Here is a 215,796-nt window from a genome sequence, read left to right on the forward strand (position 1 = left end):
GTCTAGAGAAAAAGGGCCTCGAGGTCCAAGGTAAATGGTTTTCAAAAAACAGCACAGAAAGTGAGCCAACTGCTGATGTGTGCAGACCGTGATTGAAACAGGAGGGCAAAGCTACTTGCTGAAGGGAAACTGGGTCTGGGGACATTTAAGCTTCAGGATGGACAATGCTCTGTTGTGAAATCTGTGTATTGAGGACTTCTTATTTTGCCTGTGTGGCTAGATTTCTGGGAAGAGCACTTTCCATAAAACCATATTCAAGAAACCAATGCTGAAGTAATTATTTTTCCCCTTTAGTTTGCAAGTGGTTACAAAACAATGAAACTCTCCATTCTTTACGCTTCACAGGGGAGAACATACAAAGAGCTGCTTAATCTCTTTCAGTTCAGCTCTTTAATTCTCATGGGTATCCAGTTGCAAGGTATCTGTATCAGTCTGAGTTCTCAGCTGTGCATCAAACTGTTGGCTCTTGTTTTAACATGCTGTTTCAGAGCTGACCAGGTTTCAGCAAGAACATGTGAGGGCTGCTGTGCCTAAACGAGTTTGACGTTGGCAGAGGAGCAGCATCACAAATCCAGCAGTGCTGGCTCTGGTGATGAAATGCCAAGTAAGCACTTTCACAGTGCCAGGCTCATCTCAGCGCTGACGTTTGCCATCCAGAAGGAAGCAAGCTGTACAATTAAAGGAGGCACGGCACCAAGGAAGATTTGAATGCTTCCTGATTGGTTTCCCAAATAATTATGTCATTTGCTTCTAACTGAGACTAGCTTGCAATTCAAGTATTATACGTTTTTCTCAAGTGCAAACTGCAATTAAGGAATCAGAAGGCAAGATGCAAACCATACCACAGGATCAGCTAAAAAAAAAAAAATGGTGAAATCAGACAAATTAATTTTCAATTTATTTCCTCTCACTATTGCCAGTCTCAAATGAAAAGTGAAAAAAAAGAACATAAACATATTTATAGCTAATGTTATAAATTAACACCTGTATGCTATATTAATGTGTGAACATTGCTAAATTAAAATACTAAATTAAAATGCTATATTTGGCTCAGTCACTTAGCAACAGCTGCATCAGTTTAAGACATTTCCATTCTGCAGCTGTTAGCTGGTACCTGAGGCTGGAGCTCCCATAGCATCATAGACAGGTTTGACTTGGAAGTGACCTTAAAGCTCACCTTGTTCCAGCCCCCCTGCCATGGGCAGGGACACCTTCAAAGCCCCATCCAACCTGGCTTTGAACACTTCCAGGGATGGGGCAGCCACAGCTTCCCAGGCAATGTGTGATGGTGCCTTACCACCCTCACAGGGAATCATTTCTTCCTGGTATCTAATATAAATGTACCCTCTTTCTCTTGTCCTCTGACTTAATGCCCTTGTCAAAAATCCCTCTCCAGCTCTCTTGTAGCCCCTTTAGGCACTGGAAAGTGCCCCTCCAGGAGACTGGAAAGTCTTCCCAGAGCCTCCTCTCCTCCTGGCTGAACAACCCCAACTCTCTCAGCTTGTCTCCACAGCAGAGGTGCTCCAACCTCCTGATAATTTTTGCACCACTAGTCAGATCCATGTCCTCTCCATGCTGAGGACCCCAGACCTGGTTTCAACACTCCAGGTGGGGTTTCACAAGAGCAGAGGGGCAGAATCCCTTCCCTCACCCTGCTGCCTGCACTGCTGTGGATACAGCCCAGGACACGGTTGGGCTGTGAGCATTATCGGGTTATGTCCAGCACTCTCAAGTCTTTTTTCTCAGGGCTGCTATCAATCCATTCATTATCTAGTCTGTATTGATACCAGGGTGTTGCCCCAATTCACATAAAGAATCTTGCACTTGGCTTTTTTAACCTTATGAAGCTCTCACAGACCCACTTCTCGAGCTTGTCCAGGTCCTTCTGGATGCCATCCCATCCTCCAGGTGCATCAGCTGCACCACACATCTTTGTCTCATCTGCAGACTTGATGAGGGTGCACTCACCCTCCACCAAAGTCAGCAGAAGGAAATGCATGCCTGCATTTTGGCTTCTCTTCTCCAAAACCAAGTGTCTTAATTCAGATACATCTTTATCAACTATCTACTTGTTTGGTTTTGTCATCAGGCAGAAACCTCAGCACCTATTGACTCTCACAGATGTGAGGTGAAGCAGTACCCCACACCAAAGGGGCAGAACGAGCAGCCACATCTTAAACTGCCACAGCAATAATCACCAGAGTGTACCCAGCAGTGCCTGAAGTGAAGATTAAAGTAGAATTGCGAAAAAACATGAAAGTGCCCAAGGAAATAATCACAAGAAAAATTGCTACAGGAATTTTGTCACAGTGCAACAAGCTATTTAGAAATTACTATGCCAAAAAAAAAAGGAGCATAAGGGTTAGAAGACACCCAGGGAAAAGGGACATCTAGTCTTGGTCCAAGCTATGTTGACTACTTAACTACAATGCTGTGGTTTATTTACTTGTTTCCTGATGTGACTGTGAGTGCTGTGATGTGTGTTCAGGACAGTTCTGTGCCCTGTGAGGCAGTTGTGCCTGGGGTACAGCTTCCAGATCACAACCCTCAGTGGATGCAATAAAGGAATATAAAGGTAAAGGAATTCCTACTCTGAGGATCATGGGTATGAAGAACTAAGATCAACACAGGAGCTGAACTGCTCACCAAGAAAAATTCAGAAAGCAAGAAACTTTGCCAGCCCGAAAGAAATCACTTGGTCTGGCGATCTTCAAGAACAATGCTTTTGAACCTATACACCTAAGTTCCAATAAAATAATGCTTCAAAATTAATATTTTCATCCTTTGATATTCCTGCCAGAGTACACCACCAGAATAAACAAATCCAATAAGTTACATTCATAGAAAGATCAGATCTGTGGGATGGTGCTTACATTTACTTGTTCAAGTAGATCAAATAAGTTTCTCTCTAGGAGCTGCAGCATCTCCAGCTTCACTGAGAGCCCTTGGGCAGGGCATAGTGGTGTATCTGGAGCAAGGGGGTACCAGGTATCACCAGGTTTCATCTGCTATCCATCAGGCTGGAACTCCCTCAAGCACAGGGATGCTTTCTCCCATGCTTTCCTTTGGCAAGGAGAACTACACAAAATCCACAAGAATAGCACTGCAGTCTCCATAATAAAATTTAGGATAAGGATGGTGCCATCATGCTCAGTCACAAAGAAGCAATTGGTATGCTGGAAATACTGCTTGTTTTATTAATCATCCTGATTTTTAATTGTGTTGTCTTTCTTCATGAACAGGAAAAGACAGGCAACAGCTATCTGCTCTTAGCCTGTGTATAATCTGCACAGTCACCAGGGATGCCACAATCGTTGGCTGATGCATTTCAGTTTTAAAAACTAAGCAGACAAAATATGTACCCAGCCTAGGCCATACAGTCATTAAAATCCCACTAAATGTCCATACATGAAAATCATACCTGGACCACATCTTATACAGACCAAGATCAAGGCCTTAATCTGATTTTTTTATCAGCACCCACGACAGCAAGGCCATGGCTTGTAGGCACCACCATAACACTAATTATGAGTAATCATTTCCAACCTAAATGATCCAGTAATAATTTTTCAGGCCTGAACTCACAGCTCCAGCATGACACACACACACATCCAAACCACCCACTGGTACTGCAAAAAGCAGGAGTTACTGTGCTTATTTATTTATTTCCACTGGGAGCAGCACATCCTCTTGCAGAAATGGAGGAAAACCATTCAACATTGCAGATACATGACTAATCTCTGTAACAAACAGGCAGTGAAAATATACCCAGGAAAACAACCTAATAAGCTGAGTGGGCCAAATCCTCCTCTGCTCAGTATCCTTGATAGTCATTTATGTTATGCCAGGGAGTAGGATAACAAGATTTCATCACCTCTGTCTTGTTCTGCACCATGTACATATACAAATTAGAGCTATTAAAAAAAAATTATCTTCAGCTTATATGCTACTATATTCAAACCACTAGTAAGTCCACTTAAGCTTTTGTTAGCCTAGGTAGGAATTGCATGTGGTTCCTTCCTACTAAAGGAGCTAAATTTCCTTCGGCAGATGGTCCTCAGGCTTAATAAGTAAATCTAGAACTGAAGATTTGTGTTGAAAGATGAAAAAGAAGTAAGCATGTTGCTAATATTAAACAAATTCCAATCAGAGATTGCCAGCGCTTGTATCTTTTCCTGATTTTCTTTCCCAAACCCTGGAAGGTAATGTAATGACCAAGAAGATCACAAAAACAGTAGGTTACAAGACTTACTTAGTAAGGGAAAATAAACTGAAATGCATTATCTGAAGTGCTTTTAAAAAATAAAACAACTCAGCAAGCAACCCAAGTTCTTAAAACCTATATAGAAAGTTCTCTACTTCCAAAGTGTTTCCCTTCTTCATCCCTCTAGGTCTCTTTTGGTTTGGTTTCATTTTAACATCACAATTGTTTGAAGGTATTCAGGATGAGCAGAAATGCAGCTGAAATTATTGCTTTGCATGATGTGAGGAATGAGAGATTGCTCTTTTAATGACACTCTGCAAACTGCTTCCAAAACCAGTCAATTAAGTCTTGGTCTACTTTATAAAACAGTAGAAAAAAGATGTTTTGTAGGTTTACAGACAGTATACTGAGCAGAATTTTCACTTGCCAAGGACTTACCAGCAGACCATGTCAAGCACACAGACACAGACAATTTTATACATCCTAATAAGCAAAAAAAAGCCTGTGCACAGCCTACACAAATGCAATGACAACACCCTGACAGCTGCTAGTTGTCAACCCAGAGAGAGCTTGGCAAAACCAGAGTGGGGTTCGCCCCTTTTGCTGTTTACCTGCATATTTTCCATGATCTTTCCTTCATGAGCTGTTAGTTTAACATAGACAATATGGCACAAACCAACCAGTTTAACAGGCTCTCAGGATGCAATCATGCAAAATCCCAAATAAGTAGGAAACTTTGACCTCACCTGTTTATGTTACCCTTCTTGCCCTAAACCTCACTTTCACCTCTTTAGCTCAGTTATGTTTGTGGCAATACACCAACTACTTCACTGCAGTCCCAAGAGATCCCATTTTCCTTGTCAAAAATCAGTTATTTCACAAAATAAACATACTCTTGTTGTGATACTATCTATTTTGGTTAAGTCCTTTTATTTCTTACCTGATCTCCATTTTTTCCTAAATTCTCCAGATTCATTATAAAGCCTCTACTTCCATCAAGGCCAGCTTAGTTCTCCTGAGAGGTTTACGGGCTAAGCTGCAGTTTGCTGGTTGCTCTGCAGGATGGCCAACAAAGAAACAGCATGCTTGAGACCTCTGTTCCACAGAAATTTGGGTTTTCTTTAAAGTAATTTGCCTTTTTGCTTGCAATGTAGTTCCAAAGAAAGCATTATATAGCAATGAAATCACAATGTCAAAGTGTTATTTACACTTTGATTGCAAGGGAACTGTTTTGGTAGCTATGCCCACTATTTTTGTTTGCTGTGGTGTCACCTTCTGTGGCAGAGGGACATCATTAGAAATATCTACACCAGCACTTCTCCCTTGTCTCACAAAGTAATCATACAAAGTGTGATTGCTGGTACTTACTGAAGATCAAAAGAAGGCAGCTGATGAAACCAAAGTTTGTCTGAGCACATGAGATGACTTTTCTTATTATTCCAGTTAAAGTGGAAAGTTTTGATCCTGCAGTTCATCCACATGCCTTCAATCTGAGCCAAATTCTCCTGTCAGTCACACATTTGCCACACATACAAGACCAGAGTCCTTCCAGGTATAAGCTTACAGACTTCCATGCAATCAAATCACAACATATTTAGCCTACTGTTATCTATTTTTTCTTTTCACAAAATCTTTTATCCAGACTTCTAGGGTGCTGCAGAAAGCAAAGTGTATCACAAAACCTCCCTGTTTTAAACATACCAAGTAAGTTTAAAGATGAAGGGTGAGACAGAGCTGCCAAAGAATGCACTGACCTCCAAGATCTGCACCAGGAGACCCAAAGATAGCTGGAGCAGAACAACAGCTGGCATCCAGAGGGACTGAGCTCCTCAGACAAGGTCCCTGACCTGAGAAAGCCCAATTCCCACAGCCCAGTCAAAGGGGACTGCTGGATGAAGAACAGGACAGACAGACTGTCCCTGATGGCCTGCCTGCCTGAGGCAATGAGTGACACTCACTGAAGCATTTTCAGGGAAGAAAATTCTACCTGGTTCACGTGCTACAAAACCAAGCAGCTTATCTAATACTGTAGGAAATGCATAGAAGCCAGAATCTTTCACAGTCACTACTGCATGCCCAAGTCACTTTGAGCTCTGTGGGAAGGAAAAGAATTGGTGTCTTCAAAACCACAAGCACTTACAACAAAACAAAATTACAATCTCTATTGTTTGTTAACAGCACTCAGCCTGAAAATCTAGCTGGGGAGCTCTAAGCATTGAGGTTTAAAGATTTTAAAAGGTTTTATATTAAAAATTATTACTAAACATCTTTATCAGCACAGAATTTAGAGTTCTAAGGTGGTAACAAAGGACAGCAAAGATTGTGCAAAGGGAACATGTCTCCAGTTCGAAAAAGCACACGGTCTAAGTAGAAAAATTAGGTGTACTAGTAGACTACACACTGCTATTTGTGCTCCCAGCCAAAGCTCAAACATCTCAGTTTTTCAAATGTAACCCAAGACAGCAGTAACTGAAAAATCTGGGCTTCTGACAGCTCTTCTGTGTTGTGACTGCAAAGCCTTGGAATCCTTGCCTAGGGCTTCCAGGCTCTACCTCTATACAAAAAATACACAATGTTAATTAAATGCACAAAAAGGAGGCTGAAAAAACATTAATGAAATTTGCAAATCTAAGCATTTGAAGGCTGCAAAATGCCAAAGTGAATGCGAGCTGCACCACCTTTATTATTGCACTTAGCATATATTCCTTATGGTGGATTTTAATTACCTGTGTTGGTGCTGTTTTTCCACAGGTCCCAGCTTCCTCATTTAGTTCAAAAAAGAACACTTACTCAAGAGGAGATTGATGTAATTTGTCTTTAGGCACCAAGTTTATGCAATCTGAGTCTTAAGTAAGCTGAGTCTCCTTTGGAAATACAGAGCTTACCACAATGAACTTACAAAACCATAATTTAGATATCTCATAGATATGTCAGTAATCCACCTTTTAAAGCAACAGCAGCTCAATTCCTTTTTTCCCCCCTCAATTTCTTGCATGTTCCAAAGTCATATTCACTGTAAGCTGGCCAAAACTGAAGAGGGAAAATATTACTTTATTCTATAATTTTCTATGATTTTCATAATGATAGAACCTCAGCAGTTCTTCCGTATTTTTATAATATCCTAGAAGATAGAGGAGTTAATCTCTCCGGTCCTATAGGGAATATCTCTTGCTCAGTCTCAGTTTCTCACTTCCCATACATCCTGTCATTTCTGTTTTGTTTGTCCAATATATTTGTCCCCACACACATCAAACTGTTTGGGTAAATCTTTCTCCACTCCCCCACAGCCAATCCAACACCTTCATAAGGCCAGTCCTAGTTTCCTGTTTATGTCCCCTCTCTCCCATCTTCTCATCCAGCCTCTGTCATTCTCCCACCCACTGTTTTATTTTACTGTTGAAGTTTAGCACAACTCCTCAGAACATGAGAAGTGAGATTCTTTTTTAAAGGCTCCTGACTTGGCCATATTTAGGTCAATTTTCACAGGCACAAGAAGTGCAGACCTGACACATAGCCCACCCTCTTGTCAAAACAAATAACAAAAAAACTACCCCACAAAAGCATCTGGACTTCTAAGAAAATTTAACACTGAAAAACAACTTATTCTTCCCTTTTCATACTAGGAAGCTGTAAACATCTCTGGCTGAAATTTCAGGGGGAGGTAGGGATGAGTCAGCCCAAAACAAACTCCTGGCTGAAAAGCATCAGAGTTAATTAAAACTAAATAGGTAGTCTCAAACAGAAGCCCGATTACAAGTAATTAAAGGAAATTGATTATATTTTTGCAAGTTATCTTTTTTGTGGTGTCCATATGAACTGTGATTACCCTGGTAATATATCAGTCACATTTCTGAAGAAATTTGCAAAGTTACGGTCTACTGACTCTTAACATCAGTTCATTAGATTTATCTCAGATTGTAAACACTGAGGGAATTAGGTTTCCACACATTCTAATTAAATGCTTCACCCAATGGGATCCATGCAGTAAATTATTATGTTTTGAATATATTTTGGTTTAAATGCATTGCAACCTTTAGTGTACAAAAGGCTACCTTTTTTTTTTTTTTCTCCATACTTCCTTTTCATTAGAACCAGTAGGATTAAATTTCCATGTAGTATTACCAAGTCTAGTTCCCTGGTTCATTATAAGTCTGTGTCCTGAAATCTTCAGCATTTATTATCCTTGTTATTGGTGGTTTACCAGCTGGAGATGATGGAATTGGTCTGGAGTGAGCACATTTGCAAATGCTGATGCAGAATCCTACATAACCAAGATTTCTTTTAATCCCTGGCTCATTAAAAAAGGGTCAGGCTCTGTCTTTTTAAGATACATTTACTTGTGAAAGTAAACATATGTCTTTCTCACTTTCCTGACCTTCGGTTTCAGTTTTGCTCTTGCATGCAAGTCACTTTTCCCCTGTCCGATTTGGGTCCAATTTCACTTTTCAGAGATGGGGCTGAAGATCCTGCTGAGAGCAGACTGGGAGAGACATTGCATTACTGAAATCCTCTGTTTGATCCTCAGCTTAATTAAAACCCCTCTTCCTGTTTATGTTTGTTGTTTAGACAAACTATGCAGGGTCAGTGGTGCTCTGGCACAGCCTAACAAACCCTGATGTAATTGGTAACTTGACTTTGGCTTTTCTTTAAGATTACTTCCCAGGTCTCTTGGAGGTTGTTGTATTTCAGCAAGAAGTACTACTGACAGTAAATGAGCCTGCACATTCTTCTCAGCTGTTTTTCTCAGAACATAATTGATAACATGACTGGAACAGAATATTTGAATCTTGAATTTGTGCTCTCTGCGACTAGAAGCATGGGAATCAAAGATGAAAATAAATGTGTTTGGTTTCTGGCTTAGCAATGATCACTTATTCACATTTCACACATCATTCCATTTGTTCCTGTGTCAATATTGTTTCTTACATTGAACAGGTCATCTCTCTGTGGAGCTTCTTCCATGTATTCTGAAACAGCAACAAGAGACATTTCAAGATTTGCCTTCATCTAGGCACATCTTACAGCTGGTCTACAGTATACTGGCAGCTGGCAACTGAATCCAGATGTTTTACCTCTACTCTTTCTGCAAATCTCCCGTCTTCTATCAGATTTTTTTTCCTTGGTCCCCAGTACATGACCATATGACTTCTATTATTCCAGTCCTAAAGGTTATGCAGGCTTCCTACATTATGTTCCAGTTCTTCTTTGTTTTGATTTTGTCTCCCAATTTTATGTCATTGCTAAATTTAATTAGCAAATTTTCTCTTGCCTGAAAATTAGCCCTGAAAATATTGTTGATTTATTGCTTTTATAGGTTTTTGTTTATATAGTATCACAGTTCTCTTGACATGCCTATAAAAACATCTCTCTTTATTAGATCTAAGTGGTTATCTAAGCAGTTAGCACAGTTGTAACTTTTTCTATAAACTTTAAAAGTGTCATTTTTCATGGTTACTTGGCCCCTAGGTGGACTGGGAAATTGTTATGGAACTTCAGTCCAATTCCTCAATAATATGGTAACTAAAATGGAACTATTTAATTTGTGAAGTTCAGAAATATTAACCACCAAGAAGAAAGGCATCTGTTCATGGTTCTCAGGACTGTTTTTCCCAAAGAACTCTGGAAACATATTTCAGTCACATATTGAATTGTTTTTTTGAAATCCTGCAGGCTAGAAATCAAAGAAGGTGGGAGAAGATGGGTGTTTATAACAAAAGCTTCAATTCTGGGAAACCAGTGGCATTACAGAAAATTAGCAGTTGTCTGTGGTTATGCACTGTCTGAATCTGACCCTAGGAGACATGGAAGCTCAGGCTTGAGAGACTTCAATGTGGCACCTTTCAACAGGTTAAAACTCATAGAAAAGTAGAATAACTGAGAAGCAGCAGGCTTGTCACAATACTTGTTTCTAAGATCTGCTGTCACAGTGTTATTCTTCAAGTTATGTCTTACTATCTGTCTTGAAGTATGATGTCTAACATCTTACTGAGGAAAAAGGGTCTCTTGATACTCAGTGCCCTCATCTCACCCTGATGAAAATTTTCAAAGCTCCAGTTGATTCAAATTGGGCCCAGCATGTCCACAGAAAATAGCAAACCCATTGCTCTCTTTTTAGGCCCAGAACACCCCAGTAGGAGCAGTTGAACATAAAGAAAACCAAACAAAATTATAGCAAGTCCCTTGAGCAAGACTGTGTGCTCTACACACAAGAACTCTGTCAGGTGTCACAGTTCTTGGGTTTACCAATAATTTGAAGTGGCTGGAGGGAGTATCTGTCAAGGGTGCTGACACTTTGATTTTGTGATCAAGTTTAAAACCTGGGAATCAAGAGGCTCCACATAATCCACAGCCTTCCTGTCATCTCAGACGAGGCATTTAACAATCTGTTGATTTACTGCCCAGTAAAATAAGCAATGTTTCACTGCATCTTGTAATAGTGCTGTGAAACATACTTTTTAATGCTCATGTAATATTCCAATATCACTGTTATTTCTAATTAATTGTATTACATGAGGGATTGAGATCCCATCTGAGATGTGACTGCATGGCACTTGGAAATGATGATCCATACACCCAAGTGTTGACAGTGACAGTTGACAAGTAGAAGGCTGCAGACAGGCTCAGCTGAATTCAAAAGAAGTCCACAACACATGGTTATGCAACAAGGATTAGACTGCACATCTCTTGACTAGCATGCATGTTTTGCTACCAGATTACCTCATCTCTCACAAATGAATTATGACTTCTTTATGGAAGGAATACCACTCAGCACTTCTTCTTGTGCTGCAAAAAAATACATGGATTGAAATATAAAATATAAGAAAACAAAATAATCCCCCATAGAAAAGAATACTGTATCTGCTTGAGTGAATTGAAAGAAACCCAGTTGTGCTCAACTTTATTAAACTTTCTTATTAAACTTTCAAAGCAATTATGTGAATGCAATGATAAACAAGCATGAGATGTCTCCTAGTACTAGAAGCAGCTTCACTAGTCAGTCACTCAAAATGATCTTCCTGTCTGAAGTTCTCCTTTGCTTCAGCTCCATGGCATCAAGAATAGACAGTGAACAAATGTACCTTATCAACAGGAATTCCAGCAAAGACAAGCTTACAAAATGCTCTCTCTCAAGGAAACCATAATGGACATGGGCATGGTACAGTCAAGGTGAAGGTGCAAGCATAAAAACAGACATAAATCAGTCATACTCCTTTTCCACAGTTCCACACTCTTTCCTTTGGCAGACCAGAGGCAGGCAACATCAGAGCCAGCTAAAAGTTGTGATCTTTCTCTTTATATCTGGTTCTCCACCCACCTTTGGTCAAGCTTGCTGCTGCAGCTGTCTGGTTCAAATCCTTCTAAGATGGGCTACCTCCTCTCAAAAACTTTCATCACCTGTTCATAAAGAAAAGCAGAGCTCCCTTTTGCTCTCTGAACTACTGCTATTGTACTTTCAGGACTGTAAGCAACACATGAGTCATTATCAGTAACACCTGAGAGAGTGAGAACAAAAGAACTCACTTTCCCACAAAGAAATTTCTGCCATGCTTGCTAACACCTTTTTTAATAAATGCTTTCATACATGTTGAGGGAATGTGATGTCTGATTACTGGTTTAGAAGGACACTTGGCAGGTGTGCACCAACATCACAAAGAGAGATGATTTACACTTGAATACACAGTTTACCTACAATCAAACTCGGATCCAAGGTGCTTTGGCAGCAAGTGCAAAAGGGAGCGCTACTAGCACAAGCCCTCCTGCACACACAGTACAGTGAATGCCACCCACAACCCAGATACATGAAGGAGAAAGACAAAATTGAGTGTGAACCAGGTTGAAAAGTTTCCAAAGAGTGTAAAGATGGTGTGCTAAAAAGACTGCTGGATTTCAAGCTTCTAGCCCAGCCTTGCAAAACACAAAGACATATTGGTACAAAAAAATTAATTGGAGCTACTGTAAATCACAGTGGTAATTTATTTATTGGTTTTCATGGTACTTCATAGAGAGAAAGCTAAATATTAATGAGAGCAAACAGAATTCAGTAATGGATCGTTCTTTACAAGTTCAGCAGAACATTACACATTTCTTTTTCCTGGAAACAAACACAGGTAAAAAGAAAGCAAAACAATGACAATTTTTGTTGATCTATGGCACTAAGCATATTAAATAGAAGCAGAGATTTCAATTGGTTCTTTTGGAGATGGTAGTCCTAAATATACTTGAAAATTAGTCATTTCAGCTCAGGGCCTTCTACTGATTTTTCAGCATTTACAGTTCTTAAAATATGGTTCTATGTTACCTCATACAATCAAATAAAGTATATTCATAAGCAACTAGAAAATTCTTTTGAAAGTTGGGTGTAGCAGACATATTGAGACTAAAAGCATTCACTTGATGGACTCCCTGTTCAATACAGGACCTTGTTTTAAGGCAAGCAATTTGATTCTGGAACAAGCTTCAAACAGATGGAAAACAACATAATGGGAACAAAAGATGAAGGACTGCACACTGTGCAATTTTTGATAGTGAAGTGTCACTTCACTATCAAGAAAGGGCTATGGCAGCTAACAGCAACACTTAAGAAAGGCAAACCTAAGGATTATTTTTATATTACATAATCCTTAAGAGGGGTTGGAAAAAACAAACCAAAAAAGAGAAATAGCCTTGATAAACAAGAACCTCTAAAAAATGTGAAGCTTCTCCTCTGCGTTTAGCTTTTTAAACTTTTATCCTTCTTGATTAGAATGGATTTAGTGGGCCTTTGCAAACCTCATGAAGTTCAACAAAGCCAAGTTCAAGATCCTGCATATGAGTCAGGGCATTCCCAAGTAGTGATTTTATCTATATTAATTTGTACATATCTTGTTACCTCAGAGATTATGAACATCAGGTGATTTAGAAATTTCCTTTGTCCATGATTCACTTCATAAAATAGCATTGCTTGTTACACTTACAGGAAAAAAAAATAAAAGTCATTCCCATCAAAGTCCTTCCCATTTGTTTCCCATCATCAGAAAACAAAAATCAGTGGTCTACTAAGTCAGTGGTAGAGGTACAAGGTGGCCAGTCATGCTGAAGAGCAAATAAACTTTCTGGCCCTTTTTTATGAGGCAGTAACCTTTGGAGGCACAGTAAGGAAACAGATGGAAGCAAGGTCCCTTCAGTTCCTGGTGTCTAAACCAAACAGGGTTTGCAAAAACAGATTTTTCAGTCCAGTGGCCAGGCCTAGTCACTGTGATTACACTAACATTAGTAAATTAAACAAGTCTGGGACCAGTCTCTGCCCCTGAGGCCAGCTGGCACGGGACATCCAATGCCCAGTCCATGAAAGCACAGTCTCCCTCTTTGTAATGTATCCCCTAACCCACACCCTGAAATATTTTGGGATACTCATTGGCCCAGGTTAAAACCATGTAAGGATTATGAGAATCAGTAGAAACAGCTGAGTTTGGTGCTCAGGAACATCTCTGATGCTGTTTCATTTGCTGGTATCAGCAGAGCTTTTAGAGTCTCTACAGTTTCCACACTTTGATCTGTGACAATGCCCTCACCAAGTCCTCATGGCAAGAGCCCTCCACAAGCAGTGGCACTTCTTGCCCTGAAATCAAAGGCTCCCATGTGTATTGTCTAAGAGCTCAGACTCCTGTGTACAGAACAATTCTCCTGCTGCTGTGATCCCTGGCTCTTCCCTACTGCCCCTGCACTGGGATCTCTCTCTGCACACCAGAGCTGCCCCCTGGTGCAAATCCTGCCTCTGGCATCCAACTGCTGTGAAATGTAGCCAGAAAGGGGAAATGTCCCAAACCTCTATAGCTGTTTGCTAAGAAAAGCTGTCCTGAAGATGTGCCTGAGCTTGCCAGGGCCTGCTCAACAAGGATTTTCAGTTTGGAGGCACTATGACTACTTTTACTTTCTGTATTTCCAATGTACCTTTAAATGTCAGACTAGTTTTGGGGGAAATCAGCTGAACCACAACAGAGCAAACAGGGCACACAGATTCCCTAGTTTATTGTTACTTGACCTACAGATTCACCTCCTCTGCAATTATTCATTAGCGTTAATGTGGATAGAAGTGTTTGCCAGCATTTTCCAGCATGATAATGCCCAATTTCACCCCTGCAAAACCCATCCAAGAATTCTTGGCATGTTGATACCCCCTGAATGACTCAGCCTGCCATAGAAAAATGAAGTAGATCAGGGAATTTTAGGAAGGAAAGGGGCTGAAATCATACACACAGCTAAGAACAGTTAACTGCACTCAGAAAAAGCAGGAAATACAAGGGCTTGGGCAAAGAAGGAAAGGAGGAATACAAATAAATAGGAAGGAAAATACAAAGACTGATTTGCATGGAAGGGAACATGGGAAGAAAGGATGTGGAGGGATTCTGAAATGAGGAGAAAAGAAAATGGGACAAATCAGACAAAAGGGAAATTATATATGTCCTGGTATAGAGCAGGCAGGACCATGAGGGAATCCTGTTGAAGGAGGAGAGCATACACGAGGACAGCCTGGAATGAGACAGAGCCACCAATGCCACTAAGAAGAAACTGATGAGCCTAATTCAGTACCAAAAAACTATATGTTGTCAAGTGTATTTTAAGAGACATTTCAGGTTTGAACACTCATTTTTACAAATTACAAAGTTAAGGGCTTGAACTTACACACAGGAGATCTACTATTCTCATCTCCTTGCGGCAAAATACAAAATAAAGCTCCTACGGGAGCACACCAAAAGCAATTGTTTGGGATGGCACTACCCTCTAGTGGTCAAAAAATAGTTGTATGTACACCTGGAAGGAAAATATTCACAGCTGGTCGTACAGATAACTAAAAGATACCATCGATTCCAATCCACACTCCAGTAATCCACCTCGAGATCGTGCTGGTAAATCAAACATTTTATTAGTCTGTTTTAAAATTACAAATTCATGACTGGTCATACACACAAGTAACTGTCCAAGGCTCTGAAAGAGACCGGAGTGTTTTTCTTCCACATCACAGCTACAGAACATCATTGCTGGAAAAGCAGTTGTTTCAATGCATAGTTTTCATGGAGGTGTTTTGAGACTAATGTAATGACAACACAGTCGTGTCTCCTGCCTTGCCTCACTCAGGTTTTTTCGACATCTAATCTTGTACAAACAGTAAAAGCCAAATGCTAACTGCTCTGTCATTTTCTCCTTTCCTCTCTTTATAACATCAGTGTTCAACTGCTGTGTTTCCCCTCTCCGGTTAAAAACAACCCTATTTCTCAAAGCCAGTGCACCTTCCAAATACGCTTTTATCAGCAGACTTCTTAAGCCCAGATGTCTCAATGGTCCTACATTTCAGGAAATGAGGAAGAGCTTGTCATGTCACTCCCTTCTACAGAAACAATTCTTTATGTTTCAACTATGATATTTTTGTTAGGTTGACCTTCAAGTAAAAGCTGGCTGTTTTGCTTGGAAGTAATAGATTTTGTGTATTACCTCCTTGCGGACCTTGATCGGGCAAAAGTCATTCCTGCGAGGTCTGATACACTGTCATTGATGCCACCTTGTGGCAAAACTACTGGATATTGGAATTCTGGAAAAACGTTCAATTGGAATTCTGGAAAAACGTTCAGCATTTGCCCCTCCTTGCAGGTGCATGGAATAGCAGCACAGTGGTTACTGCTGCTTGCAGTGCTTCAGTTATAGAGTTCATAAAATCAGTATTTGGACACTCCTAAAAACACATCGCCAGTCAGTAATAGAGAAGAGGAAAAGTAGGGAGAAGCACCACAAGACACATTTATTTTTGTTCTATTAGGGTGAAAACTAAATCAGTATACCCAATGACACATGTCACAAAGATTCATATGCTCAGAGCTTGGGCATCTTTTTGTCTTTTCCCACCAGAAAAACACTCTGGCAAGAGGCACAACCCACTCCAAATACTGTAAAATAGCAATGCAGGGAGAGACTGCAGGAAAACTCAGCCCCAGCCTAACAGGACAGGATGCATGTCCCAATTGCCTCATGCTGGGCTCAACCCTTCTCAGTTACCACGTCCAAAGAATTACCCTAAAGGAGCCCATGCCTATTTTTCCAGGACAGTTTGATGCCATTTGGGCCTTGCTATGAATGCCAATGTTACCACATTCAGCAGAATGAGGCTGATGCCTATTTTTAGCATTGCTTCCACTGGAGAAGCCCGAGAACCAGCACCTGCTTCCTCCGGGCACTCTGTCAAACACTCTTCTACCAGCAAGCAAGTGGGAGGAAGAGGCTGAATCAATCTGTGCACCTGCTTTTTCCACCACCAGGTTCCCAAAAATACAGCGAAGAAACCCCCTCTTGTTACAAAATGTGGTAAAAGTAAAATTTTTCTTAAGAAAGGATGTTCCTTAATGTTTGATCTTTGTATATTTCAAGCCTGGTCAAAAGAAAGGATATTTTATCCATGAAACAGAGTAGCCAACAAGTGCTAAGTGATGCCCAGGGGTTATAAACACAAATTAATTTCAGTAAAATTGCCTTGTAAAGGTTTAGAGCGCAACATGTTTCCATGCCTTCAGACCTAGGGGGAGCTTGAGAAGAAGGATACATTGCTGATAGTGGACACAACACAGAATTTACAGGCCACAAGGACATTTAGCAGAGCTCACAAGATAAGGAAGAAACTAATAAAAACAACTCAGCAATTGTGCTGAATCAGCTCCAATTGGGTAAAAGGTAATTCTGGCAGGGCAAGAGCCTCACCACCAACCCACGAATAAAAAGATTAATGCTAAACTGCAGACTAATTAGCATGAGAACTGAGGGAACATTAACCAATAGAAGATAGAGTACTAATAAATAAGAGAACTATGCAACTTGTAGTTGCTGAACAACTCTTATGAGGAGTGGCTGAAGGTGCTGGAGGTGCTTAGTCTGGGGAAGAGGAGGTTCAGGGGGGACCTTATCTCTCTACAGCTCCCTGAAAGAAGACTGTAGCCAGGTGGGGGTCGGTCTCTTCTTCCAGGTAACAAGTGGGAGGATGAGAGGGCAAGGCTTTAGCTGTGTCAAGGGAAGTTTAAACTGGAAGAATTTCTTCACAGAAGGGGTGATTAGACATTGGAATGCCCGGGGAGGTGGTGGAGTCACTGCTCCTGGAGGTGTTTAAGGAAAGACTGGGTGTGGCACTCAGTGCCATGGTCTATTGCCATGGTGGTGTTCGGCCACAGGCTGGACTTCATGCCATGTTAGAGGTCTTTTCTAACCTAATTGTTTCAGTGATTCTGTAATTCCTGTGTGTGCCACAATGTGTAAATAGTAAAAAAAGTTCTGATAGTTGGCGCGCTCCTTTCGCTGAACGCCACCGAGCACGCAGGCTTGCGCAACTCTAAATAAATAAACAGTGTTTCTGGGGCTCACCGCGGGGCGAGGGGCGATCCCCGCGGGGCGAGGGGCGATCCCGGCCGGGCGAGGGGCGATCCCCGCGGGGCGAGGGGCGATCCCCGCGGGGAGAGCGGCGATCCCGGCCGGGCGAGGGGCGATCCCCGCGGGGCGAGCGGCGATCCCGGCCGGGCGAGGGGCGATCCCCGCGGGGCGAGGGGCGATCCCCGCGGGGCGAGGGGCGATCCCCGCGGGGCGAGGGGCGATCCCGGCCGGGCGAGGGGCGATCCCCGCCGGGCGAGGGGCGATCCCCGCCGGGCGAGGGGCGATCCCCGCCGGGCGAGGGGCGATCCCCGCGGGGCGAGGGGCGATCCCGGCCGGGCGAGGGGCGATCCCCGCCGGGCGAGGGGCGATCCCCGCGGGGCGAGGGGCGATCCCCGGGCCGCGCTCCCCGCCCGCCGCGGCCGCTCCCTCAGCGCCCCGCGCGCCCCGCCGCATGCGCGCTGCGCAGCGCCCGCCGAGGGGCGGCGCGGCCGAGCCCGTGCCCGGCTCCGCGCTGGGCTGGAGCCGCTCCCGCGGCCGCGGGCTCGCCGCAACGCCGACCCCGCCGGGGAAACCGGCTCCGCTCCCGCTCCCCCGCGGCCGGGAGCCGAGGCCCTCCCTCCGCTCCCTGTCCGCCAGGCTGAGGGGACAAGGGAGCCCGTCCGTCCCGCGGCGGAGGGGCTGAGGGGGCAGCAGAGCCGCCTTGCCCCCGCTCCCCTGCCCGGGCTTTTCCACCGCTGGGAGAGAGCTGCCCTGTCCTACCCGTGCCCTGCAGGAAGCGGGATCCCCCTGCGCTCACCCCTGCCCTTTGCTCCGCCGGGCGAGGGTGAGTCAGGCTCCTGGCAGGTGCCGGCAGAAGCTGGTTCCTGCTTCCAAGGCATTTCGCCTCCCTCTCGTGCTCGCTCTCTCCCCGCAGCGCTCGGGCCCGTGACGCTCGGGCATGGCTGTCGGTGGGCTCGGCAGCTCCCTGCTGCTGATGTCCGGCGTCGTGGTGAGCGTGGGGCTGTGCCGGAGGCTGGCCCGGCGCCGGCTGCGCTCCCGCCCGCTCCTCTTCGCTTTCCTCCTGGAGATGTTCAGCACCTTCCAGATTTGCGCCTGCACCAACGAGCTCAGCCTGCTGGGCGACGTGGAGCCGAAGCCGCACACCGCCCTCACGCTCACCTACGGCTTCACCGTGCTGCACGGCCTGACCCTCGCCGGCAGCACATGCAATCCCTGCGGGACCCTGCAGCCCATGTGGGGCGGCGGCACGTCGCTCGGCATGGGGGGACTCAAGATCGCCGCTCAGTTCGTGGCTGCGGTGCTCGCCAGAGTGTTCATGCACTTTATCTGGAGTCTGGAGATGGCAGAGACACATCTTGGAGCGCTCTCGCAGGGCTGCAGCAGCCCCATGCAGACTACAGAGATGCAGGCGTTCTGCATAGAACTGCTCTTTTCTGTCGTTTTCCAGCTGGCCGTCCTGCGAGCCGAAAGCGTTAATCCCAAATACAGAGTCCATTTAATTGCTCTTCTCGTCACCATGCTCGTGTATGCAGGTTAGCCTTTTTACTTTTTCCTTCTTCTGTCCCTGCAATAAACTTGTAACGGAAGGGGTTCTTACTGTTTTCTTAGAAGGGTTAAGATGCAAAATGCTTTTTCTTAAATTACACTTTCCTTGATGGTTTCTCTTTGTATCGTCCTACATATGCAAAGTTCATTTGGCATTTATATAAAGTTTGCCTGGTTGCATTCCAGGCAGGTATGGGGTTAAGGATGAAATGAGTTATGCAGTTAAAGTGATGTCAGGTCTGCAAGTACATATGGTTAAGTGTTAAAATATCTCAGTGAAGGACTGTTTCATAATCCGACTATTTATACAGCATGAGAGATTTCATACTATGTGCTTTGATTACTAAGTGACATTGGGAGAGCACCGCTGGCTGCATCAGGAGAAAGTGCTGATTGTGCAAGAGCAGGGTACAGACCGGTAGGTAATACAGAAGGTCTGCATTTAAATAATGCATAATTTATATCAGTGCAGTTTGTTTAACTACTTCCTTAATTCAGAAGTGGGAATAGTTTTTTGTGGAATGCATACAGAAATAATGCCTCATGAGACCAAATGCAAAAAAAAAGAGGCAAAAAATAGGTGCTTGTTTTATTAGAGCCTCCCTTGTCTGTAATGCTATGTGTGTCCATATCCCTGCCTTTCACTACCTGATTGTCACCTCAGCTTCTCAGAGTGTCACCTGTGCATCCCCTCTGGCCAAATGGGAATGGAGAGGTGAGGGGAGTCAGTCTGAACTTCCTTCTTCTGACTGTTGATGTTCCCTCTTGTCCCCACCGAAGTGACAAGAGTTGTTAGGTCACTTGAGGATTGCCCTGCTGGGAGTCCTTCTCCTCCTGGCAAGGAGATTGTGTAGCTTAGAGAAGTGAAAGAGATGATTACAGAACTCTTGCTGTTGCTACTGCCCCCATCACAGAAAAAGTCATCTAGGGAATTACCAAATCCCTTTGAGAGAGGGCGAGATGACTTCTCTTGCCTGCAAACATCCAGGATGTCATTGATGCCTTGTCCTAAAGGCTTAGCTGTATTACTGCTATTTAACATAATAGCATCCAGAACAGTGTACAGTCACATTTTCAGATGTAGTAATGTAAAAATCTTTACTCATTATCTTTAGCTGAAATTAGCTAATACCTATAAGATAAAAGTCACTGGGGAGTTTTGAGAATTAACTTAGCAATTTGAACTACTTTCTAAAAGCAGAAGCAAGTTGTCAGTGCATTTGAGGACATTAAATATATTTCTGAGTTCTGCTTGGTGGAAGTGTAGCCAAATATCCTCCTCCCTCTTCTACAAGCATAGAAATCTGGATTCTTGATTCCTAACATTCTTCTCCTGCTTAGCAAACAGTCATATAAAATAATACGTGTCACACAGCCTTTATTTTAGCTAATTCATACAAAGAATTCACTCCCAGTGTCATTGGCCAGCTTCCTGTCTTTCCTACCAGGAGAAGGCTAAGTATTCTACACGAAGGCTGGGTGTACTAAGTGCCCTTCTGTGCCATAAACTTGAGCTTGTTGGGACTCCCCGGTGCAATCTATCTGCATGCACTTCTAGGAAACCTCAGGCATTCTTTGCATCATGTGCACAACACCCTGTGCTACCTGGTCATGTTTCTTTGCATTTCTTTTAAACTACAGTCCACTTGTCTACTATAAAAATATACAGGTTTTCAGATCCTGTCATGGGTGGGGTGGTAACGAGGAGCCTGGTAAGTGGCCGTGGACAATGCCTGCTGCACATATCCCACATATCCTGTGGATGTCATGGCATAGCCCTAGCCATGTCCCAGCTCTGCTGCTTACATGCAGCAGGGAGAGCCACTTACAAACCAGGTGTCACAAATAGTGGCCTCCAGCAGGGTGGGTTCTCATCTGCAGGCTGTGAAGACAGACAGATGCGTAATTTAGCTGGGCTGGATCTTTCTCAGGAAATCTCCACCTCTTAGTTGACTGTTTATAGGTCTGCCATGCACCATACTCCAACAAAGAACATCAGGTTATACAGTTGTTTCAAAATTACAAGCTGTTACTTTAGTTTTTCTTATACTTTTTTGTATTTAAAAATATTAGGATTTTTTTTTTTTACATTTAGTCCTACACAAACCAAATATTTATAGTAGTACATACTGTACACAGAAGCTTCAATATTGCTTCACTCTTTTTTTCTACTAAATACAGACAAAAAGAAAAGATTATGTCTTTACATATTACCCTTAATAATGATTCATTAGCTAAGGATGCAGACCGTATACAAGACGGTAAAGAATATTTTTGTGTCATTTCTTTGGGAAAGTACTTATTCAGAGGTTAAAAAAACCCACCTTTTGAAGGCTTTTTCATTTACAGGCAACATTACAGTTAGGTCAGAATCATATGAAATTGGTTCAATTTTTCTGAACCTAATGTATCAAGGTACAGATGACACATTTTTAATTCTGAGTTTCTTTCTAATTTTGGCCTTTAATAAAGGCAAAAAGGTAAAATTACTTTCTCATGCACTGTGTTGCATTACTTCCCCTTTTAAAGTTTTTATGCACCACCCCATCAAAGAGATTACACTTCTTCTGCCATAAAATAATTTATTTTCTGGTACACAGACTGAGGTGCTAAATGAATAATTTTAAGTAAGATTACAGTGATGCCCCTGGTCTATGGTTGATATTCCAGTAGTTATTCAATATTGAAGAAATATAGCAGTTAAGACTCTGTCTAATGCTTAATGTTCATCAGCTGCATCCTGAAAGTGAAATTCTGCTTTCAACTGTATGTTTGTGGACATAACAGCAGAAGCAGTGGAGTCATAAACAGATTAAAGCAAAGTAAATTATGGTAGCTGGGCTTCCTGGCAACCATGGACATTGCTAATATGTCAGTGTGCAGAAAAACAGACTGCACAGTAAATCTGACTTGTTCTTGAGAACAAGTGTAAAACCACAGTAAACTAAGTAGTAAAAAAAAAATTAAAATTTTCCTGAACTGTATTAATAGTAAAAAAAGTAATAAGAGAATATAATAATAATAGAAAGAGAAGATAATAACAATAGAGAAATACAGAAGAAGAGAATGACAAAGACCTTACTGAAACTTTGGATACATGATTGCACAGTCATAGCAAATGAGGATTACAGCAGCAGGGTATTTGTACAAAGGGTAAGTTCAAAGCTCATACAAGTTTATTTAGGGAGAAGTCAAGAATAAACTGTAAGGAATTATACAGATGCAACTATAGAATATTTTATGGTAGTAGGTTAATAGATAAAACAGGTATGGGGTGGTTAGTAGCTAACAGTACAGGAATGCAGGTAATTCAGCTGAGTAATGCTTTTTCTGCAGAATTGCAATGAGAGGAACAACATATGTCAGAATTAAACACATGCAGCTCCAGGTTCATCTGCAGTATAATTATAGTTTAGTCCCCAGTGTAATGTGTTTGGATCTTGTTATTTAGAAAATGTTTAGGCAACTTCATTTACATCTGAAATCACAGGCAAGGAAAGATGCTTGGCTTCCTTCTACAAGAGAGTGGAGTGGCACGTGCTTCTATTTTCTTTGAACAACATATAGAGTTTTCCCACAGTTCATATACCATGTGACAATCCTAACATTCTATACATTGATAAAATAATACTGGCATTCTTATAAGAAAGTCTAGAGGTCAGCTTAGTAAGAACACTACTTGACAGTTTTTTCTTTCATCTTGCATATGTGTTTCATGTGACACAAGGCTATAATGTAATGGCTTATGTAATTTCTGTCTCCTTTAAAATCATGATACAGAAATAGCTTCGAGTTTTATCAATAGAAACATTCAACATTAGCTAGACGTGTCTCTTTAATGATTATTTGCTAGAAAGAGATAAAGGAAGTTATAGCTTACCCTTCACATGTTTTAAAACCTTTGAGAAAACAGTTAAACTGTTTATTGAGTCATCAAGTGAGTAACTCCAGAAGAGTTTTACCTGTTCAAACTGTTTCTGCTAATTCATTTTAATGCAGGGTGTAGATTTCTTGTAGTATGGTGCATTTGAATTTAAAGTAAATATCTAAAAGGATGGTTTGATTTCATGCTGTTTACATCTTATTACAGGTGGAAATCTCACAGGAGCAATATTTAACCCAGCACTGGCTTTTTCATTACATGCAGATTGTTTCTATGGCAAATTTTTGAGTTACTCACTAGTATATTGGCTAGCACCATGCTTAGGTAAGTTCGTAATACTTCATGCGTTTAAGAAAGTGTTATTTAATATATGGTTCATAAATCAAGAATTAAGTTTTCTTTATTTGAGAATGTTTGACTTTTGCACTAAATCAATCCAAAAGTAAATTATAATGTATGTGTTGAAATCATCAGAATTGTAGTTTCATTTTGCAAATGCAGGCTGTGTATTTTTAATGTTTTTTAATGCTCTATGTAGAGTGCCTGCAGCACTATTTAGTGAATTATAGAATTATTTGGATTGGGAAGGACCTTTAAAGATCATGTGGTCCTTGACTGAAAGTATGTATCAGCCTAATTAACTTCAAAAAGAGAAACATACTGGTTACCACACAGTGTCTGTCTGTGACAAAACTGTCACAGTTTTGTTCTGTGACAGTTTACAAAAACATGGGGATGATACATATTTTAAAAAAACCTACCCACAGGTATTGGAACAAGTGCCTTAAATATGCTTTCTCAATTACCATTTTTTTATCCCCATAGTGTCTAAACTTTGCAGTTCTCATTCTGTGTTTTTCTCCTAGCCACTGTTGCACACAGTCTGCTCTTAAGTTTAAGAATAAGAAGTGTTAGCAGCTATGTTTTTCCTAACTTATGGTTTTAATTTGGAAGCTATTGATTTTGACTTCTAGCTGTGTGCAGATGAAAATGTTCCATGTGATACTTCATGCTGTTGTTTGTTTACAGTTGGTCTCTACAAATCTTGAGCTTTCTGCTTAGGGTATGTAAGGCAGCAGTCTGCTAATCCCAAATTCTTTCATGACTGTTAATCCTATTAGAAGGTACAACAGTGATGAAGGCAGAACAGGATGTAAAATATACACAGGACACACTGGAAAGGGATCCTGTTATGACCAAAAACTTCTTTTTCTTGAGTTCATGTCTGTGCATGTTCTATTTGCCTTCACTCTCAGTCAGCCAAAAACAAAGACAGAAGTTTAAACCTAACTAAAATTCACTTTAATATAATCTTGTTGAATTAGATCTCTAAACAGGATGACTGAACAATACAGTAAGCTTGTTAACTGTTCAGTGAGTAATTAATGAAATGTCATAGGCAAAGCTGATCAGTATTGCTCGGCTCCTGACAGACCAGATAATATCTCTCACAATTCAGCTTTAGCTTTCATTAACTGATTTCAACCTCATAACCATTTAAAGATTTCCCAGGTTGTAAGGATATGAGATTTAATCTTTTGGCAAGTGATTTAAAGTAACAGGAGGCATTCTGAAACCCCATGTTCTACTTACATGCCAATATGTGTCCTGCAGAACAGCTTTGCAGCAAACCTCCAGGTGATTTTTGACGTGAGAAAATCAACAGTTGTTAACCGAAATGGACTCATGACTTGAGGAACTTAGAATGTGGTTAGGGTGCAATGTTACCTTTCTAGGAAAATTCATAAACAGTTGTTTATCATTAGTTAACATCTAGAATATACACACAAAATACACTGAATGCTGTCTCTTGATTTATGAGGAACTCCTCTAGACTGAGCAGTTGTAAAGATGTGAATACTCAAGACAATCACTTCTTGCAGTGTCACTACTGTAGCCAACATTTAGTGACAGATCTCAGGTCTGTGGATCACCTGAAGGACTGAGCAATCTATTGGTGGTAAAATGTCTCATTACAGAGTGAGGTTGTTTCATTATAAATCTACAGTTCAAAACAAATGTAGTGTCTGAGGTACAAGTAGGAGATTGCTGTATTTGAAAACTGAATTGATGAATACAGGAGTGCAGATCTACAAATGTTAACACGAAGTTAATTTTTTCTGACACTTTTTGAAAATAAGAAAATTACCTATTATGATGATAAATACTTGTAGAAAGAACCTCTAAACAGAATCACAAAAGTAGATGATGAGGGAAGGGATATTTTAAATTCAATTGTAAAAATTACTTTCAGAATCCATTTGTCAGCAGAAATGCTGTTTCAGACTTCCTAGAAACTGGCAAAGCCACAATGATATGCTGATCTGATGTCTTCTTCCAGCATCAGCCTCTCAGATGGTTAAATTACTTTGTTCTTACTTTTGGAAATTCTTTCAGAAGGGTTTTTTTGGGTCTTGCCTCACAGTAGAACCCTAGACTAACATATCATGAAACTTAAAATTGCCACTGGAAAGTGCAATATATTCTCATTTATGGCTGTGGCAAGGATATGGAGAGCATTCAGAATTCAACTGAATCCTGATCTGGCTGTAAGCAAAGGACACTTGGAAGAAGAGGAAGATTGGTTATCACTTTCACAAGACAAGGATGAAATGGAAGTTTTCTTTTAGGATAAAAAAAATCTACTAGTGGCTTATGGTCTTTCAGGAATTTAATCTTGAAACTGTAGTTAATTACTCATTTTTCAAAATGGCTTCACCTATGTTCTGGTGAAGGTGATTCTCCAGCAGCATTAAACTCTGGATTCCTGCAATAAACATAGATACCAGCAAGTGTTAATAACTTAACACAGGCAGGCCTAAGTTCTGCACTCTGAAGGCAGACTCAGTAAGTACCAGTGGAACAAAGATGGTTTCTGTTTTACTGCCAGAGGAATTCATGTTAGTTGTCCAGGCATGATTATACCATCAGTAATGATGGGGACTGAGCTAATGCTGCTCTTTCAGTACCAGCGAGATGGTAGCTTTGAATAGAAATGCTGGTGACAAGATAGTTGTGAGGTCAATAAAATAAAATGCTCTTCCCTGGACAGGTTAGCCTATCATAGAATTGTATTGTTGAATGAGGGACATTAAAGACCATCCAGTTCACTTAGCAGTTGATGTAAATGGAGGAGGTAAGCAAGGGAGAAGGCAAGGTGAGACTTTGACCTTTCTGCTCAGAGAAGGGGCTGCCAGCAAGCTCAGAACACTTAAGCAAAGAAACAAGAATTCCAAATCTGTGTCTAGTGAAGTGTTCAGTATCTCGGGGCCTTGGAAGCAAAGGAGGTTTTCAACAAACAACTGGGAAACAAACTACTCCTATTCCCAGATTCTGGTCCTCATAGGGGTTTTCAGCCCCACAGACATCATCTGACAGCAAAAACTCTCATGCAGTGAGTGGATGCAATCCATGAAGTTCCTAAAAACTGTCAGTAATTATGTCAAATTAAAATCCTAACGGGCCAGTGAGTGGTAATGCTGAACTTGACCTACCTACAGAGAAGAATGGGTTTTGAATATGGCCACTTGGGTTGTAGTTCTCACCAGAGTTCAGGGTGCAGAAGAAGACTGGGAAGGTAAATAGCAGAGCTGTCCAGACTTTGGACTTCAAAACAAAATTCTGCTTATTTAGGGAATTGCTAAGTTAGTAGTAATTCCCTTGGAAACTGCTATAAATGGGAAAAAGTGATTTTTAGAAAAAGCTCATGAGAGCTCAGTTATAGATTTAGATGTGCAGAAGGAATCTGTCCCATAGTGTTAGACTGGGAATTTGTACAAAAAGCCTCTCCTTGCTGGCTAGACAAAGAGCTTCCCTACAACAAAGGAGAACATGCAAGAAGTTGTAACTGGGCAAGACAGCAAAGGAGGAGTATAAGAGCTTTGAAAAGGCACTTGGAAACAAAGACAGGAAGGTTAGAGCTTAACTGGAACTAAGAGAAGGGACATGCAGAGTTACAAATATACTAATGACAAAACAAGTCCAGAGAAAATGCAGATCCATCGGTGGATGGGGGAGACAACCTAGTGAGGGGTGGCACAGAAAAGGCTGAGGTACCACTCAGTCTTCCCAAGCAAAATTTGCTCCCAAACCTCTGTGTAAATCAGTAAGGTTTTGGAAAGGAAGCAATAAATAGGGAACAATAAATAGGAACATGTGTGATTGTGAATCCATTGACTCTAGTGGGATTCACCAAGAAATTAAGGTAGAGTTGGCCAATGTTGGAATTGTCCTTAATTTGTGAGACGTTACAGCAGTTGGAGGAGGTTCCTGCCATGGGAAATGTGCTAATACTACATCTACTTTTAAGGAGGAGAGGGAAGCCAGGGAACTATAAGCTAGTTGGTCTCACTTCAGCCAGTGGGAAGATGGTGAAGTATTTAGTCTTGGAATCTATTTCCAGCCATGTAGACAACACAAACACAGGAACAGTCAGCACAGACTTAGTGAGGGTAATCCATGCTTGACCAGCTTGGTGGCCTTCTGTGATGCATTGCATTGGGAATGACAAAGCAGCAGGGATGCACTGTACCTTCACTTCAGTAAGGTTTTTGAGACCACCTCCCACAGCGTTCTTGGTTCAAAGTGGGGTCACACAAAAAGACTGTTAGATGGAATAAAGGTTGGCTAAACCATTGGCCTCAAACTGTCATAATCAATGGGCTGACACCTGGCTGGTGGCCAGTATCATACAGAGTATGCTGGTGTAATTACTGCCTCCTTCTAGTCAATGCCTGTGAGGTGACATCTGGACCGTGGGTGGAGTCCCCCAGTTCAAGAGCAATGTGTCAAAAAACAAGATCCAGGCAGTGGAGGACCACAGAAACAATTAAGTGCTTAGAGCACCTGATCTAAGGGGGCAGGCTGAGGGAACCAGACTTGTTTAGACTGCAAAAATAAGATGAAAGCATGCTTTAAGGACACTCAAGCATTATTTCAAGAGTAGTTACAAGGACAACAGAGATTAACCATTCTTTTTGGCAACAGGTAACAGCAAGGCCACAGACTGGGGCATGGGAAGTTCAGCTTAGACTCCAGGAAAACATTCAGAAGCAACACTGAAATTATTTTCCTGAACAAATGCTACAGTCTCCAGCATGGAGGTTTTTGGTACTCAGGCAGGGAAAGTCTCACTGACCCATCCAGCATAGGCAAAGTCCTGCACTAAGTGGCAGACTGGACTAAACAGAATTCCTTTTAATAAGCTTTTTTGTGATCTGAGAGGTTTCATAAATACAAGCTTATGTGTGGGGAACACCCTCAAGCAGGATCCTCTTCATCTCTGAAAGAATGAACTGACTTTTTTTAACTGCAGGAAATAAACTATCTGGATGCCCTTTGGACTCGGTGATCCTTATGGGTCCCTTCCAACTTGAGATAGAAGTTTCTTTATGAGATTTGTACACTATCTCTAACTACCATTTTTTCAGCTTCAGAATAAACCCTTAATCAGAATGATCTTCAAAAAAACACTCACCATCCCATAGCCACCTGGCAGCACCTAAAAACAATGTGGTTATCTAAACAGGCACAGCTAACAAACTCAGGTGAGGGATGGAGGTTAAGCTGCTCGTTCAATCATTTACACATCCAGCCACAAAGAAAGCAGCCCTGACCAGGAACAGGAAGGTGTTGGATTCACCCAAACTCTCTGCCTTTGGCTTAGTTTACACAGATTAAAGTATTAATTGCACTAGGAAAAATAAGATTATCTCACAGGGTGCAGTTGCGTGGCCTGTTGAAGCTTCCTTTCCAAAAGGTCCTGCTGTACTGCGTTAAGAGATTCAAATATGTGAATGGAATGTTCATTTTCCATAGCAGTACTGTGTCCTTCTCAAACTCATTTAAATAAAGGTCCTTTCTGTAACTTCTCATTTCAGGTACAATACTTGTGGCTTTTATATGGGATGAAATCTTTCCTCGGAAATCTTGAGACATCAAATCCAGAAATTTCGGAGCACTACATTAAAAAATATTTTCAACATCTGCAGACATAAAAGCTTTCAGAGAACTGTTGACAGACTTCTGTGCCATCTTTATGCTGTATTTTCAGATTTCATGTTTGAAATATTTGACTTACCATTTTGTATTCAAATAATTATTTTGTAAATGCAATTGGGATTTTGGGAATATCTGCCACCATTTTCAGTTAAGCCATATGAATGCAAAGGACTTGTAAAACACAAATTTGTCACTTTAGCCATAAGTGCCATTTGCTGACCTTTATTAGCATGCAAAACTGATTTTAGAGAAATACCCCATCCTTTCAAGGTTTGATTTTATGGGATTTCTTCCCATTGAAGGCACCTGCAAAAAGAGAGCTGAAGATTTCTTATACTGACCTCATCATATTCCTACTTGCCATATACCTACCTCTGAGAGGAAGAAAGGCTACACTACTCCCTAGAAAAGTTTCCGCAGTTCTGTTCTAGAGACACCCTACACCAAAATTAAAAGCCTGTATGACCAACATTCTTTTAATAATAATTTTAATACCTGAGTGCAGGTAAGTAACCCCTCATTTCCTTCCAGGAAGGCTCTGTCACATCCTGTTCCAATGCAGACTGTTGAATATTTACCTTGGTTTGAAAAAGCAGTAATAAAACACCATAAAATCCTGCAGACACACACATCAAATGGTATTTTAGGCAAAATCCTCGACTTTTAGCAGCAATTACTGCTGCCTCTTCACATAGACACAGTATATAGGGATGAATCATGTAATACTCAATTTGTCCTTGATTTTATGTAGCTCTTACCAACTTCTTTAAAAAACAAATGAATCTGCAATGCAGGAGAGTAAGTAACAGAGATAAAAACTGCAGGAAAGCTACATACACAAGCATGCCCTTTACAGCCTCAGCTGAGGCAAACACCACTGATGGGTACTACCCTCTGAAGTTCTGTTTTATAGCACGAGGTTTCTTCTTCTGGCTGCAGCTTAATATTTAAACATGCCAAAATGTATTTCTCAAATTCAAGAGTAAATTCAGTTTTTATTTTTATGGTTACTTGGTTTGAAAGGAGATATGGTTAACAAATTCTACAAAGATCTCAGTATTATGTCCCTCGCCTCATCATCCAAGTCACCCTACACACCATATTTTAAGAGTAAAGGAATCGGATAGGGCGGTTTTCACAGTAAACTGATGAAGTCTTTAACAGCTACTATTGTTAGCTATCTTTTTTGCAAGAGTTTGGGAAGTAAATATTTCCATGTAATTTCTCCCTTGTTGCAATAAAATCTTTTCTTGTTTTATTTTTCCAAGGTACCTGTAATATTATATTGCAAAATTAAATCAATTATATGAATGTGCTTTACATACACGAGTCCCATCCATGACCCTGTATTATTAATATTATATATATTATTAATAATAAAAAAATTAGCCTGCTAATAATACGCTGAAGAGAGCTAGAACTGCTGGGTTATCATTCAGCAGTTCTTCAACTGTCGTGGGAACAGATCTACCAAAGGAAAATTTGCCTTGTTAAAACTCCATAGCAAGGACCATACACCAGCACACTGATCCTGGAACTATGTGATCCTCTGAAAAAATACGTATTTTTATACCTTGTTCTGCTTCTAAAACAGATAGTTTTGGAGGTTTCTACCTTCCCGTTCTTGCTTTACTGATTTTTTTATCTCTTTAACCTCCATGATCCATACTTAATAAATTTTTCGCCCCACTTTTTCACATCATTTCTTATGGAAAAAGTCTTTCAAAATCTACATGATTTGATGTCTCCTCTGAAGCCATGGAGCCCACAGGATAAAGGTATCAAAAATAAACCTCAGAGCATAAAAATAGATAAGAGAAAACAGATCTACAAACCTACAGGCAGCCAAGATTTGTTAGATTAGAGGCCCTACTTCCACATCATTTTTGCCATGGCCCACAAGAGCAAAGTCCATAAAGTGAAGAAGTCAAATCAGATCTGACTTCTCCATGTCTGCCTTGTTTATTTTGGCACAACATAGTTTAAAAGAAATTGGTACAAATCTAGGTTATTAACAAGTAGTTGCTCTATTTACAGGCTCTAGAATATAATTTTTTTTTAAAAATTACTAGGAATTAGACAAGCCTTAAATTGACTAAATCAATGCAAAACAAAAGTAAAATAACAAAAGTAGAGAAATAATGAAAAATAAACTTAAGATAGGAACTGAAGAATTTAACTGGTTTTGGTGATGCAGGCAAAAAGGAGTATTTTACATTTGAGCTAATGAATGTTTGTGAAGTCCAGAACATTTACACAAAAAAAGTTTTATTGAAAATAAAATTTGTCAATCCACACAAGACACTTCTCATTGCTACCTTCAGCATTCATCCAGGTTTGTTTCCACCTCATCTCAATTAATCTTACTCCATTAATTTGACTGGAAGCATTACAAGGTGTCTGCTCCTGGAGCTCCACATTAGTACAACACAAATTCTCCTTCTGATGTAGTGAGAGTGCTGAGAGGAACTGTGAACAGTCCAGCTGCCCTGGAGCTAACTTTACTCATCTGCCAGGGTATGTAACAGGCTGCTACTTATCTTGGAACACAACAGGCAGACCACATTCCAACTCAGATTTTCACACACTAAAAAATCCCCACCAGTCTGCTTCAACAGTGGATGGTGACTTAGAATTCAATGAGCCTTTTGCCTCAATTATGGTGCCAGAGTTTTACCTATTCCAAAATCTCACCATGCCAAGATTCAACAAACTCCAGTGCATAAATCAACTCTGTATCCTTTGTAACTCTGAATTCCTAACAATAACATGGACACAGTCACATGAGTAAGTTTGTATGTATACAAAGGGGCTGGTAAAGACATTCCTGTAGAATGTCTTGTTGCACAAGCTGAACACCTCATTCATTCAGCTACATCAGTGGTTCACAGCACTGTTCCAACATCCCTAATCTGACTGGCATTCCTAACGAATATTCAACAAAGAGTGGTTATAATTAGCACATACCTTGGAACCAAATCCCATCCTGACGTGTAAGCAGAGTGTAGAGCCAGTAAACTGTTCATATACCAACACAGCAATACGTCACCCCCAACCCCCCAAAATATCACAGGTCAACTTCAAAGTGAAAGAAAATGGAAGAAGTTTGGTCCAGACTTTCAATACTATGGAAAGAGAGGAACAACCTGAATTTGCTGATATTTTCCAATGGCAAAATCACCACCCTGCAGAGAGATGAAACTGGAAAAGCTCCAGCAGGACCAACATATTGGCAATCTAAAGCCGGGTCCCTAATTTTGGGATGTGTCTGGCTACTCTGTCACAGGCATACTCTGCAAATGCTCTGCCCTTTTATCCTCACATCCAGGTAAATGATGAAAATGGCTTTGGCTTCACTGAAGATTTTTTTGTTACAGAAGAGAGTTCTGAAACTCAAGGGCTCAAGCTGCTTGCTGAAGTAAAGGAGCGAGAACTGCAACAGTGAGCTGGTTGTGAGATACAAAAATCTTAAGTTTATTTAACAATGTTAACATTTAATACAAAGACACAAAACAGTTCTCTTTGTCCAGACCTTACAGACTTTATTCCATCTCCTCTACCACCCAAGCTCAGCTCTTAGGGAAATAAAAGGGATAGCACTGAAATGGTAAAGCCAGTTACTTGAGGGGATTTTAATTTAGCTTTTCTTTTAATCCTTGGCCAACCCTATTTCCTTTTAGTCGTAACACTTCTATTCCCATTTCTACTCCACAGAGTCAATGACAGGTAAAAAAATATGGAAAATTCTAGGACAATCTAAAATTCTGTTCTACTTACAGTTTTATTTCTGAAGTCCTAGAATTCCTACAAAGGCTTCTTTAAAAGGCCAGAGAGTTTGGTCAGAGAGACTGTGGCTGCCCCATCCCTGGCAGTGTTCACAGCCAGGTTCGGATAGGGTCCTGAGCAAACTGACCTACTCAATGGCATCCATGCCCATGGCAGGTGGGGTTGGAAACAGATGATCTTTAAGGTCTGTTCCAACCCAAACAGTTCTGTGATTCTGTGAAATTACCCCAGATTAGCCCCATTCAAGTGTTAGATGCAAGAGGTTTTATTGTTTTTGTTTATTTTGGTTTTTTTTAAATAACCCCATAGTGGTCACAAATGTCAAACCCTGTTTTAAACATCTCTACAAGCATTTACAGACCTAGATGTCTAAACTTAGGTCATTAAAAGAAAGGTTAACTCCCGATAGTCACTGCAATGCCTTCGGTTTTACAGTTTATTCTGGAAGTGCCACAAGAGGAATCTGAAAGACACAAGACACCCAAGTTTACATAATTGGCATTAAAATAAAAGGTTATTAAGCATCACAGAGTAGTTGCTATCTGTTGGTTGCAGTCAGAGGGCAGCACTTTACTACAAGCCCATGAATTTTCAGAAGGGCTGAGCATCTTTGCCTTTGGCAGCAGCTCTAGCTCAGGTCAGCTAAGGACAGCATGTGCTCACAGCAGGCACCAGGGTGCCCTGGCAGAGCCCGCTGCACCCACACGCAGACACACCAGTTGCTTCAGAACAATTGCTGCAACCTCGTGATGCCACAGACAAAACACCACTTATTGCAGAACACTGGAAATGTCCTGCACCACATGCCAGCAAGTCTTCCAGGAGCTTCAGCAGGAGACTGTCACATCTCATTTGGGTGGCATGCAGCATGACATCACACAAGGGCATTGTTTGGGAGGTAGGGCAGCATGCTGCTCTCTAAGGGATCACCAACAAGATGTTCCTGTACATCATTTTGCAGTTCAGGAGGTTAAAAGGGCCAAGCTGCTCCATGGAGTACCCACAAGATCACAGCATGCTCCCTCTCCACCCCTATATACAGAGTGCAGGGCAAAGCCACCCTCTGAGTAGGGTGATTAGCACAGACCTCCAAGAGCTGTCCTTGTCACTTTCTACCTTAAGTTCCTTGCTGCTGCCTTAGATCCTAGATTCCTAAACTTCCTTAGATTACATCCACACACTTGGGCTGGTGGTTAATCTGAAAAGGGCCATCCCAAACTGCTACCTGGAGTGATGTCACTGCAGCACCTGACACTGCATGTGCAGATCACTTGATCTGCTCTGACAGGGATCAGCCTCTCAGCTGTGAACAGCTCAAGCAGAAGCACAGGAGGCAATCCTCTCCAGTCAACTCTCACAGCATTCATCTCCCACAGCCACATGCTGTACCATGGGAGGCAGAGTAATTCCATTAACCAACACTACTTCTTACTGGGTGTATTTTGTCCTTTTCTAGAAGAACAGTCTACAACACTTCCCATCAGCACTTTCAGGCTTCTTAGAAAACTGCTATCAGCTACTAATTCTCCTTAATCCAGCTAAATTTTAACCAGGATAATAGGTAAAGTAGTCAAATTTGAATTTTTCAACAGCATGATTTTTTTTTTTAATAAACCATTGACCAAAATAATCTTGCAGATGGAGTCATCTGAGTCTAAATTTCCATTTCACTAAGAGGCACCCGATCTACAGTTAAAGGCTTTTCTCTGATTCTTAAGCATGTCCTTCACCAAACTGGCAAACCAGCCAATGGCAGGACAACCAGTAAATAATTTTTTTTAAGAACTCCTCTCTGTTCTGCAAAATCCTTCTCAGAGTAGAAATGCAACTACAGCAGTTTGAGCTCTTACACCAGAAAATAAGCATCAATTCAGGAACAATGGCAATGGTGGAGATCAGTAAGTGAACACAAGACTATGCTGAGACTTTCAGAACTGCAAGTATGCAGCACCCTTCCACTACAGCCCACCTTGGGAAGACTGCAGCCTCTTTCTTTGTGACACTGTAATCCCATATCAACTGCTTTCCTACTTTTCTTTCAATGTGTCACACTCCTTTTTGTGTCCCTTTCCTCCTTTCTCCCCTGAGCTTTTGGCTGTCTGCTCCACAGCTGCTCTCTCCAGCATTTCACATGGGATAGTTGGACACTCACTTTAAGGTAAGAGCTGTCAGTCTCCTTTCTGGGACAGGCAGAAGAACTGGGACAACACAGCACTTGAGCAGCACATACAGACTGAGCACTGCTGAAGCAAAGCTGGCATCACAACCCCACAGTGCCTGTGCATCTCTACAGGCAGTCCTAGAAAAAGCTGCTCTTCCTCTCCCTCCCAGCAGCAGCAAGGACCACTGGCACAACTTGTAATGCTACTAAGAGAAGAAAAGCAAGTACAGGTGATGGAAGACAAGGGATCACACTGGCACAACCACTTGAGCAGGGTGTTGTCTCTAAGCTGTTCACTCCTGAGAGTGGGAAATCCTACACACTAAAGGCAAAACAACAGACACTAAAGACAGTAACTTCCCAGGGATGCCTCCATGTGTTCAAGTATCAGCATCTAAGAGCCTTTGAGATTAGACAATTCTTAAATCAACTTAAAGGCTGACCTGTCTTCCAGACAAGCACATCCATGCAGGTTGCCTCTGCAGGGTAATGGTTTATGCCAGCAGGCATTTTGGCACAGATCATTAAACATCTTTCTACATTCGTGATAACTACAGCTCCCTTTTCCTTCTTCTACATCACCACCATCCTGATATAATGAAATACCTCCTGTATGATCACATACACTACACAAATTACAGAGAGGGAAGGCTCTGCAGGACTGAAAAGCACTGGTGTGAGAAGTCAGAAGAACTTACAGCAGCACCTGTCCTCCTCAGTGATCGACTTCGGCATCTTCAAACTGCCCAGCAACTACTGGCGCTATGTCCACCTCCATCGAATCTGAAAAAAAACCAGCCAGAGCTCCGTAAACAAGCGGATCAGGGATGACGTTCTCACGGGTGTCCTAGGGTGATGTTATGGTGTTTGTATCTCCAATCATGTGTTCTGTTTATGTTTGATATTATGTTCTGTGCTTTCAGAACTGACTATGAAAGTGAAGGTTTGTTTTGCCTTATTATCAGCCGGTTCACCTCCTACCAGGGTCTGCTGTCTAGAAGAGGTGAGTGCTGGCGGGTTTTGCTTTGCTTGCTTGCTGGGCTTGCTTGCTTTGCTTGCTGGCTTTTGCTTGCTTGCTGTGCTTGCTTCTGCTTTTGCCTTTGTTTCCTAATTAGTTTAGCCAAGCAGCCCAATTCTTTCCCTGGACTGTTCTTTTTCCTTTCCTTTTCCTGAATACCATCCAACCCGCTCCAGACTGGGACCTGGAAACACAGAGGAACACCGAGAGCCTGCGCTTTGTGATCTGCAGCAGCCATTCCCAGTGCCCAAAGCAATCCCCAGTGTCCAGACCTGGGCGACCACTCCCAGGAAAGACTTTCTGGATTTGTTCATCTCTTCAGAGTGGTGAAAGAGTTTTGTTGTCATCTGGGGTTGTTAATTTTTTTTTGGTGCTGGGGAGTGTTTGTTTGTTAAATAAACAGGTTCTTTTCCACTTCTCTCAGAAAAAATTTTTTCCCGAACCAGGTGGGTGGGGAGGGGCCGTGGGAGTTTGTTTTCTGGGGGCTCCTTCCAGCGGGTTTTCCCCAAATTTGCCCTAAACTAGGACAACGGGAAAGAGAGCTGATGCCCTCTGCTGACAAGAGGTGGCCAGGACAGAAAACCCGTTCACTGAATTTCTGAAAGTAGCCTAAGGAAACGCTGATAGGCTCACAAGTGTCTGGGGTTGCTCCAGCACTGCTGGTCAGTCATTTACAGATGTCACCACTTCCTACAACCTCATCTCACCCTGTCTTATTAGAAGACCCAAATACGGGATTTTAACTATTTCATGTTTTAAATAAAGTTTTGGTGTAAGAAATGTAATGATTCCTTTGAATAACTTTATTTGAGTAGGGAGAGGCTGTATGCTGTTCTGAAACAATAATTGAAAAGAAAGATTGCCCTATGCTACAACGTCAAAAAAATAAAGTACATCTGAAACTGAACAGCCCTGTGGATGTTAATAATTGCAGCACACCAAGCAGCAGTACTGTAGCAAGTAAGATTAGAAAAGTAAAGAAAACTGATGAAGATGACTCTGAGACACGTGACATACTTGCTGTTCAATTTATATTAATTTCTGGAATTTTGGAATTCAGAAGCCTGACTAAATTTTCAAACAAAGGGCACTGCTGAAACATGAGCCTATCACCTATGGTTGTCTTTACATAAATTTATTCAAAACTGCAGGACAAAGAGAACCTGAAAAGAAATGACAAAACAAGATTTAAAAACTTCTCCCGGTGGATGAGAACAAATTAGTTATTATTTTCTAGAAATCCACAAGTGCTGGATAATTTTCCATCTTTCAAAAACATGAGGGCATATAAAAAGCACTGCAATTTATATATAAAAGAGAAGCAATACTACTAAAGTACTTTCCTGTTCTTCTCCCAGATAATATATTGCTCTAGTGAAAACAGCACACAGAAAAGATAGTTTGAGAAATCAGGTGGTTTTCCCCAAACAAAAAAAATTTTACTCCTTAAATACACAATTGAATTATCAATAGAATTAAGAAACAGCATCCTTCAGAAAAATACATATTTTTAAATAATTCTGTTTCAGTGTTTAAATGATTCAGAACTCACCCTGAACTCTAACACCCTGAACAGTTAAGATTACTGTTAACTTATAATTTACGGTATTAAAAAAAAAACCCAAAATCAAAACTCAAATAAAAACTACAATTAATTTAGAGTAGAAACTGCTTCCTAACCCTGGTGTAGACTGATTAATTTTTTTTAATCCTAAATCAACTTCACTTTACCACTGTTCCAGGAAATTACACCAGGAAGAATCAAATGTTCCTAACACTGAAGTGCTCACTCTTTGACAGAGCAGCCCTCAATCCACAGCAGGCTAGGTGGTGCCCACAGGGCCACAGGCATGTGGGTGATCCCTAACTCTCTGCAGTGAGGTATCACCCACAGCATCCTCACTCAGTCCTGCTTCACGGATTAGCCAAACTGGAGAGCCACCACTTTCCCATCACAGAACCACAGCATGGTTTGGGTCGGAAGGGACCTTGCAGCCATGGGCAGGGACACCTCCAACTAGACCTGGTTGCTCAAAGCCCCATCCAGCCTGGTCTTGAACACTTCCAAGGATGGGGCAGCCACAGCTTCCCTGGGCAAGTGGCTCACCACCCCCATGGTAAAAAATCTCTCCTTTTATCTATGTGAGTCTCACCTCCTTTGATTTTAAGCCATTCCCCCTTGTCCTGCAGCAACTGATGTTACAGAAAAGTCTGTCCCCATTTTTAAGTACTGAAAGGCCTCAGTAAGGTCTCCTCAGAGCCTTCTCTTTTCCAAGCTAAACATCCCAACTGTCTCAGTCTGTTTCCATAGCAGAGGTGCTCCAGACTCCTGATCATCTTAATGACCTCTGGACTCACTCCAGGAGTTCCATATCCTATTATGCTGAGGACCTCAGAGCTGGATGCAGCACTGCAGGTGAGGTCTCACCAGAGTGAAGCAGAGGGGCAGATTCTCCTCCCTCTCCCTGCTGGCCATGCTGATTTGGGTACAGCCCAGGATATGACTGATATTCTGGGCTGTGAGTGACCATTGCCAGGTTATGTCCAACTTTGCATCCACCAGCACCCCCACGTCCTTTTTGGCAGGGCTGCTCTTAATCCCTTCATCTCCCAGCCGTGTTGATACTGGGAGTTGCTCCAGCCCAGGTGCCAGCACCTTGCACTTGGCCTTGTTGAACCTCATGAGGTTCCCATGCATCCACTCCTCAGTTTTGTTCAGGACCCTCTGGATGGCATCCCATCCTTCTGGAGTGTCAGCTGCACCCCTCAGCTTGCTGTTTGCAAACTTGCTGAGGGTGCCCTCAATCCCACTGGCTGTGTGACTGATGAAGGAATATTCTCTAGTAAAACAAAAGCACATCTTACCTTCAAACTCCCTTATGGAGTCCTCTGTTCTCACTCCAGCCATGTTGTACTGGGTGCTGACAGACTGGGCTAACATGCCTTCTAACCTCTCCAGCGTGGCCTGGCCTTCTGCAGTTAAATGTGACAACCCCTCTTCATATGTGTAAAAGCTCGGGATGTCACCTTGTTCTAGCTCTGCAAAAACAAGTGTATATTTGGCAGACTTAAGTTTAGGAGCCAGAAACATGCAGAGGTGGAGGAACAGGGGAGCAGCTGGGCAAATTATGCTCATATGAACTGACAGATTAAAAATCTGCTTACATCAGGTAAAGAATACACAGAGCAATGTGAACTGACCACAAAGCAGCACAGGCATTGAACCTGGACTAGCACAGCCACTGGGAAGAGGAATGGCTGCTCTTTGTATCTGTGGGCTTTGGAGAGCCAGAACAATGCTTTTGCTGAATTCCTGTCATTTGCAATAGGTAAACTATAGGTTTTCTGCAGAATTATAGATTTCTATACTTTGCCTGTGACAAAAGGGATATTTAGGAAAGATGATTAATAAACAATTCTGACAGATACCAGGTATCCAGGGGCTGGCAGGTATTTCAAAAGAAGCAAGTGTTACCAACCGCGGGCCTCAACATCGTACTCATCCCCCTCGTAATCGTTGTCCGAGTCCTCATCGTCTGGGTCTGGGTGCAGGGCCTGGCACTCACACATCGCTGAGAACATGGCTTCCACTGCAGGAACACAAGTGAACACAGACCTCCACCAACACCCCAAAGCAACAGGCAAGAAACCCCTCTCCAAGTGATCAGAGGGAGTCAGGATACTCCTTTAGCAGAACCACAGTTGAATTCGTATTTGAAAGCATCATCCAACAAGCCAGAAGCCATGTAAGAAACAAATCAGGTTTCAGAGATCCAGCCTGGTGTGCTTTAGCCTCTTAACAGCACTTTTGCATTATTTTATTGATGATAAAGGTTTATCTCTGGACAGTTATGTCTGTGGCTACCTACTGTAGGAAAACTTGCAGCATCTCATTCATCAGATTCCTAAAACTTGAATCCAACTCTAAGCTCCACACCAGACAGGATGACAGCTTTCCAGTGGTAGTGTCAAGGTATTAGCATGTTTCTAATGAAGTTGTAACTGACTCAAATATCACTGAATTTGTAATTAAAAAGACATTTTCCATACATATTCTCCACAAATGTATATACGTGAGATTATCCACATTGTGTATTTTTACTCAACAGTTTATATTTTAAAGCACTGGAATTCTCCTTGAGAAGCAGCTGCTTGAAAGAGTCCCATTTTTCAAGCCAGGCAGAACAATTTGCTTTCTTCTTTCCAGCACACAGGAATCAAGTCACTAGAGAAGGACACTGGAGGATCATAGTATTTACATCTCTGCATCCAAGTGTCTTCTACATAGAAGCAGGACTTCAAAGTAAAACACAGCTCCCATTCACACTTACAGGCTGATTTGTCGCTAGGTACGAATCTGAACTCTGCAATCGGCTCGACATCATCTTCGCTGTCGTCCTCCTCCCCTTCAGTCATGGGAGCTTCTTTTGTCTCCTCTTTAAGAAATGGAAAGATTTAGAAGAAACACGTTTATTTTGTAAAAAAAAAAAAAAAAAAAAAAAAAAAAAAAAAAAAAAGAGTCACATTTGCTTACTCTTTCAGGAGCACACACATAATCAAATCAGAAACAACCTAGGAGACGCACAAAACCTCCACTCTGTTCTCCCAAAAAACCCCGTGACACTCCAAGACCCACATAGATATATGAGGCCCTCTCATAGCACCTCAACAACACTTGCAAAACATGTGAAAACTTCTCTGTTTGTAACTTAAGGAGTAACGATTTCTGTACTGCTCACACAATATACTCAAGTATTTCAGGAAAATTGCCTGATTCTTATTAAAAACATCAACGCTGAAAACCCCTCGTTACCATTTTTTAGATCACATGAATATGGATTTTTTTATGGATCCTTAACATAATTGTCACTAAATCAACCAGCTTCCAGTGTGGCCCCTCACAGAGGACTTTGACATATGCAGAGGATCTCTGCTCCATTTCCAACATTCCCAGTCAGCCAGCAAGATGTCAGAAATACAAAGTGCACCCAGAACCAATGACAACTGCGGTGCTTTCTGACTTCTGTACACCATGTAATTGATAAATAAGCATCAGTGTGGTGTTTTACTTTCTGTGAATAAAAACTCCACAGAAATGGCTGCAGTTCCTCCCTTCGGGGCTGGGGACACTGCACTGACAGCCTCAGAAGTGCACAAATATTTTCTACAGGAGAAGAGGCTGTGCCATTGAGAGTAGTTTTCATCACACACAAAACTGGCATCACCAAGAATATGAAGAAGCCAAGAAGCTGCCAGGCAGCTGCCCCAAAAATGAAGTGTCCAAAGAAGCTACCCAGTTCTTTTCCAACTGACACCCACAGGCACAGCTTGTTACTGCTGAGTCCAGCTCTTTGTTTTCAATGCAGCCAACCTCTGAGTGCCTTTTTCTAAAAAAGGGGTGAGGACAAGGCACAAATACACAGAGAGCACATGCTAAACTTTGAGAGGAAGAACACAATGTACCCTGCACAACTGCGAATGAAGACTCCTGAAGCCAACTAAGTGGAAAGGTTTAACACTATTCAGCAGTTAAAATTGCAGGCCAGGGCTAGACTTTGAAAAGCAAAACTTATCTGCTGTGGAAGATTTACTGTAGACAGAGTTGATATACTAAAAATACAACCACAAAAATTACCCACAAAATATCAGTCTATTAAGGTTTTTAGATAAAGGCTTTCACAGGATACCCATTATTTTCAAATGCCATAATCAGAATTAATTAAAAGCTACAAACAGCATCTTTCTTCAGATGAGGCTCTTTTTTCTTCAAAATAATTACAGTTAAAGGAAAATAAGGAAGAAGAACCAAGAGACATAAGCAAATATCCTCTTATTATTTGAAGTGATAAACTGTCAGAGAACATTAGTAATATAAAAGAAGGAAATAATGCATTAACAGCTTAAAAGCACCTCCACCTCCCCAGAGTCTTGTCATTACTTTTTGGATACAGTAAAAAAAAAAAAAAAAAAAAAAAAAAAGATAAAATGCCAAATTTTAACCTTTAGCTGTGAGGACCAGTAGGCATGAAGGGGAAAAGGACACCTGCTCAAGATCTAACATTTAATCTTCAATTGTAAAGGCAATTTTTGACACACTTAAATATTAACAGGTCTTCCAGAAGAAAAATATCTATATATCTATATATATAATACAATCTTAATACAAACAATGAAACAGAAAGCTTGCTTTCTCTACAGCAAAGCAAGAATGGCCAAAAAAGGTGGGTTTTGTGGGCCACTACAAAGATTCATTAAAGTCTGGTAACATGACCTATTGCATTTTCTTGTTTGTATTTAACCAAGCTGTGGGAGAAAATGAACAAAAATTCCCTGGCTGTGAAACAGCAGGAATTCATCAAGCCTGGAAAGGGCAGCAACATTAACATAAATTCAATAAAGAAAAAAACATACTCAAGATGGAATCAAAGGGAGACCAGCAGAGGAACTAAATAGTTTAAAACAGTGTAAGAGGGCAGAGAACTGATTCTCAGCACCATCAGTGTACAAGCCACAAGCTGAGAGCAGAACTGCAAAGAAGTGACTCTAAACAAATGCTAAGCTGTGCTTCTACAGTAACTATCCTTCAGGAAAATAAAAAAGAAAATACAAGCAATTACTTAAAACCAACATTTCCTCCTACTGAGGAGGAAATCCTGTCACCCAGGACTGTGTGGGAGCAGCAAGCAACACTCCTTACCTTCGAACTTGGCGTTCACCATGACGTATAAATGCTCCCTTGGGTAGGCACTCGGGTCCCTGGAGACGGCGTGCAAACTTATAGTGGGGTAATCCAAGGAGAAGCCAACTCCGGAGTTTTCCAGCCAGGATAAGCGACTAATGAGGGAGGAAAAGAGGAATTTAGAAAGTTAGAAATTAACGGAGGACAGTATCTGATTCAAGCTTGCAGAAAAGCAAACCACCCCCAAAACATGAGTAATTGTGGACAAGGCACTTGGCCCACTCTGCAGGCATACACGGTCCTGGACCTGCCTGAACAGGTCTTTGCAACCGCATTAATTGATGGCTGAGGTAAAAGACACCTTTGCTGAAAGAATGTGAAGCTAAGAACTCTAAACCCATCACAACTTTATCTCATTTGCACTAAATGCTGAATTTTCCTCCCTGCGTCTCCATTTTCTTCTCCCTGCAGGTATCTAGCATTCCAAAGTCAACTACAGAGGTTCAGATGATTTGTAATTCAAGCTATTAAATGTGGTTTTCCAAAGAGGAAAACAAAGAACACCGAAAGGCAAGTCAGTGACATAATAATTCCTAGGGAATTATAGATCTGATGTGGGTATAGCCTGTAGACAGAAAACAGCCAGTTCTGTGATCAGCAGAGCCAGGTTATGGGTATTCCTCCAGTCACAATTTATGTGCTATAGCCTCTGCTTTCCCCATTTTTGCTGTCATCCCTAACCACAGCATGGGACAGCACAGGTTGTCACCCCCAGGATGCTGCCTCCTTCATATCAGAACAATCAACATCTTTCTACATACTGAGAAATCAAACTCAAACTAGATTTGGGTGCCTGTAATCAATGATGTCACACAGTGAACAGAAATACTCAGTGCCAGAAAGCAAGACCTCCACCATGTGCAAAACTCAGCATTCACAAGCTTTTGTGGTGGAACAAAACCAATGGAAAGCTCACAGAAGACTCCTGGTATTAGAAAATCTGGCTGAGAGCAAAAGCTAGTACAGTGGGAGCAAGGAGTTTATTTCCTAGCCTCAACTATCCAGTCCTCAATGTTTACAGCTGCTGGTGGAGAGTCACTACATGGATCAAGAGCCACATTATGCTCCTGGATACCCTGTTCTCCCATGGCACTTCTGCAAACACTGGTGTTTTCTGTTCATCCCAACAAGAGACTCTAGTGAAACCTCTGTGGTGCAACTGAAATACATGGAAACTAGCAGACCTGCAGTCGCCTCACACTAAAGTCTACTGAAAGCAACTTACAAGGAAACACAACATTATACATCCTCAGAGCAGATACCCCACAAACAGAAGTCCTGGTAGCTGTAACCAAACTAAATAAAACAGTGAACAAATATGCAGAGAGATTCCTCTCCAACACAGCATTAATAAGCTCTGATGGGGCAAAAGCTCCTCCAACAATAATGGCCATTTCATAAAAGTTTCCTAGTCTGAGGTTTTTAAAAGTGCACATTTTAAATTATGTTTTTGTTCCAACAATGCTCTTCAGTTACAGAATCTATTATGAGTACTTTTCCATGGTTAAAGAAAATTACATGGTTTTAATTATCAAGCTGTCCCCCTGAGCTATAAAATGCAGGGAGAACTGAAAGGAGACCATAAAGAGCTCAGATAACATCTTTCAGAATAACTAGACTAATTCCTGCCTGGTAAAAACAGTCTCCATGTGATTAATGCAACATGAAAGACTTCACAGAACCAGAGTAGTTCTTAAAAGCAGAAACCAACCAGCCCCGTCTACTCCCCTGTTAAAAGAGGAGAGTTGCCATGGTTTTAATTATAGAATGGTTTGGGTTGGAAAAGACCTGAAAGATCATCTAGTTCCAATCCATTACCTTGGGCAGGGACACCTTCCAGTACACCAGGATGCTCGGAGCCACAACCAACCTGGCCTTGAACACTTCCAAGAATGGGACATGCAATGTTTCTTTGGGCCACCTGTGCCAGGGTCTCACCCTGCTCACAGTAAGGAATTTTCTCCTAAAAACCAATCTAGCGCTCTTTTTCAGTCTGAAGCCATTCCTCCTTGTCCTGTCACTACAGTTCCTGTCAAAGAGCCCCTCTGTGCCCTCCCCGCGTGCCCATTCTGATACTGGGAGGTTGCCATGAGGTCCCCACACAACTTTCTCAGCCCGTCTTCACAGAAGAGGTGCTCCAGTCCCCTCATCAACTGTGTGGTGTCTGCTGGGCTTGCTCCAAGCTTTCCAGGTCCTTTTAGCTGGCGATTCCCGTGCTGGATAGAGCGCTCCAGGTGGAGTCTCACAAAAGCCGTGGGGCAGAATTCCCTCTCTTGCCCAGCTGCCACGCTGCTTTTGCTGTGGCCCAGGACACAACTGGCTTTCAGGGCTGCAAGTGCACATTTCTCCACCATGCTGAGTTTTACAAAACGGTTTGGTGGGGAGGAACCTTACAGCCCTGTCGTTCCAAGCCCCTGCCTTGGCCAGGGACACCTCCCACTAGACCAGGTCGCTCCAAGCCCCATCCAGCCCGGCCCTGGATGCCCCAGCCAGCGGGTACCGCTGCCTCTTGCCTGCTTTAAAGCGAGCGGAGCCGCGGGACGCCCCGCAGAGCCCCGCAGCCCCCGAGGCCTCCCCCACATCCCGGGGCCTCAGGGCCGGGGCAGCGCCCGAGGGCTCCCGGCCCGGTGTCCCCGCACCTCTCGGCGATGTACAGCGTGCCGGAGCCCAGGCTGCGCCCCGCCAGCAGCGCCTCCGTGTCCGGCTGCTGGTGGCGGACGCCGTCGGACGGCGGCGGGAAGCGCTTGAGGAAGCTCATGGCGCCGCCGCCGCCGCCCTGCTGCACCGCCGCGGCCGCCGGAAGCGGAACGCGCCGCTCCGTGATGCCGTTCCGCCCGGGCCGCCGCGGCTCCGCCCGGGACGCGATGGCTCCGCCCCGGGATGCCACGGCTCCGCCCCGGGATGTCACGGCTCCGCCCCGGGATGTCACGGCTCCGCCCGGGACGCCACGGCTCCGCCCGGGGCGCCGCGGCTCCGCCCCGGGATGTCACGGCTCCGCCCGGGACGCCACGGCTCCGCCCGGGACGCCACGGCTCCGCCCCGGGATGTCACGGCTCCGCCCGGGACGCGATGGCTCCGCCCGGGACGCCACGGCTCCGCCCGGGGCGCCGCGGCTCCGCCCCGGGATGTCACGGCTCCGCCCGGGACGCCACGGCTCCGCCCGGGACGCCACGGCTCCGCCCCGGGGCGCCGCGGCTCCGCCCGGGACGCGATGGCACCGCCCCGGGACGCCACGGCTCCGCCCGGGACGCCACGGCTCCGCCCCGGGACGCCATGGCACCGCCCCGGGACGCCACGGCTCCGCCCGGGATGTCACGGCTCCGCCCGGGATGCGATGGCACCGCCCCGGGATGTCACGGCTCCGCCCGGGACGCCACGGCTCCGCCCCGGGATGTCACGGCTCCGCCCCGGGATGCCGCGGCTCCGCCCCGGGATGCCACGGCTCCGCCCGGGACGCCACGGCTCCGCCCGGGACGCCACGGCTCCGCCCCGGGATGTCACGGCACCGCCCCGGGACGCCATGGCACCGCCCCGGGATGTCACGGCTCCGCCCCGGGATGTCACGGCTCCGCCCCGGGATGCCACGGCTCCGCCCGGGACGCCACGGCTCCGCCCGGGGCGCGATGGCACCGCCCCGGGACGCCATGGCACCGCCCCGGGATGTCACGGCTCCGCCCCGGGACGCCACAGCTCCGCCCCGGGATGCCATGGCACCGCCCCGGGATGTCACGGCTCCGCCCCGGGACGCCACGGCTCCGCCCGGGATGTCACGGCTCCGCCCGGGATGCGATGGCACCGCCCCGGGATGTCACGGCTCCGCCCGGGATGCGATGGCACCGCCCCGGGATGTCACGGCTCCGCCCGGGACGCCACGGCTCCGCCCCGGGATGTCACGGCTCCGCCCCGGGATGCCGCGGCTCCGCCCCGGGATGTCACGGCTCCGCCCCGGGATGTCACGGCTCCGCCCGGGATGTCACGGCTCCGCCCCGGGATGACACGGCTCCGCCCGGGATGTCACGGCTCCGCCCCGGGATGACACGGCTCCGCTCCCGTTCCGCGGGGCCCGGTGCGGCCGCGGCTCGGGGTGCCGCGGGCGGGTCCGAGTGAGGTCGTCTTTGAGTGGAAAAGAGGAGCCAAGGGCAGCGCTGAGGTGACCGCTGAGGGCTGGAGCGCCTCTGCTGTGGAGACAGGCTGAGAGATGTTCTCCGAAGAGGAGGCTCCAGGGAGACCGTACAGCTCCTTCCAGGACCTAAAGGGGATACAAGAAAGCTGGAGAGGGACTTTGGACAAGGGGAAAGAGATTCAAATTGACAGAGGGCGGAGTGAGATTAGATACTGTGAAGGAATTCTTCCCTGTGAGGGTGGTGAGGCACTGGCACAGGTTGCCCAGAGAAGGTGTGGCTGCCCCATCCCTGGAAGTGTTCAAGGACAGGTTGGATGGGGCTCTGAGCAATCTGATCTAGTGGAAGCTGTCCCTGCCCACAGCAGGGGGTTTGGAACAAGATGGTTGAAACATGTCTTTAATGTCCCTTCCAACCCAAAACGTTCAGATTCTATAATCGACAGCACCAAGAGCAGTCACAGAACCATTGAGTATCCTGAATTGGAAGGGACCCACATTGATCATCCAGTCCATCTGCCAGCCCTGCACAGGACACCACAACAATCACACCTTGTGCTTGAGAGCTTTTTCCAAATGCTTCTTGATCTCTGCCATACCTATTTTAACCTGTAAGTCTCATTGCCCAGGTGACAGAGGGAAAGATAACAATAACAAAGAAATACAGCAGATTCACAATTACCATTGTTGGATGCTGGAAGGGGAAATTCTGGTGGGTGACCACCACCTAACGTCTCATATATGCACATGGAGAAGAAAAAGAAAATCACAAGTACCTGAATTGCTTAAAGGGTATCCAGTTGATTTTCTCAGCAGTGATGAATTGGGGTCAGCACCTGACACTACTGCAGGACCTGGCGAGCGGGCGGTGTTGCAGGACAGCACATTTCAGGGATGGGAAGGCTGCCACCCCTTCATGAGCACTGGTCCTGCTTCTTCCCTGGATTTACCCCATTTCTCTTGCTACTGCAGTGAGAAACAGCGATTACTGATGCATCAGTGAAGTACATCTCTGCCAGGGGATGCTTCTGCTAATGCCATCAGTGAGACAGCATCAATGCAAACATCCATTCTCTCTACTTGTCAGGATGGCAAATGCTCCTGCCATAGCAACATATCAAAAGCAAGTTGTTAGCTTGTCATGGGAGTTAACCTTCCCTTTAATCAGTTTAAAATTTACTTTTTAGGAGTAATTTAGCTACCTGTGTGCAAACGCAGGTTCTCACAAACATGAGCCAATTAATGAGACTAGGTCTCCATCTTTCCTTTCTCTGGACTTTCCTATCTATGGTCTTGGATAGCAAAGACCAGAACATAACATGGTTCTCTTAGTCTGAGGTATTGACAATGTTTTGGAAAGCTGGCCAACCATGCCTACCCATTTTGGATTTTAATTACACAAATAATAACGCAAATAATTGTTACTCATACAAATAATTACCTAGACCAAAATGAAAGCAAATTTCACAGTGAAGTGATATGTAAGCACTGCTGGAATAGCTTGAAAAAACCAACAGAGGCAACAGGAGATGAGAAAAGGGGAAGTTATCAATAATTTTCAAGTTTGCCACACCAAGACAAGTGGTCAACTGGAAACAAAAATTTGCAGTTCATCCAAGAACACAGATCAGACTATGGCAGCTGGTGGGAAGAGATCCAAATACATGGAAATACCATTCACTGCACTTAGGGGCTATAAAGCAATGCTCCTGTTGATGTTCAGCCCCTCTTACCTAATGTGGTTGTCATATCAGCCACAGAGAGTTCTCACCACCTTTGTAGTTAACTCCAAAGTAAAGAACAACTTTAGGTTGTTATAAATTAAAATTTCTGAGTGGTTGGGGTTGGATTACTGCTGGTTGAAGTTGCTGCAGTGGAGTAATACGGAGTTTATTTCTCTTCCTGCATGCAAATGCAAGTCTTCTGTGACACACCACTCTTCCAAAAAAGTGGGGAAAGGGATAGTTTAAGCCCAGGCAGAAAACTGGTTTTGAGGATGAGGCATTAAAAGAGGAGGAGAAACCCACATCTTCCTTATTTACACAATCCAGACACTTCACACCAGAGTACTGAGTGCTGCACCTACGAGAAGCTTAGAGAGGGAAGGCAGATGTTTCCTCTAAGTTAGAATGGAACAGAATGGCATTACCTGAAAACCCTCCTTCGGCTCTAAGAGCTTTAAGAAATGAATTCGGATCCAGCCCCAGTGCTGTCTGAACACTGGGTGTCCAACAGTGATTTAGTTAACCAGGGCTGTGTTCGGAGGCAATGGAGAGCAGCAGGTACCTTGTCACCTTAGCACAGAAGGCAGGAGCCACCATCCAGAGGAGCTTGTTTCTCTCCACAGCACTGCCTGCCATAAGGTGGCCAGTTCAGACTTAGATGCCCAGAATCTGTTAAAAATGGAAGTGTAAAGTTTTGGCAGTGGATTTGGAGCAAAAGGATGAATTTCACAACAATTTCTCATCACACAAAAACACACAGCAGCTTGACTGTAGCCACAGATACATTCAAAATAAAGACTGACAGGCTTCAGCAATTCACACAGAAAAGCCACTCTCTTCTTCAATTTGTTTATTTCTCCCTGACTTTCTCCTGTTGAAGTCCTGAAAATCATCCATGTCCATTGCCATGTGTCAGAACATCTGTTTCTTCAGTGTGTCTCTGCAGATTTCCATTTTTTCCCCCAACTTTTCCAAGTTTTACACATCTCAACCTAAATAAATGAACCTGTCAGGAGCACCACATGAACACCTCATGGCTGTCTGCTGGCACAGCCTTCCTGGGTACAGGGCTGGCTGCAGGCACACTGGTTTTTGTCAAATGACCGCAAAATCTCTAGGAGATGAGATATAAAAAGTATATAAAAAGATGGAGCACACAGAGAAAACCATAGTGACTGCAAAAACAAATCCATCAGGTCTTCCCCACCATCAGCCAGAGCTGCTCAAAGAAAGGAATGTTCTGTCAGTTGAGCTGCCATAACAAAACCAACATAAACCAGGAGTTGCCCATTCCCATGGCAGACAGTAGCACCATCACGGGCTGGAACAATACACAGCAGCCATTACTCAGTGCTTGCTCTAAAACTAAAAAGGGTATGTGCATGTGTAACGCTCATTAAAAAGCACTTGTATCTGCAATACACATTATACTTTGTACATCAAGTTATTTCAATTTTTTTTTATTATGACAATTTACATGTCATATTTATATGAAAGAAATGACAGTAGATATTATAACAAAACCATTATGAAAGAAAAGTTACACAATTAGGCCTACAAGCTATAAAATGGCTTCAGGCCCAGCTTATACACAAAGAGTTCTGACCAGACTGTAGTGAGAGACAACGCTGAACAATTCATTAACAAAAATATTGGCACCAGCCTTAACATTTTTTCTTACTTCATTTACAAGGAATACAGTATTTAAACAGTTGTGTACTGCAAATCTAAAAACATTAGCTGTTAATAAACTGCAGTTAACCCTTTGAGCACTATGCCACCATGATTTCCATTTAAAAAAGTTTTAACGCAGCATGTTTTACATGCACGTGATATTACCAGTGGGAGGGAAAAGACAGTGAAAGCACCACCCAATTTATGTGCAACAAGAATAACACTTCCAGTTTTTTCAAGGTATTTCCCCCCTTCCCACACACACAGTGTGTGTCCCCTGGGTCCTTTCCCTTTGATATTGTAGCAAGTCATGACTGAAGAAAGACTGAAAAAAACAAGGTTCAAGACTCAAAAAAAAAAAAGGCAAGTATTAAATGCTACATAAAGAGCTCTGCTGGAACTTTACTGGGTTAATTTTTTAGAGAAAGAAAACAAAAGATGAGGCCAGCTGTGGAGACCATTTTAAGGAACTCAAGGTGTCTTTGCAAATGCACAAACAGCACACGGGAGCAAGACAAAACTGTATTTCATGTACGGATATCTTAAATTTTAAGAGACCTGTCTGGCAGATTTGATCCAGTTGTCAAAAGAATACAGGAGGGTAAGCATCCACATGGGACACTGAGAATCCCCAATGTTTGTTTCATGGACAGGATCTGTGCCAGGATGGACAAAACTGCCCTGCTCCCAGGAATGGTAACATCATGTGTTTGGATCAGTCCTATCTGTCCCCTGGCTGAACCAGGAGCACTGCGAAACATGGGCAGGAACCAACAACTGCATTGGCAACACCTGAATGGCAGTTAGGGGGAGGAGCATCCTTTGAGTGAATATAGGACAGGAATAAGGTACTGTACAAGATTTTAGAGTCCATATAACGGGTACAAAATGGAAAACTAAACAGGCTTACAGCTTTATGATTTGACTTCCCTCCCAACCACTACCTTGAGTGGCAGATTAGTATCTATTAAGGACTTTTATCTAACTAACAAACAGTGCACTGTTACTAGGTTTTTGCAGAAGGACTTATCCCTGTAGAACCACTTCAGTTCTGCCAGACTGATCCAAGTTCAGTTGTGTGGGACACAGTAAGAAGAACAAACAAGAAAGCAAACTGTGTGGATTCTGACTGTCAACCCTGGAGAGAAACACTGTCATAATATTCTATGGACTGAGCCTAATTTTTCTACATCCACATTGCACTGATGGAGGAACATTATTTATTCCCTCAAGGAAGGAGACATCAAGTACATTTTCCAGTTACTTTGAAAATCAGGATGAGAAAAGGAGGGTATTAGGATGATTCTCCTAAATTGAGACCTTCCTTTGGAAAGACCTGTAAAGAGCAAGTCACAAGTAGCTTCTAGGCCTGCCCAAGACCTTCTCTTGCAAATGGCATGAGTTTGCATTCACACTATTCCATTCCACTTCCCTCCATCCATTCCCCATCTCCCTGCAATTGGAACAAGCATCCAAACAGCAGGAGCCAGTGACTCTGTCTGCACCTGGGGAACCAGTGAGACCGACTATACACAAAGTGCTGCAAAGTGCACAGAGTAAACCAGCCGAACAAACGGAGCCACGCCGATGCTCAGCTCTCCTCAGCAACCTTTGGGGCTGTATGGAGCAACAGCAGATCTACTGGCAGGCACGCGTGCCCCTCCAACTGCAATGCTGTCCCCTCTCCTGCTCCTCAGCTCACGTGTGGGGGCCCAGCACTTACACAAGATGATAGGCAAAAATCCAAGTTGTAAGACTTGCTTTTAATTGCAGTTGAATCTGGATGCTTTACACCACAGATTAAACTCTAAAAACATATCTACTGTAGAGTGTTTTATTATTTCTCTCAGAAACTCTCTGCAATCTTTTATTTATGTGTTACTAAGCAATATACATCTTCTGCAATATACAAACTAAATTAAATTACTCTGAAGTGTTGGGACAATCATTCCCATGTTTTTGTTGTTTGGAACTACCTCAGTTAGTTACACCTAATCTAAAAGAAGAGCTTGGTAAGTGATGTGATTTTCCAAAGTGACTAGCGATCCTCAATACCCCAACTGCTGGGTCTCCATAAATAATTTCAAACCGATAAATATTTCTGAAGCCAGGGTTCTCCGTTAGGTCTCAGACTGGGTAAAGAATCAAAAATTAGTCATAGAATTTTTCTTATATCAGGATATACCAGCAAAAAAACTCCAACCAAGCCAAAACAACAACAAAACCCCCCAAATGGATAATTTCTGCTGTATTTATTTTACTTTCTGCCTTCCAAGATTTTAAGTAAGATACAGTCCCTATGCTAACTGTTAGGGAAGAGGAGGCAGAAGACACTACCTGCAAATGTGATCTTGATCCTGTAAATCCTTACTTCAGACAATATCCTAAATGCTTCTATGGAAGTTTTGAACACCGAAGGACTTGCAAAATTCTGATGCCTTATTTCTAGAGATTCCCATACCATATTCAATGCAAAATTTTCCCCAAGTTACTATTTCATTTGAAGATACTTGATCTTCTACATATACTTATATATATTTAAGGATTTTACCTACCCACCAAATCAGAAGCATATATCAAATGTAAATACATACCTAGGGTACACACTGCACATCAGAACCACATTACAAGTCTGTGAACAGTAGTCACTGCACATGTATAAACCCCAACTTTCAAGGCCTATATAAAGCTTTTTTGAATTAATGATACAAATCTTTGTCATACCAGTTCTGGGGGTGAGCATTACTGCCATGATTTATTAAAATCACTGTTTACAAAGTGAATTTTAAAAAGCAGGTGCTGTAAAAACTTGTTTACTTTTCATAAAAGAATATTGTAAAAATATGTGATTTGAAATCATTATTTGAAAGTTTAGACTAGAGCTTACTACTGCAAAAAACTGAAAACCATGTTATTTTAAGCACCTGCAAACAGAGGCATAAAATGGACCCCATGACAATGAAGGATTAAAATTATTACACAGTTGCAGTTTCTGGATACCAGTGTAGTTTAAATAATAGATGTGAAGAGAAATCAGAACAAGTGTGCCACTACCATACAATTTTTGTTTTGTGAACATGTATCTTTTGCCCCTTGAACTAATCAATGTAAGGTTTCTCAGCAAGAGTTCAGACCCAGCAATTAAGAAACAGAAGTGAATGGAAAAGAAGTCCAACTAAGTCATTAGCTTCCATAATATGGAGAGTAACCAAGACACTTAATACAACAAAATCTTGAAGGTGAAATTTCAAAAATGAGCTTTTAAGAAAAAAGCATCTCTCGTTTCTCTTAAGTGCTGCTAAACCAGAACAATCTGTTCATTCAAAAAAATAGTCATGAAGATGCAGTGATTTTAAAATGTAATTCAGCATGTATGAAATGAAAGTATCAAAGAGTTGATTGTTCAGCACTGACCTTGCTAACTAAGGGTTATTAATATGATATCCATCTTATATCAAGAATATGCTCAGGTTTACCAGACTCAACAACCAGAAGACAGCAACTGTGGTGAAATCAACCCAATTGTTAATTCTATCCCCTTTCTTTTTGGATTAACACACCCCATTCATTACTGCAGTGGCCCTGCTTGTGTGCTTTTTGTCGCTGAGACACAGAAACCCCACATGGGAAAGCAAACAGCCAGCATTTATCTTGGTGGCGCAAAAAAATCCACTCCTCCACTCGATCTATATGTTCTTCTTCCCAGCAGTGCTACTGAGACTACACAAAGAAATCAGCTTTCCTCCTAGTCAGTTATATACAAAAGAGCTTGCTAGTAAAAAAAGACTGTTAGTGACAATCTGTGTGGAATAAATAAGAGTTTGCTGAATAAATGGTCGGCATGTGCAGCCAGTAGCTGCTTGATCTCATTAAAAACAATCCCTGGCCTGTTTCCCATTTCCTATATGGTTTGAGCTTTAAGCCCAAACCTACACCTGAAGATCACTATTCAAAGACAACTAACTTCTGATCTCACACTGAGCACAGAAGGGCACAAGACCATAAGGACAACAGGAAGACATTTTCACTCTGGAATCACATATACATACTGTAACAGCATGAACCCTGTGTGATAGCTGGCCTCTTGTCAGAAAATGCCATCTTCCCAAATAGATGATACATTTTCCACCATGCAGGAAGCCTTAAAAATGACAAAATTACCAAGTTTTAAAATGGCAATACTTTCCAGAGCATTTTTTTCAGTTTTTCCTTGCACATCATTCCCACTGATCTGAGGAGGAACTCTAGATCCTATGGGATGAAGCCATCTCAGGTACCAAGGGTGATTTAGAAGACAGAAAAGTTGCTTTTAAGAAGAGATTTATAGAAAATACAATTTAGTAACAACTGGCCATTTTTAAAATGGAACACTTGTGATGCAAGCTTCAATGCTCCTATTTTGCATTTTGGTCTTCCCTGCTTTTACGTTGCTTTAACTCAGTACTCAAGTACTCAATTTTTCTCATTATTGGTATATCCAGAAGTGTAACTCTTTTGTATTTTCTTACACATACAAGTACCTCTCCACTAAGTATTTAGCATTTGGAGTTGACTCTACAAGCAAGAATGTTTGATCAGATACTAAAAGGCTCCATCAGGCAGAAAAAGAAAATATGGCACTGCCAAAACAAATGAGGAACTATGGATTCCACAGAGCTGATGGATGTGAAACAGTTTGCACTGCAAGTATTAAAAATGCTCAGCAACTACTATCATGGACAAGTGGAAGCCTTATGTTCTTACTTGTTCTAACATACAAGTATATTAGAATTTAGAAGCACTACATTTATGCATCACCTAGGCAAAGAAAAGCACTAGAGTAGCTTAAAATGCTACATATGCTTTTAAGAACTCATTCTATGCTTCTGTGGCTCTTCATTACCCCATTTTTATCATTTAACTGTTGTTAACATCAGTAAGGTAGGAAAACATTTAATCTGTAATGAAATCAAACTGTCATGTAGAGAGCGATTTCTCTTTGTTTTTAATCACAAGCCTGCTTAGCACAGCAGATAATGAGCAAGTTCCATCTTTTTGCATCTTTCTGATCCTAGTTTTATAGCATGATATATGCACTGCTGGAACCCAAACAAGTAAGAGTCATGGAGTGGTTCTGACAGACTTTGGGGAGAAAGAGGTGGGGAAACAAAACCAAGATTTTAAAGGCCAGAAGGTAGGTAAAATTTGGACCTAGGTTTTCTAGAGAGGTATTTAGTAAAGGCCTAATGCTGGTTTCAGTACAAGAAAACAGAAGTGCTCAATGACTAACTAGTAAATACAATATAATGGAAGGGAATCAGGTGGGGCAGGAAAGGAGAACTCACTCCTCAGTGGCAGCAGCAGCTTTGGTGCATCCATTGCCGGCAATGGACATAAACACCAGTCAAAAATCCAAATCTCAGAGCAAAAGGATTAATAGATGTGACCATTTTGCATTTCAATGTTTGGCAGATCTGTGTCCTATAACATGTCCAAATGCTACAGCCTGCATCTTAATCAGAATAGAGAGAAAACTGAATGCTCTTGATGTGCCCCATGTTGATTCAGTGGGGTTTTTATTCTTCCATTGTCTTTTTTTTTTTTCCCTTGAATGAAAGCACATATCACTTCATGCCTGCTGAAAAGTTGATGTCTTGGAGTCAAGCGTTTTCTCTCAGAAACTCTGCCTTCTTGAAATCAGTTGGTCACATGACAGTTATTAAAAGGTATTTTAAGAAAATTCTAATGGCCAAAGGCCAACAACTACATTCAAAACCTGCTAATACATCCAGGCAGATAAGTAAAACCAAAACAAAAACACACAAAAACCCCAAACAGGAAACCTCCAAAAGGAAAACTGTTCCATTTGTTTACTTCAATTTGAAGTAGATATTAAGGGCATGAATGGACCAGTCACGGTTTGTTTGAAAATCCCTCCATCCTCTTATGCACTGTCATTCTGTGGTCAATGCGTTTGTACAAACACATTTTGTTCAGAATACTCCAACTGGTTATGAAACTCACGTGGCCGGGCAGCGACTGCAGGGTTCTTTTGTCTGTAGAAGTCTGCAGTGCTTACAGACTTACTTGACATCCAGCTTACTTGACATCAATATGTCCTCCCACTAGACACAGTGCATTGAAGGCCATCTGATGAACTGTGCATGAGATCACTTTAGAAATTTATGGCTAGAGTGTTTCGACTGTCAAAAACTTCATTACAGTACACTTCACTGTACAAACATTTTAAAGGATGTTTATTAGGAAAGTCTGCAAGTCATAATGAATAGCAGAGTTCTTGTTTATGGTACCTTCTTGGCCTCTAATAATTCTGTTTGCCTCCAGTATTAAAATCAAACTGCTTCCATGAAGGTGATTACTAAAATGAGCTATGGCATGTTAACCTACAACTCACAAAATGCGACAGTACAGACATTAATTTTGCTTTTAACTGTCTGTTAAGTTGTAATCTAAGTTGTGAACATTTAAATATAATATATATCTCATATGAAAAAGCTAAAGCACAAGTGCTTCTGCACCACCCCGCTCCCATCCCCCCACCCCTTGAGTCAAACCCACCCCAGTTCCGGTTTGGGCCCTGACTGATTTGGAATGCTTTCTTAGGCCACCCATTTCCACAAATTCGTATGCACTCAGGAAATATAAAGTCAAAAATATACAAATCTCTTGTTGTTATAAGGTTTTTGTGAGTGAAATTACCCAGGACCATGGACTTGGAAGGAGAAGGGGGGGTAAGAGTGGGAATTTACAGCAATTCATCTTCAAAGTTCAAAACTGGTCACTTCACAGAAAGACTGCAGGACTGGTGAAATTCTTGCTTCTAGAAAGTGATACTGTAGTGGAGAATTTTCTAGGAAAAATAAAACAACTTTTAATAACTGGCCCGCTGGTATGAGCTACCATGGAATAAATTAGCACAAAAATGGAAGTCTTATAACTGTTCACTGTTACAGACGTAATCAACAAGGTCAGTCACTCTCAAAAGTTCATCTTCATCTTCCTCCGGCCCTACTGCTTCCTGCCCACTCCCTGTCCCGTTGGGCGCCAGGCTGGCGCTGGCTGTGCTGTCCTTGGGGGCCTGGGTCTTCTCGCTTGGCTTGCCAATCAAGTTCTCAATGGTTTTCCCTGGGCTCTGTCCGTTGGTGGAAGGCAAGTCCACCAGGCTGTAGTCCAAAGGGCTCTCTACTTTCCCTACATTATCAAAGTCATCTTCGTCATCACTCTCTATCCGGTAGCAGTGCTTCTTGGGGTTGTCTTGGGGGGCTTGTGCTGCTGGCAGCTTATCTGCAGGAGCGGGGCTTTCTACGCCGTCTTTCACATTTTCGCATGCATCTTCCTCGTCAGTCTCAATTCGATTCAGGCGTTTGCGGACAGGCTTCCCTTCTTCCTCCTCATGCTCTCCTTCTTCCTCCGAATAGTTGTCTGTACTTCGCCGACGTTTTCGAATCAGTCTCTTTGACTCCTTTGTGGATTCATCATCTTCAGAGTTCTTAGATGTGTAGCTCTCTGGAAGAAGCAGCAGACTTAGAGCCATTAGCAAATCTCAGTGCAATATTTATTGCTCATCTTTCACACTCATTAACAAGACACACACATTTGTGTGTCTGAGCTCTCTGAGCACACACATTTCTGTCTCCTTCCCCTGGTTCCCCAACCAGACCAAAAGGTTTGCATTCTTTTTACTTTTTAAATTAACTTCTAATGTACCAAGTATTAACAATTTATGGACATTCTGCTTCCAATCTGAGGAGTACCAGAGGCTTTGGAAGTAGGTGTGTTCTGCCCTAAAGCTGGCAACTCCATGCTGGGAATAACACGGAACTGCATTCCTTGTCTCACAGGATGTACTTCATTTGCACTTTGACAGAAACTCAGAACCCAAGTAATGGCTGCTCTATCGTGAGTCATGTATCTACACACATACATATGAAGCTGCACTGTATCCCTGCCACACCCAAATTACATACAACTTCTTCTAAAGTAAAGGAAAGCAGCGTGTCACCTGAAGGTTGCTGCTCTTTAATGGGAGGCTTGGTGTTTTGGCAAACTGGAATATTGCCTACACCCTGACAGCCTTTACACTCTTCTTTGATGGCTGCAGTAAGAAAAGATGGAAACTGAAAAATCAAATGGCAAACATAATTTGTTGTCTCTGTGATTCCCATTAGAAATCATGGGAAATTTCAAAGGGTATTATTTAATGTAGATTCAAGTTGATTAAGACTGTCAGTGTTCCTCTATTTTTAAAGTAATTAGAATTCCAGTAACACTGTTACATGTTTTAGGATACACTGTGGGAACTGTGTGAGAGTGCTGGAAAGGTGCTAAATGGTGCTGATTTTAATACATGGAAAACCAATACTTAAAATACCCAAGGAAATGGGACTTCATGACAAAAATACAATGTCAACCAGGAAATGTGTTTAAAGACACCAGTTCTGTAAAGAAAAAGCCACCACAGTGCCTGAGAACAAGCTGTACTGAAGATCATGTTTTTGAGACACTACAGACTTGCATCACATACTTGTTTCCCCTCACCTAGAGGATACTCTACCTGTCTGTAATCTCAGGACAGCCCTTCCAAAACTGAGGCACTCAGGCTGCTAAGGATGGCTCATTTTCTGAGGAAGCCTGGTATTCATTGCAACCTGCACTGTTCAGCGTTCAGAAAGCCAGACCTAAGGTCTGATAATCCAGGCATCCACAATTCAAAACAGCCAAAGTCACTGGCTGATTTTGTAAAAGCTAATTAATTATAAATCACAAAACACACAACTCATGGTGTGCCTGACATTACTGAGAGAGGCTTCCTCTGCACTTGGCACAGCTCCTTAAACAGGAGATGGAACGAGTCTGAACCACCAGCACAAACACAGTCAGAGCACCAGAGGCAATGCCCTTCCTCTTACTTACATAAGAGAATCTTTAGAGGCTGGTGGGATGCAGCTATGTGACCACTTAACAGAAAAGTGGTGAAACAGTTGCATTAGTGCCAGTTTTGGAATCCCAACACTTTGTGTCAGGCACAGTAAATTCAGATCTGGAAGTCAGGATTAGGGGCACTAATAAATTTGAGAAGTGACTCAGTGCATCATAAAGTACCAGTGGGCTGTTTCAGAAGGCAAGAGTTTCTGAGAAACTTGGAATTATATAACTTTCCCTTCATGCTGATGCTGACATACACATGCTCCTGGAAATGCTGGACTGTTTATTTTACCTTCACTATCTGACGTGGAGAGCCTGCGTTTATGGACTCTTCTCAACTCTTTCCCATATCGGACACTTTTCTGTGAGCCATCACTTTCTGAGTCTTCCTTATAATTAACTTGTCTCTTCTGATTCCGTCTTGATCTTCTCCTCCTGGTTTCTAGGTAATCATCATCACTGTAATCTGTATAATCACCACTCTCTGTATGGAACAAAACAGTGATGTGCATTAGTCCATCAAAGCAAAACTGCCTCACATAAAAAATTTAGGTAAGTTTCCTAATTCAGATAGTCTTGTTACGGTGTTTTTGTCGCCTCATCTCTACTGGTGTCAAAGATGTCTCTACAATTCCTGACAGTGGAAACAACCTTACTGAATTGGAGTTGATGGCACACATTAACAGTGTCTCAGGAGAGTCTGTTCTGCTTTTAAAATTTAAATAAATGCACTCTACTAGAAGACTTCTAAGAATGCGTAGATGAAAAACGACTGAAAAGATGAAAACTCCAATACCTGACTTATGTAAGTTAATAACAAAAACCAGTTTCACTCAATCGTGGATTTGCTTAAAACAGAAGCCCATACAGAAGAAACTTGACATCAATAACAGTTCTTCCTGCACAAGTCTACTGCAGCTAGTGTCTTCAAAAATTAAATTTATTTACATATTTACATCAGTTGAAAATAGTCTCAATCAACTTCATCTGCTTTTCACTGAGCTATGCCAAAACAATTATACAAAGATACATTTCTATAACAGTCACACACTGTTCCTGAATTAGAGATTGACATGTGGCATCCTCTTTACTTCCTAAAATATCAGACAAAGAAACAGAGCACATCAGCAAGAACAACCAGCTTCAGAAAGAAATTCCCTCTCTGGAAACTGAAAATAAAACCTCTTGCAGGGCACCTGATTCCCTTAGCTCAAAACACGCTTAAAGCAGGATCTTGATGGACATTAACGAGGATAAGAGAAAAATAGAAACACACAGTAACATTATACTTTTAGATATATATTGAATGATACTGGAATCAGTTGATTTTACCACAGATGTGTGTCCACCGGGAAACAAACAGTTGTTCTTGTGCATTACAGAACAGATAAGCAATCTCTTTAGGTTTCTGCCAGTATCTTCATTGTTAAGATCTTATGATCAGAGCAATGATGCATTAAGGACAGGGAAACAACAATCACTCTAATTGCTCATATAATTGTCTTCATCTGTCCATGTACATATCTTCTTTTTGGAAATCAGTACTCCAAAGCAACTCACTCCAACATGTTCATCATCTATATTCTAGACAGACAGATAAAACACTGGAAAGATAACACACACTGCAGTAAGTTAACACTCCAGTATAGTTAGAACCCAAACTTCACAGTAAGTGTGAGAAAAAATGACTGCTTATGTATATGGCACTTTCTAGTCTGTGTCTCAAATGAAGCAGAAACAAGGAAGACAGTCTTCAGAGAATGATTCTGATCATGAAGAGGTTTATGTAGTGCACAGGTACTATTCTCACACTTCAAACCATGCCAACAGAAAATGAAGTTGTTGAAGTAGAATAAAGTAACTATTAGGTTCTCCTGCAATGCAAGAGTCTTCAGTTACTGAAGAGTTTAAGGAGAATTTTAGGTGAGAGAGATTCAAGGTGTCATTCTTTGTTTTCAAGCTTTCCAGAAAACACAGAATGCCATACAACTGAAGTTTTCTTCGATATAAAAGTGACAGAAAATGTTTCTTTCAGAATCTTTTTCATAGGTATGTTCAGAAGGTCTTCTACTAGCTATAAAGAAACACACTTTTGTCTCCATCCTCCTTTGGCATCACAGGATGCCAAACAAGAGAGGTACAAAGGTAGCTGCAACTATCCACAATGGTGGCCTCTAGAATCACCGCACAAGCGTTTATTTAAATACATCATTACCTAGAATGCCAAGAATCTAGTGCTCAATATCAGTTTCCTGAAAAATACTGACAGCAGAACAAGTAGCAAACTGCTTTACAGCACAGATGACATCTGACTTCACCAAAGCAAGCAAACAAGCTAGTCAGTCATGATAGAAGCTCAAACTGCTCTCTCTTTCCAGAACAGAGTACTTAAAATATCAGAGATTGCTTATACTCACCAGATTCTCTACTTGAATTGTCCTCAGACTCTTCATCTTCATCATCTTCAGAGTATTTTTTCTTGACTGTTTTCCTTCGTAACCGCCTGCTTTGCCTCATGGGCCTGGAGAGGTGTCGCCTGGATATGCGAGCACAGAACTCTGAGTCACTGTCCTCATTTGATGGTGGGTCATCTTCACTTTCATCCAGATTTTCCTCTGATATAACAAACTCATCCTGAGATCTGTTTAAAGAAAAACCCCAGACAACAGAGATAGATATCACAACCAAAGGATTGAACTAGTACTTGTATTTTACAAGCAAGTGGTAAATATAATTTTACACAAAAAGCATAAATCTTACAATGAGGAGCAAAGACACAGAGAGAACAAGCTGCCATCACTGACATGAGGTTTCAGCTGTGTATTTGGGACATGGCTCTACAGTGCATGACATTGCACAGCAGACTACAACAGCAGGTGGATATAAACACTGTCAAACCAACACTGCAGGTGGTATTAACATACGACAGATTCTAGAGTGTTAGTATTGTGCATTACAATGTAATATCTGCATAGCAGTAACTGTGGAGGGAAAAAACCACCAACCATGTCCTAGCAAAGGTGACCTTTCCCTCAAAAGCCTGTCCCACACAATTTTTAAGAATTGGAATATTGTGTCTTAATACAAAACTATGGCTCTAATGCAAAACATGCACCTCACAACCTTATAAACTTGCAACATTCCCATAACTTAAGTAAGCCAAGGCTTCTTGAAAAACCATTGAACACTGAAGGTACAGTCACTTGCATTTGGCTTCCAGCCAAATCTAAATTCCAGTGTAAGATCAGAAGGTCCTAAGCAGAGGATGTAGTTGAAAATGCATGAGCACACTTTAACAGATCAATGCACTATTAATCCTGTGATGTGTCCATAAACCACACTCATTGACTAAAAATTTCCAGCACATGTAGCTCAATTATTCAGGGTGCCACTGAAATGTCCTCAGCATGGTCACAGGTGAAAAACAAAGCTCAAATTTTGCATTTATCTTGTATAGATTTTCCATACACTTAGTAAATTGACTCAATAATTTATGTAAAGCTTTAAAAGGTGCTGGTAAAGAGCCTACAGTCTCATGCCCGCTTTATTGTGTTGCTTCATTGAGGCATAAAGTTAATCTAAAATTATTTTTTTTTTTAACATCAGTAATTGCTCAGACTGAATGATGAGAAATTCTGGGGAAAGTGAGTTTCAGTCAGCCAGAGCAATGACATGTATTTGTTCTCTACAGTATGAGCCACTTCTTTGACTGTTTTCAAACTACCTTCTACAGAGCAGCAATCAAGAACTAATTTCAGAATCTGCCTGTCAGGTTTTATATACTCTAAATATTGAAAATATTCCTCTTCCAATTTCTAAATGACAATCAGCCCAAAAAAATCCCACAAAATGAGAATTTTCAACTCTAATTTTTAAAAGGGAACACAACCAGCCTCATTTTAGCTACAATTTTCTTACAGATTTCTGCTCGATAGTCACATCACTCACAGAACTGAGTCCACCTGGCTTTTTCACTAACAGAAGCCTGTAGTAAGGCCTCAAACATCACAGTAATGTTTCCAGAATGTGTTATGCTTAAAATACAGGTTGGATGATGTCAGCACATGGATCCAGCACAATGTTCCCCTAGGCCAGGAGGACTCCATGGTAGGGGGTTTGGAACTGGGTGATCTTTAAGGCCCTTTTCAACCCAAACCATTCTATCATTCTCTGACTTTTACTGGCAATGTGCAGTGCCATTCCAGCACTGGGAACATGCTCCTGATGATCTTTTCAGGGGCACTGCAGAGTCACAGAAGCCTGCAGAGGTCAGTGACTTGTGGTGGAAGTTAAATTGCAGACCTACCCATCACTGATCTTGAATTCATCCTCACTCTCTTCTTCATCCATGTTACTGTCACTATCCAAGTCATTTAATCGCCGTCGTTTCTTGCGTCGTGCTGCAGCAGCCCTTTGTGGTCGCTTGTTTTCCTTCCTTTCTTCCTCTAGGATTGTGGAAATGTCTTTTCCGCGGTGACCTGTGATATTTGACATGTCTTTGCCTCTGCCAATGCCTGAATTCAGTGACAGAAAGGGGAAACAACAGCAAGTTTATCTTCTTGTTTCACTTTCTACAGATCTTTCTTGCATGTGCCTACCTTCAGTTTATTTTCTGTCAAGTAGAATATTTTCTTGTCAGGCAAGACTCTGTCCAGAGTCTGGCTGCTGACATACACACCCCAGCTGTGGTCATTTGGAAATACTGAGGTCTATGCAGAAGGTGATGGCTAAGTATCTGCATTCATATGCTCAACCCCAACCCACATGATTACCACGCCAGTGCCTTTTGAGAGGGCAATTACCAGAAAATACACTTTTTTCATAATGCTGAATATCCTTCTTGGGAGATGAAGAGTGTGAGTTGTGGTTTGGCCAAGAAATGGAGTTTTTGAAAAGGTGCTTTAGTGTTGAGACTTAGTTATGTTTACTGTAACGCACCTTGTGTTACACACCCGCAGATTTTCAGATTGTCTGCGTACATCCATGAGCTTCTGAATCTGGTAAGTGTCTGGAGATGCCACAGCCCAAACAACTGAGGGACAATGTTTCATGCTGTTTTCTTCAGGCAAGTTAAGGTGATGCAGAAACACAAATCCACCTCCATCCCTCAAATAGTGCTGAAGATCTCTGTTTTGGTCCCATGTTGCCTTAACAGGCAACAAAGAACAGAATTTCACTTTTTTTGTGTTCAGATGAGAAGTGCTAATAGAGTTGGATGAATATTACGACAATTTGGTACACCCAGTCTTTTAGGGGATCCAACTGCAGACTAATTTGTGAGCCCTCTTTTTAGAGGGGACAAATGTCAATAGCACTGCTGCCATTCCAATCTCAAATCCAAAACTTACTCATTACATATATAAAAACCCGTACAGGCTGGATTTAACTATCAACTTTTACTAATTTTCTGACATCTTTTGGCAGCATGGGATGGCTACTCCTAAGGGAAATTATTTATTTCACATCCAAAAATACAGCAGTAAAAAAATACCCGGCAAACTACAGAGTTTAAAGGGAGAGGGTTTTATTTGTTGCTTCTCATATCAAAATTAATTTGCTCTCCATCATCTTATCACCACTGCAGTGCAAAACAAGTAACATCAGAAACATACCTCCTCCATCAGCCTCCTTGATATCATCTTCAATTGCCTCATCAATTGCCTCATCAAATTCATCAAACCTAAAAATAACAACTTATATTTACCACTTTGAAGTGATCCTTAATTAAATCTTTACAAAAATAAACCTCAAAATCTGAAGATTTATTATGTATCCAACCCACTGCACAGAGAGTGGGCTGCATACATAACAAACTAAAATAATGGGCCAGAATTTTTTTTTAATGACCATTTTATTATCAAAGTTGTGTTTCTTACTTCTCTTTGCTTGGGGATTATTTACCATTGCCTGTCTTACTATTGAGTTACATGAACAAAAATCCCCTCCCATTTTACACAACAGGACTCTGAATTTAAACATATATAATCTGAAAGTTCATGAAAATTGTTTCAATAGCATTTTCACACAAAGTATTAACCATTTTTTCCGCAACTTTTATTAGATGGCATTAGTTCTACCAACCTTCAAAACAGCCTGAGAATCATCTATTAAACTCAGTATACAATTCTTTTTTCTGTCCATATTTTCCTTCAGAACTGATTTCACATAGCTGCTTTCTAATATTAAAGCTCATAATACTTTATGGATCTGCAACATTCCAAGTTGAACAGATAAAACACAAAGTTCCTCAAAAATCTACATAAATAAGTTGTAATGCAATGTTACATAACTGGATAGGACAAACAAAAGCGAACTCTTTGCATGTACTTGTCCTGCAACAGCTTTTATAAAACTGCATAAATCTCTCCACCCTGAGTAACTCATTTAAAGAGAACAGCAAACTGAAAAAAAAGATCCAATCCTTTCAACACAGATGACCTCAGTTTGTTTCTTAGTTATGAATTCAAATCCATAAAAAAGGATTGTTACCTGTCCAAAAAAATATATGCCTTAAGCTCCAACATGCAAAAGTACAAATTTTATTAACTATATAGAAAAGACTTTTTCTTTAGATTCAAATTATTATTCTTGTTTTTTAAAAAGTTAATTTTTTTCGAATACAACTAACAACTGGACAGCACAGCCATTAAAGATTCCACTTCTCAGTCATGAACGAAAATTACAGTTATATTTACCTTGGTCCTCCATAGAACCCTCTAGCAGTACAAGAAAAAATTAATCTAATACATTACTCTATTCCAATAGTAAGCATGAGAAGTGGTGGGATGATTCAGAAAGGAAACAATAGTATGACTTTTGCTGTACAAGCTCTTTGAACAAGCTGCTGACCTGTAGCTTATGCACTTTCGGGTTCTGGTAGATCTCCTTTCAAGTTTCGATTTGGGCTTTTTGGAATCTTTCTTCTTTTCTTCCTGACCTTCAGGTATTTCTGGCTCCTGCTCAGATAAGACAAAAGTGTCAAAAAAGCTTTCTTTATCTCCTCCTTCCCTTCACACTAATTATGACTGAACTTGTAATATAGATTATTCATTCTGTCTAGAAAGCTCATATGACCAACACAGCATGTTTTATTTAACTTGTAATATAGTGATCTATTACAGCAGTTCAGGTGAATTTGCACGTTTTGCCCTTACAGGCTACATAACTTTCCAAACACAGAACTTAAACATCCAGGCTATTGCATCATTGTGTTTATGCTGCAATTCTGAGATCATGCCTGGGGTGATACTCCTAGTATATGTGGCAATTGAACACCTCTACATACTCAGCACAGGATATCTTTACACAGTGCAGTTTTTAAAAAGTTTCATGTAGGTTAGTTTTATTATATTGTTTTCAAGTTATTAATGTAAAAGCAAAATAATCTGCCCTCCAGGCTGCATTTTTCAAATATTTGCTCTCAGCCATAGATTCTTTTGCAAGTCTGTAAAATCTGTAATTGTTTTTCTATTATTCAGAGGCAGGGAGAATAAGCTGGCCTTGTTACAGCCAAGCAGAGAGGAAAGTCTATATTTAAAATGAACAAAAGTTCCATTTTAAACTGCAAAGAACAGATTATATAATTCCAGATGAAAGCATTTGGCTAAGACTTCAAGAGACTTGCTTTAAAGTGTATTTAAATGAGAAAAGGCTATTCTTCATGTGAATCAAAGCATTTTTCCTCTTTTCTCAAGGGAAAACATACAAAACTATCTGTTAACGAAATGCTAAATGATAACAGTTTTTAATCACGTGACCTTATCCACTCATTGAAGGCAAATGCTGTGCTGCTTACTACACATTCCCTCTGAATTATAAACCAGAAACATTTGTTTCCATCAGTTCCAAAGGAAAGCCATGACAATTAGCTCAGACCTAGATAACTGCACAGCAAACACCAGAGCTAAATAACTGATTCCCACCTTTGCAAACTACTGAATATTGAGCACTCAAAACCCAACTGTAAAGGGCAGGGAGGTAGTCCTGCAATCTCTCACTGGGAGAGGACTCTTGAGTGGCATCAGGTGGCTGTAATAAACACCATAAAGCTCCCTTTGTTTCTGTGCTGTATTCAGTCTAAAATGAAGGCTCTAGAATTACTTCTGATCTGCATATAGATTGGTTTTTCTTTCTAAGATGCTACTAGCATCTCTGACACAGCACTGAGAGACTTCTTCCCTGAGAAATCTGGAAAATAAAGCAATAATACCACGTAGAACAATAGCTTACCTGAGGTGGAATGATGTTCTCAATACTGATACCCACGTACACCAATCGCTCTTTTCTTGAGGAGAGAAAGAAAATGAAAATAAGCTTACAGAAAGTCTGCAGACATCTAAAATAAAGCTATAATTAGCACCATTTGAAGCTCTTACTAGGCAGAAGCATCTCAAGAGGACATTCCAAGTGAAGTTATTTTAATTTGGATTACATGCTAATTCTCATATGATTACATCTTCCTGCATGTAAAATGTAAGAGATTTCCAAAGAGTTCTGACAATCAACAGTACTTGAAGACTGTGGGCAGGCACCACAGAAATTATTAAATTTCTGTATAAAAAGCAAGTAAAAACCAACTGAAAAATACTAATGTTGTGATGAAGATTATGTTGTCAGATCCGTAACTACAACCAATCATGAAGGCAATGAAAGATAAAATGGGAATTCAGAACCATACTGAACTGGAAAAAATATGGAAAGATAGGAACCGACTCTAGAAACACCAGGGGACAAATAACTGCCTACAGAGCAGTTCTTTGCCAGAGAAGAATAGCCTGAGCAAAGATCAGCAGAGTCAAACTGCTGCAGAAAGAACTATAATAACAGATGGAGGAGCAAATAGGAGAACAGCTGACAGGACACCTGAAGGACACCTGCCATGGCAGTCAGTCCTGTCCACAACTGGCTGGAGCACTTAGAGCCATCTGGCCACCAAACATTCTCCAAGAAACATGTGATCCAGCTGAAGAGTTCAGAGCCAGACAGTGGGAGTTACTGGAGGGCAGCAGACACACTCTATGGAGAAGTGCTGAAAAAATAGGATGGACCAGTGTAGAGAACACTTGACCAAAGATGGGAGATAGCAAAGTACTCAAACACAGGACTCTTGTAAGGACAAGCAGGCTGTCCTCCTTGTCAACAGTGTGTTACAAGATTAAGCTACAGAAGAAAAATTCAGTGTAGACTTAGCTTTCCTCAACACAGACATTCTGCATCATATGAATTGCCTCAGGGACAACTCTGGCTCCTGAAGGACACAAGTCTTCTCTAAGTCCTGTTACATCTGTCAGTCTAACTAGAGATGGATTTCCTAACACTTCACAAGCAGCACTACATGGTGATGATCTTCATGGTGCTGAACTGAGCTTTCAAAGAACAGTCTCTGAGGAAGAACAGCCAAGTACTAGTGCAAACTAGGATGGGTAACCAAATTCCCATCGCCATAGGCCCCTACTAGCCTTTTTCTAGGAAAACAAGGAGTAATTTAAATAAATTAAGAGCACAATGAAAGTTGGTGGCATTTACTGGTGTCTGGAAAAACTCTGGATTTTTTAACTGAAGTATCTCAATCAGAATCAGACTACTGAAGTTACAGGGAGTGTTTGTATGAGCCTATCACACTATCCTTGAATTGCAACAGGACACATCATGCACATAACAGCTACAATGCCCACAACATATATTCATTTCAGATATGTTTACTTCATTGTGTTATATTTTGCAAATAAAAGTACTTATGTATAAAAATTTTGTTTCCAATACTTTCATTAAGTTCTAAAGAATCTAAGTAATTTTTGAAAGTCCTCTGAATAGCCTTCTGCACTTTCTAGGATAATACTGTTAAATAAAATGAACAAGCACAGTTCCTAAAATAATACTTACAAAGAGTAAAAATGGCCATGGACTTCAATGACTTGGTATCATTATGCCTACTGAAATGACTAGCTGTCTATGCAAGAAATTGGTTTTGTATCCTAATGTAAATATTCCTACATGACAGATGAAAAGAAATCCTCACCCAACTGGGCACCATTAGATTGGTTGGATGGGGAGGAGGGATGTTGTGCAAAATCACTATGCCCTTGAAAATTAATTAAAATAACATTTCAAGGCAAGGAATACAATTATAGAAATAAGAAAGGAACTAGAAGTGCAAACATTTTAGTATTCAGCAAGTTTCTTTGATGGTTTACTCAATTTCTCATTTCTTGTAATGCAAAATATCAAGAGACAGAAGATGAGAAAAATTAATCTGTTCTTAAACATGATCACCAAAGTCTTCCAGTTCTGCTGTTCTTCTCCCTGGCTTGAGTATACACTGCTTAAAAAATCAGCAAATGGAACAAAACTATCCTGTTGAGGTCAAGGTCTTGAAATGAAATAGAAAATTATATTGAATGAATTCCTTACTCCTTGTGTGACAGACAGGAGCTCACGACTTTAGCCAAGAGTTTAAACCAACAGTTTAAACCAAGAGTTTGAACCAAGACATCTCCAAGGGCAGCAGTAGATAAGCACTGGCTGGTTATAACATCTTCCCAGGTAAATTTAAGATAACATTTTATCTCAATTACATGGCTTCAAAAGCTGCTACAGGGAAGTCATGAAAGTGTGTATGAGAGCAAGTGTGTATGTACTCCACCTGGTTTGGCCTGGGAACATTAGACAAGTAGTTCCTAGAGGGATTTTCCATCAAGAAGTCTCAGAATATTTAACATGGATTAAAAGGGAGATCCTAAGAAAAGGCTTTGATGTCCCACTCCCTCCAGCTGGTGGTAGGACATGATCATAGAAGATAGTCTGTACATGAGAAACCTAAAATTCAGCCAGGTTGTTGTGGTAGCACCTTGAATTCATGAACAGAAAAAGGGGGGAAAAAAAGGTAAAATTTTATCCATGTATTTTTAAGTCAACAGGAAACCTGAAGGTTTCATTAAAAAAAAATTATTAGTGACATAACAGCTTGGGGATGTGCAAGCACACAGCTGAGCAGTTGAATCAGCCTCGGTCAGATTCCTGAGAGCTGGAAAGAGCAGAACAACATCACTACCTCAAAAAAGCATAATAGCAATACTGATTCAAAAAACCTATTAGGTAGACAGATCCATAATGACAGAGTTGGATTTCTTCTCTTTCCCAAAAAGACAGATACCAAACACACACTGAGTTTTCAGAAACACTGAATTCAAGTATGTCTGTGCCCCGAGCAACCAACCTGCTTTAACTTATACACTAAGCCGTAATAACAACTCTCATTTCCTCTGGCATTATGATTCTTCAGCCTTTTTACCTTATTATTTGCAACAATACAGCATTAAGGTGGAAGACTTCAATATTCAACTATTGCATTGTGAAGTCTATTATAATTCAAACTTATTTCTAAGAAAAAAAGCTCAATTTTATGGCATACATTATAAAGCATTACATTCATTTGGCATAAGGATCAAATTGCAAGACAGTTATTAAACAACTGTTTCAGACACTGAAAATTGCTATGATATCATCTGTGTGCTCTCCTGTTGCTCTCAGAACACTGTGTTTTTATGCAACACTGGTGATTTCAAGAAAGCGAGACAGGCTGGCAAAAGCTAGCATTCCATGTAATGTTTGCCAGCAGAATATTTACCAAAGTAGGTCCAAAAATACTGTTCACTAATAAAGAGCACTCCCACCATAAAGCAAAGCAGCAGAGTTCCTGTGTGTCCCATACTCCTGCACAGATGGAAGCTGTGTATTTGCTGAGTTCACTCATAAAAATGGCTGATAGTTTCATTCCGACAGCTACAAATTCAGCAAAATTGGCAATGGATAATTTCACCACAGTATGATCTAGATACACTCTGAGCAGTAGTAACATCAGGAACAGTTGGTACTTGATCACTATCATTGTTGCTGTTGCAACAGCAATAACAAACAGATTTGAAGAAAGCTGCAAGCAGACACAGATTGTGCTCCCATCTTCCCAGCACTGACTCACTACATTTCATGCAGTATTACAGTCCCTGCCACAAATATAAGCTGCCACAATTACTTTCTTTAAAAGGGCCTCACCTTCTGGTGAAATTTGCCTTTTAAGATAAAATTCATGAAAAGTTTTGTTTAATAATGCATACAGATGTTATTAAATTCTGCAAAGTACTCAATATATGTCCTAAAAGGTATAAATTATGCAAAATGTGTTTCATGTCCCTCATTTCCAGGTCTGAAAACTGCCAATAGAATGTTCCAACTGTTAAGGCTGTTCCTAGATGCAGTAAATACGTTTGCATTTAGCCTTTGGTAAAGGCAGGAGTGGACAGCTGGTCAGAGCAGGGTGATAACAATGCCAAAGTTGTGAGTTCAATTCCTGCACAGGCAATTCCCTGAGGAGTTGAACTCAACGATCCTTTTGGGTCCCTTCCAACTCAGAATATTCTGTGACTCTGTGAAACTTCACTGATCTACTGGTATACAGCAGTTGCTGCATAATCTTGTACATTAGGCAGAGTTTAACAGGATCTAAAGCAACAACTTGCAAATCTCACAATAATCTGGATGATTTTGGAGCAAAGTTCATACTTAAACTTGTTTACAGCAGGAATTCTACACATGACTGACAGCTGAACCAGTGCTGGAAACCCTTTAACTATTAGTACAAGAAAGTAAAATTTGTGTTCAGGCACTTTAACCAAATTTTAGTACAAATGTATTTGCTTATCTTTTCCAGTTATTGTACTTTTCCTCCCTTCTAGCAAGCTGTCCCAGCACTGAGCCAGCAATAATCAGTGGGAATTGGTGTAACCAATTCCCAGTCTCATCACTGCTTTTCTCCCCAGTCCCCAGTTATTTTAATGCTTGCTTAATTATTACCACCCCCAGCACAGCACTGCTGTGAGTGCATCCAAACAACAGTACCTGCGTTCTGCACGCTCCTTCTTTTTTAAGACAACATCCAGATCTTGCAATTGTTCTTCTAATTTCTCACAGAGTAATTTCTAAAGGAAGGAAACACAGTATTAGTTTATTTCATAACCAGCAATTTTCATGTTGAAGTAACATTCAGACTCTTCATTCACCCAGTCTGTGTCTGAAAGAAGCCTTGCTACTGGAGGCTCCTCTTCAATGAACAAGGCTTTACAATAAAACCTGTCTTCTTAAAACATGAGCTCTACCATCAAGTCAATGTTGGATGAGACTTTAAGCAACCTTGTCTAGTGGAAAGTGTCCCTGCCCGTGGCAAAGGAAGCTGGAACTAGGTGAGTTCAGTGGGCACTGCAGCCAAAAGCAGAAATACACTTTAGGATCATTACCACATACTCAAGGAGCTGTATGCAAAAATGACTTTTAATGGACAAATTGTGACTTAATCCATGTTAATGCCCTCATTATACTATCTCCAAGGATGTTCTTCACTCTTTTACAAACTGTCATTTTTTATACTGAAGAGTACTTTAATAGCAACAGAACAAGGGTAAGCTATAACTAAAAGTGTAAAGAAAACATTCTTATATATTCAAAATCATCACTACTTAAAAACACTCCTCAGAAGCCAATTTAAAACCAACACCAAATAGAGTAATCTCAAATCATGCCCAATGGCACTAGCTTACTGTCAGGCAACAGCCCTTTTGGCACAGAATTTCTCTAAAATCAAGGAAGGGGTTTGGGATCAAACAGATTATTCTGAAAATGTGTACAAATGGTTTCCTGTTACTTTAACAAGAGCAGCATCACACACTTTCTGCTTATCCTCCCAAGTACCAACCCTGCTTCCCACCTTGGAATAAGGGTTTATACTTGTCTATTACTTGACTAGAACAACCCTGGCCTTCCCATCAGAGACAAACTATACCCTGAGATTAATCAGTAACAGCAGCTTTCTCTAACCAGCTTCTGAGGAAATGTCTCTGAAGAAGGAATAGCACTTGAGAAACAGCTGCTTGCTCTGGCCACTGATCCATTCCTTGTTGCCTACTGCTCCTGCCACCTGGACAATAACTTAAATGTTTCTTTTGGGAAAATTTAAGACATTATATCTTTAATACTGTACAAGTCTTGCTATTTAATCAGAGATGGGAGATAATCAGTGTGATTCAAGATTCCCATCTAAAAATCAGCAACACACAGTCACTCATCACTAGCGGAACTAAGAAAGAGAAAACCACGTCACAAACTCAGTTTTACTAATGGATGGAAGATCAGCAGTCCTACCATTCATCCCAGTCTACCTGTTAACAGACAAAAAAAATTATAGAAATGACTTGTTAAAGTCCCAGCCAGTCTCCACAAGCACAAGGAAAGCTGCAAGGAAGAGTGAAGTCACAGAGGAACCGTACATGCTGGCAAGGCGGGCAGAACCACTCTCCATCAGGGATGATCATCAGCGGAGGGCGAAGGCAGGCTGTGTGGTAGCCGCTGTCACAAGAGTCACACAACAAAATCTGTGCAAACAAAACATGCCATGAGTATCTTTTGGCATTCACATTTAACAAGCTCCACAAATATTTCCCCAGCTAATGCAGAAGTGTTTGGACTGTGCCAAAACAAACAAAAAAAAAGCCCTGTACCACTTATCCTGTACCACACTTCCAGGGCCAAGGGTGATTTTTAGGGGGAAGTTTATTTCTCATGGTTTTCCATGCTAACACCACATTTTCTCTTACTGTATCTTCTCAGTACTTAGTACTACTGGACTATGTAGACTGTGTTCCCTTAGTGTAAAATCCAGTAATCCTTTCCAGATCCTAGACTAAGTTGAAAACTCCATCTGAACGAGACATAATTTTATCTCTTTTCCCGGTCCTCTCATGCAGGAAACCTGGCCTTTTTCCTCAATCAGGATAACTTTATGACCTGGGAAGCAGGGACAAAGTCTTGCAGACTTGCAGGGTATCCGTAACTAGGCAACTACTGAAAGTTCATATTTAGTTGGGTAAAATTTGAGATACCCCTTTCCATAAAACCTGAGAACAAAGCTGGCATAAACTGTGTGTCTATCTGCTGAAATGTTTATCATCCTAAAGGACAAACTTTCTCTCAGCTTTCAGGATATCTGTAGAACACCCAAGACTGGGCTTATTTTCTGGATTCAGGACTGCACATGGTGATTTCCAAGATAAACAGAGGAATTCATGATGGCATCTACCACAAATAAATGAGAACCACAAGAAATAGCAAAATCTTGTTGTGATCTGTCTGGGATTTCACTGTACTCAGTCCTCAGGGTGAGATGCAGCTACATCCAATGAAGAAGACTATGCAGCTGTGTGGCTATGTCACTGATGCCTTGTAAAGGAGACATCAATCACACTGCCGGGGTTCTTTTTGATGTTGCTTCCTCTGCATTCATTGCAACTGCAGGCATAACTTCACCCAGATTGATTCTCAATGGGTTAGGTGTGTTACACCTTGTAAAATGTGCTATTTTTGTTTTGGCAAACAGGAAAAATACCTTCCTTCCCTCCTTATTCAAGGTAACTCATCTACTCCTGAGTTTACTACCTAAAAACTAGAAGATACACTCCTACGTTTGGCCACCCTGAAGGAAGATGTGCCTTCAGACACCATCAAAGCAAATCCACCAAATCTGACACAACAACCCACAGAAGCTTTCCCCAAAAACCTACCAGCTCAGGATGATTGGGAAGGCCACACTTCTTGCAGGGCTCATCGTCATCAGCAGGTGGAGCTTCTTCTTCCTCCTCTTCCTCCTCTTCTTCCTCCTCCTCAGAGTTTTTTTCACTCTCAGAGTCCTCAGTCTCTTCATTACTTGAGTATTTCCACCTGCCACGTGTCCGCGTACCCGTCCACCGAACTTTGCTTCTCTAAGAGACACCATTTCAAAGAAAAACACAAAAGAAGCCCATAGAGCTTCTTCCCAGATCTTAAAACAAATATTTGCCTCCAGAGTAAAGTGATTCATTTCAGTCAAAACAGCTGCAGTAAATTTGCAGCACAGTATTTAAATTAATACGTTGTCTTTCCAAGATCCTTAAAATGCAACTAGATAAAGGGGAAAAAATTTCATCTATGTGCAGAAAGAAATTTTCAACTAAGATTTAAAAGTAGGAAGACAAATTTTTCCACTCAGACCCTTTTTTTCTATTTTGACAAGGCCAACTTTGTAGTGAACGTGGTAAATTCCACACTTAAACTATTTTACTTTTTCATTATAACTTGCTTCAACCCAAAGTGAATCTTTTTTTCTCCCACCTGCCTCCCAAAGAGTTTATGAATTTTATTTTACTTTGGAAAATGTGTTTGTTTCTGAAATAAGATCCCTGTACCTTTTAAATGCATAACTTCTAACTAGGTCTTCTCTCATATTTGTACTTTTTCATTATTTTCCTTAAGTGAAACATGATTCAGTTGGTGCTTCTTTTTTGCTAATAAAAGGGGTACCTACCCCCTTCTATCATATACCATATTATGAATGAAAATATTTTGAATATGTATATTACCATATTTTGAATAAAACACAGGATTTCAATTAAAATTCAAAGACTATTCTGAATTATTTAAACTACTCTGTGCAGCTAAGATATTTTAAGATTTAAAGCAACATGTCAAACAGAAAAAACTTTTATTCCCATTAACTGACTTGCTTCTCACACCTGTAATTTTCTCAGAACTTATTAACCCCTTCCCACAGACACTGAAAATTAAACATAATTTTTCCAGCTTTTTTACCTCAAAATATTTTTTGGATTTAGACTAAATTATTTACAGACCTGAATAAGCTGAATAAACTAAAATGCACAAAATATTCTATTTCTCCAGCAGGATGGACTCATACCAAAGCAGCATTTGTCACATTGGTAAAATATTGTTTCAGGTTCTTAACATCAGTTTCTACCTGTTTAGAGATTTTACTATTCCTTAAGCTTTAGGAACAAAGGTATTTCAAATCCATTACAGGCTATGGATTCACCATACAGCATCACAACTTCAAATCAGGTCTGATTTGAAAATAAGATCAATTTTTAAAAAGAATAGGAACTGCAAGATATAAAGTAAGCTATTAAAGATCCTGGAATTCTTTATCATTTTTAAATGACAGAAACTTAACAGCCTCAAACTTCTTCCTCTATGATAATTATTTTAGAAAATCAAACATCTTTAGATCTCTTGCTCTTTCACAAATAGAAATTAAGTTAGAACAGTTAAAACACCTGTACCAACAGAACTTCAAAATTCTAATAACTTTCAGGACTTACAATCACTCTTACTTTCTGATGTTTTCTTTTTTAATTAAAATTTTCAAATGAAAATTGTGGTTTTCATTTCTCAGTGCATGTGACAGCATTTTTCAGTATAGTTGTCAACTGTTTGTTCATTTTGTTAAGGTTATCCAACACACCAGTATGTGAAAGAAACTTTCTTTCACATTCTAAATGAGTGAATGCTTTGGTAAAACTACATCAGTCAAAAATACACTGCAGTGGAAAATTAATAGGATTTTACAAGTTGATTTTAAAAAGTGCACTTAAAAAATACAAAGTCATCATTCCTCTTTTGTTTTGTGCTGCATAGCCACAGAAAACAGAAGATAAATTAATAAAGGGTTATTTATAAATACACTGTCTCAGAAGCACATACATTTCTATGGTATATTTGCATAATGTACTTTTAAAAATCTCTTCTGCATAAACAGAAGTTAATATGAAACAAAATCCTGCACCCACATTAAAATGTGTATCACATATGTGAGAAAAGCTAAATTATATCATGAATTCACCACATCAATACCTTTAGCTTCACTTAGAAGCAGAAGTCATAATATTTTTATTCTTTCCCATTTGTTGGTTCCTTTTTAGCTTATGACCACTCTGACCAACCAGACACCAACAAGTATCCGTCTAGTAAATCCAAAGGGGTTACAAGTCTCTATTCAGCCACACAGACTCACATATGATCATGCCATTTTTTAGAAGAATTCACTCAGGTTGATTTAGTCTACCTAGGTTGGTTTAAGTGACAGATTTTATAAACTGTCAAAGTTTATAAAAAGTCAACAGATATTAGCACTCTCTTAGGAGGCATTTTTAAATTGAGTTCACTAACTGGATTGCAAAGCTAGTTTCTTGCAAAAGCTGACCAAAGGAACATAATGCTCAGTATTCCCATGTAAGAGTAGAGTTTCCTTATAAATAAGATTGGGGGTTTTCTTCACTCCCAAGTAATAAAAGTGTATTTACCTTGTTAACTTTAGAATTTGTCTCCTTCTCTTGTTTTTTTGCATCTTCTTTTCGTTCTGGTTTTTGTGCTGCTGCAGGTTTCTCCTCTTCCTCTTCAGGCCGCTTCTTCTCAGGCTTCTGATCCCGAGTTTCCACAACTTTTGGAGTAGGCTTGGATATTCTTGGCGACCGCCTTAATGTGCGGCCAATGCTGACCTCTTCTGGCGGTGTTTCTGTCTTTCTCTTCCGACTAGAGATCCTGATCGTTAATTTAATTCCTTCTTTTTGTCTTTCAGAAGTTATTTCTTTATTTTCTGTTGCACAGGTTTCTTCTTCAGAAACTAGCTTATATTTAAATTTGCTTTTAGGTACTGGAGATTCCTTTTTACTCTCTGAGGAGTCCTCTAGATTAGATGCATGGGCATCATCTAACCTATCTGGCTCTGTTTTGGCAGTTTCTGGCTCTTCCTCTTGTTTTTCTGGGCTGGATTTTTCTTCTACTTTGCTCTCCTCAGGTAGAGGCATTTTATTATCGGAGTCTTCCTTTTCCAGAATAGGTTTCTCTACTGTAACAGGTGAAGTGGATGCAGGAGGTATCTCAGCAGCTTTTGGAGAGTCATTTTTCTCCTCAGGCTCATCTTTACTTTTCAAAGTCTCTTCATCAGCCAGTGCAAGCTTAGGCAGTTCTGCAGGAGCAGATTCATTTGGGGACATCTCTAGCTTCTCTGAACATTCTTTGGGTGGTGACATGCTGTCGTTTTTGAGATCAGTGGCTTGTTTCTCTTCAGTTGTTTTGGCACAGTCTTCAGAGTTTGAAGCCTCTTCTGCTGCCGTCTCAGTAGTTGTACTGTCAAGGGATTCTTTTTCCACAGGACTAGATTCCTCCTGTGAAGGCACTTTCTGATTAGAAACCTCAGAGACCACAGCTCCGATCTCTTTCAGCACAGTTACAGTGTTTTTCTCAATCTCACATGTTTTTATAATTTTGCTAACAGAATTTACAGAGTCTGATACTTTTTCCCCGCTTTTTCCATTTTTCTCTTTTAATGAGGTGCTGTCTTCCACAGCATTAGCAGAGTGCTCTGACTTACTATTTTGTATAACACTCGGGGTTATTTTTTCACAGCTAACCTCTCCATTTACTAGCACTTTCCCATCAGGACATAGAGCAGTAATGGTAGGGACTCTCTTAAAAGCTTCTTCTTCTGGTTTCCCTTCTTCCTTCAAGACATCCTTTGTTGGAGTAACACATTTACAGAGAGGCCCTTTGATAGGACTGTCATAGTCATCTGTCAGTTTAATCTCTCGCTTTTTAAGTGGTATTTTTGCCTGTTGGTCATTTTTAAGTTTTTCGCTTTCTTCCACAGATTTCTCCACAATTTCTTGTGGAGTTTTGACATTAACACAAAATTCTAACCTCTCTGGCTCATGAACTGCAATTTTGTCCATACAGCTTTTCACTTCTTTTAGGTCTTTGGGTTCTGTTTTGTTTTCCTTCACCTCTACTTTAACAGGCTTGACATTTTCCTTAAAGGAGTCACTTTCTTCCTTGACAGTTTCCTTTTCTTCATTGTGTTCTGAAGGTTTTTCTAATTTCACTATTACTGGCAGTTTTATAATTTCTTTTTCTTCCACTTTCTCAATTTTAAGTGCATTTTCATCTTCTTTGACCACAGGAGGAGGAAGGCTTTCCAATTCCACTGACTGTTCTTCTACCTCCTCTTTTTCTTCTTTGATTTTCAATTGATTTTCTGTTGACAGAGAAAAACAGTTAAGAAACAACCAAGGGACGTATAGGATTACAGAGAACTTCATCAAAACAGAGGCATACCTAAAAAACCCAACAGCCTAAGTCTCACATAAAGGACTCTTCTCTCACTGAATTGGTAGAAATCTGGCTTGTCTAACGCTGTCATTAAGTAAGTGGGCTGACAATTTTTTGCTATAGAACCACTGCTCAGTCTAGTTATATATCAAGATAAACCTAAATTTCAGAAGCCAGAAACAACTCTAGATTTATCCTTCTTTCAACACACATCTCAGTCCCTTCTTCAGTATTACCACAATACTTCTAGAGGATACATAAAACCTAGGCAGAAGCATGAAATCTCACTTGAATCTCTGGACTACTTCAAAAAGCAGAACAGGGTGTAAGATTCCTCGGTGTTCACAAGAAATCCCCCAGAGAAATGAGTCCCCTGTTTGTACATGTTTTTATTTCAAGATACACTTAACTATTGCACTCCAACAGTTCAGAGAAAAGACATCTAGCATTATGGCTTATGGCAAAATTCATCCAGGTTCTCCAGGCAATGACTACGTCTCCTACATGCTGACCATATTCTACGCTCACTTCATCTGCTGTTTTTAAAACAGGCAATGAATGGCAGCATATCCCAGGAAACCTGCAGAGCTTAAAGAATCAGGTTATTCCACTTTGCTAACTCATTAGGGCTTGAAGTACAGTTCCAACATTTACAATAAACCATACAGCTATTTTATCACTATGCACTTCAGCTTGTTATTTATTTTTACCACTGCCTCTTGATACTTCAGGTTTTTGTATTTTACCAAGAATTTTGTGTCAACCTGAAATAGAAGTAATTAGAAAAGGCAAATACAATAGCACTGTATATAACAGAAAAGCAGCTCCTGCCACCCAGAAGATGCTTCTGCAGCATGCCACAACTGCAAACGAAAAGATTTTTTTTTCCCTTTTACCTCAACCCTCTCCAACTGAGCTAATGTAGTTTTTTTGCCTGATGAGAGCTTCCAAAAGTGGTTAAAAATATACAGGGGAAAGGACATGACAGCTACCAATTACATCAATGAAATTAAGTGTTTTAGAAAAGAACAGTGAGGAGGAATTCACAGGTCTTCTGTTTTCAAATATAAGGCATGTATCCAGACAAATCTCAGTATCAGTACAGTAAAGATGCATGCCTAAGGCTCCAGAAGTGGTAAGGTGCTTTAGAGATGCACATTTTGAAGGCTCAAGGCTAGTTTTTCACCCTTCATAGAAGTGATCCCCACTCAGAGCCCCTGTAACTGCCTCAGCAAAGATATCTGTCTGTAACAGTGAGAATGAGGTCTTTTCTCTGTGTCCAAATTCTTCCACTTTGCCTTTATTTCTGTCTGTCTAAACTTTGCTCAGCCATTTCTTTCCATTACCTACAGCTTTCTCCCAAACTTCACTACTGATCACCAGGATCCCAAAACCTCTCTATACCAAAAATCAGCAGATGTTCTATAGTTTAACTTCCTGAACTAATCACAAAACCTTTCACATATACACAAAATGACTCAGTCAATGCACAAGCTCTCCTAACACTACTAGAGTCAATCAGTAAGGCCAGTAAACATGTAAGCATTGGGTTAGGTTACCATGTATTTGCATGTACTAATTTAATGGTACATGGAAAACGGCCAAAGCCAACAAGTGTCATATCTTTCATCATGTTTTCCCTATATCTTAGAGGCGCTTTCAGCGCAATCCTGGACTACAAGGAGGAAATACTACAGTTTCTCAACTGAAAGGCTCTAAAGAATGTTCTGTGAACACACTGACAGCACTCAAAATCACCGTAAATGTAAATAATTTCATTATTCATTACATACATGGGACATGGACCTGTAGGAATGAGGCCATGAACATGCTCAGAGGGCTGGAGCACCTCTGCAATGGAGACAGGCTGAGAGACAGCCTGGAGAAACATCTGGAAAGACCTTATAGCATCTCCCACTTCTTAAAGGCATTTTACAAGACTTTTGACAAGGGCATGGAGTGACAGGACAAGGGGGAAGGGCTTTAAACTAAGAGAAGGGAGATTTAGATTAGATATTTGGAAAAAATTCTTCACTGTGAGGGTGGTAAGGCACAGGTTATCCAGCAAAGTTGTGGCTGCTCCATCCCTGGAAGTGTTGAAGGTCAGGCTGAATGGGGCTCTGCACAAACCAATCCAAGTAGAAGATGTCTCTGCTTAGTACAAGTAGGTTGGAGCAGACAGCCTCTAAAGATGCCTTCCAACCCAATCTATTCTATGATTTTGCAGATAGTGCCTAGAGGTGATTTTACACCAATACAGAGCCTAATGCAAGTACTGAGCCAGATGAGTGTGCCACAAGATTTGGGGAATTATCTACAGTGGGGGCATTTGAAACGTTTTCAGATGGCTGCTCCTGAATTCAACATAAAGCAAAATCATATCTGAAGAAGGGGTCTCAATCAGATGATTTAAGTTGGCTTGACTGAGACAAAAAACACAATCAGTACATGGAATTAATTCTGCAGCGTTGGTAACTATGCAGGTTGTGTTGATACTTACATACAGAGTTAGGTACTGGAAATGCCTTAGACTGAAAGATAATTCTGCTGGGTTTTGTCACAATTTACTGTCAATTCTACAATCAGCTCTTAGTACTTCCACAACAACTCCAATTTTACCTAAATATTATTTCTTCTGTTCTACACTGCTTGTTGCAAAGAAGAATAGAATAGTAATTCCTTCTGATACTCAAAACCAAGACAAGCCTAACTTCAACACATTTGCAGAAACATCTACTAACACACTGGAATACTTAAATTTTGTTTCTGATTGTAAAAATATTTTCCTGCATTTTAACAAAATAATAAGACCAGGCAGTAAAACTGGAGTAAAATTACTTGGGATAACAAGCTTCTAGTTTTTCATGACCTGAAAGAAGACCAGATTCTTAAAAAGTCAAATACTTCAGGCTGATTGATACTTAGCAAAACAAATGCACAAACCAACAAGTCAGGAAAGATATTAAATACATGCAATAACATGATAATAAGGAAGGAAAAAGGTTTTTGGCTTTATCTTGGCAATCTTTTCCAACCTAAATAATTCTGTGATTTTAATAACAACAATATAGTGGAGGCAGATAAGGACAGCCTCACTTCAACAATGTCTTAGCATTTTAAATTGTTTTAACTTAAGCTCATATTTTCTTGAAATACTGTGACAATTGTGAAACATTTGAGGAAATAACCTATATTTTTGTGATTCTAACTCAAAAGCAAGAATAAACACCACACCCAATACAGTCTTGATTTCAATCATGGCATTGCACAAGCAGATTTATTTTCTTTTTCAAATTTCAATGTTGCTAAAACAGGAGAAGTTTGGCAGCAGTTCAATGCTCCACAAAAACATACAATAATGAGCATTTACAATATTATACAAAATGTACAGCAAAAAAAGTTACTAAGAAAACATTTTTTACACAGCTCTCTTCCTGTAAATAAGTTTTGAAAAAACTCCAAATATATTCAGAATTTCAAAGAATTCAGTATTTACTTGATTTACTTTTTTTAAGTCCTAATCTAACGCAGTAACTTTTTGTGAGGCTGAAAATTCTAAAATTGCCACAGTAAAACAATTAAACTTTTATAAAAGAAGTCAGAAAACCTTGTGTAGCTGCTTCTTCACCCTTTTTGGTGTCTTCATCTTCTATGCTTGGACTTTCACGTGATGAATTCTCCTGCTGAGAATTGTTGTTTTTCAACAGAGCAGGATCAATTTGCGCTTTCAAGAGCTCAAGGGTCTCAGCAAGCTCATTGCGGCTCCTAGAAGAGAAAAATACAGTCTGATAAGTCACTTACCTACCCCAAAGGGATTCATAAAGAGTAAATAAACATTATCTGCTTAAATTAATAACCCTAAACACCTTATACAGTTATATACTGAAATGCTTGTCCCACCAGTGCCTGCATCTTTGCAATCAGAAACCTTTCAATTTATCCATACCAAAATAAAAATATTGGTTTTGGAAGGATCTTATCTACTTATCCATCTCAGCTCAATTCCTGTTGGGTCTGGATTGAAGCTGCTACTATTATTCTGTTATTTATTACCCTCTCGTTAACCATCACTGATTAATCTTTACTATTTCTTTTTTTCTCTCACAGTGAACAAACTACAGCTCTCTGCTCATGCAACAAAGAAGCAACCATATCATTTGAGTGAAATTTGCAAAAGCAAACAGCAAAATAATTTAGATACTTTTTGCAAGTGCTTATCCTAAGCACATGCAACAAACACCAAGTTGTCTAGAAAATCACTAACTCAAGTTATAACAGCAAAATCACTGGCGCACATCTGCCTGAGAGTGAATCTCAGTGCACCGTAGCTCCTTATTTAAACTGCACATCCAACTATCAAAAAAACCCACCTTAATTGATAAAGAATTTGAGCCATGATGGAACAGTCATTGCTTTCTTAATGGACTAGAATAATAAGGCTCTCACATCTGTTTTTCAAAGTCAATGTTCAGCAATTTGTTTTTCCCAGGTTTACAGAAAGAAAGGAAGCCTGCAACAATCACAATATTGGAGTCTCACGAGTTTTAAAAAATTTCAGATTTCTTAATGTATTACTGTGGTTTTCTGTTGTGAGTGTGGAGTGTTAGAACCCTCCCAGCAGAATGCTGGTTTCTTCTTCTTTCAGCAATGAATTTTGGAGTCTATAATGCATGGAAGAGATGGATGATGCATGGATCAGCTCTTAATCTGTTTGTCTGGATACATTTACCTTATTCCCCCACAACAGCTGTATACATGCAACTTGTAGTAATGGTTATAATTTTATGGCCCATTGATAGTAGTTTAAATACTTCTGCATGACTCCCTCAGGTATTGAAGTCATGGCAGTGTAAAGAACCTGCAGATAGTTGGGGTTGGAAGGGGCCTTCAAAGACCAACCTGTTCCAACTTCCCTGCCATGGGCAGAGACATCTACAAGACCAAGTTGCTCAAAGCCTTATCAAATCTGGCCTTGAAGACTTCCTGCAATGGGGCAGCCACAGCTTCTTTGAGCAACCTGTGCTGCTGCCTCACTACTCTCACAGAACTTTTCTGTACTAGATCTACCCTCTGTTAGTTTGAGGCCATTCCCCCTTGTCCTGTCACAATACACCTCTCTAACAAATCCCTCTCCTCTTTTCCTGAGCCCCTTTAGGTACTAGAAAGGGCTTTGAGTTCTTCCTGGATCCTTTTCTTCTCCTGGCTGGAAAATCCCAAATCTCTCAGCCTGTCTTCAACAGGAGAGACGCTCAAGCCCTCCAAGCATCTCCTTGGCCTCTTCTGGCTTCCTTCCAACAGGAGTAATTGCAGTATAACTTCCCCAAGAACAAATCTGTCCACTTGTAGCTTTCCTAACAAAGCTGAAGTTAAAGAAGCAAGAGTATTCTATTTTCTAAGGCATTTAGCTGGCCAGTAAGGAATATAGAGCCATCTTCCTCAAGATAGTCTTCTCTTGCTACATTTTCTATATATTCATTGTTGCTTGAACCAGCAGGAAACAAATTATGCGATGGTTGCTACCAACAAATCTGTGAGCTACTTCTGTACACAATTTTTCACTACAACATAGATGTCAATGCAGAAAATCACACTGTCATGAATCCTACTGTATGAGAAATGAAGATTTACTTAAATACATTTCTGAGCCTGAGTCACAAACAGCTAAAAACCCCATGAAATAAAAAAAAATTAATACCTAACAATGCACTTCCATGTGGATCCATCCTGGTCATCCTGTTCTTCTATGTACATCCTGACATTATGCTCCTGATCCAGCTGATACCAGTACATGAGGCCATCCTTGTCCCGACCAATGGGCTGCAGACGCATGGCATCAGCATCCTCCTCATTAATTATATTCTTAAACTTTAGATTGTCATCAAACTGACATTCACAAAGATACTGAAAAAGTAAAAGGAGTGGTAAGATACAAAAAATATAAACCGAAATAAGAAAATCAGATCATTTAATTTCAGCATGATTTGGAACTTGTTTTTAGGCCTCTCTCTATTCGATGTGTATCAGCTGCAGCTGTAAGTTTTTTCCAGATCATGCTGTTTTTAAATCAGAGACAAGGGTTTGGGTTGGTTTTGGGTTTTTTTAACCTGAGTGGCTTAGAAAACTTATTCTCCATTTTTATTACATAGTACAAATTATCTTATTCCACAATAGAACCCATACATAACTTGGAACCAACCCTGACAATTCTGTAAAGACCACAAAAGATGAAGTCCCATTTTGCCTTTGCAATTCAGCAATGTAACAAACACATTTCAAAGTGTGTAATGCACAGGCAAAGAACTCTTGACAAAGCAGTAAGCATGAGACTATTTTCATACAAATGTGTGGAAAATATGCAAACAAAGTGTTACATGCAGTTTGGGCCCAAACCACTACAATGAATGTTCCAAGATCAGCTTTATATTTAATATATGCACTTATGGTTCAGTCAAGCTAAATTTGCAAGAGCTTAAAGTGAGTGAGAAAGCAGTAATTTAGAACCTTAGTTGATGAATGTGTACCTTCAGAATCCCCAGTTTGCATTCAACACTCATTTCAAGGTATCCTTTTTTTTCCATCTCCCAAGCCCAAGTGCTGTTGAATTCTTGACATATCTGTTACAAATTAAATAAGCAGATATCTAAGGTTAGGAGAAAAAAGCAACTTCAAACTTCTTTATTAGTAGTACCTTACTACAATAATTAATTATACATGATCTCTTTGAGATTGCAGTCAGAAAGTCTTACAGAAAAAACAAAAAGTAAAACTGAGGCACGTTAGCAAGGACTGTTGAATTTTTATGGAAGAGATCATCGAGGCCCTGATCACCACCACATTCTCTAAGCATCCTAAATTAGGTAGCATGATTCTGAAATGGGAAGGTATTATTGCCTTTGCTGTGCACATATCTCACATTTTTCTATTTCTGTCTATTTAGAATATAAATTCTCTCAAGCAGACATGACAATTATATCTCCTTCCAGCACTTAGCAGACAAGTTTCCAGGGTCTCCTGGAGCCCTCTAAGTCCTTCAACTGTACTGCAGATAACAAACACAACTTCTACTTGCCCCACACTTTGGAATTATTACTCTTTACAAAATATCTTCAGTTTCAAGCTGCTTGACAAATATTTTAAAATATTTTAAATATAGCCAATTTCAATTTATTTAAAGCAAATAAATTCAACCACACCAATACGGGGAAAAAATCCTATCACCAGAAAATGCAGCAGTAGAGGCGAAACAAGATTGAATCAGCATGAGCTCAAATAATAAAGGTAAAGAAGAAATTCCCTCTCCTCCTAAACAACTCAGATGTGCTTAACTCTCATGAAGAGACAAGCTGCTCATCAATTGAAGACACATGGTGGGATCTCCAGTATTTCCACTGGAATTGCCTCCAGTCAGTGAGGCTATTCCAGTGGAAATATCCATGAGGAGGCAAAAACTGATCACAGCTATACTGCCAGTTGGAATTATTTTGAAGTGCCACTGCTGAATCACAACTGTTAAATCAGTGCATGAGGTGCTGCTGCCCTTCAGTCTGCAAGGCTGGATTCAACCAGAACAGTGCAGTCTCCCAATCAACAAATTATTATTAACCATAAGATACAGTTACCAAGCTACTTAGAAACCTGCCAATCACATCTGAATGCAGCTTTCTCTGGAAACAGCAGCAAAAATAATCCTAAATTTCATCCACCAAAAGTACAAATTAACTGATTCATAACATAAAATTCCACCTGGGCTCCAACCAAGCAAAGGGGCTGCGGCCCCTCCCCTGTCCCCACAGCCACACTACCAACACTCCACTACCCTTAGTACTGACACCATTTCTCAGGTGGCACAATGGTAAGCCTGCAGTTAGGTCAGCTCAGCCACACCATAAAGCATACTTCGATTTTAAGCTGTGACCTACAGGAAACAGTAAAGAGCACTCTGGTCCCAAGGGATCCTGCTGAAGAGCAATTTTTCCTGCTTTGAGGTTAAGGAATATTACACAGGGACTTCTCTGATGGCAAGCCAAAGCTCACAGCAGGAGACAATCGCTGCTCACTCACAAAATGAAGCTATTCTACTTTCTCTCTCCTTTTCAACCATGTAATATGAAGAACACTGGGAAATTGAATATCAAAACCCTTGCTCAGGGCATATGCCAGTTGCTGTTCATTACTTAGTCATTAAGTATGAGAGCAATAATGAGAAGCTTCATGTGCTACAGAGTGTACAACTGTCAAAGCAAAAGCTTAGAGACATCAGAGCTGATGAAGCATCTGTTCAAACTGAAATGACTACATTTCAACAATTAAAAACCAGATAATTGTGCTTTCTCCTGACAAATGCTGTCACAACCCTGAACTACACATGTCATTGATCCAGGCTCTGTTGAAATCTTAATCCCTGTCTTCCCAGAAAGGATGCTTCACACTGATCAAAAAGCTGCTGCTTGCAGGAACTCCTGGATTCTGCCTCCTAAGAATGGTCAGTGCCTTCCCACCCTGCAAGAAATGCTGAAACAACTCTCTCAAATAATTCCAAAGAAGCTATGATGGCATCCAACACTATTACCATGCCAAATGTTCACTTTAAACAAGGAAAACAGGAACATGAAAGAGGAGTCTCCTTGACAGAGGAGTCTCCTTGAGCGGGACTACAAACACCTGAATTCTAACAATCAGAAATGTGTTCAGAATGTGCTGGTTTTGGGACGAAGGTTTCAGATGGACCAGTGCAGAGAAATCTATGTATTAAAATGTAAGTTATGTTTGACAATGGCTAAGTAAAACACTTTGTCAGGAGACAGTGAAATGTGATCTCACTACATGTTTCTCAAAATCAGCTAAGCTGGACGCTTCCTCTTAGCTGTTGGAATGCTTAGGTCCAGGCATTTCTTTACCTTAGCCATACATTATCACAACACATTCCTGGTGCAGAGGAGGAAAGTCAGACTCACATACACCTACAGCCATTTTATTCCATAAAAGACTAGTGCACATGCTGGTGGATCCAACTTGGGTGGTTCATCACCAAAAGAAGGAAGGCAAACAACTCTCAACTACCATGTTCGCTTCCTATCCCAAAATATATCTATCTGTCAAAATACCAGCCACAGCTCAGAGACAATTTTTATGATACTCTTTATATGCACAACAGTCACGTGAAGCATATTTTATAGTTAGTTGGTATATAAACAAAATGTAATAATATATACATGCCTAAGTATTAAGAGCATGTAAGTCTGAATGCCCTCCACTAAAGTTTCTGCCTAAATAAGAACATCTAGAATATATCAAGCCCTGTTTTATTAAAGTAACACATCAGTAGTTTCTAACAAAGGAAAAACAGGTCAACTTTGCCTCTTGGAGTGTCATCAATAATATGTGGAACACTGCAGGCATCAAGGAAAAATGCTCTCAGTGGTTCCACACCTTTTCAGTTTTTCCTGGCTTTTGAGGCATTTCCCAATACTCTTCCTTGCTTTTCTAAACTAATCATACTCCTTTGAACTGGGGACAGTATTAGCATACCTTTCTAATTAGTTATATTCAAATGCCTTTGTTCTTCAAGGTTCCTTTGAACCACTGGCCAGAATAAGCTTCAAGTTAGCTCTGGAGACTGTTAAATGAAGTAGAATTTATTAACACTTACTTGGTCTTAACAGGGGTGGGAGGGATGGTTTCCTTACTGCTTCCCTGAAGAAGAATTTACAAACTGCTTTGAAGAAGATTTTCCAAACTACCCTCTCACACTTATTTTCTCGCCCTGCTTTCTGCTTATCACACAACTGGTAAGTGGCTTCAGTGGGGTACATAAGTTCACAAGTCAGAGTTGGGTTTTCTCAGTTTGCTGCAATGTTTTTCGGGTTTATTAAAGAATTTACCACAATTCAGTAACCACAGGAGTTGGTAATACACAAAGTAAACATAAGTTACATAAATTATTACATTACTATTTTTTTAAAGATTAGCATCAATGCTTTACAGTTGGCTAACATGTCATAATTAACAAAGGCCCTTTAGCAGGTTATTCCTCAACACATTCCCAGCCCTAAAAACACCATCCCCTTAAAGTGTACACAAACCTCAAGATAAATTCATACCTCTGTATGCATTTAAAGGGGAGACCTGCAGCTGTATTTTCCAAGTGCCATTATTTGTATGGTTGCTATTATCCTGATGCTGTATTTCTAAGCAAGATGTGATCACAGCTTTACAGACAGTAACAAGATTACAATTCTGTGAATTAAAAGACACATGGAACATATCCAGAGGGGAAATAGTAACCTATAAATTTTGACTATCCATATATTTTTATTTTTTGAAGCAGTATAAATTATTTAAACTGGAAACTATTTGTATATAAAGTGTCAACAAAGACACAGCTGCAATTAAAATACCAAGACAGAATTATGTAAAACAATGGAATGCTCCATTTTTACTGATGCATAATTACATTTTAATCTTAGCTGTGCCATTCTGAGCATGCAGATATAAATCATTGTAATACTATCTTTTACTATTAACACACGCTACAAGACCTCTGTATGGTTCCTGCATAAATATCAGGCAAATCACAGTAATTAAATCATATTCAGACAAGTGATATACAATGAACTGCTACTGTATAAATCTCTCCTCAATTTAACCCATTTGCAGGCTACTAAATCTTCTTCATTTAGGGTCTTAATACTCAAGAAAATATTTTCCTACCAATTATGAGGGTGGACACTCTCACATAGAGAAGATGGTGCCTATTTTCAGAGACCTTTTTCCCACAAGCCTAGGCAGACTGCAAATTAAGCTGGGATCTGATGTATACGTGTTGGTGCTGGCACAACCCAAGGCTCCCGTAGCTTATACTAGGGCTTGCTCACAAAACTGTTCATCACAACCATATTCCAGCACTGCAGAATAATACAACATGCATATTGTACCTTGATCAAGTATTTTTCCCATCTGTCTGCTGTGACAGACTTCCCAATCTTTCTCATCAGTTTCAAGTGAAGCTCCACCAATTCTTTTGGGACTGTAGTATTGAGAGAGAGAAAAAAAATAAAAAAAGAAGTTGTTAAGTCTGATGTAAATATTCTTCAATGCTAAACACTGGTAACACTGAAACACTGTGACAAATTAAGACATTTTTTAATAAAACAGAAACTTCAAGCTTTCTGAAGAGCTCCCCTGCAGCTGAGAGAGGGAGGAAGGTCAATTTAATCACGAGTCTTTTTTTTAGATTTACATTTAGGATAATCATCACTCTTCAATTCAAGAATATAGAGCTCACTGATAAACCTGTGGAAATTCTGGCAGTGTTAAAACCACAACTGTACAGGAACTACTTCAATCAACACCTACAAAAATAATACTGCAAGCACCACACCTGCAGCTGCCTCCAGAAACTCCAAAGCCATATTCTGCACCATGTCTGGAATATCACTGGATCCAAACTATTTTTTGCCAGGTGCGTGGTATGGAAGAAATGTGCTAGAAACTCTGTTCTCACAGATGCAGCTTTGCTACACATTCACTCTCTCTTGCACTGGAGGGACAGAGAGATACTCCAGATACGGGGCTTCAGGAATGGTTGCTAGAAGTGCTGCCGAGTACAGCTGCACCACTGCTGTCACAAACTCAGTTTTCCAAGAAAATGTATGTGTCTCTTAGTGTACGTGCCTCAGAAAAAACTTCAACAGCTTGTCTCAGCTCACATCTGTGATTTATAAATCAATCTGGCACCACCAAGTGGCAAATTTGCAGAACATTGATTTTATAAGTTAATTAGTAGCATAGCTTCTAAGAAATATGTAATTGATAATTATTAATGACATTCTATATACTCAGTGACATCAGCTTTCTCATCGATAATTTGCTGAGAAAAAGTTAAAAAATTAACTTTTCAAATATTTTTATTTCTCTACTCTTTGCCTATAATTTTATGTTCTAAAAGCATTTTCAGTACTTTATGCTCACACATGTTGAAAGCTTTAAACCCAATATTTTTTATTCTCATGGTTTATGATTATGATTTTTCTGCTGGTGCAGTAGCATTATTTGATACAGAATAAACAGCTGAGACATCAAATGTGTTTGTTTTAAACTAGATGCCACTGAGATGTTTGTTCTTTTAATCATTTATACATTACCTGTGTGAATCTTTTCAACATCTAACTTGAATTCACCCAACCTTTCTTTGTCTTTCAATCAAATGCCTCAACTTTCAGATGAACATACTGAGTTGCTAAAAAATCAGTTTGATGAAAATGCTTCTGTTGTTTCAGAAATAAAGAAATTTCCTATACAAACTCCGTAAATAAATAAATATAAAAAATACCAGCCTGGTACCCTCAAAGAGACCTCGTTTCAATATAGATAATTCATAAGCAACAAAACCTGGCTTGCTCTCTTTCATTCTATTTGCATATAATATTTCTATTTCATATTGAAGACACCTAATATCTCTCCTTGCTTTTCCTGAAAACTGATGCTTTTCATGATTTTGAACTAACACCTATTTTAAAAGGAACAAGATCAAAGGTCTTAACCCCAATAAGTGCCAAGCAGCTGGCACTAACAAAATTAAGCACAAAACACTTTATACACATGAGCAATTCTATCTATGTTAAGTAATACAATTAAACCTCTGCTTGTGTTTGTGTGACATGGAACTGAGCCAGAGTATTCAAAATCTTGCTGAATCAAAGCTTTTGTTCAGCATCCTTTTTTGTTTGTTTTTAATCAGACCTTTTTATGGGCACGTACTGATTGGAATCCTAGTTTAAAGAAGCACAGGTGATTTGTTTCAAATAATCAAATTCCCAGTCACCACAAAAAATCTCAGCTAAAGCTTTACTGTGAGAAAAAAAATGGAGAACATGAAAAAAAATTTTAAATTGGAGTAATATGCACACTCTTAGATCAGCACTTCCTGTGATTTGTGTTAGTATCTACAGAAACATCACTTTTCTCAGTTTTAGCATTTCAGCTCTGGTACTTCTAGGGTCTTCATGATGCATCGATGTGATTACTTTTACAAACTTCACTAAACACTTCATATCCATTCTCTGTTTATTACCCGTTCAAGATGCTTTTCATGTATTACGCAATATTACTGACTGGATTCCTAGGCTGCCTTTTTGCCTCTTCCCTTCGCTGAGAGGAATCCCACAGTACCCGCCTGGTGTAATGAAGGAGGCAGGAGGTTTGGAGAAGAAAACTGATGTCTAGTTTGCCCTCTAGGGAGTACGTGAAGTCCAGCCTGACCAGCCACATGCCCCAATAACCACAGGAGCAGAAGCCTACAGGACTCAGAAACAAACTCTGTATTAAATCCAAAGTTACTGTAAATAATACAGGACGTATGCCTGACTTGTCCAAAAAACACCAGCTAAGGGAGATGGCCTAGGAAGGCTGAAGAGCACTAAATCTCTCCTAGAGCACTTAGCTGGCAGGGAGTAAAATTGCACTAGTCAACACAACAACTAAAACGTCAATCCTCTCAGAAATGCACTGAACCTGCATAACTATAAATTAACTTACTTTTGTTCAGACTATAGAGAGAATTCCTGACAAGAGTTCATTGAATTGAGACATCAGTAAGGATAATTTTTACAACACTGTTCTATTCTAAATGTAAGGGAAAGAACATAGCAGCAAAGAAAATGAGCACAATATCATTATTTTGGGTTGTTGCTGGCTGGTTTCAGCTAATAACAGTAGACTACTATCTCCTTCGCAAAATTTCATCTCTATTCATGTGGGACCTGCATCACTCATTTCAGGAACTTGTATAAGAATGTTCTGCTTTTGTAAACATTTCACATATGGGAAGGAACAATACACAGCATCCTTCTTGTATAATTTCCATTGTGTGTGAGGTTCTGGTCAAAAAAAGCGTGACGGAACATATTAAAAAATCCCCTCTAAATATGAATTCTATTCTCAAACTTTTATGAAACTTTAATCTCTCCGGAAAGTAATACAAGAGTTCTCTAAAACCTTCTCAGAATATGCTTAAGAAGTGGAGAAAATACCAGGACTGTGCACAGGGCTAATAGCAGTTCTTCTTTTACAAAAGCGCTATTCAAATATTTCAAAGAATTGGCTATAATTAAAGCATGGTGCATTCTGCTAGATATTCAAAAATACATACTTTCCATAAGAAGAAGTCATAAGCCATGAAGCATGAGTCACTATATACAATTATAAGGCTTCTGATGGAGTTCAGCCCATTTAAGCCCTACACCTTCCTGGCAGGCAGGCTGTCATCTGGGCCTCACACAGTATCCTTTGAACACTATTCGGTCTACTCCAGCATTTTAGGGAGCATCCTATACATCAGTCACATGTCTAATACATTCAGAAACATCAGAATAATTGAAATGGAAGAGAAAACACACGAACATGCAAAACCCCCATGATCTGGCTATAAAAGCTGTAACTTTCAAACACCTACACAACCACAAATTAAAGACAACTTCTCATGTAAACATAATCCCATTTCACCCCTATTTATTTTCCCTGCCAAAATGAAAAGACTTACAATTTATCTAAAAAAACTTGAAACAGCGGATGAAAACAGAAAACATGACAAAGTCCTGAGTCCAGAGGGACAATGAGGGAATCTGTTATTTTGAAAATTATTATAAACAAAAAAAACCTTGGCATCAAAGCAGATTTGGAGTGCTGGACACAGAGAGGAGGACTGGAACCACAATGTACACAGAACACCTGGTACTGAGGTGGATTACAAAGCCTGTGCCTACTGTCCTCCTTCTGGGACCCAGGAAGAGAACACTGAACTCTTAGTGCTGGGGGGATATGGGGTGAAGGGAACTCTGGGATGCAAAGGCCGCTGGCAGTTTTCATGCTTCATAAACATAAACAGGTCTTCCCAGTTACACTAGTAAACCATTTTCCATGCTAACTTGTTTTGGCAAGCAGAGGAAATAAAATTACTCATAAGACATACATGGCAAATATTTCCATTAACCATGTGTTCATTTTCATCCTTCTGCCTTGACCAAAATTACCTCTGCACGCTATGACTGCACTGTCAAATAACACCACACTGAGCAAGAGGACAGCTGAGATTGATGAGATCATTAATGATCTCCCACCTCCTTTCTGCTAAGGTAGCAACCTGCACACAGCTGATGTGGATTAGCTACTGGCACCCTGCATGGAGTTTAATGGCAAATAGGAGACGGTTTCCACCCTGTTCAAATCGCTCTGCTGTGAGTGCTGGAGGGAGCTGTCCTGGGGGCACACACAAAGGAAAGAGCATCTCCTCAGACATCAGTAAAGAGTCAGCACGTGGCCACTGTGGAACAGGCTGCACAGAGAAGCAGTGGATGCCCACCCCTGCAAGTGTTCAAGGCCAGGCTAGATGGGGCTTGGAGGAGTGTGGTCTAGTGGAAGGTGTCCTGGCCCACAGCAGAGTGGTTGGAATGATCTTTAGGGTCTCTTTCACCCAAACCATTCTATGATAATTTACCGCTTGGCCCATCACATTAACCATGTAGTTAATTCCCTTTACAGACAGGTCCTTAGGCATAAATTTGCTTAAAACCAGTCAGCTGCATCCCTTACAAAAGCCAGAAGAGTCCCCAATAGATATGTGACCACATTTCTAGCAACTTTAATATTCTCCTTCATTTCTCTGTGAAGTCTGAAGTCCCACAAGTACTCTAGATTAATTTCAACCAAGGAGAAGTCCCTCATCTGTCTCATTAAATAACTAGCAAACACTGAGTAAAAGAAAGGAAATAATATCTCCCCTTTGGCACCAGCACTGGTTTATGATAACATAAATATTCTTGTTGAAGAAATATCTAATTTGTTTCTCATCTCAACTTGGTATAAGGAAAATGTGAGACCCTTTTAGTTATTCACAGAAGTTTATAGATCACAGAAAAATGGCGGCCTTGGTATGAACTTGGCATGATAAATAAATAAAAAGACAAAACTCCCTACTTTGAAATGAGGCAAGAAAATTCAGTCAACCTCTGATAAAAAATTGCGGCACTAAGGAGCCTCATCTTCACACAGCAATCTTGGCATAAAAATAATAAAATGGAATCAAGTGACCTCATGAGAAAAAGAGCAGTTGTTCCTGTTTGAAAGGACAATCTAAATATCTTATTTTCTGAGTCACTTTGGTAGCATTATCCTACCAAATTGTGTGCCTACAAAAACAAAAAAAAAAGAAACTGCTCTGCCTCCTGAGTGAATGAAAAGAGCAATTAAACATGCTGTAATTAAACCACAGATCAAAACAGAATGAACAAGTCACCAAGTAGCAGTTTTATATCCTGTTCCTAGAAAGATTGTTGGCAGGCATTACAAACAAACAAACCACGCTCACATTTAAATGACATTGTTATCCTAGGAAAGTACTTTGAAATCTGGATGCTCACCAGCTAGATAATTTTCTCACAAATATCTGAGAACATTTATCTCTCTTATCTGTACAAATAAGTATTAGAAGACTCTCCTCTTACCTGGATTATTCAGAGCACAGGTCACTCTAACATTAGCCAGCAAAGGTAAGATTTTTATCCTGCTGATAAACACCCTCCAACACATTCCCATGTGAGGAACCCAGCACACCACCTCTTTCACTGCCACTTGCAAATGAATCATGACCAATATGGAAAGTGCTTTGTACTGGGACCGAAATGCCTTTTCTACCCCCACATCTTTTAGTAAGTTGCATCACCAGGCATAACAGACCTTGCTAGCAGAGTTGCATCCTGACCTCACTGCATCAGTCCAAGCCAGCACTGCCAAGTCCCAGCAGTAAACCATGTCCCCAAGTGCCTCATCTACACATCTTAAATATGTCCATGCATGGTGACTCCACCATGGGAAGCCTGGGCAGCCTGTTCCAGTGCTTGACAGCCCTTTCCATGAAGAAATTTTCCTAATATCCAAATTAAACCTTGTCAGCACAACTTGAGACCATTTATTCTTGCCCTATTGTTTTTTACTTGGGAGAAGAAACCAATCTCCAACTGGCTACCACCTCCTTTCAGGCAGTTGAAGAGTGATAAGGTCCCTCAAGCCTCTTTTTCTCCAGAATAGAAAATCCCAGTTCTCTCAGCTGCTCCTTGTCAGACTTGTGCTCCAGACCCTTCACCAGCTCTGTTGCCCTTTTCTGGACACACTCCAGCACCTCAATGTCTTTTTTGTACTGAGGGGCCCAAAATGGTACACAGAATTCGAGGTATGAGGCCAGTACAGGGGACAGTCATTGCCCGGGTCCCACTGGCCACACTACTGTTGATACAAACCAGGATGCCACTGGCCATCTTGGACACCTGGGCACACAGCTGGCTCATGGTCAATGGCTGTCAACCAATACCCCTAGGTCCTTTCCTGAGAAGCAGATTCCCAAACACTTTCCTAAACCCATAGCACCGCCGTGACCATCCTTTCCTGCTATTATCTTTTATCCTACAATCTTTCCTAGTGTACCATTCAATCCGATTATGCTTTGCTTTCTAATGCTCACACTACCATCAGTTACCTTCTCACTGTATATGAAACTGAGATTAGAAAAATCATTTTCATTGTCATAGGTGTAACTCCTGAAGCTGGAATTAAAGGCCATACCAAAGTAAACAAAATCGCTGGAGAGCTGTTCTTCAGCAGCTCTTCAGGAGAGAGAAGATGGTTTAATCTTTCACAAGCCCCTATTTCATTCTCTGGGTATTAAGTGCCTAGGAATGTTGGGGACTTTTTAAGCTAATATATTATAAGGAACAGCAGAAAGGTTAGCAAAAGCAGCACTGATGTTAGAATAAAGCATAAAATTTAGCAAGAAAAGCATACTGTACCGTGCAATGAAGAAGAATACGTGGTAGAAGAAAAAAAATTACTTTGAAAACAATGCAGGAAAAAATAGCACAGAATCTATTTTAGAAACCGAAAATAGTCCAAGAAAGACAGCAAATGAAAGCCCAGTTTAATGACTCAGAAAATGTATTGAATAAAAAATGGGCTCCAGTCCACAAACTTAGGACATGTGAAGAGCAAGTAAGACAAATCAAGCTGTGGCAGCAATATGCAAACAAGCAGACTGCCCTTAAAAACAGGTACTGGAAACATTTGAAATTATCACTGCTAGTCACTGTTGGCAGTTAATTCACATGCAGTGACAACACCGTACATTTCTACTGTCTAAAATCAAGTGAGCTTGACTTGCTGATCCTTCATTTGCGCAGATGCGAACCCTGACTGAAACTGCTGGGACCACACCCCATGAAAGTGAAGACACCACAGCACAGATATCTTTTATTCTAACTTCATTCTAGCTGATACAGAGAGGAAACTAAAATTACTCCAGTATTCTCTTGCCTGCTGATGCATCTCAGTCTCCAATACAACTAAGACTTTTAGACCATGAACAAAAAATCCTCCTCAATTCCTTCCTTAGCCCTGGACTGTGTAATTACAATTCTCAAATAAAGTGTAGGTATGACAAAGGTGAAAAATAATTGTAAAAATCACACTTTAGTAGTAGACTCTGGTGTGCTTCACAGCTCCTCACTGCAAGTATGTATCTCCATGGCTTCTGGATACACTGGCATAAATTCACTTCAGGGAAATTTCAGTAGTTTGGGTTTTTTTCCACTGGAAGAAGCAGGCAGAGATGAGCTGCAGTGGGTGGCATCAACATGACCAGTTCAGGCACAGGAGCCAGCCTTTGGAGCGTGCTGCAGAATACACTTGCCCATTCCACTTGTGCTAGGCACAAAGGTGTCCTACAGAAAGTGGAGTTAAGAGCCGTAACAAAAAGAACAAGTAGGTTGATCAGAGGGCTTGATCCAACTCTGCCATAAGAAATGCTAAAGAGGCACATATTAGGAAATACAACCCCCCTCTGGGAATATCAGTAGCAAAAGGAGGATTTACATCTTGATGTCAGTCTGGACTGACACCTTTTGATCTAACACTAAGAAGTTACACAGCCATTGAAGTGGTAAAACTTAATTCAACGTCTTCATTCACTTTCAGATCAAAATTACAACTCCCTCCTAGGAGGATGACCCAGACAGAAGGCAAGCAACTACAAAAGAAATGCTATGAGTTTAACTCCTGTGAAAAAGAGCCTGAGTTTTCATTCCTACACCAACTCCTGGAATTTCATAGATATTTCGCCTTTAAAAATAGTAAAGGGCAGCAGCATAACAGTAGGATTCATCTAAGCACCTGGACAGATTTCTACAAATGTAGATACAGACACCTGAGCTAATTCCATATAATCCATTTACAACCCAAAGAGAGAAACACACTGACTCTCAGGAAGAGTCAGCCCATCCTGAAGTAAAACATCTGAGCTTTGCTAAATACACTTGAAGAGATTATTCCTGTTATAGACTGTCTGACAACTTTTTCCAGTGAAAACTACCTCTTCCAGTCAGGGAAGGTCTTAAAGACACAGGAGTATTATCAGATACTGAGAATGGGTATATCTTGTTCTCAAACCCTTCCCTAAGCTCTTACACTCCCCATTAAACAGAGAATTACCACTGCAGATCTCACTCTAGCTCCTACACTTTGTCTGTACACAAACACTTCCAGCAGACAAAATCAAATGTCTAAGCATGGCAGCATTTAACTTGAGATGAAAGCTTATATCCTGCTATGTTAAACTAAAAGCATCCTCAGTGCAGTGAAATAAGTGTTGAGTACCCATGAGCATACAGTTGTATACATCAGTAAAGAAACTATCAGCTTTATTCATATAATGAACATAACAAGCTGCTTTTAACACTTTCTGTTAGAAGATAAGTTGAATGATAGTGCTTTTTCACTCCACTATATGAAAAGAACTAAATGCATTTCAATCCCTTACTTTGTTTTGTTACTAGAACCATCCCTCTGGTGTTAATTTTACCACATTTCTCAGGTACTATCCAAGTGTGAATATTAACAGCATTAACAGAGGCAGGATGTTGATTACACCACAAAATCACTTACACCACAAAATCACTTTCTCCCACATCTCTCACTTGAATAAAAAGGCAATATTTAAAAAATCAGGTTGAATAAAACCCATTTTTCTAAAGCAAGTTTCATTACCAAGGTTACACTTCCTCAATCTTCTTTTCTCTTCAGATGGAAAAACCCAACCAACAAAAAAAAAAAACAAAAAACAAAAAAAAAAAAAACACCAAAAAAACCCAAAAAAACAGAACTAAGGCCTACAACACCAAAGAATCCCAAATATTTATCCTCTTCCATGCACCATGTGAGATCTACTGCAAGGACATTTCCGTCATTTTTCAGATTTAATTACAGAAATAGCAGTTTTTTTCTCTAGTCATTGGTGATCCAACCTGTATTTCAAACAAAGCTCATTTATACTCAGGGATTCACCATTTTATCTTTCATTTTCCAACAATTTTACTGAACCATAGCAACAGCTAAATATTTCTTTGTAGTTTCTCAGTAGCTGTCAAATATTGCAGACACCTTTTTTTTGAAAACCTAGTCTTATAAACCAGAATGCTTTTCATAATATTTTTTATTTACTGGACCCTAAAGAGGTATACGAATAAAACTACAGTGCAAAGACACACATTTTATGCCTTTCAAAACATCCAGCAGTGAAGAACTGGTGCAGAAACATTTGAGTACTACTCAGTAAGCATCTGGTATTTGACAGGCAGCAGCATTATGTGAGCATGAGTTTTTTTTAAGAATCAGGATAAGCAAACTTTGAAGGTGAAGCCAACGCAAGTCATTCTGCAATGCAGAACACGCTTCCCTGTCAGCTGGAAATAAGTAACTGCATGCCTGTTCTGCTCTAAGGTAATATCAGTTCATTAATCTATCAGCAGTGCAAGTGAAATTTTAAAATAATTTATAAAAATACCAGATATCCAGCATGAGATGCACCGTATCTCAGAAACTTGGACAAAACAATCATAACAGCAACATTTATAGTAGGTGACAAAGATTTCTGTGAAAGGTAGAAGTCACATGGCTGGATGAAAGTCATTTTACAGATGAATTAATGATCCCAAACAAAGAATTCTACAACTTTAACCCAATTAGCACAGAATTTGAGGGTTCTTTTAAATAATTTCAAACTAAGTAGCAACCTTTTGTCTGTTATCTCTAATGAAACCCAGGAAGCACATAATAATAGAAATTTAAGAAGCAGAATTGTCCAATTGTCTCACAAAGTGCTAGTAGTACATAAAGTAGTATACAGTGTGGTTTTCCACCAACTTCCTTAAGTCTAGATCTAAAATGAAGACTGCTTTAGACTTAAAGCAAACCACTTATGTTCCCTGAAGAGCTGGTAACCAAACCATTTACAAAGTGAAGACTCACAAAGTGAAGACTCACAGAAATTTCATTCCCTGAAACGCCCAACTCTTAGGTATGATTTCTACCAGCAAATTCATGTTTTGACCTGTCAACACTATAAAAATATCTATCCCCCTTAACATAATTCTTTTAATTGCAAGAAATGGTTGTAACTGTGGGGCTGTTGCAGCTTCCCAGGGGAGCCAAGACTCTTACCTTTGGGATCAACAAGCCTCAGACCCCTTTTTCAGGCTGTCAGCACTGTTGCCTCTAAGTAACTCAGGCTCAGCTGCCATCAGCCACCTCTTACACAACTTTTAATCTCAGCTAGAAAGTAAGACAAGGGTAACGGCCTGAAGGGACACTGAATTTGTCGCTACCATTCCCAGAATGCCTGCCATCACTCAGTCTCATGTCTGATACAAACCCTCCAACCTACACAGCCACAGGTAGATGCTGTCAGGATACGAGAAGAACCTGGCAGCTTGGGCTGCAGACAGATGGAAAGTGCCACAAAGTAACCCAAACACAGAACAGTATCTGAAAGCATAAAACTTCTGCCATCAAATCCTTCCCTTCCCATATACGACAAAACAGACAGAAAGGAAGATGAACACACTGAGCAGCAGGAACAGCTGAGCATGGCACTCAGAAAAGAAAACAATGAGCCATGGTGCGGATCACTCGATGTGACAGTGACTACCAGCTGCTGTTTCAGAACCTGCGCAAAGAAAACCCAGTGCACATGTAACAAAATTACCTGCCTCTAGGTCAGCTTCAAATCATTTTTTCATAGAGCCTGGCTTAACATAAAAGCAAGAAACTTCATGTTTTTAGTTTTATTTTAAAATATTTTCACTACAACTCAACATTTGTATCAGTTTCTAAATATTTTTGGGCTCTGGCCTCAAAAATAATTTGCAGCAATCAGCTGCAATTACAGAACATGTGAAAGGCATCTAAATCTCAATTACTTTTCAGTTTCATTCAATGCACTGTTTTTCTGGTTTTACAATATAAAAGGAATGTAAAACTCCAGGAGCCTTGCTTTGAAGACTTTTAAAAATATCCTCTGAATTCAATAGTATAAGCTGCCATGAAGTCGTCCTTCCTCTACATTCAGTGTTATCTTTCAAGGTGGAGCTGCCATTGCAGAACACTAAAATCAAGACAGAGGCAAACAAGCAAATGACAAAACAAGATTTTATACTCAAAATAATATATCCCCCAAGTTTTAGTATGATTCTTAACCCATTCCTCATGCTGTTATTTTGGTAATTTTAAAACTCCATGTCTGTGTTAATAGGCATGTTCCTTGACTTATCACAATATTACCTAGAGTATTTTGTTGAGCTAACAGCTAATTTTAACAACTCTCCTCTATTTGCAGTTTTGCTGCCCATTGGCAATATTATTTTATCAACAGCAGTGCTTCCCCTTAGGCTGAATCAGCCATCTTACACCTCGATCTTTTTAAAAACAACTCATGTCCTTCTGGTTTCGTGGCAAATGAGATTAATTGCCCATGCTATAAAAAAAAAAAATTAAAAGAAATTAGGAATTCTACTTTAATTATACTACAGTGGCCAATAAAAAATAATCTATTTTTCTAACTAACTTCCTGTCATTTAACATTTAATCAGTTTAAAGTTTATTATGGTGCTTTCCCTCTGGACACTGACTCACATTCAGTGGTTGATTGGGCTGTAGTGATGCACCCCCTCATGTTCTGCCAAGCCTTCTGCCACACAGGGTTGTCAGAGCTGGCCAGAAAGCAAAGCCTCTCCTCAGCAAGTCCTAACTTAAAATCAACAGCAAGAACACAGACCACTGGTAACATCAGTTTGCATTAACATGCTGGGCTGTAGACTGAAAAGGCTAAAAACATTCTCCATGCCTCACCTGATCCCTCCTGCCACAAAGAATAATGTCAAAGAAAGGGCTGGGCATGAGAGTTACTATCTGGGTCATGCCATGTAAGGTTGCTCTGGAACACTAAGTCAACCACCTTAATTGATGACCTCTTAAAAAAGACTGCATCTGTATGTAAGCATATGTCAAACATGAGCCACCTACCTTTGCTTCAGAGAAATTATCCATGCTTTCAATGAAACAGCAGTATTTCTCTCTGGAGAATAACTATTACAGCTATTAGAACTATGAAATTACAATTTCATGAAGTTTATGAAAACTATATGTAAAAGCTCATTGCTTTTGATTTCCTAAATCTTTGCTGAAGTGTTTAAAATATGCTAGTCACTCTGGTTTCCATTTCTTTACTCAAATACACACCTGTATTTTTTTTTTACTAGCTGTACTGCTAAACCTTTTCAGAAAGCCAAGCTAATACCTAATCCAGGCAACTCAGCATGCTTCCACATTATTAACCATGTTCTACACAATTTCCTAATATTTCAGTTTTACCATATTTCATCATTATTGCACAACACGCAATAGAATCAAGATATCACAAATTAGTCTAATAATGACACCTTATGCAAAGAGGCTATTTAAGTTCTCAATAACATACTTATTTTAATCATTATATTGTGGCTGATGATTTTAGCCATCCATGTCTCCCAGATTTTTCTTCTTTTTAATAAGACACTTTTCTGTCCACGTGTTCTGCAATTTCCCCTTGGACTTTTTAGCTTCCTTCTTTCTACTGCTAGCTATGAATACATTTTCCTGGACTTCAGCAGGGTTAGATTTCCACCTTTCAAACAATTTCTACTCAGCAGACAAACCAATCCTTAGCTCTTAGGCTTATCCTCACCATCCTACACCCATTTGTCCAACCTGCATTCAGAGACATCTACTAGCTTTGTGAGCATGCTTCATCATCTAGGACATAGTGCTTTTATTCCTTGACTGTCTACTCCTTCTGGTCTCCCCTTATTAAGGTTAGGTCTTCCAAAAGCTCCCTTGTCATATCAATTTTTCTTACCTGCTGCTAAACTTTCTTAACCTTCATACACAGTGTTAACATGTTACTTAGGAGGTCAGCTAATACTGTCTGATACAGATTTTGTCTAAGCTTAAATATACATTTTAAGGGATAATTTTGCCACTTAATGGAAGTGTCTTTTGCAAAGCAGGGCATTCACATGGCCACTTTATGCCAGCTTAAACTGGTTCCCTCTTAACTACCACCTCCAGGCAATACTGGGAGGGGGATTAAGTGCTCCTTTTTGTTGTTGTTGCACCCATCACACAGCTCTCCACCTTGGATGCTTTATTGCAATACATTGTTGATAACTACAAGAACACCACAGTGCAGGCTCTGGGATCAAACTAAAATTACCACACTTTATCATTCACTAATTAATACAGCTTTTGTGAACCATCGCCATTTGTTCTCAGGAGGAAACCTTTATAATCCTGATAGTCATTAATACTAAAAGGCAATACATGTGCCCTGGCACTGGTGGTGCTCCTAGATAGCTGTAGATGAGTTGGAAAATAGCCAGGGTAGTACCACAGGGACACTGAGTAGAGTAGAAAATAAAGTGTTTACTTACACACAAACCTGAACAACCAGTTTTATTCAGCATACTACTGGTTCAGGACAACTGTTAAGATAGAAAAATGGTATAGCCCTAGACAACCAAAACAATGGGCAATGCCTCATGCTGATAAGCACCATTTTCCTAGAAAAGAGGATTTTAGAGATCAAGGTAGGTAAGGTACAAGTTGCTTCAAATATCTCCATTCCTCAAATATGAACCAAGCCCTTGAGTTCAAGGGCATAAGCAGCATTTTTCTCCAAAGTACTAAAAGACCTAAATGATCGTAATGGAAAGAAACTGAATACTAAAACAGAGCTGCTGAAAAACGGGAATCTTGAAAAATAGGCCTCCTCTCACTTAGCAAAATTGTTTTCCCCAGACCACTAGACATCAACATAGTCAAAATTTCTACAGTAGTTCTGAGAAATTCTCCGCTGCTTGAGCTTTTAGAGCTTTCTTTAGCTCTTGGGGAATAGACGAGAGACTGACAAATGCTAGAGGCTACTAAGAAATACCTGTTAATGCTAAAATATTAGTCAAGTTTTATAGATTAGTTGAAGCAATGGAAAGTTCATTGATTTGGAGAAAAAATGGAAGAGAAGAGAGGGTAATGAAATAGGGTAGAAAGATCAGCTTAGTGTAACAAACAGCCACAGACCTCGCTATTCCACAGGTAGAACACTATGCTCTTACTGCAAGGCTGGAGGACATAAAAAAATATACACACCTTTTACAGGTTTTATTTCTCAGTGGTTTAAGCATTTTACTGAACTCAAAGAAACATCAACAGCCAACCATCAAACACTGCTGCACTGCTCTGCCCCATCATCAGTGCTCAAGCAGGGAGTAATGAAGAGCCTGCAGCACACCAGGAGGGTGCTCCACAGCACTGCAGCCCACACAGGCAGCCTGGCAGTTCCCCCACCATGGGATGGGTGATATCTGCAGTGCACACTGCCTGCATTGGGAGATACTCCTGGAATGCAAGTGCAGCTCTCTCACCAGCCATACTCCTGCTTTTCCTCTCAGAGGAGCACAACAGATTGTCCTGGGTGTATACCAGAAGATAATTGCTCCAACAATGGCAGAAAACACAAAGTCCTGCATGCCTCCCTCAGCTCCTGGCTGTCATGAACATGGAGGAACACAGCTGTACCAAGAAGCATTGTTAAAATGGGAATGTCTGATTAATTGCAAGACAACTGGTTTTGAGGTAGCAGTGAGCATATAGACACAGTATTCTTCATCAGGTCTCCATCAGGTTATCTATTCATCATCTTCTCATCATCTGCCCCTTCTTGACAGTTCAGTAGTTCCTGTCCTCTGCTTCACCCCACACAAAAGAATTCTTCCAGTCATTGTGATCAGGAGTAGTCAGCACAGACTCATTAAATCATCCTTGACCAAGCCAATTGGCTTCTACAATGAAAAAACTAACTGGATGGATGAGGGGAAAGCAGTGCATATTGTGAACTTGACTTTAGGAAGGATTTTGACACTGTCTCTCACAACATCCTTATAGACAAATTCAGGAAGTGTGGACGGGATGAGTAGACAGCAAGGTGGAACAGCAGATCCCAAAGGGTCATAAACAGAAACACAGGGTCTAGTTGGAGGCCAGTTATAGCAATGTTCCCCAAGGTTCTGAACTGAGCCCAATATTGTTTAATTTATCCATCAATGACTTGGTTGAAGGGACAGATTACTCTGCAGCAAGGGCACACAAAGCTGCGAGGAGTGGCCAACACCACAGAAGGCCGTGCAGCCCTTCCGAAAGGCCTTGACACCTTGGAGAGATAGGCAGAGAGGAACTTTTGAAATTCAACAAGGGCAGGGTGCTACACCTGGGAAATAATAAACTCACAGGGCAGCACAGGCTGGGGGCTGACCTGCTGGAAAGCAGCTCTGCTCCTTCCAGAGAAGAACCCAAGGGTGCTGGTGGACAACAAGCTGTCCATGAACCAGCAGGGCCTCTGTTGCTAAAAAGGCCAGTGGTACCTGGGATGCCTTAGGGAAAGCATTGCCAGCAAGGCGAGGGAGGTGATCCTGCCCCTCCACTCAGACCCAGCAAGGCCATGTCTGGGATGCTGTGTCCAGTTCTGGGTCATCAGTACAAGAGAGACATGGAGCTCCTGCAGCAGGTCCAGTGGAGGGCTGTGAAAATTTTTAAGGTACTGGAGCATCCATTTTAGAAGTTAAGTTCGAAGCCTGTTCAGCTCCAAGAAGAGATGGCTGACAAGGGATCTCATCCATGTATGTAAGTATCTAAAGGGAGAGTGCCAAGAAGATGGATCCACGTCCTCAGCAGTGCAAAGCACTAGGATACAAGGCAATGGGCAGAAACAGATGCACAGGAAGTTCCACCTGATTATGAGAAAGAACTTCTTTACTGTATAGATGACCATGCACTAGAACAAGCTGCCTGGAGAGGTTGTGGGGTTTTTCAAGAACTGTCTGGATGCAATCCTGTACAATGTGCTCTAGGACAACCCTGACTGAGCACAGAAGTTGGATCAGATGACCCACTGTTTTCTCTTCCCATCTGACCTGTTCTGTGATTCTGTAATCTAAATGTCAGCTTTGGGATGAGCTCAGAAGTGTATGTACCAAGCAGTGGGCACTAGTAATTGTACATGTCTATCAGTTAACTGTTCTCACACTAGACAATACAACTTGAAGTAATTCCAAACAAAAGAAAAGAAGTTCATGGTAGGTGCTGAAGATTCAGGAAGACCCTGAGCTATAAAGATAGGTGCAGGCAGAATATTCTGAGAAACTCTTAGAGCTTCTGCAAACCTCTAAATTTGGCCAAGGCAAAGTGCTGATGGATTGCTGGCTAAAACACAACTTCCATCTTACATGTATTAATGGGGCCACACACAACTCACTTTGATGTTTATGAAGTTCTCAAACACAATTGTACTACAGTATAGCACTGCCATGGAGCTTCTTTCCCTGAACACCATCTCACACCAGCCACAAGAATTTCCACCGATATTCTTGGTTCTTATACATGCATCCTGAATAAAATTCTGACTTGGAAGGAATATCAGAAGCTTTTTCTCTAGTTCTGTATCATCCAAACTGTGTTGAAATTCAATAAAGCCACCTACTGAAAGCATACCACTCTTCCTTGATGGAGAGACATGCTCCAACAGAATCTTTATACTCCCTAGGAAGGCTAAACTTTGTGAGGGGGCCTCAGATGCTCTGTAGCTCATCTGTGCCTGAAGAGCAGTGTCCCAGGTTCCTTTTTTCCATTCCATATGGCATTCTGCCATCGCTTTCAGAAGGGCAGTACTACTGGCAAGAGACTGAACTGCTTCTCTCACCAGAAGTACAGTGTTTTCCTGGCTTCTACATTCTATTCTGAGATGTGGAGTCTACCGAAAACTGCATTAACAGTATAAATATGAAAGCACACTGGGATGAGCTGGCAAGCTAGCTCAACACACATAAAGGTGTGAAGTCTCCCCATGGAAAAACTAACAAAATAGGAATATTTATGAGATAATTGTTTCCAAGGTAAACTTCACTCCTTAAATGAATGATCAAAAAGCCAGTGTAATCATCAAATTAATCATACATCATACAAAGCCTTGTAACATCAAATTAATCTACACCGACTGAAGTGTAGATCAGACTAGTTTGTTCTGCATTAGAGACTTATTTGCCATGAAGTCGGTGCAAGAACGATCTGATACTTACTTTCTCCAGATTTAACCGTGTTATATACTGTTTGAGGATATAATCTCCAAGCCACTGGAGTCTACCTTCAACAAATGATTTAAATTGATGTCTAGAAACATGAGTGTAGAGCCTCCATCATAGTAAAAAATGCAAAAAGCACAGAAGAAATACACCAAGTTCTGAAGTTCACTAGCCATGCTTTTATTCTCCAGTAGTTAGTTGCTAAGTTAAAAATGCAGCATTTTACTAACAGGTGGTGGATTAATGGCTTTGACATAAATGTTTTGGTTCAGTCCCTAGATGCAGCAGGAAGGTACTATTATATACTTACATATATACAGTCAGATCAGCCTGCATTACGGCAATAACTACTTGACTGATTCAGAACAGCAGGTAAAATTTCTTATTCACAAAGGAAAGGATGTGAAAAGACATGAACACTCAGACCTGCAGAGCAGATGAAAAGTGTTACTCCTGATACAGTTTTAGGGCAGAAGAAAGCTTCTAATGTCAATACAGCCACACACTTAATATGTTAAAGAAGAAGATGCAGCAATATATAACATGAGAATAAACTCCACCCACCCTACACTACAAACACTACCAACGTTGTATGTCAGAACTTGGCCATTTACATAATAGGACACTACATGAATTAATCCTTCTTCATTGTAACCAGGTAATAAATCTTATATACAATATCAATTATTAAATTTAAAGTGAAGCAATGTTTGACAGTACTTCCATATCACATTTATCACCTACTTTTAACACTAACAATCTTCTGTGATTATTTTGAGTTACTGCAATGTATCACAATTTTACCCAAGAGTCATATCAAACCCTGTAACTTCTGATCAATAGTACACAAACACACTTCATATCAAACATTAAATACAAGAAAAAAAATCTATCACATTAACAAACACCATTTCACTACCTTTCTCATTAGGAACACAGCTAATCTTGAGCTTGAAAGTCTGTCAAGCTCCATGTCATTAGATAGAGCTGCCTTTGCTTGTTATATTAAACAGCTAAAAAGTCTCAGGTATCTTTCTCCCATATATATACTCAACATTAATAGCTAACTTCTTCAGAGAATGGTTAAGAACCCTTAAGCTTAACATTGTATTACTTTCCAGAGGTACTGGAATGACAACAAAAAACCAGACATAACCTACTTATAACAAATTATTTCAATATCCAAGTTAATTTGAAAAAAATGTCTTAGATGTCTAGAAGAATCAAGGAAAACACAGCACCTTATCAAATAGAAATTACTGCTTTAGTAGTTAGGTTCTGATACCTCCAAAGACTTTTTTTTCAGGTCTACAATGTAGTAACAGGTACTCTTTATAAATTGGTTTGCATAGATTTTCCATAAGCTGCCTGCCATTAACCTAAGCACTCCTTATAAAGACAGAAAAGGGGAGAAAAGATCCAGAAAAATGAACTTCCTACCAGACATTTGAACCTCACCATGTTTTTCTTCAAATCATTTAAACCCTGGACAACACGTGCAGAGTGGTTATATTGTGACACTCCAAACAAACATAACACATTCACACTGTAATTAAGCAACAACCTTCCAGGCTAGGTCAGTCTGTCAGGGCAACTGTCAAGAGTCAAAGGTGATCACAAAGTTTGAGCTGCAGTGAGAGTATGGATGAGTGCTTCAGATTAGAAATCCAAACAAAATTTACTTGCTATTTTCAAGATCACCTTTAGCATGGTCTTCACCAACAAGATTGTGATACAATTTTACTGAAAGAACACACAAAACTTGTATTTGTGACCACTTCAATGAAGAAAAAAATCAAACGGCACACTGCTAAGAAAAGCCTGCAAAAATCAATGAGTTAATGCACTTTGGAAGATGCCATTCACCTCCGGGAGAGGTTCTCCCATTCACTCACCAGGGAACCTGGCAAACCAGCAAGTGTTTTGCGTAGTCATGTGTAAAATTAGATTTCTGTTGTGCAAGCTAACATTCTACTAATATTTTCATTCACAAGAGACCAAGTGCTTAATTAACATTTATACCAATTCTCAAGCTATTTACCGACACAAAGAAGGTGGTGACTCGATAGCATGGTTCCTTAAACACTTCCCAAAATATAAATATAGTTTTGCTTCCTTCTACCACATTTTTACTATTTAAATCTGCAACTTCTCTTCTACTGCAAGTAATAACTGTCTCAAAATAAACCCCAACAACAGAAAAAAAAAATCCCAAGGTAAAAACCAACTAAACAAAAAAATCCCAGACAAAAAAGCCACTGCAGCATATGTTTGTAAGAACAAGGAGAACAAGTATTGCTTTCCTGTGATAATTTGTTCCAGTTTGCAGTTTTGCCTTTGCAGTACCACAGAATAATGCAGAACCATCTGTATCATTACCTTAGTTTTGCATCTAAAAGTACAGCAGTATGGTTGTAATGACAGCTCTCAGTCACCAGAAGTTCCACCCAAAATCATATATTGGGCTCCTGTGGTGGACTTGGAGCTAATATTCTTCATAGTAGCTAGTGTGGGGCTTTGCTTTGGATTTGTACTCAAAACAGTGTTGATCATCCTAGAATACTTTGGGTTGAAATGGACCTTAAGGATCATCTAATTCCAACCTCCTGTCATTGGCAGGGACACCTCCCACTAGACCAGCTTGCACAGAGCCCAATCCAACCTCGCCTCGAACACTTCCAGAGAATGGATCAGCCACAGCTTCTCTGGGCAACCTGTGCCTGTGAAAACCAAGTTGTTCTTGTCACTGCTGAGCAATGCTCACACAGAGCCAAAGCTTTTTGCTGCTCCTCACCAACCCCACCAGTGAGGAGTCTGGAGGTGTACAAGTGTGGAGCTGGAAGGGGACACAGGCAGAATAGCTGACCCCTCATGACCCAAGGCATGATCAGCATGTATAGCTGGGGCTAGAAGAAAGGCTAGAACATTGGTAACCATGGCATTTGTCATCCCAAGCCATCCTTACACATGATGGAACCCTGCTGTCCTGGAGTTGAACATCTGCCTGGCCATGGCAAGTAGGGAATGAATTCCTTGTTTTGTTTTCCCTAATAAACTGCCTGTCTCAGCCCACTGTTTTGGTCACTTTTATCCTTCTCATTCTCTCCTCCACCCCACCAGGGAACAGTGAGAGAGTGGCTGCACAGGGCTGAGCTCCCAACTGGGGTTAAATCAGAGCCGTTGCTTTTTAATAAACCCTACAAAAAACAATTTGCTTCTGGAGGCATATCAACTAGCAAATTTTGTGAGTTAACACTGCCACCATCTTGACAGGCACTCCTTCCTAAGACATTCAAGATGGTCAAAACTGCAACCCTAGTCACAACATTGTACTTAAAGCAAGAATAGGCACCCATAAAAGATAATTATTCTTCATAAAATAAAAGTCTTCACCAGATAACTATAGGTCATATTACTTTTTTTGGTTGCAACTTTTAAATGAGCCACCAGCCAGAAAAATTAAACTATTTTATCACAGAGCTTTTATAAGGAGCAGACTATTTCCAGATCTATCAGCTTATCCCACTATTCAATAGTGATGAGTGACATCAACACCATATAATCTTACTTTCCCAATCAAATATGTTATATATTACCCACTAAATCCCAACCTGTGTACAGATGGTTAAAGCAACGAACGTGCTACTAATACAGGTTAAATTGATATCTCAATTAATCAGACTTCTATTGAAAAGTATTCCTACCTGAGCACTGCTGTCTTCAGTATTTGCCTTGATATTCTAAGTTAAGGAGAAGTAATACAGCAAAGTTCAAATGCTGTCTATGTGATAACAAAAATCTAAAAATCCTCTAAGAAGTAACTGATAGCTTCCTAGCTGTCAGCATTTGCTCAGCATCCCTTCCTGTATGGAAAGGGTATATCTTGCTTCCTTTATAATGAGCAAGTACTTTGCTCTACTTGTTAACAGAAAAGAAAATATGACTGTTATACAACTACTGAACAACATCCAAACTTAAGCTCCTTGTTCTCTTGGGGCTCTTAATATAAAGGAAGTAACTTCTGCTGGCATCTCCCAAGAGCAACTCTTCAGACAAGACAATATAGGCCATGCTTAAAAAAAACCCAAAGAAAAAACAAGGCACTCAAACCCCCCACGTTTTTAAAATACTGAGCATCAAAACATTTTTCAAGATAATTAAGGAAATCCTCAAACTACTGATTCCCTTACTTGATTGCAAAATTAACATGAAGAGAAGTTACAAATAGGTGTTATGTTGCAGTTGAGATTTAAAACTTACTCTGATTCCTAAAAAATTCAGGAGAAAAACCCCAACACTTTGAGGCTCTATAGCTAATTCCTTAGATTTTATTATGTCACTGCAAATCCACTGTCAAGCAAGGCTCGTATCAAAAATGAAACTAACAGTACACTACAAACTAATATCAAAATCCTTTTGCATTCCAAGGGAAACTACATACAGTTGTAAATAACAGATGTTCAGAATAAAAGAACGCCTTCAGTTTTCCATCAGTGTTTATCAACTTTATGACTTGTACCCTTAAAAACACCACCTTGAGGGCTACTTGAAGTAAAAACCATGCAGTGGAACCTAGTCACTGCATCCATTTTCCCAAAACTGTAAAACACACCAGGTAATGGTGTGTACCACAGCCCAAGACCAGAAGATGCCCAATGCGCTGGTTTTATCAAAGGAAAAGATATCCAAGACACCCACCAAATATCAGACAAAACATTGAGAATTATCCAAGTTTGTTTTCCATACCTCCACACTTTCTTTTTCAGAGATGAGAATTATCTCTACAATTACATCAGCTACACCAGGCACAAGCAAAGAACCCCAGTACTTCAGACATTACACTTTCAGAAGCTGCATCCGCTCTCATTTATGGGGGACTGTTTCAAAGCAGGGAAAATAACCTGTCCCGTGCCAAACGGGAAAGGTGATACAAAGAAAAGTTTAAAAATTTACAAGTATCAAACCAACCCATACAGCAAACTCCAGAACACAAATGATTTGAAATCTTTTTAGAAAAGAGACATGCAGTACACACCACCCCGTTGACAACCCCCATTATGCAATTAAAAGTCATCAGGAATTATGGTGTTTGAAATTTTTTTAATAAAATGCATGCTTTTAAAACACAGGGCACTATCTCACCGTTTCAGTTTAATTTATTTTGCAGTTCACACAACTAAATTACTCTTATGTATCCACTCACTTCGTGCCACACAAGTAAGAACATTAAGTTTTCTTTGCAAACACCGCTTTCAAATGACTGTTTTCACTTAAAATTCAAGCTTTTAAATGTGTTGGTGGTTTTTATTAATAAGTTTTTCAACAGCTCAACAAAACATTTTTTCTAAACAGTTTCTCGAAAATGAGACATCTCTATAACAGAGAGATAGATACAGGAGCGGTGGAGAATTGAATTTAAATGTAAGTTTTCCATAAAACGAACCCTGTTTTAAGAATTTTGTAGATTTCAGCTGTCTCTTTCGTATTGACAAACAAGATCAGGAGAAAGCACATTAATCATGTTTCATTCTGTTTCAGCAGTGGCTGATGTGAATTCACAGACAGGACAGCTGCACTTAGCAAAATACAACTTCCTTTATATGAGGAAACACCCACACGCCGATTGAATCACAGAACCCCCCATTCCCCGTCCCAGACAGGGTGGGTTTGGTGGGGAAGGAGGCGAGAGCGAGGTTGTTTTGGGGGAAAAGCAGGGGCTGCGGGACCACGAGCAGCCCTGAGCCGGGCTCCTCCAGCAGCAGGAAGTTTCCGAGGGGCCTCGCCGAGCATGCGCCGTGAGCAGCACGGGCTCCCTATGTGGCAAGAGTGCAGAGGCAACAACCAAACGAATAACAGAGACAAGAGATCAAGAGCAACAAGCTCCCTCCCCTCTGTATTCCTGCGGCCGCCCCCACTCAGCCCTCCTTCCCCAGGCTGCTCTCTCGGCCCGGGCCCTCCCGCATCCATCGCGGGCAGCTGGGATTAGGGAGTCTGGCAACCAAACCTGCTACTGGAGAAGGAGGAGAGCAGAGCAGAGCGGCTCGAAAGCCAACAGCGGAGTGCAAAACCTATCCCTCCAGCTCGCACGTCTCAGGTGGCGGCGGGGGAGCAGCAGCGAGCACACAGCCTGTCCCCCCCGCAACTGGAAGAGGGGACGGGGGAGGAGGAGGGGGAAGAGGGATGGAGGTGGCACACAATGGCTGGCTGTGTTGGTGGGGAGGAGACGGCCCGCAACAGCAGCCGTGGGGGGGCTCAGGGCTTCTCCGTGACCCCCATTCCTCATCCTAGGTACACCGAGGTGAAGGGGAGTCACTGGGGATCGGGACATTCCCGTGTGTTTGTGTATGTGTGTGTGCCCTTCTTGTTTCGGGGGAGAAGTAAAAACGGGCAGAGATAGTGGGGGGAGGGGGGGAAGAGGCTGTGAAGCGCCCCCCAAGCTGGGGGGAAGGGAGGAGGTGGAAGAGAGACCGGCTACCAGCGCCAAGCTGAACGAAAATAGTTATTTCGTCTTATGCCTGTTTTCTGCAAGGAGTCCCACCCGCAAAGAGCTCGGGAACGAACCCAGGGAAACGGGGGGGGAGGGAGGGACGGAGGGGGGGGGTCACAGGCGGCACTGAGAAGGAGGAGAGGGGAAGGGGAAGTCCCCCACCTCCTTCCCATGCCCGCCGCGGGGGCAGGCAGCTTTCCCCCCAGTATACACACACAAATAGCTGCTTCCCCCCGAAAAAACAGGGAGGGCTCCCCTCCCCCCGGGAATCCCAGGCCCCTCCTCTCCCTCGGCGCGCTCCACCCCCGGGGCCGGGAGGAGGCGGGGGGGGGACAGCCCCGGCCCCCCCTCCGCCCCCCGGGCCCCCTCGGCCGGCCGCTCCGCAGCGGCGGGCGGGAGAGGCAGCGCAGCCGCTTACCCTGGTCTCCGGGCTCCTGCGGCGGCTGCAGGACGCGCTCCAGCTCGGGGAAGGGCAGCTCGGGCAGGTCCAGAAGGGCCCCGTAGCGCTCGAGGAAGGAGCAGACAACGGCGAAGTTGGGCCAGGAGCCCGGGCAGCGCGGGCCCGCGGGAGCAGGGGGCGGCGGGGATGGGGCCGGAGGAGCCGCCGCCGCCGCCGCCGCCATCTTGGACCTGGGGATGGAGAAGGAGCTGGGGAGGGGGAGGGAGGAGGGGGCGCTGCCGGGCCGGGCCGCCACTATCCCACAATGCACCGGGGGCACGATGAAGGCAGGGGAGGGCAGGGGGCGGCGGCCAGAGCGGCGCGAGCCGGCTCCCCTCCGCCGCGCGCGGCGAGGGGGAATGAAAACAAGGCGGGGCGGGGGCGGGGACAGGCCCACAGACCGTCCAATCGGAAGGGGCGGGGGGCGGGGCCGGCAGGGAGCGCTGCCCAATGAGAGCGCTGGAAGCGCGCAGGGCCCGCCCCGTCCCCGCGGGGCCGGGCGCAGGCGGAGCCCGGCGGGGCGGCGGGGTGGCGCGCGCGGGGCGGTGAGTGCGGGCGCGTGACGGGCCCGCGGCGTGAGGGGAGCCGGGCGTGAGGGGAGCGCGCGGCGCCGGTGCTGTCACTGTCCTTGTTCCTTGTGTCCCGGCCCTTATTCCTTGTGTCCCGGCCCTTGTGCCCCGGCACGCCAGGCCGTGCTTTGGGGGGTCCTGGACTGATCTTTCCCTTCCCACATCCGTCCCTCCACCCCTCCCGCCGCGCTTCTCAGCGTTCCCTGTCCTTGTCTCCTTGCCTCTCTCCGCTGTATTCACAGCCTGCTGTTCCCCCTCTTTCACTGCCAGATTCCCGTGACCTCTCCGGTTGACTGCCGTCACAAGGGTCCCCAGCGAAAAGGAACTGCCGAATTCCCAAAGTGTGTTTTCCTCCTGCGTGAACTTGACACCTTCCCCCTCCCTAAACAGTTGGTCTGAGCTTCTCCCGTCCTTTCTGTTTGCCTTGCTGCTGTCAGTTTTTAACCCTGACCTTCCTCTGGCTGCTGGATCCCCTGGAATAATGGGAAGCCGCCCGCCCCCTGACCCTGCTCCCCGGCAGCGCTGGAGAACCACGTTGTCTTCTGGCACCTTACAGCAATTTGTTCTGTCCATAACTTCACGTACACCGATTTACTCTTCCCCTTGTATCCTCTTCAGTCTCAGGTTGCCCCTTGGATTTTAAAAACATCTTTTCCTTCTGCAGCGTCTCAATAAAATTATTTGGTGCACTGCTCTCGTTCACCTCTTTTATTCCATTTGTCGCTGGTTGCCTCCACAGAAGAAAGGTGTGCTGGCAATCTTAAAGTCCACCAGCTTGCCCAACTGCAATTCAATCTCAGCTTTCTTCCGCTTCCTTCTCAGCTGCTTTTGTCTTCTGCCATCCTTATCCAGCGCTTCATTTCAGTATAGTCTCCTAGCATAAACGTGCATTTTGCCTCCTTTTAAGTTCTACTTCCTTTATTTCTGATGTTCTTAAACTCTCATGATTTCACTTGTAGAGTCCTGAGCCATTTCTGCTCCTCATCTCTTTGTGTTTGAACTGCTGCAGTTTTCAGAAATTGCAGGTTTAGGTTGTACTTGCAAGTCATTTAATTCAAGGTGTCTTCTGATATTAAGTGTTAATGTATGTTTTGATACTTCACATTTCTCACGGTGAATAATTTAAAAAATAATTTGTTTGAGAACTATTTTCCTGCTCCTCAGTGTTTGGACCGCACTCTTCATTAAAGGATGCCCAAAGTTTCTATCAATGAGTTCATTCTTACTCAAAGATACTCTTATTTATTCAAGTGACCTGACCTTACTGATAATCTCTGGCAGTATTATGGGAAAAGGTTTTACAGGATAATTTTTTATTTGTGCGTTGTAAGTTTGTTGCTTCATTTCTGCTATTTACTTATTTTTATGCTGTTTGGAAAACATAGCATGAAATCCTTGCTCTCCCATTTGCAGTTTGTACCTGTTTGATTGCACAGTTCCAGCCTTGTGATACTGTTTGGATTGGGGAAGGTGATATTCCTGATCATCTTACTGTTCATTCACCTCTGTCTAACCTCCAGGTCTAATTCTAACATTTCATCTGAAAAGTAGCATGGGCAAAAATTATTTTCATTCTTCAGAGGCCAAGTTCTGGGTGCTTTATTCAGCCTTTAATTTCATTCTGTTGGGACTACTGCTGGTTGTTTCTTCAGCTAGAATATCCCTTCAGGCAGACCTTTGAAAAATAATCATACAAATCTTTGTTTGAAACCATTGCATCATGGATGTGCAATGAGAGAATCTAGACTGTATTAGTCCAAGCAAGTTTTAGTCCCCTCTAGCTGTTTGACAGGACACATGTGCCACTAACATCACGCAGGAGTGAGAAGAAAAAGAATTGCCCCACTGTCCTGTGTGAGAAGCAGCTCTGTCAAACTCAGTCCTGTGCTGAATCTAAAGTAATGCATTTTGTCCTTCATGCAGTGTTTTAGATGGGATGCTGAGATCCGCTTCTGGCAGTCAATCCAAGGAGAGCACATCCTGTCTGGCAGTGCTGCATCTTTTGTAGCACGTGCAAGACAGGAAGGGTGGCTTCCAGGAGGACTGGAAGCATGGTCATCCAAAGATTTATCTCTTGCATGGGCAGTGCCTTTAATCTGTGCTGCCAGCATTCATAATGAATTTAAACTATTCAATTCCCGGCAAATGTAAACAATTGAAAAATAAAGGATGAGAATCTGTGTATCTGGAAGGATCTGCCACAGAGATGTTTTGGATTAGGCAGAGGTGGACCTCTTTTTATTGGAGAAACATCAAGTTTTCTTCAAAAAGTGGATTTCAGACCATGTGAATTGGAAGGGTGGAAAGGTGGCTCTGTCCTGGCACTGTGTCAGTGGACTGCCATGCTAGGCCAAAGCATTTCCAGGGTGTCACCACCCTGTGATTCCTCTCTTTCTGTTCACTGCCAGAATCACCGCAGCAATCAGACTGCAGTACCTGAGGGACTGTGAGGAGGGGAAAGCTTCTGCAGGGACCTGACACGAGGCCTTCCTTGTGAGGCAGAGACCCTGCCCTGCTGCTGCCCAGCAGACATTGTGGCAGCAGATCCCAACAGCACTGTGGCACTCACCAAAAAGCAGTGGGGCTACAGAGGCACTGATAAGGCTCTGTCAAATTCTAGGCAACAGACATCAAAGGAAGATGTGTACCAGTGGCTGGCTGCTAAAGGAAAGAGGGACAAAATAAGTAGAGGCTTAGAAAACATGACTGAAGGGATAGTTATTTAATCCAAATGAAATAAAAGAAAAATACTGAGTGAATTCCTCAAGAAAACAGAAAGAAAAAAGGTGAAAAAGACAAAGATTAAGCTGTTCTATTTGTCCCCAGCAGAAAGGATTTTAACTAATGGATTTAAGTTGAAACAATGAAGATGGAGGTCAAACAATTAGACAAGTTCTTATTTGGATGTGTAATCCTGGGAGACTTGGTCTCTGTCATCAGTGTCTGGGGGAAGGCTCAACCCCTTTACATCCCTGAAAGTCTTGTTCTCTGTAGCAGTGTGACAGTGACACTGGTTCATGGCTTTACTATTGGGTTTGTTTGGCATTTCCTTTTAATTTCATTTACCACTTCAATGGTAAAAAATAAAGTGGTCAATGAAATAGTGCAGATTTCTGATATTTTAGGAAATTATTATCATCCTCATTGTTCATTTTAGGGAGAAGATTAAAACCCAGATGTGAGAGGATATTCTGGGACCTGATCCCTGTTGATAGTTTTAAAAGTTGAACATCCAATACTTGAACAGATTTAGCATGTAAAATGGTTTGCCCAAAATCGTGCACAAAATCCCCAAGAGGACTGGTAATTCAACAAATCTGCTGATCCTCAGTTCAAGTCTGTTGTCACAAAACCACGTGGATAAAGTCTGTAACAGCATTTCCTTCCTAGCTTCTTGGGGTGAGGACAGAATTTTCCATTTTTATTGACGTGCTGCATATGTTCGCCTGATGTTAAGTATTAAATATCCTTTTTCCAGACTCTGGTTGAACTTTGTGATGTCTTCCCCTGAAATTGCTTCCCTTTCTTGGGGTCAGATGAAGGTGAAAGGCTGCTCTACAACATACAAGGACTGCAAAGTATGGCCGGGAGGAAGCCGGACGTGGGATTGGCGAGAAACCGGGACCAACGTAAGTTTGGTGTTTACTACACTGCATTTAAAACAGGATTCTGAGTGTGGTCCAGAGAACAGTGTGAAAGTTCCAGCCAGAAATTTAGTGAGCTGCCTTTTTCTTTCATCTAGCTGGTAGATTTTCCTGGGAAGAACTGAGTGTGTGTTTTGGAGGTGACTTTGTGGAGGGGTCAGACGGCTGCAGTCCCACTACATCCTACATGCAACAGGGCACTGCGACGGTTGCCCTGAGTTCTGACAGCCACCCTCACCAGACAACTTTCACATACCCTAGAGCTCTCAAACAATATTCCTCATCTGCTTAAGAGTGCAATTGTCAAAAGATACCTCAGACTGTCTAAACAGACTGTCTAAACAAAAGTTATCTTGAGTGAGATAGGAAATTATCAAAAGTAAAAAAAAAAAAAAAAATAGTAACTGAGTTTGCATTTTTGGAAGACAACATTGCATGTGGTTTAGTTTTTATCCTTTTCCTTGGGGTCCCTTGTACATATTTCAGAGGAAAAATATGCAGATACAGTGTTTCTTGCACTATTTTCTCTGTGAAAAGCTCATGGTCTGGCTAATCATACAGTGACTTCTCTTGGTAGCCATATACTAAGTGCTTGCCTTTGTAATTTTTAAAGTTTATCTGTAAATCCAATCAGAATTGGATGAAAGTACATGTAATAGTATTGTTACTTCATATTTAGAAACAGTATAGGATATATTGCAATGGGAACTTGATGTTGATAATTCTGATAGTTCAGTTTATGCAGAATATATAACACCAAGAGAAAAGTGCTGCTGTCATGCAAAGGTAGCTGCACCTTGCAGAGAAAAAGGTAGCTGTGTACATAACGTTTTAAAATGTGTTTCATTTATGGCCTGGTTATAAAAAAAATAAGTTTTCACTGGCTGTTGAAAGGGCTGGGTTTTGTGGTGAGAGTTGCTGTCCGCTTGTTTGACAATATAATTTTTGTGCTTTATATGCACATAGCTGGAGAAGCAGAACAGGTAATGATAGCTGAAAAGTTCCCAACTAGTTCCCAGCCCAAGCACGTTTTTATATTTATTCCAACCACTGAAAAACTTTGGTTTCAAATTACAGGCACTTACTAACATTTAGGAGGCTGTGCTTTCTTTTGAAAGTTTCTAACAAGGAATATCCTCTTGTCACAAGTAAAACATTTAAATCCATAAGTCTTTAGAGGACTTGAAAAACAAGTCAATGTTAAATTAAAACTGGAGGAGAAAAAGAATAGTTGGGTTCTCTGGAGAGGTAGGTTTTCTGGCATCCTTTTTATTTTTTCAGGAAGTAAAAAATAAAAAAAATATCTAAAGTAAGGGCTTATGTAAATTGCTTGTAAAGTTCCTGCTTTAGGTCAGTTCTATCCTTGCAGCTGAGGAGTGAGTGATTTTCTTTTAAAATAAATAGCAAACAATAAATATTAAGAATAGAACTAAGCTTTTTCTCCAATGTTGAGAAGAACTGTCAAAAATTTAGTTTTGTCAGCACTGGAAACAGTAGTATTCAACAGCTGCATTTTCTGCCCAGTTTTTTAAAGATGGACAACAATTTGCTTACTTTCCTTAAGCATGTTTTTCCTGGAGGTAGCTGGAACTGAAGTGTGAAAAACAAGCAGTGCTGGTCATGTCCCACACTCTAGTTGGAAATAAATTGCTTCCTTTCCTCCTCTGCTGTCACGCTGCTGTCTAGTAAAGCATTCTTTCATCAGGAAAATTGTATTACTGGCCCTGCAAGGTTCTGTAACTGAGCACTAGCAGTTATTGTGGCCTTAACCCTTGGGGATGAATGGCACCCTCTCTCCCTGGCTGGCTGCCTTTCAGTGCCATCTGCTAATGGCAGAAGAAAAGACTTAGGTATTGCTGAAATGAAGGCCAGAGAACAGTACAGGCAAGAAAATCTGCTGTCAAATCAACAATGATACAGTGACTTCATCATGTTAGGTATTTCCTTTAGTAACACTAGTTTCTTACTAGCATCAAAGTGTCCTGTGTAACCAAAGAAAATCCTTTTGTTGCATGGCTTTAATGTCTCAGGAGTGCTTCTCACGTGACAGCAAACCTTCCTCAGAATTCTAATTATTGTAATTGCAGTAAAACATACCAATTCTTCTTGTCTAAGTTCTCAGTCTACTTAAAAAATCCCAAAGGAAAAGCATTGCCTATTCCGTCATAAACAAGTACTTAGAGTGATTAGGTCTGAGGACGCTCTGCCTATTCAAGTGAGTTCTGCATTCCAGGTGTGGATATGGAATGTAAATGGACTAAGGGGAACACAGCCTTTGGTCCTGGCAGCCCAAAGGGCCAGACATGTCCTGGAGTGTGTCAGGCACAGCACAGCCGAGGGAGGTGCTTGTCCCACTCTGCTCTGCACTGGAGCAGCCCCACCTCAAGTTGTATGTGCAGTTTTGGGCACCTCAGCATAAGGAGGACATCAGACTGTGTTCCAAGGACGGAGGTGCAGATGCTGAAAGGCCTTGAGGGCAAGGCTTATGAGGAGCAGCTGAGGTGATTTGGCTTGTTCATCTTGGAAAATACGAGGCTGAGGGGTGACCTCATCACAGTCTACACTTTCCAGAGGTGGGGTAGCAGAGGGAAGATGCTGATCTCTCTGGTGACCAGCAGTAGGACCCATGGAAATGCAGTCAAGCTTCAAGGAGACATTCAGATGAGGGTGCTCAGGCTCTGGAAAAGGCTCTCCAGGGAAGTGGTCACAGAGCAAGCTTGTCAGAGTTCCAGAAGCATCTGGATGATGCTCTTAAGTTGTGGTTTAGCTTTAGATAGTCTTGTGAATTATTCTCATGTGTCCCTTCCAACTTGAGGTGTTCTATGATTTTGTGAACTTGAAGAACCATAAAGGTAAATCATCTCTGTTACTGAAATTTTAGAAATCAGCCATCCTAAAGACTTTCTTGTGGAATAAGTTTAATTCACTCATTGAAAGTGGCACTCTACCATGGAAGGCTTTTTATACCTGCAACTTTAGGAGCTCATTTGTTTCTTTCAGCTTGGAAGGTCTTACTTGTTCCATTCTTCATGAGTCCACCATGGTATTACCTACTTCAAGTGAGAAACTCAGACCTCTTGGAAACTTCAGAACTTCAGAATTCTATTAAAAAAAAAAAAAAAACAAAAACAACAAAAAGAGGGGGGAGGATAAATAATATTTATGTTTTAAAAATAAAAACATAAACACACCAAAGAAGGACCAAATTATAGCCATAGGATGTCCAGTATCTTACTCTTCACCACATGGAGATACATAGAAACTGAATCCAGGAGGAGAATTAGGGTAACATAATAATGTTTTATATTAACATTATAGATGTGTTTATGCATTTATATGGTTAAATAGCAGTAAGTGGGTGTACTTTTTAAAACATCTGTTAATGTGCTGTGCAAGTTCCTTCTTTCTCTGAGGCATCTGGATTCAAATATTCTTTTCTCAAAATAAAGAATAATGCATAAATCCAAGCTGTTAACTGAAATTACACTACCCAATAAATTTCAGTCATCTTTGGTGAGATCTGCAAAGTAAACAATAAAATTATTTAATAATTTTAACTATCTGAGGAGTTCTTTGTATTTAAAGTGAGTAAACTTTGGCTTGCAATCATCGTTCTTTCAAGTAGATTTTTGTTATTTTGAAATCATATAGCAGTATTGTTGCAATTTATTGATTTCATGCTGTTAATATTTATAAAATGCCAGAAGTTAGACATAAATGTTTTAAATTTATAATGCATCTTTTTTGTTTTGGCTGTTTAATAAGGAAGTATAATCTTGCCATTCGTCAATTAATTATCATCCTTCACTTGCATATTAAATACCTTTTTCAGTTTCAAATGTTTTCTACTGTGTGTATGTACAGAAGAGAGTTGTGTTACATTCTGGACCTGCTAATTTACCCTGCTGCTCTGTGTTCAGGACACACAGACACAGCTTTCCTGGCTGATGCTGTCAGAACACAGACTATTGTTTTCCTTCCCTGACACTTAGCATTCTCCAGGAGTGCAGCCAGCTGACCTTGAAGAAGTCGTCAAGAAGGGTGTTCAAACTGTGGTGATTGGTCGTGGCATGAGTGAGGCTTTGCAGGTAGGTTTTTGTTCTGTGACAAGCATAAAGAGAACTGTTTCTTTTCTCTCTCCCTCTGATTAGGAGGAAAAAAATTAAATCGATGATGCTTCACTGAGAGGGAAAAAAATGAGGATCAGTGTGAATGAGCACCTGTCAGGGGTCCCTCAGGACATCATTTGAGCTCCTCTGTATTAGTGTCCATGACAAGCAATAAACAGGTTTATGTTCTGCTACAGGAGCAACTAAAACAAGAATTTTTCAGATTGTCTTTTGTCCCCTCCTCTTGCAATAGGTTGTAACTGGCTTTTTAGCATGCTGAAAATACTTTGGTAATTAGGTATTCTTGACACAATTGTTGCCAGGTATCATTTCAGCAGATAAACTCACTACAGAAAGCTCAGATCAGAAGTGCTGAGCTTTACTTGGTGAGAAGCAAATCTCTTGCTTTCTGGTGGGATGAATAACACCTTCTTTAGATTAAATTCCTTTAGTTCCAATTCTATTTATTTTTGTAAGAGAGGACTGTATTTTAAAGTGTGTTTAGGAGGTAGGGGAGGTGTGTGTATAAAAGTAGCTTTATTGCAGAGAAAAAAAAATTAAATCAATCTTAGAACTATCTGAGCATTGTCATTTTGGCTACTGGCAGTTACTTAAGTCATGTTTAACAAGTGGCATCAGTTTCTGGTTTTCTACAAGTCTTACAGTTTAAGGGGAAAATAATCTGATTCTTGCTTCTGTGATTTCCTTTTGTCTTCCGAGGTTCCAGCATCCACTGTGGAGTACCTGAAGAAGAACGGGATTGACGTGCTGGTGCTGCAGACGGAGAAGGCCGTGGCAGAGTACAATGCCCTGGCTGCTCGGGGTGTCAAAGTGGGCGGGGTCTTCCATTCCACCTGCTGAAGCGCAGCTCCCGCCGCCTGCCCGGCCCGCAGCCGAATCACGGACACACCTCTGCTGAATCAAACTGCACTCCGCCGAGTGTGAACTTACGTGCCAAGCCATTTGTGCACTCACAATCTAAAATGCAAAGATAGTGTATTAGTTCGGGATCTAAACAGAACGAGGGCTCACAAAAGGCAGGGCTGTTAATGTAATTAAATCGTTTAATTACAGAATCATTTCCATGTATTGTTGAGATTGACCTAATTTTCCTCTGAAGGCTGTCCATAGTCTTGTTACTTAACTTTTCACCTGTTGACTAAATTAGGAAATTATGTTTTGAATACTTTTATTACATTACTGGCCCAAATTACATTACTGGCTACTGGAACGCAGCCATAAAATAGCTAATGAGCACAATCAAATGGCAGATATGAAGTGATGGCAAAGAAGCACTTTACCACCACTGGATAAATAAATTAAAAATAAAATAAATTAAAAAGCAAACCCAGAACATACAACTTTACCTTCTGCAGGTGACCTCAGTCAAGGTATTTGCCAATTTATGAACATCACATAATAGAGCACTTTTATATTTTTATTGAACCTAAAAAAGGGGAAAATGTATAAGCATAAAACCTGGGCCTTAAAACATTTTCTTATTAATTTCCAGTTGTGAGGATTGAGTTGTCTAATACGTTATCTATTGAAAAGTCCCTACATGCTTAAAATAATCAGAAAGGTGTGTTACAAAACTAGAATTTGTAGCATAAAACATTGATCTTTAGGAAATCATTCTGAATTGCTGCTAGCAAGGCACTGCTGGCAAGCTGGGGATGCATGTGAGACTTGTTACATGTTAGACTTGTCATGTTAGACTTGTCATCATTATTTGATGACTTAAATTTTGTGCCAACAAACATTATTACACTAAAGATTTAAACCTTACACTATTACACTAAAGATTTAAAGTTCTCTTGGTTGCTGTTTTTGGTGGGCCTTTATCAATATTGCCAGTTACCAGTTACCTACTGTTGATTTTTTTCCCACCAGGCCCACCAATTTTTACTCTGTGCATATTAATTCTGTGTGTATTAATGAAAGTACCAAGATGAAGCTGTAAAAGCCCTGAGGCACTTGGAGCTATCCAAGCAGTTGTAGAGAGCCTTACACTGATAGGAGAGCACAGTAACTTTCCCAAGATGCACAAAATACTATGTTCTTTTTCTGCTATTTGCTCTCGAAATAATTTAAATCTTTCATCTGCTAAAATACAAAGCAATGTAAAAGCAAAGGGAAAGTGAGTACTTGAAAGTTTTATCTTGCAATCTCCTAATGACAGCAATGTTTTTTGTTAGTGTAGCTACATTTGAGGCAAAATCTTACATAACCCAGCAGGAACTGCCTTTCCAGCTGCATCTGTGTTGTCTGACACAGCAGCTGGTATAATGCTCAGAGTAGCTGCTGTGACATTTTTCTGCACAACTTGTCTGGTGTGAAGGAGAAGGTGAACTACTGACCCAGAAGACTGTGGTCACCCCAAGGGAATGCCAGCAGAACGAGTTCCTGCCAGCCCACAGAGTGGAGACTTTTTGCACTAAATATTATCTGATAGTGAAGGTGGTTTGACTCTCTTGATCGTGGTCATGTATTTGTGTTATTTTACGAGCTTCTGGGCCTTAAGGCAGCCTCAAATGGGAAAAGGCTTTGTAATGCTTTGGCTGAGAGGACACTGCAGTAATTTAAAAAATGGAACCATGGGCATTACACATTAGGAGAAGTTGAGCAAACCCCTTATCTTTCTCCTCCAGGTCTGTTTTTTACTTTTTTTTTTTGGTAACATATTTTCATGTTAATGTGGCACGTTAATGGTGATGCCACATTCACCAAAGCTGCATAGCTCAGGTCCTGTATTTGAGACAAATACAGTGGGCTCCTAACACTGCTGCTGCCACACGATCTGTCCTCCCAAAAGGCATGTGGGGAACAGAGCCTGTTTTGCATTGCCAGGTGACTGAGGTGTACCCTACCCAGCTTTGTGCTGCAGCCTCGTAATTCTTCCCTTAATTTGGCAACTGGTAGGATTCAGAAGATTCCACTTCCAAAGCAGGGAGCTGCAGTGTGCAAAGAAATGGATTTATTTTTTAAAGGTAAACTGTGAAGTTTCACCACCACCAGTACAAAATATTGGTGTCAACAAAGAGGTCATCTGCTGCAAGTTTTTCCATCCATGTCTTCTCTTGCTGCTCTCGTCACAGCTTCCTGAGTCAGCACTGTCAGTTCCCACAATAGCATCTGTTCCACTTGGGCTGCTCCAGTCACTGAAAGCCCGATTTCCTTCTTGGTGCCTGAAATTGCTTTGCTAGATGGTGGAAGCAGCTGGGATTGATTCATCAAAAAATTCCAGCAGAGCTCAAACTGGTATCTTTGTGAAATTGCTGCTTTCAGCTAGAGCCATAAATAATTTGTTAAAATTGCGGGCTCATAGCCCAAATCATGGGAATGCACTTTTATAGGGCAGGATTTCTCACATACACCACTGCTCTGCCTCCCACCAGGAAAACGATCTCCCAGTAGGCAGTGAACTCCCACCCTGACGCTGAAATTAAAGCCGAGCTGCGGCTGGGCTGGGAGCCAGGAAGATTCCACCCCAGCTGCTCTGCCGCCGAGTGGGTCAGTCCCCAGCCTTTATCTTTGTCAAGCAGCATGTGTGAGCTGGCAGCCCAGAGAAACAGGCCATAAAAGGCTCACAGACACCAAATGCAACATGACCAGCATTTTTAAGGGACATTGAGTAGCATTTGTGCAAAGCCTGGCATCAACAAGCCTTAAAACTTTATATTTTGAAGTCGCACTGATACTGCATTAGCAAACTGTAAAGTAAAAAGACAGCCTTTTCTGCATTCCCAATGCCTGTTACTAAGAATAAAATGGAAGATGCCAGTGAAATAATATTTAAAAAGTGATTATAACTTAGGCAAGCAAGACAGGGTTCCAGAGGAATCTATCTCTGTGAGCTTGAACCCAAGATGATGACCAGTACAGCATGGCAGAGATGCAAGTCTGATGAGGAGCAGCCTGAGGGAGCTGGGGGTGTTCAGTCTGGAGAAAAGGAGGCTCAGGAGGGACCTTATCGCTCTCTAAAACTGCCTGGAAGGAGATTGTTGCCAGCGGGGTGTCAGTAACAAGTAACAGGACAAGAAACAGCCTTAGGTTGCACCAGAGGAAGTTTAAATTGGATATTAGGAAAAAAATCTCTTTCCCAAAAGTGTTGCCAGGCTTTGGAACAGGCTACCCAGGGAAGTGGTGGAGTCATCATCCTTGGCAGTGTTCAAAAAGCATGTGGATGTGGCACCTGGGGCCATGGCTTAGTGTGGGTGTGGTAGTGCTGGGTTTATGGTTGAACTCCATGGTCTTACAAGTTTTTTTCCAACCTAAATGATTCACTGATGTCATGCAGCGTGATTTAAATGCATACCCTCTTCATTCATCTTCCCAGGAACTTGCTTTGTACTTTTTGCAGTGTCTCTGCCCATTTACTTTTTTTTTGGTCCTTTTAAAAATAAGATAGGTGAAAGCTACACCAGGTCTGACTTAATGTCTCATAAGCTTCAACTTTGCTCCCTACACACATTTTATGAGCTCTTGACTCAGTAATTGAATTATTTACTTCCAAATTTGTGTAATGAATTTCACTGGACTTCAGCAATCTAGATATGAATGTCCCACTGAAAGCATTCAAAGCTGAGTTTCCTACATATACAGATGCCTTATTAAATTAAATCCAGAAAGTTAATGGTAAATAGGACAACACATTTTCAAACCACTAAGTTACCCCTCTTTCACATGAGGTCAGCATTCTCCTTGCTCTGCCAGATTCTTTTCCCTCTTGTTTCTGTCTAACTCACAGGTACAATGCAGAGGTGAGGGATGATTGAACATTGTTGATTCTTAGCAAATTGCGATTCCTTTGCAGATTGCTCAATCTCTCTGTGGCTGCAGCTGTACTAGCACACTGTTCCTACACTTGGAAGCAGCTGAGAGAACACAAACTCTTCATACTTGGGTGACTGTCATCTGAAGTCCTCTGTTCCCCCTTCAACGGAGATGAAAGATGCAAATGATCTTTGTGTGTGACTAGAGCCCTTTGTTTTTCTTTTTATTCTGAGATCAATCATCTTATAGGCTATTGCAGTGCAGAAGCCCAACAATTATCCAGAATTAAAGGACAGTGGCTGAATGGTATGAATGCCTCTGAGACAACACAAAGAGCATGAGCTCTGGTATTTTTGAGAGCAGAAAAACCTTAATGTCTCAAATGTGGGGATGGGTACAAAAAGTCAACATCTGGATTTCAAGAACTATAACAACCCTCGCTTTTTATACGAATTTCTTTCCCAATTCCCCATATGTTGGACCATGGTGTGAAATGGGCAGTAGCATACACATGTGCAAGCTGGGTGGAGAATGGATTGAGAGCAGCTCTGAGGGGCAACACCTCAGTGTGTTGGTGGCTGAGCAGCTCAACATGACTCAACAACCTGCTCGGGCAGCTCAAAGGACTCCTCTGCCTTTCTGGGCTGCCTGTGGGCAGCAGGCCAAGGGAGGGGGTTCTCCCCCTCTGCTCACCCTGGTGAGACCCTACCTGCAGTGCTGCATCCAGCTCTGGGGCTCCCAACATAAGGATGTCAACATGTGGAACAAGTCCAGAGAACATGAAAATGCTGAAAGGGCTGGAGCACCTTTGCTGTGGAGAGGCTGAGAGAGTTGGGGTTGCTCAGTCTGGAGAAGAGACAGCTCTGGGGAAACCTGAGAGCTCCTTCCAGTACCTGGAGGGGCTACAAGAGAGCTGGAGGGGCACTTGGAAAAGGGCATGAAGTGATAGGACAAGGCGGGAGGGCTTTAACCTGAAAGAGGGAAGGATTATATTGGATGATGAATTAGTCATCTGCTTACACAGGTGAAACTGAAGGAGGAAAGGAAAAGCTGTTATTTCTTCCATGATCCAAACCAGGAATCAGAAAAAGATCTACAGAGAAGCCAACTGCAGAATGCTCTCAGTAGCAGATTGGAAATGTTCATAGCAGCCTTACATTTTCAGCTTGTTTTAGGCATCTTGAAATTACAGATGGAAGAACTTTTCCACAGCCCTGCATTATCTGATTCTCAGCAGCATTACAGAAGGCACTCACTCTTTGCCTGGTATGTTATATGGAAGGGGGTCAAGGACAGCATGAGGGGAACAAAATAGTAGAAATTTGATCCAGTACTTAGCAAAAGAGAGAAAGATGCCAAAATTTTGATACTGAAAGTATCTGCTGTGCCCACCAAGCATCCATTGTGGTCTGGAGCCTATGGACACCATCTAAATTAGAAACACTACTGAGATGACAAACTGCACAAAATACTGGTGAAGTGCAAAAATGAGGGGAAGAAAAAGCAAAAAGTCTGTAATGAGCTCACTCAGCTTGTCAAATATCTGCCCAGACACAGCCTCCTAATGAGAGATACATCAGCCCTGTCTGCTGGGAACTGAACTGAGGATGCCAAAGACAAGTCAGACAATAACAACTCAGCTGTCAGATGGGCAGGCGATTTTCAAAGCAGTGCCCTAAAGGTGAGACACCAAAAAACAGTTTGTAAGAGCAGAAGCACTAAGAAAGTAAATTTAATTCAAGGAATCAAGCAGCAGCAAAGTTTTATGGTTATGAGCCTTTGGGCTACAACTCACACAGTGCTAAAAAACTTAAATCACAAAAAACATGCAGTGATCTTATTAGCCAAGGACCATGTAGGCATCCATGTTCACTTTTATTATAAAAAAAGAAACAATAGCATGAGGTTTGCAATTTTATTGTAGGAAAGCATGTAAGGGGTTATTTACACTAAATACAACTGCAAAGTATTTCTTCACTGTTTTGTTTAGTTGCTAAAAATACACCTCTTTTTAAAAAGAAAAAAACCCCAACTGATTCATGAACACAGGCAACATTTGGCTGCTGCACTAGAATGTTTCACACATTAGGTCCTCCTAAAAAATCCTGCCAAAGGATTGCTAAAAATCATAGGAGGTTCCTCAGTCCACTAAGCCTGGCACACAGAAACAATGCACAGACACACTTCCTGACAGGAACGTAAAATGGATCATGTTTTAACTAAATTCTTGTGTCTCTGCACTCCCAGCTCACCTCCAGAGGGAAACACTGACAAGCTGCCCAACTGCTGCTGAACAGAGGGTGTTTGGCTACTTCAACTGGCAAGAAAGACTTTTAGTGCCAAAAGTGCTGCTGAATTGAAAATCATGGATTTTCACATCCCACTAGGACTGGATCAGGCTAGGATCATCACACAGAAACAGATCCTGTAAAACTTAGTGGGTTGTGGTTAGGAATTTTCCAACTGGTACTTACGTTGCTCCTCAAGCTGTACAAAGGTGCAACAGGAGACAAACTGCTTTGTTGCTGTAGCTCAGTTAAACCCCACGTCCTGCTGACTGAAGTTCTGCCACCTGCACAAAGAGGTTCCTCCTGCCCCTGCACCATCAACAACCTGTGCCCTCCCCAGAGCTGGACCAGCTTCAGTACAGCTGGAGAGGATGTAGAACAGCAATTGGCAATTTCCTTCCTAGGTGCTGTTCCCACACAGGAACAATAGTACTTTTTAGAATATATTTTTTTCTGTTAAAAAATTAGGTACCAGTGCACAAATCCAAGTTTTAGACATTCAAAAAAAAACCCCAAAAAACAAAAAAACAAACCCAAACAATCAAAACCAAAACAACCAAACCCAGAAAACCGCAGAAACAAACCAACAATCCCACACAAAACACAAAATGCTGAACTCAGCTTCACTTCAGAGTACTGTAAAAATAACATTGAATTATGTGTCCAAGGATTTACATAGTAAATACATAGCAGAAAACCTAGAGGCCTTGGAAAAAGACTTTTTGTAGGTAAAAACTGAAGGTATAGCCCGATGAAATTATTACTGGAATGCTGATTGAGAACTGTTCTGTTTCTGTTGAGTCAATATAGAAAAACCTGCATTTTCTTGAAACCACTCCTAACTAGCTGAGCATCTCCTGCTGCTTAAGAGACCAACTGCTCTTCAGCAGCTTTATTTTGACTCCCTTTATGCATGTAAAGGCTCTTTTGGCTTGGTTTGCTGTCTTGGACACAACAAACCCATAAATAGGTTTTTCAGTGCCAGCCTTCACCGCCTGGCAGGTTTGGGCATTATATACACCTTGACGGGTTTGCTGAAGGGGATGGTCCCCTCTATGCCATTTTCAGAGGCTGGGAGAGCCTCCAAGCTCTCACTCCAGGTAGATTTAGGAATTCTGGTAGATGCTTTGCTCCTGTTGGAGTTGTAAGCCAGCAGCAATCGCACCTCAATCTGACATGGCTCTGCAGAGAAAAAAAATAGAACAATCCAAATGTGATTGTCATTGCACAGTGAACGATCAACATCAAATGAATTTTAATTTCATGTATGGTGGGTATGTACAGACCTGTTCTGGAGTGACTAGAATCCAGTCTAGTGTCTGAAAACAAGCTTTTGGCATTACATTCAGCACAGTAGAACTAAGGACTATTCTAGGTTTATCCCCCTCTCTTTGTCATCATTTAAATCTTACCACTAACTTACAACCTTCAAAAATAACTGTTGGAAAGTTACTACAGTGAAATAGTAACAATCATTAAAACCCCCACAGAACTAGCAGGCCCTGCTCACTGTATTTATGTCAGGATCAGTCCAGATAACATCTGGCAACACTTGTGGCACAGGCGATTACTTGAAGATTCTCTATTTGTTGGAAGTTTTTACATGCCCAACAGCCTCTTCCTCTCTTTCACCAACTATGCAGCTGGGCAGAACAAGGTTCCTAATACTGTCCTAGGATAATTTCAATTTACTCTTCTCTCAGTGGTCATAACAGAACAGGGGTTTCAGTATACACAGTATTACCCTGGACTTACTGCTGGACCTACATACACAACAAAGTTCTCCTTTCTAGACTGAAAACCAGATTTGTTTAGGTTTTCTTTATGGATGGTACTGGTTTGGGCTGGGATAAAATTAACTTTCCTTCATAGTAGCTTGCAGGATGCTTGTTTGGGATTTGTGACCAAAACAGTGTCAATAGCACAGGGATGTTGTAGCTATCACTGCACAGTGTAATACCCATGAGTTTTCTCACATTGCCTTTCTGATCCTCTACCTGTCCCACTGGGGAGTGAGCACCAGGTGGTGTGCAGGACTTAACTGTATACCAGGGATAAACATAACAGGACCACATTAATGAAACCTAAATGAAACCTGCTGAAACCCACAGGATTTTAAGATTCCACATCTAGAACTGCAGGGATCTCCAGCTGAGAATCATCAGCACCCGACAGAACACAAGGAATAACTCTTTTGCACAGGGACTCCACCTTCAGCCAACACCTCCCTAAGCTCACTTATCACTCCACCAACTCTTATTTGCAGCCTGCAGTCACTTCTTTCACTTCTGCTTTATATCTGGCAGTTAATCAGTGCTTTGCACTTGAACATTCTCCTTCCTAAGCACACTCTTTCAACTGGCCTTTAACGAGTTTTGTCGTCTTGAATTTCAAGGCAATTCTGACCCTGTTTTCTGAGGCCCTCCCAGCTCAGTTTCTTCCCCCTGTTTTATATGCCTAAGTGCCAATGTCAAAGTTAGTGATTAAAATAATGCCTAGAGGACACACCAGAACAGCATGCCTCAGGGCCATGCTTAAAATGCCCTTCCAGTGAACACTGCAGAAGTAGAAATAAGGACTTCAGCTCCCTCTGGTGAAGTAATAGGAACAGCCCTTAAACCCAGATACTTCCAGTCCTAGAAACAGTACCATGTTTTCTTCTCCAAAACAAAACTAAGACAGCAGGATGAGTGAATACACCATGGAGATACTATATAAAAAAAGCATATGTGAAGGAACATGGAATAAACAAAATTCTGTTGGTTAAAATAAAAAAATCAACAAATCCAACGAAAAATTGCTCAGAAAAAAAAAACCTCTCAGAGGAAACCCCCACATTTGAATAAAGGTGAAGAGATTAAAAGAAAATAGGACAAATGGAGCTGTGAATCAAATACACTTTGCATTTGTTATTTGAAGTCCACAAGCCAATTACTGAAGTGCTTCCATGGGGAAGTGTGAACAGCAGCTGGGACTGAAGAGGACTGTTGGAGTCACATCATCATCAGAACTAAAGGTGGGGTTTTCAGGGCATTAAAAGGGTGAAAGTTGAATCAGCAATGAAATTGTACTGCTGTACTGTTCCCTGCCATGCTCTGATACCTGTGAGACCCGAAACAACTTACAAGGAGTCAGTTTAGCACGATCCCGTGCCTTTACCTGAGGATGCAGACCTGGCTCCTTTGCTCTGCACATGAGTGGGTGACCTCACCTTGAACACAGCTCTCACGGGAAGGCTCCCAGGGCTCTCCCAAAACAGCATCCCCTTTAATAACTTACAGAGCAGCAGTGTCTGGTAAACAGGGAGGTGTAACTGCTCAAAGGCCTGATCGACACCAAGGGCAGCACAACCACAGCTGCAGAGTCCAGGATCCTCAGAGCCCCCCAGACTGTGGGTATGTAACTTGTGTCTAATGGAAGTGCAGCCACACAGCCACATTAACTTGTATCATTAACATTACCTGTCCAGGCTGTGTGAGAGAGGTAAACCTGAGTTATCAGCCTGTGCCTCCCAGGGCCAGGATTTCGGAAGTCAGCTGGTTTAGGATGGATTATCTGTGCTTGTCCATCTGGATACAACACCTAGAGGGGAACAAGAAAAAGAAAAGGAAAAAAAAATAAAGGAATGACTGCACGGGAGATCTACACAGTGGAACAGTGCATTACTTGGCTGTTTACTGTCTATGAGTTAGGAAGGAAAGACAAGTGGGCTTTAGCTTGGAGCCAGAAGTTCAGCTGCCCTGAATATAACAGCCACATGCTGCCATTCAAACCCACAGCACAGGTGGAAAAATGGCCACACTAACATCACCTTCTTCCTCTGCATTCTAACTGGGGTTTTCATTTCTTTGTAAAGCAGTGATGCTGCATAGATCATACCACTCCTACCTCCTCAGCTGCATGAAAAACTGATTCAGCAGCAGGAAGAAAACTAGAAATACAGAGAGCTAAGAGCCTGCATATCTTTGTGCCACACAGAACAACTTCTTTTCCTTCTTCTCCTCCTACTAGACCAGCTGGAAGCTCACCAGCACTTATTGGTGTTCATGTCCATAACATGCACAGTGCACATGGAAGCACAGAATGACATCCAAGTGCTCAAAGCAAACTCAGAACTGCACCCAAGTCAACTCTCAGCCCACTACAGACAAACCAGTTTCTGAATGACTGGTCAAAACCCAGAAATCCAGCATTGTTACTAATAAAGTATATCATTACTTGCAATCTAAAAGCATTGACATCCTCAAAGAAACTCCCCCCAAGACATAATCTTGTTCGCATTTATGTCAAATGACTTCTTACCTGAACTTTAACAGTTCCTTGGGGATCCTGCACGTGTTCCAGAGTTGCATCAACATCCAGTGCCACAACCAATCCTGATGTAAACCTCAGGGGATTATCAGATTCACCAGTAGGCTCAATGATATTTGCAGTGGCTCTATGGAGCTGTTAGGGGCAAAGCCATTGGCAAATTCAGAAGGTGGGGGAAAGAGGAAAAAAAAAACAAACCATAGTTACTACTGTTCTTAACAGAGACCTGCATCAACTTTGGATTTTTTTTTTTAATATTGCGAGGAATTACTAGGTTTTTAATGTTTTTAGCAGTAGTCTGGAGGATGCTAGATAAGAAGACAAACAAGAAATAAGTAAGAGTTGTGTCTGACAAGACCCTGAATTCTAAAAGCTTAATGGTGTATTAGAAAGCAGTCAGATGCCAAGACAGTCCACAAGGATATTGCTTTTTATTTTCTGTTAAACCAACCTGCTCTGGAAGAGGAAGGTGGAGGAAGGTACTTTGCCTCAATGTTGTCTGAAGAATCTTGACCACTTCTGAAGGCTTGGACGTCACAAGTCTGGGCATTAAGTCCAGCAGTTTATCTACAAAACTGCCTTGCATATGTGGGAGCTCAGAGATGAAACATCTGTATAAAGAATAGATTCACAATCAAATGTATTTTTCAACTTTTCCCACAGTATTGTTATTTTTAGTCAAGCTACTTTAATACTTATATTTAGTTATAATGACAGAATTAGCTACCTGCCTTTCTCTTCTGATGTATCTCATTCATAAGAGATGACTTGTGTTGGGACTGTGCCTTGCGCTCAAACTGACACCACCAAGGGCTATGTAGTGTGGGCAGCAGGTCAAAGGAGGGGATTCTCCCCCTCTTCTTTGCCCTCATGAGATCCCCCCTGGAGTACTGTGCCCAGTTCTGGAGCTCACAGTGTAAGAAGAACAGAGGAGGCCAGGAAGATGCTCAGCACCTCTGTTAGGAAGACAGGCTGAGAGAGTTGGGAGTGTTTAGCCTGGAGAAGGGAAGGCTCCAGGGAGACCCCATTGCAATTTTTCAGTACTTAGAGGGGGCTTATAAAGAAGACTACACAGGCAAATCATGACAAGACAAATGAGAATTGTTTTAAACTACAAGAGGAAATATTTAGATTTGATTTTAGAAGGAGATTTTTCACTGTGAGGGTGGTGAGGCACTGGCACAGGTTGCCCTGAAAGGCTGTGGAAGCCCCATCCCTGGAGTGTTTAAGGCCAGGCTGGATGGAGTTCTGCCCTAGTGGAAGGTGTCTCTGCTCATGGCAGATGCAACAAGATGGTCTTTAAGATCCTTTCCAACCTAAACCATTCTATGATTCTGTGATTCTACAATTTTATGACTCAGCAAGGAATTGTATAGCTAGTCCAGAGATACAAGTATCTTTAGTTGGCTTAGCAGAATTTTATTTCTAGTTCTGCCTAAATTCACATTTATTATAAGCTTGGCAGTCATGGCTGGTTAACTGATAAGAAAACAGGACCAAATCTGTCCTACCCTAATGCCCATCTGGAGCTGGAAGATAGAACTCTTTCATTTTGTGTGTATCTTTTCCTTGCACAGAGTCTCAGCAGAATTCATCACTATTTCACAGAATCAGAACCATAGAATGGTTTGGAAGGGACCTCAAAGATTACCTGGTTCCACACCCCTGCCATAGGCAGGGACAGCTTTCACTAGAATCAATCCAATCATCAAACTGACACTTAATACATCTATCCTCCCTGGAAGTAAAGGTGACTACTAAGAGGTGGCAAAAGCAGTAGACAGGGCCAGGAAAGATACTGCAGAATTCTTCTCTGACTTATTGCTACATGATGAGTACATCAAGGGTAATCTGCTTTTTATTAAGCTCTGAAAGTCAAAACACTTTCAGCAGACTTCAGGAGACAAAATAACAAAAAAAAATTTAAGTATTTATCAAAACAGCATCTACTCAGAATAGATAAATCCCCATAAATACAAGAAAAAAGCCAGCTATTCTATAAAAAATTAATTCAGAGCACATGTTTCTGAAGTACCAGCATAATATCCTGATATTAAAGACTTTAACTACAAAGGTTCTTCTTGCTTTATTATTATCACATGACAGTTCCCAATGTAGGACAGCAGGGAAGGGAGATGTGAAGAGATGAAAGACAAAGTGAATATCCCCTGATGACAATGGTGGTGATATAAAGTGAAGAAGCAATAGAGTTTGTCACCTCTGAAATGAATCCACTTCTTGGAGGAATTTTTCACACATCCCAAAAAGAGGTTCCACTCTGTAATTAAAATAATATTCCTTGGTTTACTTTTAAAGAAAGAAAAATGGCTCTATGGCTATACACATTGAGATGGTTTGGAATCCAATTGGACCTCTTAAAAATGGGAAGATTTTAGTTTTTGAACCAAAAAAGTATTCCTCACTTATCTATCTCCCCCTCTTACATAAAAACCCCCATTTGCATAAGGCACTAATTAAGTTCCCAAAGCTACTGTTAGAGAATACTCATTTTCCACCTATAAAACAAGTGGTTAAAAGGCTAATATATTATGGACATCCACAGTAACACAGTAAATTGATGGCAACAAACCTGAAACAGAAGTAAACTAAGACAGTAGCCAATTTACTCTAATTCCACCAGCTGAAGTTCTCATTCTACAACCATGTGTTACTTCTTTAACTTCATCAGCCAAAACAAACCACTCAGAGCCTCTCATGTACCTAAGCCTGCGCAGGAGCAGCTTCTGAGTCACACACAGCAGTTGCACATCAGTCAGGAGGACAAGAGTTCCCTGATGCTAAAAATTCAGCAATGAATACGTAATGAAGCAAATGTGTTTGGTACATTCTTTTGATATATTACTTTCCTCATTTAAGCAGGTCCCAAATATCAACTCTGCAATGTTTTTAACCTACTTATATGTTCCTAAATGAGAGAACTCAACCCACAAAACCCATCTTCCCAATAGTTTTGTCATCTAATTCAGGATTGTGTCCCTATACAGCTGTATCAAAGGTAATAGAAAGCATTTTTTTGTTCTAAATTACTCTAGCAAATGATTATTGGCATGCTGCCCTGTTATGTGTCTAATTTATACTTGCTGTTTTTTTAAACAAAGCTTAAGGACAGTAATATTAGAGCAAACCCTAAGAAGATCCTTAGGTCAGGTGCTCCTTACCCTCTGGTGGTGCGGGCAGTCACTATCAGCTGCAAGGCCTTTGCTTGCAGTCTCATGTGGTGAATAATGACCACTTGTCTACTTTCCACTCCACTGTACATGAACTCCATTTTGTAAGTTTCTTCCAAGATCTGCCAGACAGACACCACAGGGATAAAATAACCATCAGACTGTTAAGCCCTGGTACAACCATGATCACCAGATTCTGGTATTTTTATCTCATACTGAGAAATACATGAAGCAAGAGGGTGTGCTCAAATAAATACAGTTGAGTTCAGTATGACTGTGCAGATGCCAAAGAACTTTCAAGTTATTTAACAGGGAATACTCCCTCATCTTGCATTGACAGCAAGTGACCTACGTCCACCATCACAACAGAAAACACTTTCCAGGAGGTTCACACACTACTCAGGAGGGCACGCAAGACAAACATTTCAATTAGAGATGATTTCAAAAGGTGTATGGCTTTTGTTTCTACTCATCAACAGCAGAGAAGGCTTTGATGTACAGCAGTACCTGTCTATTACATCTTAATTATCTGAAGACTCAAAATATCACCAGTTTCCCAGCAGATCCATGAACTTGCTTTTACCCTAGATTTGTTACCAGACTATCGAACACCTTGCTTTGCTTCTTTACCTTTTCTTAGGGTTCAGCTTCAGTTTTTCCAGGATCTGATCATTTATACATCACAGAATCAGAATAACTCAGATTGGATGGGACCTGTGGAATTCATCTAGCCTAGCTCCCTGCCCAGAGCAGGTCTCATTAGATCCAGTAACTTGGGGCCACATCAAATTGCAAACTTCCAACGACAGAGATTCCTCCCACCTTTCTGGGCAACAGTACTCAACCATCCTTACAGGAAATTTTCCCATTATAGCTGATAAAAAATTCTCATCATTTGCCAAGTGCCTCCTGTCCAGAGTAGTCTGGCTCTGTTTCATTTATATCCTGTAATGACAGTGCTAGACAGAAGTAAATCCATCCTGAGGCCTGCTCTTTCCAGGCTGCACCATTCCAGCTCCCTCAGCCTTTCCTTGCAGGTAATGTGCTCCAACCCCTGACCACATTGGTGGCCCTCTGCTGAATTCAGCCCAGTTTGTCAGCCTCTTCCTTCTACTGGAGAGGCCAACACATGACACAGCCCTCCAGATGGCATCTCCCCAGAGCTGGATCATTTCCCAGATCAAGTCATCCCAGTTGCAGCTGGCCTCCTGCAGTGCCTCATATTCAATGTACTGAACACGATGAGGTTCCTGTCATCCCAGTTCCCCAGTGTGTCCAGACCAGCAGCCATGCCCTCCAGCATATCAGCTGGCTCCTCAATTTGCAGGACCCTTACCACCTCTTATTCAAGCTTTGCAATTTCCATTGTCCTCCCCTTGGTCACAGCACAGAGCTGTGGTGGTGGGCAGCCATAATTTATTCTTGAGAAATGCATTCTGGCTGTTCCAAGTAGCTTTGTTGATCTTGTTTAGGAACAGCTTTTATAAGTATTTGGTGCATAACCTTCCCAAGGAAAGGGGCAAGGACAAGCAGCCCACAGTTTCCTGGATCTTCTTTCTTACTCTTCTGGAAGATGAGTGTGATATTTGCCTTTCTACAGAGGTCATGAACTTCCCTCCCTCCCCACTCATCTTTTATAGAGTAGAGAAATTACCTCAGTTTGGGGGACTGAGATTTACTTGGAAAGACTACACCAGTGGAAGGTCTGCTGTGTATAATTGTTCCATGGCAAACAAAAGACTCTTACCCAAGGACTGGCCTCTGTGCAGGCTCAGCTGCTTCCATCTCACCTGTTTTGCTGCAGTAGATGCCAATGCATTCTGTTTCAGGTACAGGGGAGCTGCCACATTCCACAACTTCTCCTGCAAGGCCTACAACAAAAAATAAATAAATTATGATAAATATCCAATTCAGTCTAAACAACTGGTTGAAAAAGCACACCAAAGCTTTCTTTTGTGCTTTTAAATACAACACAAGGAACCAAGGCCTCCAAAATACACATTGTTCTATAAAGAAACAGAGATACCTATGCAACTAGAAAATATAATGGAAGTTAAGAATAATATTAACAAAGCTGTGAATGAGAGACTCGTCAAGCCAAACTCCTTGTATTTCATAACCAAGAGCTCACTTGTTATCAACCCCTGGGACCAAGATCAGGGCAATCTCAGAGGGCAAGAAGTGGGAATAAAAATAACTGTCCCCAGAAACACACTTACTTCCACAGTCACTTTCCTCCACTCCACCAAAATCCTGGAGTTCCTACGAATATTGTGTCTAATTCAGCTGCTGATATTGGTATTAAAAACAAAACAAAAAACTCCAACAAACAAACAAGAAAACCCAAAAAAACAAAAACAAAAACCCAGAAAACCCCTCAAAAAAACTAACCAAACAAACAAAAAACCCAAACCAAACAAAAAACCAACAAACACCCCCCCCCCCAAAAAAAAAACAAAAACAAAAGATCCCAACTGCCTACCTCACTCTATTTGCTTTTTGCTTTATATTTTAAAAAATGTAGAAAGCTTGACTGACTATTTATATCACTGCCTCCTTTTTGAAGTTGCCTGTACAGACTATATCCTTCCCCCAGGCCGGCACATGAATCCCAGTTAACTACCCCTAAAATCACAGGGTATTTAGAGCCTTTAAAGCTATGGAACCTTTGAGCGTTAAGAGGCTGGGTAATGAAAAAAAAAATTCCCCCAGCAGCTTTTTTACTGTTGGGAAAAGAAGCAACTGGAAAGAAATCTACTGAAAAGGACTACATGGACATTCAGGTTCTCAGAATTTCTAATTGTATTGTATGAGTGGAGGGTGTCCCTGCCTGTAAGAAGGGGTCTGGAATCACATGATTCTCAAAATTCCTTCCAAGCCAAGATATTCTGTGATTCCTGATATTTTCAGTTACTTTCCATTCCATGCACATTAGTGACTCCTCTGCATCACTGATCTATTGACTGTTCTACAGCTCAAGCCAAAAATGGCTGATGCAGCTTTTGCCCTTCTTCCAAACAGAGCACACCTCTGCCAGACACAAAAACCATCTGGTTCATTCCAGTCAAACCCTGGAGAAGGACAACAAAGATATCTCCAAAGGCTAGTGCTCTGCCTGCACAGCACATTTCCCTTTGCATTTAGCTGGATTGTACTGAACCGTACCCCTGCTCATTTGAAATACCTTTGGGTGATAAATAATATTCCAAGGATTTGAGGCCTGCCATGAGATATGCCAACTGGCAACTATGCATTAGTAAAGCAACTGAAATCTATCCTTGGTTTTACATAACAAAGCTTTCATTGAGTCCCTTCTGGAAACCTGTTTGCTGCTTGTTTTATTTCTTGCTTTATATGTGCATAAGTTACACTCAAACACCAAAGAATGCCAAGAGACTAATTTAAATACTACTGCCAGCTTACAGCCCTGAGCAATCTGATCCAGTGGAATCCCTGACCACAGCAGGGGTGATGGAACTAGAGGGTCCCTTCCAACTCAAGACTTTCTATGAAGTAAAAAATTAGTTCTTGTTTACAGCAAGAAGCTGACTTTGAAAAGAGACTTTTGCAAAGGGCTGCTGCAATGGTGTCTAAGTAGTCACTTGACCTGCTAACACTAAATAGACAGATCATTTCAGCACTACAGAAGAAAGCATGACTGATATGAAGGCTTAAGAACTCCTCTAGCACTGGTACCAATAAACCTATCTCTGCAAATCACCATCTATAAAAATGGCAGCAGTCTAACAAAGAACATTCCAGTAGCCACCAGCAGGGAAAAGTTGCTCTCCTAACACAGTGGCCCTCAGTGTGATTTCTGTCAGATAATAAACTCTGCATGACAAAATGCTCGTGAACCAACACAAGCCCTAGGTACAGCAGCAGAGGTCTGCATTGGCAAAGTTACTGCATAAATTATTTGCCACAAGAGGGAAGCAGGATTTTCAGAAATCCACAGAACCTGCTCTTTCATCACACATCACTTTTCAGCATGAGTATCAAAACATGAAAGCATGCCACTGTGATGGACCGGGGGCATTTTTGAATAACAGCTCAAAAAAACCCAGATGAAGTCAAACCTTGATGAGGAGCAGCTGACACTGAAGGTAAGTTGCAGTGAAATCTGCCATCCCTGCCAGTTCTGACTGCAGCTCTCCAAGCCTCTGAAGATCACTGAAGCATGTGAAAAAAAAAAAAATAAAAGAGAAAATAATTTTGAGACAGAGAACAGTTTAATCCAAACACACTCAGAAGGCAGTGACAATAAAGCCAGCTATTTCTGCTGCCTGCTTTTATTAGAGCAAGCACCAGAAACAGCAGCAGAACACACACTACAAACCAGTTTGCACCTTGGGACCCAGCATGTCCCTTTTCTGGGAAGCTGACACCAGCACAGCAGTGCAAGCATTAAGTCTGTCAACCCACATTACTCTGCAGCCCCAGGGAACCACAGAGAGTGGCAACTCCAGATTTAACTTAAAACACTCCAGCCTTCTACATCAGCTAACGACCTATTTTTGTTACACTGCTGGGAAATCAAACTATTAATGTTGGCTAAGAAAGGTTGTTGGGAATGTGTTAGGCTCATGCAACCAAGTGTATCTGAAACAGAGCTGCCCTTTTAAGCCAAGCTAGAATCTGATGTACTGATATTTGCCCAACTAGGTGGTGTGTGTTGCCTGGTATGTCTTGTAAATCACACAGCAATATAAGCAGCTTTTAATATGATAGAAAAAAATTGTCAGTTAATGGAACCCAAAAGGCTTTAGTTCTCTACTGCTAGCCAAGTCTTCTTAAAGTGTGCATTAAAAAAACAAAATTAATTTTTCTTACAGAACTGGAAATAGGTTGGATGATGTGGTTTCAACATGTGCCTTTTCTTCTCCATGCTTTGCTTTGATCCCATGTCTATTAAAATTGTCACTTCCAAATTTCCTACTTAATTTATTAATTTTATTTTTCAGCTGATAATTTTCTTTTGTTTATTTTATATTTATCTTTGTATTTAGGATGCAATTCTGAATCTTTGGCTCTGCCAAACCAGAGACGTGCTGAGCCCCGAGACATTAACAAAAATCCATGAGGTTATCTGTATAATATGCAGTCAAAGAAAATCTTTCCTAAGCAGAGAATCATAGAATCGTTTATGTTGGAAAAGACCTCTAAGATCATCCAGTCCCACCATTAAGCTAGCACTGCCAAACCCACCACAAGTGCCACATCTACATGTCTTTCAAATCCCTCCTGGAATGGTGAATACAGCATTGCCTTGGACAGCTTTTTCCAGTGCTTGACAGCCCTTTCCATGAAGATATTTTCTTACAATCCAAACTTCCCCTGGCACAACTTGAGGCTGATTCCACCTATCCTCTTGCTACTCAGATGAGACCAGTTCCACCTGGCTACAGCCTCCTTTCAGTTAGTTGTAGAGAATGATAAGGTCCTCCTGAGCCTCTTTTTCTCCAGGATAAACAGCCCCAGCTCCCTCAGCTGCTCCTCACCAGACCTGTGCTCCAGCCCTTCCCAGCTCCGTTGCCCTTCCCTGGACACACTCCAGCCCCTCAATGTCTCTCATAGTGAGGGGTTGTGCTTTCCTTCAACAGCAATGCACCAACAGCTGAGCCAGCCTCAGTCTTACACAGAGATTCCATTTAATCTCTTTCCAGAGAGCAGAGTGAAGAGGAGACTCTGGGGTGCTTAATTCCCATGTCACAATCAATCAGAACATACTAATGGGGAACAGGATGTTATCGCTCAGCTAACAACTAGGCAGATATTCAATTCCCCAGTCTTATATAGTTCCAAATTCCACTACTATTTCCTTACAAATCTTAAACAGATTTCAACATCTCTGTAAGAAAAATTATTATTGGATAGATGGAGAAACTAAACCACAGAACAGATTTGCTCAACAGCCTGTTTTACATTTCTAACCACACTGCAGACTGATGCTCCCCAGGCTCTGCAGCCAAAACTCTGAGTCCCAAGAAGACACAACTCCACAAGATCTGTTATTTCAGTGGATGACAATGATAAAGGAGGAGAGAGTTATGTTCCATGACAACATTCACTGCTGTGAGCTGCTTCTATCCTTCTGCTCTCAGCAACCAAATTGCTGGTGCAGGGATATCTTGACCTCCGCAAAATAACCTTTAACACTTTCTTTGGCTTTGTCCAAATCCTCCCTTTGGCTTAAGGATGGAAAAGAGGAGTTAGTTTAGTACAATTTCCTGGGGAGGGGGGCAATCCCATCAGGAAAAAAAACAAGCCAATAATTTCCATCAACCCAAAAACTGAAAACAGTCATGGCCTGGTAGCTTCCCAGACCCTCATGACTGAGAGGTTCTGGATGCTTGGCCTAGAGATTACCTGTTTCAAGTGTTTAGTGCATTAAATGCTTTGAGACTATATTTTAGGCTGGTACACAGCAGCTGCAAAGCAGCTGAGGACAAACCTCACAGCTCCCACAGCTGGGTTTTCAGTGAGAGCACACTGTTTACTCTCTGCTGCAGATGGGTGTGACAGTGATTCACAGCAACATACACACAGCAGAAGGCAGCTATTTTGAAGGAATAAAAATAATTAAGCTTTTTTTAAATTCCATATTCCAAACAAAGCATTTTGGATTGTTTTCCTAACTCTTAAAATAAGGCTCTTTTGCTCTTTCCAAGCAGAGGAATCACATTGAAAGGACCTTTTTCAAGTGTTTTGTTTGTGTAAATGAGTCTAGAGATGAAATGGAAGAGGCAGCATAAAACCCACACTGAGAAGCAACACCATACACCCTTATCTATACAGCAGCAGACAGCAGCATGCAAGAATGCTTCCTATTCCTGGAAAAGCTCTCTGATTTGAAAACTGATGAGGAATGCCCAAGTCCTTTGTAAGTGGGATTAGTAATAAGAACCCAAAACACCAGAAGCAGATCCTTTCCTGCTGAATGAAGGGCCATAGGATCCAGAAAATGCAAGAGCAAAGGGGACAATACCTTCCCCCCCCCCAAAAAAAAACAAAAAAAACAAAAAAAACCAAGATCTTGTGCATGCACATTACAAATAATACGATCAAAGCCAAAAATTACCAGGATATAAAACTGAGAATGAGATACAAGGCTGTCACCTATAAACCACAAAAACTGAGAGTGTATTTTAGCATGAGTGAACAGTCTAAAAAGAACATCCTTACCCAAGGCTTACCATGTGCTGAAAAGATGTCCCCTGCCCAAAATGCACACTGGTTATTCTGGGGGGCTGTGCCAGACCTGAGACCATGCATTTGATTTGATAACAGGTCAAGAACACTCTTTTATCACAACAGTCTCTAAAGGAAGGCTCTAGTTAAGTGCTGGACAGAAGATAACAACACTCACATTCAGAAGCAAAGCACCTGCATCAGAGTAAATAAGCACCCTAACACATCTTTCCATTAACAGGGCAGCTTGAGGCCTTACCGGATGGTAAATTCCAGCAGCTCCTGTATGCCCCGTGGGTCGAGGTGCTGAAAGTTGTAAACCCTTTCCAGGCTCTGATGCAGGAACTGCTGGGAAGGATCTTCATGTGGGGTAATACTGGGAGAGACAGCAGAGGATACCAGCTTTCTACCTGGCAACTGAGAAGGAACACATACAAACAAACAAAAAAAAAAAGGAGAAAAGTCTAACACAAGGCATTGCAAAATGCTGACATCTATTTAACAAGAAACTGAAAGCTCCAATTCATTTCTCAAATACAGAATTTATACCAAGGTTTTAAAATCTGCATTTTTGTTAGCCAATCCTCCCCACTTTACAATCCACTTGCACTAGAGATCCTCAGGTTAAACTTCAACATCCCTTTGAGGGAAACATCTTCCTCATCTTACATTTGACACTGTGAAGACAAGGGAAGTCTGAGAACACACAAATCACCACTCATTTTATAAGCTGTTATAAGACTTACAGCCAACTTCAATCCTACGCATGCTTCCATGCAGGAAAAGCATGTTGCAAAGCAGAATAGAACACATTTCACCTATGAATAAGCTGTTCAGGTAGGACACAAGTGAAATGTTGGAAGATCTATGCAGTCAGAAGCTATAGAAAACTCCCAGGAATACTGCCCTCCCAGTAATCTTACCTAACCAGCAAACCATGTAGTATTCTCACCTGAGAGCAATGATGTTACTATTCTCCCCAAAATATTACGAATTCCATACTGTAACAATTTAACATTTGTCTCTCCCGCCTTAATGCACATTTCAGTATTAATTCCTGTGGTGCACTGGAGAAAAGCCTTTCAGAATCTAAGTGCTACACACAGACATGGAAGAGACTGGCAATATTTCTAACAGGTGTCAAAGTCCAAACCAAAGCAGTTCTACTTACTCTTAATGGAGGCACCAGGTGAGAGAGACTGTCCCGAAGATAAGCGTAATGTCTGAATGTATGGTCAGAGAACAGGGCAGGCATTGTTGGGCAACTTTTAGCAGCATTAAAAATCAGCACCAGAACAGCAATATCTATTGCAAATGGATTGTTAAGAAAAATGAAAAACAGCAAGAAGAGCTCCTTGGGATGGGAAGTTAAAAGAAGTCATCAACACTTTCTTTGGCCAGGATTTGTCTAGGAAGTTCTCTATAGTTGGAAAATATTGAGCCAAACCCAAAGAAACAGCTGTCTGAGCAGATGAAAACCAAGTACAAAGTGCAAACATTACAGGGCGAGCCATACTGGAAAAAAGATGTTACTGCCAACATGGGATGGCTCAGAGGGAACACAAAGGAAAGGAGCCAGGGATTCCAAATACAGAACATGCACATTAGGTGGAGTTTCACTCTTCCTCACAGCTTACTGTGCTCACCAGTTTACATCACAGAATCACAGAGTGGCTTGGTTGGAAGGGACCTTAAAGACTCTTAAAGTTCCAACCCCACCCTGCCATGGGCAGGTTCACCTCTCACTAGACCAGGCTGCTCAAGTGTTTTGGTGCCCTAACAGCATCCAAAATTGTACATTTACTGCCAAGTCTTTGAAAATTGCTGCATTACCTAAAATGCCCTGAAAAACATCACTCTGCAGAGACTTTAAGCAACCCAAAGAATCAAACATGGAAAGATAGTTCTGAAATAGAAAACACGTTTTCATAGTCAGAGACCTGTAGAAATAGAGAGCAGCCAAAGGCTTTTGAAGTTAGCCCAAAGGCTGACACCTGCACCAGGGCTGATCCCAAGCATAAGCTCTGATTCAAGTTTCCCAAGTGCTTTGAAGCAAACAAAACCATGTTTTTAAATATCAGTTTACACTGGAAACATGCTATTCAGGTTTACCCCAACTTCTGGCTCACAGGCCCATCTTCACATAATATGCCTCTGTAAAATTTGGTGGCAAGTTACCTCCAAAACATTCTCTAACATAATATTATTTGGTTCCTGGCAGGAAGGTGCACTGAGTTAAATAACAGCATTCTTCCCACTGCAATTCTTTAATTCTTTAAGTTCCTTTAATTCTCAATTCATAGGACAACTTTACTCATATTATTACTAAACCATGTAATTACAGATTCATTTCTCTCAACCTGATTCTAGCCCATTTCAATTCTCACAAGGTATTAATTTAATCTGTATAGAATTTCTCGTTGATGGCCTGTGACTGGTGAGAAAAATAAGGAACAGCTTCTAGAGGAAGGTTCCACTCCAATGTGTCTCAGCATGCATCAGAAATAACATTCTGTTCTACCATCACACAGAAGGGAAGCAAGGAATAACAATGGAAAAATGCATTTCCAGGCATCTCCTGTTGTTGAGGAGAATGGCGTATCAATAATCATTTGTATTCTAAAGCACTGGAAGAGCTAACAATAATATAAGGATTTCTGATGTTCAATTTTTTCAGAAAGATGAAAAAATCAAAGCATTATGGAGATTCAGGCACTGCTGTACTTAGAGATGGTGCTCTTTTATAAACTGTACACCAGTGAGCACAGCAGAAGTTTTACCTAAAAAGAAAACAGATATGAAAAAACACTCTTCTTATTTAAAAGCTAAAGCATCTTCAAAATTAATGCAAACTAGACAAATGTTTTGACATCAAAGGGCTCATCTGCAAAGCCTAAACCTTGACAAATTACTTGATTACTCATCACAGCACAAAAAGAAGACCAATTATAGTCCACTGATATTTATGAAGATGGTTCCATCTAACAGTTTTTCCATCCTTTGCTGAGTAACAAACTAAGTGCAAAGGGATTCAGAAACAAGCACAGGATTGTTTGTCTGCTACAGTGAGAAATGGTTGAAGAAATGTGAGAGTCAGGAAATCATCAATAAAATCTACTGCAGTCGAAATTATCGACTGGCTTCATGAATAAAGATACAGGCTGGGTCATCCATGTCTGGTTCTGGAGTGTCAAAGAAAGGATGTGTGCTCAGCAGCTCTGGGACTAATGGAAGCACCAGTGTGGGATGCCTACTTCCCAGGAACTTCAGACATCTGGAAATACACAGATTGAAATATATGTTAGTAAACAGGCACTTTTCAAAATACAACATTTTAAAGCATTACTACTTTATATTGCAGCAACATTTTTAGACAGTCAGCAAGAAAATCCTGCTGTCCAAGCTCACTCTTTCTTTGCAACTGACCATTTGCATTAATATTTTATAGGATATGAGAAAACTGGAAGGACAAGCAGTAATAATTTCAATTTTTTTATTTAAAGTGTCCACAAAATAGTTAACACTTAGAGTTAATACAAACCAGGAACTTTTATACTAAAGACTAGTGAATGAATGCATTTTTTTTTTCTTCAGAAATAAGGAAGATAGGAGGTAAAACCTCAAAACCCTCAAACTCCAAAAACAATGTAAAAGTACACTGGAAGTCAAAGCAGGCTAACCTAAGTGTCTCCAGTAATATATCTAAGAATTCCATCTCAAACCATGTGTGTGGAGCACTATTCCCTTTATTGCTTTCATTAAACAACCAAAAAATCTGACACAGAAGTTCCTTCTTTTTACTTAGACAGAAAAATTCCTCTGACAGCACAATGCCACTTATCACAACTGATGCACTCAACTGCTGGTAAATTATTACTATTTAACTCAATATCAAGTGAGCAAAACCACTTTTTTTTTTTCAAAGAATTCATTCTTCCTGTGAAAGCATTGAGTGCCTGGAATAGGAGGACATTTCCAGGAGTGGTCATTACATCTGGATTCTCAGTACAAGTATTGGCAAACAAGAACAATACAGAGTTTCCACACTAGTCATGAATAAGTACATATTTACAGAGTAACAGGATTGTACACCTGCAATAACTATTACCACCTTAGCAAGCTCAGTACTTCCTAGCATCTCACTTACTAAAAAGAGAAAAGTAAGTACACACACAAGGAAACTGAACACACTCACTTCCATATGGATTCTCTGTCTGTGGGATACTTGGTCAGGTTTTTCAGCAGCTCCACCAGTGCAAGATGGATGCCTTCTTTAGTTGAAACATTGGTGCAACACAACAGTTCATGAAGAGCTTCCCGAATGTCCCTTGAAGAATCCTGAAATAAAACCCAACCCAGACACTGCTGAGTGAAACACACCTGCACACACATTTACTTTAAAGGTGGCAGCCTCTGCTCCTTGGCTGAGTTAATAAAAGAGGTCAGTGAACAGCAGTGCCTGTTTCTAGTCACCAGAGCTAAGCACAGATGAAATGACAGACCAGGTAAGAGACTCCTTGTCTCATTCTCCTATGTGCTTCCTTTACTGGAATGAATGGGAACTGCTTCACTGCTGACCCACTCAAGCAGAGCAAAAATCACTACTTGGTTTGGGTGATGTTGTATCTTCCCATTTCTCTTACAAGAAAAGGAAGGTGTTGGGCAACTCAGTAAAACAATCACCAAAGATTGGTTTAGCATTTTCACAGCAGCCTTTTATCGTTTTTCAACCCAGGGAGCTCAACTCCACAGGTTTTCAGCCCAGTCACCAGCCTCCAGAGGGTCTGAGTACGCACTGAGGACATGTCAATGTCTGGACAGACCAGAATAATGACATTCCTTCTGCCAAAACCACCTTGACATTCCATACCCATGTATCACCATGTTCCTTGCTATCAGCATTTGCCTGGCACTGCTGGACACATTGTGAAAATTTGACAGGATACAAGAAGGGGATGCTTTTCAATGGTGGATTTTACCTTTTCTAAAGTATAATTTTCTAAGTATCAACAGCTCATTAATCACTGTCTTACACAAAAGAAGAAAGAGTAATCCTCTTGTAAAGGCTTTTAAATTACAGCCAACACACCTGAACGATCAACAAATGGCTTTTGTTGGTCAAAGACTATGACCACAGAGAAGACAAACTCTAAGGACTGGAATGACCACAGACATAAAATACTCCAGAGCATTAATAAAACCCACCAGAAATGTGGTACAGAGACAAGCAAGGCAGAAGACTAAAAAAGGACAGAGATGAGCACAACTCCATAGAAACTGAGATAAAGGACAACAGGGAAAGCAAATTCCAAAGTCTGGTGAGAAAAGCAAGGTGTGTACCTGGTACAATTATTCTGATAAAGTGAAAGCAGTGGGGTGAAAACAGAAGTTACTCTCAACACCCCAGTGTTCCATATTTATGCTGCTGGAACAAATTTAGGCACCAAAGTTAATGGTATTTTTCCACATCCTTTATTTTTGAACTGAAAGATGGATTTTACAGAAAAGCACCAAGCATCTTTCAGAATCAGATAAATCCATCAAAATGTTAATAATTCTACACTTAAGCTATGCCAATGCCTGATGATAATTATGATAATATAAACCACAATACATGTAGGATTTATCATACACGGTAAGTCAGTACAGAAGAGCCCAGCCTAACCAGGACATTTTCATACCTCAATGCACAGGTCCCCAGTTTAAACAAATGTAAATAATGACAAAAATGTGAGGCACCTAAAGTTTATTGCGTATTTGCAAAGTCAGATCATATTCCACAGTATTAGTTGCAGACTGATAAAATAGGCTTAATTAATTTGCTACTTCCTGAGGCACAACTGAAAGTAGTAATGGCTGCCCTGGGTCAAGGAAATAAAAGGTGAAGCAACTGAAACAGTGGATTTGCAGTACCTCCCATGGCACTTCCCAAAAGAAGCAGGAACTTGCCTGCCATGAGCGGTAGATTAAAAAAAGCCTCAGGGGCTATAGCTCAGCAAATCAATCAGGTCTGAGAGGACAGTTTGACACACTACCATTCATATAGCCAAAATCTCTTCCTGGATCAACCTCATCAACCAGCAAGAGCAGCTGACTCATGCTGTTCCCCGAATCCTTGCAGAACACCGACTGGGAGGATGCTGGTTGGGAAAACTCAAAATTATACGGCAGAGCACACTGAAAAACACCCACAACAGGAAAAAGATCTCAGGCCCACGGCCAGCTCTGCTTGGTGAGCAAAGATGTGGCCAAAGCAGCTGAGTCAAGGAAGCAGAAAGAAAATGAAGCTGCATGCAACATGAAGTGCATGGAGTGCTGGACCTCAACACAAGACAGAAGGAAACACATGGAGGCAACAGCACAGTGATCAGAGGAAGAGTTTTTATCTAAAATTTGTCTATTTCAGAAGTACTCTCCTGTTCCAGTGCTTACAAGCTACCAGATTTTAGGAACCTTTGGCAGAGTTCAAAGAGTCAAAAAACTCCAAAAAAGGGTGGGTTTGCTCTCAGAGGAAGGGACTGGTTAGCAGTACATAATTAGGCACCCCAAAGCAAGCAGAAAAGCAATTCTTGCCCTCCTCAAGAATTTCTTACCTCCAAGACAGCTAACACAGTATCCAGCTGGTCTTCCCGCAGCGTGATGTTGTTGGAAATTTTTCTCATTGTGTGTATTGATTGCAACCTGACCTCCTCAATTTCATCATTAAACATGTCAACCAAAAAATCCAGGCATTTCTCCGCAAAAGAAGGCGAGGACTGAGCCAACATACACAGGGCTTCAACCGCAGCAATTCGAACCTCTGTTAAAAGAGGAGCAGGGAATTCACTGTAAGTTAATTTAAACTGTCTGGTTTAAAAGGACATTCACCCAACAGTCAGGTCTTGTACTCTTCAAGGGCTGGGCTAAGGACAGGAGATGCTAAGGAAACACTGAGGGCAAAGAGCCTAAGCAGGGACCCACTGGGGACCTCCTCACAGGCAAATCTTCAAATCAAGTCTCACTTCTGATATAGCCCCTGCTGCTGCCATAAGCATCTGCAAAAGGGACCTGCAGGTGAAAAACAGGTCTCCAATCCATCAATAAATACTGCATATTTTATAGTGTGTTTTGCAAGCATAGCATTAACAATGATATCTTAAGCAAACTAATTTAGTTAATTAAACTGTGATTGTTTTATTCTTCCTGACATTTTAATTGCTTGGCGCTTTCACTGCATTTTTAACTTGATATGCAGCCCTTTATGAATTGCTGAAAAGTCTCCAAGAATCAATGTTTTGGCAGTTAACAGAATGAAAGTCTTTTGCTTTCTGACTTCAGATTCCTCAAAACAAAGGAAAAAGGTACCACCTGAGTATGAAAATTATTTGAATTAAAATTAAAAAAGCATCAGAAAGCATCCTGAGTGTACTTATGCTGTAAAGCATTGCAGGAATTTGAAGAATACCCAAATAACAAGGTTAGGAAGAGATAAGATTCTCTTTCCTATAATCAGCCGCATTAGCTTCCCTAACATTCATGTGCTGTGAACAGAAAAATGGTAATTAATTGATGTCCTGCAAACATTGTAGTTTTAATCATACTTTTAGTTTTCACTCAAATTAGCTCATATTGAAAACATTTACTTGAACTTGTGTGGAGCTTTTAGGCCTACTGTTCTTAAAGAACAGATCTGACTCCTCAGGATTCTAATCAAAAATGCACAGACAGCAAGAGCCCTGCTTGCTCAGTGATGATGCTTTTGTCACAGCTCAGCGTCTCCATGATCATTAAGACCCAGATATTAAGACAAGAGAAACATTTTGCCAATGTTGCTCTCATAAGCTGACACACTAATTCAGATTTAACTTATAACATGGAATTCAAGACATGAAGCAGCACTGCCAGTCAGGGAGAGCTCAGCAGTACTTAATGCTGCAGTGGAGAGAGAGATCTGTGTATATTTCACATTTGTTCATTTTATCCACATTCCCTGACAGCATCATACAAGACCTGTGGCACAAGAAATTGGAGAACCTATTTCTTAAGGCCAAGGGGCTGAACCAGTGAAGCATTTTTTACTGTTAGGAAAAAAACAAGGTGCACTTTCAAGCTTCAGGGAGAGTTAACTACTGGGAAAAAGTGCATTTATTTGCAGGGCTCATGGAGAAATAAACCCACTTTTACAACACAATCTAGAACAGTATTTTTGTTATGGTAGTTTTGTATGTTTTAACTTAACCTCATCCTTCCAGTAACATTAAAGGCAAATTCAAAAATGTCATTCAGAGCTTGGAATTTTCATGGTTTTTGCAAATACCATCTTCACAATGTACCAGGAGAGGCTCAGATGGAAAACATTCAGGTTGTCAATCATTGGAACAGACTACACAGGGAAATGGAGGAATTGCCATCCTTGGAAGTGTTCAGAAATGGATGCGGCACTTAGGGACATGGTTTAGTAGTGGACTTGGTAGTTAACATTTGGAATCGATGGTCTTAGAGGTATCTTCCAACCTAAATGATTCTATGAATTTCCTTGTTGCTGACAAAACACCAATTTCAAACAGCAGCAACTAACCGCCAATTTATGTCCACATGCAGCTGTTAAATTTAAGTCAACAACAACAAAAATTAATCCCAGTGGGTTTCTGCAGAACAGAAGCAAGCCACTTATTACTATACATGTTACTAAAACTTTAGCATTTATAGGAAGCTATTTGCTTTTGCTACCCAATTGAACACTTCTATCCAAAATTCTGTGAAACAATGCAATACCTTTGAAACAACTGCCAATCAGAGATCACAATTATGCTCATCAGCCAACACACATCTCCTCCCATTAGCTATTCCGTGGCCAGTTAACACTTACCATACATCTCATCTTCCAGGCCATGAACAAAAGCTCCACAAGCTCCTGATTCAATCAAGTTCACAGCACCAGTATCGATTTCCTCTTTGGGAGCATCATCTCCCCATTTTCTGCCACTTGAAAACTCCCCAGAGCTGTAGAGCTCTTTGGCTCGTTCATGTGCAGTGCGCTTCCTCTGTCCAAACAAGCATTTCAGTTACAACCATGTAAACTTCAAAAGATGATTGAACAAAATATTAAACTGGATCTGAAAATAGACATAGCTGGAGGCTTAGACATTGACACACATGCAAGTGCTAAGAAAAGCAAACAGTACCTACTCTTCTATGGCTATTCCTAACTGCCAGTAACTCTTTGTAGTTTTGATGCAGGGAAAGGATAAGAACACATTTTAGTTAACATATTCTTAGACATCCATTGTAAAAACAGCCAAACTCAGAACAAAGGCCCATCTAATTAAGAAGCCAATAACTGATCTGCAAAAATGCTATCACTTTGCAGTTCTACTTGTTAAACTGCAATTAAATACTTTAATGCTATCAATACTATCCAGAGTACAGCAATGTGTAAAATGAAATATTCATTCAGTGTGCTTGCCAGTCTGCCTCCTTTTCCCACATGCTCTAAATAAAGCTGCGCAGCACTTTCTTTAACAGCCTTTACCAAGGCACACAAAAAACAGCAGCTCATCATCCTTTTGTAGACAGAAAAAAATTAACATAACCTTGAGCATGTTACTTAAGGAAGGAACATTACTGAAAAATTTCGCTCACAGGGCTGAGTAGACTTTTAGCTACTCATGTTTCTTGAAATGTTGATGGTTTTTGATCAGATGTTGCAGGATGTTTCCAAGAGCTTGCTCCTAGAACTAGGATGCCATCTTTCCATACACTATAAGCAAAGCTTTTAGCCAAAAACTATCAGAACAACACAAACGTTTACCTCTCAGTTGTTGCAAATCTTGAATAGCCTAGAGCTGTTTCTTACATACTTGGTTAATGAAATCTAAAACTAGCATTTGCTTTATTGACTTTAATCTAAAACAAAACCTGTCATCATCAATTAACTCTCAGCAACTCTCAGGCAAGGACAAGGTGAACAATCACACTCAATATTAACATACCTCTTGTGTGATTTTAGCACCTATACACAGGAAAACAAACCTAAACACTTACATACCCTCAGATCTGACATGAGCTTCTTGTCAAGGGTCTGCTCCAAGAAATGGGAGCTAACTTGTTGCATAGAACCCTGAAAAAAAAAAATATATCAAAGGGATGGAACAGGATTATTCTGAACTGCACCATATAATTTCCTGATTTATCCCAATATGGCATCCAATCTTATCCCCTCATTCAAACAGCTTTATGCAATGCCTGACAGTATTGTACATCATGATCTAAAAAAGTGAACTTAAGAATCAGAATATCTTATTTTCCCACTGAGGTTAATGTGGCTTTTCTTGAGTTCAGTCAGTTCACATGTCCTGTGGTAGAGAAGTAGGGTCAGGAAATTATTACATGGATTTGTTTTTTTTCTTTAATGTTCAACAATCTACTCTCAAGGTACAGCTGAGCTGAAAAATTGTTGGGTTTCTTCAACCTTCCTCGGTTACTTCACCTCAGAATTTTGGGAGAAATTTACCTATACGGTTTTAAACATCCTCCCATTCTTCTTTATTTTTCAAATATATATGAAAAGTCAAGTAACTTAAGAGAAACTATTCTCTGCCAGAGAAGCAAAGAATGCAACTTACCAATAACTTCGCAGCTTGTACTCTTACAACCCAGGAACCATCACTAACCATATGGCAAATTTTTCCAAAGGCATCATCAACCAAGCGAATTTCTTCATTAGAAGAAGGAATCGGGACGATGCTGACATAGAGAAATCAGTTTGTTGATTGTATTCCATACTGGATGGCATCAATAAGAAAAAACCATGCTGATTTCCTATGCATGTTTAACAAATACCAGGAACCAAAACTTCACTGCATCAGTGCATTCTCATCAGGCATCAGCCATTTGTACACATCAGTTTCCTAACAGCTCCTCCTCAGACCTACTAGCACGAAACTCTCAGGATTATGATGATTACTCAGCCAGTATTTTGAGGACAGTGCATGCAGGACGTACCTTTCAGGGTAAAGCTGACTGAGGACCCAAATCAGCTGAACTGCAGCACTGCGCACTTGTTCATAATCATCTGCCAACAGCTTGCAGGCCTGAAAGAACATTTACACCTGAAACATTTCCACCTGAGCTGTCATTCACATCCCACAATGTCAGCAGCATCCTTAACACAAGACAGTTAGGACAGATTAAAAATCAAAATGAACCCAGTCTTCCCTGCTCCTCCCTAGTATTTCCAAGTTTGATCAGGCAGACTAGATCTAATCAAGTCAATCAGGCACATGTTTTAAACTCCAGAACTGCCTGTACTATGCAAGAAGGATGAAATGTGAGTCTGCAATAGAACTGATTTGATACAGGCTGCAGCTGCACAGCTTTACTGATATAACAGACACAAGCTTTATGGGTGCTCTCCAACAAACAAAGGTTTAAAACATCCAGACTATGAATGCCAGATGACAGGAATGACTTCATCATGCCTTGCCCTTTCCATGATCACCTTCCCAACAAACAATATACAACAAAGCATATGCTTTAGTGCATTTAAGCACAATGGATGCAAAATAACCTTTTATTTCCAGTGTCATACAACAACACGAAATACCTGCAACTAAGTGTAAAATACTCCTCCTCTGCTCAGTGCCCTCCTCCTCACAAAACACACTGCCAGAAAACTCAAAGAGAAAGATGTGCAAACAAGTACAAAACAAATATAAGGTTTTACCTGACTATAAATAGCTTGCTGTAACTTTAATCCTCTTTCATGAAGCTGTAGCTACAAGGAAAAAAAAAAAACAAAAAACAATGCAAGAAAGTGTAAGTACAGGTTTAAAGGACACAGACTAAGTTTTCACCACTGGTTTTCTGTTTCAGCTGCTTGCATTTTTTGATTGTTGCATAATTAAAATACTGCATTACCTTGACCATAAGTATTTTAAATACTATTCTTGACTTCAGTATAATTTTTTTTGCTTCATAGTCATTCATACTTAAATTACGGAAAAAGAATTTATACAAATACACTGCTTGTTCACTGTCCCAATCTTCAAATAATTTTTTAGTGTTAGCCATATTCAACCACAATTAGAACAATAATGAATTACTTTACTACAATTCCTGAAACATAGATCCAATAGTAGCATTTACATGGCATGAAAACTCATGGGCAATTTTGCTGTTACTGAACCACAGAGGCAGCAAAGTGTCCTACATTGTTTCCTTTTAGAAGGATGACTTTACAACATCCAGGAGAGAGAGATTTCAGAGAGATTCAAGTGCAACCTGATCTTCTCAAATGCATCTTCCTTCCTTCTCTGGAGTTTAGTAACATTAATTCAAAGATCCTTGTTGACCATCACATGAGATGGACCATTATTATAAACTCTCAGGGTAATAGAGAAACTTCTGTATCCCCACACACTTACAGGCAACTCACATTAAGCAGTATTTTAAAATGCATGGTCTTTGCTTGCATTTCTGCAAAGCTAAAAGCTTCTGAAGGGTCCCCACACAAAAAACTCCAGTATATAGTATATCTTATAAACAGTTAGAGAATGCTAATGCATGCAACCATGAGGCTACATGTTTGCTTTAAAACAAACAAACTTCCTTCTGGACTTATCACAAAGGTTTCCTATCATAAGCAGATGCCTACTGCATTTTGGAGCACTAGTAGTTTACTGCAGTTCCTGTAACCAATACTAAATCTAGAAATAAATCTGTCACTAAAAGGAAGAACCTACACACTCAAAAGAATAAACAAGTTGAAAAGCTGCTTCAGCTATAGCTGAAACAGAAGTTATGAACCACTCAAATGCCCTCTCAGATCTCATGTCACCCTAATATTTCAAGATCTATCTTATTTTTTCAGGTAGTTTTGATACACTGAAAAGACTTTTACTAGTTTAATTACAATAATCTCTAAACCAAACCTCTGTGGAATAGTTTGCAGTCCTCTCTCAGCTTCCTGATACAACCTCAAACCATTTATTCCATGCTACCAGCTACACTTACCATAGCTTTTATAGCTGCAGTCCTAACTCGAGGGTCCTGATCATTAAAATGATCTCCTATTATCTTCTGGACATCTTTGGCTGCCTGGCTTTCAGCCTCTTTTGCAATGCCTTTTTCCACTGGGCCAAGACAGCCAATTAGCTGAAGACACTTATTCCTTACTCCATGAGAAGAATCTGTCAGATGCTGTGGAACAAGAGATGAGCAGATGTAACTGGATTCTTATGGTTCTTTCAGCCTTTTGAAACATTGTGCTATATTTCCTGGCAGTTATTAATGTTAGTATTGTAACAGTTTGTTGAGAAAAATTAAAATAATTTTAATACTGGCTACCTCTGTTTTTTTCTTGTGGCAGTGACAAAAGTTCCCTAGCCCAGGGAGGCCTCCTTACCTTGCAGGCTACCTCCACCAGCCTCATCCTGACAGATGGATTCTCTGGGAGTTTTGTGCCAATCACTAACAGGGTGTCCAGCAGCTGAGCAAGGACTTGGTGAGACTCTGCAAAACAGAAGAGTGAAAGGCTATGCACTACTTTGCTGAACTCTTACCAGCTACAGGATCAGAGACTGATCTACATTGGAAGGCCATGCTGAAACCGTCTCATTTCATGGCCTGAACTAGCCCAGCTCCCTCAGCTATGCCTTGTACATCACACACTCCAGTTCTCCACCACCTCAGTGGTACTGCTGAACTCACCCAACCTTACCAGCACTAATCTGGCACTGGGGAACCCAAAACTGGATAAGGTATTACAGATGTGGCCTAACCAGTGCTGAGTAAAAGGGTATAATGCCCTCCCTTGACCTGCTGGCTACACTCCTGTTGATACAGCTTGATGAGCTGGTCTCTAGCACGATACAAAAAAAAACTGCTCTTCAAACACATTTCCATTTTAAGCAAAACTGTCCTGTAGAACAGAGAATCTCAGAAGCAACAACTTTCAGATTGAGATTGATGCAAAAGCAAATTTTGCACTCCCTTAGAACAAAGATATAGAGCAGACAGGTCAGGGGAACATTCTTCTCCTCCTCAGAACATGGTGTTATCTGTCATCATTCACAAAACCAGAAAATAAATACTCTAATCAGCAATTCCCAATTGTACATCTGAGATGTAAGGCCTTGCCACTGCTCCAAATGCTTTGACAGCATGATTCCACCTTGACCTCAAGCATCACATCAAAAGTGAGACTTACTCTCATTCTGAAGGGTGTTAATGGCATCATCCATAATGCAGTCTGGGGAAAATCCTGCAGTCTTTGACAACAACCCCAGCAAGGATGCAATCTTCAGTCTTACAGAGGCATCATTCTCCTGGAAGGAAACAACACCCAAAAAAAGCCCCAGTCCAGCAAGGTTAAAGAAAAAAAAAGAAAACAGCATATATTACCTATATACATCTACTCATTTAAGAAACAGCAAATGCTGTCACAGGTGATAATTACATAAGTAACCATCATCAATGAATATTCCTTTAAAATTAATTTCAAAAGCTCATGCATTTTCGAGATTTATTTCGTGGTTTCTAGAGACTCATGTACCCAAGACTTTGGGTCATAACTGGACCCTCTCTCATTGTATTGCCAAGGACATCCAATGTAGAGTAGAAAGGCAAAAAGTCATCTGGGTGTCATACATGGATCTTATCAGCATTTGTGCAACATTCAGAGTTGCAGAAAAATTACATTAACAAATATCCCATCTTTCAACAAGAAATTTTACAGTTACAACTGTTATATCTGTCAAGTATTTAAGAGAGACTTCAGTGCCACACACAGCCTCCAAGTGACAAATGTGACACCCAAAGTAGCAGTCCCTTTCTCAACTAAACTGAGATGCATTTTTTATTTTAGGGTTGAAGCTATGTGTTTGAAAAATGAATGCTGTCATCAGTACTGCCCTACCAAAATATATAGGGATGAAAGAGCATGAGGCTACAGACCATCTTAAACAAATCAATGACACTTCAAACAAATAAATCATCACATAACTTCCACTGCAGTTACAGCTTTCAGGGTCAGGTTTCTGGATGACCAGGAAAAGTGTGTTATGGAGTACTAAGAAACAAGTTCTTTCGAAAATTTTGTCTGTAAGTAAAATAATGTCAGCTATGGTAGTTTTGAAAGCAGTATTTTTAAAAGCTGGATCCTGTAACAGGCTGTGCTCTTGCCAGTGTGATCCTGTCTGCAGGTTCATGAGTCTTTCTTCTAATACAAGCTACAAAACAAATTTCAAGTACAATGAACCTGTTATTTGACCAGGAACTCTGTATTTCATAGAATCAGAGAATCATTTATGTTGGAAAAGACCTCTAAGGTCATCAAGTCCAACCCTTAACCTAGCACTGACAAGTCTACCACTAAACTGTGTCCCCAAGTGCCACATCTACACATCTTTGAAATACCTTCAGGGACAGTGACTCAACCACTGCTTTGGGCAGTCTGTTCCAGTGCTTGATAATCTTTTCAGTGTGGAAAGTTCTCCAAATGTCCAAGCTAAACCTCCTTGGAGCAGCTTGAGGCCATCTCCTTGTTCTACTGCTTGCTAATTGGAGAAGTTTGGACAGTTTTCTTCATAGATTTGATATTAGGAAGAAATTCTTCACTGAGAGGGCAGTGAGGTACTGGCCCAGAGAAGGTTACCCAGGGAAGCTGCCTCATACTTGGAAATGCTCAAGGTCAGGCTGGATGGAACTTTGGGCAACCTGGTCTAACAGAAGGTGTCCCCTAGCAGAGGGGTCAGAAGTGGATGATCTTTAATGTCCCTCCAACCCAAACAATTCCATGAGTCTATGATTTTAAAAGTGCTTCTTTTTTACTACATAAGCAATAACTAAAAGGTTTCTCCACTGCTAGAGAAGATTAAGAACAAGGTAAGGGCACATCAGTCAGGAAAGTGTTGTATAAAGCTGAAACAGCTCTAGGCAGCTGGGCTCCCTGGAAAACTTGACACGTCTTTTGTCCCTCGCCAAGTTAACTTACACACAAGCCACGTGCAGAGATAACTTGTCACAGGCTGGTGAAACCATCAGCACAGACGTCAAGTATCACAATCAGAAATCACTTGGGTCAGGGGCTACAGCTGCTCACTCTCAGCCCAGGCTGGTGGCAACTGAGTCAGCAACACAGGAGCCTGTGAGCCCCTGTTCAACATCCCACACCAAGCAAACAGGAGTAGAAGGAGCAAGCATGTTTGACTCCCAGCTTCACCACCTTGTAATAATGCTCCAGCAGGATCCTGACAACCCCTTCCACGCTCTCCACTTCCACAGGCTTCCTGGCAAACTGGAGCAGGTACTGCAAGGCATCTGCGGGCGAGGTGGCTTTGCACAGGTCCACGTGGAGCGCTGCCGACTTGCTGGGCTTGGTCAGCCGCAGCTTCTTAGTGGACAGGTCCTCATGCTGCTGCTGTGGGCAGAGGGACAGAGCTCAGAAACACAGTGTATCCAGACCCACTCCTCCCAGACTGAACACGGGGAGGCCTAAGGAAGCTGCCATGTCCCACGGCAGTCACTCTCCTTCATCCATCTGAGAAAAAATACATCCTCGCACCACAGCGGTTGTCACTGTCCTGCCCAGGTGGTCGCTGTCCCCGCGAAACACGGCCTCTCCCCACCCTAGGCTGGGTCCAAACAACTAATCCGGGGCCAACACGACTTCTCCCTCTCCCACCGGCCCGGAGCAGCCCAGCAACTCGCCGTAGTTCCTTCCTCTTCCCCGCAGCAGTGACGGCCCTGCTCAGGTCAAAGAACCAACACATCGGGTCCGGCTGGAAGAAACCACAGCGGGTCCTCTCGCCCAAGCTCCCTCTCAAGCAGGCTCACCTCAGAGCACGCTGCACAGCACTGCAGTGTCCGGACCGCTCCTGAGCATCTCCAGTGAGGGAGACTCCACAAGCACTCGGGGCCGCCCCGGCCCGCTCCCGCCCGACCCCTCGGGGGCCGCCCCGGCCCCGGCGAGCCCCGGCTTTCCCCACAGCTCCGCCTCACGCTCCCGCCGCAGGCAGAGCTCGCAGCCGCCACCCCGGCCTGGGGGGGATGTGTTACCTGGACCACCTTGGTGAACTCCTCGTACACCCGCTTCTTCAGGTGCGCCGCCATGGCGCGGCCGCGCAGCCGGAACAGGAACCGCGGAGGCGCCGGGAGGGGCGGCGCGGCCTCGTCCGCCCGCGGCTTCCCTGACAGCTGCGCCCGCCGTTCGCTGGGACTCGCTTTTAACCCGGCTGTGCCACCTCTGGGTGCTTTTTGAGCGAGCAAAGAAATGATGTTTTTGAAAAATGCGTATTTAACGATTGGCTTCTCGCAAATATTACCGTGAATATTGTATGTGTAATGTTAGAAAGTTATGCTGTGTTAATTCTCTTACGTAGTGTGTTAAATATAGTTTTAGGTTCCAACATAATGTTAAAATAGAGACTATGTGTGGGGGGGGAATTGTTTTTTTTAGAAATTAAATACTTGCTTCGAGGAACGCCTAAATCTTCCAAAGGAGAGGAATTTGTGGCTTCTTATCAGAAGAAACCAATTTCTTCAGGCCTTGCTCAGACTCGAAGATGCCATGGGGCTTAAAGGAAACAGTTGGCATACAACAGACAGAGTTTCTTGTTTTAAATGCATAACCATGAAGGATATATGAATATGCAACGAGTGTATTGTTTTAAGTGTAATTCCTTTGTTCACAAGACGTGCTTTTTGTGACTTAGTGTCTGAGAGCATCCGGACATCCGTAATTCTTTGCTTTTTATTGTCTTGTAATTGTTCTAACTCTAAACTTTATTACTCTAATTGTATTATTATTTTATAACCATTTTATAATTATTAAACTTTTAACATTTTAAAAATCAAATGATTGGCATTTTTCACAATGTTCATCAGTTCTATTAAATAATTCTCTTCATTAATTAGTATTCTGTCCTCTATTGGTTATTTATTCTTCCTTCTCACGTTAATCAGCCCCCATTTCTCAGACTCTTTGTAGGATGTGCTGCAACACTCCAGGTAGGAAGTGTTGCAGCACATCCTGAAGAATCTTTGTTATCTTCTGGTTTCTGCAAAGTTCCCTTATATTCTATAAATGCCGCATTTTTTGTGTCCACTTTCAAAAATACATCTCTCGCAGGTTTTGTTCATCAAAGCATATCAGGGCTAGTTTAGCAAAACTTAAAGTTTCAGCGATTTTCCCAATCCAACTCTTATCAATATCAGTTTGTGTAAAGAAACTTACTTACGTGCTGGCTAAAAGTGACTTAAGACTAATGCAATGCTAATAAATAATATACTGCTTATGATTAATAAATTAATTAAAAATAACTAGAAAATTTATTTCCATCAGAGTAGTAGAATCATTAAAGTCAGAAAAATTTTATAAGATCATGGAGTTCAACTGTTAACCCAGCACTGGCAAGCCAACCACTAATCTCTATTTCCAAGTGCCACAGCCGCACATTTTTTTAACACTTCCAGGGATGGGGACTCGACCAATTTCTTGGGCAGCCTGTTCCAATGTCTGACCACCCTTTCAGTGAATACATTTTTCCTGATTGTTTTCCTGGCACAACTTGAGGCCATTTCTCTTGTCCTGTCTCTCACCTGGCTACAAGCACCTTCCAGGCAGTTTTAGAGAGCGATAAGGTCCCCCTGAGCCTCCTTTTCTCCAGGCTGAACACCCCCAGCTCCCTCAGCCACTCCTCATGGGACTTGTGCTCCAGACCAGCTCCATTGCCCTTCTCCAGGACACTGCAGGGCGTCAATGTCCTTCCTAGAGTGAGTGACACCAAACTGAATGCAGGATTCAAGCATGTACCAATTCAATTTTCTCATGGCAGCAGTCCTAGAGACTTAGGAGGTTGGTTGGTGTGAGGCTTTAACTATTCTATGCTGAGATTTTTTTCCTCCTAATGTCTAATTTTCATCTCTGTTGTTGTGACTTAAGCCAGTTTCCCCACCCTCAGTATGTGCAAAGTGTAACAGATCTCTTTAAAGCATCCTTTTGTCTACTGGGAGGCCTCCTCTATCTCTCTTCTTCCAGGCTGAGCACCACCAACCACTTGATTATGATCATAAGAGCCTATTTCCTAAACATTTTGTCCTCTCAGACACTGACTGCATCCATTCTTAACAAGGCAATGAATGTGACAGATCTCAGAGTCCCTTCACCCCTACAGCAGAACTGCCCCGCAGTTGCTGGAGTGACTCATGGCTGTCACTGGGGGGAAGTCCATGCTAGGATAAGCACATCTGAAACACAGCTTAATTAGGAATGGTTCAAATCTGTTCCCTAAAGACAAAACTTCAGGTCTTTAGAATTTGGGGATCTTGAGGGGGAAATGTCAGTAAATAAATCACTTATGCATCATCCAAAAAAATTGTAAAATTTATTCCTTTGAAATCTCAGGGACCATTCTATGATTCTATGGTTATTGTCCTTGACTGGAAGAAATTAATCTTCCAAGAAGTAAAAGAAATATGATCCTTATCAAATCAACCATTATGATTCTCAGAGTGATTAAAAAAAATCTCCAGTATAAAAATAAACTTTCAAATTCTAAGAATTTTAAAAACACATTGTAGAATGCAACTTGTGTTCTGTAAAAGAGAATTTGTAGGCTGTTGCTTCAGTACCACTTCCTTCCCACCAAATCGTGCCAGGTTTTCCCAATTCTTCCAGGAGCTTATGTAGTTAGAAATAGCATCATAATAATAATGAGTGTCATAAGAAAGAGATTAAGATTGTGTGGTCTGAAAGAGGAGTGTGTGTCCTTAGATTATAAACTCCTCACATCAGTGATGTTTTTGCCTTTTGTTGATCATGGACCGTAGATGAGGTTCTCCGTCTTTCCTTCAGAACAAATAATAAATAATTGTAATAAATACATTGAGTAGAGAGTAGGCTGTCTGCTGGAGGAATAAGAAGCAATCAGAGGAACTGAATCCTTCCTTTTAACCCAGATTATAGTGTAGAAAGGAGAGAGAAAAATTGCTTTTGCCTTCCCATTTAGAAACCAATTTTAATTCAAGTATGTGGTAATATCACTGTTTCAGTCAGGATTTCCACATATATGACCTGTTCCCATTTGCACTGAGAGAGCAACTCTACATGTTCACGAGACATATTTGGGATTATTCATTTCCCTTAGGTTGAGTGAGGTTGGCTCTATTCACAGATCCATCTCTTTGAACTGAATGAATAGTAAGCAACATTGAAGAGTAAAATTTGTCCCTTTTCTGGAGCCTTTTAAATCCCCTAAAAAGTTATCCCCTAAAGCCCAAGTAAAGTGGCTCTTAAGTGCTCTTTGATATGGCAAACAGCCAAAAGAGATCCTTTCATTGGCCTGTGTGTTTCTTCCTGTCCCTCTGGTAGCTCGTCGTTTAGTCTCCACAGTCCAGGTTAATTTGTTCCAGTGATTGCTTTCTAATGTTCCCTACCAATGGCAGCACTTTGCTACCACCAGGTGAACAGGAACTTGTAGAAGAAGTCATGCGATTTGAAGCGAAAACCTTTTTCAGCAACATGGGGCTGAAAGGATATTTTATACCCTTTGGCTTCAACATCCATTTGAATGCAGTCCAGCAGATCAGAAATACTGGGCACAGCCTTCCAGGGGCCAAACTTCACCACAGATTTTTTATCCATGTCCAAACTGTTCAAGACATCCTGACACCTGGCTGCGTCCTCCTCGGTTCTGACCACACATACGATGACGCTGGACTGTCGGGATGCAACCGCTTCCGCCCTGGCGATGCGGATCATCAGCTCGATGTTCTCGCTGTAGTTGGGCACACGAGCCAGAAACTGCCTCCTCGCCACGAGCTCCCCAAAGATCTGTGGGGAGTCCTCAAGCTGCTTGATCAAAGGTTCTATGTCATAGAACAACGCCTCCTTGTAGACGTCCTGGATGCACTGGGTGGGCACTTGGTTACTGCGCAGGTATTCCAAGATGTATTTGAAGTAGGTGCCTGGCCTGTCAATGAAGAACCTCCCTTCAGAGTCAGTCCTGAGTTTGGGCTGGCCGGTGAACATCTCTGCCAGCTTAGAGCCAGGGTGTTTCTTCAAGGTGCTCAGTGTTGTCGTGTACATCTCCCCACCAACATTTAACTCCACAATTGGTGACAACTGAAAAAGAAAAAAGTGAAAAGCGATGTTCATTATCAGTTTGAGGTCATCAACATGGAAGCGTCAAGGAAAAGGCAGATTGTTGTGGTTGAAGGATGGAATGAGTGAAGAGCAGTATGAGCTCCCATTTTGTGGGTATCAGATGGGAACCTCCACCTGATTTATTGCAAAAAGCATCTGCAGAATGCTAATACAACTCTCACAACCTGAGCAGCAGAGACTTGGACATTTCTAAATGACAAAGTCCTCACCTCATCCTTGGAATGTAGGAAAGTGTCATTTTCCTGGTGGGAAAGACGGAAAAGAAGTACCCTGCCTAGGAAATCTGGGAGTGACTACAGGATCCAACACTGATCTCCTAAGTCACTCACAAGCATTGTCCCTGTGGGCCACCTACAGCAACTCTCACCCACCCCTTGTGCAGAGGGACAAAGATAGAGCCCAAAGCTGTGCCACTTCATTTTTATCATCTGAACTGTTTGTTCCTCTTCAAAGGAGAAACTAAAGCTCTTTATAATGGGTGGAATTGGCTTCCACTCATCTGGGGGTTCAGCTGCAAACACTGAAGACACAAAAATCCGTAATGTTGGAGGTGAAGGACAGAAGCTGTTTCGCAAAGCACCTTAAAAAGTATGGCTTTAGTTAGGAAGTAAAGGAAATATTTCATGCAACTGACATGGACTTAAGAGGAAAAAAATGTAAAGATTGTGGTTTTGTTTGCATTTTTAAACCCTCTGTATTAACACCATTGTGTGAATTGAAGGAGGCCTGAATACCTGGAAAGCTGGATTTTTAAAATTTGCCTTCCTGTATATTCAGTTCTGAAAAATTTTACCAGCTTCCCTTCGCACTTGGTCATTTTATGTAGTACTCAGCAAGTGAAAAGAAAAGGGAAGAAAGAAAGAAGACAGTTCCTTTCCTCCTGCCAGCACTACTGTAATGCGAGTCACAAGCCAGGCCAGGGCCACACCTGCCATTGGGAAGGCGTGAGTCAATAAACAACCCTATTTTCCAGGAGCTCACCTGCACTTTCTTGGATCTGAGCACAAAAGGAGCTGCCTCAGTGCTGCTGGTCACATGCCTCAGGTGAAGTGTGTACTTACGTGCTTAGCTGCATCACATGGGCACAGACCCATGGCATGACGCGAGTTGATCTCATAGCACACACCAAGAGAAGGGGGGGAGCCTGTGCCCTCTCCCTGTCCTGTTCTTGTACCTATCTATGTGCTCTCTTGCTCACCTCATGCCAACTCTGCTTCTCTTTCATCTTAGTGAGTTGGGTTGGATGACAGAGGATTTAATGAGCACAGAGCTGACAAAAGGATGGGACAAGGAACAGACAGCCTGGTGCAATGGGACACCTTCCCTTTAAGCAGGAGCAAACTATCAGATTTAGCAGAAATTTGCTCACACACTAAGCAAGCCAGGGAAGCAACAGGAGATTCAGGCAAAGACCCTACTGGAATATTGCTTTGCACTAGTGTGGGTAGTTTCAACTCAAGAGCAATCATTTATGCTTGGGTCAAGATGACAAGCACTATTCTGTCTGAGACTATCTTGTGATTTCCACCTACTGAAAAATACAGCTGTTTCTGGAGTCAGGTCTCTCCCTAGGAGATTTGCTGATAGTCCAAGAGCTACAAACAGCACACCCCACCAGAGAAAATTTGACAGGAGAGTCTCAGGCTTTTGAGCCTTTGCTCCATTTTCAGATGGTAGGTCAGATGTTTCATGCTGTTTGTCACTAACACAAATGGATAACATGTTATTCCTTAATACAGTAGCCCAACAAACTTCATGTTCTTACAGCTTGATTAATGGTTTTAGCCTGGCATCAAAGTGGTTCTCAGCAGACTGGAAGTATTGGCATCAGCTGATTCCCAGTTCTGTAATTAGCCAGCAAGGTGACACTCAGGAAAGCAAATCCATCTATTTGTGCCCCAGTTTACTACTCTGTAAAACAGTTACTTCCATAGGGAAGCATTTTGCAACTTACATCTGAAAAGTGCAACACAGGATGCCGTGCAAGTGGGTTTTCTTAATACAGAGAGGTCTGGAGAAGAGATTGCTCATCTTTAGCCAAGAAGACAAACTGGTTAGCAATAGACTGAGGGTAGAGGAGAGTTAAAAAAAATTATCTCATCACTGATTTCTGCTTAGTAACATGCTGCTTGTCTGAGGCCACCATTAATTTTCCTTATAGCTAGAAAAAACTACTGCTCCCACCTGATGATCCTTCATGTCAACAACACAGGGCAGCTTTGGCATCATTAGAGACTCATAAGACTTGTTCAAAATCCCAAAACCTACAACAGGGTTGTTCTATTTAGGGAACTGACCAATTCAAGTTCATGTTAATTGAATTCCATTTCTTGCCAAAGGAGAAGAACTGCTCTGGTTATTTGCTGTTGTAAGATCTTGCATGCCTGTGAGAGACCTGGCCCCCCTGTAATACAACAGGTGCAAAAAGGCCAGAGTCAGTCTAGTTTTTAACTAGAATCTTTTTCTTAGGGAAATTTGGCAAGGCCTAGTGTCTTCAGATTAGCATATGGGAGGAAAAAAACCCACTCAAATGTAGCCCATTAGGGCTACATGGAGGGGTGCTTTGATCCTGCATGAGGGAATTGTGCCCTTGAGGACATACTCACCATATGCAGGCTGCCGGTGACCTGCTTCCCAAGGGGCTTGTGCTCCGATGAAATACTCATCTTCCCCAGGAGCTGAGGACTCAGCTGTTTGGGCAAACCTGATGCTCAGTGCTGGTGTCCTACCCCACACGCCGGATGGCTTCCAGCTGTTCTCCAAACCTCTTTTGCTTGGACTTTCTTTGCTGGGTCGCCTTTCCCCGCTCCCAGCCCAGCCGCTGCCACGGAGGTTCCAGTTTGTCCCAGGCAGAGCCCTGGCTCTTGCTGCAGGTGCAGGGAGAGGGGAGGGACAGCCTGAAAGCGGAAATATTTGCTCATTAGTTTTCTGGCAGCCAGCAAGGTGCAGGGTGGACTGGGGCTGGCTGCCAGCACACACCTCGTGTGCTGCTATCAGAGTGGTGACTAAGGGCTGAATAATCCCTTCCAAGGAGGCCCAGGGCTCCTCCGATGAGCCCCGTGAGGTGTGCCTGTGTGTCCACCTCTGCCGTGACAACTGGCTGCATCAAAACCAGTAAACACTTTCACAGCTTTTTGGCCTCCGTGCCAAAAATGCCTCCATGCCTCCACTGCTGCTTTATAGCACAGTTTATCCCAAACAATTTCACTGATACCATTTTTCATGCACACTGATGACAGATTTACAGGGTGTCTACAATCTGTCCAAGATGGTGGCACTTTCTTCCTCACCTATACAATCTCTGGGCACTGAGTAATTTGTGCAAGATAAATAAAACCAAACCTGGATCTCTGCTTGAGCAGAGATTGAGAACTCTTCAATTGGCCATAAATATTTGATTATTATCTTTTCATGACATTGTTTTCTAATATCCTGTATCCACCAAATATAGAATGTGGCCAGCACCACAGATTTAGTGGTTGCAAGAGTATCACGAAATCAAAACACTCACAAGGATGTAGTGAAGGTGAACTTGAAAGTACTTAAAGGGGGCTTATAAAAAAAAGAGTGAATTTTTGCCTGAGCACATTGTGACAGAACAAGGGGGAACAGCTTGAAGATAAAAGAGGAGAGATCTAGACTGGATATAAGGAAGACATCCTTTACTGTGAGAGTGATGAGACACTGGCACAGGTTGAGAAACCTGTGGATGCCCCATTCCTGGAAATGTTCAAGGCCTGGTTAAATGGGGCTTTGAGCAACCTGTTCTAGTGGGAGGTGTCCCTACTCATGGCAGGGACGGAGGGGTTGCAACTAGATAATCTTTGAGGTTCCTTCCCAATCCAAACTATTCTGTGATTCTGTGATGATTCTCTGTCTGTGTTAATTTATTAAGCACAGAGTATTGCATTAAAGCTAGCCTAAATAACCTTTCCAGAACCAGACACAGTCCTGCAGGGTCTTCTTTATTTCATTCTAGGTAACTTTAAGTGCACTGTTGCTTTCAAATTTGTCTTCAGGTCACTCATCACTTCTGTGTCTTTGTTTCATTATGGTGGCAATATTGCCATGGGCATGATTGTCCAGAGATGTAACTTAATGTTTGTAATGAGAGACAATATCTTTTATTAGATCAGCTGATACAGATGGATAAAACTATCCATGTTTTAGGGCACATGAGGCATTCCCATGTCTGTCGGATTCTGCTTTATCTTGCTTGGGTTTTTTTTTTTCCATTTTTTTTCCTGTTTCTGTTGGTCTAGTAAAAGGTGCTACCCCTCTACCAACCTTGCCTTACTCTCTTTTGTTTCAAGATGCTCCTCTTTGCCAGCAACTAAAAGAAAAAGCTCAGACAAATACAGCGTTCCTAAAAGTTTTCCTGGGGGAGATGTTAATTATGAATATTGACAGCATGGTATGTAAGGAAATAATTTGCACAAAATCTACATTGTGCTCATGGACACCAGCTTTGTTGCTTTTGAATACCCCAGGGGTTTTGCTGGATCTGTATCCTCTCAGAAGACGTCATTGATCTGAGCAGGAGCTTGAGGCATGAAGGGAAAAACAGTTAGAATTTAGATTGATTCACTTTCCTTGAAGCCTGTCCTGATGAAAGGCTCCCTCAAAGGTGGGCCCAGTTGAACGCTTTGTGCATTTGGGTAAACCTATCATTAAACTCATCTTACATTTTGCTTTTGGTTCTTATGCATCCTCAGAGATCCTCAATGATAACCTCTCTCTGAGTTATTTCTGCTGCTTTGAATAGAAATGCTTGAATTTTCCCTTTTCCAGACCAGCAGAATTGGTAGTGCACCAGTGGATGCACCAGTGAGGTCTGCTTGGGACCCCAGGCTTCGTGACTTGTAATAAATTTTAAAAGATTAATGCTTACTGGAAAACAGGGAGATCTGGAAGATCTGCGTGTCCTGGACATCTAAGGGCTGCAAATCCCATTCGTTGGCCTGGCTTATGTAGATTTTTCAGATAATATAGCTAACAGAGTTCACATCCACCATGTCTTCAATGCTGGAGGTGGTAACATTTCCTTCTGCAGCTGCAGAGCTGGAAAGACAGGTGGACCATCACCTCTCTGCTCACATAAGCTTTTCATGTGGGCAGGATGAAGGGCAGTAGATGAGTTTTCCTTGCTCATCTGAGAGATTTCCCCAAATCAGAATCAAGGGTGGCTAATGGCATTCAATTCCACAACAGAAATCCTTACCACTTTAGTAAAAGGAATAGTTGCCAGCTCACATCCACAACTCTCTTCTACTGCTACACTAACCACAGCTGGTCCTTCAGTGTGATGAATATACTGGTCTGGTTCCTCTGCCCATCATTTTTATTTGATGTAAAAGGGATATTTCCTAGTCTGTAAGCTGTTTCAGGCAGGGACTGGATATCCTATCCCTGTTTTTTCACAAAAGAGTTAGCCTGTGCCTGGACCTTGGATGAGCAACCACAATAATGAAGCATAGGAATAATCATATTAGTGCTTAGAAATTTGGTTTTACAAAATAAGAATAACTTGACAGTGACTTTGTGGGCAATAAATATGTGCTTTTTAAAAATTGTATAAATATTTATATAACATGAGCTGGAACATCTCTGCTCATACGTACATTTACTCAGAGAGTGATGAGGCACTGGCACAGGTTGCCCAGAGAAGTTATGGCTGCCCCACCCCTGGAAGTGTTCAAGGTTAGGTTGGATGGGGCTTTGATGAAACTGATCCAGTAGGTTACATCCCTGCCCATGGCAGGGCTGTTTGGGAGACCTTTAAGGTCCCTTCCAACCTAAACCACTCTGTGATTCTGTGACTGCACATCAGTTTGGAAAATAGTACTATCCATAAAAGTATTTAGTTATTTAATATATTCAATTGTCAGCCTCTGTTTAAGAGACTCAGCATTCAAGAACCACTCCTAAATCAAACACCATGTGCTGTGCAAACACTGTCAGCATTCCTAACAGGTGCCTTCCAGCCATTTATCAGCTCCACCCACCTTCTCAGGATGCATGGCTGAAGGCTTGTATCTGAGATCTGAGCTGCCAACAGTACATTCCACTGCTAAACAGCACAACAATTTTTCTTTTTTATTTTCTGTGCAATTAGAGTTTCACTAAAATAAAAGCAAGGCAGGGAGGTCCTGCTCTTATCTTCCTTTTACAGTGCTGTAGATCTTCAATTGCTGCCAAGCAATCAGGACCCTGCTAAAGGGGTCAACATGAATATATAAGCAAGGCATGGAGCTGCCTGGAGGTGAGTGGAGGAAATAAGCATAGCATCTGCAGGACATCTGCAGATCATCATTAGATGGAGGTTTTTGGAGCTGATGAGTCTCTGATTTCAGCCTGAAGGATGTTATTTCACTTTTGTGTTACAGCGGATTCAGCAAGCACCTGTACCAACACGAACAACACAACCAGAGCCTGCAGCACAGGGCATGGTGGCAGTCCTCCTCTCACCACAGATGCTCAGAGATCTCCAGTTTTGTAATCTAAAGTGGAAAGTTGTTGGAGAACCAGTGTTTGTTCAGCCAAAGGAGCACTATTTCAACAGCTGAAGCTTTTTAAAAATGTCCTGAACAGATATGGGGACACTTTCCTCTAGTGCCCAGTTCAATAGGACTTCCCAAGGGTGGTGTATCTGGGAGGGAATGAGTCACTTGGAGGTGGGACCCAACCTGTCCTGAAGGCTCCAACCTTCCTGAGAAGAGCTTACAGCTCCTCCCCACCCACCCAGTGAGGGCTTTGCCCCTGGTTTCCCCACAGTTCACAGTGATCAGACGTGAGCAAGGTCCTGCCTTCCTACTCCAGCTGGGCATCTCCACCTCCTCCTCTGTCCTCAGCTCTGGAGTGTGTCATGGCTGAGCAAGGAGAAGCAGATCTGCCTCACCTGTTTTGCTGGGGCTTGTGAAGATTCCAAACAGGTTGCTCCAACAGGAGAGGACACGGTGCTGGGAATCCAGGAGAGAAGATGATACTGCAGGAAGGAAGGAAGGATGCTGGGGAGCAGATTGGGATCCAGAACCAAGCACAGAATGATGGTAGGATTACACCAAGGTTTTTCAAGGTGGGAGAGACAGAGAGCTGGGGGAACATTAATCTCAAAGCCCTGCCAAAAAAAAACCCCAGGTCATTTCCCTGCATTGGAGCCTGGCCTTGGTGGCCAAGGTCCTTCACCCTCATGTGCTGGGGGACGCTGGTTCGACAGGAGTGACAGCTGGTAGGAAACACAGGACACATCTGCACAAAGCTTTACATTTTATTTATATTTCCAAAGAAAATGGTTTGGAGGGGTTTATACACACACAGAGAACAGCATCACTTCAAAGTTACAGATGCTTTCTACAAAGCAACTACACAAACCACTCATTTCTGCCCTGCAGAAATCCCCCTAGGACAGGAGTGAAACAAGGCAGGAAGCTTGCCAGCAGGATCGGCCACAGGACAAGTCAGATGGTATAGGCAGCACCCAGCAGGCAGACAGCCAAGCTCTGTGCTGCTCACAAAGGATGCTCCATGGTGGGACTTGACGCAGGCAAAGCGCCACTGGGCTTGGAGAACAGACCCTGTAGGAATAACACACATGGTTGGGACGTCCTCCTTCCTGTCTGGGTGTCTTCCTATATAAGGGTAAAGTCCTGTTAATGCCCTCTGTTGTGGCTATCATTTTTCTATACTCCCCATTTTGCTACAATGAGCTTGGCCATGAGTCTCATCTCTGATGGATCATGGGGATGTCTCCCCAAGGGGCCTCAGGCATGAAAGTCCCATCAGTAAGGAGAACAGGTTTGCTTTTCAGGCTAGGGCAAGACTGAAGTGTCTGAGCTTTTTGCTGGTGGTGTGCCAAAGTTAGATATTTGGAAACCTGAAAGTGACAAACTCCTCCCTAAAAATGACTGTTGCATTTTCATTCAGAGAAAAAAGATAAATAACTGGAGCACTAGTGTCTGGCAGCTCCTGGAGTCCAGTCATGATATATCTACCACCCATCTCTTTTGTTCCTGGGATCATTTGTGTCACAAGCAGAAAGACATTGCCTATGCTGCAAACTGGGGAGCCTTGGGGACAACGTGGCGCTCATGGAGTAGCCTTTGTTCACTGACACAGCTTGCATCAATGGCAATTGAGAAAGACACATCCAGGAGGATGTTTCTGTTGAGCAATAAAGTGCAGACTCAGAACTCCTGGGATTTGGGGGTGTGATGCAAACATTGTAACACCACACAGCTGATGGGACATGAGGACGAAGTATGTTACCCCTAAACCAGCTCTTCCTTGGCACTGCATGTCCCCAGGCTCTTACCTCAGAGACGAGAAGTGCAGGCTCAAGAGCTGGACTGATCTTCACTAAGGTTGATCTGGTCCAGGATCTGGCTGTACCTCCGGGTCAGGGCTTTGGTGTTTTTGGTGAGGTCTGTCAGAACCTGCTGCAAGCCATTTACATGATGGGACAGGCGCTCTTCCAGATTGCTGTCTGCACCCTCATCTGAGGCTGTGGCTGTGTCTGTGTCGGCACCGCTGGGGCTCTGGTCAGCGACAGAGGCCAGGCCTTTCTCCACCATGGGCTTGATGGCCTTGAGGAGCTGGTAGCGCTCGTAGAGGTCCGTGTGGCTCTCTGCAGCCGGGGCTGCCCCCTCCTGCTGCGGGAAGACCCCTCGGAGCAGGCTGGGGAACATCACCTCCCGCTCCATCTTCTGCGTGGCTGAGAAGTACTGCTCCATGGCCCTTCTGCTGCTGCTCTGGCAGTGCTGCTCTGGGCTCTCCTGACACTGTCATCTGCTCCCTGTCCCTGCGGGGGCTTTTTATGCACTGCTGGGGCACGTCCCTCCCCTGCTGTCCTGCCCTGGATGGCCTTGGGGTGGGGCTTGGCTCCAGCCCAGCTAGGGCTCAGCTACACCATGTCCCTGGCTCTGTGTAATCTCTTCTGAGCCTCTCCGTGGCCTTCACCCGAGCTGGCCAGGGGTCCTGCTGGATCCCTGTGCTCTGAGTGTGGTGGTGAGGAGATGCTTGGGGTCTGTCAGGAACTTCCCAATCCTGCCTGTCACCACTGTCCTTACTACTGCTGGAGGCCCAGGTGAGTCCAGCCCCTTTCCCCAGGGCGGACAGGTTGCAGGCAGCACCATGGGAAAGCTGCCTTGATCTGGACAGTTTTGAGGAGTGGAGAAAGAGAACAAGTCATCACAAGTTATCACTTGGTTTATCCAGAAAAGGTGAATTTCTCATGTGCTCTGCCTGAAAACTCACTTTCTTCTGTTCTGGTCTGGGGTTCTCACCCAGCCCAACTATGGCAGCTGGCTTAGAGCAATACTGCTAAAAGAAGGTGATAATGAACAGGTGATACTTGTCCAAAGGTGCTTGTCCCAGACTGCTTATTAAAGGAGTAATATGAGCAGCAGTAGGATTTAAAAGTGACTAGAGAGTTAGAAAAGGTACTTTTAAAATTCAGAAGTTGTCAGCCTGAGGAGGAACAGGAAGTTCCAAGTCCGAAGGAGGGTCCTTGGAGGGGCAGTGACAGGAGTCAAAGACTGTGGAACCCACCCCAAAACAGCCCTGCTCTGGAGGATTCCAACCTCCACCCAGGCCTGGCAGAGCATCCTCCAGTCAGGTGCTGTGAGCAGCTTGCAGCCAGCTCCTGGGCTGACAGCAAAGGGAGCACGAGGCAGGGACAGAGACAGTCAGTGCTGGAGAGGCTGGAAGACACCTCTGGAGACAATCTGCTTCAACAACTGCTCAAGCAAGGTCAGCAATGGGACCATGGATATTGGATATCTCTGGGAATGAAAATTTCACCCCCTTTCTGGTAGCCTGTGACAGTGAGCACCTTCAGTTTTAGGAAAAAAAACAAATGTTTTCTTATGTTTAGATGGGATTTATCTTGCGTTTAAATTTGTGTCTGTCCCTCTTTTCCTGTCCTGTCACTGGACACCAGATGCAAGAGTCTGGAGTAATCTCTTGATCTCCATCATGTCTTTACAAACACTGATTAGAACTTTCTCAGCCTTCTCCTTCCAAATCTGCACACCACCAGCTCTCTCAACTTTTCCTCATATGGAAGATACTCCTTCTCTTCTATCACCTTTATGACCCTTTACTGGACTCTTTCCAGTATGTGCAGGTCTCTCTTGTACCAGAAAGACCAGAACAGCACTCCAGGTGAGGCCTCCTTAGATCTCAGCAGACAGGAAGGATGCCTTCCCTCCACTGCCTTTGCCCTGAACACACCTTGCTGTCTCACAGCAATATTGCCTGAAAACAGAGCTAGACAGGGGGGGAGTGGGTGTGAATTTGTGGGGTGCTCTTCTCCAGCATCTGCCCAGGAAAATGGTAGGCAGCAGCCGGGGGTACAGATAAGGTCAGAGCACCCCAAAAATTGAACGGCAAGGGTGTACACGCAAGGAACCTGCCCTGGGGGAAGGGAGGGGAAATTGGCAGTCCCCCATTGTTGGGGCTGGGCAGCATGTGTGATTAGGATGTCTGAAATTGGTTAGAGAAGGGAATTTGGTATTTCTTATTAAATACTTTGGGTCAAAACTGAGCTTTATCTCTTGTCTTTCTCACACTGAGCTCTGTCCCATGTCACTGCTCTCTCGTGGATATGATGTCTCTAAACAGATTTAAAAGAAGCACTGCCACTCTGATTTTCTTGAACAATCTCGAAGAACTTTCCCCGTGCTGGCCAGCAACAGTGTGGGTGCCCTGGGAGGCTGTCCAGGGCAGCACAGAGCCAACACCCCCTGCCACAGATGCCAGATCTGCCCTGTCTGCCAACATCCCACTGGGACCAGTGCAGAAACCTCTTATCAGCTGTGGCCAGCAGCAGTGGGCAGCAGGAGGGCCCCGTCAGGCCGTGGCGCGCCCTGGGGCAGCGTGGTGCAATCCCTGCAATCAGAGCAGGAGGGAGGTTCCTGTGACACACCGGGCTCGGGGCCAGCTGGAGGGACAGCGGCTCTCAGAGACAGACCCACGGCTCCTGGGGGATGCAGGCGGCCCACAACACGTCAGCAAGCCCTTCCAGCTGCCCCGGGTCATGGCCTTTGATGACATCCTGCGTCTCCCACTGCTCCTGTTCAGCAGCCGTGGTCAGTGCCTCACCCTGGCACTGCTGGGACACTTCCCTGGGGCACCACGAGCCTCTGCAGCTGCTGAGCGCTGCCCAAGCCCAAAGCCATCGCTGCAGTGACTGCAGGTGTCCCTCGCTGCGACACCAGTGGGGTTCCACCCCAGCCGGCCACCAAGGCCCACACAGCCACTCACTCACTGCCCCACCAGCAGGATCAGAGACAGAATCGAGGGCAAGAACGAGAAAAGACGTGAGCTGAACCAAAACCAATGTAATAGGGAAAGCAAAAGCCATGCATGCAAACAGAGCAAAGCAAGGAATTCATTCACCGCTTCCCATGGGCAGGTGGGTGTTCAGCAGGACTGCAGGGTCCATCACAGGTAATGATGGGAAGACAAAGGCCATCATTCCAAGTGTGGATCACTTCTTTCTTCTTCCTCCGACTTTATATACTGATGACATATGATCTGGAACATCCCTTGGATGGGTTGGGATGAGTTATCTCACCAGTGTGTCCTCCCAAGTTTCCATGTGCTGCAGTCCCCTCACCGCAGTGGCTGAACAGAAACAAGAAAAGAAAATTAATTCCATCCCTGCCTAAACCAGCACAGCCAGCCGTGTTCTCCAGGGGACACAGATCCCACCCTTGAGCAACAGCCAGACAGAGCCCCAGAAGGCCATTTCCCTGTCTGTGGTCCTCTCCCCACCAGGGACCAGTCTCCATCCATTCCTTATGGTTCAACATTTGCCTCTGCAATCAGCATGGAGACCAAAGATCTCCAAAGGAAGAGCTCCATCATGCCCCAGCCAGAGGTGCCATTGCAATGGGGACGGCCCAGGTCTATCCCAGTATGCCCCTCATGCTCCATTTCTTCTGGATAAGACAAGGCTGCAACTTTGCCCAGGCTGGGGAGAGACATGGAGAGCAGATCAGCTCTGAAATGCTCACTCTGTCGGTAGGGAATTGTGTTTGCCCTTATCTGGGAAACTTATTGTTTGGCATTGTTTTCCTGGAAAAGCAGCACTTCATGGTACTGTTGCAGTGAAATCCTGGGCTCACTGTGGCCACACAACTGGTCTTTGGGCAACCTGTCCACGACCCACTACCCTCCTGGGGAGCCCACCCAGGCCGTGGTCAGGAGGGGGGAAATTTCACCCCATGAATCTCCAAATGACCACTATCATCCCCAGTACCTCCTGCTGACACATCTCCCATGACTCTGGCTGCCCCAAACCCCTCAGAAGTGGCCCTGTCCTGCCTAGGACCTGGCCAGGACCCTTTCAGAGAGGGCACTTCTGGGTCTGCCCTCAGCTGCCCCTTCCAGAGCCCCCATTCCCCTCAGCAGTTCACACAACCACAGCTGGCTGGAGACCCTGTCCCTGCTGCCCACGCTGGGGCAGGACAAGGCAAAGCCAGAGAGGTCCCAGCAGCTGAGAGAAAAGGCCTGATCAGGAGAGAGAAGATGGGGATCTCCAGTGTAACCCAGAGCTGGGATGTCTGGACATGGAGCTGGGGTCTTGAGGGAGGGTAGAGGAGCAGAGACCTACAGCTCTGCTGCCCCTGGCTCTTGTCTGACTGGGCCGAATTTTAGGCAGATTAACCCTTTTTGTGCACAGCAATCAGGCATCAGCTCTTGGGGTGTTGCTGTCAATAAAAGAAAGAAACATTTCAGCCTGGGGCTGGTGACACAGAGGAACACGTTGCCCAGCGAGTTTGCACCGGCCCTGAGGTTGGACACAGTTCTGAGGCACCTGGTCTAGTGCAAGATGGCCCAGCACACAGCAGGGCATTGCACTAGGTGGTCTCTAAAGATCCCTGCAAACCCAAACAATGCCGTGACTTTGGGATTCTTTGTCCCATTCACATTCCCCAGCATTGCCATGGGAAGATCCCACCTCACAGAGCCAGTGTCCCCGTGCCCCTCCCAGGGGCACTCCATGAGTGAAAGCAGCACACTGACAACACTGGCTTCCCAGGGATTCTTTTATTAGCAGAAACAGGGGGAAATGCCCTTGGAGTCCAGGTACCAGCTGGAAAAAGGCTTGGCAATCTCAAGGAACCCTTGGAGGTTGGGCCCACATCACAACACTCCCAACTTCCTGCCACTCTTTGAAAATAAAGAGGAGGCTACGAGCCTGCAGCTCTTCCAATGGCCTTCCCAGCACAGCCAGATGCTTCTTCCTATGAGGATAAGGCACCACCTGGTTTTGCCGTGGTCACAACCATCTCCAGAGTCGGTGCCCGGGCCGGGAGATCCCATCAGCTGCCACAGAGTGGGGAATGCCAGCGAGGCTGGGGAGAGCCTGCAGTGCTCAGCGACGGGGACGTCTTGTGCTTCCTGACAGCAGCGCCGGTCCTGCAACAGCAGCATTCCTTAACTCCAAGGCTCATCCCAGGGGCACACAGCACCCTCAGCCCTCAAGCCCTGCAGTCTCTGCACAGGGCAATGGCACGGGTTCCCTCCTGCAGCATGCAGAGGGAGATGCAGCCCCAGCTGAGGGGACAGCCCCCATTTCTAGGCCCTTCCCAGCAGGTCCCCAGCCCTGCACTCTTGGGCACCTCTCCCAAGAGGGAGCCCAGCCACTGCCTTGCTGCCCCTGGACTCCGCATGTCCCCAGCTCTTACCTGGTGGCCAGGACAGGGTCACCAGCTGGGCTGGCCCTCGCTGGGGCTGATCTGCTCCAGGATCTGGCTGTACCTCCGGGTCAGGGCGTTGGTGTCCCTGGTGAGGTGGGTGAGGACCTGCTGCAGGCCATTCAGGTGGTGGGACAGGCGCTCCTCCAGCTGGGCATCCTCGGCCTCGTTGCTGTCCGAGGATGTGTCCACGTCGGCGTCGGCATCGCTGGGGCTCTGGTCAGCGACAGAGGCCAGGCCTTTCTCCACCATGGGCTTGATGGCCTTGAGGAGCTGGTAGCGCTCGTAGAGGTCCGTGCGGCTCTCTGCAGCCGGGGCTGCCCCCTCCTGCTGCGGGAAGACCCCTCGGAGCAGGCTGGGGAACATCACCTCCCGCTCCATCTTCTGCGTGGCTGAGAAGTACTGCTCCATGGCCCTTCTGCTGCTGCTCTGGCAGTGCTGCTCTGGGCTCTCCTGACACTGTCACCTGCTCCCTGTCCCTGCGGGGGCTTTTTATGCACTGCTGGGGCACATCCCTCCCCTGCTGTCCTGCCCTGCCAGCCCAGATGGGCTGGATGGCCTTGGGGTGGGGCTTGGCTCCTGCCCAGCCGGGGCTCTGCCCTGCAGTGTCCCTGTCTCTGTGCAATCTTTCCTGGCCCAGGCTCCCGGTGGCCTTCACCCGAGCTGGCCAGGGGTCCTGCTGCCTCCCCATGCCAGGAACTGTGGGGGTAGAAAGGAGGAGAGGTGCCCAGGATCCTCCCCCATTCTGTCCTGTGTTACCTCAGTCCCCAACGCGACCAGTTCTGGAACCCACTGCGTGTGGATCCAGCTCCTGCCCCCCAGTTTGGGAAGGCTGTCGGGGACTGTCACCTCCCCTCCTTCCTGCTGCCATGCACTCAGGATGAGAATACCCCATGGACATTGAGCAAGATCTTTGGCACACATAGAGAAATCTGGAACACTCTGGAAATTCACTGGAACCTTGTCCGCTGGGGGTCAGGGGACAATGGAGCCTGCTAATGTCCAGAGATTTGGGTGTTCACGAACATCCAATTCCCCGAACATCCCCGTGAGCTGAGCAGGGTTGTGGACAGGGACAGGGAGCTGACTCCATGCTGTGTAACTCCTGTGGCAGCAGCACAGAGCCATTGCTGCTCCCAGGGGGATTGTGGACATGGATACGCTGCCAGGGTCACAGTTCTGGGAGAGCAAAAGCCACAGCCAGGGCAGCAGCCAGCATTGCCTGTCCCTGCATGTCCCTGAGGCGTGTGGCAATCAGGGAAAGTGGTTCTATCTGGGGAAAGGTTGTGGGGTACCTGGTTCCTTTTGCAGCCCTTGGTGCTGGCAGCTCTCCCTCTGTCCCCCTGTGTCTCAGCCCAGTGCCCGCACTGCCACACAGCCTTTGCCCACCCTTTCCCCTCCCGTCCTCTGCACCCCTCTTGTCCCTTTCCTTGTGCCCTGCCATCTCTTTGTGTCCTGCCATGAGGCCCATTGCTGCACCAAGGGGTGTCGGTGCTGCTGGCCCCGTGCAGGTGCCAGACAGAGGCTTGGCCACATCAGGGCACCTGGGCCACTGCAGAGCTTCCTGCAGGTGCAGGCACATCACAGGGCTCTGGGGACAGAGGGACACAGGGGATGCTTTGGTCTCCTACTCCCCCCATCAATTGCCAAGCTTCTCCTGGAGAGCATGGAGAGAATTTTTTGGGATGACAGGGGCTCGGCAGACTATGATTCCTCCACAGCTCCTCATCCTTGGGACGTGAAATATTGCCAAATCCACTCAGTGACTCTGGAGACTCCGTCAGCCAAAATTTCAACCCCACATCTCCCATATCATGCAGTGAGACACTCGGAAGAGCTGGGGTGCTGTCACTGCCAGCAGGGATGGCAGGAGCAGAAGGACAGAGAGTCCCGCTGGAGCACAGCATAGCCACCACAGGGGTGGAGACTGGCTAGGTTTGGGCTGAGCTAAACTGGGGTGCCCAGTCTTGATTTGGGTCCCTGGGGAGGCTGCTCAGGACCACCAGGGTCCCCAGGAGGTGCACTGATATCCTCGGGTCTCTGCTGCCCCAGACCCCCACATTTGGGCAAGCAGAGCCCTGACCTGTGCTCTAATGAAGGGTCCTGCCCCAGGCCCAGCCCCAGCTCAGAGTGCAGATCCTGCCACCACATCTGTCCCCAAGTGTCTGAATCATCCTGGCACATTCTCCTCTCTTATCCCTCCATGGCACCAAGGCAAGGGAGTGTGGCACCATGCTCAGCACATGAAGCTGGAAGGAGAAGGAAGAGGGGCACAGCCAGAGTGACAGCAGTCGTCCTGCCAGGTCACCATGACATGCAGTGGAGCCCTGCTCTCCTGCAGGTGACTGAACTCCTGAGTGCCAGTGGGAAGAGGGTGAATGAATACTGCCTTTTGCTTTGCTTACTTGTGCAACTTCTGCTCTCCCGGTGGAGCTGTCTTCATTTCTCCCAGCAAGTTTTCTCTCTTGATCACTCTCCAATTCCCTCCCCCAGCCCATCTGCGGAGAGTGCCAAAGCAGCTGAGTGGGGCTGAGTTTCCAGCAGGGCTCAAATCATGATATCCACAGTGAAGCTCCAGCCCCTGGGCAGATGTGTCCCACCCTGAGGCTAATCTCGGGGGAGTCTATGATGTCTCTGAGCCTTTGGGAATCTCCATGATGAACCAGAAATCCTGAGAGCAGGAGGCTGGCAGAGTGAGCAAAGCTAAGTGGAGCCCTGGGCAGCCCGAGATGCCAGGAGCAGCCAGAAAGGGAGAAGAGGAGCAGTGGGGTGAGGTCTGAAGAGGGGAAGGCCAGTGGCAGAATGGGCACCTGGCTGGGCTGTGAGGGGACAGCGGGAGACCTGCTAACACTCAGGGTTGCAAAAGGGAGGAAGGACCCTGCGGACTTTCCCAAAATAGAACCAATTCCTCCAATTGCCACATACTGCAAGAATAGCAGGGACAGCGGTCCTGGCCATTGACCATCCATGGAGTGGGGTTGATATGGTGGGACCCCCGAGCCGGGACAGGTGAAGGCCTCAGGGAGTCTGGGCCCAGAGCCAGGGGTGACAATGAGGAGAGGTGCCCGGCTTCTCTTCCATCCTTTCCTATGCTATCTCACCACCCAGCAGGTTCAGTTTTGGGGTCCTGTGGGATTGGGTCCACCTGCTGCTCCCTGGTGTGGCCAGGCTGCAGGCAGCGGTGCTGCTGGGGATGTCGCCTCCCCCACGCCTCCCTGCCATGGGCTCAGGATGTGAGCACTCCAGGGACATTGAGCAGGCTCTGTCCATGACTGCCAGCCTGAGCTCGGCAGCACACAGCGGTGTGGAACATCTCACTGCGAGTGCTCTGCTGCATGGGATCCTACCTGGGTCATGAGGACATGCAATGGGGACAGAGATGGGACCAAATGCCACAGGGGAACTGCATCCATGGGACTGAGCTTTCATTGCCCACAGTGAAGCACAGATGGTGCCACCTTCACACCCATCACCTCAACCCAGAGCTGAGGCCATGGCAGGTAAATGGCCAGGACTGCTCTCCCTTCTTATCTCACAGTATGTGGCAATTGGAGGAATTGGTTCTATTTTGGGCAAGACCACGGGGTCCTTCCTGCATTTTGCAACCCTCAGTGTTGGCAGGTGTCCCTCTGTCCCCTCAGCACCCAGCCAGGTGCCCATTCTGCCACCTGCCCTCTCTCCATCAGACCTCAAACCACTTTTCCTCTTCTTCCTAATGGGGTCATCAAATGCACAGAGTGGATTTGGCAGTTTTTCGTGTCCCAAGCATCAGGAGCAGGAGAGCAATCAGTCTCTGCCGAGCTGCTGTCATCCCCAAACATTCTGCCCATGCTCCCTATGAGCAGCTTGGGAAGCAGTGAGGGGAGCAGGAGGGCAAAGCATCCCCTGTGTCCCTCTGTCCCCAGAGCCCTGTGATGTGCCTGCACCTGCAGGAAGCTCCGCAGTGGCCCAGGTGCCCTGATGTGGCCAAGCCTCTGTCTGGCACCTGCACGGGGCCAGCAGCACCCACACTCCTGAGTGCAGCAATGGGCCCCATGGCAGGACACAAAGAGATGGCAGGGCACAAGGAAAGGGACAAGAGGGGTGCCGAGGATGGGAGGGGAAAGGGTGGGCAAAGGCTGCAGGGCAGTGCGGGCACCTGGCTGGGACACAGGGGGACAGAGGGAGAGCTGCCAGCACCAAGGGCTGCAAAAGGAACCAGGTACCCCACAGCCTTTCCCCAGATAGAACCACTTTCCCTGATTGCCACACGCCTCAGGGACATGCAGGGACAGGCAATGCTGGCTGCTGCCCTGGCTGTGGCTTTTGCTCTCCCAAAATTGTGACCATGGCAGGGTACCCATGTCCACAATCCCCTGGGAGCAGCAATGGCTCTGTGCTGCTGCTACAGGCATTACACATCATAGAGTCAGCACTCTGTCCCTGGAAACTCAGCCCAGGAGGACGTTGAGGGCATTAGATATTTCTGGGCACCCAAATCTCTGGACACCCGCAGGCTCCATTGTCTCCAGACAGCCAGTGGGAATAGGTTCCAGTGAATTTCCAGAGTGTTCCAGATTTCCCTATGTGTGCTAAAGGCATTGCTCAATGTCCCTGGCGTGTTCATGTCACGAGTGCATGGCAGCAGGAAGGAGGGGAGGTGACAGTCTCCGACAGCGTTCCCAAACTGGGGGGCAGGAGCTGGACCCACACGCAGTGGGTTCCAGAACTGGTCGCGTTGGGGACTGAGGTAATACAGGACAGAATGGAAGAGGATCCTGGACACCTCTCCTCCTTTCTACCCCCACAGTTCCTGGCATGGGGAGTCAGCAGGACCCCCGGCCAGCTCGGGTGAAGGCCACCGGGAGCCTGGGCCAGGAAAGATTGCACAGAGCCAGGGACACTGCAGGGCAGAGCCCCGGCTGGGCTGGAGCCAAGCCCCACCCCAAGGCCATCCAGCCCATCTGGGCTGGCAGGGCAGGACAGCAGGGGAGGGATGTGCCCCATCAGTGCATAAAAAGCCCCCGCAGGGACAGGGAGCAGGTGACAGTGTCAGGAGAGCCCAGAGCAGCACTGCCAGAGCAGCAGCAGAAGGGCCATGGAGCAGTACTTCTCAGCCACGCAGAAGATGGAGCGGGAGGTGATGTTCCCCAGCCTGCTCCGAGGGGTCTTCCCGCAGCAGGAGGGGGCAGCCCCGGCTGCAGAGAGCCGCACGGACCTCTACAAGCGCTACCAGCTCCTCAAGGCCATCAAGCCCATGGTGGAGAAAGGCCTGGCCTCTGTCGCTGACCAGAGCCCCAGCGATGCCGACGCCGACGTGGACACATCCTCGGACAGCAACGAGGCCGAGGATGCCCAGCTGGAGGAGCGCCTGTCCCACCACCTGAATGGCCTGCAGCAGGTCCTCACCCACCTCACCAGGGACACCAACGCCCTGACCCGGAGGTACAGCCAGATCCTGGAGCAGATCAGCCCCAGCGAGGGCCAGCCCAGCTGGTGACCCTGTCCTGGCCACCAGGTAAGAGCTGGGGACATGCAGAGTCCAGGGGCAGCAAGGCAGTGGCTGGGCTCCCTCTTGGGAGAGGTGCCCAAGAGTGCAGGGCTGGGGACCTGCTGGGAAGGGCCTAGAAATGGGGGCTGTCCCCTCAGCTGGGGCTGCATCTCCCTCTGCATGCTGCAGGAGGGAACCCGTGCCATTGCCCTGTGCAGAGACTGCAGGGCTTGAGGGCTGAGGGTGCTGTGTGCCCCTGGGATGAGCCTTGGAGTTAAGGAATGCTGCTGTTGCAGGACCGGCGCTGCTGTCAGGAAGCACAAGACGTCCCCGTCGCTGAGCACTGCAGGCTCTCCCCAGCCTCGCTGGCATTCCCCACTCTGTGGCAGCTGATGGGATCTCCCGGCCCGGGCACCGACTCTGGAGATGGTTGTGACCACGGCAGAACCAGGTGGTGCCTTATCCTCATAGGAAGAAGCATCTGGCTGTGCTGGGAAGGCCATTGGAAGAGCTGCAGGCTCGTAGCCTCCTCTTTATTTTCAAAGAGTGGCAGGAAGTTGGGAGTGTTGTGATGTGGTCCCAACCTCCAAGGGTTCCTTGAGATTGCCAAGCCTTTTTCCAGCTGGTACCTGGACTCCAAGGGCATTTCTCCCTGTTTCTGCTAATAAAAGAATCCCTGGGAAGCCAGTGTTGTCAGTGTGCTGCTTTGACTCATGGAGTGCCCCAGGGAGGGGCAGGGGGACACTGGCTCTGTGGGGTGGGATCTTCCCAGGGCAATTCTGGGGAATGTGAAAGGGTTAAAGTATCCCAAAGTCATGGGATTGTTTGGTTTTGCAGGGATCATAAGAGACCACCTAGTGCAATGCCCTGCTATGTGCTGGGCCTTCTGCCTCTAGACCAGGTGCCTCAGAACTGTGTCCAACCTCAGGGCCTGAGCAAACTCACTGGGCAACGTGTTCCTCTGTGTCACCAGCCGCAGGCTGAAATGTTTCTTTCTTTTATTGACAGCAACACCACAATATCTGATACCTGATTTCGGTGCACAAAACAAGGGTGGATCTTCCCAAAACCTGGCCCAGACAAGTAACAGTGAGGGACATCAGAGCTGTAGGTCTCAGCACCTCTTTAGAGTAGCCTCTCCCACGACCCCAGCTCCATGTCCAGGTAGTTCAGATTTGGGATACACTGGAGATTCTCATCAACTGGCTGATTGACAGCTGCTTTCCTACAAAAGCCAGACTTCTGGATACAGGAGCAGTGAGCTCCTTGGGTCTCTGTGGCCACACAGAAATGGTGTTTGGGCACCCAGTCCACAGCTCACCATTGTCCTGGGGAACCCGCCCCAGATCATGGCTCAGGACCATGGCTCACCTCCACATCAGCCCATGCCTTCCCCAGTACCTCCTGCTGACACATCTCCCATGACTCTGGCTGCCCCAAACCCCTCAGAAGTGGCCCTGTCCTGCCTAGGACCTGGCCAGGACCCTTTCAGAGAGGGCACTTCTGGGTCTGCCCTCAGCTGCCCCTTCCAGAGCCCCCAGTCCCCTCAGCAGTTCACACAACCACAGCTGGCTGGAGACCCTGTCCCTGCTGCCCACACTGGGGCAGGACAAGGCAAAGCCAGAGAGGTCCCAGCAGCTGAGAGAAAAGGCCTGATCAGGAGAGAGAAGATGGGGATCTCCAGTGTAACCCAGAGCTGGGATGTCTGGACATGGAGCTGGGGTCTTGAGGGAGGGTAGAGGAGCAGAGTCCTACAGCTCTGCTGCCCATGGCTCTTGTCTGACTGGGCCGAATTTTAGGCAGATTAACCCTTTTTGTGCACAGCAATCAGGCATCAGCTCTTGTGGTGTTGGTGGTAACAAAAGAAAGAAACATTTTAGTCTGAGGCTGGGGGCACAAGGGAACAGGTTGTCCAGCGAGTTTGCTCTGCCCCTAATGTTGGAGAGAGACCTGTGCCCTCCTGGGGGGTCCTGCCCCAGGCCCAGCCCCAGCTCAGAGGGCAGATCCTGCCACCACATCTGTCCCCAAGTGACTGTATCATCCTGGCACATTCTCCTCTCTTATCCCTCCATGGCACCAAGGCAAGGGAGTATGGCACCATGCTCAGCACATGGAGCTGGAAGGAGAAGGAAGAGGGGCACAATCAGAGTGACAGCAGTCGTCCTGCCAGGTCACCATGACACGCAGTGGAGCCCTGCTCTCCTGCAGGTGACTGAACTCCTGAGTGCCAGTGGGAAGGGGTGAATGAATCCTGCCTTTTGCTTTGCTTACTTGTGCAACTTCTGCTCTCCCGGTGGACCTGTCTTCATTACTACCCATCAGTTTTCTCTCTTTAACACTCTCCAGCCCACCTTGAAGGAGTGACAGAACAGCTGAGTGGGGCTGAGTTTCCAGCAGGGCTCAAATCATGATATCCAAAGTGAAACTCCAGCCCCTGGGCAGATGTTTCCCACCGTAAAGGCCACACTGGGGGGACACTACGATGTCTCTGAATCATCAAGAACCATCATGGTGAACCAGAAATCCTCAGAGCATAAGGCTGCCAGTGTGAGCAAAGCTCAGTGCAGCCCTGGGCAGCCCGGGATGCCAGGAGCAGCCAGAAAGGGAGAAGAGGATCAGTGGGGTGAGGTCTGAAGAGGAGAGGGCCGGTGGCAGAATGGGCACCTGGCTGGGCTGTGAGGGGACAGCGGGAGACCTGCCAACACTGAGGGTTGCCAAGGGAGGAAGGACACTGCGGCCTTTCCCAAAATAGAACCAATTCTTCCAATTGCCACATACTGCAAGAATAGCAGGGACAGCGGTCCTGGCCATTGACCATCCATGGAGTGGGGTTGATATGGTGGGACCCCCGAGCCGGGACAGGTGAAGGCCTCAGGGAGTCTGGGCCCAGAGCCAGGGGCGACAATGAGGAGAGGTGCCCGGCTTCTCTCCCATCCTTTCCTATGCTATCTCACCACCCAGCAGGTTCAGTTTTGGGGTCCTGTGGGAGTGGGTCCACCTGCTGCTCCCTGGTGTGGCCAGGCTGCAGGCAGCGGTGCTGCTGGGGATGTCGCCTCCCCCACGCCTCCCTGCCATGGGCTCAGGATGTGAGCACTCCAGGGACATTGAGCAGGCTCTGTCCATGACTGCCAGCCTGAGCTCGGCAGCACACAGCGGTGTGGAACATCTCACTGCGAGTGCTCTGCTGCATGGGATCCTACCTGGGTCATGAGGACATGCAATGGGGACAGAGATGGGACCAAATGCCACAGGGGAACTGCATCCATGGGACTGAGCTTTCATTGCCCACAGTGGAGCACAGATGGTGCCACCTTCACACCCATCACCCCCATCCCAGAGCTGAGGCCATGGCAGGTAAATGGCCAGGACTGCTCTCCCTTCTTATCTCACAGTATGTGGCAATTGGAGGAATTGATTCTATTTTGGGCAAGACCACGGGGTCCTTCCTGCATTTTGCAACCCTCAGAGTTGGCAGGTCTCCCTCTGTCCCCTCACAGCCCAGCCAGGTGCCCATTCTGCCACCTGCCCCCTCTCCCTCTGACTTGAACCCACGGCTCCTCTTCTTCCTAATGGGGTCATCAAATGCACAGAGTGGATTTGGCAATTATTTGTGTCCCATGTAACAGGAGCAGGAGAGCAATCAGTCTCTGCCGAGCTGCTGTCATCCCCAAACATTCTGCCCATGCTCCCGATGAGCAGCTTGAGAAGCAGTGAGGGGAGCAGGATGGCAAAGCATCCCCTGTGTCCCTCTGTCCCCAGAGCCCTGTGATGTGCCTGCACCTGCAGGAAGCTCCGCAGTGGCCCAGGTGCCCTGATGTGGCCAAGCCTCTGTCTGGCACCTGCACGAGGCCAGCAGCACCCACACTCCTGGGTGCAGCAATGGGCCCCATGGCAGGACACAAAGAGATGGCAGGGCACAAGGAAAGGGACAAGAGGGGTGCCGAGGACGGGAGGGGAAAGGGTGGGCAAAGGCTGCAGGGCAGTGCGGGCACCTGGCTGGGACACAGGGGGACAGAGGGAGAGCTGCCAGCACCAAGGGCTGCAAAAGGAACCAGGCACCCCACAACCTTTCCCCAGATAGAACCACTTTCCCTGATTGCCACACGCCTCAGGGACATGCAGGGACAGGCAATGCTGGCTGCTGCCCTGGCTGTGGCTTTTGCTCTCCCAGAACTGTGACCATGGCAGGGTACCCATGTCCATAATCCCCTGGGGGCAGCAATGGCTCTGTGTTGCTGCCACAGGAGTTACACAGCATGGAGTCAGCACTCTGTCCCTGGAAACTCAGCCCAGGAGGACGTTGAGGGCATTGGATATTTCTGGGCATCCAAATCTCTGGACACCCGCAGGCTCCATTGTCTCCAGACAGCCAGTGGGAATAGGTTCCAGTGAATTTCCAGAGTGTTCCAGATTTCCCTATGTGTGCTAAAGGCATTGCTCAATGTCCCTGTCGTGTTCACGTCACGAGTGCATGGCAGCAGGAAGGAGGGGAGGTGACAGTCCCCTACAGCCTTCCCAAACTGGGGGGCAGGAGCTGGACCCACACCCAGTGGGTTCCAGAACTGGTCGCTTTGGGGACTGAGATAATACAGGACAAAATGGGAGAGGCCATGGACACCTCTCCTCCTTTCTACCCCCACAGTTCCTGGCATGGGGAGGCAGCAGGACCCCCGGCCAGCTCGGGTGAAGGCCACCGGGAGCCTGGGCCAGGAAAGATTGCACAGAGACAGGGACACAGCAGGGTCGAGCACTGGCTGGGCTGGAGCCAAGCCCCACCCCAAGGCCATCCAGCCCATCTGGGCTGGCAGGGCAGGACAGCAGGGGAGGGATGTGCCCCATCAGTGCATAAAAAGCCCCCGCAGGGACAGGGAGCAGGTGACAGTGTCAGGAGAGCCCAGAGCAGCACTGCCAGAGCAGCAGCAGAAGGGCCATGGAGCAGTACTTCTCAGCCACGCAGAAGATGGAGCGGGAGGTGATGTTCCCCAGCCTGCTCCGAGGGGTCTTCCCGCAGCAGGAGGGGGCAGCCCCGGCTGCAGAGAGCCGCACGGACCTCTACGAGCGCTACCAGCTCCTCAAGGCCATCAAGCCCATGGTGGAGAAAGGCCTGGCCTCTGTCGCTGACCAGAGCCCCAGCGATGCCGACGCCGACGTGGACACATCCTCGGACAGCAACGAGGCCGAGGATGCCCAGCTGGAGGAGCGCCTGTCCCACCACCTGAATGGCCTGCAGCAGGTCCTCACCCACCTCACCAGGGACACCAACGCCCTGACCCGGAGGTACAGCCAGATCCTGGAGCAGATCAGCCCCAGCGAGGGCCAGCCCAGCTGGTGACCCTGTCCTGGCCACCAGGTAAGAGCTGGGGACATGCAGAGTCCAGGGGCAGCAAGGCAATGGCTGGGCTCCCTCTTGGGAGAGGTGCCCAAGAGTGCAGGGCTGGGGACCTGCTGGGAAGGGCCTTGAAATGGGGGCTGTCCCCTCAGCTGGGGCTGCATCTCCCTCTGCATGCTGCAGGAGGGAACCCGTGCCATTGCCCTGTGCAGAGACTGCAGGGCTTGAGGGCTGAGGGTGCTGTGTGCCCCTGGGATGAGCCTTGGAGTTAAGGAATGCTGCTGTTGCAGGACCGGCGCTGCTGTCAGGAAGCACAAGACGTCCCCGTCGCTGAGCACTGCAGGCTCTCCCCAGCCTCGCTGGCATTCCCCACTCCGTGGCAGCTGATGGGATCTCCCGGCCTGGGCACCGACTCTGGAGATGGTTGTGACCACGGCAGAACCAGGTGGTGGCTTATCCTCATAGGAAGAAGCATCTGGCTCTGCTGGGAAGGCCATTGGAAGAGCTGCAGGCTCGTAGCCTCCTCTTTATTTTCAAAGAGTGGCAGGAAGTTGGGAATGTTGTGATGTGGGCACAACCTCCAAGGGTCCCTTGAGATTGCCAAGCCCTTTTCCAGCTGGTACCTGGACTCCAAGGGCATTTCTCCCTGTTTCTGCTAATAAAAGAATCCCTGGGAAGCCAGTGTTGTCAATGTGCTGCTTTCAGTCATGGGGTGCCCGAGGGAGGGGCAGGGGGACACTGGCTCTGTGGGGTGGGATCTTCCCAGGGCAATTTGGGGGAATGTGAAAGGGATAAAGTATCCCAAAGTCATGGGATTGTTTGGTTTTGCAGGGATCATAAGAGACCACCTAGTGCAATGCCCTGCTATGTGCTGGGCCTTCTTGCTCTAGACCAGGTGCCTCAGAACTGTGTCCAACCTCAGGGCCTGTGCAAACTCACTGGGCAACGTGTTCCTCTGTGTCACCAGCCGCAGGCTGAAGTGTTTCTTTCTTTTATTGACAGCAAGCCCACATTATCTGATACCTGATTTTGGTGCACAAAATGAGGGTGAATCTTCCCAAAACGTGGCCCAGACAAGTAACAGTGAGGGGCATCAGAGCTGTAGGTCTCAGCACCTCTTTAGAGTAGCCACACTCATGACCACAGCTCCATGTCCAGGCATTTCAGATTTGGGATACACTGGAGATTCTCATCAACTGGCTGATTGACAGCTGCTTTCCTACAAAAGCCAGATTTCTGGATACAGGAGCACTGAGCTCCTTGGGTCTCTGTGGCCACACAGAAATGGTGTTTGGGCACCCAGTCCACAGCTCACCATCGTCCTGGGGAGCCCACCCCAGACCATGGCTCAGGACCATGGCTGTAGTAGATAGGGACAGGCGAATGGAAGATTTTGGGATGTCACAGAAAGAAGAACCCTTCCCCCTTATCCTGCAACACATTATCTATTACCCCCAGAACATGTAACCACACCTAACCCAGTAGTTTTCCACTCTTTACTAACTCTAGTGACCCTACCAACCCCCCCTGATGTAGCAAAGTCCTCTGAGACTATTTAAACCCATGAGATAAGATAATAAAGGCCTTTCGACCGTCCACCACATTGGTGTTAGCCTGTGTTGTTGGCCCGAGTAGCCCGGGCAAGGCCGGGCTGCTGTGCTGTTCCTAGCAACCAGGTCGCCTTGCCTTCACCTGAAGGCCGCATATCTGGTGCCGAAACCCAGGAAGATTCGCTCAGGTAGCGGGTGTCGCCTGGTCAGGGTCAGCGGCTGGAGCGGTGAGACCGTATCCTTGGCGGGGGAGACGTCCCCGGACCCGTGGATCGTCATGGATGCCATTGCGAAGGTCATGAGTGCGATTCATAAGCAGTGGGGTATTAAGTGCAGGCTCAAAGACTTTTATGTTGCTATAGCAAGGCTCCTTGAGGTTAGGGTGATTGAACGCCCCGTGGATGTTTTGCATCCAGAGATATGGGAAAAAAGTACAGCCATGCTGGCCAAGAACATGAAATCCTCAGGCAGTGGCAGAAGCCTTAAGGCGTGGGGCAAAATTGAGAAAGCCCTACACAGAGCATTAGAAGAGCAGGAGGCATGGAGCGTGGTGCGCACATGTTTATTAGTTACACCCAAGCTAAGGGTAGGAGCAGTAACACAAGCCGCCCCTGAGGGTGGCCTGCCCGGGAGCAGGGATCCGGCAGGGCCCGGCATGTCACCCCCCTCCCCGGGCCAGAGCCCAAACCCCACCGCGGAACCTTCCCAAAAATCCGCAGCTTCCCCATCCGTCCCGCCGCCACCAATCAGCGACCCGTTGCCGGAAGTGCAGCAGCGCGCGGAATCCTTTTGGCAGGAACTGGCGAAGGAAGCCAGAGAGGCAGAAACCACAGCTCGGAAAGAGATCCAACCCCCGCCACCACCCCTGTACCCTGCTAAAAATGGTGCTGGCAGCCAAGGAGAGGGGCGGGGCGCGGGCAGTCTCAGCGCAAAAAGCCTGGAGGCGTGGGGTTTCACAAATGCGCGTGTGCGAGAGAAAGAGGAGGAGAGCGGCAGAGGGCTCGGAGCCGATCGGCAGCCGCGCCTGACGCCGCCACCATGTAAGGGAGAAACCCCCCCCTGCAGGAGGCAGGGCGAGCCCGGGGGGCGGCAGCGGCGCCACCCCCGGGGGGAGGAGCGGGGTCGGAGCCGCACAAAACGGCACCGAGCCCCGGAAGTGCGCTGGCATTCGACTTCCGATTCTGAGTCCAGCAGCAGCCCCAGCTGTCGCTGTGGGACACGTGAAAGCACCACGCGGACCACCTGCTGCTTGCAAGGTAAAAAAGGAACGTTTATTATTTGACTCTGTCTTTTATACCTTCCCAAGGGTGACATTAGATTGGAGAGTGAACGGGCCACCTCTCCAAAGACATTGGACAAACTACCAGTATATCAAGTGCTCTCCACTCCCATAAAGAAATGTAAACAATACGTTGTTTACAGAAATTGTGTGGGAAAGTTCTCCAAAGGAATGTAAACTCAGAAGGCTTTAGGAAGTCTTAAGAATCAGGGTGACACCCAGCAGCTCGGAAGAGCTGACGGAAGCCGGCTGGGTCTCTGAGACAGAGGGAACAGAGCCAACGTGATTTAAAACAAAACCGAGTAAAGCTTTAAGCCACACCGAAAAGCAACCAAAATACAAACCAGCCCAGTTTACCGACTGGGGAAAAATAAAAATAGCCTGTGCTGAATGGTCTCCATCAGCTGCCATCCAAGCCTTCCTGGTGAAGATCACCAGCCCGGAAAGGAACCAGCAGAGGGTATATATTCCGGTAAATCCAAAAGATGTATAGTCAGTTGTCAAAGCCATTTCAGAAAAAGAAATTAATTCGGCCATGGTCTCCACCCTAGTCGATAGTCTCTTTAGTAATGGCAACTTGCTTCCCTTTAATACTATTAAGAATATGCTAAAAAGAAAAAACACACTCCACCCCAAAACCTTGCCCTCAAAGATCACCAATACCCCGACCGGTCATGCGGATGCCTTCCAGATAGGCCACGTAGAAAAGTCAGACCCAAACCCAATCTTTCATATACTAGAAGGTACCTTTCTAACCCTGAACGAAACCAAACCAAACCTAACTAACTCCTGCTAGCTTTGCTATGATATTAAACCCCCTTTCTACGAAGGCATTGCTTTAGACACCCCCTTCAGTTACTCCACAGCCAATGCCCCCCACCATGCAGATAGGACACTCCCTGCAAAGTGTTGTGGCGCGGCATGCACTCCTCTCGCCGCGGCACTCCGAGCCGTGCCGTGCTGGGCGGTGAGGGAAGAGAACGGGCGGCCGCTTCCCCCTGCAAGCTCTGCAGTTCAGTTCGTGGCGCGCGGGGACAGACGAGGGCGGCACGGGACTTGGGGGTGAACGGGATGGTTTTATTCAGCGAACCCCAAGACCCCCTCGGGGGCGGGAGCAGAGGTTTTATACAGAACTCAGGAGGAGGGGTGTAGGAACAGTAACCACTAAGGGAATAGCAGGGGAGGAGTTTAGGGCAGAACTAACATATCACAAACCTATCAGGGGAAACAGGGGAGTGCTAGGGAAGACTGACACTGGGGAGAGGAGGAGATTGGGGGGTCGGGGGGGGGGAAACAGATATTAAACAAATATTAAATGAAAGAAAAACACACCACCGCATCTCCCTCTTTTCTTTTACAAAAGGAAGGAGAATTCTGTGGTTTAAGCAAATTAATAAAACATGCAAATAATATGATAACTTTGTAAATTACTTAAAGGACATGAAAGTCACATTATTGCATTTATAGGACAGGAAGAGTAGTCACATCTTAAATCAGACATAAGACTGTACAAAACTTGCTGTTTTGCTGCTCTGAGTAACAATCTAGAATAATGCAAATAATTGAAATAATTGAAATAGAATTGAAATTAGATAAAGACTAGGTGATTGAAATAGAATGAAATAATTGACAGAAATTAAACTAAAAAAATTAATTAGAATGATTAAAATTACAACTATCTAATTTAAATAAAATAATTAAATGGAATTATTGGAATTAAATATAATAAAAGATTAACTAAATATAACTAATACATTTTTAAACCTTGCAGCAATGCAGCGAGCCTGAAGCGATACACTAGCTACGTGATTCCTGTAGCAATAATGGTTAAAAACACAGCCTTTAAGTCAAAAAATATTAGAAAAGACTGAATTAATTATAATTACAATAAAACAGCTTAATATAAAATCAAATTGTAACATTACATATTATTAAAAAAAAACATAAGTTGAAAGATATCAAAAAATGATAAACTAATTGTGATTATAACATATGAAACATATAAAAACTTCATCTGGAATATATAAAATTGTCCTAAACGAAAGTCCAAATTAAGGGTACAAAGCACAGCAGGATTTGTGACTTCATCTGATTTAGAATTTGCTTCGTTACGGCGCTTGCGATGTTCAGCTTCTTAAATTCTTAAAGCAGAGTCAGTGGATATCGGCGCTTGTCTTAAAGCAGAGTCAGCGGATAGCGATGTGGTTTGTTCAATTTGAATGTTTGTTTGCGAGGTGGGCATAATATCTTGAGTATTAATTAACTGGGATGATATTTCTTTCTATAAAATATAACTCAACAAATAGATTATTCAAAAAATAATTAAAAGCAAAAAGAGGAATTCGTAGTTAAATAAAAAGGAGTATTGGGTAGGGTACATTAAGGAATAGGATAGGGGAATCAGACAATCACTTAATTAGTGATTGCCATGATTAACAGGGGGTATCGGTAAGGGGTGGACCGGGGCGCCGCCATTTTAGGGGGAAGACAAAATGACGGATCCCCAGTCCCGGGTTTCGGCTCCATTTCCTCAGAAGAAGATCCCTCCCGACCTTCCCCCCGGAGGAAGAGCCCGAAGAAGGATGGGGGAATATCCAACCCCGCCTCCCCACAATAGGGACTAGCCTCGTGCAGGGACGGTGCAGGGCTATTGGGAGAGAAATGGGACTGGCGGGAAACCAGGGGCAGAAAAGAAGGGTCAAGGCGGGAAATGGGTCCCGAGCGGCGTGGCCAGCGCCATCTTGGGAGGGGTGCCAGATACACTGTACTTGGCCTGAGCAGTGTCCGACAGGGCACTTGGGGCGGCTCGGCCACAGCAATCCCCAAGGGAGGATAGGAAAGGGTTTTAGGAAAGTCCGAGGGGATGGGGATATAGGGAGCTTCACAGAAGCAAAAAGGGAAATTTACAGGAGGGGGGCCCGACGCAGCTGGATGTAAAGGGCCTCTTTTAACTACCCTCCCATAATTAACATGTCGCCCTCTTAACTGTTCCCTACTGGTGTCTTTTCTACCCCCTCCGTCCAGCCCAGAATGGGGAGGGGAGGATAGAGAAGACAACATTTTCGAGGAGAAGAAAAAGCAATCCAATCTAGGTCCCCACAGAAGACTAGGCGAAGAATAGCACTCAGTGCTAGCTTCCCCCAGAAAAGGAAAACCCACCCGCCTGCCAGGGACATGCAAGGCTACAGCCCCAGTCTGGGCGCAGACGGGGGTTAAAACGCAAAAAAAAAAAGTGGCAGACCCAGCCGCCCGTCGGGGCGATCCCCACCCCGTGTAGCCTACCTTACCTTGCAGGCTCGGACGGAGATGGCTTGGATCTTCTCCTCGACTTGATGGAAAAGTCGCGCTGAAAACTGGGGATGTTCCTTCCCGGTTTTGGCCCTTCCGGAGGCCTGGGTGTTCCCGTTAAACCAAGACTCGTCCCTGAAGCCTTGGTTTCGGCCACTATCAGCCTCCGGTGGTCTCACTGCAGATGCTGACCGAGGAACTAACCTCTTCTCGGTCAGCCTTTCTTCAGGCTCCCCCGAGCCGCTGCCAAAACCGCCCTCTGTGTCCTCGGGTAAGTCTGCCCGCCAAAAAGCTCTGCAGCCCGGCTGCCCGTGCAGCGTGGCTGCTCCAGGGCGGGTAGATGGCGAGAACAAAGAGGGTCCCGGAGCCTCAATCTTTTTTGCTCGGCGCTCAGCTCCTCATAGCATGCGGCAGAGCTTTTACGGCCGTAGATTTTCCTCTTCCCTCCTTCTTCTTCTGTGAGGCGGGCGCCCCCACGAATTTGCCCGTTTTTTTTACAAGACGAAGGAGGGAACCATCCTCTTGCTACCATATGTTGTGGCACGGCATTCGCTCCTCTCGCCGCGGCACTCCGAGCCGTGCCGTGCTGGGCGGTGAGGGAAGAGAACGGGCGGCCACTTCCCCCCGCAAGCTCTGCAGTTCAGTTCGTGGCGCGCGGGGACAGACGAAGGTGACACGGGACTTGGGGGGTGAACGGGATGGTTTTATTCAGCGAACCCCAAGACCCCCTCGGGGGCGGGAGCAGAGGTTTTATACAGAACTCAGGAGGAGGGGTGTAGGAACAGTAACCACTAAGGGAATAGCAGGGGAGGAGTTTAGGGCAGAACTAACATATCACAAACCTATCAGGGGAAACAGGGGAGTGCTAGGGAAGACTGACACTGGGGAGAGGAGGAGATTGGGGGGTCGGGGGGGGGGGGGGGAAACAGATATTAAACAAATATTAAATGAAAGAAAAACACACCACCGCAGCAAAGGAATCACCGTGAGTCAAATCACAGGACAAGGCAGATGTTTTGGCAATGCAACTTTAGCAAAGCAGAAAGGCAACTTATGCACTAAAGTTGTCAAGCCCAACAGAAAGATCAATCAGTGGGTAGTCCCATCCGCATCTGGGATGTGGGTTTGCCAGCGATCCGGAGTGAGTCCTTGTGTGTTCCTTGCCAAATTAAACGACTCTATCAACTTCTGTGTCCAAGTTCTGATTGTTCCTAGGGTCCTGTACCACTCAGACGAAGAGGTATACCACCTTTTTGAGGAACACGACAGACTCCACAAAAAAGAAATAATCACAGGTATAACTATCACAATGCTGCTCGGCCTGGGAGCAGCTGGCACAGCCATGGGTGTCTCAGCCATCACAACCCAACTATATGGACTCTCTCAGCTGCAAATGACCATTGATGAAGACCTGCAGAGGATCGAGAAATCCATCTCTTATCTAGAGAAATCAGTCTCCTCACTTTCAGAAGTAGTTTTACAGAATAAGCGAGGACTAGACCTCTTGTTCATGCAACAAGGAGGACTGAGTGCAGCCTTGAAAGAGGAATGCTGCTTTTATGCAGATCATACGGGAGTCGTTAAAGACTCCATGGCAGAACTCCGAGACAGGCTAGCTCAGAGAAAGAGAGACAAGGAAACCCAACAAAGCTGGTTTGAATCCTGGTTCAATCAATCGCCTTGGCTTACCACTTTAATTTCTGCCCTGGTAGGTCCACTGGCAATACTGCTTTTAGCTGTTACCATAGGACCATGCCTGCTGAACAAGCTAGTCTCATTTGTTCAGGCCCATCTAGAACGGGCAAACATTCTGTTCGTAGGCCAGCAACAAATGCTATAAACCAAAAACTGTGAACACTGCCAATCGCAAAAGCCTTCGAAACTCACCTTGCGAGAATTACTCAGGTTTACCAAACCCCTTTTTCCTTACCAAGTTACAAGTTTGTACCTCACTCCAGTGCCTATATCTATGACTACCTCATTTTATTTATGAAAAGGAGGGGGGAGATGTAGTAGATAGGGACAGGAGAACGAAAGATTTCGGGATGTGACGGAAAGACCCTTCCTCCCTCACCCTGCAACACATTATCTACTACCCCCAGAACATGTAACCACACCTAACCCAGTAGTTTTCCACTCCTCACTAACCCTAGAGGCCCTACCAACCTCCTCTGACGTAGCAAAGTCCGCCGAGACTATTTAAACCCATGAGATAAGATAATAAAGGCCTTTTGACCGTCCACCACATTGGTGTCAGTGCGTGTTGTTGGCCCGAGTGGCCTGTGCCAGACCAGGCTGCCGTGCTGTTCCTTGCAACCAGGTCACCTTGCCTTCACCTGAAGGCAACAGTGTGGGGTGAACCATACATCTTTTGGGGGGTGGGATGAAACAGTCCATTTCACCCCAGGACACATTCAAAGGCAGGGTCATTGTCCGGCTAGATGGGAGAACTGTTCTCATGCTGATGTATTATTTATGAACAATTATATTTATCTATCATCTGCGACACCAGAGGATTGTGGACATGGGTACCCTGCCATGGAGGGAGAGCAAAAGCCACAGCCAGGGCAGCAGCCAGCATTGCCTGTCCCTGCATGTCCCTGAGGTGTGTGGCAATCAGGGAAAGTGGTTCTATCTGGGAAAAGGCTATGGGGTACCTGGTTCTTTTTGCAGCCATTGGTGCTGGCAGCTCTCCCTTTGTCCCCCTGTGTCCCAGCCAGGTGCCCGCACTGCCACGCAGCCTTTGCCCACCCTTTCCCCTCCCATCCTCAGCACCCCTCTTGTCCCTTTCCCTGTGCCCTGGCATCTCTTTGTGTCCTGCCATGGGGCCCATTGCTGCACCAAGGAGTGTGGGTGCTGCTGGCCTCGTGCAGGTGCCAGACAGAGGCTTGGCCACATCAGGGCACCTGGGCCACTGCGGAGCTTCCTGCAGGTGCAGGCACCTCACAGGGCTCTGGGGACAGAAGGACACAGGGGATGCTTTGCCCTCCTGCTCCCCTCACTGCTTCTCAAGCTGCTCATCGGGAGCATGGGCAGAATGTTTGGGGGGGACAGGGGCTCAGCAGACTCTGATTGCTCTCCTGGTCCTGATGCTTGGGACACGAAAAATTGCCAAATCCACTCTGTGTATTTGATGACCCCATTACGGAGAATAGGAGCAGTTGGTTGAGGTCTGATGGAGAGGGGGCAGGTGGCAGAATGGGCACCTGCATGCGTGCTGAGGGGACAGAGGGAGACCTGCCAACACTGAGGGTTGCAAAATGCAGGAAGGACCCCGTGGTCTTGCCCAAAATAGAATCAATTCCTCCAATTGCCACATACTGCGAGATAAGAAGGGAGAGCAGTCCTGGCCATTGATCTGCCATGGCCTCAGCTCTGGGATGTGCGGGATGGGTAAGAAGGTGGCACCATCTGTGCTCCACTGTGGGCAATGAAAGCTCAGTCCCATGGATGCAGTTCCCCTGTGGCATTTGGTCCCATCTCTGTCCCCATTGCATGTCCTCATGACCCAGGTAGGATCCCATGCAGCAGAGCACTCGCAGTGAGATGTTCCACACCACTGTGTGCTGCCGAGCTCAGGCTGGCAGTCATGGACAGAGCCTGCTCAATGTCCCTGGAGTGCTCACATCCTGAGCCCATGGCAGGGAGGCGTGGGGGAGGCGACATCCCCAGCAGCACCGCTGCCTGCAGCCTGGCCACACCAGGGAGCAGCAGGTGGACCCACTCCCACAGGACCCCAAAACTGAACCTGCTGGGTGGTGAGATAGCATAGGAAAGGATGGGAGAGAAGCCGGGCACCTCTCCTCATTGTCACCCCTGGCTCTGGGCCCAGACTCCCTGAGGCCTTCACCTGTCCCGGCTCGGGGGTCCCACCATATCAACCCCACTCCATGGATGGTCAATGGCCAGGACCGCTGTCCCTGCTATTCTTGCAGTATGTGGCAATTGGAGGAATTGGTTCTATTTTGGGAAAGTCCGCAGGGTCCTTCCTCCCTTTGCAACCCTGAGTGTTGGCAGGTCTCCCGCTGTCCCCTCACAGCCCAGCCAGGTGCCCATTCTGCCACCGGCCCTCTCCTCTTCAGACCTCACCCCACTGATCCTCTTCTCCCTTTCTGGCTGCTCCTGGCATCCCGGGCTGCCCAGGGCTGCACTGAGCTTTGCTCACACTGGCAGCCTTATGCTCTGAGGATTTCTGGTTCACCATGATGGTTCTTGATGATTCAGAGACATCGTAGTGTCCCCCCAGTGTGCCCTTTATGGTGGGAAACATCTGCCCAGGGGCTGGAGTTTCACTTTGGATATCATGATTTGAGCCCTGCTGGAAACTCAGCCCCACTCAGCTGTTCTGTCACTCCTTCGAGGTGGGCTGGAGAGTGTTAAAGAGAGAAAACTGATGGGTAGTAATGAAGACAGGTCCACCGGGAGAGCAGAAGTTGCACAAGTAAGCAAAGCAAAAGGCAGGATTCATTCACCCCTTCCCACTGGCACTCAGGAGTTCAGTCACCTGCAGGAGAGCAGGGCTCCACTGCATGTCATGGTGACCTGGCAGGACGACTGCTGTCACTCTGATTGTGCCCCTCTTCCTTCTCCTCCCAGCTCCATGTGCTCAGCATGGTGCCACACTCCCTTGCCTTGGTACCATGGAGGGATAAGAGAGGAAGATGTGCCAGGATGATGCAATCACTTGGGGACACATGTGGTGGCAGGATCTGCACTCTGAGCTGGGGCTGGGCCTGGGGCAGGACCCTTCAGGAGGGCACAGGTCTCTCTCCAACATTAGGGGCAGAGTAAACTCGCTGGACAACCTGTTCCCTTGTGCCCCCAGGCTCAGGCAAAAATGTTTCTTCCTTTTATTGACAGCAACACCACAAGAGCTGATGCCTGATTGCTGTGCGCAAAAAGGGTTAATCTGCCTAAAATTCGGCCCAGTCACACAAGAGCCATGGGCAGCAGAGCTGTAGGTCTCTGCTCCTCTACCCTCCCTCAAGACCCCAGCTCCATGTCCAGACATCCCAGCTCTGGGTTACACTGGAGATCCCCATCTTCTCTCTCCTCATCAGGCCTTTTCTCTCAGCTGCTGGGACCTCTCTGGCTTTGCCTTGTCCTGCCCCAGCGTGGGCAGCAGGGACAGGGTCTCCAGCCAGCTGTGGTTGTGTGAACTGCTGAGGGGACTGGGGGCTCTGGAAAGGGCAGCTGAGGGCAGACCCAGAAGTGCCCTCTCTGAAAGGGTCCCGGCCAGGTCCTAGGCAGGACAGGGCCACTTCTGAGGGGTTTGGGGCAGCCAGAGTCATTGGAGATGTGTCACCAGGAGGTACTGGGGAAGGCATGGGCTGATGTGGAGGTGAGCCATGGTCCTGAGCCATGGTTTCGGGTGGGCTCCCCAGGACGATGGTGAGCTGTGGACTGGGTGCCCAAACACCATTTCTGTGTGGCCACAGAGACCCAAGGAGCTCACTGCTCCTGTATCCAGAAGTCTGGCTTTTGTAGGAAAGCAGCTGTCAATCAGCCAGTTGATGAGAATCTCCAGTGTATCCCAAATCTGAAATGCCTGGACATGGAGCTGGGGTCGTGGGAGAGGCTACACTAAAGAGCTCCTGAGACCTACAGCTCTGATGTCCCTCACTGTTACTTGTCTGGGCCATGTGTTGGGAAGATTCACCCTCATTTTGTGCACCAAAATCAGGTATCAGATAATGTGGGCTTGGTGTCAACAAAAGGAAGAAACATTTCAGCCTGCGGCTGGTGACACAGAGGAACACGTTGCCCAGTGAGTTTGCACAGGCCCTGAGGTTGGACACAGTTCTGAGGCACCTGGTCTAGAGCAAGATGGCCCAGCACAAAGCAGGGCATTGCACTAAGTGGTCTCTTATGATCCCTGCAAAACCAAACAATCCCGTGACTTTGGGATACTTTAACCCTTTCACATTCCCCAGAATTGCCCTGGGAAGATCCCACCCCACAGAGCCAGTGTCCCCCTGCCCCTCCCTGGGGCACCCCTTGAGTGAAAGCAGCACACTGACAACACTGGCTTCCCAGGGATTCTTTTATTAGCAGAAACAGGGGGAAATGCCCTTGGAGTCCAGGTACCAGCTGGAAAAGGGCTTGGCAATCTCAAGGGACCCTTGGAGGTTGGGCCCACATCACAACATTCCCAACTTCCTGCCACTCTTTGAAAATAAAGAGGAGGCTACGAGCCTGCAGCTCTTCCAATGGCCTTCCCAGCAGAGCCAGATGCTTCTTCCTATGAGGATAAGGCACCACCTGGTTCTGCCGTGGTCACAACCATCTCCAGAGTCGGTGCCCGGGCCAGGAGATCCCATCAGCTGCCACGGAGTGGGGAATGCCAGCGAGGCTGGGGAGAGCCTGCAGTGCTCAGCGACGGGGACGTCTTGTGCTTCCTGACAGCAGCGCCGGTCCTGCAACAGCAGCATTCCTTAACTCCAAGGCTCATCCCAGGGGCACACAGCACCCTCAGCCCTCAAGCCCTGCAGTCTCTGCACAGGGCAATGGCACGGGTTCCCTCCTGCAGCATGCAGAGGGAGATGCAGCCCCAGCTGAGGGGACAGCCCCCATTTCAAGGCCCTTCCCAGCAGGTCCCCAGCCCTGCACTCTTGGGCACCTCTCCCAAGAGGGAGCCCAGCCACTGCCTTGCTGCCCCTGGATACTGCATCTTCCCAGCCTCTTACCTGGTGGCCAGGACAGGGTCACCAGCTGGGCTGGCCCTCGCTGGGGCTGATCTGCTCCAGGATCTGGCTGTACCTCCGGGTCAGGGCGTTGGTGTCCCTGGTGAGGTGGGTGAGGACCTGCTGCAGGCCATTCAGGTGGTGGGACAGGCGCTCCTCCAGCTGGGCATCCTCGGCCTCGTTGCTGTCCGAGGATGTGTCCACGTCGGTGTCGGCATCGCTGGGGCTCTGGTCAGCGACAGAGGCCAGGCCTTTCTCCACCATGGGCTTGATGGCCTTGAGGAGCTGGTAGCGCTCGTAGAGGTCCGTGCGGCTCTCTGCAGCCGGGGCTGCCCCCTCCTGCTGCGGGAAGACCCCTCGGAGCAGGCTGGGGAACATCACCTCCCGCTCCATCTTCTGCGTGGCTGAGAAGTATTGCTCCATGGCCCTTCTGCTGCTGCTCTGGCAGTGCTGCTCTGGGCTCTCCTGACACTGTCACCTGCTCCCTGTCCCTGCGGGGGCTTTTTATGCACTGCTGGGGCACGTCCCTCCCCTGCTGTCCTCCCCTGCCAGCCCGGATGGTCTGGATGGCCTTGGGGTGGGGCTTGGCTCCAGCCCAGCCGGGGCTCTGCCCTGCAGTGTCCCTGGCTCTGTGCAATCTTTCCTGGCCCAGGCTCCCAGTGGCCCTCACCCGAGCTGGCCAGGGGTCCTGCTGCCTCCCCATGCCAGGAACTGTGGGGGTAGAAAGGAGGAGAGGTGCCCATGGCCTCTCCCATCCTGTCCTGTATTACCTCAGTCCCCAGCGCGACCAGTTCTGGAACCCACTGGGTGTGGGTCCAGCTCCTGCCCCCCAGTTTGGGAAGGCTGTAGGGGACTGTCACCTACCCTCCTTCCTGCTGCCATGCACTCGTGACGTGAACACGACAGGGACATTGAGCAATGCCTTTGGCACACATAGGGAAATCTGGAACACTCTGGAAATTCACTGGAACCTATTCCCACTGGTTGTCTGTGTCTTGGTTTGACAAGACAGGAGTCTGTGAAGGAGGGCAAAAGCCTCCTGTGCAATGGAGAAGGTAAACCCCCTCCCTCCAAATTACCAGTATTTTTAATTTAAACGGCTCTCAGGCAAAGATATGGGAATAGGAGTAACAATTCTTTACTAGGAGAAACTAAATAACAATCTAAAAAGGCAAATGCAATTGGTACAAAAAAAACTAGTGATAAAGTCCACAACCTGAGGATTCGGGGTGTTGGTAGCAGTCCGGTTGAAATGATAGCTGCTCCTCTTGCAGTGGCTGATGAATTGCAGCTGAAGGGGTGATCTTTAGAAGGGTATAGTTTTCACTGAAGATCTGGTGGCAGTTGGGCCGGTCTTCCTCTGCGCCGGAGTTGCCTCCGAGCTCCGCCGCCGCTGCCTCACCGCGCTCCGGCCGCTTCTCGAGGAATCCCGCCAAAGGAGCTGCTTCTCTGGGAATCCCGCAAAGAGAAAGCTGCTCTGTCTCCCAAAAGGTACCACTTTATACAATAAAAGAGTGCTTGGCTTCCCCCTCTGGGTGGAGCATCTCACAATGGGATGGTGTTACGTTTACCAGCCCTGCAAGTGAGTCAGTCAATGGCCCATTAACAAACCATTACCTCTTCGGAGCAAACCATCTTTCTTGGAAGAGATAATAAACCTGCCCAACCTCCAACAGATGGCAAATAGAATACAAGCTTATCTTACAAAACAGGACAGTCTGGAGACAATGGAGCCTGTGGGTGTCCAGAGATTTGGATGCCCAGAAATATCCAATGCCCTCAACGTCCTCCTGGGCTTAGTTTCCAGGGACAGAGTGCTGACTCCAGGATGTGTAACTCCTGTGGCAGCAACACAGAGCCATTGCTGCCCCCAGGGGATTGTGGACATGGGTACCCTGCCATGGTCACAATTCTGGGAGTGCAAAAGCCACAGCCAGGGCAGCAGCCAGCATTGCCTGTCCCTGCATGTCCCTGAGGTGTGTGGCAATCAGGGAAAGTGGTTCTATCTGGAGAAAGGCTGTGGGGTAACTGATTCCTTTTGCAGCCCTTGGTGCTGGCAGCTCTCCCTCTGTCCCCCTGTGTCCCAGCCCAGTGCCCGCACTGCCACGCAGCCTTTGCCCACCCTTTCCCCTCCCGTCCTCTGCACCCCTCTTGTCCCTTTCCTTGTGCCCTGCCATCTCTTTGTGTCCTGCCATGGGGCCCATTGCTGCACCAAGGGGTGTCGGTGCTGCTGGCCCCGTGCAGGTGCCAGACAGAGGCTTGGCCACATCAGGGCACCTGGGCCACGGCGGAGCTTCCTGCAGGTACAGGCACATCACAGGGCTCTGGGGACAGAGGGACACAGGGGATGCTTTGCTCTCCTGCTCCCCTCACTGCTTCCCAAGCTGCTCATCGGGAGCATGGGCAGAATGTTTGGGGATGACAGGAGCTCGGCAGAGACTGACTGCTCTCCTGCTCCTGATGCTTGGGACACAAATAATTGCCAAATCCACTCTGTGCATTTGATGACCCCATTAGCTAGAATAGGAGCCGTGGGTTCAAGTCAGAGGGAGAGGGGGCAGGTGGCAGAATGGGCACCTGGCTGGGCTGTGAGGGGACAGAGGGAGACCTGCCAACTCTGAGGGTTGCAAAATGGCAGAAGGACCCCGTGGTCTTGCCCAAAATAGAACCAATTCCTCCAATTGCCACATACTATGAGATAAGAAGGGTGAACAGTCCTGGCCATTGCCCTGCCATGGCCTCAGCTCTGGGATGTGTGGGATGGGTAAGAAGGTGGCACCATCTGTGCTCCACTGTGGGCAATGAAAGCTCAGTCCCATGGATGCAGTTCCCCTGTGGCATTTGGTCCCATCTCTGTCCCCATTGCATGTCCTCATGACCCAGGTAGGATCCCATGCAGCAGAGCACTCGCAGTGAGATGTTCCACACCGCTGTGTGCTGCCGAGCTCAGGCTGGCAGTCATGGACAGAGCCTGCTCAATGTCCCTGGAGTGCTCACATCCTGAGCCCATGGCAGGGAGGCGTGGGGGAGGCGACATCCCCAGCAGCACCGCTGCCTGCAGCCTGGCCACACCAGGGAGCAGCAGGTGGACCCACTCCCACAGGACCCCAAAACTGAACCTGCTGGGTGGTGAGATAGCATAGGAAAAGATGGGAGAGAAGCCGGGCACCTCTCCTCATTGTCACCCCTGGCTCTGGGCCCAGACTCCCTGAGGCCTTCACCTGTCCCGGCTTGGGGGTCCCACCATATCAACCCCACTCCATGGATGGTCAATGGCCAGGACCGCTGTCCGTGCTATTCTTGCAGTATGTGGCAATTGGAGGAATTGGTTCTATTTTGGGAAAGGCCGCAGGGTCCTTCCTCCCTTTGCAACCCTGAGTGTTGGCAGGTCTCCCGCTGTCCCCTCACAGCCCAGCCAGGTGCCCATTCTGCCACCGGCCCTCTCCTCTTCAGACCTCACCCCACTGATCCTCTTCTCCCTTTCTGGCTGCTCCTGGCATCCCGGGCTGCCCAGGGCTGCACTGCTTTGCTCACACTGGTGGCCTCCTGCTCTCAGGATTTCTGGTTCACCATGGATCTTCCCGAAGGCTCAGAGACATCGTAGAGTCCCCCCAGGGCGGCCTCAGGGTGGGACACATCTGCCCAGGGGCTGGAGCTTCACTGTGGATATCATGATTTGAGCCCTGCTGGAAACTCAGCCCCACAGCAGGCTGGGGGAGAGAACTGTAGAGGGTAAAAGAGAGAAATCTTGCTGGAAGAAGGGAAGACAGCTCCACGGAAAAGAAAAAGCTGCCCAAAGCAAAAGGTGGAATTAATTCACACCCTTCCCACTGGCACTCAGGAGTTCAGTCACCTGCAGGAGAGCAGGGCTCCACTGCGTGTCATGGTGACCTGGCAGGACGACTGCTGTCACTCTGGCTGTGCCCCTCTTCCTTCTCCTTCCAGCTCCATGTGCTGAGCATGGTGCCACACTCCCTTGCCTTGGTGCCATGGAGGGATAAGAGAGGAGAATGTGCCAGGATGATTCAGACACTTGGGGACAGATGTGGTGGCAGGATCTGCACTCTGAGCTGGGGCTGGGCCTGGGGCAGGACCCTTCATTAGAGCACAGGTCAGGGCTCTGCTTGCCCAAATGTGGGGGTCTGGGGCAGCAGAGACCTGAGGATATCAGTGCAGCTCCTGGGGACCCTGGTGGTCCTGAGCAGCCTCCCCAGGGACCAAAACCAAGACTGGCACTCCAGTTCAGCTCAGCCCAAACCCAGCCTGGCTTCACCCCTGTGGTGGCTATGCTGTGCTCCAGCAGCACTCCTTGTCCTCCTGCTCCTGCCATCCCTGCTGGCAGTGGCAGCTCCCAAGCACTTTTGAGTGTCTCCCTTAATGTGGGAGATGTCAGGTTGCCATTTTGGCTGATGGGGTCCCCAGTGGCACAGAGTGGATTTAGCAGTTATTCATGTCCCAAGGAGGAGGGGCAGGAGAGCAATCAGAATTGGATGAGCCCGTCACCCCCAAACATTCTGCCCATGCTCCCTATGAGCAGCTTGGGAATTGATGGGGGGAGAAGGAGAGCAAAGCATCCCCTGTGTCCCTCTGTCCCCAGAGCCCTGTGATGTGCCTGTACCTGCAGGAAGCTCCGCAGTGGCCCAGGTGCCCTGATGTGGCCAAGCCTCTGTCTGCCACCTGCACTCCTGGGTGCAGCAATGGGCCCCATGGCAGGACACAAAGAGATGGCAGGACACAAGGAAAGGGACAAGAGGGGTGCCGAGGACGGGAGGGGAAAGGGTGGGCAAAGGCTGCGTGGCAGTGCGGGCACCTGGCTGGGACACAGGGGGACAGAGGGAGGGCTGTCAGTTCCAAAGGCTGCAAATGGAACTAGGTACCCCACAGCCTTTCCCCAGATAGAACCACTTTCCCTGATTGCCACACAACTCAGGGACATGCAGGGACAGGCAATGCTGACTGCTGCCCTGGCTGTGGCTTTTGCTCTCCCAGAATTGTGACCATGGCAGGGTATCCATTTCCACAATCCCCCTGGGAGCAGCAATGGCTCTGTTTTGCTGCCACAGGAGTTACATATCATGGAGTCAGGTCCCTGACCCTGCCACATCCCTGCTGAGCTCAGGGGGCAGTTTGGGCATTTGGATGCTCCTGGATACCGAAATCCCTGGACACTGGCAGGCTCCATTGAACCCGGACACTCAATGGGACAAGGCTCCAGTGAAATTCCAGAGTGTTCCAAATTTCTGAATATCTGCCAAGAGTGTTGCTCAATATCCCAGGCATGTTCACGTCCTGAGTGCATGGCAGGAGGAAGGAAGGGAGTTGATGGTCCACTGCAGCCTTCCCAAACTGGGGGGCAGGAGCTGGACCCACACCCAGAGAGCTCCAGAACTGCTCGCACTAGGGACAGAGATAATACAGGACAGAATGGGAGAGGCCCTGGGCACCTTTCCTCCTTTCTACCCCCACAGTTCCTGGCATGGGGAGGCAGCAGGACCCCTGGCCAGCTCGGGTGAAGGCCACCAGGAGCCTGGGCCAGGAAAGATTGCACAGAGCCAGGGACACTGCAGGGCAGAGCCCCGGCTGGGCTGGAGCCAAGCCCCACCCCAAGGCCATCCAGACCATCCAGGCTGGCAGGGCAGGATAGCAGGGGAGGGATGTGCCCCAGCAGTGCATAAAAAGCCCCCGCAGGGACAGGGAGCAGGTGACAGTGTCAGGAGAGCCCAGAGCAGCACTGCCAGAGCAGCAGCAGAAGGGCCATGGAGCAATACTTCTCAGCCACGCAGAAGATGGAGCGGGAGGTGATGTTCCCCAGCCTGCTCCGAGGGGTCTTCCCGCAGCAGGAGGGGGCAGCCCCGGCTGCAGAGAGCCGCACGGACCTCTACGAGCGCTACCAGCTCCTCAAGGCCATCAAGCCCATGGTGGAGAAAGGCCTGGCCTCTGTCGCTGACCAGAGCCCCAGCGATGCCGACGCCGACGTGGACACATCCTCGGACAGCAACGAGGCCGAGGATGCCCAGCTGGAGGAGCGCCTGTCCCACCACCTGAATGGCCTGCAGCAGGTCCTCACCCACCTCACCAGGGACACCAACGCCCTGACCCGGAGGTACAGCCAGATCCTGGAGCAGATCAGCCCCAGCGAGGGCCAGCCCAGCTGGTGACCCTGTCCTGGCCACCAGGTAAGAGCTGGGGACATGCAGAGTCCAGGGGCAGCAAGGCAGTGGCTGGGCTCCCTCTTGGGAGAGGTGCCCAAGAGTGCAGGGCTGGGGACCTGCTGGGAAGGGCCTTGAAATGGGGGCTGTCCCCTCAGCTGGGGCTGCATCTCCCTCTGCATGCTGCAGGAGGGAACCCGTCCCATTGCCCTGTGCAGAGACTGCAGGGCTTGAGGGCTGAGGGTGCTGTGTGCCCCTGGGATGAGCCTTGGAGTTAAGGAATGCTGCTGTTGCAGGACCGGCGCTGCTGTCAGGAAGCACAAGACGTCCCCGTCGCTGAGCACTGCAGGCTCTCCCCAGCCTCGCTGGCATTCCCCACTCCATGGCAGCTGATGGGATCTCCCGGCCCGGGCACCGACTCTGGAGATGGTTGTGACCACGGCAGAACCAGGTGGTGCCTTATCCTCATAGGAAGAAGCATCTGGCTGTGCTGGGAAGGCCATTGGAAGAGCTGCAGGCTCGTAGCCTCCTCTTTATTTTCAAAGAGTGGCAGGAAGTTGGGAATGTTGTGATGTGGGCACAACCTCCAAGAGTCCCTTGAGATTGCCAAGCCCTTTTCCAGCTGGTACCTGGACTCCAAGGGCATTTCCCCCTGTTTCTGCTAATAAAAGAATCCCTGGGAAGCCAGTGTTGTCAATGTGCTGCTTTGACTCATGGAGTGCCCCAGGGAGGGGCAGGGGGACACTGGCTCTGTGGGGTGGGATCTTCCCAGGGCAATTCTGGGGAATGTGAAAGGGACAAAGAATCCCAAAGTCATGGGATTGTTTGGGTTTGCAGGGATCTTTAGAGACCACCTAGTGCAATGCCCTGCTGTGTGCTGGGCCATCTTGCTCTAGACCAGGTGCCTCAGAACTGTGTCCAACCTCAGGGCCTGAGCAAACTCACTGGGCAACGTGTTCCTCTGTGTCACCAGCCCCAGGCTGAAATGTTTCTTCCTTTTGTTAACAGCAACACCACAATAACTGATACCTGACTTCGGTGCCCAAAAAGGGTTAATCTGCCTAACACTCGGCCCAGTCAGGCAAGAGCCATGGGCAGCAGAGCTGTAGGTCTCTGCTCCTCTACCCTCCCTCAAGACCCCAGCTCCATGTCCAGACATCCCAGCTCTGGGTTACACTGGAGATCCCCATCTTCTCTCTCCTGATCAGGCCTTTTCTCTCAGCTGCTGGGACCTCTCTGGCTTTGCCTTGTCCTGCCCCAGCGTGGGCAGCAGGGACAGGGTCTCCAGCCAGCTGTGGTTGTGTGAACTGCTAAGGGGACTGGGGGCTCTGGAAGGGGCAGCTGAGGGCAGACCCAGAAGTGCCCTCTCTGAAAGGGTCCTGGCCAGGTCCTAGGCAGGACAGGGCCACTTCTGAGGGGTTTGGGGCAGCCAGAGTCATGGGAGATGTGTCAGCAGGAGGTACTGGGGATGATAGTGGTCATTTGGAGATTCATGGGGTGACATTTCCCCCCTCCTGACCACGGCCTGGGTGGGCTCCCCAGGAGGGTAGTGGGTCGTGGACAGGTTGCCCAAAGACCAGTTGTGTGGTCACAGAGAGCCCAGGATTTCACTGCAACAGTACCATGAAGTGCTGCTTTTCCAGGAAAACAATGCCATACAATAAGTTTCCCAGATAAGGGCAAACACAATTCCCTACCGATTGAGTGAGCATTTCAGAGCTGATCTGCTCTCCATGTCTCTCCCCAGCCTGGGCAAAGTTGCAGCCTTGTCTTATCCAGAAGAAATGGAGCATGAGGGGCATACTGGGATAGACCTGGGCCGTCCCCATTGCAATGGCACCTCTGGCTGGGGCATGATGGAACTCTTCCTTTGGAGATCTTTGGTCTCCATGCTGATTGCAGAGGCAAATGTTGAACCATAAGGAATGGATGGAGACTGGTCCCTGGTGGGGAGAGGACCACAGATAGGGAAATGTTCTTCTGGGGCTCTGTCTGGCTGTTGCTCAAGGGTGGGATCTGTGTCCCCTGGAGAACACGGCTGGCTGTGCTGATTTAGGCAGGGATGGAATTAATTTTCTTTTCTTGTTTCTGTTCAGCCACTGCGGTGAGGGGACTGCAGCACATGGAAACTTGGGAGGACACACTGGTGAGATAACTCATCCCAACCCATCCAAGGGATGTTCCAGATCATATGTCATCAGTATATAAAGTCGGAGGAAGAAGAAAGAAGTGATCCACACTTGGAATGATGGCCTTTGTCTTCCCATCATTACCTGTGATGGACCCTGCAGTCCTGCTGAACACCCACCTGCCCATGGGAAGCGGTGAATGAATTCCTTGCTTTGCTCTGTTTGCATGCATGGCTTTTGCTTTCCCTATTACATTGGTTTTGGTTCAGCTCACGTCTTTTCTCGTTCTTGCCCTCGATTCTGTCTCTGATCCTGCTGGTGGGGCAGTGAGTGAGTGGCTGTGTGGGCCTTGGTGGCCGGCTGGGGTGGAACCCCACTGGTGTCGCAGCGAGGGACACCTGCAGTCACTGCAGCGATGGCTTTGGGCTTGGGCAGCGCTCAGCAGCTGCAGAGGCTCGTGGTGCCCCAGGGAAGTGTCCCAGCAGTGCCAGGGTGAGGCACTGACCACGGCTGCTGAACAGGAGCAGTGGGAGACGCAGGATGTCATCAAAGGCCATGACCCGGGGCAGCTGGAAGGGCTTGCTGACGTGTTGTGGGCCGCCTGCATCCCCCAGGAGCCGTGGGTCTGTCTCTGAGAGCCGCTGTCCCTCCAGCTGGCCCCGAGCCCGGTGTGTCACAGGAACCTCCCTCCTGCTCTGACTGCAGGGATTGCACCACGCTGCCCCAGGGCGCGCCACGGCCTGACGGGGCCCTGCTGCTGCCCACTGCTGCTGGCCACAGCTGATAAGAGGTTTCTGCACTGGTCCCAGTGGGATGTTGGCAGACAGGGCAGATCTGGCATCTGTGGCAGGGGGCGTTGGCTCTGTGCTGCCCTGGACAGCCTCCCAGGGCACCCACACTGTTGCTGGCCAGCATGGGGAAAGTTCTTCCAGATTGTTCAAGAAAATCAGAGTGGCAGTGCTTCTTTTAAATCTGTTTAGAGACATCATATCCACGAGAGAGCAGTGACATGGGACAGAGCTCAGTGTGAGGGAGACAAGAGATAAAGCTCAGTTTTGACACAAAACGCTAAATGAGCAAGGATTCCCAAATCTCAAATCAATACATCTTCACCCCCAAATATGGTCAGTGTTTGGATTCAGGAACCAGCAACCAAGTGAGAAAACAGAAATGTTGAATCCTTATTAGCAGCAAAGAAAAATCTACATAATAATAAAAAACACGGAGACGGAATTAAGTAAGGAGAGCATGTATTTTGTTAGCTGTTCAGAAAGAACGTCACAGCGAGACTTTGGGTACAGCATCAACAGGGGCTGGCCAAGAACATGTTCAAAGGTCAGGAGAACTGCTACTGAGAAATAAAAAATATCAACTTACAAATCTGCTCTCTGGGTTTTATACAATATATGTTTTGTGTACAACTTGCCATTCTTGCAATTAAAAGAACTGAAAAAAACATTAATGAAAGTTATTATGCTGTTAAAAATATCAGTCATCCACATCCTGACAAACCATAAAGGAACAGAAGAGCAAATAACTAAACAATAACTATTTAATCAAGCTTTTATTACAAGAAAGTGAGTAAAGTTTCATCTTTTAAGCCATGGACGGTTCAAGAGTTGCAGCCACCTTGCTGAAGTTCTCAGGATGGCAGGAATTGTTTCTGTGTTGTGTCACCACTCAGCGAATTGGGTAGAAATCCTCCAAGAGCTGCCCTATTCTTTTCTTTTCTGCAAGAGGCAGGAAAACCTAATCAGCATTTGAGATCAATGTGGAAGGTGTTTCATATTAAATCTTTGATGTCAACAAAACCACTAAAAGTCTAATTTTTGCTACCCACAGCAAACTATTAGCTTGCTCTTGTAACTAAATGCACAACTTTTTTTTTTTTTTCTCCCCATACAGCTCTCCACAGGTCCCCGTGGAGGAATCTCCATAGTAACAGTTTTTTATTTCTACATACTCCTTGGCATGATACAGACCACAATCCAACAGCCAGAGTCACCCAACTCTATTGTATTGGAAAATGGACAATTTTCACCTAAATTTGCCATTGCATCGTTGGGCTCAGTGACTACATTTAGTAAAAAACCCCTGTTCTTCACCATTGCTCTAAGCCAACACCAATTCAGGTTTCCTGCTATTCCTATTTATTCTTTTTTCACCAGTTCTGCTTGTTTTCTGAATATTCATAATGAAATTTTGGCATCTATATGCAACAGGCATTTTACAGGAATAGACAGTACAATTGTGAAGTTACAAGAATAAAATCTGCGATTTCTAATTTCCATTATTTCTTCTTCAGTGGCACAAGTTTGGTGTGTCTTTTTCTTTTTTTTTTTTTTTTTCTTGCTGTGCTACTTTTATATTAAAATGAGCTTATAGGAGGAAGAGGCGGTCATCGATGCAGAACAACAGCTCGGTAACAGCATGTATTTTCACATCAGAAAATCCTTTAGAATGCTACAATTTAGATCGTGAAGGAGCAGGGAAGCCTTAGCCTGGCAAAATCTTTGCACACGGGTTCTGGCAGGCTGAGGTCTCTGCTAAAATACCAGCTGAGTGTACCTGTTGGTGACTGGAAGTCCAGCGGGTGGTGCCTGATGTACTCGAAGAGCTCTCTGTCCACCTTGGCATGCATGTACTCGGCGCGTTTCACCAGCTGGTAGCCAACAAAGTATCCCAGGCTGGCTAACAGGACCTGCCGGTGAATACCTGCAGCAGGAGGAGAGAGGAATTGTCCCCATGTCTCCCAGCTCCCCGCAGGGCCCCGCTTTCTCCAGGGCCCCCAGACACTCCTCTCTCCCTGCTTCGCCACTGCCAAGGTCTCTACAGCACCCACAGCTCCCACGGCCCCCGCCAGGCCTCCTTCCCCTTCCCACCACCCACCCCCTTCAGGGAGTCGCCCCAGATCCCCTCCACCTCCAAACCATTTCCCAGCCCCTCCCAATCCCCCAGCTCCCTCACTTCGGGGCTCCCACCCCTTGGCTCCCATCCCCACAGTCACACAGAGAACTCCCTTCCCTCCAGGGCTCCCTCTCTCCCTCCTCACTTCATTTACCCTCAGTGACACCCCTCTTCCCAGGCCCCCATATTCCCTTTACCGCCTCTAGCCTCGGATCTTGGGGCTTCCTCCCCAGCCCCAGCCCCCGTCACCCTCAAGGTCACCCCAAATCCGCCCGTCGCCCCCATTTCCTCTCCAGTCCCTCATTCCTCGCTGTTTCGCCTTCCCCCTTCATTGATCCCTCCGTGACCCCAAACCCCGCACGGCCCCAGCTCCTCCCCTCCGCCCTCCCTCGCACCCGCTCCGTTCCCCCTGCCCTCAGCCTCCCCCGTCCCCCCGCACCGGCTCGGAGGATGGGGCGCCTGTTAAAGGCGTTGTCCATCAGCGCCGACATCCACCCCACGAACCCGAGCCACACCGAGCCCTTGTTGAGGAGCGGCGGCGGCGGCAGCGCCCGCGACTCGTCGGGCAGGAACGCCATGGCTGCCGCCGCCCAAGGTGCCCGCGGGAGCGGTGCGGCGGCTGCGCCTTCCCCGCCGGCCCGCGCCGCGCTCCCTCGTTCCGCCCTCCCCGCTTATGGCTGTTTTACCTAAACACCGCCCCGAAATCCAGCTCCCGCAAATCCCACAAATACAGCTCCCACAAATCCCACAAACCCATCCCAAACTCTCAGGCTGAGCGGCCTTAGCCGGGTCGAGGAGGGCGTTCTCTCAGACCTAACCCCACTGGGTGAGGCGGCCCCACTGCAGGGCCAGCGAGGCCGGCCAAGAAGTAAATTAGGGGGTTAATTAATTAATAATTTTAAGAGCTCAGATTAAAGTCTGAGACCTAACACATAGTGTTAGTTTTTTCGGGTTTAACTAATACAAAATCACATTAAATAATTTGCCACTATAGCAGGATAGATGGAACCGTTGAAGAAACCTGCATTAACAAAACACATCACAGCTCCCAAAGGCTTCTCAGTCTCTTTCCTAAAAACGTATTATTTAGCCTTTGTCCATGAAAGGAAAGCTCATGTCTTTACACACAGTTTGATGGGTGAAGGTATGGGTGTTAACATCTTTGAAACAGGTCTGAATGTCTCTGCTGGCTTAGGGCAGCCGGTTTGTTGCAGAGCCCTGGCACCTTGGCTCTGAAACTGCCCCGGGTCTGCACAAGCCTGAACCTCTGAGCTTTGGGAAAACAGGAGGCTCAAGGGGGAAGATGTGGTGGGCAGCTCGGGAAGGCTGTACCTCCCTAACCCCTCAGCAATGGGGAAAGGAAGGGGGAAACGTGCGGCCGGGAGTTTAGGAACAAGGGAGGCTGCAGCCCCGAAACCTGGAGAGAGAAAACCCTGCGGGTGTGTGCCCCAGTGCCTCTCCCCCTTTATTCAAATAAAG

The 215,796-nt window shown here is 44.1% G+C and overlaps 13 protein-coding genes across 16 annotated transcripts; 5 read left to right on the plus strand and 8 right to left on the minus strand.

The window, feature by feature from the left end:
• The first annotated feature begins 18,428 nt into the window (after positions 1–18,428).
• On the plus strand, positions 18,429–31,315 carry AQP11 (aquaporin 11). Its single transcript, XM_021533970.3, has 3 exons — positions 18,429–19,119; positions 23,223–23,339; positions 28,895–31,315. The coding sequence occupies exons 1-3, from the start codon at positions 18,525–18,527 to the stop codon at positions 28,945–28,947; spliced, it is 765 nt and encodes a 254-aa protein (XP_021389645.1). The 5' UTR covers positions 18,429–18,524; the 3' UTR covers positions 28,948–31,315.
• Positions 31,316–32,462: 1,147 nt separating this feature from the next.
• Positions 32,463–45,560, minus strand: CLNS1A (chloride nucleotide-sensitive channel 1A). The gene is made up of 7 exons (XM_021533972.3): positions 45,359–45,560; positions 42,678–42,814; positions 40,312–40,416; positions 39,460–39,570; positions 38,846–39,019; positions 35,661–35,745; positions 32,463–33,264 (listed from the first exon to the last, which is right to left on the minus strand). Exons 1-6 carry the CDS (start codon positions 45,475–45,477, stop codon positions 35,678–35,680), a joined length of 714 nt encoding a protein of 237 aa, XP_021389647.1. The 5' UTR covers positions 45,478–45,560; the 3' UTR covers positions 32,463–33,264; positions 35,661–35,677.
• Positions 45,561–56,450: 10,890 nt separating this feature from the next.
• On the minus strand, positions 56,451–114,808 carry RSF1 (remodeling and spacing factor 1). Of its 2 annotated transcripts, XM_021533974.2 has the most exons (16): positions 114,589–114,808; positions 90,077–90,168; positions 85,664–85,756; positions 84,838–85,043; positions 82,750–82,907; positions 77,339–79,068; positions 74,768–74,965; positions 73,478–73,582; positions 72,057–72,136; positions 67,392–67,446; positions 66,012–66,118; positions 64,775–64,842; positions 63,469–63,676; positions 61,580–61,803; positions 59,455–59,646; positions 56,451–57,743 (listed from the first exon to the last, which is right to left on the minus strand). In XM_021533974.2, the coding sequence occupies exons 1-16, from the start codon at positions 114,791–114,793 to the stop codon at positions 57,169–57,171; spliced, it is 4,296 nt and encodes a 1,431-aa protein (XP_021389649.2). In that variant the 5' UTR covers positions 114,794–114,808; the 3' UTR covers positions 56,451–57,168. The 2 variants fall into 2 exon arrangements, with proteins under 2 accessions (XP_021389649.2, XP_021389648.2); XM_021533973.2 differs by lacking the exons at positions 90,077–90,168; positions 114,589–114,808 and adding an exon at positions 89,243–89,411.
• Positions 114,809–115,076: 268 nt separating this feature from the next.
• AAMDC (adipogenesis associated Mth938 domain containing) lies at positions 115,077–124,278 on the plus strand. Its single transcript, XM_021533976.3, has 4 exons — positions 115,077–115,154; positions 118,657–118,807; positions 122,815–122,910; positions 123,652–124,278. The coding sequence occupies exons 2-4, from the start codon at positions 118,676–118,678 to the stop codon at positions 123,790–123,792; spliced, it is 369 nt and encodes a 122-aa protein (XP_021389651.1). The 5' UTR covers positions 115,077–115,154; positions 118,657–118,675; the 3' UTR covers positions 123,793–124,278.
• A 5,330-nt stretch (positions 124,279–129,608) lies between these two features.
• INTS4 (integrator complex subunit 4) lies at positions 129,609–161,823 on the minus strand. Of its 2 annotated transcripts, none has more exons than XM_021533977.3 (23): positions 161,723–161,823; positions 160,890–161,084; positions 158,874–158,991; positions 158,070–158,176; positions 157,679–157,864; positions 156,390–156,440; positions 155,669–155,757; positions 155,290–155,410; positions 154,713–154,784; positions 153,534–153,708; positions 151,279–151,484; positions 148,881–149,023; positions 147,844–147,959; positions 145,857–145,990; positions 144,945–145,102; positions 141,574–141,667; positions 139,285–139,365; positions 137,486–137,616; positions 136,525–136,584; positions 134,758–134,917; positions 134,298–134,441; positions 133,457–133,577; positions 129,609–131,177 (listed from the first exon to the last, which is right to left on the minus strand). In XM_021533977.3, the coding sequence occupies exons 1-23, from the start codon at positions 161,774–161,776 to the stop codon at positions 130,984–130,986; spliced, it is 2,910 nt and encodes a 969-aa protein (XP_021389652.1). In that variant the 5' UTR covers positions 161,777–161,823; the 3' UTR covers positions 129,609–130,983. The 2 variants fall into 2 exon arrangements, with proteins under 2 accessions (XP_021389652.1, XP_021389653.1); XM_021533978.3 differs by having other exon boundaries at positions 160,890–161,081; positions 161,723–161,803.
• A 3,220-nt stretch (positions 161,824–165,043) lies between these two features.
• Positions 165,044–168,496, minus strand: KCTD14 (potassium channel tetramerization domain containing 14). 2 transcript variants are annotated; one of them, XM_077790862.1, is made up of 3 exons: positions 168,433–168,496; positions 166,100–166,104; positions 165,044–165,788 (listed from the first exon to the last, which is right to left on the minus strand). In XM_077790862.1, exons 1-3 carry the CDS (start codon positions 168,494–168,496, stop codon positions 165,117–165,119), a joined length of 741 nt encoding a protein of 246 aa, XP_077646988.1. In that variant the 3' UTR covers positions 165,044–165,116. The 2 variants fall into 2 exon arrangements, with proteins under 2 accessions (XP_077646988.1, XP_021389655.2); XM_021533980.2 differs by lacking the exon at positions 166,100–166,104 and having other exon boundaries at positions 168,437–168,496.
• Positions 168,497–173,079: 4,583 nt separating this feature from the next.
• On the minus strand, positions 173,080–174,604 carry LOC144248882 (mid1-interacting protein 1-B-like). Its single transcript, XM_077790863.1, has 2 exons — positions 174,142–174,604; positions 173,080–173,404 (listed from the first exon to the last, which is right to left on the minus strand). The coding sequence occupies exon 1, from the start codon at positions 174,557–174,559 to the stop codon at positions 174,164–174,166; it is 396 nt and encodes a 131-aa protein (XP_077646989.1). The 5' UTR covers positions 174,560–174,604; the 3' UTR covers positions 173,080–173,404; positions 174,142–174,163.
• A 4,264-nt stretch (positions 174,605–178,868) lies between these two features.
• Positions 178,869–180,009, minus strand: LOC144245894 (thyroid hormone-inducible hepatic protein-like). The gene is made up of 2 exons (XM_077781296.1): positions 179,525–180,009; positions 178,869–179,255 (listed from the first exon to the last, which is right to left on the minus strand). Exon 1 carries the CDS (start codon positions 179,942–179,944, stop codon positions 179,543–179,545), a length of 402 nt encoding a protein of 133 aa, XP_077637422.1. The 5' UTR covers positions 179,945–180,009; the 3' UTR covers positions 178,869–179,255; positions 179,525–179,542.
• Positions 180,010–184,540: 4,531 nt separating this feature from the next.
• LOC144245895 (thyroid hormone-inducible hepatic protein-like) lies at positions 184,541–185,686 on the plus strand. Its single transcript, XM_077781297.1, has 2 exons — positions 184,541–185,030; positions 185,300–185,686. The coding sequence occupies exon 1, from the start codon at positions 184,611–184,613 to the stop codon at positions 185,010–185,012; it is 402 nt and encodes a 133-aa protein (XP_077637423.1). The 5' UTR covers positions 184,541–184,610; the 3' UTR covers positions 185,013–185,030; positions 185,300–185,686.
• A 4,177-nt stretch (positions 185,687–189,863) lies between these two features.
• On the plus strand, positions 189,864–191,009 carry LOC144245896 (thyroid hormone-inducible hepatic protein-like). The gene is made up of 2 exons (XM_077781298.1): positions 189,864–190,353; positions 190,623–191,009. The coding sequence occupies exon 1, from the start codon at positions 189,934–189,936 to the stop codon at positions 190,333–190,335; it is 402 nt and encodes a 133-aa protein (XP_077637424.1). The 5' UTR covers positions 189,864–189,933; the 3' UTR covers positions 190,336–190,353; positions 190,623–191,009.
• An 11,469-nt stretch (positions 191,010–202,478) lies between these two features.
• LOC110472300 (thyroid hormone-inducible hepatic protein) lies at positions 202,479–203,600 on the minus strand. Its single transcript, XM_077781299.1, has 2 exons — positions 203,136–203,600; positions 202,479–202,865 (listed from the first exon to the last, which is right to left on the minus strand). Exon 1 carries the CDS (start codon positions 203,553–203,555, stop codon positions 203,154–203,156), a length of 402 nt encoding a protein of 133 aa, XP_077637425.1. The 5' UTR covers positions 203,556–203,600; the 3' UTR covers positions 202,479–202,865; positions 203,136–203,153.
• A 5,243-nt stretch (positions 203,601–208,843) lies between these two features.
• On the plus strand, positions 208,844–209,968 carry LOC144245897 (thyroid hormone-inducible hepatic protein-like). The gene is made up of 2 exons (XM_077781300.1): positions 208,844–209,308; positions 209,578–209,968. Exon 1 carries the CDS (start codon positions 208,889–208,891, stop codon positions 209,288–209,290), a length of 402 nt encoding a protein of 133 aa, XP_077637426.1. The 5' UTR covers positions 208,844–208,888; the 3' UTR covers positions 209,291–209,308; positions 209,578–209,968.
• Positions 209,969–212,639: 2,671 nt separating this feature from the next.
• NDUFC2 (NADH:ubiquinone oxidoreductase subunit C2) lies at positions 212,640–214,943 on the minus strand. The gene is made up of 3 exons (XM_021533857.3): positions 214,757–214,943; positions 213,979–214,125; positions 212,640–213,140 (listed from the first exon to the last, which is right to left on the minus strand). The coding sequence occupies exons 1-3, from the start codon at positions 214,893–214,895 to the stop codon at positions 213,091–213,093; spliced, it is 336 nt and encodes a 111-aa protein (XP_021389532.2). The 5' UTR covers positions 214,896–214,943; the 3' UTR covers positions 212,640–213,090.
• Between the last annotated feature and the right edge of the window lie 853 nt (positions 214,944–215,796).

This window comes from Lonchura striata, chromosome 2 (assembly GCF_046129695.1).
Source record: "Lonchura striata isolate bLonStr1 chromosome 2, bLonStr1.mat, whole genome shotgun sequence".
NCBI classification, from domain to species: domain Eukaryota; kingdom Metazoa; phylum Chordata; class Aves; order Passeriformes; family Estrildidae; genus Lonchura; species Lonchura striata.

What these genes read in the sequence shown, in the direction of transcription:
- AQP11 (XM_021533970.3), top strand. Translation starts at nt 18,525, where the DNA reads ATGGCTGTCGGTGGGCTCGGCAGCTCCCTGCTGCTGATGTCCGGCGTC. An exon ending in CACCATGCTCGTGTATGCAG is followed by an intron (nt 19,120 to 23,222) that starts GTTAGCCTTTTT and finishes ATCTTATTACAG; the next exon opens with GTGGAAATCTCACAGGAGCA. An exon ending in TTGGCTAGCACCATGCTTAG is followed by an intron (nt 23,340 to 28,894) that starts GTAAGTTCGTAA and finishes TTCTCATTTCAG; the next exon opens with GTACAATACTTGTGGCTTTT.
- CLNS1A (XM_021533972.3), bottom strand. Translation starts at nt 45,477, where the DNA reads ATGAGCTTCCTCAAGCGCTTCCCGCCGCCGTCCGACGGCGTCCGCCAC. An exon ending in ACGCTGTACATCGCCGAGAG is followed by an intron (nt 42,815 to 45,358) that starts GTGCGGGGACAC and finishes CTCCCTCATTAG; the next exon opens with TCGCTTATCCTGGCTGGAAA. An exon ending in GGTGAACGCCAAGTTCGAAG is followed by an intron (nt 40,417 to 42,677) that starts GTAAGGAGTGTT and finishes CATTTCTTAAAG; the next exon opens with AGGAGACAAAAGAAGCTCCC.
- RSF1 (XM_021533974.2), bottom strand. Translation starts at nt 114,793, where the DNA reads ATGGCGGCGGCGGCGGCGGCGGCTCCTCCGGCCCCATCCCCGCCGCCC. An exon ending in TCTGCCCGCCTTGCCAGCAT is followed by an intron (nt 72,137 to 73,477) that starts GTACGGTTCCTC and finishes TCCTTCCTTTAG; the next exon opens with AAATTACTCTGTGAGAAATT. An exon ending in AAGGAGCGTGCAGAACGCAG is followed by an intron (nt 67,447 to 72,056) that starts GTACTGTTGTTT and finishes TCTCTCCTCAAG; the next exon opens with AAAAGAGCGATTGGTGTACG.
- AAMDC (XM_021533976.3), top strand. Translation starts at nt 118,676, where the DNA reads ATGTCTTCCCCTGAAATTGCTTCCCTTTCTTGGGGTCAGATGAAGGTG. An exon ending in GGCGAGAAACCGGGACCAAC is followed by an intron (nt 118,808 to 122,814) that starts GTAAGTTTGGTG and finishes CCTGACACTTAG; the next exon opens with CATTCTCCAGGAGTGCAGCC. An exon ending in GCATGAGTGAGGCTTTGCAG is followed by an intron (nt 122,911 to 123,651) that starts GTAGGTTTTTGT and finishes TTGTCTTCCGAG; the next exon opens with GTTCCAGCATCCACTGTGGA.
- INTS4 (XM_021533977.3), bottom strand. Translation starts at nt 161,776, where the DNA reads ATGGCGGCGCACCTGAAGAAGCGGGTGTACGAGGAGTTCACCAAGGTG. An exon ending in AGCAAGCTATTTATAGTCAG is followed by an intron (nt 155,758 to 156,389) that starts GTAAAACCTTAT and finishes ATGTTCTTTCAG; the next exon opens with GCCTGCAAGCTGTTGGCAGA. An exon ending in AAGGAACTGTTAAAGTTCAG is followed by an intron (nt 133,578 to 134,297) that starts GTAAGAAGTCAT and finishes GTTCCCCTCTAG; the next exon opens with GTGTTGTATCCAGATGGACA.
- KCTD14 (XM_077790862.1), bottom strand. Translation starts at nt 168,496, where the DNA reads ATGAGTATTTCATCGGAGCACAAGCCCCTTGGGAAGCAGGTCACCGGC.
- LOC144248882 (XM_077790863.1), bottom strand. Translation starts at nt 174,559, where the DNA reads ATGGAGCAGTACTTCTCAGCCACGCAGAAGATGGAGCGGGAGGTGATG.
- LOC144245894 (XM_077781296.1), bottom strand. Translation starts at nt 179,944, where the DNA reads ATGGAGCAGTACTTCTCAGCCACGCAGAAGATGGAGCGGGAGGTGATG.
- LOC144245895 (XM_077781297.1), top strand. Translation starts at nt 184,611, where the DNA reads ATGGAGCAGTACTTCTCAGCCACGCAGAAGATGGAGCGGGAGGTGATG.
- LOC144245896 (XM_077781298.1), top strand. Translation starts at nt 189,934, where the DNA reads ATGGAGCAGTACTTCTCAGCCACGCAGAAGATGGAGCGGGAGGTGATG.
- LOC110472300 (XM_077781299.1), bottom strand. Translation starts at nt 203,555, where the DNA reads ATGGAGCAATACTTCTCAGCCACGCAGAAGATGGAGCGGGAGGTGATG.
- LOC144245897 (XM_077781300.1), top strand. Translation starts at nt 208,889, where the DNA reads ATGGAGCAATACTTCTCAGCCACGCAGAAGATGGAGCGGGAGGTGATG.
- NDUFC2 (XM_021533857.3), bottom strand. Translation starts at nt 214,895, where the DNA reads ATGGCGTTCCTGCCCGACGAGTCGCGGGCGCTGCCGCCGCCGCCGCTC. An exon ending in GCGCCCCATCCTCCGAGCCG is followed by an intron (nt 214,126 to 214,756) that starts GTGCGGGGGGAC and finishes CTCCTGCTGCAG; the next exon opens with GTATTCACCGGCAGGTCCTG. An exon ending in GGACTTCCAGTCACCAACAG is followed by an intron (nt 213,141 to 213,978) that starts GTACACTCAGCT and finishes TGCCTCTTGCAG; the next exon opens with AAAAGAAAAGAATAGGGCAG.